The sequence below is a fragment of the Equus asinus genome, chromosome 2 (genome assembly GCF_041296235.1).
Source record: "Equus asinus isolate D_3611 breed Donkey chromosome 2, EquAss-T2T_v2, whole genome shotgun sequence".
Classification (NCBI taxonomy): Eukaryota; Metazoa; Chordata; class Mammalia; order Perissodactyla; family Equidae; genus Equus; species Equus asinus.
In genome coordinates, this window is record NC_091791.1 from 41,181,139 (window position 1) to 41,397,166 (window position 216,028).

Here is a 216,028-nt window from a genome sequence, read left to right on the forward strand (position 1 = left end):
ATGATACAACGTTAGGGATTTGTTTCAAAACAATCTAGGCAGGGGAGAGTAGGGTGGGGCTGTGAGTGCTATGGAAGACAGCCTCCAAGGTGGCCCCAATGACCCCCACTTCTTGGTATTCATACTCTTGTGTGATCTCCTCCCACACTGAATAGTGTTGACCTGTGTAACTACAAGATATTATGGAAATGAAGGTGCCTGACTTCCAAGAAAAGATCACAAATATAGCTTCTGCCTTGCTATCTCTAAGATCGCTTACTTTCGGAGAAACCAGCTAACATGTCATGAGGACGCTTGAGCAACTCTATGGAGAGATCCACATGGAGAGAAACTAAGGCTTCCTGCCAACAACCAGCACTAACTTGCCAGGCATGTGAGTGAACCACCTTAGAGGGAGCAGATCTTCAAGCCCCAGTCAAGCTGTCAGATGACCACAGTTCCAGTCTGAGCCAGACCCACAGAACTAAGCCATTCCTAGATTTACGACCTACCAAAATGATATGCAATAGTTAGTGTTTATTGTGTTAAGTCACAAAGTTTTGGGGTAATTTGTTATGTGCAGTAGATAACCAGCAAAAGTGAAATCATTGAAGCATGGTGATAGGCACACAAGGAGTTCGTTATACCATTCTCTCAATTTTATATGTTTGAAATTTCAAAATAAAAATATTTTAAGTCCAATATGAAAAAACAAAACTGGTGTTTCATAGAAGTCCATTATCTGTCTTCTTCTCTACACTCTATTTTTATATTCAGATGAATGATTTCATACCTTATTGTCTCCCACATATTTATCTCAATTCCAGACTTCTGCACTAAGCCAGATTCATACCCCTAAGCCTTGGTTTTTTAAAACCAAACATTTCTTCTTCCAAACCTGATCCTCTCGTGGCATGTTCTGTCTTCATGAATGTTACCGTTGTCTTATTAGTCACCCAAGTCAGAAACCTGGGAGTCATGCTGGACCTGGGCTCCACGCTCATCCACTAAGCCAACCACTTTCCAGGTCCTGTTTGTTCCATGTCGTAAATACCTGTTTATTATCTCCCTCTCCCCTCTTCTCCATCCCCACTTCCACTGTCCCTAGCTGAATCTTTCATTTTCTCACATCAAACTCGTATCTCACTCTGTTTTGTTAGGGTAGGCCAAGCTACAGTCATAGATCCAACGGCTATGGCTCAACATCATAAGTGTGTATTTCTGGCTCACATAACAGTCCAGGGTGTGTTTTAAGACAGTAGGGAGGCCTATACTGAAGGCAGCATTAACAAGTTCATGACTTGATTTCCAAAGTCTCAACCCAGTCAGCCAGGAGGAGTAAACGTGTAAAACTCAGCACGTGACATTTTAAAGGACTTGGCCAAGATGTAGCACAATTCACCTTTGCACACATGCCATAGACTGGAATAAGGACACACGGCCATACCTAACTGCAAGAGAGACTAAGAAATGTGGTCCAGATGTATATCTAGGCAGAAGAAGAAGTCTATTTTGGAAAACAGCTGGTATTCTTTGACAAATCTTTTATTTATTCATCCTTCATGTTGCTCCCACAGTGGTCCAACATGGAACTTAGATCATATTTGCTGAGAGAGTGAGCGAGCAAGTGAGAGGCAGCTGTAAAGATTCTCCTCAAAATTCTCCAACAGCTGCCCAACAATTATAGGGTAAAAATTATAACTTCTTATCGAGTCAAAGCCCTTACTGTTCTGCCCCTGATTACCTTCCTAGCCTTGTTTCACATCATTCTCTTCCTCTGACACTAGTATTCAACGAGGTTGGATCATGTGCCATTGCCCGAATAAGCTATGTTCTCTTATATGTTATGCTTTTACACAGTTTTCTTCTCAATTTTCCACCCACTAAACTCCCACTCATCCCTCAAGCCTCAGTTCAAGGGCCACTTCCTCTCAGAAGCCTTCCTCAATACCCCACCTCTACTTCCACCAAAAGCAGAATTAGAGGCTAGCTCTCCCTTCAGCTCTTTAGCACCTTGCACTGACCTCTATTCACAGCAATAATCATGTTACCTTGATACTCTGTGATTGCATAATCTGTCTCTCCTCTAGGAAATGCGCTGGCTAATGGGGAAAGAAGTAGGTATGCTATCTACTCTCTCTCTATCAGTAATGGGGCAGCAACTAGATAGGCAGTTTTAAATTTCTCCATTTCAAATTCCACCAACTTGTAGAACTCAGCCAAAAATAAAAATCAACATAAAGAAAAAATATCAGAAAGGTAAAGATAAAGTTTCTTCCTTCTTTGGGGTAAATGGCACCACCACCATCACCCCAATTATCTTCTATCTATCTATCTAACTCTCTTCTATCTATCTTCTATTCTATCTTCTATCTAACCATCACAATATAAACCCAGTTTATATTGCGTGTATATACAATCCAATGGCATTACTTTCTCCCCCCTCATCATTTACATTTAGATCACCAAATCCTATATGTTCTACATTTTTTATATCATTAGGTTTCCCTCCTCTTTGTGTGCTCCACCTTGGCAAATTTGGCCCTTCTACCCCGTCTTTCCTCCCCCTAACTGACCTCCCTCTCTTCATTCTCTCTTCAATACCTCATTTTCATGTTGGCACGGATCTGGGCAGGAACTTTTAGCTATGCTAACTCCTTGTCTAAGCACTAGGAGGTCCTGGGCAGGTCCCAAACTCTTTCCAGCCCCATGGCCTACACCATTGCCATCCACTGATGCTCTGACCCCACAGCACTAGCATTAGCTTTTCGCCCTCTAAGTCTTTGATACTCTCTTTCAAAGTGTCCTTCCTCCCCTACCCACCACGCTGCTTCTACCTACCATAAAACTATTCATAATGAAGTGGCTCAAATAATACCTTTATCTGAAGCCATCCCCAGCACGCAAAGGTTTGTACAACCTGATCCCACAGGATATACTATAGACAGCTACTTCAGCACTGACCACATTATAATCATTTTTATGCATCTCTTTCCCAGTGCCCCTCAGTGGCCTCACTCATCCCCTGCTCTACTCTGTATTGCAGAGAACTACCTTTGCCAGGTTCACTTTCCTCTAGGTCTGAATAGGTTTGGCCAATGGAAGACACTGGTGAAAGATCAGAGTGCTGGAAGCTGGGAGGAATCAAGGTATTTCTCCTCCCTCCCTCTCAGCTTCCTGTGATGTTCCTGGCATTGTCCCTCACTGCTCCCCTCAAGACCAGCTCCCACTAGTCAGGCCTGGACTCCTAGGCTCTGGCAACAGTATCACCCCCTGCTGTATCTCTGCCTTAGGGGAGTAGCAGTTTTATGCTCTTACTAATCCCTGGGTTGTCTTAGCATCCTCTTTATCATCTCAGTTTTTCCCTCATTAAGTAACCAATTCCTATAGCAAATTCTTTCTTGTTAAAAATGTAGAGTGATTCTCTTTTACTGAGTGGATCTTGACTCGTATATACCACCACTAAATCAAGATCCTCCAAGACGGGAACCACATATGCAACCAGTGCTTAATAAATGTTCACTTAAAGAACGAGTAGAGTCCTATTAAGCTCTGTCTTAAGTTAAGTAGCATTCATACACATATAACTCTACATATTAGAGAAAAAAAAAGAACCCATCCCCAGAGATGGGAGGGGCTGCCACAGGTAAGTGATCAAACAAAACATTCCAATCAGACAGGCCAAGAAAGAAGGGCCCTAAATAGGCAGAAAGTTCTCCCAAGACCCCTGGGAGAAGACCCCTGGCCTTCTTCACTAAGATCAATCAGTATTCCATTAAAAAGTTCCAGCCACAGAATGGGGCATTCTCTCTTTGTGATTCACATTACCCACAAGTCTCTGCTTTCCCGGATTTTGTGTTAAGTAGTAGATTTCGAAGATGATAATATTTGCCAACAATCCCTGGGGCAACACTTTACATTTTCCTGAAACAAAAAAGAGATTATTTTGTCCATATTTCTCAATTCTACAGGCTTTTGCATATATTAGTTCATCCTACTCTGGCAGTAAATAGCAGTATGTTCCCATTAAATTATGAGAATTACGCTATTGTCTTTTAAACAACAGTTGCCAATTAAGGTTGATGAACAAGCTCCCTGACACTCTCATGAACATCTTACTAAGCATGTGGGTACTCATTTCTCAGTCTTTTGAAAAATACCGGCCATAGAAATAAACACTTGAGAATTTGATTTTTACGAACTTCCCTAATTCGTCTACTCAATTCTGTATGCCTGTGTTGTCATCCCAAGCCAATAATCTTTGAAATTAAGTAGAAAAAAATGATGCTGTGATTATTGTTGATCTAACCAAATCAGATTAACCTCTACTGACGATTTATTATTTTTCTTCTCTGGCCTTTTTTTTTTTTGTCCTTTTTCATATCACAGGAGTGTGCTTTATCAGCTTTCCTCCTGCAAATGGATTAGTATGTCCAGATTCTAGCTTTATTGTAAGGCCCAGTTCAGACATCAACATCTCCTCTGCAAAATTTCCATGACGCTATCTTGCCCAACATAGTCCTTCTGTCCTCAGTGTAGTTCCTTCTGTAGTATCTTATACTGCATTTGCAGACAATGCTCTTTACATCTTAACTCTCCTACTGTACTACAAGGTCCTTAAGAAAAAAATACACATGCTCCTACTACGTCATCTTATAGGATCTATCAGAGTATTAGGCTTATAGAAGAATCTCATTAACTGTTTGTTGAATGAATACATTTTTCCTAGATATAAATTGCTATCCTAGATAGATTGTTGCTTTAAAGGTTTTAGTGAATAACTAAGACAAATTTGGGACACAGTTTTAAAAATTACTTGTATAGGGGCCTGCCCAGTGGCATAGCAGTTAAGTTTGCATGTTCCACTTCGGCGACCTGGGCTTCACCGGTTCAGATCCCAAGTGCAGACCTACGCACCGCTTGTCAAGCCATGCTGTGGCAGGTGTCCCACATATAAAATAGAGGAAGATGGGCATGGATGTTAGCTCAGGGCCAATCTTCCTCCAAAAAACCCAAATTATTTGTACAGTATTTAACGTATATAATATAATCCAAGCTTCAGTATTCTTTAGCTCAGAGATTCATCTTTGCCTAGAAAACTCTTACTCATCACTAGAATATAAGCTTCATAAGGGCAGAGATGAGGTCTGCATTGTTTCTGTGTCTCTGTGCCTGGTATGTAGTAAATACTCAATACACATATACCAAGTTAATCCTTCAAGATGCGGTTCAATTTCTTCCTAAAGGTTTTCCTAACCAACTCTGGATTCACTTATGCTTGATGCTACACACACATGCGTATTTACACAGATATTCATACATACATATGGATATATGTATACATATATGTGTATGTACTTTCTTTGGATAATTTAATATGACAATCATCCAAAGAGAGCATTATTATACCCATTTTACAGATGAGAAAACTGATGGTCAGAGACCCTTAAATAATCAGGTTACAAGCTGGTTGAGTGGCAGACCCTGAATTCCAGTTCAAGTTTGCCTAATTCTACACAGTTCTTTTTACTACACCACAGAATCTCTTATCATATTAAGAGGCTTGAAATTTTCTTCACTTTTCAAAATCAATAGTGTGGTAATATAATTCTTCCAGGGTTAGCATTAATTTTAATATCTTTATATTACTGTGAGCTCTATTTCTCTTTCTGGTCTTTACCTCATGGCTTGTTCTGCTTGGGAAAATCTGCCTGTGATGGGAGCTTTCATTCTAGTTTTGTACTGCCTTGGCTTCCTTTTCCATATATGGACTAATAATGTATTTTTCTTGGATTTCTCTCAATTCTTGTAGTTTAATAAAGCTTCTCAAAACACACTGAAGATTTTTGGTCTCTGTGGACACTTCCCCCTTCCTACTGATCACCTCTCTCTTATGATGGTCCATCTTTTTTCTAATAATATTTCATTTTAGCATACACTGGCTAGCTCTCCCCATCCACTTAATTATCAAGTAATACATGTTCATTGTAGAAGTATTAGAAGATGCATATAAATGAAAAGAAAATATAATAATTAGAAACCCCACGACCCAGAGAAAACACTATTGCTACCACAGTCTCTATCGTGCTTTATTTTTATCTATATGAATATATTTGTAGATATGTATACAGGTTTTCAAAAATAAAATTATAGTATACCCATGAGTTATTTTTAACTAAAATTTTGTTATTTAGTGTTCTGTGGACATTAAAAAGAGTTTTTATTCTTTTTAAAGAATAAAATTGGTAATATATTTAAATAAAATGTAAATTATTCTATTCAATTTTTCTATAATCATGTATACTTTTGCTCTTTGGTTAGGTAGAGACTCAAAGGAATTATGCTAAGCTTTCCTTCTACGATTGTTTTGATCCTTTTCTTCACACCTTACAAATAGATTTCGCATTATGTATTTTGTCGTCAAGTTGTTCAGTGCATATAATTTCACGACAGTAAGCATTTATTGAACTTTGTATCTGTCAACAATAAAACAGCAGTCTTCTTTGTTCTATTTGTTGACTTTTATACGAATATAAACACTTCCTGTGCTAAAATTGGAAGTCCTGCTTTATTTTTGTTTGTATTTGCATGGCATATTTTTGCCAGTTCTTACCTTTGTAAACCAGTATTTAGAACGGCACCTGGCACTGCCAGTTTGGGGGTTGTAAGATTTGGAATCTTTGCCCCAGTACGTTAAGCATTATTGTTCATGCTAACATTGTATCTATACAGCATTATGTATATATATACATATATATATATATATATATCTATGTACGTGTATATATATGTAGGGTTGGAGTTACTCTATTCATACGTGTGTATGGTGTAGCACAGATTTTGAATCTTACAATATCGGAAAATAACATTCTGCTGCTTTGTGAATGACCAATTGGTTGGGCGGAGAATTACTGGGTCACAAGGATTTGTAGATGCTTCCCCCCCGACTTTCTGCAATCCAAGTTTGTAGCGTGGAAGTATTAAGTCAACCCAATATAATAATCATCCCAAAGAAGTGTTTGTGTGTATGCATATGTGTGTTGAATCAGGCAGAAGCGAATCTTGAGGAAACTAGCAAGAGCTTCTGTGAGTAACTAAGCTGGATTTTGAACGATTAGTTTGGTATATATGTATTGAGTACCTACTGTGTACCAGGCACAAAGGACAGAATGGGGAACAATAGAGACACAGCCCTAGCCCTCAAGAAGCTTACATTCTAGAGATGAGTCAGAGCTTGTTAGGCAAAGTATAAATAATTAATTTCATAAACTTGAAATTCGAGAAAGTCACCAAGATATTTCCAGGTGGTGTTAATTTTGTCATTAATTTTTCCTCTTGCCCAGCCATGTTTGGATCCTTCCTTCGCTCAGAAGCGTTTTTGCTCCATTTGTTCTCTCCCTTTCAAGATCACTATTTATCCACCTTATATCTTTATTATTTGTCTCTCGTATCTGTTATACTCCTTCTAATTCTCTAAAGAGCTTCTTATATTCATCTTTCACTTAACTGATTTTTTTCTCTGCAGTGTTGATTCTGCTCTTCATGGCTCTAAGGTCGTCATAACTTCTGTTATGGTCTTACTCGTTTCCTTACACTTTACATTTTAGTCTTACATTTCGCTTTTATTCTCAATATGTTGTCTCACCCTAAGATCTTTTTTTTCTTTTGAGGAAGATTGGCCCTGAGCTAACATCCATGCCCATCTTCCTCTACTTTATATGTGGGACAGCTACTACAGCATGGCGTGCCAAGAGGTGGATAGGTCTGCACCTGGGTTTCGAACTGGCAAACCCCGGGCCACCAAAGTGGAACATGCGAACTTAACTGCTGTGCCACTGGGTGAGACCCTCATCATAACCTCTTTTATCTGTTATTCACAGAATTCACAATTTCTTAAAGTACCCTGAAAACGCAAAGCAAATGCTCCCTAAAATTTAATTGTCCTTCCTAAAGTATGCTCATCCTTTGGTTTTGAAACTCTGTGGTAATCCTCTAATTTTATGTGGCAGAATTTTTTCATATATCCCTTTTTCGTTGTTTCATTGCTGTCTACTTATTTTTGAAATCATTCATTTGATTGAAAAATATATTAATTGAGTGTCTCCACAGGGCAGGCACTGGAAGTATAATGATGAAAAGAAAATATCCTAACAGTAGCTTACAGTTCCATCTTCTAGTGTGGAAGACAGACTTTAAACAAGTAAGAAAACAAATATCCAATATGAATTGAGGTAAGTTACTGAAGAAAAAGGAGGGAGTCCTAGGAAAGAGAATAGACTGGGTGATCCAAAGACCTCCTGAGAGGTGACATTTAAGATGGGATTTGAAGGATGAAAATGAGCAACCCATCAGAAAAAGAGTGTGTAAAATTGAACTAGGTAAAAAGAATAGCACATGCAAAAGCCCTGAGGCCAGAAACATTCCTGCTCCTCCCTACTCTGATCACTCGCAGGAGATAAAATTAATTAGAGGTTGGCAAAAACCACGTCACTCCCAGTGTTGTCCTTGGATATTCTTGGAAATGCTATGAGAAGTTTCTAGGATCTTTAGGGGAAAAGAGTGCATGATCTGATTGGTGCTTTAAATTCACCATGGCTGCTATCTGAAGCGCAGGGTGAAAAGACAAGAGTACAAGCAGGGAGCCAGTTAGGAGGTTGTCAGTAATCCAAATGAGAAATTACAGTAGTTTAGATTATGGCAAAGGATTCAAGATATATTTTGGAATTAGAATCTTGGCTTAAATGGACTAGATTAAATGTGGTGGGAAGGGGTTTGTTAAACAAAAGGAAGAAATTACTGGGCTTTAGACTTGAGTAACTGGGTGGATAGTACTACTATTTGCTGAGATGTGCTTGACTAGCAGAAGAACAGGTTTAGGGCTGAAAATGAAGAGTTCAGTTTTGGACATGTTAAATTTGTAATGCATTTGAAAAACAAACAAGATTGAGACTCTAAGGAGAAATCTGGGCTGGAAATATAAATTTGGGAGTCATCAGGATATAGAAGGTATTTAACATCACATGAATGGAGCAGAGCATGTTGGGTAAAAGCATAGAGAGGGACGAGTAGGTAGTCAAACACCACAGCCTGAGGGACTCCAAAATTTACACGTGTTATAGGGGGGAAAGAGACAAGGGAAGAAGCTGAAGATTGTGGAGTCACAGAAGTCAAGAAAAGAAGGTGTTTCAAGAAGAAGGAGTGGTTGGCTTCCATTTAAAATGGCAAAGTAGAGACACTTCTGCACACTTTCCTTCTCAGAAATCTCCTCCAAACAGCAAGGAGAATGAGAGGAGAAGCACAAATTCTAACTTCAATGAATCCTGGAGACATGCATAAACCACAAAAATATGAAGAATGGAAAAGATATGGAAGAATGTTGACCCCATATAAGAACAGTAGAGGGTGAAACTTAAATCCTTGCAGCGAGAGATACTGATGAGAAGAAAGTCAACTTATTCTGCCAAACCCTGAAAATATGCAGGAAGCAGAGGTGTCTGGTGGTGTAGAAGGGGGGTAGGGGAGCATAAAACTGAAAATGGAGCTTTGGGATTTGGAATCTCTCGTTCCTCCATATGAATGGACAATCAAGCAACATCTGGAAAGACAACTCCATTAGTGTGCAAAAAGATATCCAAACTGTAAAAAGAAATAGTAATAATAAGAAAAACACAATGTGAAGAGCAGAAGAGACCTTGAAATTTTGAAAACTGTAATTACTTCCCTCAGTATGATAAGGATATGCTATGTCTATAAATCAACAACAGAAAGTCACACAAAAGAAAAATCCAGAGAGCAAGAAAGAGATCCTGGAAGTGAAAGTATAACTAAAATTCTTTAAAAAAATCAGTAGAAGAATTGGAAGATAAAGTCAAGAAAATTCCCCAGAAAGTAAAAGAAGAAGAGAAAAGGTTTTTAAAAATTATCAATCCAGAAGTTCACATATGACTAAGAGGAGTTCCAGAAAGGGAGAACAGAGAAAACGGTGGGAAAGAAATTACCAAATACACACACACACACACACACACACACAGACTTAAATTCTCAGGATTAAAGGACATGAAACTATAAATTAAAAGGGCTTACTATTAAACAAAATAAATAAAAATGGTCTCTAGGGAACATGATCATAAAATTTTAGAACACCAAAAATAAAAAGAAGATCCTAAAAGCTTCCAGAAAGAAAAAACAGGTCCTATAAAAAGAACAGAAATCCAAATGCTACTGGACTTTATAACAGTTACGTCAGAGGTGGCAGCAAAGTGTAAAAGTCAGAAACATGGCTGCCTGGGTTTGAATCCTGATTCTACTCCCGATCAGCAACGTGACCTCGTACTATTAGTTAGTGTTTCTGTGCCTCAGTTTCCTCATCTGGAAAATGACATTAATGATGGTAGTTTACCTCATAGGGCCGTTATGAAGATTAGAAGAGTTAATATTCATAAAGTGCTCAGAATAGTGTCTGGCACCTAATATTTGTGATTTAGGTATTTTCTAAATAAATTTAAAGAAGACAAATTGAACAAGAGTTCAAAAACCTAAGGGTAAATGAGTCGCCACCCAGAAGTCAATACCTAACTAAAACTCTTAAACAAGTATGAAAGTAGAAAAAACATCTTTTTGGACATCAAAATCTCAAAAAAATTTACTTTCTCTGTACCTTTTCTTGAGAAGCTCCAGAATTACGAGCACCACTAAAACAGGGATTAAACCAAGAAAGAGGAAGATGGAGTAGCCAGGAAAGAATTGGAAGACAAAGGGAAACAGGGACTGTAACACAAGAGAAAAGAAAAGGAAAGTTCCAGGATCACAGCAGTATAGCAGGCCAAGAGGGCAACTGGAGAAGATCAAAGAATGTCTCCAAGAAAATAAATGGAATGGGTAGGTTACAGCCAGATTTGACCATATACAATATTATATCGAAAGGAAGGAGAAAAAACAGCAAAGGGTACAATGTACAAGGAAATGGACAAAGAAAAACAAGTCAGGCAATTACAAACTATAGGAGAAACAAAAAGGCGTATAAGAAACAATCAGGACACTGCTTGGCAAAGCAGAGAGCAATATTTACTTAGTCCAGCAATGCGAGTACTTAATAGTGATTTACCTAAAACTGTGATAGAACTATACTAGGAGGATTGGAAAGGGATACGAATTTGGAGTTGGGGGACATGTATACTGAATATCATCGACCAAAATAGGAAGTCAATATAATCTCCAAAATTAAAAATTAAAGAGATTGAGTACTGATATATTATTTAGAAACATGGAGGTAAATACCAGACTGGATATTTGACCCAAAAAGTATGCATGGATTCTCCTTGAGTCACCTCGCTAATCCTCAGCTCTGCTTACATCTCCCCTTAGATCCAACTAGAAAGCTGATGATGTATGTCTTAGTAACCACTCCAAAAGAAGTCTACAGAAGGCCAGAGGGAACTGAGGCCAGAGCCTGCCGGGGGTCAGATTGGAGTGGGGGAATTTGTCTTTGTTGTTTGACCTCCATATTTCATTCTCTGTCATAGAAGGCAATTTTCCTTGTCTAGTTTACTGTTTGGCCTGGTGGTCACTCTTGGTACATCCACTCATTTGGAATGGTCTCTCACCCTTTTGATGAGAAAGTAGGCATTGATATCACCCCTGTTTGGAAAAGTCCTTGTCTGCCTTGATGTGGAGCCCTAAGTTACGAAGAAGATGGATCAAAGAAAATTCCCAACTTGCTTTTTGTTGCTATAGGATGTGTGTCATATTCTTATTATAGCCATATCTCCCACCGTCACTCTTAACCCTGATCACCTTAAATTAAGGGGTGCCAATAGGGTTTCCAAGATTTCCTTTCTCTGTCACTTCAGCCTTGTCCCATTGCACCATACCTAATAGAAATTCTTTGAATTTTGTGGAATGTGGTTGGCACCGTTCCTTGGTTTCAAAACAAATTAGTCGGGGGTATGTTTTTGTTTCTTTAATGTCCCTTGGCCATTTCCAATTCTGAGAAAAGCTTCAGAAACTTGTACATAAGCTACCATCTTTCCCAGAAGTCTGTGGTAACTGGCAAGTTTTCTTGATTCTCCTCAGTGTGCTTAATGCATATCTAAATAGTCTTGTAAAACAAATTAGAAATAAGTCTTTCCAAATTTACAACCTAAAAAGGACTTCTGTTTTAATGTATACTAGATCACATCACCTGGTCCTTAATCTATTCAATTATACATTGTTAGCAGGGATGTTTAAAATTTTATGCAAATGAAAAGAGGTATATCCACACAATGGAACATTATTCAACCACAAAAAGGAATGAAGTACAACATGGATGAAACTTGAAAACGTTACGCTAAGTAAAGGAAGCCAGACACAAAAGGCCATATATTGTATGATTCCATTTAAATTAAGTGTCCAGACTAGACAAATCTATAGAGATATAAAGTACACACTAATGCAAATGGTATTGTGTTTTTAACTTCAATTCCACTTGTTCATTGGTGGTATATAGGAAAGCAATTGACTTTTGTATAGTAACCTTGTATCCTGCAACCTTGCTATAATCAGTTATTGGTTCCAGGAGTTTTTTGTAGATTCTTTTGGATTTTCTACATAGACAATCGTGTCATCTGCAAACAAAGACAGTTTTTATTTCTTCCTTTCCAATCCATATGCATTTTATTTACTTTCCTTGTCTTGTTGCATTAGCTAGGACTTCCAGTATGATCTTGAAAAGGAGGAGTGAAAGTGTTCATCCTTGCATTGTCCCTAATCTTAGTGGGAAAGCTTCTAGTTTCTCACTAGTAAGGATACTGTTAGCTGTGGGTTTTTTGCAGACATTCCTTAGCAAGTTGAGGAAGTTCTCTTGTATTCTGGTTTGCTGAAGATTTTTACCATGAGTGGGTTATTGGTTGATTTTTCTCCTGGTCATGGGTCATATGTTCCTGCTTTCTTGTGCGCTGAATTTAATCAAAGACCTGGACACATATATTGGAAGACCTATTTGGCACATAGGAAGTTGTCCAGGGTGACTAGAAAGTAGGATACAGAAACATGAAAATGGAGAGATAAACAACAGCCAGACCATGAAAGTTTTTCTATGTTATGCTAAGGATCTGGGAGTTTACTTGAAAGAAATACTCAAGCTTGTTTATATGGTAATGGGAATGATCAAGTACAAAAGGAAGAATCATTGATGAAAGAGATGAGATAATTGCACAAAAAAGGTTTGAAACCACTAGAAGAGATAGAATTCAGGCCAATACGAAGAGCTTGGTCTTTGAAATGATCAAAATTTTCCCTTTTATTGCGAGAAGAAGAAAGTCACAGAGCATAGGTACTGATTCTGACAGGTTATTAGAGTCTGTGGGAAGAGACATGAGTGTTAGCTTGTGATTATTTAAATGCTATCCGTAAAATATAAGTTTAGGTCACTGATCAAGGTTTTGGAGGTTTGAAGAGTAAGAAGGTATGAAATAGCCATCTTGGAGAATGAGAAAGTAAATTTACCAGGAATCCTAGATTGTGGTAACGTCTATTTTTGATTTGTGGGAATTAATGCAAAGTGAAAGCAGTAAGCATGGTTGTGTGTTTTACCCTTCAATGTTTAGCTGCTGAGGTGCAGGAACATAGTATAAGAATAATTTGGGATTTTCCAGACAAATGATTGAGAAAGAAAGTGTCAAAGAAATTAAAAATGTGCTATGAAAGAGTGATTATAATGATGAACCGCAAAATAGGTATGAATATACATAAGGATATAAGGGTGGAAATGAATAATAAAAAAGTGGTAGGGTCAATGGCCTGAAAGTCTTATGAGGTTGAAAATATGCTGGAATAGGAATGGTACAAGAATAAGTGAGTGGAAATATTGGAGCAATAGAGAGTTGATGCTAAAAACCAGAGATGTGGGAGAAATTTGATAATTGGAAATGACAGGATCAAGCCTATAACACTGGGAGCAACCGTGGGTCCTAGGTTGCACAAATAATCAACCAGGAATCACAGCAAGGGGTGGGTAGGAAAACAGTAAGCGGATATTAAAGTTGTCAGTGAAGAAGAATAGATGACCAGAAAATTGCAATGCGGAGGAATATTGGATTGTAATGTCTAATCTTGAGTTATCAGAAATGTAAAGGTAAAATTAGCTTCAACTTGAGAAGATTATAGGGGAAGCAATGCCTTTTGAGGGCAGCCAATTATCAGTTATAGATTACCAATGGCAGTTAATATCATGAAATAGAAGAAATCACCCAAGCAGGCTGTTGGTATAAAAGAATGAAGGAGAAGGTTAGAATCCTGGAGAACATTGACATCAAAATCTTATGCCTAATTTTTAATTATTTTGTATTGAAATAACACAGGTACATAATTTTAAACTTCAAATAATACTAAAAGTTTTATAATGAAAAAGAACGTATTCCTACCTCTACCCCGTCCATGCTCTGGCCCTACTCTCTAGAGGCAGTGTCTCAAATCCATTCCCAACTATTCTTGTTTTGTCTGTATTTGCCTCCATATATTTAACTAAACAGTATGCTTCTATCTCTTGATTCATCAATTTTAGATTTTAGCTGTTAGCTATTGACTTCCCATTATGATGGACAAGGACTTAGCTCTTCTGCATCATCCTTCTCCCCATCCCACCACCCCACCCCAAACAACATCTCAGCAATTTTTGGTAAAGCCATTAATCAGTGTTTACATTAAAATAATGCATAGTAATGCTTCTGAGGAACCAAAGAATAACTTCTGAGGAAACTGTATAACCATACATTCTGTCTTGCTCAAACTTTCATTTTTCCTAGAGTTGATAATTACCCCATCTTTTCATTTGCTTGATTTTCAATGTACCTCTAATAGTTTTTTTCCAAAATGCTCTAACATCTCTGTCCTCCACTTATCAACTTTTTGCATACACTCAAATACATCGGTTCCATTTTTTGCCCTGGAGACTTTCCTCCCTGAGGACTCCACGTTTCTGCCTCAATCTGGACTGGTTTTTCTCTAGGGCTGCTACACAGCTTTTATTTTTAGGACTTCCCTTTGCTGTTCTCTCTCCCCTTTCCCAGATCCCATGTCTTCCTCTTTCTTGGTTTACATCTGCATTTTGGTGGAACATACTCTCCCATACCTTCCTGAGAAAGGTTGCATGGGAGATAAAGTTTCTGAATCCCCAAATATTTGAAAATTTGTCTATTCTACCTTTACACTTGATTGATAATTTAATGAAGTATAGAATATTTCTAAATTGATATATTATTTTACATATACAATTTTGAATGTGCATTTGTAACTAAATTAATATAGTAAATATCATAAACAGAAAAGATGAGTGAATGAGATATGAGGAAGTAGAGACAAGGGTAGATTTTCTTTTTGAGCTTGATTTTTAAAAAAAGAGAGGACAGTGATAACTAAATAGATGCAAGATAGAGAAGGGTTTCTCCCTTCACTAAAAAAAAGAAAGATGTAATACTTATAGATGCTAAAAAATGATCCAAAAAGAGATTAAAATGTTGAAAGTAAGAAAAGAAGGGTATAATCCAATACAACATGCTCTTTGTCCTGGAAAAAAAGAGGAATAAGAGCACAGTTGAAAAGTTAGCCTTAAAAAGGAAGGAGAATATTTTTTCCTCCACTATTAGAGGGAGACAGATTGAGAGAGGAAGAGGGTTGGTTGATGATGGAGATAAGAAGGACAGGAAGTTGAGGCCATCCTTCTAGTATGATAGCCTTAAATTTCTCTTCTCAGTAGAAGGCAAAGGTAGGTTCTGAAAGAGAGAACAGAACAGATGAGAGGGATAGACCGAGCAGGGCAGTGAAGATCTGAGGAATGGGAGACAACTGGACAGAGGGGTACAATAGGATTGTCAAGTAATTCTAGGTTACAGAAATAATCACTACTCACAATCCAGCTCTAAATTTTAGAATCCAAAGAGTCAGATAGCAGGCATGTGAGCTAAACACTTTAGCTCCCTTTCCCGTGCTGCCAGGATGGTCAGGGTCAGCTTTGGACGGGAAAGGCAGAAGCTGAGAGAGAGCGCCTTGGATCTCTTTGCACCTAACAGGTCTTTGCTTAATGTGAAGCTTCCACCTCCCCATTAATGGCTTTCCCATCATAAGATCGAGTTGCTAAGGGTGTCCAGGCAGTGTACGATCTGTTTTAATCACAAGCACTGTGGAATTGCTTCAAAAACACGCTGCACAGGTGGTGACAGAGCAAGGAAGTGAGAACATGTTTAACAACTTGTTTACAGGCAAGATATTTTATAAAGGGTCTTTTGTTGTTGTGTGTTGTTTTCTCTTGCACGACATGATTTATGCAATAGCATTGCCAAATATGTTTAGTAGCATGTCATGTTACCAGGGAGATCTACTGTACTCTGTTCAGAATTGTACATGTAAACCCTGAATTTTATAGGTGAAGAAAGTGAGGCACAGATTGGGTAAGTTCAGAGAGCTGGCAAGCAGTAGCATTGAAAATCAAACTGGTGGCCTGACCTGATCCAAAGCTTCAACCCTAAACCATCATCATTTTATCTGAAACATATACAGTTTTGTATAGTTGTTCATTTACTTGATAAATACATATTGAACAGTACTCTGCCTGAATGGCGGAAGGGGGGAGAGAAAGTCCCCCAGGCCCCACATCAGGCATCCCTCTTGGTCGTCTCCCTCAACCACCACTGACAAACCCTGGGAGGAGTCTGGTGGAGCCCTAGCATTCATCTGAGACCACAATGTAGACCAAATGCACAGCAAAGAGAGTCTCCTGTGAGGCTTTCTTGTCAAAACCGTGACCCAGCCTCTGCTTACATACCTCAAAAAGTAGTTAAGTAAAATTAGGTTTTTCTTCAAGTTATTCTTTCGTTGGAAACTGTCAGTTAGAACAGCACTGTCCAATAGAAACATAATGCAAGCCATCTATGTAATTTTAAATTCCCAGTAGCCATATATTTTAAAAAGTACAAAGAAATAGGTTAGATTAATTTAATAAAATATTAATTTAATCCAATGTATCCAAAAATTATCATTTTCACATGTAATCAATATAAAAATTATTGATGATATATTTACATTCTCTTTTTCATACTAAGTCTTGAAAATCTGGTGTGTAATTTATACTTGTGGCAGATCTCAATACGGACTAGTCACATTTCAAGTGCTCAGTAACCACATGTGGCTAGTGGCTACAGTATTGGACAGCACTGAGCTAGAAAGTGACTTATTGTGAGGCAAACTTGGTCTCTCCAAAATTCCATTCATAAACTCTGGATATGTTCCATGGAATGAGGGAGTACAACTCCATCCCTTTCAGGGGTCTTAGTCTCTTTAATATTACAGATATGGAACATAGATCTAGAATTGGGGTAGCCTGCCCAAGGTCACCCATTGAGTTGGTGGTAAAGCCAGGATGAACACTGAGATGTTCTAAGCCCTGGTGCTATGCTCTTCCCATAGCGCAATGCTACTTTCTCTCACACGGCTGACTTCAAATATTTTATGTTTGAAAATACCCCTGGGCTTCTCAAGGAAAATTCTTTTAGTTGTCCTCATATGTGTCTCTCAGACCTGCCCTTTCCCTAACACAGCATTTTGCTTATGGCAGGTTCTCTATAAGAGGTTTTTAATCAAAAGAAATTTGTGCAGTTTGTACAAGTAGTACCTGTACAAATTACTATTCAACTATTTTTATGTAGTTACTCAAACATTTTAGTATGTACACCATGTAAATCATTGTGTCAGATGATCATAAAGGAAAATGAAATTTGAGTTGACCTACCTCGCCCTCGTGATAGCTGGAAACCACTGAATTATTTTCTAATGTTCTTAAACTATCTACTACAGGATATAGTGCAGTCTTTTTCTGGGAATCAGTGTTAAACACACTGGCCTTTATAACTCAGAATATATTCCTCTGGAGAGGTAATGCAATCTTTTCTCATTTCTGTGTGTCTGAGCTCTCTCCCATTTCCCCTAACTTATCATAGATTACTGCTAATGATTCTGAGACCTCATTTTCAAGTTTTTTCAGCACCTGAAAATTACTTTGTTTAGGCCTTTTAGGTAAATGTTCTCCTATTTGCTTCTTCTCAGTCAAAGCTCTTACAGCAGTGATCCTAAGTGTGGCCTGCAGCCCCTGTGGGATATTGAGACACTTTCAGGAAAACAACCAACAGTATTTGTTGTCAAATTAAAATTCAACCTTTTAAGTAAAAATTAATACTTTCAAAGACTTGTGTCTGCCACCATGAACTTGACAGCTTCCCAATATTTAAAGACTTTTCTGTTGGACTCAGGGTGATATTAGGAAAAGAGATTTTTTTTTTTTTACATTGTATAATGAAATGCGTCAACATTTGGAAGATCTACACAACTTGGTGAACCAGTCTTTTCCAAATAACCCATGCATGATGTTATAAACTTACGCATGGGTAAAAGATCCATTCAAAGAACAAGATAAACCACCGGGTTTGAATTAAACACAGTACAAAAAGTTCATTGAGGGTTTCCAATTCCACATTTTTACTAACCTTTAAGAAATCACACCTGATGAGTTTGGTAGTATCAAATAAGAATATCTACAAATATCTGAAAAGGTTTTTAAAATGCTTATCCCTTTCTGCCTACGTATCTGTGTGAGGCAATATTTTCCTCATATGCTACAACCAAAATAACATATCACAACAGTATACTTGCAGAAACATATACAAAAATCCAACTGTTTTCTATTAAGCCAAATATTAAAGTTTTTTTAATGTTAAAAAAGACACCATTATCACTAAATGTTTATGAAAGCATAGTTATTTTTTATTAAAAAAATTATGTTAACATGTAATGTTTATTATTGTTATTTTTAAAATTAATATTTCTCAGATTATAAAGAACATCTCAGTTTTAATGTCTAATATGGTAAATATCAATAGGCATAACTCACACCAACAAAAGCTCTTTGAGGTCCTCAATAAATTTTAAGAGTATAAAGGAATCCTGAGACCAAAAATCTTGACAATCACTGCTTACACCACGGTTCTACTCATTCCAGTTTGAAGACTATGCTCGTTAAAGAAAATCAAAGGTCTCATTAAGTTCTTATTAGAACTAATATATATAACACAGTAGTTATTGGCCTAGGCTTGCCAGTCAGATTGACCTGGATTTAAGTCCTGGCTCTATTACTTACTAGTTTTGATTGAACCTCTCTGTACCTCAATTCCTCATGTATAAGATGGGTATAATTGTACTTTCCACCTTATAAGAATTAAATGACAACACTTGTTAAATGCTTAAATCCAGAGTTACATCACCATTTCAGGAATTTATACTACCTTTTAAGAGTAATATTGTGCTAAAATAACAATGGGAAATATTCTAAAGCCTTGAAATTATCTTCCTTCATCAGGAACTCATTTCTCCAAACATAATACCAGTTTAGTTTTTCTCCAAACTCACTTTAATCGTTTCTCATAACAGATTTGTACTAGAAGCATTAAACGTTGCATTTTTTTCTGTTACAAAATTGAAAAGCATGTACTGTGCCTACATGATGGGTCAGTTTTCATGTGACATTTCTGTAATAACATCCATATTTAGGAAAAAGCCCTACTGCAAAGCTGAACCAAAGAGTTAACATGAACAGGTGAGCAAAGCAATTACCAGGCACTGAATTTCATGATGAGCCTGGCAATTGTCTAATGATGACTCTCCTGTTTCAAAATTGCTTTTACCACAGGTACACAACTTAATGGACCCAATCAGAAAAATTTTCTTTGTCAATGCATACCTCACCTTGGACATTGTAAGTCACAGATAGAGCATTTGTAACATGTTTTGACGTATTAACCTGTATAAAACTCCGTAATAGAAAATTTGCATAATCATCATGGTTGGACCTACGATAATGCTAATTCCTTACTCAAAGTAATTGATAAACAGCAGGAGCATCTTCACACGTATCTGAGGGAGCCACATGAACGTACTTGGATTAATATCTTGGTAAGGCTCCCTGTAGCTAATTATAATCAGACACATTTTGCTTTTCAAAACCTCATCCACCTTTAAGACTTTAAAGTCACAACTAAAATTGGATTTCTATTAATTTATCTTCAGGTTTGCTGACTCTTTCCTGTCATTTCCATTTTTCTACTGCCCATCTAGTAGTTTTAATTTTTAATTTCAGACATTGTACTTTTTGCTATCAAATTTCCATGTGGTTTCTTTAAAATAATTTCTGTTTCCCTACTAATTTTCAATTCAGTTAGTGTGTTTATCTCATGGAGCATAATTATAATAGCTGCTTTTACCTCTGATTAATTCCAACATCTGGGTTATCTCAACACTAGCATCCCTTGATTATATTTTTCCTTTGGAATTGGTCACATTTTTCTGCTTCTACCTAGTTAAATAATTTTGGATACCAGGTTGTATCAACTCTTGGTTTTGTTAGAATTTTCTGAGAACTATTTCGTTTGTTTGTTTAAGCAGGCAATCAACCCAGTTAGGCTCAGATTGCAAATTCTGTTTCACCTTCTGTGAGTGGTGGTTCCAATCTTATTTTCATTTTCGAAGACTTTGCTATGGTTCTTTGCATCCATCCTGTGCATGTCAGCTGAGGAGTGAGCCCAGGACTTGTGGAAATTCATACACAGAATTATAGGATTCCCTTTTCCAGCTCTCTCCTCTTTAGAATTTTTCTACTCCCTGCAACCCCATGCTTTCTGGACAACAGGAGACTCTTTTCCCAGTTCCTCTAGCCAAAAAGCTGGATTTCTCTGAGCATTGGCTACTCATGTCTCCACTGTTGTGCAGCTCCACAGATGGGGCCCACCTTGGGGCTAAGCTGTAAAAGAAAAGAGAAAAATATGGGAAACATCCTCATCAGGGTTGCTTTTCCAGGTTGACTCTCATAATCTGCCTACAACTGTTTACGTTTCAGAGTCTTCAAGTACTTGCATTTGGCCCAGAGATTTTTAGTTGTCATCAGCAGGAGAGATGGGTTTGAATGGTTTTATTCTGCCTTGGCTGGAACCAGAATTTCCCCTGCCTACTTCAGATTTTATCTTCCACCACTGTCCCTTCTCACTCACTCTGCTCTAGACTTTCTCTTCTTATGGTTTCCTAAATGGCCAAGTTTGTTCCTACAACAAGCCATTACGCTTGCTCTTCTCTCTGTATAAAATGTTTCCCCACTCTTAAATGTAAACTGTATGACCTTTTCTGACTTCTGTCCTACCATAATTCCAGCTGGACACAGTAGGCATGCAATACATACTTGTTAGATGGCTGGTTGGCCTGCTTAACTGAGAACCAATTACTTTGAACTGAGCATTCCAGTTCAAGCAAAAATGAAGTACAAGTTTATTCAATGAACTTAACACTAAACTAGCAAATAAAAGACGTCTGAGTCTTGATATAAAAATGTGTAAACATCTTACTATCTTACCTATCAAGAACTTTGCAAGACACATATGGTTGTTTTCTCTTTCATAGCTTGAACAACTAAGTATTTCTCTTTGCTACTCATTTTGCAGGACTTATATCTTGTACTAAACTTTGCTTCTCTTCTGTCAGTAATAAAGAATATTGGCATGGCTCCATTACCCATTAGTTGTTTAGGCTTTTGTTTTTTGTTTGCTCTGTAAATTTGATTCTCTTTAAGAGGTAGCATAGTATGGTAAAAATGACAGACTACCTTGGGTTCAAATTCAGTTCCATACTCACTAGTTGTGAGGCCTGGGTAATTTAAATATGCTTTCAATTTTTGTGCGTAAAATGAGATAAAACCACCTACCTTGAATGGTGGGTAGAGCATGTGAAATGTGTACTACAGTGTCTGGCACATACTGCAGACTCCCGATATTATTTTCCTATCCTTCTACCAGCCCTGCAGCACTGAGAGTTAGTTTGAGCTCTTCTCAGGCTTCTTTTCTTCCTGCTTTCCCTTCTTTTCTATCTTCAGCTTCCTCTCTCCCTATGCTCCTTTATTTTGGTCTCTAGGTAGCTGACTTACCACAGAATCCCTATGACTTTTAAATATATGTCTTCAGATATAGATAGATATAGACAGTTCTGAGATAGAACTGTGTTTAACTTTCTTGAGAAAGATTCAAGTTGCTTGAGGTTTTCAAGTACCTCTTAGCCAGGATTTTACCTCAGTAAATCATGCTCATAGAGATATTTTTGTTTTAACTTTATTGGATCTTTTTATAGAAACAATGGCTTCAGTCTTCTCCAAGGACAGCTAAACACATTAAATGGTATTTGCTGAGTTTGGCAAAAGGGAAATTTTACCTTATGCCTACTCTTTTACCAAAGACTAAAAGTTATTTTCCTTTTCAAGCATTCAGTTAATATACAATACTAATAATCCTAACAAGTCCATGCATTATTCATATGAATTGTGATGATTGTACACAGTAAACGAACTATTAGCTAATTAATTACTTAAAGAATATCTGTCATTCTTTTGTTGAGGATAACCATGTAAAATGTCGGGCTTTCCTGCCAATGATATCTTCATGGAAATATTGAATAAAACAAAGAAATTTGCTAATTTTTACCCCTACTTGTGGAATTTAAATACATTTCTCTTATGGATATAAGAATTACATAGATAAGAAAATTAGGAGATCTCTAAATTTCAAAAACATGGTTATAATTTAAAAGAGAAGCATAAACATGACTCTGATTTGCTAATAGTTCTTCCTAATTTACTTGTCACATTGTGTTCTGTCAGTTAATTGGACTACTTTAGCTCTCTAAGTTTTATTACATAGATGGTATTGTCATACTTAGTATTTTTACAGATTATATTGTTGATGTTTCACAGTATCTATAGGTCACATTTCAGTGTAAATATTATTAAATAGAAAAACGTTAACTAAATTTTTTTCCAAGTCTCAGATATTTCAAGAAGAGTAAATACTAAAGTAAAAACATGGCTATGTCCTTGAAAATTAGGTTTGAGGTTTATTTATCAATATTTAAAGGAGCAACTCACAATACTTTTGGAATGTACTTTCAAATTCCAAAGAGGTAGGTTCAGGAGACATTTCCAGTAATTAAAGTTTAACCCTTACATCAAGAACAAAGGATATATGCAATATTTTTTCTAAATTTACATGACAATTTTTCTCACATTGGGGAAACCCATTCAGCTACCTTAAATTCTTTCTAAAGCAAAATAAAAAGTAAAAAAAAAAGGTCTCATTAGACTCAGAATAAACCAAAATGCAAAATTGCCAAGGAAAATGTCTTTAAAATCACTTAAAATCCTGCTTTAAAATTAAGAAGGAAAAGAGGAAAACTAATAGTTAACATTTTCTTTCAAAATTTCATGCCCAGTTGTAGGTATCTGCCCTGATGGGAGGAAGAAACTGATCACTGGCAAATAACAGTTAATAATGTCTTGATAAATAAACATTTGCAAATTCCCACTGTATCAAGTTAATGCAATTATACTATTTTCCTTGATCACAAAGTTAAATTTTTCTCGTCTTGAAATAGGGTAGGAGAAGAGGTGGGTTCCCCCTTTGTGAAAAAATATTTCTTTTATGGGGCTGGCCTGGTGGCATAGTGATTAAGTTCATGCACTCTGCTTTGGTGACCCAGGGTTCATGGGTTCAGATCCCAGGCATGGACCTGCACACCACTCATCAAGACATGCTGTGGTAGTGTCCCACATACAAAAAGGAAGATTGCCACAGATGTTAGTTCAGTGACAATTTTCTTCAAGCAAAAAAGAGGAAGATTGGCAACAGACGTTAGCTCAACGCCAGTCTTCCTTACAAAAAAAAAAGAAAGAGAAAGAAAGAAAAAGGAAAAATATTTCTTTTGCTATTTAGATATTGGTACTTTTCCAGAGGTTTTTGCTTATGAGTTAAGAATTAAAACATATAACACCAGGCCATAAATTTTACCCCTTTTGTTTCTTAATTAACTCAAAATTTGGAACTTGTTTCCCATCAATAAATCATAAATGACATTTCCTTTCAGCTTTACACAAATGTTTAAGGCCGTAACAGAAACTTCACTTCTACTGAAAAGCGATATCAAGTATGTTCAGACACACACACATACATCTAGTAAGACTGTAAGAAAAATTTGAAAAGTGAACTCAACTCCAAAAATGAAGAGGAACAGATTGTTTCTATAGATTTTGCCTAACCAATTTAGAAAACAAAGTGATTTAGAACATTGTGACTATTTCGGGTAGTATTCTTAAAAATTCTTCCTAGATATACCAATAATAATCTTAAAAACTCAAGAATTAATAGAGTTGTAAATGGTGAGAATATGTTTTTATTGAAGATAATGATTCTATCTTGCTGACTGAAAGGAGGAAAGAAAATCCTAATGCCCGTTTCAGGGATCTGTTCAATTCTCACCTTCCCAGTGAGGTGTATTCCAGGCTACCCAACACAACACTACAACCTTTCCACTTCTGCAAACCTCATCTTCCTTACCCTGTTCCACGTTTTCCACCTATAACCTCATATATGGTATGTTTGCTGTTTATCCTCTAGTATTTCTTGCTAGAATATAAGCTTCATGAGGGCAGGGATCTGTATCCCAAGCATCAAGAACAGTGCCTGACCTATACGAGGTGTTCAGTAACTATTGAGTGACTTGAAATTTAGTTTATTGCATCATGTTGTTTAAGATGTCACTTTTCATTTTGCTTCATTCTTAACTACCTCTTCGTTGCTCAAGAAATCCTTCTCTGATCCTTCCAAAGCATTAGTCAGAATATAATTAATTATGCTATGGTAATGGACGGTCCCAGAATCTCAGCGTAAATTAATAAAGTTTGTTTCTTGCTCATGCTAATGTTTAGCGTGTTCACTGTGGGGGAACGGAGAATTTGAGGGAGCTCTGCTCCATATAGTCCCTCAAGACCCAGGCTGACAGAGCCGCACCATCTGGAGCACCTCAAGTCCTTGGTTACTGCAGGAGGGGAAGAGAGAAGCTGAGGGATTGTTCAAGGGATTTTGTTTATTTATTTACTCGAGGAAGATTAGTCCTGAGCTAACATCTGTGCCAATCTTATTTTGTATGTGGGAGGCCTCCACACCATGGCTGATGAGTGGAGTGGTCCTGTGCCCGACATCCGAACCCGCAAACCCAGGCACCGAAGTGGAGCGTGTAGAACTTTAACCACTCAGCATGGGGCCAACCCCCAAGGGATTTTATTTTTAATGCCTTTCCTTGGAAGCGTCCCATCACTTTCACTGCTATTTCATTGGAATTAACTATTGACGATGGCCCCATCTAACCTCAAGGGAGTGGAAATTTAAGGGAGCATATGCAATGTTTGGTGATCATTACTAGCGCTCATTACATGCATCCCACATTTCACAGCATGTATCACAGTTTATAACTATTTTAATAAAGTCTATTTCTTCTACTAAAGTGGAAATTCCTCAATGGCAAGCGAGGGTATGTCTGTTTTGATCACTAACATATTCCAAACATTTGTTATATATAGCAGGGACTTGATAAATATTTGTTCAATAAAAAATTTTAAACCAAATATTCAAAATAACCTTTTTAATTTTTTAAAGAAAAAAATACTCTCCATAGGAAAGCATTTCTACTTTTATGTCCATGAAATGGAACTTATAAACATTTCCAACACACCAACTTTGGTTAAATGCACAACTTTGAAAACAACTCATTAACGCACACATCAAGATGCTAACAAACTCATTAATAGCCAAGATTCATTACTGTATGTCAAAGGTCATCCAGGGTTAACATTATTTTCATTACCATGAATTGTGAAATTCCAGTGAAATCTGTTTGCCTGAATCAAACTATCTAATCTCTAAAGTTGGAGTCTAGCATTCTCAAAAATCTAATTTACACACACACACATATTCACACACTAACGCCTGCACACATGCACACACAAACACATACTGCCCATTAGGGCACTGGCGCAACTTAATGAAAAAAGAAAACAGAAACTGAAAGGACATTTGTAAACGTGGGATACCATTTGGACAACTGTATAGAGTAGGCAGAAAATCCGAAAGGTGCACATAAATAAAGGCCAATAAATGAAAGGCTACAGAAAGCCACACCTAAACATTTCAAGAATTTCACTAAACAGATTTGACAAACTGAAACACTAGAGCCATGACTAGAAGCCTTGCTCCATTCCACACAAATAAAATCTCTAACCATTTCAAGGACAGATGAGAATCCACATGCAACAAAGGAGATATAAATTATTTTTAATTTAGAAAAATGAAAAATATAAATCCTTGTTAAACACTTCATTTAAAAATATGCAGCTTTATTTTAAAATGTGGTAATGCTCAAAGACGGCAGTTGACTTCACTCATATATGTAAAAGTGTTCTTGAAATATCAATACACTGGTTCATAAGCTAGGTACTGCCCTCCAGCTAAATTTTTTTTCACCAAAATTCTCAAATAACTGTCAAAAAAGTTACAGGTACTGTTATAAGCTCACCATTACACGAAACATGTTCCAGAGCTAAATGTGAACCATTCATGAAATATTGTTTTTGATGTGATGGAAATCACATGAGCACACAAATTTAAAGACAACTAAGTGATAAACCAGCAGTAGCTTTTCTTCTTTTTTTGCAGGTGTTAAACTAATTCACTCTAAATTGAGCAACTGTTTGGGAACTATAAAAACTGAAAAGTTCATCCTTCTTTTCCAACCTATAAGGGAAAGAGAAAGGTGATGATGAAGTTAACTAGTAATATAGTGTTTCACACATTCTGTTTAACTATTTGACACATAATTTCAAAATGCAAATATTTAAAATGGTTTTTGAAGAGAAATATCTACAATGTTAAGCTTGTCTACACTAAATAAATGTAACAGTTTTCTTTACTTGGACATATATCATCCTGATGCCAGCGATATTTAAACATTCATGATGAACCAACCCACTGAATTGGAAGGAGCTCTCAATAATCACACATGATCTGCATCTGTAGCGTTAGGATCAAATCACTGTCCATTTTCTAATGTAAATGAACATTCTACAAATCCATGATAGAAATAATAAGCTTAAAGGCTTTGAGAGTATGCACAGTACAAATTTCATTTTTTAAAGAAAATATATACATGAATATACAGAAAAAATGATTGTATAGTCACTAAAGCATTAATAATGGCTGTGTCTCCAGACGGGATTGTGATTACTTTGTTATGAGAAAGTATTCTCAAAATAGGTAACTTAAGAACCAAAAAGTATTACCACCAATGAAACTACTTTATTTATCCTTTCCTGTCTTCATATTGCAAACTTTTAAAGCTACCAACCAATATGAATTTGTCAGGGTGGCTATCTACATTCTGATATACCTTTAAGAAGGAAGATCTCCTGAAAGATGAAAAAATAGCAAGATCATGGTCATAAAAGAATAGATTTGCTCTAAAATTTAAAACAACTGACAAGCAACTTAATCATTAGGCTTCCTATAGCCATATAATTCTATAGGAAAATCAGTCTCTAACATCTCATCTTTCAAAGTTTTAAAATATTTTTCTCTATTATCTTTTTTGCTAGTTGTTTAGGTACTGTCCTTATACCAGTTTGATTGAATATTTACTATTATTTCCATTCACAAACATTTCTCTCTGCTCTAGTAACAGCACTGCTAATTAAAACTTAAGCCATTTAAGATGAAGTTTTAGACGTGTGACTAATCATCTGGCAAGAATAAAAGAACAAAAAGAGTTTTACGTTAGCAGCAAATTAACTAGATTTAAGGGTCTTGATTTTTTGTAAGCCTTTGGAAGCCTGCATGTTAAACACTGGTGATTTTTAAATTCTCAATGGAAATGGTGATGGCATTCATTTAACCAAACTAGCTCAAACTACAGTGTAGTGAGAATATGCCATTAAAAACAAAACTGCCAGTAAATTCCTATTTTCAGACATGACCAAGATCTTCTTTAAAAACAGACTAATTTTAGACTCCAGTATAGTTTTCAACCATACTTAAGATACCTAAAGAGAAAAAATGTGTGTGCGTGTACACACACACTTCTCATACTTTTTTAGATTATACATTATTCACACTTTTAAAAAGTCACATGGAGAAAACGTAAACTTGAAATAACATTAAATTCCACTGTTCCATAAATGGTTTGCTTTATTTTCAAAATGTCTGTACAAGCTACGCTTTCACTTATTACCTTACTATGCTTGGTTGAAAGGATATGCCTTAGTCTTTAAGCTTTTAAGAATATTAGAAATAACAAGATTAAATTCAGGTACACAAAGTCCTTTAGACTATTCTGGAATATCAGTTTTTAAATGGCACAAGTCACATGAGTAAATGAAGTTTCCCACATATTGATGGCAGACTACAGAATCATAAAGAATGGAAAAGCCACAAATTGAGATCTGGAGTATCAAATCCATTCTGAGGAGTTATTTTCAGACATCTGACTTAGTAAAAAAAATACGTACATATATACGCACAATTTTTCAAGAATCTTGAACTTTTTCAGGATTAGAATGTTACTTAATGTGCTTAAAACAATTTAAATGTTGACTAAAGCCCTAAAAAATTACTGCCTCTCTTAAAGATGAGTAGACTGATACTCTACTCCTAAGTTGACAAAGGCCCATGGTTTTATAATTGTAGGCTTTGAAGGACAGCAGAAAAACAATTTACAGAAAACTTAATCACATTTGGCTGCCCATTATTTAAAATTTCAATGAATTTAAGCAATTTAAATTATACTCTCATTTAATAAAACACCCACACAATGACAAGAATGAGACTTTAATCAGTTTTAAGTGGAGTTTATAACACTAAGAGATAGAGGGTTGTTAACAAACACAATAACAAATGGACATCTGATTGGTATGAGGCATTATCCTGTACACATCATATTTTTTTGTGTATCCTCAGTGCATAGCATTTACACACAGAGCCACTGCTGCACAGCACAAGAGTATCTGAAGAGGCTGAATCAGAGTAAGGCTGTTTAACAGACTGAAATTTTTTAGTATATATATTCTATATGAAAACAGATTGAACTTTTGAACTGGCAGGGTAGAAGGCAACTCTGCCAAACACTGCAGTTAAAGCCCCCACTTTAGTGCACAGTTCCACCCCTTCCATCTGCATGCATGACACATTAACAGTATTTAAAGGTAAACGAGGCACTTTGTGGCAACCACAGCCATCGTTATGAACATATTGCACAAATTTTCTAGAACTAAACATGTAACTTGTACCCTACTTTTATTTTTTAAAGCTGAAACATTTGATGCTGCCGGTAAACTCCACTTAAGTTTATAACCTGTGCCACGGCAAAGAATGGTGATGCTATTTATTCAACTACCCTTTAATAATTATGGCAAAAAATATTCAAGAGGAGCTACAAAGGACTTGGGATGGTACAGGGCCCAATTGTAAGCTTTCTTAAAAGTGATGCCTTCAAGTAACTTCAGACATGTAAGCGGCTGCACATCCAAAAAGTCTAAGTAAGAAAACATTCCAGAAACTCAAAGAGATTACCTACAGAATGCATTTCAGGCTAATTATGAATACTGTCATAAATAAAGTTTTAATTAGGACTCGAAAACCTTTCAGTCATAGCAATTCTTGTCAAATTCTATGGGGATGGTAACTGAAATAAAGGAGAGTAGTACGTATAATATATATTTATATATATAATATATATATAATGCCATTTTTCCATTTCCAATGACTACACCATAAAATGTAAGCAAGGCTTCTCAAAAACATTGAAACATTCAAAATCAAAACCCTCATTCAGACCTTCACATTCCAAAGGAAAAACAATAACAGTGCAAAAGCCCATTATAATGTCATTATTTATGACCTGGCCCTCCATATTATATATTGGAACAATACAAGTTATGTTTCAATACACTGTGCCCAAAACTGTAACAAATAACAGTATTAATAACTATCTTCAAAATACGAATAGTTGATTTTCATTTTCAGCTTTTATGAAAGAGAAGGTGGCATATAAATTTCAATGGTGAGATCTTAGAATAGTTGTCTCTAACTTTACCAATTTAACTTATGAGCAATCAATTAATTTTCTATATATCAATGTTTAAATATAAATGTGTAAATCCTAAGAGCTTTGTTAAAAAATTTAAAAATTTTATTTGTTGAATGAAACTGACGAGGTATGGAAAACATGTCAACATTATTTACTAAGAATATTTTGGATAAAGTTCTGCCTCATCTATTTGCCATCAAACTCTATATATGCTGCTCTAGTAGGTCCTATGCAATCTGTGTGTGTAAATTAACTAGGTCAGACCACAGCTAGTGAACAATTTCAGCACCAATAAGTTATTGAAAATGAGATTTTACAACATTAAGAAATAAACTGGCTGGATGTTCAAATGTTCAAGGTCAAGGTATAATTTGAAAGACACCAAATTTCTGGGGGGAAAATCTTTTTAATCATATCTTCACATTAGCCTTACAATAGTAGTTGTACTCTGCTTAAAATCATATGCAGTCTGGGCATATCAAATATATGATATTTAAGAAGTGAAATTTAAGCCCTAGTCCTAACTCTAGCACTATGAAGAAATGATTCAACACTGCACATTAAAAAAAAAATCTATTCTTTCAATAGCAACTTGATAAAAGCATTATGTGGGACAATTTCTACTGAAAAAGTAAATGCCTTATTATTTGTGCAGTGTTGAAAATTTACTGCAACTCTAATTTCCTTTTTAACACAAATAATGTCCTTTTAAATATAAACATTATATGTATTCAGTATTCAAGTAAAATTCCCTAACAGTTAATGACATTTAAAAAATGTGCAAAACTGCAAAACTCATTGTAATAGAATGTGTAAGGTCAAAAGGGTGGAACGGCTGACAGCTATTGGATTGAATAAGTGCATCATAAATCTTTAAAGAAAAAAAACTGCTTACTGTAGAATCTCAAATTGAAATTTCCTGTGCAGCATTACAAAATATTTTATATTTATTGAGAAAAAAGAAGCTTGCAGGCAGCACATGAAGCATCCACAGCAGGTATATGATTGAAAACTAATAAGTGTAAGTTGTTGACTGATGTAGGTACTAATAGCATCTGACTTTTAGCACTGGCCTTGATTACACAGGAGATGGAGCAGTCATTACAATTGAGAAAACATATTTAATAAATCATTGTCAATTTGTATAATGTTTCAAGCCCATTCTTTGTTGATAGCCTCCACATTTATATGGTTAAGTCATTGTTGCTGTGTTTCCTATGTATGACCACATTATTTTTATATCCCTTCATTTGTGGATTCTTAAGATGTTGTGGAAGGTTCATTCCTGTACCCCAATACAGATTCACTCCCTCTAGCTGCCTTTTCTAGCACCAATATGCTTAAAAAAAATAAAATGCACAAACAACAAGCAGTGACAGCGGCCAATTCCTCAAACGTCCAGATTAATAACTGTAGCATGCTAAAGAAAGGTGCATGTAAATAGCTGGAGATGGTATATGGTCCAGAGTCCAGCATAAAATATATTCCTTTCTGAGCATTCTCTCCATTCCCCTAACCCGAATACATGCATTAGAATGTAGCAAAATCTCTTAGAAACTCCTCTTAGCCAACTGCAAACTTATCTGTTGCCACAAGTGCAAAGGGGTAGGATGTGAACCTGTATATAGCAAAGCTCTTTAGCCACTTCAGTTGGTGACAGAATACAAAATGAAAAATTCCTACGTATACACATCAGTCTGTCTCCACTTTTTATAAAACTGGAATAAAATGGGAAAGTGCCATCTTTATTTATCCTAATTGAATTTTAAATGTCCTTTTGACACAAAAAGATATATACATAACACAGCTACACAACCTTTTTTCAACTGGACAACAAGTGTCAAAACCCTGTGGATGTATAGGGTAAAACAAGATTGGTCAGGAAAAGAGAATTGTTCCTATAACTGGTAATCTGACACAATGTCCTATTGCCATTAAAAAAAAAGGTCCATTTTCAGTTTATTCAAGTTTGTTTTCATGGAGTTTTATCCCTCTTGATAAAAAAAAAAATTCAGACTTTTGTAATTTGTGTATGCTGATCTTCATCAAAAGGTTCATTCTCTGGATCAGAGTCAGTGGTGTCAGAATATCTATAATGATCAGGTTCATTGTCACTAACATCTGGTGTTACAGAAGTTGAACTGCTAGCCTCTGGATTTGATGGCTCCTCTACTGTTTTTGTGAAGTACAGCTTCACCTAGAGAAAGAAGAGAAAGTTTAAATGGAAAATCCATAAATCTGATTAGCAGATTCATTTTTAAGTACTATGACAAACACAATCTTTTAAAGGCAGATCCCTTTTAAATGACCACCTTCTTAAGATTTCCTACATTTTCTTTCTTATTATATACTGAAAAGATAAACTAGGATGTTAATATACTATTTTATTTATTTATTTATTTATTTATTTATTTATTTATTTATTGCTGAGGAAGATTCACCCTGAGCTAACATCCGCATGGCTACTCAGAGACAAGTGGCGTAGGTCCATACCCAGGAACTAAATCCAGACTGCTAAACTTAACCACTAGGCCACTGGGGTTGGCCCTATACTATTTTTTTAATAAGCATAAACTGCAAGCATTAACTAAATAATTCTATAAAAGAAATGCACTGAGATTGAAGTTCATCAATAGTTCACATAATATATTTTCAATCACAAAATTCAATTTACAAATAGTTGAGTTCCAAAAGAACGTTTCACTTACTACTTGTCTAAAACACAATGTGTTTTCTGATACAAACAATACCAAAAAAATACTATACTACACAAAATACTGATCAACAATGATGTTAGGATCCCATTAGCCCTAAAAACTTCACCTAACAGGAGGAAGGAGAAGAAAGTTATCATACAGTGGTGTAAATAGTGGACCAAGAGCCTTTACAGGCATAGCTGAAATAACTGTCAAAACACTCTGCAAGGCAGGTATTTCTATTATAAAGAGGAGGAAGCTAAGGCCCAGAAAGGTTAGGAAACTTGCCAAAGGCCACACATATCTAGTAGGTGGTAGATGTGGGACTTAAATCAGATCTGAGTTCAAATCCCTTACTCATTCTATCCTATCTAGAGTTCCTCCCCCATTAACCAAGAGTCATGATCAGTTCTTCTCCTTCTCTTACATCCAACATCCAGCCATCAGTACATCCTTCTACTTCTATTATCAAAATACCATATATGCCTAATCTGACAGCTTCTCATTACCCCTCACTGCCTCACTCTAGTCCAAGCAACCACCACCTCTCATCTGAACTAAACCACCGCAACAGCCTCTTAACCAATCTCTCAGCTTTGCATACTTGCCCCCTCTCCCTACTTTCCTCTCCAGTCTATATTTTAAAGGAGTGGACAGAGTGAACTTTCAAAGACAAAATTCAGATTACATCTTTCTCGCACTGAAAACACTCTAGTATTAGTCTTCACACTTAGACTGGTGTGCTTTAGTTAAAATGATTTCTTATGTATTGCTCCTTAAATATACCAAGCCCATTTCTATCTCATGGCTTTTGCATCTTTTCATGAATATTTGTATAGCTCCCTCACTTCATTTAGGTCTTTTATTACATGTCACCTGCTTGGAGAGGCCTTCTCTAATCATCCAGCTAAAAAACACACTAAGATCGTTCTCTATCCTAACTCTGTTTATTTTGTCATAGCACTTACCATTATATAATATTTATTGATAATTGAAATAGTTTTTATTTGTAATCACAAATATAAAACCTCTTGTAACACTAAAATAGAAAACAATAAAACTAGAGGAAGCCACACTTTAAACGAATGATTGAGGAAAATGCAGATTTGGAGAAAAGAAAGTGAATGGAAAACTGTGGGTTCTAAAAGGCATTTCAAAACACTTAAAAAGAGAGGCCAGGCCAGTGGCGTAACAGTTAAGCTAGCACACTCCACTTGGCAGCCCAGGGTTCACGGGTTCGGATGCCAAGTGCTGACCTATGCACTACTCATGAAGCCATGCTGAGACGATGTCCCACGTACAAAATTGAGGAAGACTGGCTTAGATGTTAGCTCAGTGACAATCTCCCTCAAGCAAAATGAGGAAGATTGGTAAGAGATGTTAGCTCAGGGCCAAGCTTCCTCATCAAAAAAATAAGTAAATAAACACTTAAAAGAAATAAGATCTAAAGGCACTTAATACTGGATCTATTTTCACTTAAAATATGTAGCACGCCCTTTATTTTTATTATTACTAGCAATATTTTTATGAGCTATGGTTAGGTTGTTACATGATATAAAAATGAAATGAAGCAAAAAGTAAGAAAATCTAAAAAGAGAATGGAGGGGGGCAGGTTAAAGGAAAGGGGGGAATCAAGTAGAATAAGAAAAAGGAAAGGGTAAAAAACAGCAAACCACCATTTGGGAATGTTTACATGTCAGATTTTTTAATGCAGAGAATTCTTATTTATAATTAGAAACAGAAATAGACACACACACACTATAGGTAAAAGTAAAATAAATCATACAATTTCAGAATACAAAGGAAGTAGACAGAGTTTTAAAAAGGGAATAGCAGGGGAGGATGATCAGAGAAGGCCTTTCAGAGCAAACGAGATTGAAGCTAAGGCTAAAATTTGAGAAAGACAGTCATGTGAAGGGCAGAGGAAAGGCTGAGGTACAGGGAAAAGGAAAAGAATTGGAAAGACTGGAGAAGAGTTCAGCATTCTGAAGAAATGAAGAGAGACCAGTATGGGTGGATCGTAGGGAGGTGGGAGAGAATGTGGCTAGAGTTGATGTAAGAGGTAGGCCTGTGCTAAGTTATGCAGGTCCTTGTAGATCATATCGAAAAACCACAAGGTCTTTAAAAAGTGTAAGCAAGAGTGACACAATCAAGTCTATTTTTAAGATCACTCCAAAGGGTTGAGAATAAATTGGATGGGGACAAGAGTGGAAGCAGTAAGAATATTCCCTAAGACTCACTCCCAAATAACTGAGTTCCCTTACACTCCCCCCATGCCTACTTCATTTCTCACTTACTTAACTCCCCTCCCCAACCTCTGCCCCAGATTTCACCAAACAATAACTAAGAACAGGGTAAGGAAAACACAGTTTTTGGACTCTGTGTGCATCCTGGATTTTGTTAGGTAACTGATAGATAAATATTCCTTCTAAATAATACTTAATTTAATTCAAAAATTAGTCAAGCAAGTCCTTCACCAGCTATAAACCTAGAATAAAACAAAGACACACACAGAGCCACACACCAACTCCTCAAAATGTTTTTAACTGACCTTAAAATTTGGAGAAAAGTATCGGTTGGCCTTGTCTTTATTTGCTTTGTCGAGATCATTTTTTGTTAAAGTGAGTACTAGATATTCTTTGTCATTATCTGCACGCTCTATACTGCAAATACTATCAATTTCTTGATCACATAGACTTCCATTTTCTACTTTTTCTGAGGTTTCCTCTGGTCCTGGTATGAAGAATGTATTTACCCAAAAGTGAAACATTTTGTCCTAAAAAAAAAAAGATTTTAAATTTAAATATATATATATATATATATATATTTATCCATCACCTATATTCAACATTTGCCCCAAGAAGTCAACAAAATAAGCCATAAGTTATTTGATATTTTGAATAAAGGTAAACACAAAGACTAATACTTGGCAATCTGTAGGTTACCTGCTGCATCAAATTCACAAATGATTTTTCTTTTATTCAAATTTTAGACCAAAAATGTAATTCTACAAGTTCTAAGATAACTTACTTTTGTCTTAAAACTTTAAGTAAAGTATCTCCTTTCTAGTCTAATATTAGCTTTAAAAAATGTTTTGAGTTTATATGTATGTACATATAAAAAAATTCAGAAATGGATTTAATTTTCTCTACATTTCAACAAGCTATCTATTACAAAACTTACTTCAACAAAAGTTCTTAAAATATCAGTATAACTTCCCCATAAAGTAAGGCAGACACATTTTACTTATGGCAATACAAACATTAAGTAACTCCAGTTTCTTACATGACAATGTATGTTTCAAAATTTTCATAATAAAATATGGTAGGCAGGTAAGTACTTCTGACTTTTTTATATGTTATAAAATGTCTATTTGTAAAAAAGAATCACTACTTACTAATAATATGAGATCTTGTTAATCAAAAACCTTCACTTCAAACCTTTCTTGATCAACATAGAAAATGATCTCTCTCTTCTCTTAATTACTAGAATATGACCTGTATGGGTCATTTGACAATTAATGACGTACAGCCTTATGACATCTTAACTGGTGCCTTAAACTGCCATTTAAATCTTTTAATTCTAATTTATCTTCAAGTTTTTTTTCACCCACGGAGACAGTAAGACCCTTAAGTATCTTATGTTTTAAATGTCTTTGTATCTTTTAATAGTACCTAGCAAAGCAATCTTATATGTAACTCTTTTTAAAAATACTTGTTAATTTCAATTATTTTGGCCAAGTCATTGAGTTAGGAACTACATATATATTTCACTTAGAGTCAGAAAAAAATAAGCTATAATATTTAAATTTCCAAAACTGTTGATGCCATATATGTGCTGATTATACTAAAACTGTTTTTGCTTAAATCACGGCAAATATTTCTAACAGGCAGGAAAAAATCACATGAAATGAAAATATATGTAAAGTAATCCAAGATAAACGTATTATAAACATTTAATCTAATCTTCAATTTTACATGTGTTAATGTAATACATAAATGATAACTGAAACAAGAACTAGCACATTCCTAAAGGTAGAGAGGACTAGTGACGTACATGCCTATTTTTAAAAGCAAAGTATAAAATTTTATGTGTACCAGTCTTACAATGAACAGAAGAAAAAAATTATCTTAATTTTTTTTTTTTTTTTTTTTTTGCTAACACTTCTTAGGTTACTGAAAAATAATTTTTCAAAGTTATGGAGATATATTTAACTTTTATTTGTACAGAAGAGGTAGGAAATAGGTTTCTGGTGAAAATGTAAGTTTAACATTTTGTGATTTTCCAGCTACTTGGATTCTGGATAAAGGAAATTATATTTCTTCTGATAAGTCAAAGTAGGGTTTAAAATTTTGTAGTAAATGAAACTTCCTCTTATTTTCTTTCAAAAATGAAAAAAAGCTAAACATCAGGAAAATAATCAATCCTATTACTGAGAATGCCTACAGATTGGCAATACGCTATTTAGTATGTTTAACGAGGCAGTAACAATATACAAAAGCCAGTGTTTTTGTTCACTACTATCTAAAAGTTTTGCACCTTAGGCTCACCTTAAATGTTCACACTTAATATTTTAAACCAAGATAGTTTGTTTTAAAATGAACTCTTGCATTCTCTAAATATAGCTCAGTAAGAGGCAAACCTCACTAACTTTCTAAACCTGCATATTTAAATAATACCAAATTTTTTCATTCTTTATTACTTCCTCTCCATACCTATTTCTCTCTTAGCTAAAAATTGAAATACTCAGTAAATTTGAGGAAGCTAAATATAAAATGACTCAGTCTCAAGAAACATAAACCAAAATAGGGGATAAGTGGTTTGTGTAATTACACAACACCACGGAACAGATCTTATTTATACATACAGACCAAATTTTTTCCAACTCTTGGTCCCATGCTAACTTCTTCTCAGTTAATTAATCATCCTTCCTAAGAGGATTATAACTGATTTAATGGAGTATGTATGCAATCTTTAATAGTTTCACAAAATTTCTTTGTATAACCCAAGTTAAGGAAAATTCATCTCAAATTATAATGCCATGTGGCCTTTTCTTCCTAATAGGATTATTTACCATTATAAGGGCTCTCAATGCCATAATAAGCAAAGCATGTACAGATCTAATAGAAAATCAATTATAATTCACTAGCTGTCAATCATAAAATAAAATATATCTTTTAATCTCTCCTTACAGAATTATTTCTGCCTAATTATTTCTGCCAAATGCTTTAAGCAAAAGATCTGAAGTTACTATTAAAGGTATGGCTATTTTGGATATTTTTCCCAATAAAAGTAAAGTGCAAACCTTTTTTAGCATCTTGTTCTGTTTGTGGAAGAACTCTACTTTGATGTCACCACACACAGGCAACGGCTGAGGGAACTCAAAGTACATGAACTTGTCTTCCCGTCGTGTGGGTCCTGAATTGGAGGAATATATCTTCACCTTTAGCTGGCAGACCACAAATTGAGGATCTGCACGGTTAAATACATAGTAGTATCATTTCACAGGAAATGCCTTTAACTGTCAAACTGTCAAAAACTATTTTAATGATTAATATTAGCAATATACAAAAAATAGTAATTCAGCATCTGTAACCTTGATCTAAAACAAATCAATGGAAATGAATCAGGTAAAAAAATATAATTAGTACAAGATTTCCCTAGTTTGAACCTTCAACACAAGGTTCTCTATTTCATAATTAGTAAGTCCCAAGATTAGACTTCTAGAACCACAGTAACATCAAACTTTAACATTGAAATGATGTTAAAAATCTAATATAAATTACTTTAAGCAAACTAAAATAATTTTCTGGCACATTTATGAACTTGACAAAAGGCACCTTTTTACTGCAGTATTTTAAAATTTCTATCATGTAACAAAAACTACAAAATACAAATCATTACATGTTCACAAAAGGAAAGAGAACATAATCTATAAAAGTTATAATAAATTCCATAAACACAAGCTCCAATATTTATAAAAATATTAGCCATCATTCATTTTACCTATAGCTCACATTTTATTTTTTAAAGGTATATAAAGCCATCATCATGAAAAGCAAGAAGAAAGAAATCTGAAATGTCTGCAAAGAAATGCAACAGACATCAAGTACAAATTGCAGCGCAAGCCCCCTCCCCTCCAAAACACACCCCATTTTCAGTAACAGGTGTTTTGGCTTTGGCCCATGTCTGTTTTAAAGTAACTGGTAAAATACGACCTCTCAAAATGTATCACGCTTATATATTAGCAATTCAACTAAAAGATAGTAAAGTATGGAAAGGGAAGGATTATATATTTTATTCTTTAAATCTACTCATAAATACATTTATACCTAATGACATTAACAATAGAAATTAAAGACATTAATATTAAAATCCCAGGACTTTAAAAACTTTAAGTTACCTAAATAATTTGACGAAGTGTAATTCATTCGTAGTACACTGAATTAAAAAACTCAAGAGTTCATTAAAAAAGAACGTGATTAACCTTAAGAGGTAAGAAGCAGGTCTTGAAGGAAACATGCCAAGACAATCAAGAAGTTGAAATATAAGCTTGCATAAAGTGCATGATATATATTAGATAGACAGACAGGTAGATATAGACATACAGACATAAAAATTCTCAGCACCAAAAGGCATCAGCCTTGAAGATGGGGGAAAAAATTATATTCTTTATCATATTCTTTATCAATGTGACCAACAACTGTGATAACAAGGCAAAAAGCTTATCCAAGCTAAATGAATTTTCCAGTTTAATATACACTTACTGGCTCATCTGTGTAATATCTAAAGCAATATCAGTAATCATATAATAAACTGGAGGTTTGATAAAAGCATGTGTGGTTATTCAAATACGGATTTGTGAGCCATTTATCACGAGAAAAAGGCACTCCAAAAAAGAGAAACATTACACTAACAATCTCTCAATAATTTTCACTTCCTTGACTAAAGATTCAAAGTACAATGGGCCATTTTACAAGACTTTATGTGATACTGAAAATTTCACTAGGAAGTCTAGTTTGAAGAAGCAAACAAGTTATGATTTCAAAGCTGTGATAATCAACCAGGATGAAAACGTTTTGTAATCTTATTAATTCAAATTCCACTAATTCAGAATCTAATAATTCTGATTTTAGGACTTTAAAAATCAAATTAACTATATAACCCAGATTTCAACTAACCTACATCTAAAATGTGTATCTTCAAGAATTTCACAACTGTATAAACAATTCATAAACTAATTACAAATCAGTGTTACTTAGAATTTCCCCAAGAAACTACACTAAAAAGTTTTAATAAAAAACATTTCCTTAAATCACTAAAGAAAATAATTTTCTTTACCATATGAATTTCACATTTTAGATATATAAGATGCAACTTATCAGAAGTCCAACATTAGTATGATTTTGTTGACTTCTAAGGCACAATTCTGACACATATCCTTTGATATGACTGACTGTGTTCTAAAGAAATGACAAGATCAATACCTAGTAAACAAAAACCAGAGTTAAATTTTCCTGCATACTGATGTATTAAGAGAAAATCACACTGATCATCTTTTATTAACATTTTTTAATCCTTTTAGATATATAAAATACAGTAACTTTTCCTTTATTTAGAAATATTAAGAAAATAATCAAGTAAGAAAAAGGTTGATAACCCCTGAGAACTCTAGAAGATACTTTATTTTCACCACAAGTTTTGTTTCCCTCACTAACTCCTCTTCTTCCTCTTAAACCCAAACTGCTGCAATCCCCCTTGTCTCAGTCCTCACCCTGTTTCCCTGAGCCTTCCCATGCTCTAGCCCCACATCATAGTTAGACGAAAGGCTTAACTACTACGTCTCACTTCTCTCACCTAGGATTCAAAATCATACTTTCAAATACCCACTATCTTCATGTAAACAGCTCACCTTCACCTGATTTGAAATATGTTTAAAAGCAAAATATCAACATTCATGTCTCCAAGTCTCAGATTCACTTTTCTTTCTTCCCATTTTTGTGAATTATTCACCTGACCAGGATCAAAATTTTGACAAAAACTTCAGATATAAATGGCAAAAGAAAAATTAATCAAATGCTATTTGACTGGCCTAACAAAGCACATCTGGCACAAAGCAAGCCACATGACTGGCTTCCTTTCCACCATTTTTTTCCTCTTGCAGTCACTACTTTCTAGACAACTGTACTTAAAAATGCAGCTTAAGCCTCTAGTATTATCACTGACACTGTAGTATTTATCAAATCAAGTCCGATATCCCCATTCAGGGTCCTCGAACAGTCAGGAACACATTCCATTCCTTTTCCATTCTCTGTCTCTACATTTCTTGTCCAGCTCATTTCCTCCTACTGTGCTTCAATCAAGCTATTTCCTATTGCCTATATGAAAACCTCCTTCAGTTTTAATGCCAATCTAAACTGTACGCTTTCTCCAACGTTCAATCAAGAGATGGACTTCCTTCACAAAACTTATTCAACAACCCCCTAAAATTTTTTCTTTTTCTGAATATGCCATTTATAATTTATACATACAAGCTCCAATTTAATTATATATTACTTATTATACAGCTTCATTACATAGCATTAAATTACAGTGCATAAACAGAGAACTGGAAAATTAGTAAAGATTAAAAAGATTTTAATAGTCAGTAACTTTAGCAGTCTAAATGTAATACTGAGAGACCAAAAAAAACCCCAGTGTTTAAACGAAGGTAGGCAGAAAGAGCCAATAGGAGATTTTTGCTAGAGAGGCCAATGTGAAAAAAATTATACTAGATTAAGATTATTGAACTGAATGTTCTCTCTCCTTTATTATCTCTCTAATACTTTATATCTTTCTTTTGGCTCTTTCACTGATACCTAGCCAATAGGAAGAGCATGAGTTTTTCTACGCTTCTATAAATCTATTAAGTTCCTATGTCAACCATCTCTGACAGCCCAGTGCTTGCACTCAGCAGTTTTATAATTGTACTGAGATGACAAGCGCATCAATGAAGTCTCTTAGAAGCCCTTAACATGCTGTATTAAAATCTGTGGTCTGAGATAATGTTGCCTTGCTCTAAAAACACAGGAAAGATCTGATGAGGGTGATCACATCTATCTGACAAAGATAAATAATATCAAGAAATTAATTTCCTAAGTATAAATTAATTTAGGAATCCAAATTTTTTAATTATATAAATATCTTCAAGAAGCAAAAATCAAAGCTAATAACTAAAATCACTAACAAATTGCAAAATAACACTGAAATATTATTACAGGTATTAAAAGAAATAATGTAGCGATATGTTAACTGGAAACTGTGAAACTGCACTCTAAGAAAATAAAATATATTTCTCAAAACATGAAAACTTGACTGATCACTTTCAAGGCAGAAACTAATATAAAACTCTGTTACAGAAAAAAGCAGCAACAGTTTGGTTTTTCACAGAGCTGGATAAAACTTCCCTCCATGCATTCTCCCTTGACTAACTGCTTTCGGTCTAGGTATTAACTGAGGTTCCTATCAGTCTAGCTAAGAACCTTTGGCCAAGAATAGGAGAGAATCAGAACAGGATCAGCATAACTGAGGTAGGTGTAGAGAGGTGAGGGTAAGAAAGATAAATTAGAGGCAGACATCAATGACAATCTCTATTTAGTATTTATCTAGGAAGTTTCAGATTTCAAAATATCTTCATCTTATGGATGAGCAAACACAAAGATAGGTAGATGATGCGCCTAGGGTTACACAGTACATTAATGACAGATCTAGGACTGGTACTCGGATCTAAATCCAGGATTTCTCTAATATTCCACACATTTTGACTCAACCCTCTTCACTTAATATACTTCAGCCTTTTGCCATGTCTTATCATTTTTTCCTTTCATGTCCTTGTCACTATTACTATCAACATCTAGTGTTCCTAAGATATGAGGGAATTGGTTCCTGCTCTAACACCAGAAAACTGATGAATCCCACTGCTACCCTCATGCTGGATCTCTGATGGGACAAGTTTTTTAGTCATCTGGTCAGAATTTAGGCTGTACTTACAGCACAGACTATTTCTTTCAAAAATATAATTTGGCTTCAAAGACATCAAAATCCATCGCTCTTGTCTTCCTTAGCTCAATGTGAACAACTAAGTTCATTAATTAGTTTGGACACTTCAGAAATATACACTCTTGCATAAATTTTAAGTGTGGTAAATTTCTCTCTAAATTTTCATATAAACTTCTAGATATGTTAAGAAAAGTGTTCCAATACATGGAAGGATGAGAATTCAGAGCACTTACTGCAAGTTCCGCCACTGAACATTGGAATAGTTTCAAACATCATCTTGTGAAACAACAGTGCCACTGGTCTATAATCCAGATGATTCTTTAACAGGTAGCTATAATAATACACATAGCGCCTCTGACTGGGAATAGTTACTCCCTGGTGGACAGAAAAAAAAGAAAAGCCAAATTCAAAAGGAAAATTCCATTAGAGTTATTTTACTAAATTGTTATGGTAACTGGGTTGTACCCAGTGAAGAACATAAATGCATTAGAAATTTGACCTTAAATGATTAATATTTAAATCCAGCTCAATAATAGAGTAAATCGGAGCAACACCAAAACAAAGGAAAATATCAGAATAACTCTTCTCCCTTAAAATACAATTATTATAACACCCCCATTTATTCAGTGGTCACAACAATGCTCTGACCCATGACCCCAATAAGCAAAGGCCACTGCATATCCAAAATAACTGTCAAAGCCCTCTGCACTACAGCTGTGCTCTTTACATGTAGGGTTTCCCACATTTATGGACTTTCATTAAACACACAATTCCTCACAAAACTGGTTACCTATTTTCCAAGCAAAAGCATATCAGATCAGCAAACTAGATAAAAGCATACTGCCTTTAAGAGGCAAAAATAGAGCAGCAAAAAGTGATGCTGGCCTTAGAGCCCAACAAAAACAGGAGTATGTGGCTGACATAAATGTATGCAACAGTCCAATAACAGAGGTACTTGAGATGTCCCTGAACTACGTACAATTCTTTAAGAAACCATGGAAATATAAAATGTTTTAGAAAGCTTAAGTATTACAAATGCTAAAATAGATTTAATTCATGTGGTATTTAATGTTGACTAATCCAAAGAAAAAAAATCTAATGTGTGCAACAATGCATTCACTAATGATGCTGAATAAATGAGGTATAAGGGCACTTATCTATGGTTTCTTTGCCTATTACACAATGTGACTTCAGAAAAATTCAAGTATTTAACTCAGAAATACAAGGCAAATAATCACATCAAGAAGTCTGACAGTTAAAAGTGATTTTCAGAAAACTTAAACAAAAGTACCTCAAGAGAAAAAAGAATTTGCAGTATTTCTCTTTATCATTGGAATCTAAATCTCCAAATATGTTAAAAACTCTGGACACAAATACTTTTCTTCCCTCTAATGAAAAGTATAAAGTACACTTATGTGAGTTTAAAGACAGGTATGTTGAAGGGCAGGTATGGAGGTATTCACTGTAGTATTCTCAGTATTTTTTTTAAAGGTAAGCATGATTTTATTACAGACAATAAATAAAATGTCAAAAAATGGATAAAAGCCATTTCAAATCAGGAAAAATGATTTAAGATTTTGGCTACAGTACAAAGACGATACAATCAGAAGACTTGGATTTGAATGCTGACAGTCAAAATGCAAACCCTGATTTGTTTCCTTAGGAAAAGGAAGACAATAAAATATACCCTACGATCTTCACAGAATTCTCATGAAGATTAAACAGTAAATGCAGTTACATAAAAGCATACTAAAACTACAAAATGCTACACAAATGCTAATTAAATATAGAAATTCTATCTATATTTAAGGTATAGTTTTGGAATTGCCATAATTTTAGTTCTATGTATTTTCTTAAAGAAATAGTAGTAAAGTAGTATTACTTTGAAGAGCTGCTACAAAAACTAATGTTAAAAATTATCACTAAATTTAAAAAGTGTTTAAACTTAAAATGGTTTATTATACCACATCTTTTAATGCCACTTCAGCAAACAACTTACTATTCATATTTATCAAGATAAAATTCAGAATTGCAAACCAGGTTCATGGAAATAGAAAGAAGATGGATGAATGGCAAGGAATCTTTGTTGAACCATCTAAATTTATTATCTAGTCTAAAAATTAAATAAAATTAAATAAAAAATTAAATCAATAAAAGTCTGTAAGAAGACCAGTTGTCAAGTTATATGTTGGGGTTTAGTGGAACGATAGATGATATTTTTCTCTTTATCTCCACTCTTGGTATGTTTGTGTGCAATCATTAAAATGTTTTCAAAGGTTTAGCTTTTCTCAAGTAGCAAGTGATTGGTAGCATATCTATAATGTGGGTGTTTATACACCCAATTAATCCTTACCAAAAAGGGCTAGGCAAATGTGTAGAGAAAGAATGATGAATCTGCTAATTGTCAACACTGGATGAATAATTTATGTATAAATACAAGCTGAACCAAAATTACTGATACAATTCAAAAAAAAACACTGGAAAGCACAATTGTAAATTTATTTATTTAAATTATTTAAAATAATTCAATTGATTTTACTATCAAAGTATGCATAATTAGGTTTCTGTATCTTAACTTTTTTTAGCCAGCCCTAGTGGTTAAAATTCAACACTCTCACCACTGCAGACAGAGTTCATCTCCCAAGTCAGGGAACCACACCACCCATCTGTCAGTCGTCATACTGTGGTGGCTGCATATTGCTGTGATGCTAAAAGCTATGCCATCAGTATTTCAAATTCCAGCAGGGTCACCCATTATGGACAAGTTTCAGTAGAGCTTCTAGACAGACAGACTAGGAAGAAGGACTTGGCCACTCATTTCCAAAAAAATTGGCCATGAAAACTCAATGAACAGCAGCAGAGCATTGTCTGCTATAGCTCTGGAAGATGAGAGGATGGTGCAAAAAAGATCGAGCAGAGTTCCCCTCTGCTGTACACAGGGTCAGTAGGAGTTGGAATCAACTAGATGGCACTAACAACAAAAAATCTTAACTTTGCAATTTTTATCTACTTGTTAGCTTTCCAGCACTTCAAATTCAACGTGGTCAGATTAACAGAAATAAAAAAATTGGAAGACCTAAATATGTATGGACCATAATGTGTCCTCCTCACTCTCTTCCCATCTCTCGTAGCCACGATGCACATTTACCAAAATTTAATTAACCATACAATGAATCATGCTATAATTTAGAATTTGAAATGAGTAAAACTTCCAAACCAAATTGACAATGCAATTTACAACACTTCAAATATCATATTTCCTGAATGTATACACTGAAAACAATGATTTATGTGTGCATGTTTTACCTATAGCATCTTGAATATGAAGGTCTAATTTAAAATGTCTCTTTTTAAAAATCTAAGAAAAGAACATTTTACTCATCTTCAAAAAGTTATTTTATATATGAAAAGAGGGCTGAGCTTTAGAGCTTTTGGAGATTTGTAGATTAAAAATTCTACACGTTTTCCAAAACTTCCACTTTTCATTTAAAGTAAGACCAATAAAAATCGGTTTTATTCTTTAACCAAGAACTTTTACACTAAACTGGTCTATATACCCCCAAAGTACAGTTCTACCACTAACGACTCTCCTTTTCTGCTCTAATTGTGAAGAAAGTTACTTATACTCTTAACCATTTTTTCTCAAATATAACTTTCAAAACCTTCTAATTTTAGCTAAACTTAGCATTCTTCAAGTCCAGTTAGCACCACATTCCTGGCCATCATCTCAAAAAGCAGCCACTGCTTCTTCAATTCCCTTATACGTTCACAGACCAGGAGGAAGGACTGAACAGAATATGTGGAGTTCCTCCCACTGTTCTTTCCAGCTCGCTTTTCCACTGCCTTTACTCAGCCTCACCTATTCCAAATCTCTGTCATTCAGTAAGTCTTTCTTCTGGTATGCACTTATTAAACTCTTGACCACAATGATTTCAGGACCTTGTTCACCTCTCTTCTTTCTATCCTGTCCCAGACATCATTCTGAACGAATTCAGTTCCTACCTTACTGGGAACCTTGAGGTCATCCAGTGTGAACACTCTCAAAACTCTCTTCTTCCATCTAAAAATCTTTTCACTCTCAATATTTCATAAAAGCGTCTCTTCATGTTCACCTAGGTTCCATTTTGGCAAGTACTCTATTAATTATCTCCTCTCTGGCATTTGCCTTGTTTCTCCACCTGTCTCCTCCTAATAATAACCTCAGGTAACTCTTATCCTTTATCCAAAACAAGCAAACAATTCGAAGACTAAAAACCAAACACTATCCCCAGATCTTGTCAAACTATCATCCTCCCTCTTTATATAAACTCTCAAAGAGAAGCCACTACTCCTTAACTCATAAAAATCTGTTATTATGAGGCTGACTTCTTAATGATCATTAGTTCCTAATGGTCACTAATGGTCATTTTCTACTATTTTCCTAGTCCCATCTTTCTCATTTTTTTTGCTGCCATTTTGAAAATTCCCTGCTTGTCATACGACACACTCTCTAAAGATTTTCTCCTAACCTTACTGGCTGTTTCTTCTCTTCTTGTATCTGAAAAATTTGATCTTAGCTATCCCCTCTTTATGTCAATCCTATCTACTGCAGTATTTTAATTATCAATCTTATATAGCAACTCCAAAACCTGTGTCTCTCAATATGACTTTATTGCCAACTCCCAGTCCAGAATTTCCAACATTTGGCTGGACATTTCTAGCTGGAAATCTCAGAAGCATTTAAAACACAACATATCCAAAAATTGAACCTTTCATATTCTTGCATGGACCAACCTCTGTTATTTCTGTCAATGATATTCACTATTTTCTCCAGCACCTGAGCCCAAAACCTCTTATACCACTACCACTGCTGCTATTGAGCCCTTACCATCTTCTTTGCATTGTTCTAAATCCTTTCATAAATATATAATTTAATACTCATAAAGTATGTATTATTAGTAATACCATTTTATAGATGAGGTAAGGTCATATACCTTATAAGTAGTGGAACTGGACTTTACCCTAGCACTCCAACTCCGGAGTTTATACTCAACCACTATACTATCCTGCCATCTTCTTCCTGCTAGAGTGAAGGAAACAATCTGAGACAGCAAAGATATACATAGGGTTATAAAAAAGACACATGAGGGAACCCCAGAGCTACAGCAAAGGTGCAGGCAGCAGAGTGGAGGTGGAAATTGGTTTATCAGTCAGCATATCAACTATGTGGCATATACACACATACATAAATGTGTGCACACACACAGATACAGTACACACACACTACACACAAAATGGAAGACAAACTACAGGTTAACCTCATTTAGAATACTCATATTTGATTCTTACACATCTATTCAGATGCCAAAAATCTAGATTTTGACTCTGAGATACCTCTCAAAATACCAGTTCTAGTTTTCTGTGGCCATTCCAGTTCAGTCACCTCTTACAATTTAGCAATAGCCAACTGACTATCAGCCTATGATTTATCTATTCTCCAATCTATTTTTTACACCACTTTTGGACTAATTTTAGAAAAGTATAAGATTAATCACATTACCAATTAATTCAAAGTGTTAAAGGGTTTCCCAGTGTCTATACAAATAAGAACAAATTTATCACACACTATAGTTGCATAACAACATAAAAATACAGTCCAATCTATTTTCTACTCTTACCTCTCACAACTCCCTTGCACATAGTCTTACTTCGGGCCAAACTGAAGCGTTTAATTTCCCCCATATTATACTTTGTCTTTTTAAATATGCTATCTTTATCAAGTTAAGGTAGAAGGACTGTGCAAGCAGTCATCTGGGCAATTTTATATATTTTCTAACACCTGGACCAATTTAGATAACATAATTATTTGATGCTTCAAGTGACAGCAGTCACCTGAAATACAATTAAGACCAGGAACTTCTTGAGGGCCCCTCCACATTTTTATTCTTGGATGGTCTATTCAGATTTTGTATTTCACCTTGAAGCATTTATGAAAACATGTTCATTGAAAATTGCCTGTTTTCCATTGAAATTTTCAAATTTATTAGCATAGACCTGAATATAATTTTTAATGTCACCTCTACACTGTAGTTTTATCTCCTTTCTCAAACTTACCATTTAATTTTTGTTTTCCCCCCTTTTCTTTTTCCTTTGATTGGCTTTAAAAGAGATGTATTGATTTTACTGGCATTTTCATACAATCGGTATTTGTATTTATTAGTTCAAATAGTTTACTGTTTGCTAACTCACGAATTTATATTTTCACCTTTATTAAGCCCTCTCTCCTAACTGTCATTATCTTAATAATCTCTAATATGAATTTGTATTTCCTCATTGACCCAAAATTATTTAAGTAAGTGGTTTTAAATTTCCAAACGGTTGACTCAGTTTGATTAAACTTTTTTTTTAAATCTCTAGTTCTACTGAATTGTAATCAAGGAATGGGGTTTACATATTTCTACTTGGAGGTGAGATTTTCTTTGTGTTTGGCCTAACGAATTATTAATCTTGGTAAAGGCTTTGTGAACGACCAAAACAAAAAAGGAAATACATCTTATAAGCTATTTTTTATTATACTATTAAAGCCATCTATATATCCTCTTATTTTGTACCTTCTTGATCTTAAAATATATTAAAGATTCCTGCTATCATTGCTTTTCTGTCACTTTTTTTCATTTCTTGCAGCTTTGCTTAATATATTTTGATGTTATGTTTAGCACATAAGAGTTCCCAACTGCTAAGTCTTCAGTGTGGAGTGTACCCTGAGTTAATATATAACATTCTCGATCCAGTTTTATGCATTTTGCTGTTAATGTACTTTGCTACTAATATCCTGTTACCTGCTTTTGAAATCTACATTTGCCTGATGTATCTTTAATGAACTTGTTTTATGTAAATCTCTTGTATAAGATTAATCTCTCAAAATACAGAGACCTAAAAAGTATAGGTTATACACATCTTTCAAAACTAGAATACTGGCATAATACTACCAGACCACAACACTACCTAGATACCACAAGATACGTAATGTTTTGTTCATATTCTGTGTGTCAGTACTCTCAGATCAGCTTCTCTAAGATGAATTCACAGTCTAGATTCCTCAGTTAAAAACATAATTTTCTACTTCAGTAAACTTTTCACTGGCACTTTTAAACTCGGAAATAATGTAAATGTTTTAACATAATAGTGTTTGCTTGAAGCTTGGAAATCCACATTTCATAATGATCACAATAAGATTACTACAGGGAAGTAATTCAACAAAGGAAGAAATATGGCTTTTAAAAATAGCTATTATTGGGGCCAGCCTGGTGGCATAGTGGTTAAGTTGGCATGCTCCGCCTCAGCAGCCTAGGGTTAGCAGGTTCAGATCCTGGGTGCAGACCTACACACCACTCATGAAGCCATGCTGTGGCAGTGTCCCACATACAAAATGGAGGAAGACTGACACAGATGTTAGCTCAGTGCCAATCTTCCTCACCAAAAAAAAAGAAGCAGCAGCAGCAGCAGCTATTATTACAATGACAACATACAATAGTAGGTATTATATAAGCTATGTGCCAGACATTTTACATATATCCCTAATACTAAAACAACTTTACAAGACAGATATTAATACCTCTATTTTAAGGATAAGGAAACAGTCCCAGTGCACATAATCATCCTGTCCAAAATGAGGATCTGAACCAAAATGTGTCTGATTGTAAAACTTTTTACTCCTTCTGTCCTGGGTTTTACTAATAGTACACATACCAACTATGTGATCTGAAAGACATCACAACCTCTTTGACCTCATTTTTCCCATCTATGAAGTATCTCTAAAGTTTAGAGTACTGTAGTGCTTCAGTTCTATGAAACTAATTAGAGTAACATATTAAATAGTAGTGCATGAACCACAGAATCCTTAAGAATAATATGAAGCAGGCAATTGGTATTTTTCTCTCTGTGCAGCATCCTTTCCCCTCTGGGATGCTATCATTCTCTCTGTGGTTTGGGGGTGAGGGTGGGGGAGCTATTCTTATGCTTCAGATATTTGCCCCAAGCCTCTGGCCAAAATGTGTGGTATAGGGATGGGTACACGCCCTAATCCAAGTAAATCAGAACCTAATCTAGGAATTTTTCTCAAACTGTAGCTCTCTTCCCACTGTAGTTACTAAAGCAGCCAAAATGTAAACCTGGAGCTATTAGGAGTCATACCTTGCCATTAATTGCAGAGAGCCTGCCTGAAAATAAAAGTATATACAGAGGAAAGGAGAGACTCGAGCGAAAGAGATTCCTGACATTTGCTAAGCATCCACATCCAGGCCAGAGCTTTCAGGGTTATATAAGCCAATAAATACATCCTTATGTTTAAGCTATTTTGAGTTGGGTTTCTGTCACTTCAAACTGAAAGAGTTCTAATACGTTACAGTACAGCTACTTTTTTTTTAAGTTTCTATTTCTATTTTGTGGATCAAAATAGTATGGACAGGAGAACATGGTACAGTAGAAAGAATAATGGATTTGAGGTTAGGAGATATGACTTTGAGTTATTACACAAAGAGATTAAATGACCTGGGACAGATTGATCTTTACAGATCTGTTTTATCATTTATATTAGAATGGGTCTGAACTAAATAATTGCTAAGGTCTTTCTAGATATAAAAATCTTATAATTTCATGACTATATAGATTGAATAACAGGCTTAAATACTGTATATTAGAAGAACACAGTTTAGCCCAGGAGAATTGTGTTAGAAAAAATAAGAATGTTATATTAGTTTTTTTAAAGCTGAAAAAGAGGATAATTATAGTTTATTTTGTTTTAAATGAAGAGAAAATGAGATTTTAATCAGGTTACTATATGTGGAAACTTAGTAAATAGACTAGAAAAAAAATAACCTGATTACATGATTAGGACATAAGAATTCATTCCTCAGAAAAACCAGAAAATTTCCACTTCTTGAGATCACTTAAAGTTAATATTTATTATTTCTAGATTTACATCTTCGTTAAAAATAAGCTAACGCTGGGGCCGGCCCAGTGGTGCAGCGGTTAAGTGCGCACGTTCTGCTTTGGCGGCCCAGGGTTCGCTGGTTCAGATCCCGGGTGCAGACATGGCACCGCTTGGCCAGCCATGCTGTGTTAGGCGTCCCACATATAAAGTTGAGGAAGATGGGCATGGATGTTAGCTCAGGGCCAGGCTTCCTCAGTGAAAAGAGGAGGATTGGCAGCAGTTAGCTCAGAGCTAATCTTCCTCAAAAAAAAAAAAAAAAAAGCTAACGAACTCGAACAGAGATTATAATATATTGGAACTTTATCTCTAATAATTGTTTTGAAAACAACAAAAAAAAGAAAATCAAAACCTCGAAGTTTACTCCTAAAAGTTTAATCAAAGAAAATAAATAATGCTTACTTTACCTGTCACCATTCTAGAAAAGGGGTGAGGCAAGGAAAAAAGAGAGAAGTAGCAGATTCTGGGTAAGCTTGTCAAATACTAAAGTTTGCCTCTTTAAATTCAGAAATTTGGGGAATCTTTCCAAAATACATGCATACCAGCATTCATAGGATGTTTTAACTCTTTATTCATAGTTTACAATAAATAGTGTGAGTTATCGATTATAATTCTGAAAGATAAGTGCAAATGCAGACACTGTGACGCATAGGACTTGATGGGAACCAAGCCTAGGAGCTGCCCTGCACCAAGCTTTCTTGGAGAAGGAGAAACCACTGATAGCTTGTTTTAAAAGGATTTGCCACATGTTCATAAAGCAAAGGTATCAAATATTCAAAGGAATGACTCAGGGAAGTGTAACATAGTTGCCTTCTTGTAAATTATTGAATAAAAGATAGAAGGAGTCTTCCTTTTCTCAAACAGTTATCCCATTCTAAGAAAAAAGATTTTCTTTATAGGAGGTATCAGTTGTACTTTGACTTCTCCATAACATTCAAAACCTAAAGTATAATTTGGGCATTACTAACACAATGGCACATTTTATGGTCAGCTGGCACCACCACTTGCTATCTAATTTACACCAGGCCTGCTAAGGAAATGTCAAGACTCTGTGCCAGATTATTTTGAGAAGAGTCTCTGCAAAGTCTACAAAAATTCTTCACCAACTCATGGCAACTGGCTCCTTTCTTCAAAAGAAGAGAGAGGGGATGGGGCTAGGAGGAGGAGAAAAAGAAAAAGGAGAAGAAGAAATATTCTGCTCCTATATCATTGTCACCAGAACACAATTTTCTTTAGCTTTTTTAAAGCTTCTTTATAACTAAAATTAAGGATACAAGCAAAACAACATTGAAGACTTCTAATAAAACTGATCCTACACAAACTGAAAAATTGATAACATTTATGTATCTCTTGTAATAGTGGTTTACAATTACACAAATGTAAATCTACAGACTCAACCTAAAAGGAGGTATTAGCAAGAAGATACATCTACTAGCAGATGTATCCAGAATAAAACTACCTTGGATAATCAATTATATTTATTATAAGATACTTCTCTGGAAGAATTCCACAGTTGCACGACAACAGCTTTACTATGCACAGCTAAGTTTTCCTATGATGAAATTAGTTATATTCATTATAAAGGTTAAAAACATATTGTTTCACTAGCACTCTAACCATTAGGTGAACGTGATATATTTGAAAGCTTTCAGACAATTAAGTTTCAAGGATTTAAAGGGAGCCTGCAGTATTATATTTATAAAACCAACAACTTCAAGCCGTCCTTATTCCACTTAAGTCAGGGGTCATTAAATGCCCTACCATCTGTAAAGAAGGGTATAAACTGAGGAGTCTTGTAAAAATAGGCCAATTTCATCAGTATTGCATGACCTTTCAGGAGAGCTTGACCCTGTACAGAAATTAATTCTGAACAGTCTCAAAATTCTTTTGCAGTTTCAGGATTTGTGGAGTTGATAGCGTAGAAAGAAGTTCAACAGTGTATCAAGGGATTCAAATTTTACTCTGAATGTTGTCATTAACTGTTTGAATAATCTTGATCAGAGCACTTCATCTTTCTGGGCCTCAGTTTTATCATCTACGAAATAAGAAAAGTTCCTGCAAAAAATGTTTATAATCTTATGACTTTTATCCACTATATCTAGCTTTCCAATTTTGTTTCAACCTAAAATGCACATGGCACCATTTAGTAAAATGTAGCTTTGTCAACAGATGTCAATATCTGCTCATAAATTTCTTTTTGCCTTTTTAAATATACACAGGGATAAAATTAGGAGCACATCAGGATACTCCTTTAGACCATGTGAATAATTCATCCAAAAAATGGTCTAGGTCTATTAATTAATCATGAGCAAAGCACAGCAGATCTCAATGATTTATTTTGACTCCAAGATGCTAAAAGTGACCAATTTTGGCTAAATTACTTAACTTTGAGTCTTGATATCACATAACAGCTAAACACTACAATTGTACTGAGTACATCCTTAAGATATGTACAGAGCTCCATTTTCTTTTCTTTTCCTTTTGAGGAAGATTAGCCCTGAGCTAACATCTGAGCCCATCTTCCTCTACTTTATGTGGGACGCCTACCACAGGATGGCGTGCCAAGCTGTGCCATGTCTGCACCCGGGATCCAAACTGGCAAACCCTAGGCCGCCGAGAAGCGGAACGTGCTTAACCACTGCACCACCAGGCCGGCCCCCAGAGCTCCATTTTCTACCAGTCCATTACCTTTCACTTGGGGGAGACTCCAACCTATAAGAGGATGGAGAATATGCTGTGTCTAGCGCAGTTCTGTTGATGATGTAGTTACTACTTTATTCTGCCACATGACACCACGGGCTTTACATTTTATTTTCATAATAGTTGTCTTACTAGCTTTTCACTCTGGCCCCTATTTCACAACAACATCCCATGGGGCTTGCCATTTCATCAAATCACCTCTCCTCACCTCTACAGAGAAATGGAACTAACAATACCACCAGATCGTGATGACTAAAATATCTTCCCACTGATAAATTGAAATATGTCCTCACTTTTTGATTATGGAGACTTCTCTTGGATCTAATTTAAACTGGAAATAGAGAAAATAAAGAATAATAAAGTTTAAGTAAGTATCCTTGAGTTTTACTTTCCTCTCTGAACATGATAGGATGGAATATCCCAAGTGCTTCTTATATGGCTAGTTCTCACTATCAGAAACATTTAGCCAACTATCCTGAAAAGCACCTGCCTCAAACAAGGTATGCATGCATGTTTGGGGGTGGGTGTGTATAAGGAGGAATGAGGGGGGAAAAGAGAGAACATGTGAGAGCGAAGCTTAGTTAGAAAAGGCTAGACCCTTACAAAAACCTTTATTTGCTCGCACCTCAAAATCCTTGATTAAAGCACGCTACAAAGCTGATGGATGTAATGCCAAACAAAAAAGTCACACAGTTGAACGTGGTGAATCCAAATATCTTAGATATGGTCAAACATATTTGGAGTTTGCAACAGAAAAGTAAGACTGTTAAATAGTCTATCAAACAATTTTATCCATTCCCAAAGAACTGACCTTTTTTTCTAAAACTATGAAGGAGGTCATGAAAGGATTAGAAATACCACTTCCCTTCAGCATATGACTTCTCACTTTAGCTAGCTACTAGTTTTCATCAAATGCATGCATGGTGACACAATCAAAGAATAATTCCTATTTTGGAGCCCTTTTAGGAAACTTCAGGGGACATTAACATTTTCAAAATGGTGAAGTGTCTCTGCCAAAAAAAACTTCTCCGGAAGAAATCTCAGTATTCTGTAGACACAGAGTACACCTTAATGCCTGGCAAAACATCTGGTTTTGCTGCTTTGGTAAAGACAGAAGCTCTGCATGTCACTGTGACTCACTGCTTTGTTCATCAGTATGCAGTGGGATGCAAGACTATACCATCAATCCTGAGAGAAATCTTATCTATTGTTGTGAAAGTATTCTACTACTTCATGAGTGCCAAGCCTTGAATCATAGCCTATGCAATAGGATTTGTCATGAAAAATGTACTGTTGTGAAAGTTGCCAAATTCATGAAAGCCAAGACATTCAATCAGAGGCTTCTCAAGAGGTTTTGTCAAGAAGTGGGAGAACTATGAAATTCTTTGCTACACATAAGTTCACTGGCTTTCAGAAGACAAATTCTACAGCCAGAAATTTAACTGCTGTTAGATGGATAAAATACAAACTCAATTATACAGTTTAACTCTTGAACCTTAAAACTAAAATGTGGAGTCATAATCCTTTCCTTCCTTAACAATAGCATTATGTCAAGATCTTGCCAACAATGATCTCATTAACTAAAAGGCAAAGAAAATGATGCAACATGAATTTATCTGGAGAGTTTTAAAGAATTTTTATTTCTTGACAGAAGCCTACTTCCACCTGGCAAAAAAATCTAGAGATTCCATTTGCTCTTTCATTCTTTCGTGAGATAGGGTTTTCAGCACTTGTTTTTGTCAAAATTGATTGAATATCAAAGATGGCATAAAAGTTCCCAAGTCAAAGACAATGGCATAGTTTCAATACGTCATTTGAAAGCTAATAGTAACCTTTTCATTAAAATTTACTACTGAACAGAACTAAAGTTTAATTTTGGTTAATTTGTACCACTTAGATTTATTTATCACGCTCAATTAGTGGCCACTGATTTTTGCAGGGAAAAAAATGAGACATATTTCTTATGAAAGTGTCCTTTACATTCTACATTAATAAAAACAATTTTCAGTGCAATTAAAAGCTATAAGCAAAATTTTATCTTCTTCTATACCATGCACATTTTTTGTGGGAGAATATTCCTAGCTTTCATCATATTTTTAAAAAGTAGATAACAGTTCAAGAGCCCCTGGCATAAGTCTAGCGTTCTGGCTCCACATTATACAACTTTTATAGTTTTATTTTACATCTTTTTACCTGACTTCTTTTCCACTACCAAAATGTCTGCTGCTCATCAACATCTTTTAAATTTCTACCACTGCTTCTGTGACTGTATTTTACTTTGACCCATTTCTCCATTCACTCTCTTTGCCTTGTGCTGTCCTGCATTTATTCACCTAAGTGTAGAACAAATTACCTTCTATAATTTTTAACAAGTGAAAACAATTGTTTCCCTCTACATGATGAAACGATGAACCAAAGTAAACATCTCATGACTTCTGCTCTGGAATTCACTCCAGCGAATCCTCCCAGGGTGCACACAGTATATGGAAATGTAAGGCAATCTATCATAATCAACATTCACCAAAACCATGCAATAATGTAAGATTCAATTTTGTAAAATATAACAAATAAATAGTACTTTGGTATCCCTAGATATAATTCAAAAAGATAAATAAAACAAGAAATGAAGAATTAAAGGAACCAGGAATCAATGCAACTACCCAGTTCAAAATGATGATCAGTTACGTTTCTGTTTTGAAGTTGAATTAAAAAGAAATTAGCTTAAGGGCTGGCCCAGGGGCACAGTGGTTAAGTTTGTGGCCTGGGATTCACCAGTATGGATCCTGGGCTGGGATCTACACATGACTTATCATGCTGTGGCAGGTGTCCCACATATAAAATAGAGGAAGATGGGCACAGATGTCAGTTCAGGGCCAATCTTCCTCAAAAAAATGAAAGAAAGAAATTAGCTTAACCTGGAAGAGAACCTTCCTGATTTCAAAAATTATTAAAACTAGAATAAATTTTTCACATAAAGTTGTGATGTCTCCCTCAATAGAGCTCTCTAAATCAGTTTTTTCATCTACCTGGAGTGGTTTGGATTTCTTCCTTCTTGGAGAAAGAAAAATACACAAAATCTCTTTATTAGAAATATAAACACATTCTGTCACACTTACCATCCAAAGAATTGAATCCCTTGAAAATCACTGTAAAAGTTCTCCCAAGAGTTCACTTTTTGCTTTCACATGTACTACATAAATTAATTTCGTCACTGATTTTCAACATAGTCTTTAGTCTTCTGAATAAGGGAAGAACCTCTGACTAATCTTAATTATAACTACATTTAAGAATATTCATATCAAAGAGTAATCTTTATGTATTATAAAAGTAAAGATCACACTTTACTAGGTAATGGCATCTAAGTTATTATCCAAAGACATTTTATTCTCAAGCAAGCTTCAGAAATATCAAGCTTACTTTTGATCATAGTGCTGTTTTTTAAACGCTTTGTAAGAATTTTATGAGACCAAACATGAAACACAGTTAAAGAGTAAGATCTGCTAGTACGATATGAAAATGCTAGCATGAACAGAAAAATGGAATGAATCAGTCATTTGCTCACATGAAAGTTAAGGTAGTTAACTGATTTAAATGTTTAGAAGAAAGAAATAAGGGTTACCAACTATCTTTTGTAAAAATTTGTTTTCCAATAAATTCTCAGATCTAGGAAGAGGAAAGAAAAAACATCAAATATGACTTACCTTTTTATCTCTGGTCCTTACTTCTCCATAGAAATCTAGGGCCTCCTGTGCCTTTAAAAACTTGCCCCGATGTAACAAATATGCACAAATCATTACACCAGTTCGTCCCTTTCCAGCTTTACAGTGAATTGCTGCAACATGATTGTCATCTTCACTTAGCCATTGGTCAAGATCTTCACAAAAGGGTTTGATAAGTTCTAGCTGTGGTGGATTATGATCTTCAAAAGGATACTGTGCAACTGTGGTAAAAAGATAATCTCAAATTAAGAAAAAAATCTCTCCTGAATTGTTTATTAAAAGTAGGTTAACTTTAGGAATGCTGCATATAAGTTTAACAGATATTTAAAAGAAAAACTGAACTCCAGAGAAAAATAATTTATTGTCTGATAATTTTCTAATCTTTGAATAGAAAATAAGAGTCCCATTAATTCTCAAAACTCATCCATTAGACAGGGAAGCCAAGTATTATTTTCCCTACTCTATGAAGGAGTACATTGTGCTATGCAGAGGTAGCAAAGGTCACAACACATAAGACATGGAGGTGAACTCAAAATGAAATGTCACATGGGCCTCTTGTTATGGCTTTCAATGCATATTCTAACAAAAGGAGAAATAACACTTAGAATATTGCATCACCACAAAACATATATTCCAAAGAAAGTACAGATTACTAATAAATCAACGGAAAGGATGGCATTTTACACTTCATATAATAAAAATGCTAACTGTGTTATTTTAAAGATGGTCTGGCAAATGCTAGCGCTGTATACACGACTTTAACAGCATTTACAAAAGAAACTGGAAAAATCACTTATGAAAGTATATAATTGCAGTAAAGTTTATCAAATGAAGTTTCAGGTCTTTTCACATGAGTTATTAAGAACTCAAAACTTCTCTGTTACCTATAGTCAGAGTTGAGTTTTTTTAATTTGTCTAGAAATAGGACTTTAAATATATTACTACTAAATTTTATCTTATTGATCTGTGCCTTGGTTCCACTCTATTAGGATCCTTAAAAATCACAACTGACATCCAACTGTACCAAATTATCCTCTGTGTCATCTAAATATGTGAAAAATATGTCTTATATCTTCAACTAAGTCATTCATAAGGTGGTATACAATACAGTAAATTAAGTCCTTTGGTGTGACAGGAGAGCTCTTCAGGCAGACAATGACTTCCATCACACGAAGTCACAGGGACAGCTTTCACTTAGTATCATCTGCCTGACTGTACTATCATTCCATCTTCAGTTCTCCAGTGGCAAACAAAAACATCCAGGAAAACCTGTCAAACATCTACTTAAAGCTAGATAAACCTTGACTAAAACATGCTTTGCCTAGTAAGCAGGAGTTTTAAATTCACGAAAAGAGAACGATTCTTAGTGAATCTATACTGGCTCTCAGCTATTAGTGCTTCTGAATTCTCAAACCAACTCTGTGAAAGTCCATTCTGGATTTTCAGGAGGGATCAATCGCAAATACATCAATCTTTATTATAACTCGTGGCACCCACTTTCTCTTTTTCACTATCATAGCAGCAACTGCCAAGCTTCTCAACTCCCCCCACTTCTCTTACTGCTCAAGGGGTTCCACAAACACAAACAAAAGTTTTTGTGGGCTCTGAGAAACAATTTACTATACTTGGAAAAGAATTCATTTGAAGCAGTTCCCTGCTCTCATCTGTCAGGCTCCTTGTATCCACATCTGTTATACCCTTTTCCACCTTTTAGGTCATGCTCCTTGCCAGAGTTAAGTCGTTCTGCTTTCTCCATGCAATCTCTTACTATTATATCCTAATTCTTAGTCTATTCTTCAATTTAGTCTTCCTAATACTACCAGTCGGTTTATATGATACTTGTTTTCTAAAATACAACAGCAAAGTTAAATTTATTTTTCAAATTTTCTAAGATTATCTTTTTAAGATAAATATTTATCTCACTTAATAATCAAGAGTATTCATTACTGCTGTGACAGTAAGACTTAGTCTACTGGTTTTCAGTTATATAACATAATACTGTACATTTATACCCACCTCTGCAGTTAAATTTGGCGGTATCATAATGTCTTTCAGCACATCTAAAAGAAAAGTTTAAATGTGAAATAAAGTTATCTTTTGCACCTGAGGAAAAAAGTATAATAGTAACAAACGTTTTCTGAACCTTTATAATGTACCAGGCATTATGTTAAGTGTTTTATATTAACTATTTCTTTCACTTCTAAGAATCCTATGGAATTATACTGTTATTATCCCCACTTTACAAATAAAGAAACTGAGGCTTAAAATGTCAAGTGTATGTAATTAGAGGTTATACATTTGCTTACAAAACTTGTGATGCCACTAATATACAACAATGCAAATTTAGCTGCATCTAAATTTTCAAATTTTCTTTATGGAAATGTTGCATGCTAATGGAATTTATTTTTTATTTCACATGTGTAAACAACCAACTAGTTTCAATATTATCTTTACCCCACAGTTGAGCATACACAGTTCTCAAACTATTATTTAAAAAGATGTATATTAAAAATAGTAACATTATAAGGGCAAAGGAAAAGTAAAGAAAGAAACTGAATGATGCCAATCTATTCAGACAACACTTACTAAATTTTTTTAAACCAGACCTTTCTCTCTTTAGATAAGCCAAAGGTCATCTTTTTCAAGACTCTCTCAGGTTACAAGCTTTAATTGAAGTCTGAGAGTAATGAAAGAGTAATAAGCAAAATGAATACAGAATAGTAAAATGTTGAGTCATTATTACTTAGAGCATGCTAAAATTTCTCTTTTTAATAGTAGTGACATGTTTGTTATCATGCACTGCCTTAACTCATGATTAACAGGCCAAGTTTATAGACATTAATAGGCTCAGAAAGGGATCCTATACATTAGTTTGTGGTCAGCAGCATAAGTGCTGCTGGTCAGCTGGTAACTCCAACTACTAACCAAACCAGATTTTTAAAACATTATTTAGACTAAAAACTTAGCATCGTGAAACAAATAAAGATCCACAGTCCCTTAATCCACAATTCCAAAATCCTTAAAGTTTCAAACATCTAACATTTTCTCTTAAATTTACGGCAAACTCAATTGCAACAGAACCTGATCTCAGTTTACAAGATTGTACGTAGCCCTTAGAGAGAGGAGTCAAACATTTCATTTTAGGTACTGTTCCAAACCCCACTGGGGTGTTACGTAATACAAAGTATATGCTTCTGTGTTACTGTTCTAAACACTGAAAAATTCTGAATGCTGAAACACAACTGACCCCAAGAGTTTCAAATAAGCAACTGTTAAACTGTATTTTACATCTAGAAATCCTGAAATTACGTGTATAGTTTCTCTACCTTAAACAGTTTCAAACCCAAATCCACAAGAAGGTTGAACTAATTATGAACAAACTGCAATCCACTAGTTTCTAACTGGTGAAACATGAAATAAATCAACTTTCATGTTACCACTCAAAACAAAGCCTTTCCAAAGCTCTAGTACGTTATAATTTAGTATATTGAATTTCGCTAGAAGAAAAGCTTATTTAGTAATAACATATGCACATATATGCATCCTTGCTAAATAGCTTCATACTTACTCATATAAAAAAAAATGACAGGTAGGAAGAAAGGGAGTGACCAAGAAAATAGCACGTCTTACACCTTCTTTGGTACAGATTAAAGAAGAGACATGGTCAATAGTGATGAACCCATAATGGAATATTTTATAAAGAATCATGTAAAGATAGGGGCTTAGGAGGTGACAGTGTAGCTATAAGGTAGGAAACAATTCTAAGAGGTTGGTCTCATGACAGCACAGCAAAGAATAAACATTTTGAGTTTCATGCAGCTTTAGTTCTCTAAAATTGTCACGGTTTCTCAGCTCAAAATGTTTGGTTTGACAAACAATGCGTAAGACTACCTTCATAAACTAATTCTCAAATATTACTAAGAGGAAGAAATAAAGGGAAAGTGGAAATAATGAGCTGCTAAATATCTACTAGATGTGCACAGCTTACAAAGAAGTTTCCATGTTTTTTTGATTCATCCTCACAACCATATGATAATAGTTACTGTATCTCCCTTTGGTATATGAGAAAGCTAAGATTTAGAAGAGCATTAAAAAACTTGCCCCAAACCACAATACGTAAATGGAAAAACCAGGACTCAAGCCTAGTACCTCTAGTTACAAAAGTCAAACTTTTTCCACTACTGCTCCATACTTCCACTTACAATAAAAAATAGAAAAGTTTTAAAACCAAAAGCAATAACAAATTTTAGTCACAGTCAGCCTTGCTACAAGAATAATACTTGCCACAGAAGACAGAACCAACAAACAGTAATAATGAAAAACATGAAAAAGTTATAAAAATCTCTACAGTTATGTATAGGGAGTATGTGAGAACATATACTAGCACTAGTAGTGATGAAAGTGATCTGGGGAGGGGTTGATAGGGAAAGAATGAAGACTCTCATCTTAATTAAAACCTTCTCTGATAATGTTGTGGTTGCATGTGCGCGCACACAAAGTTTCTTGTAAATTTTTTACAGTATTTTAGTGATAAAACAAGTCTCTCAACAAACCAAAACTAGGTGCACATGGGATTTAACTAAGACAAGTGTTAGGTAATCTAACCACTTATACTTCCTTAGAACTAAAACTCAAAAGATATCATTACTTTTTAATCATTACCTCACATTGGCTTATATGAGACAAGAGAAGTGAAGAGACACTGGAAGAGAGAGTTTTTAATGAAGCAGTAGACAGGAAGTGAAAAAGGAGATAAGATTAATAGGAAAAGCTTCCAGAGAAATGAGACTTGCCATAGAATCAGCTAGGTATGTAGGTCTCTTCTTTACTCTCTTCAGTGAAGCTATCCCTATCTTAAAGAAGAAAACTTAATAGAGCAAAATCAACAATAGCTAAAGGTTTACCACAAAATGATGGAGAGTTGTATGTCAAATAGAATATAGAATGAAATACAGTAAACTCTAAAAATTAGTATCCAGTGAACATTTAAGTTCCTCAAATGCAAGAACCATATTATGCCTTTATTCCCTATATCCCCCCTCCTTCCCTTATCCCCACCCGAGCACAGATTACACACAGGAACATACAAAAATGAAATACACAAATTTGCACAAAACAAACTAATTTACTAAGTATCAGTATACCTGAATTTGGTTAATGATATAAGACAAATTTTGCCCTTTCTTAAAATAACTTACTGAATGCTGGATAATACAGAGACACAAACAGATACAGTCAATTATTAGAAAGTGCACATTAAGAACTCTTCTTCATCCACATATGTCACAAATGCCATAAAAAGTTTAATATATTATTAAATACAGTATGTCTAGTGCAAATATTTTAAGATGTTTCAATTTATATGTTTGCAAAGATATATATCACATGTAATTAGTAACCAAAGAAATAAAATAGAAACATCTGCTGCTGGTCAGACTCACTTACCCAGAGCCAGAAATATAAGCATAGGTAGAAAGAAGGTGAAGAAGATTGAAAAGTGACATCAGAAATCAAAACATGCTATAACTTGGTAGTTCTAGAAACTTCTGAAGTAAGTAAAATTTGGGGAGGTTAAAACAAAGAAAACCAGAAAGGGAATATTGGCATAAATAGTGCATGGTCTGCTACCATAGGTACCTGTGTGACCTTGTTCAACTCACTTAACTTCTCTAGGCCTCAGATTCCCCATCTGTAAAATGAGAAGGTTGGACTAAATGATCTCTTTCAGGTACTTTTCAGTTCTGAAAGTCTATGATTCCATCAAATGGAGTGGGGAAGAGGAGTTAAAATCTGTGCACCAAAACTACTCTCAACTAAATATGAGACAGTTCATTAACTCAAGAGTCCAATGTTTGGAAATACAAAAACAAACAGGCAGTCAAGTTCCCAGGCTAACTCCCAAAGCCAGTTTTAATTACAATAATGTAAGTAATCCACAATACTGATAGTACGAGCCTAAATCCTAAATTCAGGAAGCAGGAAGCCACTGTAGTACAGGAATGAAAAGTATTTCCTTTCCTTTCTTTGGATACAATATTAAACTCAAATAAAATTTTGAAAAAGACAGAATTTGTGTTTAGTATCTTTCTAACTTCCTTCCAGGACTCTTTAGATGCCCAAACTTGAGAGTCTAAGCCTGAAGTGACTCACTTAATGGATTCCAGCTTTTGACAATTCTTATCCTGTTGTTGTTTTTACTAACTTCTGAATCTAGTTGTTCAAAAAGTACAAAGCTTTGTGGTTTTTATGTTCCTCTAGAGACACACTATGGCATTAGCAACAAGAGTTGTTGTAAGAGAGGTTAATCAGGAAAAGAGGATAGATGCATAGATCATGTGTAAGCTGGGGCCCACCTAAATTTGTTTCTATAACAGCTTTTACTGTCTTTTATCTTGTGACTTACTACCACCACACCCCCCCACACACCACACCAAAATCTGACCATAATGGTTTATTTGCCATATTCTAAACACTATCATGGCAGCAACCTTCTACGCCATTCTTTCTGCCTGTGATGCTTTTTCCCCTCCTCCTTGGCCTGTAGGTTAACCTCTATTGATTCTTTTCACGTCAGCTCAAACATGCCTTTCTTTATGAAACCCTCCCTATGGGAGGTAGTTACTATTTCCACTATTCTCTACACAGCTCTTTTCTATAATACTTTGTCTACCTTTCACATTACACTATAAGTTACCCAAGGACTGGAATTACATCTTATTCACCTCTGTACTGCCAACATGTTTTATAATGTCTAATATGTGGCAAGCACTCAATAAATGTTTGTTCATTTGCAAATCTGAGGAAATTAGTGAAAACTCACTAAGAGAAACAACATTGGCGTCTATTTCTGAGGTCTTATCAGAACAGAAAGATCACTAAATTAAAAAAGCAACCTCCTACCAGCCAACAAACAATCTTTGATCTTTCACACTTTTTGATGAAGTTTTAAATGCCCACCAAGGTAAAAAAACAATCTTTTTCTTATATTCTTATATTTGATAGAGAAGTGCTACAGAAATTATAACAGTAAATTAGTACACACAACTTTAAATGAAAACTTTTCCTATTGCATAATTTATGGATATCACACAGGAAAAATAAAGGCCAGGTAGAAAAATAACAAATTTTATATGACATTTTTTAAAAATTAGAAAATGGTCAATATTTTGGGAAGGAAAAAATTCTTCAAAGACAAAAATCGTGAAATATTTTCTATTTTTCTTTTGTTCTTTTTTTCCTTTTCACATCTCTACTCACAAAGTCAAAAGTAAAAACCAAAAGGTTAAAGATAAGGTCAGCCAGCTGTATCAAGTGGGCAATCCTTACAGCCATGCCCCAGACAAAAGAAACCACCCAACTCAACAATTTAGGTAACTTATTTACGTTACATACAGTTAGCGAATACTCTAACAGCTGTTTCAATCAACTGATCTAAAGACACAGAATAAACAAAATTATATTCACTCTGGAACATAGTTCCATAGAAGATGTCATTAATGCTTTAACAGAAGCTCTGCTGTAAATTACACTTCAAGTCACCACATGGTTATGGGCTCAAAGATGGGCTAGATGCCAAGTCATTTAAGCAGATCAAGCAACGTGAATCTGTGCCAACATTGTTTTCCCTCATCACTACACTTTCTAAATGACCTAACAATGCTCTCAATCAGACTTCTTGAACTAATTGTTTTAGGAATACAATTCCGTTAAAATATATCTTTAACTCTACCTCATTCTAACAAGGAAATAACTTTCACTTAATAGTTATTTTAGAAGATATTTGCAAGCATACAAATAAGAAAACATACTTACAGATTGTATATCTTGTAATGGTTTTTATGCTTTGAATCCAAAAACCTTAAAACAAAACAAACAAACAAAAAGCCACCATTAACAAAAATGAGCTAACATTTGGAATTACATTAATATGATCGAGAAAAACTAAAAGACAGATTCTCTTTTTCCTAACCTCAAATACCATTTAAGAAAATAAATCAACTCCAACAAATATTCCCTCCATGGGTTTAAACCAGTAATCAGGTCATTCTTAAACAACTATTACATTACACAGATTTATACAATCTGAAGTAAAGCCAGAGCTTTCCATAAAATGAATATTTTCAAAATCATCTCACTTCAGCCTAACATAATTAGATTGAGTATTAAGAATTAACTTCTTTAAATGGTAGCATTAGCATTTAGCTCAAATTCACCTAGCTCACACAGATTTGTGAGAAACAATCATGTGCAATCAAGTAATCTTAAAAATAACCCTGAAAATTCAGCCATCATTTTCTTTCAAACTAAAAACTTTTGATATTTAAAAGATGCAAGTAGTAACTATTAACTCTGTACAAAGTTTATTAACATTTTCACATATATATTGTCATTTGAACCTCACAAACATCTGAGAGATAGAGCTTAATCACATTTTACAGAGGGGGGAAGTATCAAAGAAATTACAGGAATTGCCCAAGGTCATACAAGTAATAAATCAAAGAATCAAGACCAAATATCATTCCCTCAAAACAGTTAAGAAGCTAAACAACAACAATTAGAGCTAACACAAGCACTTACTACATGCCAGGCACTATTTTAAGTACTTTATGTATATAAATGTGCTTAACCCTATGAGGTAGGTAATAGAAGGGTTAGAAAAGTTATAAGGCTAAGGAAACAGAATAAAAAAACAAATGAAATACACAAGAGAAGACTTGAAAAAATTAGAGTCTAAGAGGTTCAACATTTGAAGAGGAGTTCCAGAGAAAGAATAGAAAACACAGGAGAAGAAATCCAAGACATAACTCAAGAAAAATATCCAAAACTGAAGGATGTGAGTTTCTAAACTGAAAGAGCACAATGAGTAGCCATCAAAATGATGAAAATAGACCCAAATAAAGGCATACATATCTTAGTGAAATTTCTGAATAGTAAAGAGACAAACATAAGACCCTAGAAGCTGCCAGAGAAGAAATAGGTTTCACAAAAAGAATTTGGAATCAGAATGATATCACCCTTTTTAATGGCAACACTAGCAGGTGGAAATCAATTGGGCAAAACCTTCTGACTTCGAGGGAAAATTATTCCCAGCCTAGAATTCCAAACCAAGAGAGACTATAAATCAAGTGTGACTATATAATAAAGGCATTTTTAAAGTCTCAAATAATTTTGGTTCCCATATAGTCTCTCTCAGGAAGTTACTAGAAGATGTGGTCTACCAAAACAAGCATGGGAAACCATAAAAGAAAATGACAAGATTTTGGAACTAAAGAATCCAACTCAAGAGAAAGGAAAAGAGAATCCCCAGAATGATAGCGAAGGAACATCTCAAGTAGACAGTCATACAGCAAGCCTAGAGAACAACTAATCCAGATTAGGGCAGACGAGAAGTCTCCTGGAGAAGATAAAATTCATATACCAAATGTGCTCAAACATGTCAAAAGATTTATACAACTGGGGGCAAGTTTATGATTAATTAAAGCTAAGAACACAGAAATTAAATAAGTCAAAAAAAAAAAAAAAGGAGAGAGAGAGAAGGGACCAGCCTGGTGGTATAGTGGTTAAGTTTGCTACACTTTGGCAGCCCACCCGGGGTTAGCACATTCAGATCCTGGGTGCAGACCTAGCACCACTCATCAGGCCATGCTGTAGCAGCATCCCACATAAAACAGAGGAAGATTGGCACAGATATTAGCTCAGGCAGAATCTTCCTCAAGCAAAAAGAGGAAGATGGGCAACAGATATTAGCACATGGACAATCTTCCTCAGCAAAAGAGAAAAAAAAGAGAGACAATTGTAACTCCAAGGAAAACAAAATGTGCAGGAAAAACCAGTCATAATATACTACATTGCTTAACTATTAATGGCATTTATCTAGTCATAATCACACAAAAATCCAATATTAATATGACATACATAATAGAGATAGAAATGACATATTTTTATGTGACACTACAGTTGCTCCAGATATGGAAACATTTACAATCGCACTTTAAAATTACCATAGTCATTAGACCTGCCAATAGATTGTTAATATTAATAACTATATTATTATATCACATTTTTTTAATATTTTCATAACTATTATAATCAAAACTAATGGGTATATTTATAATCCTATGAATTTTATTTTATGGATTTAAAATCACCTAAGAAGGGTATTCATAAGCTTCATCAGACTGCCAAAAAGGTTCATGGCCTAAAAGAAGGTAAGAACTCTTGCCAAGGGGCAAAGGGAAACAAAGAAAAGTAATTTTTTTTGCTGTGGGGGTGGTTGCTGATAAACCCTATAGAGTTATTTGAGTCTAATATTTCATGTGTACAAATTCCTTTTTTTAAAGTACACATTTAAGGTATGTGTCATGTTTTATGATTCTTTGTTTTAACCCATTACTTCAACCAAGAGAAGCATTGATTCTGCTAAGGAGACATCCACTGAACTACGAAAATACTACAGGGAAAAGTGGTGCGTTACACATCTTTTTGCTCCAGCCCCTTTCATCCTTCTTCATCTTCTACATTCCTGTACCTTTCTCAATTTCTACATTTGGATTTTTCTTGAAACTGAGATAAAATTTACATACAGTGAAATATGCAGATCTTAGGTGTACAATTCTATGGGTTTTATAACTATCTCAATCAAGATATATAGAATGCTAAGACCAACCCAAAAAATTCCCTCATGCCCATTTGTAGTCAAACCCCACCAAGCTCCCTACTAGCTAGTACTATTACCATAGATTAGTCTGGCCTTGTTCTTGAATTTCACAAAAATATAATTATATAATATGAATTCTTTTGTAACTGATTTCTTTTGCTTAATCTAATGTTTTTTCAGATTTATGCATGTTGTTACATGTATCACTAGTTCATTCCTTTTATTGTGAGTATTATTCCATTGCACAAATACAAGACCATCTGTTTATCCATTCTCTTTTGATGGATATTTGTGATGTTTACAGTTTGGGGATATTATGAATAAAGTGCCCAAACATCCTTGTGCAAGTCGGTTTGGAGACATATGCTTTCATTTCCCTTGAGTAAATAATAGCTAGGAGTAGAAGTAGTAGAATAGCTAGGGTACATAAGGAAGGTGTACATTTAACTTTATAAGAAACTACTGAACAGTTTTCCAAAGTGGTTGTACCATTTCACAGTCCTACTAACATTTTAAGAGTTCCAGTTGCTCCACAGCCTCATCAACATTTGGCAAAATTTTAGCTCTTCCAATGGATATGAAATGGTATCTTATTGTGGTTTTAATTTTCATTTTCCTGATGCCTAATGATGATAGGCATATTTTCATTTGCTTAATAGACATTTTTATACCCTCTTTTGTGAAATGTCTGTTCAAGTCATTGGCTCATTTTTTTCCAATTGGAGTATCTGTTTTTTATTATTGATTTATAGGAGTCTTTTATATATTCTGAATACAACTCCTTTGTCAGATATATGTATTATAAATATTTGCTCCTTGTCTAGATTTGCCTTTTCATTCCCTTTTGACAATCAACAATTTTAAATTTTTATAAAGTCCAATATATCAAATTTTTCTTTTGTTTAGAACTTTGTATCCTCTCTTGAGAAATCTTTCCATACACCTAGAGTTCATAAAGATATTCTCTATTTATACTTTAAGACTTTTCTTAGTTTGTACCTTAATTTGGTTGGAAATTTAGATAAATGCAAGGGTTGGAATAACCAAAACAAGCAAAATGATTTGAAGGACAGTGATTATAAAATTTACAAAACAACTCACTGCTACCTGCCATATCTTCTTCCATGGGTTTCTTTTGACAGAAGAAGAATAAGCAAGAAATGATCTGCAAAATACAATTTTCTCACAGAAAGCCTATAATGTATATGTGAGCAAAAAGAGTATTTTGGAGGATTAACAGTTCATTTTTAGTTCATTCTGAGTCTGGTAATTTTCAGTTTTGACTTCAAATACACAGACCAACACTATGTTAATAGTGATATACACATCCCATTGCTCAACTCCAGGGCACACTATTCACATGTGGCAATCCTGCATACACATTCAACTAGAGTCTAAAGGATTGACAGGATACATACCAAAGTGGTCACAGCAGTTATCATGAGTTTTCAGGGAGAGATGGAGGTTTTTACTATTCACTTTCAACACTTCTGCAATTGTGTTGTTAAAACTTAAGCATATACTACTTTCAAAAGAAAAAAAGTTTTCTGTCCTACTGTATCTTCCAAGAATGTACAGAATTGAAGTTACATCACCCTATTTTATTGCCAAAAAGTAGGCTTGATGAGCTTAAAACAGAAGTCCAACTTCTTTTGAATACTTTTAGAGTTTACATAAAATTCATATTTTCATCTATTTTCAAATTGGAAAAAAATAAGAACCAGAGTTTTTTTATGTAACAACAGTGTTCTTTAAGAAATAGATTTAATGAGAATCATACAACTTCTGTTTATAAAGACTCATGAGATTTTTCTTAATCATATCTTCATTCATACTGAGCCTGTCCTGAGGACATTTAAAAAAAATCATTGGCACGCACTATCACAAAATCACAAATCTGACCTCAGTGAGAATGATGATTACCCAACAAAACAGAAACAATTTGTTAAATGCTGGTAATGTGTTATCTCTTTAAATCCCTCCTAGAGGCTCCAATCACGGAAAGCCTGTTCTTTAATTTCATCAAGACACTTTTATGTTACTATAGCTAGGTGTCTATAATGTATATTCAAAACCAACTTTTTATTCTTTTAAATTTCAAGTATTATTTATTATAGGCATAACTGCTTAGAATTTCTGCTTCCCAATCTTTTATTCTTCTATGTTCCACTCAAGAAGTACTAAGGACTTACTAAATAGCCTCATTTGATTCCTTATAACATGAATTTTTTTTTTTATCACTTCAGTTGCAGAAAAGGAAATTATCTATTGAGGTAACTTTTCAAAAAGCTAAATATCTCACAAAATAATACTGATTTAATTAGTACAATGGAAATGCACTAGAAATGGCAAATAGGTGTCAAACTGACGATGATTTGTTGGGGTGCAATATTAAGGCTATTAAGACATTAAGGCTATTAAGGCTAACCAGGTTGGCGCCTGGGAAAGACTATCACAACTAGCAATGTCTGCTAGTAGTGAGGGAGACAGAATAATTTAAAATTTTCCCTCTTTGTCATTTCCAGAGAAAATCAATACAAATTTATGAGTAAAACTCAATAAAAAGTAAAATTTGAATATTATAGACTGTTATATCATAGTGAAGTTATTGTAAACAGATTAAAGTACTATTTCTAATAGTCTTTAAAGTAATTTTATTCTAAAAATCTTTCTTTATATTGGTATTCCATAAACAGGGGCCATCTCTTAAAAATTTTCTGACAGTAGAATTTACACATTTTTGACCATTATACAGTATCTGGTACAGGAATTTTCCTCTTGTTATAAACAACTATAAAATTGGGCAAAATGAATGAGGCAACCATTTTAGGCACTGAACAAAAGGCTGCACAGGCTTATGATCCTTAAGAAAAGAGAAAAACACAAGGTAACCCCCATGATTATCTTGCTTTCAGCTTACAGGCTCTTTTCTGACATAGAAGAAGGAAATGGAACAAAGGCTTCACTGAGGTATACAGGCAGAAACTGGAGTTCTGGGGTTCTAAGATAGCTGGAATTTGCGGAAGAGCAGCCGAGGAAAGGGGATGAATAGAAAGAGGGCCTCCCAACTCTATAAGGAAATTCACTTAAGGTCCTTGGCCAAGAGCTGGGCTGCATATGTATAGGATTTGAAAGCACAATGGAGTTGACACCAGAAGCAGCAAAGTAGTGGAAGGAGTTTTAACCCAGCCACAGTGGAGAGACCTCATTGAGCACCCCAGGTATTCAGCTGAGACCCCAGAAAGGCCACATCTTAGGAGTAAGGACCATGCCCTAAGACAAAAGACAAAACTGAAATAGTCCTGCCTTCACAAAGAAAAACCCAGCCTGACAATACCAGAAGATTAACTGTTAATTTAAATGCCTGCCAAAACGAAACCCAACACACTTAAATAACAACACAGGCTCCCTAAAATTTATCTTCCACAACATTCAACATAACAATTAAAATTTACTAGACATGCACAGCAGAAAAACATGACCCATGACCAAGAAAAGAAAAGCAGTCAACAGAAACCAACTCCAAGATGAAACAGATGTTAGAATTAGGAGACATTGACTTTAAAGCAGCTATTATAAATACATACAAGAATGTAAAGGAAAATGATTACAGTAACCAAAAAGATGAAGTCTCAGCAAAGACACAGAAACTATAAAAGACAGAAATTCTAGGCCTCAAAAGTACAATATCTGAAAAGAAAAATCTACAGCATGGTCTTAACAGAAGATCGGAGACTGCAGAAGAAAGATGTGGCAGATAATATTTTCCAAGAATGACTGCATCTCCCATCCTACATGCTCTTCATACAAGGTAACCGTTAACACTTCACCCATCAAGTGGTAGAGTCTATGGTCCCTCCTCCTTGAACTTGGGCACACTTCTGCGATTGCCTCAACCAACAGAGTATGGCAGAAGCTACATTAAGTGATTATGATTAAGTGATAATCATAAAAATGCCATGTACTTCCACCTTGGATTCAGGATCTTCACTCTTGGCACCAAGTTTCCATGCTATGAGGAATCTCAAACTAGCCTCTGTGGAGACATCACTTGGAAAGGCCAAGTATAGGGGTTCTGGCCAATAGCCTAACTCAAGTTCCAAACAGCCATCATTTCCTGGATATGTGAGTGAAAACACCTTCATCCCCCAACTTGCCAACTTATCTGCAGTCTCTGAGTCTTCCCAACTAAAGCCCTAGACATTTTGGAGCGGAGACAGGTTATCTCCACCGCACCTTACCTGAATTCCTGACTCACAGAATCTGTGAGTATAAAAAAAACATGTTCTATGCCATATTTATATTTAGGGGTGGTTTGTTATGCATACATATAAACTGGAACATTATGATAATGAACTTGACAACAAATTAGTAATTAATCTGAAGAACATAAGAAAGAAATTGAAAAATTGAACAGCTCACCAGTGACTTGTGGAACAATACAAAGCAGTTTATCATATGTTAGTGTAAACACTGAAGGACAGGTGAAAGAGAATGGAGCAGAAAAAAATTTTTAAAAGAAATCACTGCTGGATTTGTGACAAGATGAATAGACCTTGAGGGTATTATGTTAAGTGAAATAAGTCAGAGGGGGAAAGTCAAATACCATGTGATCTCACTCATAAGTAGAAGATAAAAACAACGAAAACAAATATACAGCAACAGAGATTGGACTGATGGTTACCAGAGGGGAATGGGGAAGGGAGGAGGGCAAAAGGGGTGATTAGGCACACATGTGTGGGGATGGATTATACTAAGTCTCTGGGTGGTGAAGACAATGTAATTGACACAGAATTCGAAATATATTATGATGTACATCTGAAAGCTAGATAATGTTAAAATCCAATGTTACTGCTATAAAAACAAAATTAAAAACAAACAAAAAAGAATTACATAAAACAAACAAACAAAAGAGAAATCACTGCTGGAGATTTCCCAATCATACAGGAAAACATCAACTTATAGATAGCAGAAGCTCAATAAACCCCCAACAAGAATATGAAGAATATAAAAAGAACCACACTATGCATATCACAGTCAAAACCACTGAAAACCAAAGACGAAGGAGAAAAAAAAAAAACCCAGACAAAGACACATTATGTATAGGAAACTACCAATATGACTAATGGCTGACTTCTCATAAGATCTAATGAAACAACATCTTTAAAGTGCTGAAAGAAAAAAAAAAGTCAATCCAGAATTCTATATCCAGTGAAATGCCCTTCAAAAATGATCAAAAAACGCTGAGAGAATTCACTGTCAGCAGATTTGCCCTCAGGCTGAAGGGAACTAATTCCAGATGAAAACTTGGGTCTACAGAAAGAAACAAAGAGCATCAAAAGTGGTAAATATAGGAGTAAATATAAAGACTTCTTTTTCTTCTCTTGATTTCTCTGAAAGACAACTGACTGTTGAAAATAAATAAAGTAATGTTATTTTGGGGCTTATTGTATTGTATTCTGGGGTTTATTACATATGTATATATTAAAATACATGACAAAAATCATATAAAAGAAATGTAGGGAGACAGAATTTTATTGATATATGGTTCTTATATTTTAATGCTCACGATACTAACTCTTAAGATTGCAGTAAGCTAAAAATGCATTTTCTAACCCCTAGACCTAGAGCAATCTCTAAAATATATACGTATATAAGAGGTACAGCTAAAAAGTCAAAAGAAGAATTAAAATGAAACACCTAAAAATATTCGATTAACCCCAAAGAGGATAAGAAAAGAGGAATGAGAATGAGAGTCAATGATAGTGAACAAATGAATATCGAACTAACACAAATAGAAAGATGGTAGACTTAAACAAAGCATAACAATAATTACATTAAATATAAATGAACTAAAAACTCCAATTAAGTCAGTGATTATAAAGCAACTTCAGAATTGACCTTCTTCATAAAATTTCTTTATGAAATATAGTATAGATAAATACGTTTACATATACTTGCTATACAAGTTGGAGCACTCTACAGGCAAATTAATATACTATGCAATATTCAACTCTGAAGAAGTAAGATTACATAAATCAAATGCAAAACTCATCTAGCTGCTGTCTACATTAGTACCATGCTACTGAACTTGTTCCAATAGAAGGGAAACAATCTGGGTTGCAAGATGAGCTTTATACTGACTCTTAAAAGACCTCGTATCATATGACTGAGGTATAAATATCATAATGACCATAACGGAAATACATTAATTTACTTGAAAAATCCAACTGCCACAAGACCTAAATTATTCTTATTTTTATGACCAGTTCAGTATCTCACCATAAGCAGACCTCTGAGAAGTGAAATCAGAATGCTGCTGAGTAAATGTGGAATCAACCAAGAGAAGTTAGTTAAATGAAGCAATTTTTAACAGACTAAGACATTCTGATGTTTCCATCTCCACAACAGGAATGATCTTGCCAAAAATATCTGAAGTTCACTGGCTAAGGCTTCCTTTCCCTTGGCTGTGCTTTCTCCATGTTTCAATAGCTAACCAGTCCTCCTTTTCAATGAAAAGCATAGACAAACTAAAGATATTCCATTGGATTAAATTCTAGTCTTACTGTAACTCTGGAGAGGCCTTCTGTTTGTTAAAGATGAACTGGTAGTATCTCTGCTTGACACCAGTACATATTGATATTTAAGTTTATATCATTAGAGCACTGTGTCATTTTCAAGTGCTTGAGGAATTGATAAAAATCGATCTAATAATTTACTGAGCACGTGCTATGTGACAAGCACTATTGTAGAAACAGTGGTAACAAAACTGACAACCAAAATCATAATAACAAATGTTCCTAGCAGCTTGAGAGAAATCCAGTAGCAAACTCTCTTTTAAGGTATCCCATTCAGAAAACAGACTAGGAACATTGAATGGTTCATACTAATCCAAAAACAGGTTAAAAATTAGCATTTGAAAAGAAAAAAGTAAAATATTTATTCCCTATATTTTTCTACAGCTAAGTCACTATTTGGTAGCCATATTTATTTTCTCTGCTGTATTTATGGTAAACCAACATTTGCTCTTAGAACCCTAATATACCTACAATTGCTGCTGCTGCCACATGGAATTGGGTTGTTTTTCTTTTTAACACATAAACCATCTCTGCTTCAATCTCATTAACATAGGCAAGCTCCAAACATTCTAGTCCTTAACTATATTCTCCTAGTCATCTTCAGATTCTCAGAATTACAATCAGTTATATATCCAATACAAGAAAAGTAAGTATCTTGTTGAAAATGTACTTTTAACTTTTGCCTGCACAGTACTGCTTCCTTCTACATTACCTTAAGTTAATTAGAAAGGCAAAAACAACAGCTTTATTTTAATTCTGCTCAAAGACAGTCATCCTGATTACTCAAGAAAATATACTCTCTAAAGAGGTATAAAACTAGAGGGAAAAGAAATAAACAGTGGAGGAAGTGACCTATAACCCAAGGAAAAAATTCAGAAGGCTATTAAAAATAATATAAGAAACTGCCAAACATTTCTCCAAAGAAGTTGTATTGATTTATGCTTTTACCAACATGGACGAGAGTTCCAGTTAATCTACATCCTTGACAACTCATTAGCCCTTTAAGTTTTAGCCATCCAGTAAATATGAAACAGTTTCCCATTGTGTTTTAATTTTCATTTCCCCTGATGACTGATTTTTAATATATTTTCATATGCCATTTATATACTTTCTTTTACAAAGTTTCTGTTCACATCTTGTGCCCTTTTCTTTATGGGGTTGTCCTCTTATGAATTTGTAAGAGCATCTTTATACTGTGGATTCAAGTCCTTTGTCCAACATATGCATTGCAAATATTTCCTCCAGACTATGGTTTGTCTTTTCCTTTTATTAATGGTGGCTTTCAAAGAAGAGAAGGTTTTAATGTTGATGAAGTCCAATCTGTCAATTTTTTCTTATATGGTTAATTTTGTATGTACTAAGAAATCTTTGAGTAAACCAAAGGTCACAGAGATTTTCTTCTGTGTTTTTATCTAGAAGTTTTATAGTTTTACATTTTACTTTTATGTTTCTAACTATAATCCATTTTAAATTAATTCTTGTGTATTATGTGAAGTATATGTAAGTCAAGGTTCATTTCATTTTCCATACTGACAACCAGTTGTTCCAGCATCATTTATTAATAAGAGTATCCTTTCCCCAGGGAATTATCTTGGCACCTTTATCAAAAAATGTATACGTAAGTTTCTCTGGAACCTCTATTCTCTTCCATTGATCTATGTTATATGACCCAGTAATTCTACTCATAGATATTTAACCAACAGAAATGAAAATATATATCCACAAAAGTCCTGTACATGAGTGCTCACAGCAGTTTTGTTGATAATAGACCCAAAGTGAAAACAACCCAAACGTCCAACACAGGCGAATGAATAAATAAAGTATATCATATCCATACAATGGATTACAATAAGAAACAAATTATTGATATAAGCAACAACTGGAATGAATTTCAAAAATATCATCCTAAGAGAGAGACAAACACAAAAGAGTACATGCTATATGAATGCATTTATATGAAATTCTACTAACTTGTCTACAGTGAGAAAGCAGATTTAAAGATTGCCTACAACCAGGGTTAGAGACTGATTGCAAGAGGGCATGAAGAAATTTTTTATGGTAATAGAAATGTTCTAAATCTTGATTGTGGTGATGTTTATATGAGTGTATATATATGTCAAAACTCACTGAACTGCACACTTAAAATGGGTACATCTTATAGCATATAAATTATCCCTTAGTACAGCTGATTTTTAAGAGTAATATGATTATAACTATCAATTTATAAAATGCAAGCCACCTCAAAAAATTTCAAATTTATTTTCATTAATACCAGAGATGGCAATAGAAGGTGTACATCATCTTCAGGAATTAGAACTTTTTAGAATGAAAAACAAAACAGCACTGTCCAATAGAACTTTCCACCATGATGAAAATGTTCTGTATCTTGTACTATCCAACACACTAGCCATTAGCCACATGTAGCTATTGAGCACTTGAAATGTGACTAGTACAGATGAAAATGAATGAGTAAATTTATTTCAATTTAAATTTAAACCTAAATAGCTACATGTGGCTAGTGGCTACCATATTGGATAGCACAAGTCTAAAAGATAGATATTTATAAAAAACCCACTGGAACACAATACACATGCCTCTTAGTAAGGTAGGAGAAATGGATATATTCTTGCAATAGAGCATAAAATTAAAACAGGAAAGATACAGTAAAAACTAGGGACTTCACAACTGTCAAAATATCTACTGAAAAAATATTTTCAATTATATGCAGTTTTCTAACAAATTCTTAATATGTCTGATTAATTTTCTTTATCGGTAGGTTAATAAAATGAAGAAGGGAACTACAGCTCTGGATGTATTTCTAACCAAGAATGAGGAACAAGTTTGAGTGGAAATGCCAGGAAACAGGGAGAAAGTGTTCATATAATTTTAGAGTTCACGTCAGACAAGGAAGGAAATACTGGCATAGTCAGATATGATACAGATCAGTAAAATGGATTTCAAAAGCTTCATTTAAATAACAGGCTATGAATTCATAACTCAAAATCTAAAAGGAAAGACTATGGAGAGACTTTAAAAATGAAAATTCTGTATAAACAATTACAAATGACCTAGTTTAAAAAAGACAAAAGAGGAAAAACAGGAATTATCTAAGTAGACCAATCAACATAGCTGCAGAGAATTTACCCACAAAATTCAGATTTAAAAGGTATACATATAAAACAATGAGAAAAAAAGGGGAAATGATCACAGATGAATACAAAAGAATACCATATATATAAAGGAGCATAAAAATGGTAAAGACAAAAGAAAAGGCTTATAGTAGGGGAAATGTTCAGACCAAAAAGAACAATAAGTAAGACAGAATTCCACAAATTAGGCAGCTGCAAAATGCCAGAGGCAGAAAAAAAGCAGAAACTCTTAAATTCTCTTTTTACTTCCATCTTCTCTGCCCAAGAGAGTGTTGCTCTGATTCAATAATTCAAGAGGGGTGGGTGCATGACATTTCTCTGGATTAAAAGCATTTTCTATTTGCCATTTAAGCAAGGCTACCTTTTAAAGAATATTTCTTAACAAACAGCGATCAACAAAAAAGTCTTTGATATTCCGTGATTATAGATATTAGTAAAGCAGTTAGCAATCAATAATTCATAACAGATAATCCACCAAGCCCTTTATCACTGTGTCATCTGAATCTTGTAGTCATAAAATTCAAATGGCAAGAGAGGCAGGGCATTATAAAACTGTCTGAAGAAAAAGTATTGATACTTTCCTCACTTTTCAAAGAGTTCATAAAAATCATTTTAAAAAAAGCTAAAAGGAAAATAAGTTGAAGGAGAAAAAACTAAAAAAAAATAAGTTGAAGATAGGGTCAGTACACACATACAAAGAAAAAATATGTAAGGCCAATAAATATCACAAAGTTGCTTAACCCTGCAATTAAAGAAATGCAAACATCAAATTACAACAAACTGCAAAAAGTTTGTTTGATACTATTCAAACAGGTTGTGAGGGAGGAAAGACACACACACATGTTGGTGAGAATATAAAACGATACTATTTTTGAGAGTAAAAGTTTAAACCACAGACTCACTGGTCCCAGAATCTCCATTGCTAAGAATTTACTTTCAGGACATACTTGCAAAGGGACACCAAGAAACACGTTTGAAAATGTTTATTAGAGCACTGTTTTCAAAAGCAAAAAACTGGAAACAACCTAAATGTGTATCAGACGGGACTGTTTATTATGCTATGATCACAAAATGGAATAAGAGAGCCAATAAAAGACTCAGTTTTATTTCCATGCCAATATGGAAAATTCCTAAGCATGTTAAATGAAAAAAAGCAAGATTCAGAAGCGAGTGCCCATTTGTTTTTCTTAAAAAGTGGGTATAAGATGAAAACAATTTTTTAAAGACTATATGAGGGGCCGGCCCAGTGGCACAGCAGTTAAGTTCGCACATTCCACTTCAGTGGCCCTGGGTTGGCCGGATGCACATCTATGCACCGCTTCTCAAGCCATGCTGCGGCAGGCGTCCCACATATAAAGTAGAGGAAAATGGGCACAGACGTTAGCTCAGGGCCAGTCTTCCTCGGCAAAAAAGAGGAGGATTGGCAGCAGATGTTAGCTCAGGGCTAATCTTCCTCCAATAAATAAATAAATAAAAATAAAGACTATACGAAACCTTTCATTATAGATATTTTTTTTTTTTTTTTTTTTAAAAGATTTTATTTTTTCCTTTTTCTCCCCAAAGCCCCCCGGTACATAGTTGTGTATTCTTCGTTGTGGATTCTTCTAGTTGTGGCATGTGGGACGCTGCCTCAGCGTGGTCTGATGAGCAGTGCCATGTCCGCGCCCAGGATTCGAACCAACGAAACACTGGGCCGCCTGCTGCAGAGCGCGCGAACTTAACCACTCGGCCACGGGGCCAGCCCCTCATTATAGATATTTTTGAGAAGAGGGTCTAAGGATGAGGGGTTAAGTAGAAGAATTTTGTAGCAGATATTTGTCATCTTTAGGCTGCTCAGCATCCAAAACCATTACAATTGGAGAGAATTTCAAGAGATGAGAAGTGAGTACTCACTTCCCCATCTTTCTCTTACCACTGTGCATGCCTAAAACCAATTAAATCCTCCTGCTCTACACATTGATTCCAAGGCAGTGAGAGCAAGGTGCAGAGGAGTCAGAGATTACTCAGAGAGATCTCCAGAAGAGCTGCAAGTTTATGAGCAGAGTCACCAATACCCAGTCATGGCAGCAGCACCTGGGACAGCAAGCATCCAGGCAGCAATATACCAAACACACTGTTATTGTGACCTCTTAACTATGCCTTGCTTCCCTCAGCTTCTGCAAATCTTCCAAGCCTGGTTCTCTAGTTTTGAGCTATGAGCTATCTAATATTTTCAAAAAATTCTTTTCTGATTAAGTAGTTACTTTGTCGGGCGCAACCAAGAATCCTGACTTTCTTTTACATTATTTTCCTATAGCTTTTTTTTTTTTTTTAGCGAGAGTTGGTGAAATCATACTTTTTTTGTGTGCTCCCTTTAATATTTGAACTTTATGATTTCTTATCTAGCACTCTGGGCAGCAGTGAGACTGGCAGGAGAATAAACAGTCTATTTAAAAGAAAATATCACAGCACTTTAAAAAAGGGGGGAGGGTAAATTCTCGCAAAGAACTTGAATATTACTTAGGGAAACATTCACCATGGCTGCCCCTCCCACTTCCTCCTCTCTCCTCCCAGGGACTTCATGCCCACAACTGGCTCATTGCCTTATAAGTTTGATACAATGGAAAGGGAGAAAAAAGCAAGAAAACAGGGCTTTCCAAAAGGAAATGGGAACACTTAACTGTAGATACTTGGAAAGTAGAGACTAAAAACTTAGATAGACAAGAGCAGAGAGTTAATAGCCTCAAAACTTAAAAAATCCAGAATACAAATCTTTCTAATACAATTACATCTTACTTCAAATAATTTCAGTAGATAAAAATCTGAATTCATTAACGACAGTTGTGAAAATAAAGTATTTTTAAACAGGCTTGACTTTCCTCAAAGAATTCCTATGAAATAGTTCTAAATAAGTTGCCAATGTGCATTTTAAAATTATTTGTCAAAATAATATATAAACATATATATTTCGAAAGATATAAAAAGTCTGTAATAAAAAATTAGTCAAGGGAAGATGGCAGAGTACGAAGCACCAGGAATCTTTCCACACCTAGACAAAAATTGTACTGGCATAATCTGTCTGATGTAACTATTTTGGAACTCTGGAGTCTATTCAAAAGCTTGCAGCTTCCAGGGGAAGGCTTAGACAGTAAATCACAGTTAATTTCAGTCAATTTCAACTCTCAGTGTGGTAGTGGCTACCCACCCCTCACTGCCCCAGCTGGCAGTCATGCACATATTCCTAGAACAGCCTGCAGCAGCTTGTGGAACCTTGTCCTCCAAATATCAGAGATCTGTGTTCTGATCATTGACTGCTGCTTCTCATTACGGATGTGCAGACACAGAAGGAGGCTGCCATTGTTGCAATCCCCACAACTGAAACAGCTTCCAGGGGATTTAAAGACTCAAAGCCTATTTTTTTCCTTCATTTTTTTCCCTTTTCCTTTTTTGAGAGCCAGACGTTTAAGAAGTATGACATCCGTGTACAGGTGTTTGTGTGAACATTAGTTTTCAAGTCCTCTGGGTAAATGCCCAAAGGGGTACAAGTGCTTGATTGCAGAGAATATGTTTAGTTTTGTAAGACACCACTAACTGTCTTACAAAGTAGCTGTACCATTTTGCATGCTGTGAGTTTTTCACATACTGCCTATATTGTATAGGAATAGAGTTTTTGTATGCTAAATACTGAATGATTCCACCTATAAGACATTCTGGAAAGTCACAACTATGGAGACAGTAAAAACATGTGGTTGCCAATGGCTGGAGTGAGGAAGGGATGCCTAGGTAGAGAACAGACCACTTTTAGGGTAGTGAAATATTCTGTATGATACTATAGCCATGAGCTGCATAACGTTACTTTCAAAGACAGACTGCCTATATGACAGTGGTTCCATAAGATTAGTACCATATAGCATAGGTGTGTAGTAGGCTATACCATCTGGGTTTGTGTAAGTACACTCTATGATGTTTGCACAATAACAAAATCACCTAACAACACATTTCTTAGAATATAATCCCATCGTTATGTGACGCATGACTGTATAATGGTGGACACGTCACTATAAACTTGTCCAAACCCACAGAATGTACAACACCAAGAGTGAACACTGATGTAAATTATGAACTTTGAATGATAATGACGTGTCAATATAGGTTCATCAATTATAACAAATGTACCACTCTGGTGGAGGACATTGATGAGGAAGGCTGTGTATGTGTGGGAGTAGGGTGTATATGGAAATCTCTGTACCTTCTGCTCAATATAGCTGTGAACCTAAAATGGTTCTAAAAAATAAAGTTTATTTTTTTAAAAAAACACACACTCCACAGCTAATATGATATGCAATGGTAAAAGACAACGTTTTTCCTCTAAGGTCAAGAACAAAGACAGGAGGTCTTCTTTCGTCATTTCTACTCAACATAGTATTGAATGTTCAAGTTGAGCAATTAGGCAAGAAGAAGGGGAAAAACTCATCCAAATTGGAAAGGAAGAAGTAAAATTATGTGTTTGCAGACGACATAATCTTAAATGTAGAAAACCCTAAAAATTCCACACAAAAAAATATTAGTACTAATAAACATATTCAGCAAAGTAGCAGCATACAAAATTAATACACAAAAATCGCTGTATTTCTATAGACTAATAATGAACAATCCAAAAAGAAACAAAACTCTTTACAATAGCATCAAAAAGAATAAAATATTTGGGAATTAACCAAGGAGGTGAAATACTTGTACACAGAAAACTACAAAACACTGTTCAAAGAACTTAAAGAACACTGAAAAGGAAAGACACTGCATGTCCATGGATTGGAAGACTTGACATTGTTAAGATTTCAGTACCACTCAAGGCAATCTACAGATTAATGCCATTCCTACCAAAATCTCAATGACTTTTTTTTGGCAGAAATAAAAAATTCCATCCTAAAATTCATATGGAATCTCAAAGGGCCCTAAACGACCAAAACAATTTTGGAATAGAAGAACAAAGTTGTAGGACTCTAAATTTCTGATTTCAAAATTTACTACAGAGCTACAAAGTGTGGTACTGGCATAAAGACAGACACATACTAACGGAATAGAATAGAGAGCCCAGAAATAAAACCCTGTATACATATCAAATAAGTTTCAAGAAGTGTGCCAAGATCATTTAATGGGGAAAAGACAGTCTTTTCAACAAATTGTGCTAGGAAAAATGGATATCCACATGCAAAAGCAGTAAGTTGGACCCTTATCTTACACTGTATGCAAAAATTATCCCAAAATGGATCAAAGACCTTAAACTATAAAACTCTTAAAAGGAAACATAGGAGAAAAGCTTCATGACATTGAATTTAGGGATGATTTCTTGGATGTGAGGGCACAGGCCAAAAAAAAAACAGGTAAGTTGGACTGCATCAAAATTTAAAACTCCTGTGCATCTAAGGAGACCATTAACAAACTAAAAAGGCAACCCACAGAAGGGGAGAAAATATTTGCAATCACGTATCTGATAAGAGATTAATATCCAGAATATATAAAGAACTCCTAAAACAACAACAAAAAAAGAACCCGCCCAGTAACCAAAGACCCCAAGTTGCTAAGGCAATCGTGAGAAAAAAGAACAAAGCTGGAGGTATCACAATCCCTGACTTCAAAATGTACTACAAAGCCATAGTGATCAAAACGGCACGGTACTGGTACAAAAAGAGGCACAGAGATCAATGGAACAGAACCAAAAGCCCAGAAATAAAACTGCACGTCTACAGACAGCTAATCTTCCACAAAGGTGCTAGGAACATACAACGGAGAAAAAACAATCTCTTCAATAAATGGTGTTGGGAAAACTGGACAGCCATGCAAAAGAATGAAGGTAGACCATTATCTCACGCCACACACAAAAATAAACTCAAAATGGATCAAATTCTTGAAAATAAGTCCTGAAACTATAAAACTCCTGGAAGATAATATAGGTAGTACACTCTTTGACATCAAACTAAAAAGGATGTTTTCGAATACCATGTCTTGTCAGACAAGGGAAACAAAAGAAGAAATAAGCAAGTGGGAGTTCATCAGACTAAAGAGCTTCTGCAAGGCAAATGAAACCAGAACCAAAACAAAGAGACAACCCACCAACTGGGAGAAAATATTTGCAATTATATATCTGACAAGGGATTAATCTCCATAATATACAAGGAAATCACACAATTGAACAATAAAAAAACAAACAACCCAATCAAAAAATGGGCAGTGGATATGAACAGACATTTTTCCAAAGAAGATATACAGATGGCCAATAAACACATGAAAAGATGTTCGACATCACTAAGCATCAGGGAAATGCAAATCAAAATTACACTAAGATACCACCTTACGCCTGTTAAAATGGCTATAATCACTAAGACTAACAATAACAAATGTTAGAGAGGGCGTGGAGAGAAGGGAACCCTCATACACTGCTGGTACGAATGCAAACTGGTATAGCCACTATGGAAAACAGTATGGAGATTCCTCAAAAGACTAGAAATAGAACTACCATACGAGCCAGCTATACCACTACTGGGAATCTACCCAAACAATTTGAAATCAACAATCCAAAGTAACATAAGTACCCCTGTGTTCATTGCAGCACTATTCACAATAGCCAAGACATGGAAACAATCCAAGTGCCCATCGACGGATGATTGGATAAAGAATATGTGGTGTATACATATAGTGGAATACTACTCAGCCATAAAAAAGACAAATCCATCCCATTTGCAGTAACATGGAAGGACCTGGAGGAAATTATGCTAAGCGAAATAAGCCTGACTGAAAAAGACAAACACCGGATGATTTCATTCATATGTAGGATATAAACATCCACATGGACCAAAAAAACAGTTCAGTGGTTACCAGGGGAAGGGGGGTGGGGGGGGGGCACAGGGGGTGAAGGGGAGCACTTATGTGGTGACAGACAAGAAATAATGTACAAGTGAAATCTTATATTGATGTAAACTATTACGAACTCAAGTAAAAAAAATGTTCTAAATATTAAAAAAAAACATCTAATTCATAAATGGGTAAAGGACTTATTAAACATTTCTCCAAAGAAGATAAACAAATCATCAACAAGCACATGAAAAGATGCTCAACATCACTTAACATTAGGGAAATGCAAATCAAAACCACAATGACCCACTTCACACTCATTTGGATGGCTGTTATCAAAAAAAAAAAAAAAAAAAGCCAGAAAATAACATATTGGAGAGGATGTAAAGATACTAAAACACATGTGCATTGCTAGTGGGAAGGTAAAATGGTATAGCCAGTATAGAAAACAGTATGGCAGTTCCTCAAAAAATGAAATACAGAATTACCATTTGATCCAAAAATTCCACATCTGGGTGTATACCCAAACTAATAAAGTAAACATTCGAAAAAATACTGGAACACCCATGTTCATACTACTATTACTTACAATAGTCAAAAGGTGGAAGCAAACCCAGTGTCCATCGACAGATGAATGGATAAACAAAATAATACATACATATAATGGAAGGAAATTCTGACACATGCCACAACATGAACTCCGAAGACGTTATGCTAAGTGAAACGTCAGTCACAAAAAGACAAATATTGTACGATTTCATTTATATAAAGTACCTAGAATAGTCAAATACACAGAGACAGAAAATAGAACAGTGGTTGCCAGGAGGCAGGAGTAGGGGGGATGGGAAGTTACTGTTTAATGGGTACGGAATGATAAAAAAAGTTTTAGAGATGGATAGTGGCGATTGTTGCACAACAATTGAGTGCACTCAATGCCACTGAAGTGTACACTTAAAAATGATCAAAATGGGGGCTGGCCCCGTGGCTGAGTGGTTAAGTTCGCGCGCTCCGCTGCAGGCGGCACGGTGTTTCGTGGGTTCGAATCCTGGGCGCGGACATGGCACTGCTCATCAAACCACGCTGAGGCAGCGTCCCACATGCCACAACTAGAAGGACCCACAACGAAGAATATACAACTATGTAACGGCGGGGGGCTTTGGGGAGAAAAAGGGAAAAAAATAAAATCTTTAAAAAAAAAATGATCAAAATGGTAAATTTTATCTTACATGTATTTTACCACACACACAAAAAATGACTCGTCTCCAGCTTTATTTCTGCTTCCCCCAAATAGCAACCACACCTCAACTCCTTGGATTCTTTTTCCTGGTATTTAATTCAGCATTTCCACATAACATATACAATACTACTTCGTGTAGGTTTATCAATTACCCACAAATTTTCTGCCATGGTGGAAGAGGCTTACAGAACCAGTAGAACCCCCACACGTTTCACTTCTCTTAATCCCCCTTAAATGGCAATATCACAATTTTGGGTTAAACCACCAACACACGTTATTAATTGCTTCCTGTTTCTAAATCACCTAGTTTTCTGAGGATCTATTGCATTTTTTTTCCCCAAATATTTCAATATCCACCTCCTGGTTCAATTTTTTTTCCCTGAAGCCCTCTGTCCTACTGCTCCAATTAGAACTGGTTGTTCTTCAGCTTGTGGCACAGCTGTCATTCTGGGACTTTCCTTTGTTGATTCTAAGCTGGATCCTGTTTACTGAAGCCCTTTTCTTTCATGGTTTATTCTCCTGTTTTGCTGGGGCACATCTTCTAGCAACCTCTTAAGAAATGTTACACAGGCACACATTTTTTTGAATCCTTGAATGTCTTTTTTTCCTACTTTTGTACTTGATTGATGGTTGGGCTAGACACAGAATTCTAGGCTGAATGCAGAACTTTTGAAGTGCTGTTCCTCCATCTTCTATCTTTAATTCTACTGCTAAGAAGTTAGACACCATTCATATCCCTAATACTCCAAGATGATCCTGAAAGCTTTTGAGAAATTCTCATTATTTCTGGTGTTCTTAAAGAAATTTCATAATAATGGCCAAGCATTGGCCTGTTTTCATTTATTGTGTTTGGTGCTATTTAGGTCTTTTCAATCTGGAAATTGAATTTTCTAAAGAAATTTTCTGGTGTAATAATATCAGAGAAGACCTTCCTTTATGATTTCCTACACTATGTATGGGCCAACGCTGCATTAGGCCAAACAAAGAACATAAACAGGCTAGATTAGCTCCAGAGTTTCCAGTTTTTGCCCTCTGATACACAGGATTATATGGTTATTAAGGAAATCAGCTTTGGACTCTGACAGACCTGGAGTCAATGCTCAGTTTCACTACTTACCAGGAAAGTTAACTTCTTTTAAACCATCTAGGAAATGGGAATAAGTTCACCATAGAAATTTAATAAGATGACACGTGTAAACTGCTTATACATCAGTTATATATGTATGTAAATAAATGTACAATAAATGCTAGTCATTATTAAAATATCAAAAATTGGATTGGTGCAGATAATATAAACACTGTCAAATCCATCAAGGCTCTGCTATTTATGAGGAAATAAGAATAACAAAAGAAGTGGGGGGGCAGCCAATAGATACAGGGTTTTTTGTTGGGGTGATAAAAATGTTTTGGAACTTGACAGAGGAGGTGGTTGAAAACATTGTGAAGATACTAAATGTCACAACTGTATACTTTAAAACGATTAATTTTATGTTATGTGATTTTCAACAAAAAAAGAAAGAAAGCAGGAAACATAAGTAATAAGAGAAGAAGTCAAAAGTTGCTGGCAAGGAAGAATACAATTGACATTCTTTCCTCTTAAATTATTTTGAAACTTTCCTTTAAATAATCTCTTTTCAATTCTTTTTAACTGAATAGCCAATAATGATGTTGGTACTTCCTTTTTTATTAAAGATCAACATACAATTAAAGTTGATTGAGAGATCACCATATAATTAAGAGAAGAATATTTGCAGTTTCTTTAGGAAGAAAGTGTATAAAACAGTACAAAAGGAAGGAGACGGACTCTTGAATCAATAATACAGCTGCTTATATATGGGTAAAAAAAAGCTGATAGTATACAAAACTACGGATAAAGTCTTTTTAAAAAAATCACTCCATATCAGAAGACTGAACTATAAACACTTCCTTATAATAAATATGGGAATTTTCCCACATCTAAAGCCTTTCCAATAAAAAAGGAGGAACTAAATTATTTCCTAGTGATTCAGACTGGGGGAAAATGTTATTACATGCATCTTTTTTCATTTTCAACATTTCCCAAATTGTGCTCCATGGAACACTGTTTAGAGAGATGTTATTTAATATACTACAAAAGAAAAGAAAGAGAAGGGGGAAGGGAGGAAGGGGAAGAGAAAGGGAAAGAAAAGTAAAAAAAAAGGAAAAGGAAAGCAGCATGTTAGAATTTCACTCTTGGGAGATTTACAATGCATAGTAGCATATTAAAGGTTCTGCAGTAAGAAAGCCAGTTCACCTCTATTAAACCTACGTTTTCCTGATTTATTAGGTACAGAATAATAGTTCTCAAGCTATGTCTGTTAAACACATGAAGCATCAATTTGTTAAAGACTGCTTAAGATTTATAACAGATAACATATAAATTAGACAACTTCAATATTAGCCTGAGGGATAAGAGTAACATACATATCAAAGAAGAATCAATTATCTGAATAAAACATTGTTTCATATTACCAGCTGGTCAGAGCAAGAGCTTAGTAGCAAGAAAGAAGATGAAGAGAGGTGGTAACAAGACTAAAAGAAGAAAAAACAATCTGGGAAGGGTTGGCTCTTCAACTTCCCTTCTATGAGATGTCCCTGTCCTGTCCCGTCAATTTTGATTCCTTATTAAACACAACATTTGCAGTTAAGAGAGTAAAAGAGTCCGGATTGCTTCACTTTTCCCCCTTTCCCTTTTTGTTCACTTTTTACATTAATTCCTCATCCTAGCAGGTTACCTCAAAAGAAGTTAAATATTTGTCACAAAAGTACTTTAAGTACCTCAAGTATAAAATTTCATATTGTCATAACAAACCATATTCCCAAACAGTTAAATAAGACTGGACAATTTAAGCATGAAGGAATTTGCAATTTGAGTTTATTTTACTCAAAGATGTACAACAACAACAAAGTCTGAAGTCTGCACCATATTTCCTGTTTGGGGGAAAAATAATAGGAAAAATACGGAACTAGAGAAGAAAAGATAATTTTAAATATTCTTTAAACATCTCAACAGAGAGAGCAAAAGAAAATCCAACTGAAAATAGTTTTGTTAAACGAAAAGTTAAAACAAAATAAAGACATTTTTCACTGAAACGTTATCATCTTTGAACCAAAAAGGAATCACTACTGTCTCCAATATGGTGTGAACCAATCAAAGAAATCAATCACTTAGGTACTGGAGACAGCCATTCCCTTGGAGAGGCTAGTCCTAACAGGCAAATTACTTAGGAATTATTTATTTTCATTTCAGTCCGTAGGAAAAACTACGTCTTCCCTCCTACTGTTCATCCTTTCTCTCATAAAAGAAGGGGAGTGGAGTGAGTAGCTGAAGCCAACAAAGCCTTCCTGGCCATTTATCCCCCAATCAAAAAAAAAAAAAGAAAGACAACACAACCACAACATAGCCGATAATTCATTTTTATATGCTATTACCATTACCATTCCATAGGCGTGACAAGATGAGTTGGCTAAAGCAACCATTAACTAAATATAACAATCCATACTTATGAAGTTTTTTTAGGAATAAGAAATTTGAAAAAGTCAAAAGCTAGATAAGATAAACTAGATACATTAAAGCAGACAGAATAAATGTCAACTTTGGGTACTGATTACAAACTACATGTGCGAATCCTGATTTAGAGGCATAGAGGTTATGAAGTCAGAAGATGACAGATAAAAATACTTCCTAGAATAGTATTTTCTTAGTGAAGTTATTGCAATCTATGGTCTGATAATCAAATGCATAGATCCAGAAACCAGACTTTATCGGTAAGCTAAAAGATGATCAGTCAGCCTCAGTGACTAATTCACAGTCAGAAGAGACTAATTTACATTCAGAAAAAAAACAATATAAAACCTAGCACACCAGATTTACTAACCACAAGAATATCCTTACAGTGATCAGAAAACTTGTCCTCTACTCAGAGTATTAATACTCTTTTTCAGTATGAGTACTGATCTGACTTGGTTGAATCAGTACTTGGCTGAACACAGAATTATACTAATGTGAAGTTAATCACCTTATGAGATATTTCATGTAGACCATTAAGAGGCCTGAGAAACACTCCTGCACCACAGTAGGGAGGGAATACATGTCTGGTAACTGCACTGCTCACTTCCCAGATTTTCCATCTCTCTTGATATACTTCTTTCATTCTTTTTCCTATCACCCACTGCATTTCCTGCAGATGTGTATTATCATTGATTAAGCCATATCAAGCTGTTACTCTCATAGCTCTGCGATGTTAAGCATCCTTCCACTGCGTCCTAACTATGAGAAGGCAAATTCATTTCCCTATTTTCAAGTTCTTAAATAGTACCTCTGACAGCCTCATGTACCACCTATAATTGTAACAGAAACTATAAAGAAGCAGTTTTGGGGTTTTTGTACATACTGAAATTTAATTCTGAACACAATATAAACACTACAAAAATCCAACTGGACACAACTCAATACTGAAAAATGTAAATATACTTTGGTTCAAGCAAATTGCTAAAAATTAACCACTTAGAAAAACAACTATGGCTAGCTCATATAAGGATGTAGTTAGACTTATATACTTACACAATTATTATAAAAGGATTCCACATCTGCATAATGCTTTACTAAGGGCTTTCCCATCCATTATAACACTTAATTCTCATAATCACCAAATATTTAAATTGAAAGTCTCCAAGAAAGATACTTCCGAAAGAGGGTAAAGGGAATAATTCAGAATTTTAACTTTTAAAAGCCATTTGAGTCCCTACTGACAATTTAGAGTTAATTTATTCATACATATATATTTTTGCTCTGAAATCAGAATACTATTAAGACTATTCACACAGCAGAGACAAATTGCTTCTCTCATAAAATCTACCAGGTACTCGTGGGTCATGAATGTATTAAAAAACTAAATGGGAGTTGAGAAATATTGTTGTAAACTGAATGATAATTACACTTAGAAAATTATAAAATGGACAAAATTAGGCTTTGGTATGCCCAGCAACTGCTTTCTAAATTGCTTGTACCAAACACTTCTTCAGGTGCTTGGTACACATATGCCCAATTATAAACTGTTCTACGTAAAAATACACAGGTATCAGTTGCCAGTATCCGATATAACTGATAGTAATGTAACAGTTATCTCTACCTTAGAATGAATAAATTTAAGTGAATAAATCCACTCAAGGATTTTAAGCCTAATCTTCAATTGTGAAATAAAAGACAAAAATCCTATTATAATGGAATCCAGACATTAACTTGGTGAGAGGCATTTTATAGAGTCCATGAAATCATACCACATATTTCTGATTACGTAAAAGGTCAGTTCTTATCAAATGAGTTGTATCCCATTGAAGTCCATTAGGCACAGTAAGCAAAAAAGGCAGTTACAGAACACCAACATAATGAAAATAAAGTTTACATCACAAAGTACATCTTTTTCTGTGGTTTAGAAAAATGAAAACACAATATGAACATAATACATTAACATCTGAAACAGAAAATTAAGAGTTCTTACCTTACTACATCATCGATATTGTTCCTGTATACACCTTCAAGTCTTTCTGCAGGAAACCCCATAGCAATAATGTTTGGATAAATATCTGAGTACTTAAGTTAAGGAAATGTCTGAAATATGCAACAACACAAATTACTTGTAGACGTTTTAAACCATTAGCTGATTATAAAAAGCTTTCCTCTCTACAGCTATGCTAATAAAAGGGTGTCAAAGTGTGCTTGTTTAGAAACCATCATGTGTAATTAAGAAATAGAGGTAAATACATTAATTCAAAGAAGATCCTCAAAACAATTATATAGTAAAAATAATTTCCAAATCCCTCTATTTAATATATTAAAAATGCACCTAAGGTAAAAGGTCAATTCCACATTCACAGTATTCAGGTATACATGCAAAACAAAAATCTCAGACTTTACAAATCATACAACTAAAGCATTTGGGGACAAAAACAAAAAATCAAAATATAAACAACAAACCTGCTGCACAACTTCTAATTTTTCATGATTATAAAAACTACCAGGGTACAGAGAAAAGCAGATACAATTAAGAATCAGGATGTCAGATTTAAGAGCTGCCTATGTCTCTAACCAGCTATATAATTTGAACGAGACATGTAACCTTTCTAGACTTCAATTTCCTATTCTACACAGTGATTAGGTTGAGACAACCACTAAGATCTCTTCTAGCCCTTGGTATTTATGACTTGATAATAATGAACTGAGGTAGAAATTTATTCTCATTTCAAATCAAGGTAATCAATATTTAGCATGCCCATTCTATTCACTTATACAATTGACATAAAAACAAACTTCCACACTGAAAAAGAATTCATATTAAACTAACCACAAAAAACCAACAACCACCAGAGGCCGGCCCGGTGGCGCAGGGGTTAGGTTCACACATTTCCCTTCACGGTGGCCAGGGGTTCACTGGCCCGGATCCCGGTGCAGACGTGGCACCGCTTGGCAAGCCATTCTGTGGTAGGCATCCCATGTATAAAGTGGAGGAAGATGGGCACAGATGTTAGCTCAGGGCCAGTCTTCCTCAGCAAAAAGAGGAGGACTGGCAGCAGATGTTAGCTCAGGGCTAATCTTCCTTAAAAAAAAAAAAATCACCAACAACCTACATTTCAATGCATTTTGCCCATTATACCAGCTTCTCATTTCTTCTTGAGCTCCACCAATCCTCTTTAATCTCATGATTTTCTGACAGACCTCTCACTCCAGTCAAGCTTATCTGCCTAAAGCCTCCCTTCAAGATCATCTCTAAAGTTCTCCCCACACCTACTTCTGGACCCATTCATCTTCCAAATACAATTCAAAATTCACCAAATCCAGTACCCTTTAGAAAGACCTTTTTCCTTTACTTTCTGCTGCACTCACATTATTGATTCTAGTATCATTTTCAATACAAAAATCATTATCAAATTACTGAAAGCTTCTATTTTGATATTATAATTTAAGAAAAGGTTCTAGGTGTGCTGTATGTTCTATCTATAAGATTACTATGTACTGATTGGACAGATCTACAGAATATTTTTTAAAACACACACAGCAGGGTATAGTATGCTACCTTTTGTATAAAAGAAAGAATATTTTATAAAAGAAATATTTTTTGATAAAAGAAATATTCAAACATATATTTGTTTGACTTTAACCCTCCTCCCAAAACACACACATGCATGAGTCATAACTGAAAAACTAATAAAAATGGTTGCCTCATAGAAAAGGGGAGGGAAGGGGAGAAGCATACACTGAAAACGGCCAGAAACAAATAAACCTGATTAAATATCAAATTGGTAACCAGCAAAAGGGATTTATTTCAAGGGTTATTTGGACACTGCAATCTTACTGTACTTCTTGGTAGGAAGTAATCTAAGAACAAAAAAAACACAAAGAATTTTAAACTTCTGACTGTTTCTAGTACTATCAGTATTGATATCCACAAACTTTTGTTTTATATTGTAGGAAAATGCAATGAAGTTATGCTAATGATTTTAAGATTCATGATTATTAGGGTAAGAGAAAAGAGATATTACAAAATCAAAAAATCAAGTAAAAACATTGAAAATATCAATACGAACTCGTTTGTAAAAACCTATTATTTTCTAGGTCATTTCACTGAAATGGCCTGAAAGCATGTTACCTTAGCAGTAGGTAAACACTCCTAGAACCCAGATTCCATCTCTAATATCTAATATCTAAAAGATACCAAATTCCTTGGAAAAACAGTTTACGCTAGGTCTAGGGCAGAGAAGGTACAAGGCGAGCCTGGGGTTTCTTTCTGTGCCAGAGAGCAAGGAAGGCATACAGAGATTAATGGTCTGTACCAAACAGACATAGGAGCTAGCACAGACAACCCAATGACTGAAGTTGAGTATCAAAGAAAAAAATTAAACTCTAGTAAATTAAAACACCTTGACTAAAATGAAAATCCCTGAGTCTAAAAAGGATACTCACAAGAGAAAAAGTTAGAACAAAACAACAAAAAAATCCTTTTCATTTATCATTTTTTGAGTGGCTATTGGCATAGTTTTTACTTTGAATATTGGTAAAGGGCCGATCCTGCTTTTCCTGCAGGAACTGTATTTCACGGCAACCAAATAGCTCCATTTCATAAGGTAAAGCTCTACTTTACAGAAAAACACCAGTTACTAAACATAAAAGGACAGAATTTTAAAAATCACACTTTGTAAGCTGTAATAAAATTACTGATTTAGGCAAGGAGCAATAAATGGTGCTAAACCAATAGGTGAGTGGATGATGAAGAACTGAACTTTCTTATAGAGCCAAAATAACACTACACAAAATACTTTCTAATGTAAGGAGACAAATATAATTAATCACGGGCAGAAAAGACAGTTACTCAATTTCAGCGGTCAATCTCAGCATCACCAAGAAAGTCAGGTAGAGAGCACATGACTTTTGATGTGATGCAACATGAAGGACACAGCACCATCTACGACAGCCAAGTTACCTTCAACCTGAGCATCCACCAAGCATTTAGACAGAAATCTTAATTTACAGAAAACAGATGAGAGAGAAGAACAAGCTAAACAACATTATGAGAGAATAAACTGGACAAATTCGAAGTCTGTAGAACATGACCCAGTTCTTTTCAAATATCTTTTTTAAAAGTCAAATATCATTTTACAACGTGGAGATGGGAGGGATGGGTAACAATCCTTGATTTAAAAAGACTCAAGGGTTCTAATAGCTAAGTCCACAGGTACAATGCTGTTCTGGATTTTGTTTTAGACAAAGCAGCCATAAAACACGTTATTTGAGCCAATTAGAGAAATTTTAATATGATCTGGTATTGGAGGAGACGAAAATTTACTGAAATGAAAAAGTAGACACTATTGACTGAAAAAGAAAGGTTTCAAAGACAACGTACAGTGATACCATTTCGGTAAAAGAATTCATATATATATCCATATAGACATATGTAGACAAAAAGATTACAAACTAAGGCACTGAAAGTTATAATCTCTAGGTGGTAGGAATATGTATTTTTTCACATTTTTGCTTGTTTTGTATTTCCTATTTTGGGCACAATGCACCTGTACTGTTTCCATAACAGATTTTTAAAATGCTTTATTTTTGCACCTTTGTATCTTCAGTCTCCAGTGGGCACCCATGATTACGTTTGTTTTACAATTACTCCAAGTCTGTTTACTAAGTGTCACGACAAAATATTTTCTTGCCCATACAGGGCAAGACTTAGAATCAGCTCTGTAGGTAGTTTTAAAAAATGCTAAATTTCTACCAAAAAATTATAATAAAAGTACCCAAGACTTAAATACCATTTACTATGTGTCACAAACAATTTTTGTCACTATAAGACTACAAAAAGTCACCCCCAACCTCAAATGGTTTTTCTACCATAAAGACTCCAAAAGAAAACTGTTAGGATTATCATTTTCAATATCACAAATATCAGCTCTCGTCTGTTATTCTCACATAAGAAAGTAGCCCCACCTAAAAATGTAGCTCTTGTCAAAATGCTTTAGGGTATTATATCCATTCATGAGAAGAAAAAAAAAAAAAAAGCAGAAGAGAATGGAAGTTTAAATCAAGCCTGTAGCAGTACAATTCCCAAAAGTGAATAATCTTTACTTTTTAACTCTGTCTTGGAGCACAAACTTAAGAAAATAGGAAATGACAGTCAGAAAAAAATGAGGCAGTAAAAATGAGGGAGCTTAGCCTTATACAAAAGCATAGAAGTATAAAGGCCCCCGAAATGCATTCATTTTATCCAGGACTAAACTCAGATTTATGCTTGTACTATGAATACTAACTAGGTGGCAAAAGACTTGGTTAATTTACTTAAGAAAACTATTTGTCTATAACCGTACATAATGAGGATATTATGTGCTCATTAAAGTAAACTCAGTTGGCCCCGTCTTTCATTCACTTAACTATTCAAACACATATTGAACATTCTGTGCAAGGGACACTGAGAATATAAGCAAAGACTACTGCACTCAAGCAGTTCTATCAGGGAAGACAGACACACAGACCTACACCTGTGCCAAAGGCCCTATTAAATATAAGATCAAGATATTTTAAGAGCTAAAGACAGAGGGAATAATTCTGTTGGGACGCAGATAAAGCTTCACAAAGTAATATCTTAGATAATTCTTAAGAAGTCAGTCTCAAACATCAGCAGACAGAAGAAGAAACAAGAGCGATTATAACAATCCAAGCAGAGGCTATAGCAGAGATAAGGAAATACATAAAATATTCAGAAAAAGCGAGCAGTCCAGTACAGCTCACACACAAAGCTTTATGGAAAAGGTGGCAAGACTGACAAAAAATCAGATCTAGTTTTTTTTTTTTGAGGAAGATTAGCCCTGAGCGAACTGCTGCCAATCCTCCTCTTTTTTGCTGAGGAAGCCTGGCCCTGAGCTAATATCTGTGCCCATCTCCCTCTACTTTACATGTGGGACGCCTACCACAGCATGGCTTGCCAAGCAGTGCTATGTCCGCACCCGGGATCTAGATCTAGTTTTAAGGAAGCCTTGGCAGGGAGTTCAATTTAATCAGAGTCAAAGGCCAGGATCAACACAGGAGTCTCTCGCAGACCAACAATCCAAACCTTCCTTTAAACAGAATCTAGGAATTCAGTCTTTTTAAAGTTTCACTTTCCAGATTCTCACCTTTCCTATTCATACAATTTGAGACTTTACCCAAGACTTTGGCATCTGTCATACATTAGAAAGATATGCCAGACAATATGCTAAATACATGCTCATTTAATTGTAACAATTCCATGAAATAATATTACCATTTCATAGATGATGAAATTGAGGGTCAAACAGATTGGGTAACCTGCCCAAGGTCCCAAAACCACTAAGTAGTAAGTTATGATTCAAATCCGTTATGTACATAATTTCAAAGCTCAAGCTTTTTATACTATGTTGCCCCACAAAAGGAGATTAAGATTTTTTATACTTCCAAATCAATAATAAAAATACAAAATTTTCAATGGAAGTAGGTTCAAATGAAAGTGATTTACTAATCAAATGTTAAAACTGAAAAACTTCTGAAAGACACTACTACAAAAACCTACTGGCATTTCCAAAACTGATGTCAGCAACTAATGAGAACGTAATCTTTAGGGAAATATTTTTTATGCCAAGAATTAAACCAATAAACAAAATCTACTATACGATTTTCTTGCTTCCCCATACGTCAAAATTTTTAATGACTTTTTTTAGGCAATTTAAACCAAATAACTGAGAAATATATATATATGATTTCTAATATAAATAGCCTTAACCTGTACTTATTGGATATTTCTTTCAATAAGGAATAGTCTTTTAAATGAAATTTTCATCTAATGACTTAAGTACTAAGCATAAAGAATTATACTAACTAGGTCATTAAAGGAAATCAAGTATCTTTGCCACCTAGTGACCTGCTTGCAAGAGGTATGGCACCATGGTTAAGAACACATGCTGCAGAACCAAGTTACCTGGACATGAACCTCAACTTACTGAGTAACTGTGGGCAAGTTACATACTCTCTCCGTGCCTGTTTCCTATGTAAAACGGGGCTAATAAAAGTACCTATCATTTAGAGTCATTGTACGGATTAAATGAGTTAATACATGAACAATGCCTAGAACACGGTGATCACCTGAACAAATGGTTCAGCCCTAGATCATAAGGGCCTACCATAAGCACTTAGGTTTTTTTTTTAATGAGACTAACTGCTGAATAACTTAATCTTTCTCAAAAGCATCAAAGCCTAACAGAAACTTTACTCTTTGAAATCTTTACTGTAGCAATTTGCCTTTAAGTATTTAAGAACATATGTAAACTAGGGGCCGGTCCTGTGGCCAAGTGGTTAAGTTTGCACGCCGGTTCAGATCCTGGATGCGGACATGGCACTGCTCATCAGGCCATGCTGAGGCAGCGTCCCACATAGCACAACCAGAGGCACTCACAACTAGAATATACAACTATGTACTGGGGGGCTTTGGGGGGAAGATGGAAAAAAAACCAAAAACGAAGATTGGCAACAGATGTTACCTCACGTGCCAATCTTTAAAATATATATATACATATATATATGTAAACTATTACTCAAAAAGGAAAAAAAAAACCTTCTTTCCCCATAATATCACATAATATCAGTGGCTACTGTACACGCAATAAGGAGAGGTGGAAGAAATGTATACATGGTACTTTCCTATCTAGCCTAGGTTAGATGGCCACCATAGCTACAGGAGATCTCAGATAACTGGACGGTCTTTTTCTCCCCACCTCTGTTTTGTTTTAATTGAGGCATAATTTACATACGATAAAATACACAGATCTTAAGTGATCAGTTGATGAGTTTTGAAAATTATACATATCCTGTTTGGACAGTCTTGATTCAAGTGCTACAACAATCCTCATCACAGGATAGTCTCAAAGAAAAAAATAATAATAAATGGTAAATTAAGTTATAAAGTCTGTCCACAGATGTCACTTTAACCCAAAATATAACTGACCTATTATAAAATAATGTGGCTACTATATGAGCTAAGTAAATTTTTGCTGGCTGGTCTGAGGATCCAATCATAACTTAAAACACTAAAAATATGTTCCAAGTTACACCTAATTAACAAAACATCTTTCAGAAAACAACGTGAGTTGAGATCTCATGACTCTACCTTAACTCAAAACTTTATCTGAGCCTAAATTAAGGGGTTTATACTATTAATTTAACTAGAATTTTCAAATAGAGGGTAATAACCAAAAAAAAGCTCCCTAAATCTTATTTTATAACAATGTGTTCCTGATATGTAGACTAAATCTTCAAGTATGATGATTACTACAAAGAAAAAGAGTTGCGGCAAGTTTCTTTATAATTTTATAATACTCAATATACAGATATGCTTACCCCTAAACAACTTAGACACTAAAATGCAGTGCTAGTACACAAACCAATAACTATTTTTTCCCTGCCATAATTATTTTAAAGAAAATTATTTCTACAGATCACATATAAATAAGCTATTTTAAAATTCTAGTTAACTGAAAGTTATAGTAACAATCTGAAGCTATAAAATACATGAAACATGGCTGGCCAAGTAGAAAGTGACACACAGATTTAGAAAGGTAGAGATCAAAAAGCATCAAAAACTAATCTGAAGTTGCCTGGCCCGGAAGGAGAACAGTAAGCTAAATCTGCGCCAGAGTGAAGGAATGAAGAACGTCAAACTAACAAGAGAAGACAAGAGGAATCGAAACCACGTTAGCAAACATCAGGACTTCACATTTAATTTTATTTTCCAGGAATTTCTGGAGCTTTTCCCCTGCTTTCTGTCAGTGTTTTCAAGCAACAGACACTTACGGCCCTGGTGAGAGGAAAAGAGATTCAGCCATCGACTCATAAGCTACATCAAGTTTACATTTCTTTCAATAAATTTTAACAAGTTTAAATTTAACAAATACTTTCCAAGCATGTCACAGTTATATCCATATTATCAACTTTTCTAATCAAATTATGCTTTAAATACAAGCCACTCTCTTGGACTTCTATACTTTCTCATTTAATGAAAGATTTTATATTTCTTACTAGATTTTATTTTTCCCTATTTAAGTGTGTTAAATGTTTGGATCAGATTTCTAAATTCAAGATTCATACTGAGAGGAAAGCAGAAACAGGAGTTCTTTGAATTCTCCAGGTGATAAAGTGCTAACCGTTCATTATTGAAGAACGATTTGTCCTAATACATAAAACATATAATCATTCCTGTACAGACCAAATTAACACAGCCTAAAATCTTATTTTCTAAAGTGAAAAGGGTGCACAGATACAAAAGCTTGAACTACAGAAATATTAAGAGGAAGAACGCTCCAAAAAATGAGGATTTTAAGAAGAAAGAAAGAGCAGCCAGGAACAACATAGGACACAGGGACATATAAACATTTACTAGGTGCCAGGTCCTGTACTAAGCACTGAATGCATACTGTCATTTAATACAGAAGACCAAAGTACCATTCTCAGCTTTGCAACTTAAAGCCTTTGACTTCAGCTAAGTTACTCAATCTCTGAGCCTCAAATATTTTTGTTTTGTTTTTCTCTAAAATAATGATAATAAACTTGCTGTAACTTCTTTACTGGTTGTTTCAAGGATCAAACGCGGTATCTGGAAATATCTTTAAATCTATAAAACTACAAAGAGCTCTACAATTGTAAATAAGAGTTTATTATTTGAGGTTGCATGAGTTAGAAATGTCCTGTTATTTAATTTTCATTTAAATGTCACATTACAAGGCAACTCAATACAGTGCTTTTATAAACAAATTATAAAAGAAGGAATTCCAAATATTAAAGTCACTTTAGCATAAATTTTAGGTTCCTTTTAACATTGTTAAATTATCTGCTTAGCAGTGCCAAATCAGAAAGGAAAACTAACTGACAAATAATTTACGAACTCTACTGAAGTTTTCTACTTCTCCAATCTGAACCTAACAACTTTCATGTTTTTATATTATACCAACTCATCCTGACTGAAAAGTTTACACATATTTTTGCTTTGAAATAGTTTAGATCTCACTTTCTAAATGAAAACATCACTTTCTTCAAATGTAACATCAAGAATGGCTAGTAATTCTTCTACCTAGCAGCAACACTATGAACTGGTGCATTTGGCAAGAGATATGCAACCTGTAACAGAGCTATGAAACTACTGTGCCTTTTTCTCCAGCAATCCCACTCTGGCAATATACTGTAAGAAAACAGACCAAAAAAAAAAACACAAACAAACAAACTATACAAAGATATTCACAATAGTGCTGTTTATAAAAGAAAAAAATGGAAATAACCCTAACACAGTACATTAGCAAACCATGGTATTTAGCCTGATGAAATATTACTTATATAGCTTTAAAAATGACAAGTACCCGGGGCTGGCCCCGTGGCCGAGTGGTTAAGTCCGTGCGCTCCGCTGCAGGCGGCCCAGTGTTTCGTTGGTTCGAATCCTGGGCGCGGACATGGCACTGCTCATCAAACCACGCTGAGGCAGCGTCCCACATGCCACAACTAGAAGGACTCACAACAAAGAATATACAACTATGTACAAGGGGGCTTTGGGGAGAAAAAGGAAAAAAATAAAATCTTAAAAAAATAAAAAAAAAATGACAAGTACCCAATGACAGATAAAAATTAACTTGTGAAAAACGAGATCACAGAACAGTACGAAAACACTGATTGTAAGTATGTAATTATATGCATGTGTACATTAACAAACAGGGAAAGATAATTTCCAGTGACAAATATTTGAAACAGAATTAACTTTTTTCTATTGCATTGTTTAAATTTAAGAATCATTTTGAAGGCATTTCAAGCCAGATATATTAAGATGATACTCAGTTAAAAAAGAATTACTTTTTAAAGGTACAATCAAGGCACTCCGATCTTCAATTATTTAAATTTAGGCAAATTAGAACCACAGAAAAATATCTTATCAAGTCACTGATAACGCTAGCAATACTCTAAAATCCAAACTATAATTGTTTTAGTGCATTAGCTGAGGGATTATTATTCCCCTCAACTAATTTAATCAATTTTTCTTCAGAGTAGTTGTTAATTATGAAATAATGTGTCTACAACTTTTCAAGGCTACATCTGTGAACCTCTAAAAATTTAAGTTGCCCAACTAACTGGTTTTAACGAGTATACCAAACAATTACCTTCTTCCTAGGTCTCTGGATGAATACGATAAGAGTGATTTCCTGTTTCAGAACTCTGCTGCTGTTAAAATACACACAGATACACACACACACACCCCTCTACGGTTTTGCTCCCACTAAAAAACATCCAAGAATGACTACCAATAACAAATCAAACAAAATATGGTTATAACTAACAAAACAACTTTCAAAAAGATTATCAGTTCAACAAGACCCATTAGACATACTTGTCAACATTATATACTTGAACTAGGCCAAACGCTGACTAATTTTCTACGGCAAAATCATAAAAGCATATGAAAGATTACAGAAGTTAAAATTATAACATTGATCCAACATTACTATAAAGCAGATAAAGTATCTTTTATGCTCTAATCTTTATATTCAATATTAGATTGATAAATTAATCTGTAATATCATTCTGTTATAAAAGCCAAGCTTTTACCATTTACTTTACCAGAAGTGACTACATAAAACTCTAGGTTTTGGCTACTCCACAGTTACACAAAAAGACAAAAGGCCATTAACTTTTACAGAAAAAAGACATTCAAACAGTTAAGGTACAGAAGATGTCAAGGGATGTATCAATAGTTTGAGAACAAAGCCCTAGTGATATTTAGTGCCAATTCACTTAAATATTAGCAAACTGCATTCTGAAAAAAATAATAGATTCCAAGATTTCCAGCTGTATTGATCTTTTAGATGCAACCATGAACTTATTTCCTAATATTCAAAAATTACCCCACACACAACGTAGTAAGAAAACAAAGTCCTAAGAAAACAAAGTCCTAAGACAAATGTGTCTCTGGCAAGTGAGTATTCTTCTTCCTATTCATTAGGCCAAAACTGCAAAATTTTCAAATTTATTTCCAACAACCAAATTTACCTTTCAAAAACAGCTCTGTTAATTTGAAGCCATTTTAAAGAAGAAAAGCTCTAAACAAGTGTGTGCCAGACCGCTTCCTTTTATATTTGGCTTCAATATAATAAAATCAAGTCTCTTTATTCTACATCTTAAACCTGGAAATTGCTTGCTTTTTCTTCCAAATGGCAAAAATAGTTTTGCTTAAGTGCAGTATTTTAATTTGAATAAGAATAATATGAACTGAAATACATGTGGATTTTAATATACAAAGGCACACTTAGTGGCATTCCGTACTGTATTGGTAAGCATCATACTCCTGATTTTATTATAATTGCCTTGTTCTAATATTGTAAAATATGATTCATATTCCCACTGAAGCTATTTTACTCATTATGTAAACTTTATAATTGCTCAGATAAGTGGATTATCAAAAAATCTGAAATTACATATCCTAAAATGTTAGTCAAAATTCATACTTTAAAATTTAATAAGGAATTTTAAAAGATACTAACAGGTGAGAGTACATCTACATTGCTTGGTTTGAACAGATAACACATAATTTTAGTCAGCTACCTATTAATGCTTGTTCCTGAAGAGATACCATTTTAGTATGAATTCAATTATTGCAACTGGGAAAAAAAGCCCAATTACTGATCATGATTAGTTGTGGAGTCTTCATACTCAAAGGAAAACATACTAAAAATCTTAGAAAATAATTAAGCTGAAATGTAACAAAACAAAAACAAATTAAGGAGTCAACTTTTTCAGCCAGTAAATAAAATTTTAAAAAACATAAAGTCTAACATACAGAAAGACAAAAATACCAATAGTTAGATGGGAGGGATAGAAATGAAAACAAGGGAAAGGAGCTCTTAACACCTCACACTCTTTAAATACTATTAAGTAAACAAAACAGGTAAAGACTTTTAAACTTTTCATATTTGGATAAATTCGCACCAACATATGTGCCTCATTTAAGGTAAGAGATATAATCTATGAACACATTATCTAGGTCTATCCAAAAATGTATCATTCTTTTCATGGCCTACAATTCAGGCCTAAACAAATTCTACAAACTGATATTGGTAAAACAATCTACTTTCATCAGATATTAATTTGAAACTGGCAAGATGTTTCTTGCACAAAAAATAGAGGCTCCGGGCACAAACTTGCATTTGAGAACATGAATTCAAAATCATATCTAAACTGAAATATTATTTCTGATCATATTAAACAATTATCATAATAAACCTCAATAAAAACAATGTCAACATAATAAATAAAGTAGATTAAAATTAATCAGATCCTATTAAGCCCAATATGCAATTTTAAAGACTTCTATGCTACTTAACAAGACCAAGTTCTTGGGGGTAAAAGAAATTGTTATAGAAACAACTTCTGTAGTGGCTCAAAATGCAACAACAAAATTTTAAAAAGGGAAACTCGTTTACTAGCATCCAGACAAGAATTAAGTTGTAGGAGAAAAAAGCAGAGAACGTGAAAAATATTTAAAGCAAATCTTTAAAAAATACTTATTAAATCAGTTCCCTGATTAAGTTCTGTAATAAAGAATTCTGATATATTAACTGTTAGGAAAATTATAGTTTAAAAATATCAAAATCTTGTATAACTTAATGTCTCAAGTTAAAACATGATGTTTCCACTTAAATATCTCATCTTGTAAAAGCAAATGACTAAAAGCCAGACTTTCATTACATAATCTTTAGTTCTCAACCAGTATCTTTGTATTTTGGTAGAAAAATATAAACACCACCGTAACCATTAAGCTTCATTTTTGCAAAAGCTTAATATTTGATATTAGTCTTTAAAAATCGTAATTAATACATGACCAAAAGACAGAAGTGTCAAAACCACTTATATCACTAGATTATCTTAACTTTTTCCTATTTTGGGTAACAGATGGCAAGCCTTAGTTCTTGGACACTACACCATAATCACAATCTGTGTGACCTTTTCAGTATTAAAAAGAATCCAAACAGCCTTAATAACGAGCACCTTAGCTTATTTTACATTACATATAATCTTGATCACACTGGACAGAACACAGATATGCAAAATTGTATCATACTTTCTGTATACTGTTATTTATTTTATACAGGTTTCCTACAACAAGTCCATGAAAACTATTCAGATGTTGAATTGCTTCACGAATTTTCAAAAAACATACATGCCTACACTCACAAAATATTTTTGCCTATGCTATGTTTTCATTAGCACCCAAGAAGGTTTATATCACACCTAGATCAAAATTTTCTTACGTTTAAGAATTGAAACAATTTTATCTCACTTGGAAAAACGTTACTCTAACAAGTAATTTTGTTTAAAAAAGAGAAGAGTTTGTTTCTTCCTCAATATTTTTTGTTCTAACTACATGAATTAATAAATTCATTGGGAAAGAACTATCATTTAGCTAATGTGGTTAAAATCATTTCTTTTAGTATTTGGCACTTAAAAATAAGATCTGACATAAACTAACAAATCCAATTTTTGACCACAAAAATTAATATTCATTATAAATGCAAATGCACAGCAAACCTTCATCAATTAATATCACCAATTACCGTGGCAACTATGCAAATATAAACTATATTCTTCAAAATATGTTCCAGGGAACAGTAACATCATGACAAGCCATACCCTTTCTGATTAAAGACAGGAAAGTAGCAAGGGTTATAACCATTTTAGTATGAAATGATGTGATAGTCTATTCAAATCACTTCTATATCCACTTGAATTTCAATACAATAGTCCTACAATAGAAAAAGGAAATTTAACAGATCAAGTGTTTAAATAAATTCTATTTTGCCTCACTTAAATAAGTAAAATAAGCTTAAAATGTTAAATATGCAATAGTTTTCTTGTAAGAGAAAAACAGCTCCAAGATTCCAACAATGCAGCTATTTTTTGTATAAGAGATTATGATTTTGTGAATCAAAATCATGAAAATATTTCTTAATATTCAGGTCATCTTAAATCCACTCTAAAGAAAAATCAGAAAATAGTAGGAAAAAATAGCCAAATATTGGAAACAAGTTTAATGTACAACTACAAGGAAATAATTAAATATTTCTGATTACTTCACCATCTAAAATAAAGGCAATTATAAGGTGCTCTGGAAATTGTTAAAACATACACACGCACACCTTTAAGTTCACTATGCTCAATTATATTTCAAAATACACGCATATGAACAAAACTACAAGCTAATATGAAAACATGAAGTTTTAGAGAAGTAGGACCGTGGGAAATATTTTTTTAGTTCTCTTTAATTTGTTGTGTTTTCATACAAGAAATTTTCTTAAGTACAGTAAGCAAATGTAGTTTTTTATTCATATACTGAAATAAACACCATAAGCCTTATTCAATTAAATTACAGCAATAGTGTTTTTCTTAACAAATTTGAAGCTATTATGATTAGCAGTCCTGGTTTTAAAATATTTATCAGTACCTCTGAATAACTCCTATAATTTCAACAAGAATCATGAGTCAAAATTTAAATTTCATAAGAATTATTAAAATAGGTCTTGACATTTTATTATGCATGTGCAAACTGAGAGGCAAAGTAAATTGTAAAATCAAGCAAACAGAAAAAAATCATAGCAAACAATCTATTCCTAGAACACTTTCGTAATTATGTTTGCCCTAAGAACAAAACAAAACTCAGAATCCTCTAAGCTACTCCCTAGGCATCTTCTCATGTCTGGGCTCATCTAACATCTCAACTTTTCCCAAAAACTTTACATTAATGCAAGTTTTTAATTTAGATAAATAAAGCATTGTAATTCAACAGGCTGATATAGCAAATTTAGAGTCTAGAAAAGAACGTAACGCACGCATCAGAGAACCTTAGAGTCAGCCCTACTTTATCTGGAAAGAAATGAGAAAGTTTTTTAACTTGTCAGAAATTTGCCATTTTACCTCAGCACACTTAACTTCACCATACCCGACTATAACAAAAGCAGCTTTAGAATAAAAAAGTGTAAGATTAAAGAATGCATTACACAACAAAAAACAAGTATACTGGGAGCAAAGTATCTTGGGAGAACTCAACAACTGATAGAATTAAAGGACACAAGCTAAGGATTCCTTTAAAAACTACTGGCAACATAAAAATGAAAAAAATGCTTTCTTTTAATAAAGCATATTCATCCTGTTAGAGCAGTTCTATGTAACATCCTTCTGAATACAGTGCATTACACTAAGACGTTTATTGAAAACATCTTCAGCCTTTTCTAACAGAAGTTCAAAGCAGCACTTTCACAATCAGTCAAATAACACATGAGCTTTCTTCAAATAAACCTTTTTTGTTACCAGGGGTATCTTTTGTGGACAAAGTTCTTATTATAAAGAATACTGGCCTAGAAGCAGTCAGAAAACCTAGATGTTAAAAGCCGAGCTTCATCATTTATTAGAAATTTGACCTTCTTAAATACCACAATCTAAGGGCAAGGGGTACTTTTACTAAATATACTTATTATGTAGCAAACACTTTATACCTCTAAACTAGCATTTTTCAACCTCAACAGAATTGGCAATTCTGGCTGGATAAGTCTTTGTTGTGGGAGAGGCTGTCCTGTGCATTGTAGGATGTTTAGCAGCATCCCTGGCCTCAATCCATAGAAGCCAACAGCATCACTCCCCAACTCAGACCCCCAAGCTGTGACCACCAAAACTGTCTCCAGACATTGTCAAATACCCCGACAAGGTGGGAGGGGATCACTCCCAGTTAGCAACCAATATTCTGAAAACATCTAACCTATACTTCTAACAAACTTAAAAAGCCACTCTACAAGTTAAGGATTTTTACCACCATGTTAGAGGTGTAGAAACTAGGGTTCACTAAGGTTAAGTAGCGTACCTTTATTACACAAGTGATAAGTGGCTGAGCAAGGATTTAAGCTAAACTTTAGGTCTAGCTGACTCCCAAATCTATGCTCTTTCTATTCCACTCTGCTGCCTTTCTACAAAATCGGGATAACATTTGCCATGCTGAGCTATTTAAGGTTTACAGATCATATGAGATAATGTATGTGCAAGTTTTATTAACCTAAAGGAGACAACACATTAGGGAATTGCTTGAAGAAGCAAAACGCAGTGTTTCACAAAGTGTGATTCCTCAGACCACCAGCATCTGTACGACCTGGGAACTTGTTAGAAATAGAAATACTGAGGGGCTGGCCCTGTGGCCCAGTGGTTAAGTTTGCGCGCTCCGCTGCAGGCGGCCCAGTGTTTCGTTGGTTCGAATCCTGGGGGCGGACATGGCACTGCTCATCAAACCACGCTGAGGCAGCGTCCCACATGCCACAACTAGAAGGACCCACAACAAAGCATATACAACTATGTATCGGGGGGTTTTGGGGAGAAAAAGGAAAAAAAAAAAAGAAGTGAACTTTAAAAAAAAAAAGAAAGAAATACTGAGACCCTAACCCACACCAATGACTCAGAAACTCTGGGGGTGGGGCAAATAATCTATGGTATAACAAGCCCTGCAGGTTATTCTGATGCCCTCTAAAGTTTGAGAACCACTGATGTAACATAATAGGAAAAATACTGTACCAGGCGCCCAAAAAACCTACATCCTTCTTTGTTCTCAATCTTCTATTAGCCCTCAACAAGTTACTGATTCTACTGGAGCTACGATTCCTATTCTACAAAAAAATGAGGAAAATAATGCTTGCTCTGTCTATCTCTTAGGTTACCTCTTTTTCTCTTTGTGAAATCAAATGAGCTAATGATTGAAAACAGACCTTGTTAATAAAAAAAATACTAAACAAATAGAAGGCACTGTTAGGGTATATGCTAGCTAATTCTATTACATTAATTAAAAAGAAAACAACCTTGCTGACTCAAGTTGTCATTTTTTCATATTTCATAAATGATTAAGTAAAAATGTTAAATAAATTTTACAACATGGTTAAATTAAGCCTGGCAAAGCACTGTTTTCATGTTATTTAAAAAAAAAAACAAAAAAACAGAAAAGCCCAGGCATTCGGTTCTATCTCTGATAGACTCAGAGTAAAGTAATTCACAAAAACACATTTAAAAAAATAAACACACACAAAAAAAAATCAAGCGTAGTAACATCCCCCAAATTTCATTTTAAAAGTAGAAAAAAGTTTTCAATTCTATTTATTTACTCTCCAATCAGTTCAGAGTAACTAGAATACCCAAAGAATCTCATTAATTCATGAGAACAAGAGTTTTAAATGGAAAAAAATTGCATACATTTTAAGGCAGAGTTGTTTGCAACTTTGAACATATATGCTGTATTTACAAATCACTTTCAGAATACATCTGATTTAAAGAATACTTGATTCAAATTACAATGCCTATAACATCTTATTTATATTCTCTTCAGAAGATCAAAAATATTAAACATATAAAATTAGCAGAATGCAATCCTTGCAATTACTACTAAACAAAGCGAACCTTACTGAAAAATCTAAAAGATCAAAGGAAATAAAATCCGAAACTATTCTGAAGGGCTTTAATAAGATAAAATCAACTGTAACTTTGGGGTAGTGATATAAAGCATAAAACACAGTTGAATACAGCATTAAAGAGAGAGGCAGGAAGTGAAAGAGTTTTAGACAATTCAATTTTCCAAGATGTCAAATGCACAGTTCAATTCCACAATCTAGACTGGGACTAAAAATACAGCTGGTTTATACAACACAAAATATGTAAAAATCACATATATAATTAGAGCACCATTCATTCTGCAATGCAAAACAAATGAACATGCACAACAGCTCCCTAGAAATTAAGTGCATCGCTACTGAGGGATACTGTGATACAGCTGGGAAACCAGCACAGGCAAAGGAAAAACAAAAAGAATGATCCCTATACACAACTAATAGCTTTCACTAGGCAGGTCTCAAGCTCTCAAGCTTATTTTATCCTTCCTCCACACTTGATAAGAATGAAGAAAAAAATCCTTTAGCTCTTTCTTCTCATTTCTAGGGCCTAAAATTATACAAATAATATTGATCAAATGTGAAAATAAGACACAATTATTTAACACTAAACTTAAATTCCTATATTATATTAATGAATTGCCAGATTATATTAAGTGTAAATTACATTGTAATAAATGTAACTTGGCATGCAAAGCTGCATAACTCCTCCAAAAATCTGAACTTAAAAAGAAATGCTAAGAAATACACCTTTATTGATAAACACTTTCCATAACTCTTGTATCACACAAGTTTTCTTTCATTTGAGGTGGAGATTATACTTTGTTGAGTAAAAATATATGATATTTAAGTTGACTTATCTTAAACACCAAAGAAAATTTAATATTTTAACAAATTTTTCTTTTTAACACTTCTACTTCATTATGCCATAATAGGAAGTTCTCATCTTACCTTAGTATTTTAGAGTAAATAATTCTTGATTAACATGATTAACTACTCTTAGGTCAACAGTATGAGGGAGCAGAGCTTTACATTCTATTTGCAACGAAACAGCAAAACCATAGACACGTTACACTCAGAGCTCCTAAAGGAATACCCGTATTTTAAAAAACACTCAGCGCTTGAACCAATCAAAATTCTATCATATCCAATTCAGTTATAATCATTGTTCCTCCTAAAGATGAAAATACAATTTTTCCTACGTGGATAATCTGAAATTATAATTTTTAAGAGCAGCCATTATTATTTAAGCATTCACAATGTGGCAGGTATTATGCTAAGTGAATTACTTATATTATCTCATTTATTCTTCAAGATAAACCTTATGTAGGGAGGTACCAATATCCCCATTTTACAGATAAAATAGAGTAAGAAAGATTAACTAACTTACAAAAAGTCATCCAGTTACTAAGTGGCAGAGCCAAGATACCAACACAGGAAGCCTGACTCCAGAGCCTACACTGCCACCCTAAAATCTGAGCTGAAACAATGTACACACAATGTGTAGATAAAACTAACACTCAACATTTTAATGTAATTTAAAATAGATTTAAACGTATTTGAAAATTATAAAACAATATCCACCAAGGTGATCTCTTCTTTAAAGAGAAGAAAGTTATTTTAGAAATATTACCAGTTTGCTAACTTTGTACTTATTTACATATATACACAGAGTATTCAAATACTTATAAGTTAGATTTACTGTCCATATGTGAAGTGATAACTACCGATGATAATTAAGTGTATAACCACTTAAAATATAACAGCTAAAGAGGAGTCTTCTTTTCCACACTGTATATCGGTTAAGAACACTCATTGGCTGCCAGATGCAGCCACAGTATCCATCTGTCAATATTCTCAACACTACCAACAAGGATATATATCTAATACCCTGAAGATGTCCACCCATCTCTTAATGCAAACTACTGCAAATAAAGAGAATCTATCTTTTAACTATACTGAACTAAGTTAAAACTTCCCATCCAAAATTAATTCACCCCTAAATTATGATTATTCTTATTAATATTTTCCAACAGCCTTTTTTAAATTCTAGTGCAAATTATCTTAAAAGAACCAAACTGCTAATACCTCTTTTATACCCAATGAAAAAAATTTAAAAACTTAGGGGATAGGTGAACAGTTAAACCACTATACCAGTTTCACCTTTCCTGACAAACGAAAGTATTTTACAATAGTAAGTGCATATATTCAATACTTACAAAGAGAATCATTATTCACAGACCAAAACACTTTTGACCACCTAGCAAAGAATGCATGTGGCAGTAATACAGCCTATATAAAGAATTAAGGATATCAGTTTGCTCAGCAAATCCTTACCAATTTAAGGTTATCCAGTCTAACCTCAACATTACTGATACCTCTGATAGTAACTGCATTAATTTCAAAGCAACCTCACGGAAAGCAACTGTAAAACAGAACTGAATACTTACTGAAATCATTACTGACTCCAGTCTTACAAGTTGATACAAATGTCTTAAGACACTGTCCTCAGAGCAAATTCCAACACCTTTTCTTAAGGAATTCAGGCCACAGAAGAATTCTCCAGTACTGACTACTTAAAATCAAGTTTTTAACCAAAAGAGAGGGAGGGAGAGAGGGAGATAGAAAAGGCGAATAGAGTGAGACTTTTACCAAATAGAAATAAAACTTCAGAACTAATGGTTTCTACAGGAAAAAAATTTGGTATCAAACAAATTTCTTATACTATCATTAATCATATATCTTCTGGAAGCTTAATCCTTATAGTACAGCCAAGGCCTAACATTTCAAGTAAGTGAAAAACTGTTATATGCATGCACACTTCTAAATATCTCTTTACAAACCCCGACCTTGCATACAATATTAATATAAAAACATCTCCTACGCCTCTGTCTTACTAAAAAGGCTGAGGTAAAAATTTAAAATAGATGTTTACTGAGAGTGAATTAATGTTGAAACTTTGTGAATTGATTTTCCCATAATAAATACTCCTCCATTAAAAGCCAATGAAGTGATTACTTCTTAAGTAGCTTAAAAGTTATTAAAAAGTATTAAGCTATCGCCAAATAAACAAATAGCAAATGGGGCAAATTTGAAAATAAGAATTGAAAGAAAGTAAGAATTACTTCCAAAAAGTAAGGGATTCTGTAACAGTTGGAGCTTTGCATATTTTATGTGGTTATTAGGAAAAAGCAGATAGACTGTTCCACACAAAAATTAAAATATCACCAGCTTTCTCATGTTGTTAAAATTCTAAAAGGTAATACCTACAAATGCATCTTTCTCTCCTATTTTTCTAAAACTAAATTTAAAATTAAAGTGATTATATCTCACCAAATTTTATGATGTTATTCATTTAGTATTTATTTAGTATATTATAAGCAATGTAAATCTACACTGATGACTGTGCTACTGTGCAAACTTTTGCAATGGACAGCAATAAGATTCCTTTTTCCTTATACTGAGTCATATAAACTGTAAATTACTCTCCTTTCAGATACGCTTTATTTTTGAATAAGCTTTAGGAAAAGGAAGTTTGTAAATTATCATATAGCAATTAGGTAGCCCAGTCATGTTGTTCAGGAAAGACATACAACTTAGCAGATACAAAACAGCATAAAATAAAAATTGCGAATAAAATTGTCTTTTAAAAAGCTCACAATATGGTCATTTCAGTAATCACTAATCTTAAGATAACACAGCTAACTTTAATAGTCATTGTACTCTACAAGTTAAAAATATTCCCTATGAAGGTTAATATTTGAAAAGATGCAAACAAGAAAAACACAACAGAAGCCTAAAGTTTCCACAAAATCTAAAAACACTAAATTTTTATAGTCTCATATTCAGCACTACTTTCCAGACTAACATTAACAATAAAACCCTACGAACAAATTATTTTTAGAGTTGCAAAAATATTTTAAAACTGAACTATAGTCCTCAATTTTCCTCAGAGAAATCACTTCATTGTTAGTCTTTCTTTATCAGATAAAAATACTTCAATCTCTACTTTCATAAAAGAATTTAACTTTTAACAGGCTGGCTGCTGAAACAGATACTACAACCTGCCAGAGACAGTCTTCAATGGCCATTTTAATTTTTCCCCTGACAATAAACACAAAACACTAAAGTGAAACCAAGCAAACCAAAGTGCTGTGGCATATCAAAATTATTGGAAGTGCAACTATCAAAAAAGCAAGGCCTCCACTGACTTTTTCCTAAGTGATTTTTTTCATATTAACATTTGGCTCAATAAAACCACAACTCTAGAAATTAAGTGTTATTAGTCATTTGATGCAATATTTGATACTGCTTTCTATGCATACCATAACTAAAAGTACAGTTGTAGAGAAAGTTTTAAGTCACATAAATTTCACGTATGGAGGCACATATACTCTGAAATCAAAGCAGAAATTAACAATCACCACACTGGTCACATGTAAGAACCTGGGAGAGTAATTTTAGTCTTAAAACTCTGATAATTTTAAAACAAATGGGTAAAGTAAAAATAGCATAAACGTAATTTGAATACTAAAAGCAACCTGTCTACCAAATAGAACTCAAGAAATTTTTTTCAATGGGGGCTTTTAAAAAAAAGTCAAATAAACATTTAATTAATTTGTTCCTCTATATCTAGATGACTGTCACTAAATCACACCAATAGTAGACTGCTACTTTTGAAATAAGTTGCAAATCAGAAGAGTTTTTCCATAATTAATTATCTTCTGGGCAATCAGGTCAAGTTCAGCCTTAGTAAAGTTTTTCAATTAATGCAGACTCCAAAATTTCCAAATATTCTTTTAAAATATTATTTTTTAACTTAACAGAAAACTATTAAGTTTCGTGCACTGTAAAGCTATTTCTTCAGTAACTCTTCTCTTCATTTCAAAACAAAAACTTGGGCAAAATTAGCTGTGCACATTTATATGCAGCTGCATAATCCAAAGGAATAAAACCTCTTCAGATATAAAGCATTTTCTTCAAAAGAAAAAACCTTCTCCACAGTTTTTAGCAGGGCATCTAGACACTTTAGTGTCACTCTACCTGTAAGCAAAATGTTTACTGATATTTGCTAAGAGATCATTTTTATTAAAAATACTCCATTAACACTTACACAATTACATAATTTAACTAAATACTGTCCACTGCTACAATTCATATCACCAAATTTTCGGTCTTAATAGAGACCTTAATAAAATGCTTCAGTCACCTCAGACCGATAACTTAATTCTGTTTTCCATATCTTATACACTGGCCTACCAGTAATCTCAATTTCTGTGATACTTTCCATTCTGCAAAAAAGGAGGGCTCTATCCTCTTCCTTGATCAAAACCAGATTATACCTGAAACTGCAAAGTTAATGCCTTTGATAACCACTAACTTTTGAAGTACAAAGGCCTAACTTTTAGACAACGAAAACTATACACCGTTAAAATTCTTGGGTTTCTGTCTTATTCAACAAGCTGACTCAGTAAATTTAATACACTGTATTAAAAAAGCTAACATGTCTAGAATCTGAAGCTGGAGTAATCCACTCTTGCCAGCATTTCTGGTTATTAGCTGGTTAAGTTATACTTGACATTCTAGTCAAGTCAGAGTAAAATTAACAGATACCCAAAGGTGTCAGAGGACTTGAAACCTAAATAAGGTGAGTAGCAATTCTGGCATCACAGCAGTACTTAAATTTCAAGTGAGAACCCAAGTTTAAGCTCTGCAATCACCATTTGCTACACACAATACCCTTGACCCTACACAACATTATCTTCTGGGATCAAAAAACCACTCAATCTCCATTCTATTACCTATGACAAGAGCACTGAATATAAAATACTACTGAACTGCAAATTTCATGCCCTATCCTACATCACCCCATAAGGAGAGAAAAAACCAAATTTAACAAAGATCTAATAAGAGTGTCTTATGAGTTATACCATGGCACTATTGATATCAAACTACAAAACTTCTAAATGCCGTTCAAAGTTGTAATTAACTTAGTTTAAACACACAAATCTACTTTTGCCCTCAAATGAGCACCACATAGGCTGAAAATGATTCCGCTTCATAAAGTTATGCAAATCAGTCCACAACTCACATTTTAAAAGAATCTATCAATGCAACCCAGGAAACTAAAAAAAAAAAAATCACTGCAAGATTCTGATGCAACATGCGTACGTGCAACACTAATTTTCATTTTAATCTGATCTATACCCTTGATCTAGGGCTTAAACCCAAGATTTAATCGAAATATGCTCAACCTCAAAGCATCTACTTTTCTGTTCATTTAGTAGACCGGATTACCGAGCTCACTAATCCACTACCAGTGCACTGTATTCCGTATTAACGGACAATGGCCCTTAGGAAGAGACCCCATAGATTAAGAAACCAATCGGTGCCTTGACACTTGCAACCAGGCAAGAGTCCCATCTAGCCGAACACACCCTAGGTTGAACGCATTCAAAGGAGACACAAAATATATCCGATCTAGAAACTCGACCAGGGTTAACGTTATAGTCACCCAAACTACGGAAATTTTTCGCATCCGTCTACTCCCACGATCTAAGAGAGAGTGACAGAAAGGCAAAGAGGAGCAGCCGCAGAAATGGATACAGGTCAAGTCTAAGTCGAATCCATCCTCTTGATATCTCCTTTTGTTTCTGCTAACGATCTCTTTAATGATGGCTGTCATGTCTGGGAGCCTGTGGCTGAAGAAAAAGGAGGAGAGAGATGGCAGAAGCTGCTGGTGGCGGGGCTTCTTCTGCAGGATGGAAATGGCTCTGGACTTGGCGGTAGCTGATGCCCCTCGCTCTGCTGCCGCTTGGCTCTGGACCGCAGCCGGGTAATGGCTGCTGCGGCGGCTGCTGGATGGTTGCAGCGACTGGGCCTGCTTCTCCTCAGCAGCCAGAGGCCTGGCAGCGGCGGCAGCGGAATGGGGAGAAGACGAATAATCCTCGGAACGGCTGCCTCCTCCGGCGGCCTCCGGAGCCCGGGCCAGGGGGGGTGCGGCGGCGGCGGAGGGGAGGTTTAAAACCGGCCCGGGTCCCTGGATGTGCCGCCGCCGCCGCCGCCGTGTTGGAGGCAGTAGAAGGGGAGAGACCAACTCTCCGGCGTTCCCAGCCCTGGAAATGGTGACAGGCGACTCCGACCCCCTCCCCGGAGCTGCAGCCGCCGCGGCCGCCGCCGCCGACGCTTCTCCCCCCCGCTCCAGGAGCGGGAGGTGCCGCCGCCGCGCCTCAGCCGGCTCCCGCCCGAGCCCACGGCTTCCACCTTCCCTTTCAGGAGAAGCCGAGGAAGAGGCTGCACGGTTAGAAGAGAAGACGAAGAGGAGGCGAGAAACGCCGCCGCTGCCGCCGCCGCCGGCCGGCCGGCTCCCCGAGGGCGCTGCCCCCGCGGCTGCTCACAGGCGCTGAGAGGGGCTCTGGGCCGCGGCCGCCGCCGTCTCTCATCTCCCTCGCCTGAGCCCGGCCTGGCCTCGCAGCGGCTCAACTCTCAAACTTCCATCATGGCTGCAGCTTCCGAGAGGAGAGAACTGAGCGCAGCCGCGTCCCGGCGCCCGAACGCGTATCCTGCCGCAGTGCACAAAGAGTCCCGCCACATCACCGCTCGCCGGCCTGCCCGCCCCCTCCGCCGCCGCGCCGGGAGCCCAGGCGCCTAGCGAGCCCGAGGGGAGGCGCGAGGCGGGCGGGACCGCGCCGAGGGAGGGAAGAACTGGGCTGGGCTGGGCTGGGCAGGGCAGGAGGGAGGGGGCAGAAGTGATAGCTGCGGTTCGAGCGCCGAGCCCCCGACCTGCAGGCGCCACTGAGCATGCCCAGTGTGACTGTCCGGGGCTCGCTGGGGCTTGTTCCGAGGCGCCCGTACCGCGGCTGCAGTTGCCGCGGCTGCTTCTGCAGCAGTGCAGGGCGGGGAGGACAAGCTGAGCCTCGGCCTCTGCTCGGAAACCCAGCCGGAGGCAGGGTAGGCTGTTGCGGGGGAGTGTGGGGAGAAATGAAGGTGAAAGCTGAGGCGGGTGCCTTGAGCGGTGTCACTGACTCGAGTCTGAGGTTACCTGTGCACAGGTGGATAGGACCAAGTCACTGCGCTGGTCAGTGTACAGGGAAACGCAGGGACAGTCCCTGCAGCGAGGACACCCCTCCCCCAGCCCCCAGATTTCCCCGGCACGGCCTGCAGCCTCACTCTCCTTTTGCACCGCTGTCGGACCACAATCGTTCGCAGGGATTTAACTGCAGCAGCCTTTGCCAAGAAATCCCACCTCTCCCCCCACCCCCAACAATGTCCTCAAGGTGTCAGTCTTAGCACAAAGAACAACCCCCTATTGTGTCTCCAGTGTGTATCACCTCATCCGGCTCCCTTTCACCGCCCCACCTCCTGCTTCGCCGGTAACTCGGCTCATTTGCCCTAAAAATGAAAACTCCTAGTCGAGCGCATCGCCCCTAAATTTCGAAGTCCCAAAGGACAACTGTCCCAGTGGACTGAAAGCCGATCCCCAAGGATGGGATGCACCCCGCGGCTTCCTGCATCTGCCCCTAGGAGAGCCCAGCATCTCTCCCCTCGGGGCTCCAGTTGGGTTCACCGCTCCGAACTCAAGCTCGGTCCTCAGAGGCAACCTCGCCCCGCCCCTTTTGGGCCGCTGAGAAAACCTGGCTGGGTGGATCGCCCCGGGGACAGGTTCCGCGCTCCGCCAGCCGGGCCGCGCACGCCGGAGGCCGGGGTTCCTGAGCCCGAGCGTGAAGTCCGGGGCGGTAGGAAGCTGCAGCCCCTGCGAGTGGGCGGGGCCGAGGAGACCTAGGAGGGTTCAAAGGGAGGTGGAGGGATACACGGGCCACAGTCGGAACTACTTTCAGGAGGCGGTCACGTGTGTTCCTAGTTGGGGAACTTTCCAAATTCCCATTACCCCGTATAGCTCGAGAGGCAAGTGCTTCGCTTTCTTCACCCGGGGTGCACCTTCTGCGGACAGCGGGACCCCAGAGCCTCCTGGGTCGCGGCAGCAACACAAGCTCGGGCGAGCCTCCCGCCGGAGCGCTGTCGGGGCTGACGCCTGGGGACCTGGTTACACAAGCACCCACATCCAAGCACGTGCCCCCACCTCCCCGCACCACTGGCCGCCGCCGCTGATTCTTGCAGACCACCGTGCCAGCGTTTTCAGGCTGGTCCCACCCTTCGCCTGCTACCCAGAGAGCAAGCTAAAGGGCCGAGACCTGAGACTCCTTGCTCCGGATCAGCTAACTGCGCGTTCCCAACCGTGGGAGAAAGGGCTGGGCCCGGGGGTCTGGCGCAACTCCCTCGCTAGTACCCTGCCCCTTAGGGCGAACCTTGCTGGTGCTGTGCTTCGCGGGGCAAAAGGGTATCTCCTACAGCAGCCTGCTGCTTGAATACACCGATGTTGCAACAAACTTGCAATCACTACACCTGAGCTGGTGAGCGCGCCCCACCTACTGTAGACTCAGCCAAGTGACTTTTCTGGTCGGAGAACCTAGTCAGTGGCCGGCGGCCCAGAACAAACCTGTTAAGTCTGCTTACAGCCCGGATTGGTTGACCCGTCTCATGAGAGCTGGTTCGGAAATGCTGAGAACTGGAGCGCATTTACCTCGACACTGATCAGCTGCAAAGCGAGTTGTCCACCTTTTGCTTGGAGAGACTGGGCATCAATCAACACCAATTTAGGAATTTCTTCCTTTTCTTTCCCCTGGGAAGTAGAACTGCAGGAGACAATTTAAGTCCAAAAGTATCTAGGTTGAAACGTAGGCTGAGGTACTGGGTCGTTTTTCAGTTCTGGGAGAATGGGGATCAATTTGTATGTGTATTGCAGGAATTGTGAGTAGGTGCTTAGGAAAATCCTCTAAAGAGGATTTATTCAGTGTATGAGAGTGAAGATTGTATATGTGAACATCATAGTTGCAGGCAGCCCCTGAAGACTAGAAACCCCAAGAGAGCTAGCTTAGAAGCCACAGGCCATTACCTAACTCCAAGACTACTAATTAAACCAGGGGTATTTACAATGTTCTTAAGAGATCTCTGAGGCTCCATAAAACTTTGCATTTATATACAACATCCTTTTAAAATAGCTCTGCAGGAGTTAGCAACCTGCTGAAATTCAATGTTGATATTTATTGGAGGCTGGTTTTGTGCATAGTCCTGGCCAGCCTGGGAGAGGTAGAGGCCACAAGTGGAAAAGGAAATAGAGAGCCACCTGGAAAGAGTAGGTGAAAGGCCTCCATTTAGTTTCTAAAGATGAAAATCCTGTTCACACCGCCTAGTGTGAGCTAAAGCTTTCTTTATTTTACAAGTAACCAAGGATAAGGAGTCCCTGACTTCGAGGTATTCCACTAGATTGCATGGTAAGAATCTGAGCTGTGCTTGGTTGAGTATCAACTACTGCTAGGTGGGAAAGGGAAAATGAAGATGAAGTTAAATGAAGGGAAGTAGGTTGAGGAGGGGTAAAATGTCCCGTCTTTGCTTCTCAGGTTGCTGATCTTGTCCTCCAGAAACCCTGTTATTGGCACTGCCCTACACTGCCCCTCCCCGGGAGCCTACCCTACATGTGGGTTAGTCTCACAGTGTCTGAGAAGTTCTCAAATCCACTTCCTGGGAGGAAAATGGATTCATTCCCGCCTTGTTTGTGTTAGGCATGAGGAGAGAGGATCCTTTTCAATTCCCGGGGTATGGTTATTCTGGAGCAGAGAGAATGTGCATCACCAGCACTAAAGTGCTGGAATATGAGACAGCCCACGAACACTTCCATCTGCTGAGGGAAGAAAATGGGAAATGAGTTTTGTGCTACTCTAAACATTAGGTTCCTCTACTTCTCTCTAGTGAAGAATGAAGGCTCACCAATGTTGGCAGATATTTGGCCAGCCTGACACCAATATCAGGTGGTTATTAGGAGTTCCTGAAGAAAAACCTCCTTCCCTTCCCAGTGTTAAGTAGGTTCCTGAAAGAAATACTGATGTATCCTTTTTCAATGCTTTTCTTCACTTTTTCCTTCTACTCGAGAGATCTTCTTACCCAGGAGGTAGAGCTGAAACCTCTACTTTCTAATGTACAGAAAGTTATTTAAAATATTTTTTTCAAATTCAATTGCAGATATCTGCGTGGCTGTACAGACATTACAATACAGTTGTGCCTCAGTATCCACAGGGGGCACTGGTTCCAGGAACCCTAGTAGTTACCAAAGTCCACAGATGCTGGAGTCTGTTACTAGGTCCTCTGTATTGGCGGATTCTGCACCCGTGGGCTCAGCCAACTGCAGATGGTAACCACAGTACATACACGATCCGCGGTTGGTTGAATCCCACAGATGCAGAGCTCACAGATACGGAGGGCCGACTGTACAGTAGTTTCTAAGCACTTCAGTTCTTTACCTGTCTGGATTTAGAATGTCCTAGGGAGAAACAGAAGCTTGTAACAAATGGAGAATTATATAAAGCTTCACGGAGACTGACTATATAGAATAATTAGTGAGCATGATAAACCAGCTTTAATTACTGGTTCTAACAGCTGATTCCAAAACTGTATTGTTACTATACCCAAAGAATATCCAAAGAAAATTCCTTTCTTATTTTCTTTGATAAGTGAAATGACCAGCAAGTTGATGTGGGTGATATAAATACTTGATGGCTTCTTTGTAGGTCCTGCTGCTAAAATGTCTTTTGTTGAACACTCTGATCCCGATAGTGCCTTTCTCATCTCCCATACACTGACCTTTCAAATAGAGATCTAAATCAATGGCTTTAATTTTTAAGCAATCTTCTCTATTTTTATCTGTTTAACCACTGCTTTTTAAATAATACAGAATAAAAAAATGTAATAATTATAGGTTTGAACTTAAAACCACCCCATTCTTCCAATGGTCCAAAGGCTTTTCCCTTATTTCATTTATCCTAATTACAAATATTGCTTTTCTTTTAAATAGAGATATTTTGCCCATGACATTTCTCCAGAAGTCACTGCTATGGATCATACAAGTAAATATATGCTAGGAGAGAATTTTCCATTATTGTTTATAAGCTCTTTGTATTCTTAATCTCTTCTGCAGCTATTTCAGATGGCACTGTCTCCTTTCATATCTCAGTAGAGAGTGTGCTGTATGAAATTATCACTCTCAAAGAAATCAGGGTTGGGTTGGGTGCTCCTGGGAGAACCACAGAGCAGACCAGGCATCAGTATGTCCAAGTGGCACTCAGAAATTGTGACTTGGACTAGAGTGATAGAAAAGACCTAACATGACAAGACAGTTTTGACTGTTTTAGTCTGCAACATAACATTGGCTATTGGATGTTCTACTTTAGTGTCCTTAATACTAACTTTAACTCTAGCCCTATGGAACATATATTTTGCTTTTTAGCTCTTCCAACAATAGAAAAAGGTAATACTTTTTATATACCAGGAGGTCCTGGGGCATTAACAGGTGCTTCACAGAGTAGCCCTCATTTGTCTAGATATAGGAAGGACACTGAGAGGGAGTCAAGGTTGACCACTGCCTCATTCCTACAAATCTTTCTCTTCAGAACATCCTTCTGGCTTCTGAGGCATCACTTTTTCTGACAACAAAGGGCACCTTTTAGGAAGAGAGAATGCATGGTACAAACTCTGTTTAAAGTATCTTTTTTTGTCTGTCTTCTTGATGGTATGGGGGTCTTATCTCCATTCATTCATTTAATGATTAAATCAGCAAATATTTGGGAGTCTGTTATGTGCCAGTACTGTCCTATGCTCTGTGGACAGAGTAATGACTCCGGTATATAGGGTCCAGCCTTTATGGAATTTAGTCTGGTTGAAAACTTGGCTTCTTTGTCTGATCCTGTTGCAACTTCTTCACAGCCCATGTAGTTAAAGCAACACAAAATATCCTAACATTTGATAACTCTTTCAATTATCTACTGCTGCATAACAAACCACCATAAACTTAGCGGCTTAAAAGAAAAACCACCATTTATTTTCTCACAATTCTGCAATCTGGGAAGGGCACAGCTGGACAGTTCTTCCGCTCCCCCATGATGTCAGCTGGGCTCAGACATATGGGTGGGTGCATTCAGCTGTGAGTTTGGCTGGGGCTGGAATATCCAAGATGACTTCATTCATACGTCTGGCACCTCAGTTGGGGCAGCTGAAATTGCTTGTGGCCTCCCTCTCTTCGTGTGAACACTCATCATTCACTGGGCCAGCCCAAGCTTCTTTACACAGTGACTGGATCCCAAGTGGAAGAAAGCAGAAGCTACAAGCCCTCTTAAAGCCAGGGTTTGGTAGTTCCAGAACATCATTTTCATTGTATTTTCTTAGCCAAAGCAAGTCACAAGGCCAGCCCAGATCCAAAGGGAGAGGAAAGAGACTCTACTTGTTAATGGAAGGAGTGGCTGGGATGGGAGAAATTTTTGGCAGTCATATTTGGAAACACTCTATCATAATCCACCCTCTGGCCACAATAATACACATTCACAACCACACACAGACATGCAAAATACACTTACTTCCTCCCTCCAAATTGTCATTCTGTACAGCATTGGCTCTAAATTCCAAGTTTTAGTAATATACACTAGGCACAGATGTGTATGAGGCATTTCAGATGCTGCTTCTCTTCATCTGGAGATCTGTGAACTCAAAAAACAAGTTACATACCTAACATACAGTGCTGAAACAGGGACAGGATAACTGCAATAGACACTTCTCTTCAAAAAGGGGCAAAATGGAAGGCACAGAGCAGTCACTAGTCCATAGCAATTCTGAACGCCAGCCAAGCGCCGTCACCTTGACTCTGAGGGTCTAGTTCTCTATTAGGGCCTGGTTCATCGCCTGGAGTAGTTTCCTAAGCCATTGTTCTTGGCTCCCCACTCTGAGGTTCAGCTTTGACATCTGAGTCAATCTTTCTTTTGCATAAGAAACTGTCTCCCCTTTACAGTTGAACAGGTCTCTCAGCCCGCTTCCTGCTCATAGAAAGTTGGGAGCCCCGAGGCTTTTTTTTGTCTTGAACTGTCTCCTTCTTTAGTCCAAGCTAGTGGTGGTTTTATCAATACAATTATCTTTAAAATTTTATGGGTTTTCTATGACTCTTATTGGAGTTCACTCCTTCCCACAAAGCAACATCTATAACTCTTTCAAAAACAAACCTGTCTACTTTGGGCCTTATTGTGGTGGCTGCTGTCAGACCATCCTTAAAATTCTAAGATGTCCTTTTGTCTAGATGAGAGGGTCTATGAGGCAATATGTTAAATTTTTTAGAGGTCTTAACACAGAGTCTGGATTAGATCTTTACCTTGAGGCTACATTTTATAGGCAGGCCCCTGAAGCCATTTCTTAATTTAAGACTGGCTGACTAAAGAGATTCTCCTAGGTCCTGTAAGTCTCCTCTGCATCCTGCTTGAAAACTAAATAGTTCCTTTTTTAATATATCTTTCTTTTGTGATACATCAAGAGTACGTCACTAAAAGAAGCCAATTGACACTTTGAACATTCATCCTGAAAACCTCCTTTGCCAGATCTAAAAGTTAATTAGGTACATTTTCTATGTTTTACTGCATACGAGTGTGGCCAAACATTTTGCCACTACATAAAACCACTTCTCCAGCCTCCAGTAGCAATTTCTTCACTACTCTTTAAGATTCCTCAACAAAATCTGAGCAAACTGAATTCAACAATACATTAAAAGGGTCATACACCATGAGCAAGTGGGATTTATTCGAGGGATGCAAGGATGGTTCAACATCCATAAATCAATCAATGTGACATACCACATTAACAAAATGAAGGATAAAAATCCTATGATTATCTCAATAGACGCAGAAAAGGCATTTGACAAAATTCAACATCCACTTATGATAAAAACACTCAACAAAGTGGGTATAGAGGGAATGTACCTCAACATAATAAAGGCCATATATGACAAAACCCACAGCTAACATCATACTCAACAGTGAAAAGCTGAAAGCTTTTCCTTTAAGATCAGGAACAAGAAAAGGATGCCCACTCTTGCCACTTTTATTCAGCATAGTACTAGAAGTCCCAGCCAGAGAAATTAGGCAATAAAAATAGATAAAAGTCATCCAAATTGGAAAAAAGAAGTAAAACTGTCACTATTTGCAGATGATACGACATTACATGAAGAAAATCCTAAAGACCACCAAAAAACTATTAGAACTAATAAGCAAATTCAGTAAAGTTGCAGGATACAAAATTAATATTAAAAAAATCAGCTGCATTGCTATACACTAACAATGATCTATCAGAAAGATAAATTAGGAAAACAATCCCATTTACAATTGCATCAAAAAGAATAAAATACCTAGGAATAAATTTAACCAAGGAGGTGAAAGACCTGTACACTGAAATAACTATAAGACATTGATGATAGAAACTGAAGAAGATACAAATAAATGGAAAGATGTTCCATGCCCATGGACTGGAAGAATTAATATCCTTAAAATGTCCATACTACCCAAAGCAATCTACAAATTCCATGTAATCCCTATCAAAATTCTAATGGCATTTTTCACAGAAATAGAACACACAATTCTAAAATTTGTATGGAACCACAAAAGACCCAAAATAGCCAAAGCAATCTTGAGAGAGAATAACAAAGCTGGAGGCATCATGCTCCCTGATTTCAAACTCCATTACAAAGCCATAGTAATCAAAACACCATGGTATTGACATAAAAACAGACACAAAGATCAATGGAACAGAACAGAGAGCCCAGAAATAAGCCCACACTTATTTGGTCAATTAATAGACAACAAAGGAGGCAAGAATATACAACAGGGAAAGGACAATCTCTTCAATAAATGGTGTTGGGAAAACTGAACAGCCACATGAAAAAGAATGAAACTAGATTACTATCCTACACTGTACACAAAAAATTAACTCAAAACACATTAAAGACTTTAATGTAAGACCTGAAACAATAAAACTCCTAGAAGAAAACATAGGCGGTAAGCTCCTTGACAAAGGTCTTGGTGATGATTTTTTCAATCTACCTCCAAAAGCAAAGGCAACAAAAGCAAAAATGAACAAGTGGGGCTATATCAAACTAAAAAGCTTCTTTACAGCAAAGGAAACCATCAACAAAATGAAAAGGCAACCTACTTAACGGGAGAAAATATTTGAAAATTATATATCTGATAAGACATTACTATCCAAAATATATAAAGAACTCATACAACTCAATGGCAAAAAACTAAACATTCCACTTAAAAATGGGCAGAGGATCTGAATTGATATTTTTCCAAAGAAGACATCCAGAGGGCCAACACGCACATGAAAAGATGCTTTACATCATTAATCATCAGGGAAATGCAAATCAAAACCACAATGAGATATCACCTCACACCTCTTAGAATGCCTATTATCAAAAAGATAAGAAATAACAAGTGTTGACAAGGATGCAGAGAAAAAGGAACCCTTGTGTACTCTTGGCAGAAAGGTAAATTGGTGCAGTCACTGTGGAAAATAGTATGAAGGTTCCTCAAAAAATTAAAAATAGACCTACCATATGATCCAGCAATTCCATTTCTGGGTATTTGTCTGAAGAAAATGAAAACACTACTTTGAAAGGATACCTCACACACCTCATGTTCACTGCCGCATTCTTTACAATAGCCAAGACATGGAAACAATCTAAGTGTCCATCAATGGATGAATGGATAAAGATGTGATATATATATATACAATGGAACACTATTCAGCCATATTAAAAAAATATCTTGCCATTTGTGACAACATGGAAGGGAAATAAGTCATACAGAAAAAGACAAATACCATATGATCTCACTTATATGTGGAATCTAAAAAATAAAACAAACAAACAAACAACAATAAACCAAGCTCATAGATGCAGAGAACAGATTGGTGGTTGCCAGAGGTGGGGTGTGGGGGTGTGCGGGGGTGAGTGAAATGGGTGAAAGCATTCAAACGGTACAAACTTTCAGCTATAAAATAAGTAAGTCATGGGGATGTAATGTACAGCATGGTGACTATAGTTAATAATATTGTATTGCATATTTGAAAGTTGCTAAGAGTAGATCTTAAACATCCTCATCACAAGAAAAAAAAATTTGGTAACTATGTGTAGTGACAGATATTAACTAGACTTATTATGGTGATCATTTCACAATGTATACAAAATTGAATCATTATATTGTATATCTGAAACTAATATAATTTTATATGTCAATTATACCTAAATAAAAATTTTAAAAAGAGTTTCCCCCCTGGACTAAGGAGAGCTATCAACTAAATGTAAATATGGGACCCTGGGTTGGATCGTGGAAGAGAAAAAGAACATCACTAGAAAAACTGTTAAAATTCACATAAGGTCTGCACCTTATGTTAATTTCCTGGTTTTGATAATTATTCTATGGCTATGTAACTTATTTACATTAGGGCAGCTGGATGAAGAATATACATGAACTCTGTATCATTTTTGCAACTTTTCTGTAAGTTTAAAATCACTTCAAAATAAAATTTTTAAAAACTAAATTAATTTTTTTTTAAGAGGTAGAGTTCCCGGGGTCAGGCTGGTGGCATGGTGGTTAAGTTCGCACAATCTGCTTTGGCGGCCCAGGGTTTGTGGGTTCAGATCCCAGGCATGGACTTACACATTGCTCATCAAGCCATGCTGTGGAGGCATCCCACATACAAAATAGAGGAAAAATGGCATTGATGTTAGCTCAGGGACAATCTTCCTCACCAAAAAAAAAGAGAGAGAGAGAGAGAGTTCCCTCGTCACCTTTCCAACCTCCACCCAATGCCTTGTCCCAAAGCCAGTGCCACAAGTTTTAGATTTTTGTTATGCCAGCACCCAACTTTCAGACATCAATTTCTGTTATCTATTGTTCATAATAGATACCCCTAATTTCATTTTTAAATAAATGAGCATTTTTAAAAATGTAGCAGTTTAAAACAGCAACAACCATTTTCTTGCTTACCATTCTGCAATATGGACAGGATGCAGTGGTGACAGCTTGTCTCTCCTTCATGTAGTGTTGATTGGAGTAACTTGACTTGGGCTGGAGAATCCAAGATGGCTTCAATCACATGTCTAGTGCCTCAGTTGGAATGGCTGGAATAGCTAGGGGCTGGCTGGACCTATGTCCCTCCTTAGTCTCTTATCCTCCAGAGGCACACTGCCTCCATTAGGCCTTTGTTTTCAGTAAGGTAGTCAGACTTCTTTACGTGGTGATTATTTTCCAAGAGAGCAAAAACTAAAGTTGCCAAGTCTAGGCCCAGAACTGTAATAGCATCATTTTGCCTCATTCCACTGACCAAAGCAAGTAACAGAGCCCATCAAGATTCAAGGGAGGGGAAACAGACTCCACCCTTTGGCAGCAAGCATGTAGAAAGATGGAGGAATTGTTGGTGGTCATCTACCACAATGACCCTAGCTCTCTCCCCCATAAATGACTCCTCAGAACAGTTTTCCATGGTCTATTCTGCCTAGACTCTCTAATATTCAAGAATCATCACTATCAGTTGACAATTTGATTAGCAACTGAATGTTTTCAGTTTATTTGTTTTATTCCTTAATCCTGTAATTTCTTCATTGGCTCACTCATCTATTTTATATGCAGAATTCTATTCTAGGATTAATATATTTCACAAAAACGTTCGTTAAAATCCAGTGAAATAAAACAGAAGTGATAATAAATATATACATATGTGTATTTGCATAAATACATGGAAAATATCTGGAAGAATAAACAAGAGAGAAGATAACACTGGTTATCTCTGAGGTTAGGATGGGGAGAAAGGGCTTCAGAGGGAGAGGAATTGCTCTTTTCATTTATTGCTTTCTGTATTGAAGATTTTTTACAATGATTATTTATTATTTTCATAAAGTAAAGAAGTGATTTCATCCAAAAGGATTAACACTAAAAATAAACAAATGCCTATTTTCAAAAGAACATCAAATAAATTAGGGAGAGAGCTCAACTCTAATTTCATTTTTAAATAAGTGAGCTCGCTAAGGAATTTCCAGCATGTAAGCCTGAAGGTCTGTTTGGTGTCTGCTGCACCATAGAAAGACACGATAATATCTGTAATAAGTGCTGCTCATAGAGATGCTGTGTAGTAGACAGGTTCTATCTTACCCTGAGCACCCTCTCTCCCTGGATCAATTGTCTCTACTAGATCTACTCTGCACTCTTTGTACAATTTAATGACTTTTGCTGCTCGAAGAAAATATCCTCCAGAAATAATCACTTCATTACACAGTACTACCAACATTCAAGGCAGTTATATTACTGTCCAAGAAATCTCAAAGATTCCTTAGATCACCAATCCCATTTTACAAATGAAGAAACTGAAGCCTAACGGGTTTAGATGCCCAGTTTATAAACTGACTTGACGAAGGATCCTGGATTGGAGCCTGGGAAATTGCCTGATATCCCATCAGTGAATAAAGACGGAAAGAAAACCTCGCTTTTATAGAAAGCTAAATAAGTTAATTAGAGAGAAATTTGATTAGAGGTGGCTTTTAATGGTATTTTCATGCGTTGGACAGGGGTGAATGAAAGGAACAAGAAGACTGCCTAGGACAATAAATAGGGTCTAGAATAGGGAAAGACAGGGATAGGTAAACAATACAATTACTGATGTTCACTCTCTGTCCTTAAGTGTCCTGAAATTAAACCATGCGAGTTAGGGTCTTAAAGATCAAACACGAAAACATGAATTGCTGCATGTTACAAATTTGCTTTTCCTCCTCAGTTCCTAAGATCATTGGGAGAATATCTTCCAAACAAGGATGGAAAGGAGGCAGCCGTCATATGTGGACGGAAAAAAAGAAAACGCACTATGCTCTTTTGAAAGGAAAGAAACGCCAAAAGCCTTGGGGAATAGAAGGGAACACTGCCACCTGCTGAAGAGTTGGAGTCAATGCAAATGGTGCCGCACATGGTTACAGGTAGCATCTTCGGCAGGGCTCAAAGTCAGTTGACTCTTCTATTTGTAGTCTAGCAGGTCAGGGCAGAGAGAAGGTTTAATTCTGGATTTCATCAGACCAATTTGTTCTGGAGAAAGGTCAGTTTGTCTCTGAAATGCAGGTGATAGAGGCTTGCATCCCTGCTTCCCCTTCTTCCATGAATATTTATACCTACTGGCTCTGAATTTTTTCCCCAAACCTAAATCTCACAATAATAAAATATACTTGGTTGAGACAAGCTAAGTGATATGAGAGGAAAAAGCAATACAAAGAAGTTTATTCATGTAGTACGTGCATGTGGTTAAAAATTCCAGGTGGCTCATCACTACCTTTGCCCAGATAAAGGTCTTTTTTTTCCCTTTTCCTTTTCCCATTTCTTCCTCTTGTATTCATATACAAATACATACACACACAGAAAAATTTCGAGAGACCGCTGGGAGAAAGTTTCTGATAATTTGTATAAAGCCTAGTCTTTCCCCTCTGCTATGGTCTGCATGTTTGTGTCCTACCCAAATTCTTATGTTGAAACCCAACTCCCAAGGTGACGGTATTAGGAGATGGGGGCTTTGGGAGGTGATTAGGTCATGAGGGCAGAGCCCTCACCAATGGGATTTGTACCCTTATCAAAGACGTCCTACAGAGCTCCCTTCCCCTTCTGCCATGCCACATGAGGTTACATCTAGAAGATAGCTATTTACGAACTGGGAAGCAGGCCCTCACTAGACACAGAACTTGATCATGCAAGCACCTTAATCTCGGACTTTCAGCCTCCAAACCGAGAAATAAATTTCCATTGTTTATAAGCCACCCAGTCTGTGGTATTTTGTTATAGCAACCTGAACAGACTAAGACATGCTCTTCCTCCCACCCTTCCACTCTCTTTTCTTGAAACATTCTCCTTATTCATATACAAGAAATGGATAAGCTAGGATACCAAGCGGGAAGGTGACATTTACAGGACTACCAAGTGACACAACTCCAAGGGCCACAATTCACATTGTTTGTGTTGCTGCTGTTTCGTGATTTTTGATTTTTCAACCACATGAATGTAGTATCTTTAATTTATATTTATTTTTTTTAAACCTAACCTTAGTGGCCCAATGGTGAGCCACTGTTTAATTCTATGGTTCCACTTAATAACAAAATTAAGCAGTTCTAGACCCTACCCAGTTATAAGTTTCTTATTAACAATGTCTTAAGATTAATAAAATAAGTTCAAAAGGTGATTTAGGTGATCTCATTGTGATTTAGGTTTCTCTATCTTACAGGAACATCAGAAAGAATACCATAGAAAACCTAGCTGTTTTTCTAGGTTATCAGACCCAGTGTTGATGGGATATTTTATCTCTTCTTAATACAATAGATGAACAGTTCTTTTTTTGTGCATTTTTCCTACTTAATTGTAGTTAAATATGTTGCATTTCCTAAAATAAGTATAGGTTTTACATTTCAGGAAATCACAGAGGAAAAGGAGGTCTGTAGGCAAAGATCATGGTACTTAAAAATTAATTTGGGCATATTTCAAATCTTTAACATAAATTGCATGAAGCCAGGAGACTGGGAAAAAGCTGTGGATAGAAAGTCTATTTTCTGAGAAAGAGAAAAAAAAACCCTCATTTATCTAGCACTGAGCTATACATCTTATCTGAAATTTCTTTCCTCGACATAGTACCTTTGTCTTGGCTGCCTCCCAGAGCGTAGCCCCAGGCCACTGGCTACTAGAGCTCATGGGACCAACCTCTTCCTATATCACCTGTTGAAGCCTTAATTAAGATATGCCGTATTATTAATATGTTCTTCTGGACTTGCTAACTGTAAAATATTATATTTTATGAATGTCTTTATAATGATTTTTAAAAATAAGTTGTAACTATAAAATAGGATTATCTGCATGTCAAATCCTGCTTATTTTATAATGGTAAGGTGTATGTCCTATTAACTGGTCAACTTTTCCTTATGATTTGAATTTGGCACATTAAATCTTCTTAGTCTTTAAAGCCGAATTAAACTGGGTCCTGCCTGAAATAGTCATTATTCTGTTTTTGAAATGTACTGCCCTTTTCAACTACATCCAGAAATCTGCAAACAAGAAAGTTTTTGCCCTATGAATTGCCCTAAAATTGCCCTAATTTTTGTAAGCTATCTTGGTAGCACACCTACCTTGGTGGCTTACTTGGCTTGGGTTTGCTATCAGAAGACAGGTCAAGCAATCCTGACCTCTAGTTCTCCCAAACTGCACAAAATATTTCTAATAACCTTCTTCTTTAGATATCTGTTTATTTTGCAATTAACAGAGGGTAAAGGAGGGCTTAAAGGCATTTCTCCTTCAGGCCACAGAAGGTAAACCAAGTACGTACTGTCTTTGTACCATCTTTGTTGATGTAGACTAAGGATGCCTTTTAAAGGAAAATCATGAATAAAAATGCTTCCAGAGGTTGTCACAAAGCAAATTATAGAAAGAAATTAAGTGTCTCATAGAACTCTGGTGGGTTACAACACATTGGTCACCAGTTATTTAAATAAAGTGACCATGGGATTTTCCCAAAGTTAGAAAATTCTTATGACTCACATATAGAGACCTTCAGAGGGACTTCTTCTAAGTCCTTAAGAGGCATAGCAATGTCCTTAGTGATATGGGTTCCGTGAAACAGTCATACAGCTTAGGAGATTCCAACACTAGCAATTCTAACTTTCTTTTGTTTCCCACTGAGGAAGATTCACCCTGAGCTAACATCTATAGCCAGTCTTCCTCCTTTTGCTTGAGGAAGATTCACCCTGAGCTGACATCTGTGTCAATCTTCCTCTGTTTTTGTATGTGGGTTGCCACCACAGCATGGCTGCCAACAGGTGGTGTAGGTCTGTGCCTGGGAACCAAACTCGGGCCACCATAGTGGAGCATGCTAAACTTAACTACTAGGTTGTGGGGCTGACTCTGCAATTCCACTTCTGAGTAAACCTCAGAGTATTGGTCTTCAAACTAGAGAACTGAGACACTCAGTGTAAAGGGATCAATTCCAGATCTTTAACTTCTGTATATATTCCTTCTTCAAGCCAATCTACCTGAGAATCAGTGTAGTCAAGTGGCCCTTGTGGTTCCCAGTCCCCACCTCCCCTTTCACGAGGTCCCTCTCTGCCAATTTAAAAGAGAACGGTATACCTCTATCTGAACGCTAAAATGATGTACTGCCCCATAGTGTAAAAAGTTGCAAGGAGCTAAAGAGACAATCTGAAATAATGATATTGGTGTTAAGAAGCTGAATAATTTTACTGATGAACAAAGACTTTTGAAAGTCAGATTATTTAACATTACTTGTTTTCTAGTAAATTGATGAAGACCTATTCAAATTGTCCACTGATAAATCATTAAAAATAAGATCACTAAGTGATATGTGGCATGTAATTTGGAAAGCTTTCAAATAGATGAGTGATATCACTAAAACAATTTCCTCCAATTGCCGTCTACTTATTTATGTGAACAACATTCCTCAGTGTTTACAATATAAAAGCAAAAACTAGGGATAAACTGACGCTGAACCTGTCTCCTTCTAGAAATAAGCAAAATTCATTTATGATACACAAGCCAATTTTTTAAAGGTTCCATTGATTTCTTTTTTATGTTTAAGAATTATAACATTTAAAATATTTAATTGATCAATTATGAACTAAAAATAATTAAGGATAATTCAGAAGAATTTTTAACACTTAGGAATAGTATGCTCAAAGGAATTATTTAACATAATTTATTTAACATAAATTACTTAACATAATTTAAATTTACATATAAAATTTGTTGCAGAAAAATATGACAGAGTGATCAACAAAGGTATTCACATATAATGTATATTACATTCAGATGAAAATCTGTGGCAGAAGTGGAAACAAAATTCAAGTGCAAAGAGAAAAAGGAGTGATACAAAATTTCCCACTGTAAAAGAAGAGCTTGCTCGTTAATGTTTTGATGCATTATAGTAAATATCAATTCACTATGGTATTTATATTCTATTGGATACATTTAAGAATTCTACTTTTATATGTTCATGTTAGTATTACAAGGAAATTACTTCTTTTGCAACTACTTAAACTTATGATGAAAAGTTTAATTTCAATTCTAAAATGTGTAAGAAGGAAAAGATTTTCCAAATTGTTTGTGGGATAAGCTAACAAAAAAATTTAAAGACCTGTACTCTAGAGAAACCTTCATACATGTGCACAAGAAAACATACATAGGGATGTTCATGGCAATATTGTTTAAAATAGCAAAAAGAAAGAACCTAAATGTCCATCAATATGGATAAATAAAATGTAATATTTTCATGTGACAGAATATTATACATCAAGTTAAAAAGAATAACTTAGATCAATTTGTCAACATGGAAATATCTCAAGATTTACCAGACCCTAATTAAATCTGATCCTCAGAATTACAGTGGGTCATCCTTCTCTCATTTCCTATTCTTCTCACAACAGAAACACCAGTCCAGGAAGCAGGAAGTCCACAGGCTGTGTGACATCACCCAAACCTTGGCCCTAAAGCAGGGGACTTTCAATGGGTGTGTAACATGATCATATCACAGTTATGATCATGAAGTCTCTGCAGCTGTCTGAAGCATTTTAATGATTACCCCCAGCTGGGAGAAGAGGTGAGATTAAAAGGCCAAAGAACCAATTAGAAGGAAAAGGATCTCCTCATCATCTTTTTTGAAATCTCTACTTGCCTGGAAACAGGAAGTAAAGTATTTATTTACTTATATAGGAAGGATAGACAGAAGAAATACTAGTGATCTAGCAAATATCCAATGGTGACATAAGCAGAAAATGACTCAGCAAGAAATTAATTCTATGATAATAAAATCATAGTTTAGGAGTTCATTTCTGTAGGAAAGCAAAATCAACATGCTCAGCAGTGACAATTAAGTTCCTTGCCTATACATATGAATTTCATTCCTCTCTTTTTGTTTAGAGAGACTTACTTAATATTTGAATATTTTGAAAATTAAACCCTATTTTCTCAACAACCCCAATATAAGATTAGTGATACCATGAGGACATAATAAGAGCAAAAACGATAACTACCAACATTTATTATTACAGTTGTTGATAACATTTAGAAATGTATAGGGTCACTAAGGGCATACATAAGATCTGACATGTTTACCTTTGTTCTCCTAGGTCTCTGCAAATATGTTTCTATAAGGACATCCTGAGGTGAACACTGTGATACAACTAACAACGAAAATTTATTGATTACACACTGCTACTAAATGATCTACAGGTATCATCTACAGAAATGCCTCTCATGTTTTTCTTACAATTTGACCCTCTACTGCTTCTCCACCACAAGTACTGAAATCATCCCTCTCTTATAACAGCTGAGGCTTTTTTTATCATTTCTACAATTTTCCACCTTCAGGAATTTTCTCCCTAAGGTTCCCACTATTCTGCAAGTACTCTCCCAACAGACCCATCCCATCAGTTCACCAGACATGCCCAGACAGGCCCAAACCTCCACAGTGAAGCAGCCTTCACACAATCACCTCTGTCAAAGGAGAGAGAAAGGGAGAAAAGAAATGTTATCGGATTGATTGTATTCATTAACCCTCGTAATGCATATGAGAAAGGAAGATGCAGGGTTGTACCCCTGAACATAAAATTAAACTGAATTGCCATCTGTTGGTAAATATTTCCAACTTTTTGCTACATTTAATACTTTCCTGTTACTCCATTCTTCTCTTTGGAGTATAGACTGAAGCATTTCATGAGTTAGACACTCTTGGTGTTAGTTTACAGAAAACACTTAACCTGAGTCACTTTTTGCTCCCCTATACATCATTCCCCACGGCCTTACCCTGAAAGGATAATGATACTCAGATCACAAGTTCCTTGAGAAGCTAGTTAGCATAGAGGCTAAAAGCACCATTTCTGGACCCTGATTGCTTTCAAAATTTGCCCTGCCACTTACCAGTTGTGAGATCTTTAGCAAGTTACTTAATCTTTCTGTTAACCTAGTGGCCTCACCTGTAAATGGGGATAATAACAGTATCTACCTCATAGGGTTGTTATGAGGATTAAGTGAGAACAAGAACAAGCCTGGCACATTGTAAACACTGTATAAGTGCTCACTGTTAGGTGTCATTATTCTTGAGTGCAGATAGTATATCTCATTCAATTGTATTCTCCTTGCTGCCATCTCTGACACCTTGCATATTGCTTGACATATGGTAAGCTTTCAGTAAATGCTGAATGAATGACAAACAACTATCAACAAGTGCAAAATGGGAAAAGATGAGAAAATAAGGATTCCCCAGTCCTTCAAGATGTCCCCAATAAACAGTAATTTTACACCTTCTATTGATATAATCTCATGTCATGTCAATGTTTCAGTTAAGAGTTTAAATAAGCTGCATTTGCCTCTGAGTCACTCTAGAGTCACGGCGTGGTAATGAAATAGTCTACTCACATTGACTTGCCACATGCTTCTCTTAAGTCACATGTCAAACATTGTGACATGAGCAAGAATGCACACAACCTCGTTTTTCCACCCAAAGTTTTCTGTAGGGGCCAAGTTCAGGAGACGTCACCTCCCCTATGGACTAGATAGCTTTCTGAATAATGTCTCCTACAAACTAAAAGGATGCTAGTCCCAGCTGAACTGTGCAAAGAGCAAACCAGCACAGGCTTCCCAGGAACCAGCCTCATTCACAGTTGTCAGAAGGTACAGTAATACTTGGAATCAAAAGTTCACCTAGACTCTCTAGCTTAAGGCCTGACAACTCCGAACTATATCTCAGTCTTCACTTCAGTGAAGCTATTCCCACTTCCCACTGAAGTTTCTTAGAGGTTAAAAAAATTCTTGTGTAAACCTTTGTACTTCTCACAATGCCTAGCACGGTTTTTAACATATCAGATAGACACTCAGTTAAGTAGTTATAAACTCAATGACTAAAAGACTAAACAGTTGTTCAAATATATACCTAAACATACAAATACAACATCAGCTGGATATAACATAATCCTTAGACAATAATATCATCCATGTATTACATTATGCTACCACATCATTATATAAAATTTTTCTTTCTATACTTTGGTATGGGATGTTATCTGGAAAGACCTTAACAACTATTTCCATCTTTTGTTTCCCAAAGGAAACATCAACAGGCTTAGGTAGTCTGTGCCCTGAAGGGGGACCAAAGGTCTATGAGGCCTTTTTAATCATAAAGCAAACAGAGTAACGTAGCTTTTCCTCAGTTTCAGCAAAAATAACCAAAATTCCCCAGAATATGGACTAATTTTATTCAAGAAGCTAACTTCTCTCTTTCAAACAAGTTCTGATGAAATTATCATTTTCTAATATTCCTCTCTTAATTTTCTCTAAGATGGAAGTGGCCAAATCACAACTGAGGTTTGATTTCACGAATTACCTTTATTAACTCTGGAACAATGTAATGCTTTAATAAAAGCATTCCCCTCTAGTGTGTGGGGGGAAACTACAGTATTCTTAGTCCAGAATAAGTATTAACCTTTTTATTCTCAAGTGAGCCAAGCAGAGTTAAGCCGTGTCTTCTGGCCAACAATGGCAGAGCCAAAGCTTGGCCCTGGGGAGAAGGACAATCTGGAAAGCAGAATAGGAATGGAATGGAGCAAGCACGAAGGAAAAGATGGGAGATGGAAGTGGAAAGGAAAGGCACTCCTCTCAAGGCTCAGCAGCTTCTTTAAATTCTGCTCTACGATTAATGCAAGTTCATAGATGTAAAAAATTGTGAAGAAAGGAAAAAGAAAAGGGAACAGATGAGATGGAAAGATTAGTTCTGGGAAAAAGAAAAGAAAGAAGTCCATCTGGTAGAGAGCAATAGAGCATAACATGAAATTGCCTTAGGTCCCAAAGCTTACTGATCTATTCTAGAGTCTTCAGGCTACTTGAGACAATAATCTAGTTCTAGCCTAATTCCACTCCAATTATGAGGACTTGTCCTTCCTTTTCGATGGACATGAGTGTTTTGTTTATTTTCATATATGAATTTATTTAGTGTTTTGTTTATTTTCATGTATGAATTTCTTTAAAACTATTATCTGCAAAAGATAAGCGAACTCCTTTATCTTCCTTCTACTCAGTTATATTTATTCAATATTACTCTCATTTATTATAGTTTACCATGCTGCAAGTGAAATAAATTGACAGTGGGCTTCTAACCACATGTTCTTTGAAGTAAGCTTCTCAAAGACATAAAAAATAAAAAGAATTGGCCCAAACAGGACCTGGCCACTTAGCCTTGAGATTATATGCAGTAAAACATTAGGCAAATATAGTCAAGGGGACCAGAGGCCAAATAACCAAGTAGTAAATTAATTCAAAAGATAGACATATCAACACATATATTTGAGGTGTTATAACTAAACAATAAAAAATTATTTGGATCACTGAAGCTACAATCTACTTTTGGGGAATTGTCTCTTTTTCTGTCTGGATATTCAGCTAAGTATAAATTGTTAATAAATCTTGCACAAAATATGTTCAGGTAGAACTATGGGGAAAAGTGGTGGTTGAATTGGGAAGAGTAACACAATATGTTGTGCCATGAATTTTTTCATGAATATTTTCATAACTGTATTAGTCAGCTCAAGCTGCCGAAACAAAATACCATAGACTGGGTCGCTTAAACAACAGAAATTTATTTTCTCACAGTTCTGGAGTCTCTGAAGTCCAAGATCAATTCAGCCAATTCAATTCCTGGTGAGAGCTCTCTTACTGCCTTGTAGATGGCCACCTTCTCACTGTGTCCTCACAAGGCAGAGAGGGAGGGAAGAAAAGAAGGAAGGAGGAAGAAGAGAGAGAGAGAGCAAGCTCTGGTATCTCTTCTAATAAGTGTACTAATCCCATGATGAGGGCCCCATCTTTATGACCTCATCTAACCCTAATTACCTCCCTAATGCCCCATCTCCAAACACCATCGTACTTGGGAGTTAGGGCTTCAATATGTGAATCTCGGAGGGACACTGCCATTCAGTCGATAATAGCAATTTCAATATGATATATTATTGCAGTTCTGGGTAAGCTGGAGTAAGCACACTCCATCTTGTTTTTCTCACTGAACGTAACTATAAAACCTGGATGGAACACATGAACAGCTATTTGAGGACTCTGGAAGGTAAATAGTAGCAGGTGAACTGGGGAAGAGCAGAATTCAAAGCACCACTGAATCAGCAGTGAGTTTTCTGTTTTGTTTTTCCCCCCCACCAGAATCCCCTGGTCTAGACTTAAGGCAGCGTGAATCTCAGAATGGGCACCAGGACACTGACAGAGAAAGGTCCAGGAGAAGCCTCCAGTTCTGGCTAAAGGAGTAGGAAACGCATCTCCTAATGCTCAGAGAGCATGAGGGAAATCTGGATGGTTTTTGTGCTCTTCTCTTGTTCTCTAGTGCACCAGACCGCAGGAAATCCTGGTAGCCAAGCAGTGGTAATGACTGCAGTAGCAGTGGGGACCCATTGGCACCAAAATCTCTAAGGGAAGGAAACTTTCCTCTATGGAGAAGATGTGGTTCCAAGAGGGTGGGCACAATGCCAACTGTGTTCTTTCTCTCTGTCCTTCCACTGCTTGGCCTTGGACATGGCACAGTCCCAGAAAGTATGCAGCAGAGAAGGATAACTAAACACTAGCATTTTGGCTGTAGGCCCAAAAAAGGAAGTCCAGGGAACTAGAAAGTACCAGAGATCATGAAGAGGGGGACCTCAGGAAAGTAACAGATAAGTTGATTATAAACTCCCAGGCTCACCCTCAAGCTACACAAGGATAGATCTTATCCTAAACAGCATACCAAAGACTTTGAGACTGAACTAAAGGACCACCATACATGTCCTAGACTGATCACTGAGTGGTGGCACACACAGGAGATAGATACAAATAGTACTGCAAATGCTCTGAAAACAGAACGGACATTGAAACCATAACATACAGGTCTGTTGGAATTTGTGGCCTGAACTCAACCAGCCCTATTGCCTGCGAAAAGAAAAATATCAATATCCTTCATAGGATTTAAACAAAACCTAGAGTCTTATAACATTTTAAATGGCTGGGATACAATTAAAAATTATTCAGCATACAAAGAACCAGGAAAATCACTTCTCACATGGGAAAAGACAGTAAACAGACATCAATGATGAGATGACAAAAACACTGGAATTAGCTAATCAAGGCTTTAAAGCATTTATTATAAAAGTACACCAGGAAGTAAGGGAAAAATACTTTTAAAAAAAGAATGTAATGAAAGAGAAGATATAAAGAACTAAATTGAAATTTTAGAAATGAAAGATACAATAACCAAAATAATGAACTCATTGAATGGGCTCAATCACAGAAGGGAGATGACACAGGAAAGAGTCAATGAACTTGAAAATAACTCAACAGAAATTACTCAATCTGAACAACAAAGAGAAAAAACATTGGGAAAAAAATGAATAGCACCTCACAGACTAGTGGGACATAACCAAAACATCTAATATTCATGTCAGCGGAGGTCCAGAAGAAGAAGAGAATGAATACAATGCACTAAAAAACATTTGAAAAAAAAATGACTGAAAATTTCCAAATTTGGTGAAAAACATACACTTACAGATTTAAGAAGCTCAGTGAATTATAAACAGGATAAACCCAAAGACATCCATGCCCAAACACATAATAATCAAACTGCTGAAAATAGAAGACAAAAAGAAATCTTGAAAGCAGGAAGAAAAAAACCCACAACACATTATTTATAAGGGAACAACAATTCAAATGACTGGAGATTTCTCCTAAGAAATCATAGAGGGTAGAATGAAGCAGAACAACTTGAAGTCCTGCAAAAAAAAGAAAAAAACCAAAAACCCTATCAATCCAGAGTTCTAAATCCAGCAAAAATATCCTTCATGAATGAAGTTGAAATAAACACATTCTCAAGGAAGGAAAACAAAGAGAATTCATTGCCAACAGACCTGCTCTAAAGAATTACTAAAGGAAGTTCTTTAGACAGAAGGAAATTATACCATAAGGAAACTTGGAACATCAGGAAAAAAGGAGGAACAACAAAAATGGTAAACATTTAGGTAAATATAAGAGACTATTCTCCTCTTGAATTCCTTAAAATATATTTCACATTTGAAAGCAAAAATGATAACATTGTCTGATGGGGTTTCCAGTGTATGTAAATGTAATACATAAGACAACTACAACATAAAGAGGATAGGGTAACAGGATCTAAATGATGAGAAGATGTCTACATTCCACTTGAAATAGTTAGATATATTGATTCTAAGTAGATTTTGGAAAATTAAATATTTATATTTTAATCCCAAGAGCAACCAGTAAAAATTATTTTACAAAGATATATAGCCAAAAACACAATAGATAAAATTGAAAACTAAAAAATGCTCAAATGTTCCAAAAGAAGGCAGGAAAAAGAAAATGGAAAAAGGACAGAAAAAAAGGAAACCAACAGAAAACAAATAAAGAGGTAGACCTATATCCAAATATATCGATAATTACATTAAATGGAAATAGTCTAAACATTCCAATCAAAACACAAGTATTGGCAGAATGGATACAAGGAACATGACCTAGTTATGCATTGTCTACAAAAAACTGAACTCAAATATATTGAAATATGTGTGTTAAAAACAAAAGGATGAAAGAATATATGTCATGTGAACACTAATCAAAACAAAGCAGAAATAGCTATATTAGTATCAGACAAAGTAGACTTCTGAGGAAAGAAAACTACCAGAGATTAAGAAAGACATCACAAAATGCAAGAATCAAAACCTCACGGAACTGAAAGGAGAAACAGACAAATCTATAATTATATTTGGAAACTTCAACACTCTCCTCTCAGCAACAGATAGAACCAGTAAACAGAAAATCAGCAAGGATATAGAAGAGCTGAACAATACCATCAACCCAACAGATATTTACAGATCCAGTAGATATTTAAAGATTACTCCACCCAAAAATAGCAGAACACACATTATTTTAAATGTACACGGAGCATTCATCAAGACAAACAATATACGGATCATAATACCAGCCTAAAAAAAGTGAAAGAATTGAAATCATAATGGAATTAAACTAGGATTAACAAAATTTTTTTTAAATCTCCAAACATTTGTAAACAGTACACTTCTAAATAATCCATGGATTATGGAGGAAGTCAAAAAGGAAATGTAAAAAAAATTCTGAACTGAATAAAAATGAAAACACAACATATTAAAATTTGTGGGATTCAGTTAAAGCAGTGCTTAAAGGGAAATTTACAGCATTAAATGCTTACATCGAAAAAGAAGAAAGGTCTCAAATCACTGATCTTTAAAAAACTAAGGGAAAAAAAGGAGCAAAATAAAACCAAATCAAACAGAAGGAAGGAAATTTAAAAAATTAAGAGCAGAAATGAATGAAATTAGAATCAGAAAATTAATAGAGAAAAATCAATGAAATAAACTGTTTTTTTGAGATCAATGAAATTCATAAATCTTAACAAAGAAAAGATACAAATTATCAATATCAGGAATGAAAGAGAACATCACCGTAGACCCTTTAGACACTAAAAGGATAATAAGGGAATACTATGAACAACTCTACATGCATAAATATGACACCTTCAGTGAAACGGACTAATTCCTTGGAAAAAAAACTACCAAAACTCATCACAGAGAAAACAGATAACCTGAAGGATCCTGTAACTATAAAGAAATTGAATTCATAGTTAAAATTCTTTTCAAAAAATTTCCCAGGCCTAGATGGTTACTCCGTAAAATTCTATTAAACATTTAAAGACGAAATGATACATTTCTACATAAACTCTTCCAGAAAATAGAGGAGGAGGGGATATTTCCCAACTCATTTTTATAAAACCAGCATTGCTCTGATACCAAAGCCAGACAAAGACAGTATAAGAAAAGAAAACTATAGGTTAATATCTCTCATAAACATTGATACAAAAATTTAAAAAATCTTAGGAAATTGAACCCAGAGGTATTTAAAAAAAAATATATATATATACATATACATATATATATATACATCTCAACTAAGTGAGGCTTGTCCTGAAAAGGCAAGGCTGCTTGAATATTTGAAAAATCAATTAATGTAATCCACTATATTAATGGACTAAAGAAAAACTACATAATCATATCAATTGATGCAGAAATAGCATTTGAAAAAATTCAACATCCTTTCAAAAAAAAAATTCTCAGCTAACTAAGATGGGAATTTCCTCAACCTCATAAAGGTCATGTACAAAAAGCCAACATCTAATAACATACTTAGTGGTGAAAGACTAAATGCTTTCATCCTAATATCAGGAACAAGGAAAGGATGTCCTCTCTCTCCATTGCTATTTGGCGATATACTAGAATTCCTAGCCAGTATAAGAAGGCAAGAATAAGAGATAAAAGGCATACAGATTGGAAAGAAAGAAATATAAATGTCCCTACTTGCATTTGACATGATTGAAACCAAAAGTTGAAATCGATTGAAACCAAACACCTCCTAAAACTGAATTAAGTAAGGTCACAAGATATACAGTAAAAATACAAAAATAATTTCATATCTGTATACCAGCAATGAACAACTGAAACTGATATTTTAAAAACAATACCATTTACAATAGCTCCAAAAAATATTGAAATACTTAGAAATAAATTTAGCAAAACATGAATAGGGTCTATATGCTGAAAACTACAAAACACTAATGAAAGAAATCAAAGAAGAGAAATAAACAGGAAGACATACCGTGTTCTATACATCAACTCCCGAAATTGATGTATAGATTTAACTCAATTCCATTAAATATTCCAGCAGAATTTTTGTAGAAATAGGCAAGCTAATTCTAAAATTAATATAAAAATTGAAAGGAACTGGAAAAGTCAAAATAAGTTTGAAAAAGAAGAATAAATTTGGAGGAATCACATTACCAGATTTTATATTGCACTAGATTAACCAAGACTGTGGTATTGGTCAAGGGATAGTCACTTAGATCAGCAGAACAGAACAAACAGGCCAGAAGCAGATCCACGCAAATATGGCCAACTGATTTTGGACAAAGGTCCAAACGATAGACTTTTCAAAAAATGGTGTTGGACCAATTAGACATTCGTAAACGTAAAAGTGAACCTCAGCCTAAAACTCACACCTTATACAAAAATTAATTCAAAATGTATCATAGATCTAAGTGTAAAATGTAAAACTATAACATTTTTAGGAAAAACTCAGAGAAAGTCTTCATAATCTGGGATTAGGCAAACAGCTCTCACACACGACACCAAAAACACTATCCATAAAAGAAAAAAATTGACAAATTGGATTTGATCAAAATTTAAAACTTTACAAAAGACACTGATAAGAGAATAAAAAGGTAGGTTACAGACTAGAAGAAAATATTTCCAAATCACATACTGGTAAAGGCCTTATATCCAGAATATATAAAGAATTCTCAAACTCAACAGTATAAGAACAATGAACCCCATTTTAAAATGAGCAGAAGACTTGACCAGACACTTCACCACAGTGAATAAACAGATGGCAAATAGATGGCAAAGCTCATGAAAAGATGTTAATATCTTTGCCATTAGGGAAATGCCAATTAAAACCACAATGAGACACCTATAAGAATAGCTAAAATTAAAAATATTGATAATATCAAGTTCTGGTGAGGATGCAGAACAAATGGAATGCTCATACATTCTCATGGAAATTAAAAAATGGTACAGCCATCGTGGAAAACAGTTTGGCAGTTTCTCATAAAGTTAAAAATATTCTTATTGTATGACCTAGCAATACCAATCCTGGGTGTTTACTCCAAGGAAATAAAAACTTTTGTTCCCACAAAAACGTACACACAAATGTTTATAGCAGTTCTACGCATAATTGCTAAAAACTAGAAACAACCTAAATGCCCTTCAATGAGTGAACAAACTGTGGTATCTCTCTACAACGGAATACTACTCAGCAATAAAAATGAATGAACTATTGACATATGCAACATCTGGGATGAATCTCACAGACATGCTAAGTAAAAGATGCCAGTCTCAAAAGGTTATATACTATATGCTTTAATTTATATGGCATTTTCATAAAGACAAAGCTACAGCAATAGAGAACAGATCTGTGGTTACCAGGGGATGAGGAAGTAAATACAAAGGGGTAAAACTAGGGAGTTTTTTAGGATAATGGAATTGTTATGTACCTTCATTTCGGTGGTGGTTATATGAATCTACTGTATGAGAACTCCTAGAACTGTACACACATGCATATAAACACACAATTTTACCATATGTTAATTTAAAGATAAAACTCAAATATGATGTATTGCTGTTTTAATATTCAAAGACAATTTTTATCAGAATAAGTACATATCAGAAGATCAAAATTCAGAGGCATTCATCAATTCCTTCTCAATTATATAGTTGAAATATAAAATGAAACATTATTAGAAACCTAGTCTTGCTTAGAATGGAGCTAAATATCGCTTCCAGTCAACATTTTGTATTATCGTAAATCAAATCCAAAGCAACTCAAAAGATATTCTCTAATAGTGCTTTTATAAAGTTTAGAGGTTGTGGATCCAAGAGTACTAATTCATCATGCTTTTCTTGCTTTTAAGGAGCCCTAATAGCCCATGTAACAGAATTTTTTTTTTTTATTTGGAGGAAGATTAGCCCTGAGCTAACTGCTGCCAATCCTCCTCTTTTTGCTGAGGAAGACTAGCCCTGAGCTAACATCTGTGCCCATCTTCCTCTACTTTATACATGGGATGCCTGCCACAGCATGGCTTGTCAAGTGGTGCCGTGTCCGCACCCGGGATCCGAACTGGCAAACCCCGGGCTTCCAAAGCACAATGTGCGCACTTAACTGCTGCGCCACTGGGCCAGCCCCCAGAATTTTTTTTAATTTTGACAAGTTTGAGAACAGGACATAATGAGTATGAACACAGGCTCTGGAACTAGACAGCTTGGTTCAAATCCTAGCTCTGCCACTTACTAGCCATTTGACCTCAGACAAATTACTTACCCTCTCTGTGCCTCAGTTTCCTTATCTGAGGATAATAATAGTACTTCTACATAGGGTTATTATGAGTGAGAATTAAATGAGTTAATATATGTAAAGCAATTAGAACAGTGCCTGGCACATATTAAAAGCTATATAAGTGTTTGTTAAACAAAATGCAGTTAAGTTCTTGTCCATTTGTCAGTTACATTACCTTACAGGTATGCCACATGACATCATAGCTAATTAAATACTCAAATTGTATTTGCATGAATCAGATGGAATTTTATCAGTTTATTAACCAATATGATAAAGATTTAATTGTAAGGTTCTGCACCTGAGTCTCTCCCTCTAAACTATGACAGGCACAGCACGTGGGACTCAAGCTTTGGCTACAACTCTAGTGAAGAAGATGAACAGGCTTTAATTAACAGCAAATTCAATAGGTATCAAAAGGGTAGGTGCCAGGAAAAGGAAGCTATTTTGACCCTAAATTGTGTTGATAAATCTATAGTATCCACATTGGTCACACCACCCTTAAAGCGTATATTCCATTCTAGATTACACGCTTAATCAAGTTACACAGACTTAATCTGTGTAGTTCCACTGGCGAGAATGAGAACAGTGTGTAAAAGTTATAGGGGAAAAGATTTAGGCTCAGTAAAAGGAAGAACTAACACTGAAGAGCTCTCCAAATGTGAGATGGGCTTCCTGAACAGTTACTAATTCCATGTCACTGGGAATGGTCACTTTAATGACCAGTTGGTAGGACAGTTATGATCACAACTACCACAATTATTTACTAAATACTTACGATGGCTGTCCCAGATCCTTTACATACATTATCTTCAATCCTCTCACCAACCCTATAATGGAGTCACTATCTCCATTTCATAGGTGAGGAAACTCAGGCCCAGAGAGGTTAAATAAATTGCCCAAGAGCCAGCCCCAGTGGCCTAGTAGTTAAGTTCGGGGCACTCCACTTCGGTGGCCTGGGTTCAGTTCCCAGGTGTGAACCTACACTGCTCCGTTAGTGACCATGCTGTGCTGGAGGCCCATATACTAAACAATAGAGGAAGACTGGCACGGATCTTAGCTCAGGGTGAATCTTCCTCAGAAATAAATAAATAAATAGCCCAAAACACACAGCTAGTAAGCAGCAAAGCTATGATTTGATCCAGGTCCTCTAATTCCATAGCACACATTCTTTCTACAATTCCACACTGCCTTTGGTTGAAGATTCAATGATATTTAATATTCCTTTCAATTCTGAAAGAGTGTGATTCCTTGAAATTAGATCTTCCTAGATATATATCTAGATCTTCCATAACCAATTCTCTAACACCGGAGCAGGTGTCTTTATCAAGGAAAAAGACGCATGTATCTTACCTTTCTTAATGTTGGTTTGTTACCTCTGTGAGACAGATGTGTTCCAAAATAACAAACCACCCAGTGTGTCAATAGACAATGAAATTAACAATAAATTGGACTATGCAGAACACGTATGGAGTTTCTGACTCCTGAATTTACTTCCTAGAGAGTGAGATTTAAAAAAAGAGGTAAAATGTTTTTTCTCTTAATAAAAGTAGCTCTACATAAGTAGAGATAAATCTATGTCCCAACCTCGCCACTCTTCCTCTTTGGCTAACTCTCAATTAAAACATGATTCATGAGAATCTGTGTGAGCATTTTTAGAATTTGTTACAGTAATCTCTCACCAACTGGGGGTGGTGATGGTTATATTCCTGAAAAGTGCCACGTTAGATAAAACCTTCATTGGCAATTTCAAGGTTTCACAGAAAATAGGGAATTTACAAGAGAATAAAACAATAAAATTGATAATAAAGCAGAAAAGAATCTTTTCCCTCAGTTGTTCATGAGCTCACATTCTGAAAGCCATGATCTGCTCGAGAAGATGGGGTTTATTTTATATTAACCACACTTCTTTTTTTAAAGTTCTTGATGCACCCTTACTGAATTGATATTTAATGCTTTCTTGTATTTGCTTTCTCACTGGTATCATTTTTGCAAGCCTTCACAACATTCTCAGTGGCCATTTGGTCTTTCCAGAAAAGAAGGGCATGATTTTTCTAGGCCCAGTCTCCTACTGTCATCCTCCACTCATCATATATCGAGAGGGTAGAGAATAGCAGATCTCCTCTTTCTTCACCCTCTGACTACAAGGTTGGGAAAGGGGTGGAGAGGAGGGCAGAGATAACCGTAGGTAAGTTCTTTGATTTAAAGGAACTAAATTTAACCATACATACATACACAGAGATCACAGATTTTAAAATTTAGGCATACAAATATGAAACCACATTGTGACAAAACCATGACTGGCCAAGTAGCAGTTGAAGAGTACACCACAAATCTTAGAAATCTTCATACGTTAATGTTTTAAGCTATACTACCAAACCTAGAGTTCAAATTTAGTATTCATTTGTTGGTTCCAAAGAGGGAGAAAATTCAAACAAAAGTTCTCCCACATTCAGGTCAGAATGAATCACAGAATCATCAAATTATAAAGTTGGTAGAACTATCCCAATTTCAGAGGAGGAAACTCAGAAAGGCTAACTGACATGTGACAGGTCACAGAGCCCACCCTCTCATTTAGGTCTTTAATAACTTAGAATATCTCAAATACTCAATAATCTGCATCTTGCATGCTTCAAACTATTTTGACAGAGGCTGTGTTTGTTCCTCATCTACCCAACACTTTGTACTTGGCAATACTTTCTTGTATTGGGTACAGAAACAGAATTTGGGGATGAACATTAAACTGGCGTGTCATGAACACCATCTTCCTATGGAATGAGGAGGAAATGTCCCCCCATAGAGGTTTTTTTTTTTTTTAAGATTTTATTTTTTTACTCTTTCTCCCCAAAGCCCCCTGGTACATAGTTGTATATTCTTCATTGTGGGTCCTTCTAGTTGTGGCATGTGGGACGCTGCCTCAGCATGGCTTGATAAGCAGTGCCACGTCCGCACCCAGGATTCGAACCAACGAAACATTGGGCCGCCTGCAGTGGAGCGCGTGAACTTAACCACTTGGCCACGGGGCCAGCCCCATCCCTGCAGATGATTTTTAGTTATCTTCTGCTTTTGGCTTATGAGTGTGAGTTGGTGTGCTGGAAATCCTTGATTCACTCAAGTGAAGAAATATGATTATTAATTCTCCCTTCTCAAAAACCCCTCAAACACTTACTGTATTTCATGGCTTTAGACATCATTCACTTAAATTGTTTTCCTGTTTACTTCCAGGAGTCCCAAGGAAGGGATGGGGGAGGCTTCTTACTAGCCTATGAGGACAGCATGATAATAAACTATGGAAAGCCAGTTTATCTAGCATAAGAAGGACTGAATGAAAGATGGATCAGAATGTGGAAGGAACACTGTCCAGCCAGAGGTTCAAGAATAACTAGACAGAATTCTAATGCTTTCAGCTGGTTAAGAATCGTTATGGGCTCTGGCCCTGTGCCTGAGTGATTAAGTTTGCATGCTCTGCTTCAGTGGCCCTGGGTTTACCGGTTCGGATCTTGGGCACAAACCTCCACACTACTCACCAAGCCATGCTTTGGTGGCATCCCACATAGAAAAGTTAGAATGACCTACAACTAGGATATACAACTATGTACTGAGGCTTTGGGGAGGAAAAAAAAGAGGAAGATTGGCAACAGATGTTAGCCCAGGGCCAATCTTCCTCACCAAAAAAAGCATACTAAAAAAAAAAAAGAATCTTTTCAGCTTTTTGCAAAACACCATGAAGAAGAAAACACTGTTGAGGAGTCAACCTCTTTGACTCCTTTCCTTTACTATCCCTTTTTCTGATCCCTTGTTTACCTGCGAACTCAGAAGATATAAAGAAATGGGTGTGTGGCATACCTCTGGCACTGGGCCTTATTCAGGCATTCAAAGCTCTTAGAATGTTCTAGTATTTAAACTTGATAAACAGAGACTAGAAAGTAGAAAGTAAAAGTAGAAAAGGTTTGTGAAACTATCAGGTATACTATTTTGAAGTTGAATGGGACTTTGAGCACTGATAGTATACTTGTTTCCTACACTTTTGTAACTCAAGTTACAGACTTCGCTTTCTTTTTCTTACCCTTCTGTTTTTGTTTTTCTGCTTCCAAAACACTGACAATAAAAAGGCAGAGGGGTCAATTTTTTTTTTTTTAGGAAGATTAGCCCTGAGCTAACATCTGCTGCCAATCTTTCTCTTTTTGCTGAGGAAGACTGGCCCTGAGCTAACATCCTCCTCCACCCCATATGTGGGATGCCTACCAAAGCATGGCTTGCCAAGTGGCACCACGTCCGCACCTGGGATCCGAACTGGGGAACTCCGGGCCGGGCCAGCAAAGCAGAACGTGTGAACTTAACTGCTGCGCCACCAGGCCAGCCGCAGGGAGAGCAATTTTAACGTTAGCTTGCCAGTGCACTACTGTTGGGCCTCTGTGTAGTGAAAGAAGGTCTAGTAGATAGCCCACTCTTAACATCTAAAATCAGCAAGTTTTGCCTTTGGAAGCTATGCATTCAGTTTCTGAACAGAATATATCATTTCTTTTGCTCAGTAAAATTCCCTCAATTTCAGGAGCATTTCCGTGAGTTGCACATAGTAAATATTTTTAACAACATGATGTGCTCAACTGAATTAAATTTTATATGAAGAATAGCAGCTCTGATATTATGATAGTCCCCAGGGATAATAAGAAGGTTGTAGTTGGCAAAGAAAAGATAAGACAGGCAAAGTATCGACCTCTAAAATCTCTAATCTGTTTCAGCATCTCACTTTTATCCATTGAATTAATTTCTTTTCCTTGCAAAAAGCCCACTCAGCAATCTGAGTAAGGAAGTTTTCCCTACAAAAATAATGAATGCAGATGAAATATAGGATAAACCTCTAGCTTTAAAAAATATATATCAATAGCTCTATGAGGACGTGCATTTTTATAAGATGTGTTAGTCTTTAGAACTCCATGAGAGCAAGGACCATAGGCTCAATAAATGGCTCATATTAGACAGATGGGAACTACAGCCAATATTAATGATGGTCTTCAGTGAACTGAGAAATATCCAGAGAGTTATTTTCATGGATTGATCAATATTTTAAACTTAATTGTCTAGGGGTCACAAAGATGGAATCTTATAGGTTTTATATAACTAACCTAAATGATTTATAGACTGCTAATCAGTAAGACTCAGCCAGAGGTGCATATTAAGATTTAGAATGAAGGAACCAAGAGGTCAAAGAGACAAAGAGGCATGGCCTCTTCACAAGTCAGAGAAGATAAACATTCTCAGACAAGGTGCCATGGTGGAAAACTTGAGAGGTGGAGTCTTCATGCAGACACTAAGGAGATATGAAGGAATCTTTGTCCTTACAGCCTTCTGTAAATGCAAGAAGATCACTTCATAGTATAATGAAACTATCATCCCAGGTAGTAGAAGAGCATGTTTACTGAGCACTTGCTAAGTGCCAGGCATAGAGCTCAGCACTTTACTCACATTGTCTTATTTAATTCTCACTGCACCTCCACGGCATGTGTACTGTTATTGTGCCCACACTAAAGATAAGAAAATTGAGTCTAGGGAGCTTAATTACTTGCCCAAAGTCATAGAACTACTAAGTAACAGATCTCACATTCAAACCCAGGTCTGTTGGGCAACAATGTCCATGTTCTCAAACCTTATGGATAGCAAGACTCACTTTGATGGGACTGGTCTCTGGACACATCAGGAACAGACCTGTTAAGACAGGAGAATAATATAATTATGGTCAGTAAAATGGTTTGATTCCACGAGTCCTATCTTTAAATCTTTTGTCTTTCCTTCCTCTCCCCCCACCCACCCCACCCCAGTCAGGTTAAATCTACAGGAATGGAGCCTGAAGAGTCCCATTAGATATGTCAGATTTGGGGGGGAAAGTCAATTAATTAAAATATTTGTTGAGCTCCTCCTATGTCCCGGGCATTCTCTTTCCAAGAGAAGTTCACATCTGATAGGAGAACACAGAAACTTAAACTCTAATTCTGTGAGATGAGTACTACACCATTGCTAAGCACAGTGAATTATGGGAGCTAACAGAACAGATTCAAATTTCAGTGCATTTCTGCTTAGAAAATAAAAGATCTCAAATTCTTGTCCATTTTAGTTTTACATACGCTTCAAGGTTACAAGTTATTCTGGGTAATAGAGAAACAGAGGGGGGAAAAGGGTTTATGTAATCTTAATTTTTAAAATATTAAGCACCAGCACACATTATTTTCCAAATACTTTCAAGGGCATTTTCCTAGAATCAGGTAAATGAGAGCAAGCAAGTGACCTACTTACAGCAAAAAATGCTCCAGGTTATAAAGGACGGGAAGCCAAGTGCATCCTGAAAACCACAGCATCTGGTCTTGTTTCATGCTTCATCTATCAATCTGCTGTCACAGGAATTGAGAATTAATGTTTTAACTACTGTTTCTCCTATTTTGGCTGATAATTCATATCTTTGTTATTCTTAGCTTATGCCTCCCATCTCCTTTCTCATTTAAAAAACCACACAGAAGAGCATTTAAGAAGCTCCCAAATGAATCCTCGGAAGATTACTCTTTCATCTATTCCTCAACACTTTTGCTAATGAGGCTACAGTGTTAGACATCTTCCCAAACAATTCCTTGTTTTAACCAATCCTGGTTATTCACATATAGTATCACTTGAACAGTATATTTTCAGTTCTATATTAAAGCTAAACAACAAAATAGCGTGGGTTTAAAATAAATTTCTAAGTTCTAGAAAACATTTGGATAGCATAAACTGCAAAAAAAATGCACAGTTGGCAGTAGTGCTCGAGAAAAAGGATTATGTAGCAATTGAAGATTATTTGTGGATTAGTGCTACTCTGATAACATGAGGAAATTACATATACACTCAATTTTATATATACTCATTTTAAATAATGTGTAAAGTTTAAAAACATATAAACATGAAAATTAGATTTACAACAAAATGTTCTTTGAACTTCACAGTTGTGTATTTTAGCTCTCTGTGCTTTTTATAGAATGGAGCTATCAATTCATCTTTCCACTCCTCCAATCTGTTGAAATTTTAATTTTCCATTACTTTTGCCTTGGTTCCATCTTATCTTTCTATTGGAGCTTCAAGCACTTAATCTTGGTCTTTCTCAGTGCTTTCATGGCTTCAGGTACAACATCATATTCTTGCTTTACTTTTCTTTCTCCACCCATTCTATTTAACTTAACTTGTCAAAATAATAATTAACGTTATTCTTTTCTGATGAAATATTTTAAAAAGAACCAAGGTTACTAAGTGACTATTATACTAGCATAATTACTGCTATATAATTTTATCTATTTGTTGGAGTTCTGCTCTTTAAATCACTGTCAAGTGAATCATTTCTAATAAGCAATGAATAGGGTCAGGTTTATTGTGTTTACTTATCCAAAGATTTCAGATTTGTTTTTCCTTCCAAAGAGATTTTATTCTAAATTTCATCATGGGGCTTCCTTGCTTTGATTTCTTGATATATGCCAGCTGGCTTAATGGTTCAGCTGATCAGATCGGCTTTTTTGGGCTGGGGCATTAAAGACTTTTGCAAAAATACATCTAAAATCATCACTGAGTGAGGCAGAGTTTCTCAAAGTGTGGCCCAAAACTGCCTATATCCGAATCATCTCAAAATGCAAATCCCTGGGCCAAAACCTAGAGCCATTAAGTGGGAGCCTCTAAGGCTGGGACTTGAGAATCTGCATTTTGCCAAGTTGTCCAACAGAATAGACACACAACGAAATTTGAGAACCCTAATCTAAGGAATCCCTTCCCTTCAGGGTCTGGTGCATTGACTGACCTTGGCTGCAGAGGAAACTAACCACACCCCCCAACTCTAACAAAAACAAAACAAAATTCAGTTCCATGTGGGGAGAACTGCCATAAACTGCTTTATGAGGCATTGGTTAGAAAAAACCTTTCTATAATAAATACAATAAGTATTTTTAATATCTTGATTCTAACAATCACAGAGGGAAGGCCTAGAAAGTCTATTTTTAAAAATCTGTTATTATAATTTCCTGATTAATATTACACATAATGAATTATTTATTGAGCCCCTACTGTGGGCCAAATATGGTGTTTTGTGCTGCCAGGGATTATATAAAGCTATCCTGGGATGAAAAGCATATGTTCACTCGGCTCTATTCTGGAAGAACCTAGTTGATTTAGTGATCGCTGGAAATGAGCGAGCATGACATGTGGGAAGGCAGTAATTTGATGTCTTCAGGCCTGGACATAGGAGGCTTCCTAAGGATTTGCTAAATGAAAATTAGGTTCAAAAGGTATAAATATAGGCACTTCGTTTATAGTCAAACCATTCAAAAAAGGATGAGCAAGCCACATTTATTTGGGGGCATGTAGACTCTTTACGGTCAGTCTTGATTACTGTATCCAACAATTTCCTTTCCTGTGCAGTCATTCCTCAGGTATTAGGCAGACGAATTGAGACTAGAGGCAACCATATGGAGAGCTCCACCTCATTCTAGAGTTCACTTAGAAGGTCCCTAGTAGAGTGACCTACTCATCATGGTTTGCCTGAGACTTTCCCTCTTTTAGCATTGAAAATCCTATGTCCCCAATATCCCCTTAATGTCAGACAAACTGGGTCGGTTGGTCACCCTGGTACTTAGAGTAAGGCAGGTGAGGTTCTTAAGTGACCCAGTTTCACTCAGTGAATGATGGAAATCCATTGCCATCTTGCATTCCTCAGCTCATTTTCCATATCAGTAGATGTGATTACCCTAGTGGGCCCCAAAACCTAAAGTTCTTTCCTTCAGTAACCTCCACCTTTTACCTCTGCCAAGGCATGTTCCAATGAGCATCCTAAGCAATGACTCAGATTGAGGATCATCCTGAGGGACCCTGTGGAGAATCTTCTAAGACTGCTAAGACTTGTGTTTTTTTGTAAACATTGTCCTGGTCTCATAACCATCCTGTTCTTCTCAAAGTTTTATCTCCTTCTCTAAATAATCAGTCTAGTATTCCCACAGCTAGCTTCATAACAACTTTTTTAAAAATTATATTATGAATGTACACATATACACAGCCAGAAAGACATGGATGTAAAACATGAGCCACTTACAGTATTAAATTCCATTTTGATTCTTGTCAATGAACCCAATCATAGTTTTTAAACATTCATGCATCTCGTCATCCCATCCTTACCCTTTAAAGCCTTATGATTTTGTCATTTCATGGCCTTACCTCCATCAAGTAAATTTTTAAATTTAACTGGAATGAAATTACTGTTTCAAAGAGAAAATGTAAAGTGCACGTTTTGAAGTAGATTTAGGTTCCAATGAAATTTTGCACTTATCAGGTATATGAATTTAGGAAAGTTTATTTCTCTAGGCTTTAAGATTTGCTCATCTATAAAAAGGGAGAAAATAATGGCTATTTTAGAGAATTGGGGGGGGGGGGTTTGAGGAATTTAGATTTTAAATTTGAACCACATAGAAACACATTGCTTGACACCTAGTAGACATTCAATTAACCGTAGCTATTACCCTCACTACAATATCATAAGTTTCTAACAACGGTAGCATTCACTAAATCCAACAATCAGGCTGCAAACTTTTACCCATCAAAGATGATGCCTAAAGCAGAAAGGCACAAACTGCCTTCCCAAGGAAGGTGGGTAGAGGAACTGTCTCATTACTTCATAGTCTCACAGCCTCTATCCGAAGGAAGTGATGCTTCTTATATCTGGGGACAGTGTCTAATGTCATCTCGCCCCCTGGCAGTCTGTGTGCTCAGGAGGCACTGGCTTTCAAGTGTGGTCCCTTGGGACTTCTTGTGTCACGTCTCTCATTCTGGAAAGGGGAAGAGGTAAAAGAAAAAGGGAAGTCACCGAAATGCAAAACCTGTTACCAGATGTCCTATTCCGTCCTGACTACCGGGCCTGCCTGGGTGGGCTGCAGAGTCGTTTCGCTTAAGGATTTTCAGGCGCCATCCCCAGGTGTTTGTCAGCGCAGAGATGGGGGAGGAGGGTAAGCTCACCCCAGAAACTGAAAGGCAGATGGTGAAGGGTGGGGAGTGCCCATGCGCGTCAGCGCTTTGGCTAAAGGACAGACGGAACAGCAGCGTGCGGGTTCGCACCGGGAGCCTGAGGGGGTGAGAGGCGGGAGTAGAGATCAAGCAAAGAGTCAAGAGAGAACGTCTTTGCGGGGGACACAGAGCATTTCTTTGCGCTCTCAAAAAGGCTCCCCGATTTGTCAGTGTTGCACCCGGAGCCCGCAAGCACGGCAGGTACTTTATAGAGAGAGGCCTGCCCTATTTCCATCTCCGAGATTCAGTAGCTAAACTCAGAGCCCTGGCGAAAGCTGCGGGCAGACAGCGGCTTCGCGGAAAGCCTCAGTCCGGCACACAGCAGGTGAAGCATCCGGCGCGCAGCCTCGCTCCCGCCCACTCCCCGAGTCTGTCCTAAGACCCGGAAACGCGCCCTCTGCGCGCCCACGGCCGAGGGCCGCGCACGCTGGCTGCGAGGGGGCGGGCCGCGGCTCCTCCGGAAGCGATCTCCTCAGGCAGCGTTTGCTTCCTGTGTGAGGCTGGCTAGGAGCTCCTGCTGCCGCTCTTTCTGCTCCCAGGTGAGTTGCAAGTTCTTGCTGGTCCCTGTGGCATGGTTGCCGGGTCCCGCTGAGCTTCTTTAGGGACCAGCTCGGATTTGGAAAGCCGAGCAGGAAAGGTCACCTCTCTTTCCTCCCACGCTCTGCCTCCGTGCTGCCCCTCAGCTTCCCGCAGCCCTTGCTATACAGCGGATTAATCTCCAAGGGCGTCCCGGGCCTCGCCTTGGCTTCCGGCCCGGCCCGGCCTAGTCCCTTCGGTCACCGTTGGCTCTGCCTTCATGAGTTATGCCGTTTCCGAGGGAATCTGTAGAGGCAGCCAGGTCACTGCGGGGGTTTGTGGTCGCCCCCGGCGACCCCAGAACCAGGGTCCTAGGCGAAGGGGTCTGTATTGAACCGGGTCTGACTGTCGCACAGGCCCTGCTACCGCTTAGTGCAAAAGCTGAGCTTGTTCTTCAGGCCTGGGCACGCTTTCGCAAGGATAGTGATGTTAATAATAACCTGTCCTTTATGTGAAGGTTGGGAGGCCTGTTATAGGCTGTGTTCATAGGGCCTTAATGTCTGCGAAACTGGGACTTTGGGATTGAGAAAAACTTTGCAAAACATTGCAGTGAATTAAGAGAGAAATACTATATATGAACACTGTACTCTCTGCGCTTAACCTGTCAGTAAATTGCTCATTGAGTAGTACGAGTTCAAAGTTTTCTACCCTGAAATGGACATCTCTTTAAAATGAAACTAGCTGGTATCATGTTTGCCTGACAGATAACGCTGAATTACAGTGTTTCGCGATATTTCTTAGTTGTACGTAGCACCATCTATGTTTATGTACATATGTATATTTATTTTGTTGATCCTAATGTTTATGCAGAATTGAAATACGTTCCCTACTATTGTATGCACACGCAGCCTTTATTGCATATTCTGCTCTAATGGTATTGTTACTCTAACGGCCTCACATGGTGGGTGTATCAACGTCAAATGAATGACAGATGAGTGTACAATAAAGTATATACAATTACAACCTACAAGTAGAAGTTTCAGTTTCATTTCAGGATTTTGAAGTCAATTTAAAAGATGGACTGCTGTTTTAGAAGTGGCGACAGGTCTGGAGTACTGTATTACGGTTAATAATTTAAGTATAGAAAAATATATAGTCAACAGAGGTTTTGTGTCTTGGTATTTTTATAGGCTTAAAAATTATTGTCTTGTTGACTCGGATGTACAGATAGTTATCAGCCCTAGTTGTTCAGGTAGTTCAGTGAGCATCCAGTAGATGGCAGTTTTATCACTACTAACTCAAACTTTCAATCAATGAAAACGTTTTATTCGAATATCACTAGTTTTCACAGACTAAATTAATAAGACCCTTATTTTGCTTATTGGTTTATTTTCATCTATGAATAATAGATGCCACATGATAATACCACATATCCCAACTGCATTTCCAAATTCACTCTGTTGGAATAAAGGCTAGAGAAGTCAATTTTTAACTTCCTATAAGAGGTTCCAATATTGTTAACCCATCTTTAGGAATTCACGCTGATGGAAGAAAGCACACCTTGCTTTGTTGCATGAGGAGAGATTTTAATTAGGTGGCTTCTCCCTATATGTTAAAAATATAATTAGTATAATAACCAAACTGTGCATTCCTTGACTAAAGTAATTGTATCTTAGCCATTATTGTTTGCTTAGTATATGATAGACATTATATGCACATGTTCAACAAGTGCTTTTTTGTATGAATTCGATCACTTAATGTCCCTAGGCCAAAGTTTCTGAAATGAAGTGAAGGCTTACTATTATTTAATTGTTAAGTTTAAGTTAAATAATGTACTGTTGTGAAGTGAATGGCCCCTAGCAGTGGAGAAGTGTGGAACCCTTGACTTTTCTTTTGGAAGTCATTCAGAAGTCTGCCATCAGTTCTGCTGGAATGATTGAATGGGAGGTTTTCTGCAGTTGCAGTTTATCTGTTGAACACCTCATTATTGAATAGCCTGTCTTTTGTATGACAGTTATAAAGATGGGTAAGATATAAATTCTGTTTATAAGGATTTAAACTCTAGTTGAGTAGAATTCATATCACATAAGTTCAATAATAGGGCCAAATGAATAATATAGAGGATTTGTATGATTTAAAGCCTTCATGGAGCAGGTAAAGTTGGTTTTTGAAGTTTGGGTAGAATTTGATTAATCCTAGATGAATGGGGAGAAATGGCCCATCCAGGGTACCACACAACTTTGCTGGAGGGGAAATACACATGGCATTTTCAGATGCCAGTGACTCCAGCTATTGAGAGTTCCTATTGAGAAGTTGTGAGAAGTAAAATGCTTAGAAGTTACTCTTCGGGGCTAGATTGGGATAGTCATTGCTTGGAAATTCTGTAAATAAAGGGAAAGCTTTGGGGTCTTTTTGTTAGGGAGGAGTATATACTCTTGAGTGGAGGGGAGATATCTAAGAGGAATTTAAAAATTGTTGGAGCTATTCCAGTGAGAGGAAAGTGAAGAGGATCTCTGAGTAGTAGTAGTGAGAAGAGAAACGATTTTAGAGCTGGAAGGACCAGGGATGTTAATATGCAGAACCTGATTTTTACCTGTTACAGAGCTATCTGTACAAATTCTGATTTATTTCTTTTCACATGAGTGCAACATAGATACTCTCTTTTCTTCATATCGCGTAGCACTCAGCACAGTTCTGTGCTGAGAGTATAATGGCATTATTTGAAGCTGAGATCCTGTCTCCCAAAATGTGATGAGCACATCATCTCTCACAAGCTTATTCTTCTGGGTAGTTATTGTCTTTGACAGGGGTCTGCATGCCTCCTGCAAGCGTAGCTGTGATCAGTGTAGCTGCTCACAGATATATCTAAAATAGGCACTTTCCCTCCTTTTTTCTTCATCTTGGGTGAGTACTGTATTGTGGTTCAAAAATTTTTGAAGATTCTATTGCTTCATATTTAGCTGGGTTGGAAACAATAGGATGTTGTAAAAAAATTTTAATGTTACTTGTTAATTGGGAAAATGTTATGTTAAAATTTAAACAGGCCTTGAAAACCTTTAAAAGTAAGTATGAGGAAAAAGCAAGACAGTTCACAGTTTGAATTTCACTCAAAAATTGCCTGGTATACATTACACTTAATAGAAGAAATTCTTACCATCACATTAGTAAAGTATTTCATTGTTGGGCTACCTTTCTTCCGTTGGATTGGTGTTATTGTCATTGTTTTTCTAGATTCTCTGAAATAGTTACTTAAAAGCTGTTTAAATGAGTAAATACCTTAAGGTGTATACTGCGTTTTTCAAATAGAATTATTCTCTACTTAAATTATATGAGCTTTTAGGAAAGTTCATTAAGAATTCCCATAAATAAACGGTTTCTGATTTGTTTCTTCAGTTTCCAAGGGGAGCTTAAAATGTGTTTGTTTATTTAACATTTAAAAATCTATTTCTCCTTAGAATAAAACACTTTTTTAAGGTAGGTCATGTTGAATTTGACTAGAAGTTAGTTTTTCGTGCTTAGTTTAAGCTAATTATCAATCTCTCAGTTTTAATGAATCTAGTTATTACCTTGAGACATTTCTGTTTGTTTTTTAAGGTTAACAATCAAGATGGTACATGCTGAAGCCTTTTCTCGTCCCTTGAGTCGGAATGAAGTTGTTGGTTTGATTTTTCGTTTGACACTATTTGGTGCAGTAACATACTTTACAATCAAATGGATGGTAGATGCAATTGATCCAACCAGAAAGCAAAAAGTAGAAGCTCAGAAACAGGTATGGTTAAAATATTTGAGGATCATTTTTCTTGTAGCCAGCAAATATTTTTCTATAAAACTAAGGATATAGTAGAATTATAAATTAGTGAGAAGTTCTATAAGACCCACATGAAGATGTATTTTTGTCATATTTCATTTCATTATTCCTAAAAGAGTATTTGTTTCTCAAATCCTTTTTGACTATGTAAGCAACTTATCAGAAGAAAAAATGAAGAATAAAAATATTGCAGTATTTTTTTGTAAACATCCTCGTTAGAATATTTTTGTCAGCTTATAAATGAAGGAATCTAGGTAAAGTTTTTCGACAGACTGTAAACCAAAAAATGTGTCTTCAGTAAAGGTATTTTGCTTTGTATGACATTTGAAGTGTGGATAATACTGACAATCTGTCAGTTTTAGACTTGCAAACTACACTAATTTCTAATTAAAGAATTGCTAAAAGATGTTATTATTAAGTTTTAGTTTTTATTTTTTCAGCTACTTCCCTTTGTGATCATTTCCTTATTAGGATGATGTATTTTTTTTGGTTTTTATTCTTTCTCAAAAAAAATAAGCCTTATAGGAATCCTTCAGATTTTTCTTGCTGTTTGAGGACAAGATGTTCATATTCATGGAATTTTGGATTTCTTCTGTGAGTTGTGACATTGATGCATTTAGTAAACATTTATTGAGCTCCTAGCAAATGCTTGGTGCTAAGGATGAAAGATGAATAAATCTTGTTCTTTCAGAATGCTGTAGGCTAGTTTGGGAAATTGGGATATAAATAAGTGACTGTTTTACAGTGTTATGCATAGCTCTTAAATCAGTGAAAACCACAGTTTCATAAATACTGCTTTCTGTATATATATGAAAAGCAATTTGGAATTGTGAGTTTGTTCTTTGATTTTGATTGTAAAATAGTTGACTCAAGGTCTAAATTATGTCATCATATCAATCAATTCATAATATCAAATCAGTTTACTCTCAGGAAGTATGACTGGTTTGGTTTTTAAAAAATTAGAGTATATCCATGTGTCCCCCGAAGTGCAGCTTTCCCCCCCACCTGAATCATGAGAGTCAGTCTGAGGTCAAAATATTGATAAGTAAGATTTTCAGAATTTTTAAAAGCAGAGATATGACTTTTAAACAGGGAATTTTTGTCATTTATTTTCTTGGCATTTACGAGCCCCTAGAACACACATACAGAAGACATGGAGAAAGCCAAATATAGATATTTAAGTAATGTTTTAATGGATTGTTATCATTAACCTTTTACTGAAAACTCTGTGTATTGTATTGTTCTAAATAACAGGTATATGAAGTATTAGGCACCCTGTCTGTCCTCATAGTGCCCATGGTAGGGAGAAAAGACTTGTCCGTGATAATATAAATTATAATAGTAAGTACCATATCCTAATTGCCTAATGAGTTGTATAGATAGAAACTATGGCATTTAGGGGAAACATTCACTAATAATTGAGGCAGTTGAGGATGGCTTCATGAAAAAGCTTGGCCTCTAGAATAGGCAAGGACAATTTTAAGTAGAAAGAATATCATAAACAGAGTCATGGTGGGTGTAGGAATAATAAGACCTGTTAAAGGAACAGTAAATAGACTAGTCATGTTGGGATAGAGAGTTTATGCAACTAACTAGGAGAACCTGGAGGGAGAGGAGGTAAAGGACTAAATGGACCCAGAGTATAAAGTTAAAGAACAGAGCTCTACTTTTTTCCTTACTCAGTCCTTTTAATGTTTTGGTCAGTGGATAGAGGCTGATAAGAAATGCTCAGCATTTGAGAAGTCCATCATCAACTGAGAAGGAGGCATGCTTTTTGCTTGGCCCCAGGGCTATAGCTTCTCTGTTTTTCTGCCTTTTTCCTTCCTTGCTTCCCTGGCCAACTATTGAAATATGCTATTGGCCAGTTGACGTCTTCTGTATAGGGAGTGGTAAACCGTTAAAGATTTTTAAGTAGGTGGGTGCTGTGCAAAGCAATGTTTTAAGGATAATTTCCCTACAGTAATATATAGCAGGAATTGCAGTCAGTTAGACTGAAAGCAAGATCCCTTGATTATCGACTGCTATAGTCCTGGCAAAGACCTAGAGTAAGTCCTTTGACAAAAGGAGTGGAAAGGGGGAAATAGACTAATAAGAATGAATACTGGAAGGACTGTGTGATGAGATGGGAAAAGAAAAAGGACGTCTTACGAATGAATCCTCAAAGACTCATAGTGTCTGTTATAGAGGTTTAGGAACTGGTAGATAGAGCAGGGTTATGGAAAAGACATTTGATTTGGGCATATTGAGTTTGTGTTGATGGTAGGAATCTAGAGGCAAATGTTCAACCAGCAGTTGAAATTGTGAATCTAAATCTCAGAAAAAAAGTCAGTCTTTAGAGGTTCTTCATCAGATGCTCATAAGTAGTTGGACTCATTAGAGTAGTGAGTCTCACTGGGCTGCCCCAGGGTTATTCCCGTGTAGATATGTATCATTTGTGGAGTTGTCCCCAAACCACTCCTCCACTTTCCTGTTACAACCATCAAGATATATACATTCAGATATTTACTGAGAGCTTCTTATGTAATTGTCACTTGATAGATGGACTGTGTTGACAGTAATGAGGTCTGTAAAGGAGATGTTACAAAACATAAATAGTAGGCTGAAGAGTAAGCCTTCATTTAGGGACTGGGAAGATGATGTGAAGCCAGTGGAGAACGTATAGGTCAGTATGGGTAATTAGTTACCCGGACTGACCTTCCTGCTGAAAACAACTAAACAATCTAGATAAAATATTTTTTCAAATCTTCTTAAAGGCATTCATGAGCGAGTAAGAAATTCAGATTAAAAACTTACAGCAAATATTCAGAAAGATGAGCTTGATGGCCAGCTTTCACATTGGGAGAATTTGCTGAACCTAAAGACCCAAAAGAGCTTAGGATACAAAGCACAGGACCAGTCCAAGGTAGAAAGTTTCAGACTGTACTCCCATAAATCTTTGACCCCAAAAGAGTACGCCCTGTGTAAGTAATTCAGCTAAAGACAAAGCTGTATGAATGGTTTAAAAAGAGAAATTTAAGCCATATACTAGTTGAAGTGACGCATATAAAGTGTAGATAACAGAAAGTTTGAAAATAAAAGGATGATAAATGCATATACAGTACAAATACAAAGAGAAAGCTGGTTGAACAAAAGTAAACTTTAAGGCAACAATATTATTAGAGGAAATGAGGTTCATTACAGAATGATTAAAGATTCAATTCACCAGGAAATACAACATTTCTGTATTTATGTGCATCTATTAATGTAGCCTCAAAAATATATAAAGCAAAAAATTGATAGAACTACAGGGAGAAATAACATATCCATCATGATGGTGGGAGATTTTTAACGTTTCTTTCAATAATTGGTAGATGAAACATTTTTTAAAAATCAGTAAGGATGTGGAAGATTTAAACAAATAGCAAGCTTTATCTAGTGGCCTTGTATAGTATATTGTACCCAAAACAAATGCAGAGTACATATCTCAAGCACACATGTAAGATTTGTGAAATTGAATCAAATGCTAGATATAAAGCAAATCTCAAGTTTCACAGTACTGGCAGCATATTTATTACCTTCCCTGGCTATAGTGCAGTACAGGAGGGATCATTAGAAATATCCAGTAAGTTTGGAAAATAGGAAACGTTTCTAAATAACTCCTAGGTAAAAGAAAACACAATGGAAATTAGAAAATATTTGTAATTGAGTTAAAGCTAAAATATTAGGTAGTATTTCGAGAGAAATTGATAGTCTTAAGTCTATATTAGAAAAGAAGGTAGAAATTTAGTAAAATAAGTATCCAATTTAAGCTGGATGAAAGATTTTTAACAATAAACCCATAGATAAGGAAAGAATGAACATAATAAAGATAAGATAAATTCATAGAAAACAATGTACAATAGAGAAGAGAAATATAGGAAATGAATACACAATAGAGAAAATCAGTAAAACTAAAAGTTGGGTATTTGAAAAAGCTAAGAAAATTGACACTTTTGTAAAACCAATCAAGAAAAAAATGAAGCTGCCAATAAATATTACCAGGAAAGATAAATGAGACGTTAAAAGTAAGGACAGTTAGGGCTGGCCCCGTGGCCAAGTGGTTACGTTCGCGCGCTCCGCTGCAGGCGGCCCAGTGTTTCGTTAGTTCGAATCCTGAGCGCGGACATGGCACTGCTCATCAGACCACGCTGAGGCAGCATCCCACATGCCACAACTAGAAGAACCCACAACGAAGAATACACAACTATGTACCGGGGGGCTTTGGGGAGAAAAAGGAAAAAATAAAAAAAAAAAATCTTTAAAAAAAAAAAAAAGTAAGGACAATTAATAATTATGTCAATAAATTTGAAAACCTAGATGATATGGACAAACTCTTAGAAAAATATGAATTAGTGTAGCTGATCTAAGAATTAGAATACATGCATAATTAGTCCCATACTATGAAATAAATTAATATTGGAAATATACTTCCATAAAGAAAATTTTAGGCCCATGGAATTTTACTGGCAAATTCTAGCAACATTTAAGGAACAAATTAATGATAGTAATTTTATACTTTCAGAGTGTAGAAAAAGAGGTAACACTCACCAAACCATTTTATGAGGGTAGCATAACAACAATTCCAAAATTTGTAATGGGCTGTAATTTATCTCATGTGTAAATGAATGTAAAAATCTTAAACAAAATATTAGCAAGCTGAATTCAGCAGCGTATTAAAAAAATAAGATATTATGACCAGTTGGATTTATCCCACGAATTAAAGACTGGCTTCATTTGCGGGTAAAAAAATAAATATAATGTTCTGTATTGACAGATTAAAGGACAAAACTATGATTATCTCAATAAATGCGGAAAAAGCTTTTGTTAAAATTAAACATTCATTCTTGGTTTTTAGAAGAGCTCTTAGTAAAATAGGAATAGAAGATAATGTCTTTAACCTAGTAAAATGATTTTATTACAGGAAACATACTTCATGGTAAAAAATTGAAAGCATTTCATTTATGATTGGGAGCAAGTCAAAGGAGCCTGTTGTTGTCACTTCTTTTAACCTTTTTTTGTCCTTTAAAAATTTTTTTTATTGTGGTAGCATATATATAACATAAAATTTGCCATTTTAAACATTTCAAGTGTACAATTCAGTGGCATTAATTACATTTACAGTGTTGTGCAGCCATTACCATTATCTTTTTTATAAATTGAGATATAATTGATGTATAACATTCTATAAGTTTAACGTGTACAATGTGTTAGTTTGATACACTTAACATGTTGTAGTGTGATTACTACAGTAGTATTAGCTAACACCATTATCATGTCACATATATATCATTTCTGGGGGGTTTTTTGAGTTCATAAAAGTTTACATCATTGTGAAATTTCAGTTGTACCTTATTTCTTGATTGTCACCATATAAGTGCTCCTCTTCACCCTCTGTGCCCACCCCACTGCCCCTGGTAACCACTGAGCTGTTTTCTTTGTCCGTGTGTGTTTATATTCCACATAGGAGTGAAATCACCTGGTGTTTGTCTTTCTCAGCCTGGCTTATTTTGCTTTGCCTAATTCCCTCCAGGTCCATCCATGTTGTTGCAAATGGGATGATTTTGTCTTTTTTTATGGCTGAGTAGTATTCCATTGTATATATATACCACATCTTCTTTATCCACTCATCAGTCAATGGGCACTTGGATTGTTTCCATGTCTTGGCTATTGTGTATAGTGCTGCAATGAACACAGGGCTCCATATGTTACTTTGGATTGTTGATTTCAAGTTGTTTGGGTAGACACTCATTAGTGGGATAGCTGGGTCATATGGTAGTTCTATTTTTAGTCTTTTGAGGAATCTCCGTACTGTTTTCCGTAGTGGCTGCACTAGTTTGCATTCCCACCAGCAGTGGATGAGGGTTCCCTTTTCTCTACGCCCTCTCCAACATTTTTTTAACAGGGGTAAGGTGGTATCTTAGTGTAATTTTGATTTGCTTTTCCCTGATGCTTAGTGATGTTGAACATCTTTTCATATGTTTATTGGCCATCTGTATATCTTCTTTGGAAAAATGTTCATATCCTCTGCCCATTTTTTGATCGGGCTGTTTGGTTTTTTATTGTTCAGTTGTGTGAGTTCCATATATATTATGGAGATTAACCCCATGTCACATAAATGATTTGCAAATATTTTCTCCCAGTTGGTGGGTTGTCTCTTTGTTTTGGTTCTGGTTTCTTTTGCCTTGCAGAAGCTCTTCAGTCTGATGAACTCCCACTTGTTTATTTTGTCTTTCGTTTCCCTTATCTGAGAAGACATTGTATTTGAAAAGATCCTTTTTAGTTTGATGTCAAAGAGTGTACTACCTATATTATCTTCCATGAGTTTTATGGTTTCAGGACTTATCTTCAAGTCTTTGATCCATTTTGAGTTTATTTTTGTGTATGTGTGAGATAATGGTCTACCTTCTTTCTTTTGCATGGCTGTCCAGTTTTCCCAACACCGTTTATTGAAGAGATGGTCTTTTCTCCATTGTGTGTTCCTGGCACCTTTGTGGAAGATTAGCTGTCCGTAGATGTACAGTTTTATTTCTGGGCTTTCAGTTCTGTTCCATTGATCTGTGTGCCTGTTTTTGTACCAGTACCATGCCGTTTTGATCACTATGGCTTTGTAGTACCTTTTGAAGTCAGGGATTGTGATACCTCCAGCTTTGTTCTTTTTTCTCAGGATTGCCTTAACAATTCGGGGTCTTTGGTTGCCCATATGAATTTTAGGATTGTTTGTTGTATTTCCTTGAAGAATGTCATTGGGATTCTGATTGGGATTGCATTCATTGAATCTGTAGATTGCTTTGGTAATACAGACATTTTAACTGTGTTTCTTCTTCCAATCCATGCGCGTGGAATCTCTTTCCATCTCTCTATGTCATTGTCAATTTCTTTCAGTAATGTCTTACAGTATTCATTGTATAAGTCCTTCACCTCCTTGGTGAAATTTATTCCTAGGTACTTTATTCTTTTAGTTGCAATTGTAAATGGAATTTTATTCTTGAGTTCTCTTTTCTGTAGGTTCGTTATTAGAGTATAGAAAAGCAACTGATTTTTGTAAGTTGATTTTGTACTCTGCAACTTTACTGTAGTTGTTAGTTATTTCTATTAGTTTTCCGATGGATTCTTTGGGGTTTTCTATATATAAGATCATGTCGTCTGCAAACAGCGAGAGTTCCACTTCTTCACTCGTTACTTGGATTTCTTTTATCTTTCTCTTGCCTAATTGCTCTGGCCAAAACCTCCAGTACTATGTTGAATAAGAGTGGTGATAGTGGGCATCCTTGTCTCGTTCCTGTTCTCAGGGGGATGGCATTCAGTTTTTCCCCATTGAGTATGATGTTGGCTGCAGGTTTGTCGTATATAGCCTTTATTATGTTGAGGTAATTTCCTTCTATCCCCATTTTGTTAAGAGTTTTTATCATAAATGGCTGTTTGATCTTGTCAAATGCTTTTTCTGCATCTATTGCGATGATCGTGGTTTTTAATTTTTGTTAATGTGGTGTATCACATTGATTGATTTGCAGATGTTGAACCATCCCTGTCTCCCTGGTATAAATCCCACTTGATCATGATGTATGACTTTTTGATGTATTGCTATACTCAGGTTGCCAATATTTTGTTGAGGATTTTTGTATCTTTGTTCATCAGTGATACTGGCCTGTAGTTTTCCCTTTTTGTGTTGTCCTTGTCAGGCTTTGGTATCAGTGAAATTGGCTTTATAGAATGTATTAGGAAGCATTCCATCGTCCCTAATTTTTTGAAATAGTTTGAGAGGGATAGATATTAAATCCTCTCTAAAAGTTTAGTGGAATTCCCCTTGGAAGCCATCTAGTCCTGGGGTTTTATTCTTTGGGATGCTTTTGATTACTGTTTCAATCTCTTTCCTTGTGATTGATCTGTTGAGATTATTTGTTTCTTCTTGATTCAGCTTGCGGAGATTGTAGGAGTCTAAGAATTTATCTGTTTCCTCTAGAATATCCATTTTATTGGCATTTGGTTTTTCCTAGTATTCTCTTATAATGCATTATATTTCTGTGATGTCTATCGTTATTTCTCCTCTTTCATTTCTAATTTTCTTTATCTGAGCTGTCTCTCTTTTTTTGTCAGTCAGGCCAGGGGTTTGTCAATTTTATTTATCTTCTCAAAGAACTGGGTCTGTTTCATTGACCCTTTCTACTGCCTCTTTTGTTTCAACAGCATTTATTTCTGCTCTGATTTTTATTATTTCTCTCCTGCTGACTTTGGGCTTTGTTTGTTCTTTTTCTTATTCAGTTAGGTGTAATTTGAGATTGTTCATTTGGGATTTTTGTTGTTTGTTAAGGTATGCCTGTATTGCGATGAATTTCCCTCTTAACACAGCTTTTGCTGTATCCCATATGAGTTGGTATGGTATATTTTCATTTTCATTTGTCTCCAGATACTTTTTGATTTCTCCTTTAATTTCTTCAGTGATCCCTTGCTTGTTCAATAGCATGTTGTTTAACCTCCGCATCTTAGTCCCTTTCTCAGCTTTTTTCTTGTAATTAATTTCTAGCTTCATAGTATTGTGATTGAAAAAGATGCTTGTTATTATTTCAGTCTTCTTAAATTCATTGAGGCTTGCCTTGTTTCCCAACATATGGTCTATCCTTGAGAATGTTCCGTGTGCACTTGAGAAGAATGTATATTCTGCTGTTTTTGGATGGAGTGTTCTATATATGTCTCTTAAGTCTAACTGGTTTAGCTTTTCATTTAATTCCACTGTTTCCTTGTTGATTTTCTGCCTGGATGAGCTATCCATTGATGTGAGTGGACTGTTGAGGTCCCCTACTATTATTGTGTTATTATTAATATCTTCTTTTAGTTTTGTTATTAGTTGCTTTATGAACTTTGGTGCTGCTGTGTTGGGTGCATAGATATTCATAAGTATTATTTCTTCTTGATGGAATGTCCTTTTGATCATTACATACTGCCCCTCTTTGTCTCTCTTTTAACTTTCTTATCTTGAAGTCTACTTTGTCTGATATAAGTATTGTGACACCTGCTTTCTTTTGTTTGCCGTTAGCTTGGAGTATCGTCTTCCATCCCTTCACCCTGAGCCTGTGTTTGTCATTGGAGCTGAGCTGTGTTTCCTGGAGGCAGCATATTGTTGGGTCTGGTTCTTTAATCCATCTCACCACTGTGTCTTTTTATTGGAGAATTCAATCCATTTATGCTTAGGGTGATTATTGATGTATGAGGGCTTAATGCTGTCATTTTATCACTCATTTTCCAGTTTTCCTGCATTTCCTTTGTTTCTCATCCTGTTTGTTTTGGTCTAGCCATTGAATTGTGTAGTTTTTTATGATGTGTTTCTTTGTTTTCTCCTTATTTATTATTTGTGTCTCTGTTCTGCTTTTTTGTTTAGTGGTTACCATGAGATTTGTATTCAGAATCTCGTGGATAAGACAGTCCATTTTCTGATGGCCTCTTATTTCCTTAGTCTAAACCAATTCAGTCCCTTTCCTCTTCCCCTCCTAATTTGTTTTTCTCACATCTGATTCCATCTTGTGTTGTGAATTTGTGGTTAAAGTGACAGGATTATCTTTGTTTTTGCTGTTTTCCTTCCCTTTAGCTTAATGCTATACTTGAGTATTTATTTCCTATACTGATTCTGTTTACCTGTTTATCTCCTTACTCTGTGTTTTGTGACCCCTCTGTCCCTTTTTCTTTTTTCAGGTATGAGGGCCTTCTTGAGGATGTCTTGGGAGGAGTAAGAGGGGTCTCGTGGCTATGAACTCCCTTAGCTTATGCTTGTCTGGGGAAGTTTTTATTTCTCCCTCATATCTGAGGGATATTTTTGCTGGATAGAGTATTCTTGGCTGAAGATTTTTGTCTTTTAAAGATTTGAATATGTCATTCCATTCTCTCCTAGCTTGTAAGGTTTCTGCTGAGAACCCTTACACTGAAAGCCTGATAGGGGTTCCTTTGTAGGTTATTTTCTTCTGCCTTGCTGCCCTTAGTATTCTTTCTTTGTCATTCATTTTTGCCAGTTTTACTATTATATGCCTTGCAGTAGGTCTTTTTATGTTGACATATCTAGCAGATCTGGAAGCCTCTTCCACACAGATAGATTTCCCCTTCTTTCCCTAGGTTTGGGAAGTTCTCTGCTGTTATTTCTTTGAACAAGCTTTCTGCTCCATTCTTCTGTTCTCCTTGAATACCTATAATTCTTGTGTTGCATGTCCTCATTGAATTGGATAGTTTTTGGAGATTTTCTTCATTTCGTTTTAGTCTTAGTTCTCCGTCCCACTCTATCTGAAGCATTTCTATATGTCTATCTTCGATGCTGATATGCTCCTCTGTGATGTCTGCTCAAGTGTTCAGGGAATCTGTATTTTGTTTTATCTCTTCCATTGTGTCTTTCATCTCTAATATTTCTGATTGATTCTTCTTTATAGTTTCAATCTCTTTTCTGAAGTAGCGCCTGAACTCGTTGAATTGTGTCTCTGCATTCTCTTTTAACTCTTTTGAGTTTTTTGATGGTAGCTATTTTGAATCTTGTCATTTAGATTACATAATGTCTGTGTCCTCAGGACTGATTTCTGGGTACTTGTCATTTTCTCTCTGGTCTGGGGATCTAATATGTTTGATATTGCCAGAAGACATGGCTTTCTCTTTTTGTTTCCTGGTGTTATTTGGTCACAGTTACCACCTATCGCCACTTGGTGGGGGTCAAGAGCCTGGTATTCTGAGCCCTTCACCTTCAGCTGAGATCCCAGGCCCTGGAGCCAGCACTGGGCAGGTGGAGGGAGGGGCGCTTTCTCCTGTGTGCTCTTGAGGTTTTTCTCCCTCTGCCCTCGCTATCTGGTCTCCTGGGGTGTTGGCTTGGTAAGGTCACCCCCTGCGAAAGCTTTCACTCTGATAGAGGGCTTCTCTCTAGGGTGCAAGGGCCCTTGGGGATCCTTGATGTTCCCACAAACGAATGTCCCCTCTCCTGTTCCTTCCCTCTCGGAAGCTGCCCACGGTCCCAGATCGCAGTCTTTAGGGGAGGGAGGGAAGTTTTCTCTCACCCCATTCCACCTCCTGCAAGGGGTACTCCAGCCTCCCCGTGCTCTGCCGTATGGCTGTATGGGTCTCTCTGACATTTTTTCTGTTGCGTTTGGATGTCCTTTGTTGGAGTGTAATGTCTTTTTCATTGTATGTTGACAGGGAGAGATTACTGGGAAAGCTCAGTCCACCATGATGCTGACGTCACTCCATTTCTTTTAACATTTAAATGATTATTAGCCAATGTGTAAGTCAAGAAGAAAAGATAAGAGGTAGAAGGGTTGGAAAAGAAGAGACTAAGCAGTCATCATTCGTAGATAGTATAATAATCTACATAGATTATCTTTAAGGAAGTTTATAGATAAACTATCAGGATTAATAAGAATTTAAGGGCTGCTGAATGCAAAAATCAACTGTATTTCTCTTTACCCGCCACAGTTGGAAAATGCAATTTTAAAAAGCTACGATTGGGGCCAACCCTGTGGTTTAGTGGTTAAGTTCAATGTGCTCCACTTTGGTGGCCCAGGTTCAATTCCCCAGTGTAGATCTATACCACTCAGCAGTGGCCATGCTGTGGTAGTGACCCACATACCAAATAGAGGAAGATTGGCACAGATGTTAGCTCAGGGTGAATGTTCCTCAGGCAAAAAGAGGAAGATTGGCAGCAGATATTAACTCAAGGTGAATCTTCCTCAGCAGAAAAAAAAAGATATTATTTACAGTAACATCAAAAATATACAGTAACTGGCCAATACGAATTGTACAACACGTTTATAGAGAAAATTATAAAACTATTGAAAGCTTAAGTTAAATTCAGTGTCAATAAAAAAATACCAACAGGGCTGGCCTCATGGCCTAATGGTTAAGTTCAGTACTTTCCATGTCTGCGGCCTGAGTTCAGTTCCCAGGTGCAGACCTACATCACTGTAGTGGCCATGCTGAGCTGGTGACCCACATACTAAAAAGAGGAAGATTGACAACAGATGTTAGCTCAGGGTGAATCTTCCTCAGCAACAAAAACACCACCACTGGGTTTTTTTGTTGTTGGTTGTAGTTTTTTCTAAAATGTATGTGAAAGAATACAAGTTTATGAATAGGCTAGGTACTCCTAAAAATAAGACATATGTGTATTAGGAGAGAGAGGATTTGCCTTAATTTATATCAAGACTTATGATAAAGCTATAGTTATTAAAACAGTGTACTATTGGCACAGGAGCGAATTAGCAAATTTAGCAGAATAGAGTCCAGAAACAGACCTACGCATAATATGGGAGCTTGATGTATGCCAGAACTGGCTTTGCTTTTCGATTGTTGGAGAAAGGATGGACTTTTCAATAGGTGATACTTGGACAATTGGTTCTATATGGGAGGGAATAAAATTTGATTTCTACTTGATACTGTACACAATAATCTCTTCCATGGATTAAAGACTTAAATTTATTCATATTACAAGTATTTATAGAGCACCTACTCCACGGTTCTTTATGCCACATCTGTATATTTTAAAGATGTCCTTTTTATCTACCCAATTTTAATAAAAGCACGTTAAAAAAAAATGGTCAGAGGAGCAAGACTATAACCAGAATAATGTAAGGTATTGGTACCAGTCTTTACCACCCCAACACACCTGAAGTACACTAAACACTGCGGACTGTAATACTGGTTGACTGTAGCAGAGATTTTCAACTGGAAGGCCTACATCGGAAATATGAGAATTTGGGGAAGTTGGTGGTGTTATGATTTTTAAAAGCCTCTCCTCAAATTCTCTCTCACTATCTGGAAGATCATTTGTGTAAAGTCGCCAAAACCAAAGGAAAAGAAGGTTGCAAAAGAGAGCATTTGGTTGTAAATGTTGTTATAAAATGATTAAGGAGAAAAGGAAGTCATGAGGTATGTGATGGAAGAAAGCGATCTGTAATAAAATCATTAAACTTGGAGAGAGCAATTTCCATTCATTGGGGACAGCCAGTGTAATCTGGAGTAAAAGAACTTGGCCATTCCAGAGTTTGCTGGGGGGAAGATGACGAAGAAAAGGGAAAAGAATAGCAGACAAGGAGGAGGTGGAGAGTTGCTGCCAAGGAGGGTGGAGGTAGGTCCCAGGGGAACCAGGAGGGGTTGGGGTCAGTAGTTATAGGAACATTTTAAGTTAGTCAATTGTTTTATCATCAAGAAGGGGAGATGTTATAACTAAATGCCAATGGGACTGGAGGAAATTTGAGACCTGCTGAGGTAAATGTGTGATCAGTGTTTAATGAGATAAATCATTGTGGATTATGGAACATTAGGACGTACTTGAAGAAAACATGAGCTTATTGGAAACTCAGTTGTTTTGTTTTTATTAACTTCTCAAGCATTTCTGAGCAACTTAGTAGTAGATGTGAGTGGTAGTGCTGAAGCAGCATTGAGGCTAGGGCTTACTGGCATAACAAGAAGTGTAAGGAGTTGTAAGGTTCTGTGGAAGACATTGTTGAAATAATGACCCGTGGTCCAGGCCATTTAGAAAGTCAAATGGGGGATAATTTAGTTGGAGTATAGAAAGGAATTAAGGAATTAGAGTACACATTGAGGGCAAAGAACAGGTGTGAATGTGGAAAAGGGGGAAGGTCTGACTTCTGTGGTCACAAAGGAAGAGCACTGAATATAAAAGCTTAGATAACATTTTGAGCTTACCAGATATCATCAGTGGGCTTTTGTGAGTTTTAAGGCAGTGCAATTTTGAGATGAAGGGTAAAGGATGACAGGTGCATTCAAATCAGGAACAGTAACCTAGAAGTAGTCTTATGTTTAGATTAAGCAGGATATTTATTAATAATTTCTAGCCTGAAGCCAGGAAAACTTCCAGCCTGGTGAAATGTGGGATAATAAGTAATGAGAGAGAGGATGGTTTCAGCAGAGTGTTACACAGGGACAGGGATTTTCTAGGCACATGGTGATGCTTGGATTGTATTTTAGATGTAATAGAGGAGTTTTGATAGGTATATCTGTGATGAAAGGGTGGGTTGGCTTAACTGGGATGTAGAAAAACAGGGAATATCTAGGTTTACTCTTACGAGCTTTCAAGTATGGGATGAATAACAATGCTTGACCTGTTCTGGGCATTTATGAATACAGTATTTTGTTTAGCATCTTAATTAAGCTATATAATATTCCTGAGATTGTAGTTTAGTTGTCAAAGACCAGAAAAGATTTACTACTGAGAATTCTTCATATATGTGAAGGTCATATACCGTGGCCTTAGTTGTTTAAGTTAATGTCTTCCTATTTTTAGTCCTATCATTATGCTGTGGTCTTCAAAACTTCTTTTCAGTTATTTTGAGAGAAGTCATAGCTGAAATATTTTGTGAAGAGATGATACACTGAAACCTTAAAAATAATTGGAACTCTCACCTGCCAGGTATTTTTAAGAGCAGCCATCACAGAATGCCAGTTACCGTTTGGCAGAGCTAACGTTTGTTGATGCCAGGAAGGCATTGTGAACTGCATTATCAGTCAAGTGGGTTTTAAAACTATTGTTCACTGAACCTTCATCTTAGAAGAATGAGAAGTTGAAGTAAATAAGGAAATTTAAATAGGAAATCAGTAAGGAATAAGCAGTTGGTGTTGCTTCAGTGGCCAAGAGAAATGGTTGATGAGGAAAGAAAAGCAACAACGGAGGGAAACTCGAGGAGAAAAAGTCAGTGCAGTATTGTGTTTTCTACGCAAGTGTAGTAGAAGAGCACTGTAGTGGAAAGCCATCTTACCTAGTAACTTTCAGAATACGTGCAGTAAAATTGGAAAGAAGAAATTTAAGTGCACCAACCCTAAAAGAGAAGATGACCGTCTCTGCATGTCTAGAAAACAATGTTTTCTAGAATTTTAATGTAAATTTGTGATAAGGGCTTATACCTAGTATATAAAGATAATTACTCAAATTCTTTGCTGTTTCCTATTTAAATACATTTTTAAAAGCTTTAAATCAGTGATTTCATCTGTGTACACTTAAATTGGAGTCCTTTAGCTACGACCTCAGTAAAAGGTTTTTGACTTAAGTTTAATTAGGTCTTCTGCATATTTTCACTCTTAACTTGTTAATTCCATCTCTAACTTTTCTAAAATTATTCTTCCAAAAGAACAATCGATTTTTTGAATCTTTTAGAATCTGAATGAAATGAGTGTTTCTTTTCTGCTGCTCCTTTTCTCCATTTCCTCCTTCCCCATTCTAGGTAAACATATTAGTTTACTATTTTCTACCTCACATGCTAAAAAGTGAAATACCATGAAAGGATAAAAACTATTATGAAACAGTTAAAAAGATAGTTATACGGTAAAAAGTAAGTTTCCCTCCTACTTCTGACTCCCTTCTTCCTTCCGCAGAGACAGCTACTACTTGAAGAAACCCACTTTAAATTAAAAACCAAGCAAATGTTGGTGACTAGAAAATATAATTGTCATTAAGCTGTAAATGATAAAGCAGTGCATGAATATAAGCCATTTTTGGAGTAGTCCAATCATAATTTTGTATTTCTAGATAAAACATTTTAGCAATAGGGGCTGAATTAAAGGTATCAAAGCTAGATAATTGGATAACTTATTCCTGGAAGACAGTTTGGTCTTGGTATAATGTGTTTTAGAGTGCTTTCTTTTCATTCATTTATTTGCTAACCATATTCTGCTCTCCCACATGAGGAATATTAGTGTTTCAACAGAACATGAGCTTTGAAATTAGGCAAATAAGGGTTTGAGCTCTGGTAATGCCAGTTCTAGCTGTGTAATCTTGGCAGTTCTTTTAATTTCTCTGACCCTTGAGTTCCTCATCTGAAAAATGAGAATAATTGTAGCAAGCTCTCAGAATGGTTTTGAGGGCTGACAATAAAGTAGCCAGCACAGTGCCAGGTATGTGGTAGGTGCTCAATAAATGTTCATTTCGTTTCTGTTAGTGTTATTTTTTTAAATTTTATTTATTTATTTATTTTTGAGGAAGATTAGCCCTGAGCTAACATCCACTGCCAATCCTCCTCCCTTTGCTGAGGAAGACTGGCCCTGAGCTAACCTCTGTGCCCATCTTCCTCTACTTTATATGTGGGACGCCTGCCACAGCGTGGCTTGACAAGCGGTGCATAGGTCTGTACCTGGGATCCAAACCAGCAAACCCCAGGCTGCTGAAGCAGAGCGTGTAAACTTAACCATTGTGCCACCGGGCCAGCCCCTCTGTCAGTGTTATTAATGCCACCTGAAGACGTTGTTAAATGTCTGTTGTGGGGGAAAAGATTCTAGGTAAACTTGACTACAGCATTTTCTATCTCTATAAACGTAAACAACATAGTTGATAATTTTTATTTAGGAAATCCCAGATATAAAAAAAGGTTGTTGTTATTTAAAACAAGAGGCAGTTGTGGCCTAGATATTTTAAGGGGGACTAGTTAGTGGGGGATAAAGCAGGATTTCTCAGCTCAGGACTGTTGATATTTTGGGCTAGATAATTTGGGAGTGGAGACAGTAGGGGACAGGTTATCCTGTGCCTTCTAGAATGTTTAGCAGCATCCCTGTCTCTGCTGACTAGATTCCAGTAGCAGCCTCCCCACTACCCAAGTTGTGACAACCAGAAGTATTTGCAGACATTGCCAAATGTCCCATGGGGAGCAAAATCACCCCTGGTTGAGAACTATTGTTTTAGATCATGGCCTAAAAAGAACACATGTGGGATGACTTCACATGTATAGAAGCATAATGAAAAAGAAGAGTAAATTAATGTTATTATAGATACTAAAATAGGATACCTTTCATAGCTGACATATAAAAAGATTTAAAGTCAGTGAAAGAGAACTTATTTACAAGAAAGGGATAAAAGAACGTGGAAAAGGCTACTTTATCCATTGATTCAGTAATTTTACGAGGAGGGTAGCTAAATAGGAAAAATGATGTGGTTTATAGCACATATGAAAAACTGCTATATTACTAGGATATGATCAACACACATTTTTCCTAATCCTCTAACTAATCCGTAATGCTGTGTGATGTAAATTTCCTTTCAGAGCAGCAGTACCCCTGATGAACAGCAAGATCTCATATAATCAAAAGTATTTTAGGAAAATGTAACAACAAAAATTTAGGTAAATATGATTTACCAGAACACCTTCATTCCTAAAAATGTTCACTTAATTGAAATTTGAATATGTTATCTATAGATTTTTAAAGACTCATTAGTGGTCACAAATTCCCATCTTATAATTGGGGAAACCAAAGTAATCTGTGTACCGGTGAGAGTATGGGCTGTAGAGTTGGGCTGCCTGGATTCGTATGTTGCCTCTTCCATTTGCTAACTTTTAACCTAAGGCAAATTATGTAATCCAAGGTGAACTTCAGTTTCTCTTACTGTCATGGGGAAAAATTGTACCTGCCTCATAGGATCACGCTGAAGATTCAATGAGTTGATTCATTTACAGTATTTTGGCATAATATTTGGCACACTCAGTGATTATTTATCATTATCATCATTTTAATCAAAAGCTTTGTTGCATTGCTGGAACTCATAGATTTAAGGCTAGTTTTGCTCTGCTCTAAAGTATATGCAAGTGTACTTCTAATTCAGAATTATTTTTATTATCACTCATTGCCTAGCCCCAGGAATTGACTTTAACTAAAAGGGACAGCAATCTCAGAATAATTTGAAATTAGATAGATATGGACATTCATTCTAGATACCTGGGTAATTTGAAGGAAGTTTGGCACCTGTTTTCAGATACTCTATTAATTTAAAGAAAGAAACTCCATTTGTCCATTTCTTAATATCCTTAACTCCTCAGTCTTTCATTTTGAAGTTTTATCTGCACCTGTCATGGTAGTCCTACTAGGAAAGAGGACTCAGGTTGGACCCTAGAGTCTTATTGGAGCAATTCAAGGCCTTATATATGTCTCTACAATCATGTACCCTATTTTCTTATTTCCCAAAAGCTGATTTAAATTGCCCTGGTTTCTGTGGAGTAGACCCTCAGATCTTTTCTTTACCCAGGAAAGGCTTACGATTGAGAAGGATAAGATCAAGGAGCCTAGAATATCTCTGGATAACTCTATATATCCATTGCTTTTTAGACTTCACAGATATCTGTTTTGAAGTCCTAGTATCTAAATATCAAACTAAAAGAGGTTGCTTGTTTCTTCTTTCTAGGCAGAAAAATTGATGAAGCAAATTGGTGTGAAAAATGTGAAGCTTTCAGAATATGAAATGAGTATTGCTGCTCATCTGGTAGATCCTCTTAACATGCATGTATGTATCTTTAATCTTTTAAGATTTTTTTTGTCTGTCATTTTGTGTCGGGTCCCGAAGACCGTGACCAAGTGTGATGATTCTCTAGGAAGAATCACAGGATTCAGCATAGTCATACGCAGGAATATGATTTATTACAGCAGAAGGATACAAGGCAAAATCAGCAGGGAAAGAGGGACATGAGATGAGGTCTGGAGGAAATCATGTACAAGCTTCCTAGAGTCTTCTCTCACTGAAGTCACCCAGGATGCACTTAATTGCTCCAACAGTGAGTTGTGAGAACACGTGTAAAATGCTATCCATCAGGGAAACTCTTCAGAGACTTAATGCCCAGGGTTTTAACTGGGACTGGTCATGTAGACTCCATCTTCCTAGCATCTACCAAAATTCTAGACTCCCAGAAGAAAAACAGGTATTCATCATAAACCATATTGTTTGCACAGTTTAGATACAGTGAGCTGTTTTTATAAGGGAATAGTGTGAACTTTCTCGAAATTGAAGTTCCCATACTGCAGCCAGAGGCCAGCCTTGCAAGCAGGTCTTTCTAAGGATAATAGTCTCAGGCTTGCTATGTTAACTTTTTACACGTTTGTTTAGTTAATCTTATACTTTTATATATTTACCTTTGTGGCATATAAAATGTACTGTTTTAAGTCATGTGGATATTTGATTTGGAGTTTAAATGTAGATTTTACTGATAAAATATGATAGACAACACAAGATTCTGAATCGCAGTTTTTCCATGCATGGCCTTGACAGATTATTTCCTCTTTGAGTTTCAGTTCCCTCCTGTATAATCCAGGGGCAGTGTAATACCTCCTCTACTTAGTTCAAAGGATTATTTTGAGGATCAGAGTAATGTAATTTATAAACTCTAAAGTCCTATGTGAATATTTTGTAACAGCAGATATAAATAAATTTTGTAACAATAGGTATAAATAAGTGAGTAGAATGAAATATGATATCCTTTTCTCCAAATCTAGGAAATAAAAATCTACGTCTTTTACTATCTATGTGCACAGAGACATACATGCTCCCAGAATTAATCCTCTGAATTTGATTTATAAATTTACAATGGTACTTTCTTACCTATATTTCTACCTACATTTGTGTCTGACTAAGGAGGTACCCAGTTTTTTTCATAGCTATAGTGAAACTGTGTGATGATTTTTTTCAGATTCGGCTGTTGGTTTTCACCTTTTTTATTTTAGATGGTAAAGAAAGTAAATCTGTTGTAAATATTACTTCTGACGGCCCCACCTCCACCCCTTTTGCTCTATCAGATTAGAGCTAGATTGTCGAAGATTTTTTTTAGGTCGTTTTAGGTTAGTTTATTTCCAAAAAAATTTTTTTAACTTGAGTCAGAAGGCTTTAAAGTACACAAGCTGTGTCTGTTTTGGAAGTATGTAGTATCTCCTATTTACTGTTTATTAAGACATAAGTTTTGACACAATTTTGATTAATAAAATTCAGAAATCCAGTTTGATGGATATAGACCTTATTTCAAAAATTCATGACTGTTGTATTTGGCAGCATCGTATATGAATTAGGCACACTCCTGTTGAGTTCTTCCCCCTCGGCCAGTGCTGAATTATCTGTCTGAGCTGGTTCTCAGTCTTCTTGGCAGAGTATTTCTCCCTCTTAAATGGAGTGAATTCAGTTATTAAATCCCTGTGGAATTTTGAGTGCTGGCCCTAGTACTTTTTTTTAATAGTAAGTTGTTGACTATTAAATTCCTTTTTACAGTTTCATAACAATTTAATAATCTCATTATTACTGTGAAAAGTCTTTACTCGCATTAATATAACATTTTAATCTTTTGTTATGTGTAATTATCAGATTAATGTTTGCCAGTTGAGGGGCATTTTTTAATTTCAGTGAGTATACATTACTTGTGAAACTCATGTTGATTTTACCTTTTATCAGGTTACATGGAGTGATATAGCAGGTTTAGATGATGTCATTACAGATCTGAAAGACACAGTCATCTTGCCTATCAAAAAGAAGCATTTGTTTGAAAATTCCAGGCTTCTGCAGCCTCCAAAAGGTATGGCAAAAGTTTATATTTGCTAAAGCATTAAAAACTTAGAAAACATTGAAACTTTCTGCCATTATAGAACTTGATGGATTTTCAAGAGAATGCTGAGATCGTGTGAACTGTTTTATAAATAATAGTTTTAACATAACTGCTCATTCTTTAGCTTCCCAAATTTAGATAAATTTTTTTCCCTGTAGTTACGTGTCAAAATAATCCCTTTATTTTAAACTCATTTTTATTACTTCCAAGTAAATGAGATTTGGGAAATCAAAGTTAAAAAACAATCCAAAATCACAATATAAGTTTTTTTGTTTTCAAGATAAGACTTCTTTTTGGTGTTTCACAATTCTAGTGATTTTTTTTCTTTTTTGTAATCTTAATTATTTTTAGATTTCAGTGATTTTTTTTGGGAAATACTGAACTACAAATGAACTAGAAGTTAAATACTACTTTTTTTTTTTTTTTTTTTGAGGAAGATTAGCCCTGAGTTAACATCTGCTACCAATCCTCCTCTTTTTGCTGGGGAAGACTGGCCCTGAGCTAGCATCCATGCCCAACTTCCTCTACTTTATATGTGGGACGCCTGCCACAGCTTGTTTTGACAAGCCATGCCGTGTCCACACCTGGGATCCGAACCGGCAAACCTCGGGCCGCTGAAGTGGAATGTGCAAACCTAACTCCTGCACCACCGGGCTGGCCCCTAAATACTACTTATTTTTAATAAAGGGAAACTTCTCCTATTCCTGGATAGCCATCACTTTGAAAACCTTAGAACTCAAGAAGTGAGAGTACTTATGACTGCATCCTTAAATGTAGTACTTTTATTCTTGTTCATTCAAATATTAATCATATTTAAGGGTTAAAGGTGATTGAAATGGAGCTTACATGATAATTGACAGTGGGAGCTAAATAGAGGTGTGTTACCGTGGCTTTCAGATACAAATGCTATAGGGTAGCTTATTTTTTTCCATTTAGTGGAAGCTTCTCTTCCACTAACTAGACAGGTTTCCAAAACTAGACAGGTTTGATTTATGTTACTAGTCAAGACTGAACTCAAATTATTAGACACAAGGATTTTTCAAAAAAAGTGGGATTTTTAGAAATATCAAAATAGCGCTATGTGTAAGTTGTAGTTGCTTATAATCATACTGATTTTGAAGCTGTATCATAAGTGCATTAATTTATATTTCAAACGTAATTGAAGCCAATACCTGTACATTTTTATAAAGTAGATGATTTTTGTTTGTGAGAGAGAATGACAGTTATTACCAAAAGTGACATGTTCTTTTCGTTAACTAAAACAAAACTGTTTATTATGTATTTTTTTTATTTTCTGAAACAGCAGAGCTGCTTTTTTCTTTCTAACAAAAAGCATTTAGTTTATTTGGGTTTTTTCCCCCAAAGAAAATTTCTAATTATTTATTTGAGCCCAGATCAAAAAAGTAAGGTAAAAGTTGGATTATTTAATTATGTTCTTGACTAACCTCTTCCAGGTTGTTTGAGTCTGAACAAAAAAGAAATTTTGTGAATTTCATGTCTGGGTTTCACAATGTTAGTGAATTGAGGAAAGTAAAATGTTTTTTATATACTCTTAGAGAAAGCTCCTTTTCTCATCAGCGACGTCTCAGTCCAGGTAATTGGGTGACTCCACCAGTTAGACTTGGTTTAAAGCCCTGATTAGCATAAAAGATACAAAATTATGAGGGGATACTTGTTATGGTTAAATCTGCTGCTTATTTGAAAGCATTATCCAAAACTGGAGGTGGCTCCTGTGTGTATTTAAAATTTTTCTAAGTTACGTGAGTATCTCCTGATACGTAATCTAAAGTTTTACTTTTTGAGCTTTTCCAGGTTTGCATTTTTGGAAAATTTTTTATCAAGAACAAAAGCTTGAAAAGTCATTGATTTACTTGTTGACACTCAACATAAATTGGATATTAGTGTACAGAAGCAGAGTATAAGATCAGTTGCATACCATCCTTGTTCCATTTTTGGACTGGAAGTAGGTTACCTCGGTTAGAGTCATTGCTTTACTTCAATTTTATGTTGTCCCTGGGGAGTTGATTGCTTTCTAAGCTGAAAGTGACTGCCTCACAGTCTACAAAAAGAAAATTTGAGAATACCTTGTTATGTACTATCCATGCAACACGTGAAATCATACTAACTAATAGGATCACATAGAGCTGTTATGCCTCTAATTGGTTATAAGAAGATGCCATAAAATATTGATGCTTGTATTAAAAAAGTAACCCTTTTTTTCTCCAAACATTTAAAAATTTAAAACAGTTAAAAAATGCTATTTAAATACTCCATGGCTCTGTCTGTAAACTCTGAATTCAGTAATCATTTTGGTGCATAAGTTTTATGTGAATGTCATCATATTCCATGTGTTGATGCATTCTTAAAAATGTTAATCACCTAAGAAAAATATATTTTGAAAAATTGATTTTCTGAACCTATAAAGGCCTACATTCCCCTTCCTGAGTACTTTATATTAAAATAGATTTAATTTTTAAAGATATTTATTTTTCCACCATTTGGACAAAATTTTTATTGAAGTTTGAAAGTCACTAAACTAGTCCAAAAAAGAAAGAAAAATTGTTCACTAATAAGGTAATATATTTGTTACTAATGAGGATTATCTCTAATTTGGATCTCTTTGCCCTAATACTTCTTTTCTTCATCCTAAATCTTTTATTTGCATGCAGTACTTATAAAGCAAAGCCCTTACCAAAAACATCCATCTTAAAAAGGGATTTAAATTTTTAAGCCTTACAAAGCTCCAGATAAACAGTTATTTTGTTGAAAACAGTTATAGAAGTATTAGACTAAACTCAAAAAAACTAATTAAAAGGTTTCAAAACTAATAAAGCCTAATGCCCCACATTCCTTTGTGGAACCACTCATTTACCACCCTTCATAAATATTAACATTGTGGAGTCTACTTCAACAAAGGGTATCAAGAAGGTGCCACTTTCAAATGACATTATTGCTGGACTCACTGATAACATGTTAAATGAGACAATATGAATCTTAGTGAAACTTAACATGGAGAGAAATGGTGATAAAACAGTTGAATGAATAATTATAAAGCTCACACTAATGTAACTAGCACCTGGGTCAGGAAGTGAACTTTGCTCCTCATATGTATCTTATCTATCACGGCGCCATCCTCTAGAACACTATGAAATCCAGAAGCTTTCATTGCATGTTGAATCTTTAGACATTAGTAAATAACTGCTCGATTACCAACACTAATTATAATCCCTGAAGAGTAATATTGGGAAAACTTAATTCTGCTAAGAAGTACCAAAACTAAACTATTAGGAATTAAATAATCAAAGGGATAAGTGAATACTTCAAAACAATTATAACATTCTAAGCGTACTGCATAAGTTTATGAAGTGATGGTGTAGCTACAAAACCAACAAAATATGAAGACTTTTTGCATCAGTACTTCTAAAAATCCTGAGATTCAAGTAATATGTATATAAATGTTTGCTGGTGGATCTGCATTCCATATTAAATTATGCTCAGAATGATAAATGTAATAATAATTACAAGCTTCTGCAGTCATCCCATATGTTTTCAGCTTTATTTAAATTAAATTCTCTTAGACCAGTTTTATGTTGTTCACATGAGCCATCCAAAAGAAAAGTGTCAGTAGAAGATTTAAATTATAACTGACTTAACTAAATTTGTAGCACTTACATGAACTTAATGAAAAATTGCAAACACTGCTTGAAAATATTAACATGTACTGGCGAAGTTTATGGTTTTAAATTTTAAAATCAGCTTTAGAAAAGTTTAGTTTAGAATGATTAAACTTGGGTTAGTTTTGAGTCTTAAGAATTACTAAGCCCACTAGAAAAATCTGTGTATGCTTGAGGAAAAGTTTGAACATTAGTTTGAAGTGCTTGATGTGAAAAAAATTTATTAGGTTTATGGAATCAAGCTCAAGTTTCTTATTTTTTAAAAAAATGAAAATTTTTGTGAGGGAAATTTTATATAAAATATTTACAGTCATGCACTGCATAACAGCATTTCAGTCTCAATGACAGAGTGCATATACAACAGTGGTCCCATGAGATTAGTACCATGGAGCCTAGGTGTGTAGTAGGCTATACCATTTCGGTTTGTGTAAGTACACTCTGTGATGTTCACACAATGACAAAATCGCCCAACAACACATTTCTCAGAATGTATCCCTGTTGTGAAGCAATGCATGACTATATTTTTCTTCCCTTATATTTTGTATTTTATTTATGTTACCTAGTAATATTTTGGATACTTCCAAATCCTCTCCATTTTACCCAGCGTGCCTCCTATAGATATTGTTGTTCTTTAGGTGCTATATTACATGAGAAAAGTTGAGAAGCTCTGAATTAAGCAAATATTTAAAGAGGTCTACAGATTACAGTTTTTGTCAGGCCTGTCTGTGGATGATCTATAGATAGAGCCATAATTTTAATATTATATGAACTTAGAACTACTATAGGGAATGAACTACACCTCATTTTAGTTGAAAAACAGTTGGTGATGATTCCCAGAGTACTCAAGACCCAAACCTGTTTAGATCCCTTATATGTTAAAGAATTACCTTAAAACTTAAGCCTCCCAGCAACAGCAAAACAGTGTTTGCTGCATTCTGTTTTGAAGTTGTCAGTTTTCTCTGGGCTGTTGTCACTGTGCTATAGTGCTCCATTAGGTTGTGAAGGTAGAGGGTGTTAGATGAGTTTATTTGCCAACCATTGACTGAGTGATGTGAGTTTGGATGTCAAGATGATTGTCTTTAGTATCCTAAACTGAACCTTTTCATGAAGGGAGGAGGCACAAGGGTACTGTAATCCCAAGTACATGTCACCCCTGACACTGAGCTGAGAATATGGTGCCTTCCTTTTCTACTATAAAAAATGATTAGTAAACACAAGTGAATATTGGGAAAAATGTTAGTGTGGGCAGAATTATTATGTTGATTATCACTTAAACTGAAGCAAATGGCTCGTTCTCTTCAAGGAAATAATAAAATAACATGTTGCTTTCCAGGTGTTCTTCTCTATGGGCCTCCAGGCTGTGGCAAAACGTTGATTGCCAAGGCTACAGCCAAAGAAGCTGGCTGTCGATTTATTAACCTTCAGCCTTCTACACTGACAGATAAGTGGTATGGAGAATCTCAGAAATTGGCTGCCGCTGTTTTCTCTCTTGCCATAAAGCTACAGCCTTCCATCATCTTTATAGATGAAATAGGTATGCTATGTTTTCTATGTGAGCATTTTAAAACAGCCTTTTTAAGGGTGATATTAAATGACCAGATAGAGTTTTTAACATTTATTAGGCCAAATTAATAGAACAAAAGAGATAACCAACATCTTAATATGCTATGTATAATTTTTGTGTTATGGAGTGAACCATAGTCTATTTATTCCCCTGCTTGATAAGTTTTTTCATTCTTTTCCCTCTTTCAAACAGTATGCAGTGAACTTCCATGTACATGTTTCCTCAGGCACTTGTATTTCCAGGGTAGATACCTAGAAGTTGAACCGTTAGGTTGTATGAGGTCTCCATCTTCAACCTCACTAGGATTCCACTTGTTGAAAATGGTTATACGTGTTTTCACTGTCACCAGTGTATAGGTTGCTTCCCTTCATAACTCCCTAAAATTAATTTTTTCACACATTGTTAATTTTTGCCAATTTAAGAACATGAATTATCTCATCATTGTTTTAATTTGTATTTCCCTGCTTATTAGTAAATTTGGACATCTTTTAACATGTTGCTTAGTGATTTGGGTTTCCTTACTTGTAAATTACCACATTTCTTTGGAGTTATTTGCATTTTTCATGGTAATTCTTTGTTCATATTATCATTGCAAATATTTTCTAGACTGGCTTGTCTTTTCACTTTATGATGGTTTCTTATACAGAGACTTAAATTTAAATGTGTGTAGTTACATTTATCAGTCTTTTTTCTTTATGATTTATACTTTCTGTGTCTGGTTTACTTCATTATGCCCATATTCTCCTTATTTTTTAAATATATAGTTTGAAGTAGAAATCTAATTTTATTCTTTTTTCTTTTCTTTTTTTTTGGTGAGGATGATTGTCCCTGAGTTAACATCTGTGCCAATCTTCCTCTATTTTGTGTGTGGGACACCACTACAGCATGGCTTAATGAGCGCTGTGTAAGTCCACACCTGGGATCCAACCCTGTGAAGCCCAGGTTGCCAAAGCAGAGCACGAGAAATTAACCACTACATCCCTGGGCTAGCTAATAATTTTATTCTTTTTCATATGGACTGCCAACTTATAAAATCATCTTTCTTTGTATGTCATGACTTTTTACATTAGTGGACTTTTCTATATTTTATAGATCATCAATATTTTTGTTCTGTTCCTGTTACAGTAAGTTATGTATATATGATAAAGCTATAGTAATTAAAACTATAACTTTGAATTAATTATGCTATTATAGTTATATGTAATATAGGCTACATAGAAATAGAGAGAAAGATAGGTTTAGATATATAGTACTTTGGTTACTTGTTGCCTTCTGTATCTTTCTTGTCAATGTACTCCAACTGTTTTAGATTTTTGTTGTCCATTTTGTACAAAAGAGCATATATCTGGATTTTTAAAAAGTTTGATCTAAGACTTTTAACCAGGTAGTGTGGTTAGTTTGCCTTCATTTTGATAGCTGATATATTTAGATTTATTTCTACCACATTACTGTGTGCTTTCTATTTACCAATCTAGTGGACTTTTTTGCTTTTTTAATTTCCTTTTCCCTGATACAAGTTTATAAGTTATATATTCTTTTTCTTTTAGTGAAATATTTAGCATACCTACTTGTCTTAAAAGTCTAGGCTAATCATTTCTGCTTTCCTTCCTCCCAAATAATACAGGGACCTTGGAACTCTTGAACAGTAATTGTTCCCTTCATCTCTTACATGTTGTTGTTAATGTTTTCTCTTATTTTCTACCCTCCATATTTTTATTTTTATACTGGCAGTGCTTGTTTAGAGACCCACGTTTGTCTTTTTTTTTTGCTCACTGTTGCTTCTTGTACCTGCCTTTTCTGGATTTAATTACCTTCTTACTGAAATCTGTTGATGTTCTTTCAGCAAAGATCATGAATATAGTGAATTCTGTCTGTTTTGTGTGAAAAAGTGTTAATTCTACCTTTACTCTTAAATGATACAGAATTATTTTCCTTCAGCATTTTGAAACTACAAATCCATTGTCTTCCAGTCTTTCTTGTTGATTTTGAGAATTCTACTTATAAGCTAATATTTCTTTGTAAGTAATCCATTTTTTCTCTCTAATTGCTGTTATATTTTTATATTGTTCTTCTATTTGATTATGGTTTTCTAGGTCTGTATTTATTTTTATTTATCCTGCTAAGACTTACTGTGATTTTTAATCTGAGGATTCATGGCTTTCGTTAATTCTGGAAAATTTCTCAGCCACTATATATTTTTGAATGCTGCATGGCTTTCATTTTATTAAAAAACAAAACATATTCTTCAACTCTCTACTTAATTTTTAGTCATTTTCACAGTTTCATCATCTGTCTCTCTACCATACTTCATCAGTTCTAAAACATACTGTTGTACTTTTTTTTTTTTTTAACGTTTTAACATCCCTGGAGTTGGGATAGCATGTTATAACTTAATAGGCAATGTTTTTTCTTCTAGTATTATAATTTAATTGGCAGCATTTTAAATTTTTTGTTGATACAAAATAGTGCAACTCAAAAATCAATCAGTAAGTTGTAAAAAGCAATTGTGTTGCTTGTCTGTCTAATCTCAACAATCATTGAGTTTGTATTTTGTTGATTCTATTTGAACTTTAGAAGTTTTATTTGGTTCTTTTTCAAATTTATCTTTTTTCACTGTACCTTGCTCTTTTGTTAGAATTTCAACCCCTTTTATGTCTTCAGAATTTTAAACATACTGTTTTTATATAGTTTTTTTGGATTGTTCTATTGTCTGAAATTCTCCTTCTCTTTTATATTATGAAGTCTTTCATAGTAATTTGTTTCCTTATGTCATATCTAACATTAGTTGGCTTACGGTTTGTTTTTGTACCAGAATTCTGTGTTGCCTAAGAAGATCCAGAGTAGTTTTTCCATCTTCAACTTAGAACCTCTGGGGTCTAATCGCTGAGGACCAATTTCTATGATAATTTCTCAACTTGGACGTTCCTGGGTTGAATGGCAGTACAAATTTAGACTTCAAGCCTGAGACAGAGCCCCTCTGGTCCTGGTTTTTTATTTTTCAGGATGGACATATTTCCCCCCAGAGCCCAGGCCAAGACAGACAAGCTTCCTTAACTGTCTATAGTGGTGAGCAGAATTTGTTTCTTGTCTGCACTTTCTGTGAGTGTACATCCTTTTGAGAATCTTGGCTTTAGCATGAATATTAACATCAAAGCAGAACCTTCTGATGCTACAGATGCATACCTGTTATGTACACAAACACACACACAAACAGCAGTGTAATCACTTCAAGTTCTTACCACTCTTATTTTCATTTCACTTTTATCCTGAACTCTCGGATTTGTTTCCTTGCTTTCTTGCAATCTCAGATATTCATTAACCTTTCTTTTTTTAATTACTAGACTTTTTTTGAACAGTTTCGAGGTTACAAAAAATCGAACAGAAAGTACAGAGTTCTCATATACTACTCCCCTCATACACAGTTTCCCCTATTGCCAATACTTTGCATTAGTGTGGTACATTTGTTACAGTTATGAACCAGTATTGGTACATTATTAATAACTAAAGTCCGTGTTTATATTAAGGTTCATTCTTGGTGTTGTAGAGTGCTGTGGCCTTTGACAAATCTACCATTATAGTATCATACAGAATAGTTTCACCACCCTAAAAATCCCCTGTGTTCCACCTATTCATCCTTCCTTCCCTCCCAAACTCCTGGCAGCCACGGATCTTTTTACTGTCTCTATGATTTTGCCTTTTACGGAATGTCATATGGTCTTCTGTAGCTTTTTCAGACTGGCTTCTGTCACTTAGCAATATGCATTTAAGGTTCTTCCATGCTTTTTGTGGCTCGGTAGCTCATTTTGTTTTATTACTGAATAAGTTCCATTGTATCTTCTTACCACAATTTGTTTATCAGTTCATCTATTGAAAGACCGTATTGGTTGTTTCCAGTTTTGGGTGATTATGACTAAAGCTGCTAACGACAGTGATATGCAAGATTTTGTGTGGACATGTTTTCACCTCAATTGGGTAAAAATCTAGCAGCACAATGCTGGATCGTGTGGTAAAACAATAATTAGCTTTTCAAGGAACTGCCAAAATGTCTTCCAAAGTGGCTGTACCATTTTGCAGTTCCACCAGAAATAAATGAGAGGTCCTGTTGCTCTGCGTTCTCTCTAGCACTTGGTATTATCAGTTTTTTGGATTTTAGCTATTCTAATAAGTATGTGGTGGTATCTCATTATTGTTTTAATTTGCAGTTCCCTAACATATTATGGAGCGTTTATTTGCCATCTGTATATCTTCTTTGGTGAGGTGTCTGTTCAGATCTTTTGCCCATTTTTTAATTGGGTTCTTTCTTATTGTTCAATTCTAAGAGTTCTTTATATGTTTTGGATACAAGTTCTTTATGAGGTATGTGTTTTGTAAGTGTATTTTCCCAGTCTGTGGTTTGTCTTTTCTCTTAACACTGTCTTCCACAGGGTAGGATTTTTAATTTTAATAAAATCCAACTTAGCTGTTTTTTTCTGTGATGGATTATGCTTTTGGTGTTGTATGTAAAAACTCATTACCTAGCCCAAGGTCACCTAGATTTTTTCCTATATTATCTTCTAGAAGTTTTATAGTTTTGTCTTTTACATTTAGATCTGTAATCCATTTTGAGTTAATTTTTGTGAAAGGTATAAGGTATGTGTCTTGCTCTGTTTTTTTGCGTATGGATGTCCAGTTGTTCCAGCAGTATTTATCAGATGTTGTGATTTATAAGAAATATACATTTGGTCGTTCACATGACCTGGGCTTGCTGTTGGGCTCTGAAGTGGAAGGCTGGGGATGGTGGGTAGTCTTGTAGGACTGAACCCTTAACCTGTTAGAATTTGATGCTGTCTCCAGGCAAATATTGTCAGAATTGCGTTGAATTCTCAGACAGCCTGTTGGTATCTGAGAATTGCTTGTTGGTATAGGAAACGCCCCCCTCCCCACATTGGAATTGCTCTCAGAACACCAGAGGAGATATACATTAACTTTTTTAAAAAAATGCTTTATCTAGCTTTTTTGTTAGTGTTTACATACGTCTTTTTCCATCCTTTTCAGCATTCTGAGCCCTTATTTTAAAAGTATGTCTCTTGTAAGCAGCACACAGTTGTTTTTTTTTTTTTCTTTTTACATCCAGTTTAGTATCTTAATTGTGTTCTCGGAGACTCTAGACCATTTACATTTAGTTAATTACTGATATAATTAGGGTATTTATACTTATTCAGCATTTTAAGTTTTTCATATTATTTTAAGCAGCCATCTTGTCAGAACCACTTCTTAGTAATGAAGATAATTTAGGAATAATTAATAGCAGAATTACAGTGGTTAAGTAGGCAGCTGAACTTAGACAATTTGTCTTTAAAAAAAATAAGCAATTTAAAAATGACTGGATTTTCTACATCCGTAATAGATGGGTTAGTTTGATGCATAGTCTGACAGTAGGACAGATTGTACAAAATTGGAACTATATAAGAAAATCGAAGGTATATGTTTGCCATCACAAGACTGTCATGTCATGGTAACATATTTTTGCTATAATTACTTTTTTAAAAAGGGTTTTTCTTGAAGCTTGGACCTAACACATTACAAAGCATTTTTGTGCCGCTTACATGTATGACAGACAGAATTGAAGTTGCAGTTTTAATGCTGAAATATGAAAGCTACTCAGAAATGCCAGTGATTTGAAGGAATATAAGACAAAACATTTGAAACAGGATTGTACTAGAAAATCTAGGATTTATGTTTGCTGTCTTTTTTTCATTCTTAGGATGTGTACCACCTTTCACTCTTTTCATTCTAGAAGGAAAATGTTTTTCCCCCTTTTAAAAGCGTTTCATGTTCATTATAGATAATTTGGAAGACAAAGAATAATTCAAGAGAAAATTTAAATTGTCCTTAAGTCTGTCACTGAGAGAGAATCAAAGTTAATAGCATTTTGGTGTATTTCCTTAAAGGCTTTTTTACCCTGTATAACCTATGTACATGCATGCTAACATGTGTGTTTTAAACCATTTTCTGTCCTACATTTTCCCACTTAATAATGCTTTGACGTTTTCCAATGTCATCTTTATTTGTTACCAGGAAAAGTGTGTGAGGAAAAAGGATGTGACCCCATAATTAAGAATACATAGGATGCAGATAACCTGGAAAGTTAGAGCCAGAGCACACACACTTTCCTCCCAGATACTACTTGATCCTTTTCCAGCCTTTCAGTACCATATCCTTCACTTCTTTTATATATGTTGGCATGAATGTATTTTTAGGAAAGAAATGAAGGTTGTGAATTGATTATGTATTAATTTGACCAATAATTTGCCAAAATTGTTATACCAGAACAGTGTGTAAAAAGGCATAGTTGAACCCTTTTCTTTGTAATCCTTTCATAAAGTTGTTGACTTTTGATTAATGCTTTGAAATTATATAAATAGTAAATAATTCATTATTAATTTCTAAGGTTAAGGATTTTTTCCTTCTAGACTCCTTTCTACGAAACCGCTCAAGTTCTGACCATGAAGCTACAGCCATGATGAAAGCTCAGTTTATGAGTCTCTGGGATGGATTGGATACTGATCACAGCTGCCAGGTATTTGAAGGAAATCTGCCTTAAACTTGTGGTGGTGGTAGTAGTGTTGATAGAAAATTTGTTGGGCTACTTGTTAGGCTTTTTTACAAAAGTCTTTTTAGTAACTATTTATACTTATCATTAAGTGATGGGGATCTGAAAGAATATGGTTTGTATACATTTTCATCAATTTTGAAGGCTTCATAATGAAGAAAATGTTATTAGATTGCTTAAATGCCTGAAACAAATGCAATAGAAGAGAGAAAAGAGAATAAAAGCCTCTCCTTGGAATTTTCAGAGCCATTATGCCAAAGAAGAGGAAATGACTAGTGGTTGTGGGTATTCTGTACGTGTTCTTTTGACTCTTCTCAGTTCTTATGTTACCTACCTCATTTCCATTTTACCATTTTTGTTAGTTGCTAAAACTTACACACTGCCCACTTCCTATCACATGTACCTTCCTTTCGAATCCCAATTTTATGCCAGACAGTCTTCTATCCTAGGCTTTGTCTCTTCCCCTGGCAAGGCTGTGAAACCAAAATTAAGGTTCCCTTGGCATTGCACCCAAAGAGAAAGCCAGCTGTGTTGTTCAGTTTACCTCTTTGGGTTCCCATTTTCACTTAGTTTGTCTGCTTTGAAGAGGAGAAAGAAAAAAAAATTTATCCAGCATGTTTGTTTTTCTGCCGTATTACTGGAAATGGAAGTTCCGTAACCATTTTTCTGTTTTTTATTTTTTTCATGAATCACCTATTTATATCTCATGGAAGAATTTTGGAAAAGTTAACAGTGTTCTTTTGTTATTTTAACTTTAGTAGGTATTTTCTATTTTGTAATCTGTTTTTGCCTTTTTAAGAATATCGTATATTTCGTATTACATCTTTTATCTCTTTAAAAAATTCAACCATTATTTCTTCAGTTGTTGTTTCTTCTCCATCCCCCCCATGTGATCTCGTTATGGATTGCCAGTTGGATGTACCTTATTTATATTCCATGTGTTTTAACTTCTCTTTCATATTTTCTCTCTTTGTGCTACATTCTGAGTAATTTCTTTGCCTCTTTCTTTCAATTTGATCATTCTGGGTTCAGTTGAATCTCTTCTGCTATTTAACCCTTTCATTGAGCTTATTTTTTCAGTTATTATATTTTCAGTTCTGGAAATTGTTTTAAATTCTTTTTCAAGTCTGCTAGGTCAATTTTGATGGGCTCTTGCCCATCAGCTCGTGTTTCCAGTTGGATTAGAAAACAAGAGCCTTGGCATCGACTAGCTGTGGGAACTTGGCCAAATTATATAACCGCTCTGTATCTGTATAGAGGGAGTAATATCTATAAAAAGTGAAGGATGGTGTCTACCTCGGAATTACCGTACAGTTTTAAAGAATTAATCTGAATAAAGTGCTTATATTAGTGCTTGGTATATGTTTAATACATAAGAATTTGCTGTATGTTTTTTTTATTATTTATTCCTTTAAATATGTTAACATACTAATTTTATGGTTTGTATTAAATAATTCTAACTTATGACTCTTTGTAATCTGGTTCTGTCATTTGTTTGAGTTTATGGTGGCTATTTTCCTCTGTGTTTTTTGGTTTCATGGGAAAAATCATGTTTGGTAGCATTTTGTGAACTTTTGGAATCTATGTTGAAGATCTATTGCTCTAAGAAGATTTTCTGTTTATCTTCTGCCAGATTTTTTTTCCCAACACAAATAGGTAAATTCAGGTCTAAGATCCGTGTTAGCTGGCTGTGAACAATGAAATCTGAGGGATTTCATGTGTGTTTATGAGTTTATATGTCTATCCAAGAACCAGTGCTTGCCTCTGCTGAATGGATTTTCTCATATTTCACCATGTTTCTCTGGCTGCAGTACTTAATGAGTCCTGGCTTTATGTAGGGTGGTTTCTCATCGGGCTTTCTGGCCTGTATGGTGTCCAGTGCACACCCTACTCTCTAAGACCTGTGTCTGTCCATATGGTATGTGGGCAACTTCTACCCTTGCTTACCTCATTTATGCATAAGCTTCACTGCTGGCTTCAGCTTAATTCATTTACCTTTTTTGCAGATTTGTCAATTATTTTAATTCTTTTATACTTCATTATTTTTATGTGTTCTGTAGCCAGAGGGTTTAAGTATCATCTATGTCCACCACATTACTGTAAACCAAAAGTCTGAACTGCTTCATTCTCAAGAAGAAAATTAAGCCATGTCCTTCTACATCCCCTTTATGAAAGTATAATTTCATCGTAAGGGAAAGTTGCCTTTAGTGTTTGTTGGATGATTAGAGAAAAAAGCACAACATAGATGAATTTAGGTGACATTAATAGAAACAATTTTTATTAATAATTGGTTCTGATAAATCTATTCAATGGAAGTAGTTTACAGCTTTCCAAAAGCTAATTCTTGTCCTAAGCAATAATATTTTAAAGCACTTAGACAATTGAATAGTTAGCCCATGTAAGAGAAAATAGTTTAATATTATATTACATCCTGTTAGAGTATAACATTCACCTGTTTAAAGCCAAAGAGAGACAATTGGGTGAAGTATACTCCAGAGCCTCTTCATCCAGAGCCCCACAGCATAGCTCTGATACAGCATGGTTTAAAACTCAGTTTTCAGAACCATAGTTCCTTATTAGACTTATAGTATTTACAATTTTCATTATGACAAGTTTTTATTTGAGGGAGCAAATAAAGGTGTTGCTTTTTTAGTAAACTCCATTAACAATTGTTTTAACGTTTTTTTGTGTTGAGGGGGTTACAATGGATATTACTAATTTGAATAAAAGTTTTAGATATATTCTTCTTTCATACGAACCAGTTAGCTTTTCTCTAAAGTTGTCTCTTCTATGTCGAGGGATGAAGCCCAGTATCCGGGCTAGCTTTCTTGTGTGTATGATACAGCTACAAAGGAAACAGAAATAGTTGAATGGCCCAATTAAACCCATTACCATTGCTGGAAATCCATATTCTTCACCTTGAGATGAAGGCGTGAGACATAAAAGCTAACACTGTTTTTAGGCTATTCATTGACATAGTTCAAGTTATGAGGCCTAAAATTAGATCTGATTATTTAAAATGTAACATGATAGTTTCCTCATATTTTGTTTTAAAAATTTTAAAGTCTTAACTAATACTTAAAAGGTGCATTAATTTTGCTGCTTAAGTACTAAAAAATTATTGTTTCTTCCCATTTTGAATTTTAGCTCATTTGCATTAAATAGAATTAATGTATGTATAAAGTTATCTGTTTTTACCTTAAATCACTCCTTAACATTTGCTTCTTTAAGTGAAACTGTAAGTGATTTCAATCACTCTTGCTTTTTCATCAGGAATATCTGTTATTATCCTGTACGCATTTGTATTTGGATTCCTTGATCCTAATTTTTAGCATTCCATCTTCCATACTGGGTTTTTGTATTTTGTTTGTTTTGTTTTAGGCTGTTTGTTTACCTAGAATGTTTCTCAAAATGCAGCCTATTTTTCAAGTTTTTTCAGGTATTGCCTCAACTACAATGCCTTTTGTGATTCTCTGCAACCTAATATGGTCAGTCTTCAGCAAGCTTCATGTCGCTTAGAATCTCTCTTTTAACAGTTAATATACTCTGTCTCAAAATATACTTATACTCATCCTTTGTCTTACACAATTCATTTGATCACTTTTAAGACTTTGTTTTACATTTGGTAGAAATTTTTCCTTCTTATTAATTTTGTAGAGTTGTAGAAAGTAGAAAAAAAAACAGGTAAGAGCATTTAATATTTTGATTTTAGGACCACTTAACCCAAATAAAAAATTGCATTATCTTGTGGAACTAACATTTCTCAAATTTATATTTGTATTTATATTTGTTTCCTCTAGGTGGCAACCTCTCACAGTTAATCGAAAGTAATTTGGCTGTTGAATATAAAGAGTAGAAGCAGAATATAAGATTGAGTGGATCTTTCAAAATGTTCTGGAGTTAGATTTTAGATTATTTCAAAGATCTGAGACTTCTTAGGCTGAAATAAAATAATGTTAAAGAAATAAAAGTTTCCATAGAATACTGATACGTTTCATTATGGGTAGCATTATTATTACAGTAATGGTAACATTGAAGCCCTTCAGAAATTAACTTGTTTTGTTTATCTTTGTCTTTGTTCATGTTGATTTTTCATCTCTGCGTCCTTTATAAATAAGTAACATAGACCCAGAAATTGGCAGGGCCACCAGCATTTTTTTTTTAAAGATTAGCACCTGAGCTAACAACTGTTGCCAATCTTCTTCTTCTTTTTTTTTTTCCCTGCTTTATCTCCCCAAATCTCCCCAGTACATAGTTGTATATCTTAGTTGCAGGTCCTTCTAGTTGTGGCATTTGGGATGCTACCTCAACGTGGCCTGACAAGCAGTGCCATGTCCCTGCCCAGGATCTGAACCGGCGAAACCCTGGGCTGCTGCAGTGGAGGATGCAAACTTAACCACTCGGCTATGGGGCCAACCCTTTCTTTTTTAATTCTACCCAGCATTTTGCTGTTTGTTTTTGTTCTCTTGCTCTTGTTTAGAGTTGGATTGCTTAAGTTTTTATTAGCATTGAGAAGCTATCACCCACAGTGCTGATAGTGTCATGGGATGCTGATGGGAAATCTAGAGGAAAAAATACGTTATATCTATTACTAGTACCAGAATCTTCAGCCTTAAGGGAAGTGTTTCCTTACTATTATTATTAAAGGACTTGAAGATTCCCGTCATATATATTCCCAAGCTGTAACATAAATGACCATGTAGCCAATTAAACAACTGTATTTTGCAAAATATAGTAGTTTTAAAATTTTTTATAATTCTTCAGTAACTGAATAATAATTATTTTAGTTACTAACCATTGCAATGCTTCAGTTTTACCAGCTTTGCTGTCATTTCATCTATTTACGATTAACTTCAATTTGTATCTATAAATATTTGAGTGATACTGGATTAAAATCAGATTTCTTATAGAAGATTTAAATGCCATTGCTTTTTTATACCTTCTAAGCCTTAGTAATAGCAACCTAAAAGGAGTATTATTGGTAGATTTAATGCCTTGTATTTTCTTTGTATATTTAGGTTATAGTGATGGGAGCTACTAATCGTCCTCAGGATCTTGACTCAGCTATAATGAGAAGAATGCCTACGAGATTTCATATCAACCAGCCTGTAGGTGTTTTTGAATGTTATTATAAAGTTAAATATTCACTTTTTTACAAGTCTTTACCTATGATTTTAAGAAGAGAATGATTTTTTTAACAGAACTTAATTATGACAAGTAGAGAAGGAATAGAGCAAGAATCTCCATGATTGTTTCTTTATCCTTTCCACTCTCTTCCTCACTTTTTTAATTTCTTTTTTTTCTAAGATCAATACTGTTTGCTTCTCTTCAAAGTATATGATTACCTCGTTTGCCTAGCCACTTTAGTGCTTTTCTTTAGAATGTAGCAAGTTATCTATGGAAGCCACATAAGAAAATCTAAATTATAGCTCTGGTTTAGCATAGGACAAAATTAGGGAGATTGAGGTTAAAGAATTGTTGCGTTCAAAAGGCCTGACAGGAAGAACAACTGGGATTTATTTGATTAATTATTGATGGTTGTAATCAGTGTTTTCCTCTGACAGAATTAATGGTTAACCAGTAGCTAAGAGATTACACTTTAAGAACTCGAATGAGAGAGTGATATTAAACAAGTACTATTTTTTTCTAACAGTCTTTTTTATTACTTAAGAAAAATCCTCAAGTAGATGATTATAACTTATTAATACTCTATAACTTTTGCACAAAACCCTTAAATCTTGAATTTTGTCTGCCTTTAGATTGGAGAAGAAAGGGAAATAAAACATGGTTGGTAGTAGAAGGTATGCTCCATACAATCAGCATGTTACATGTATAGCCATGTAGAGGAACTTTTAGTGTCATGCCTTTTAAATTTTGAAATAAAAATATGATCATGCCATTTATAATCTCTGGCTAAAAATCATTTGTCCCATTTTATATTCTACAATTTATCAGATTAGTTTGTGGCAGTAAACCTGGTTTTCTAAAATTGATGAGTGTGGCCTCTATAAAATTACTCTGATTACCTGTTTGCTACAGCTACAACGTCTGGTTCATCTGAGGGGATGCACATGCTTAACCACTCTCTTAGAAAATTTACCTGATAAATCAATGGGGAAATTTTTTAACTTGATGTAAGAGTGTGTAAAATTTATTTAGTATGACTAATATTTAGTAAGCATTAATATGTGTCAGACACACGCTAGGCTCTGGTGAATGGGACGTGGCCCCTGTCCTCAAAGAATTATGTTGCTGGGAGGCCAGACACATAAATAAATAATGTAAAATGTACTTTACAAGGGCATTTTTAAAGAATTGTGAGAACCTGAGGTGATAATGAAAACTAATAGTTCTATCTGAGGAGTTAGTGAAATTTATAGAATCCAGGTAGGCCTTGAAGGATGGTGGGAATCTGATAGTCAAATGAGACAAGGAAGAGTTTTCCTGCCAGAGTGAACAAAGATGTGGAAGCACACATTTATTTCTGATTTCTGGGGGTAGTTCAGTTAGGGCACCTGGAAAATAGATGGAGACGAGGCGTGGAAGGTGGACTGCTGCCAGGTTTAGATGAACTTTGTATGCTTTGCATAAGAATTTCCGTTTTGTTAGCAAGACATCTGAACATTTGTTTTTAAAATTAATTTACCTCAGTGGTTCTGAAGGTGGAGATTACCTTGATAGAATCTCTGCCTGTAGTCCAATAGGAAACAGATTTTTGATGTACAGTGGAATAGAACATAGGATACAACAGCATGGAAAGTAGCCTTTACTAAAGTTGTGAGTTTAATATGTTAATTGTGTGAGTTATCAAAATGGGTTGTAACAGATTTTATCAAATTTGTTATAAATTTGTATACTGTTAATGTGAAACTGAGATTTTTATCCCCTTTTCATTCTGTTTTGAGCAAATATAAATACACACGCACACATACTGGGCTATTATTTTTCTTGTTGCATAACTATGACGTCAAAGTCTATGATTAACCTTACCTTAAAATGTCTCTCCAAGATAGATTTTATTAACAAAAAGTAGTTATTGGTGATCACATAACATACCAAATTAACCTTCATACGTAACACACTTGAATTACAGAAACAGCGGGGTTTGGTTTTGTTTTTCAGGTCATTTGATTTGATACTCATTGTAACCAGCTCTGTTTTTTCAATAGTTGTGGGAAAAGAGATGCGTTCAGCCACAATAATTTTTAAAAGCATTTATATTTACTGTATATGTAAGGGATTCTATACAAGTTTCTATTCTCTGGTGTAATAATAAGGCATCACTGGGGGGAAGACCATACAAGCATATAAACAAATATATTATCAGGGCTAAATTAAAGTTCACTAATGTAAATTAGTGAACATGGAAGTTACATGTTGAAATGGAGGAACTGAAGGGGTATCGTGGCCATCTCTTCCACTTACTGGTAAAATTTTATGGCAGTGGTGAGTTTTTAGAAGTTTCCTAAATGAAGAAAAGGAGATTTGCAGAGCTGCAGATGAAAGACCCTGGTAGTCACAAGTATTCATTTACTCACTCAAGAAACATTTAAGGGCGTGTTATTTCCCAGACATTCCGCTAGGCACTGGGGATTCAGAATAAGATCGTTCAGTAGGACAGCCACAAATGATTACTGTAGAGTCTAGAATCTAGACCATACTTTAGCCAATAGTTTCCATGACCTCTGTCAGAGTTTCATTTCCTGTAAGTATTGTCAGGTAGCTAAGAGGGAAGGAAGAAATATTAGGAAAACTAGTTGAACTTGTTTTTTAAAAAATGCTAACTGGAAATTATCCTTTTTTAGGCTCTAAAACAAAGAGAAGCAATCCTGAAACTCATCTTGAAAAATGAAAATGTAAGTAGAAAAATGCAGTTTTTCCCTGTCCTATAAATGTGATGTTTATGTTCATAAAATCATTTTAGAGAGACATGAAAAAGGAACCTGAGAATAATGTAGCTTTGAATTTGACGTAAATTATTGTAAAACTCTTGGCTGCTCATGTAACTCAATAACTGTGGTGTATTTGAACTAATTAAAGATAATCTGCTGTTTAAAAAGCCATGTGTTTTTATATCATCACAGTAAAATCTTCTTTAATATTTTTCAGACTGTTTTCCAGTTATGTAAGATATGCTTATTTTTGTACGGAGGTTGTGGGGGTTTTTTGGGTTTTATTTTTTTATTTTGTTTTAAGATTGGCACCTGGGCTAACAACTGTTGCCAATCTTCTTTTCTGCTTTTTCTTCCCAAGTCCCCCCAAAACATAGTTGTTTATTTTAGTTGTGGCTCCTTCTAGTTGTGGCATGTGGGACGCCACCTCAGCATGGCCTGATGAGCAGTGCCATGTCCTCGCCCAGGATCTGAACCAGCAAAACCCTGGGCTACCCCAGTGGAGCACGTGAACTTAACCACTCAGCCACGGGACGGGCCCTGGTTTTTATTTAATTGCACTATTTTTTGAAGATGGAATTTAGATTTTAAAAAGTATGGCAATCAAAATCTTAAATAGCTTTTGTGTTTAAGTTTTTAAAAATATGTAATATAGTCATTTCAAAAATTTAAAAATATATATTAAATAGTATGCAGGAAAGAGTCTCACTTCTTCCCCTATATTTCTTCTGTCTCCTTTCGGATGGTGTTACGCCAATACAAGCAAATTAAAATACACTGTTATTCATCTCCCCTTTTCTACATAAATCATATTAAACTGTGTACGGTGTTGGTGCATTGCTGTTTTCACTTATCTTTGAGATCTTTCCATATTAGCTTATAGTTTCCTTATTCTCTTCTCTCTCCTTTTTTTTTTTTTTTTTTTTTTACAATGCATAAGATTCCTTTGTGTGGATATACCCTAATTTATTTAGTCAGTCCCATATTGAAGGACATCTGGGTTGATTCCAGTCTTTCACTATTATAAAATGCTGCATTGAATAACCTTGTACATATGTCATTTCACACTTGTGCAGGAATATTAGTAGGGTGAATTTTGCAGAAGAGGGATTGCTAGATATTTATCATTTTGGTAGCTATTGCCAAATTGTGTCAGTTTACTCTTATACCAGCAGTATTAGTGTGCCTCTTTCCCTATAGCCTTGTCAACATGATGGGTAGAAAGTGGTATCTCATTGTAGTTTTAATTTGCATTCTTTAGGGATGAAGTGATCATTGTATGCTTAAGAACTTGAATTTTTTTCTGTGAAGTAACTGTTCATAATCTTTGCCCATTTTTCTAATGCAATGTTCTTTTTCTTACACATTTTTAGGAACTCTGATGTATTAGGGAGATTTGCCCTTTGTCTATACAATTTGAAAATATTTTTCCGAGTTTGGCTTTTGATTTTACGAGGGTGTTTTTTTTTTCTTTATAGCTTCTGGGTTTTGAATCTAAGTTTAACAAGGCTTTTCCACTTCCACATTTGTAAAGGAATTTTGCAACTCTTGGCTGTTCTTTTTCCCAAAACTCTATAACCAAGTATATTTTAATAACATGGTATTCATCACTTTCCTAAACTTCATACCTAAACTCACTATTTGAGCTTGCTCTCCAGACTGAGAAACCAAATGGATTCCCATGGTGAGGGATACTTGTAATTCAATGATTTTGCTCCTCCTCTGCATCACCATCAATCCCATGGCTAATTCTGCTCCATCTATACTCTATCTGCTTCACCACCTCCCGTGTTTTCCTATCATATCTCATCTGTAAATATTTTAGTTTTATCTCTAAAAGACAGAATTCTTTTCTTTTTTTAACCTAACCTCATTACCATTATTATACCTAACAAAAAATTGACAATATTTCATTATTATCATTGAATATCTAGTCTGTTCAAATTTCCAGTTGACTCCTAAATGTCTTTTTTTAACCAAGTATTTGACTTGAGATCCATATAGAGTTCATAATTTGCAATTATTTGATAGTTTTAAAATCTCTTTTAATCTACAAGCTATAGATTCTTCCTTTATCTCTCTCTCTTCCTTCCTCCCACTCCCTTTCAATTTATTTGTTGAAAAAACCAGATTGAATTTGTCCAGATTTTTCTATAGTCTGAATTTTGCTCATTGCACTTAAATTGTTCCTCTAAAATTGGTGGTTGGATCAAGAGATTGGATGAGATTCAAATTCAGGTTGTCAGGGAGGGGAAACAGGACTACTACTTAAGTAAAATTATATTCTTCCATTAGGAGATACATACTATCTGGATGTCCTTTATGGTTTTATGTTATACATTTAAATCTTTGCTATATTTGGTATATATCCAGATACTCGTGTGAAATATAAATGAAACTTTGCTTTTGATTTTCCAGATGGATACCTAGTTTTCCCAATACCAATTGTTGAATAGTCGTTTTTCTCATTAGTGATGCCACCTTTATTGTATACTCAATTCTTATATGTACGGGCTGTTTCTGGACTTTGAATTCAGGTGATTGGTCTTTTATGTCTTTATGCACCAGTACCACACTATTTTGATTATTGAGGCTTTATAAGTTTTAATAGCAAGTAGGGCTAGGCACTCCTTGTTGTCCCCAACCCAAAGTTTCTTGGTTATTTTTGCTCATTTTTCTGTATGAATTTTAGAATTAACTTGTTTTATTCAAGAAAAAACAAACACTAGTGTTTTTGGTGGATCATAATTCAGGAGAATTAAGATCTTTTTGATGTTGAATCTTTCTACCCAAAAGCATTTATGTCTTTCTGGTTGTTCAGGTCTTCTCTTGTATCTTTCAGTAGTGTTCTGTTCATGTATTTCTTTAAAAAATATCAATATAACATATATGCTATTTTGCAGAAGTTTAAAGAACCTGGCAAATTACAGAGATTGATCATTGGCTACTAACCATTTTGGGGATCATAGAGCCCTTTAATGAAGAGATAAAAGCTGTGTAGTCCTTCCTCTAAAAACTGTATATATACATGAAATGTTTTGTATAATTTCAGAGAAATTCCTAAAACCCTCCATGTATTCTAGGCAAGGAACTCCTGTCTTAGATGAGTGAGAAAGCAACAAATTATTTTTGGCCTTTTAATTGAATATTTGTTAACTGCTTTCAAAAAGATATGATTTATAGTACTGTTTACATAAAACACACTTAAAAAACATTGTTATATTTTCTAACACAAAAAACTCCACCTTTAATTGGTAAACCTTTAACAAAGATAGGCATTAGTGTACAGTTCAGAGAAGAAAACAAAGTGGATAAAATAATGTCACAAGTTCTTTTGAATTAGGGTGGCTATGATGAGGCTGGGAATTATTAGAAGGTAGTTGATGACGGTTTTGCAGAGACAAGTTAACTAGTACATTTATTTAATTAAAAAACTTTTAATGAAGGATGGTATTACATGACTGGAAGTTAACATTTTTGAACCACACATATGTGGTCTAATGTAGATCTAGATGATTTACATACAGATGATGAATATAAATGATGAGATTTAAGCTCTGTCTCATAGTAGCCTGTGTAAAGTATGGCTATCTTAAGTTTTCACATTTAAACTTAAGAAACTACTCATTATGTCTAGTTTAAACTTTGGTGTCAGTATTCTGCTTTTTTAAACAGTAGTATTTTTGGAAATTCTTTGAGAATTACATTTGTCATGGGTACAGGGAATTTTTAGCATTCTGTTTCTTGTTCATGAAAGCACAAAGGATTAGTCTCTAATCAGTTTTATGATGCAAAATATGAATGCTCTCTGGGTAATTGCTGACATGGGAACGGCTGATTTCCCACTAGCTGGTATTTGTACGCGCAAGACATATTGTTACTTCAATAGAATCTGAAAGAAATTAATGTAATTTGGTTAAAAGATGCCTTGAGTCAGTAGCACCACACATTAATTTAATGAATTGAGCACCGTCATGCTTATATATTGCTGATCAGAATTAGGGTTTTTGATGCAAATAGACTACCAGGCTTTTATATTTTATGAGTCTTTCTTCTCTGAAGAAAAGAATAAAGCTTTTGAAATGATACTGTTTTCCAGTCTTTCACAATTCTTTATTGATAGGTCCTTTACGCAGCTCGCTCATAGAAGACAGTATAGGGGTTTTGGCTTAAAGTTTCAAGTATAAAAAGAATTAGAACTAAAAAAATTTATACCTCATACAAGCATTATGTTTGACACTGCAGTAAGGAAATAGGATTTTTTCCCTATACAAACTAACTTCAGTTTATGGATTTTCTGTAACATAGCAGGAATGGTTAATAAGTATGGCCTTTGGAGACAGACCTGAGGGTTCCCCATTCTGGCTTGACCATTCCCTGCTGTATGACCTTGGGCGAATACTGTTTAGCATCTGTATTCCTGTTCTTTCTCACTTGGAAATTGGAGATAATGTCAACAATCTCATAGAATCATTTTGAGAATGTAAATTAAATGATACATGAAAATACTTAGAGTACCGTGCAAGTACAGAGTGTACATAAAATAACTGCACACAAGTAAATGTTCTTCTTTCAACAAGCTATTTTGTGTCTCTTAATTTAGTGCAGTATTGCTCCCAATACTCAAAACCTTTTTTAAGTTGCAAGTTGCCTAATGAAAATAATTCTCATTACTTCATGGTTTATCTAATAGCTATTATCGTATAAAAAGGGCTACTTTTAGAGTGCTTGCTATGTCCCAAGCATTGTGGTGAGATATACATTATTTTATTTAATCATCAGTTCATCTAAAGAGTACATGTTAGTATTCTTTTACAGTTGAGGAAACTGAAGCCCGGAGAAGTTATGTACTAAGTTGTCCGAGCTCACATAGCAAAGTAGTGATGGAGCCTTTCTCTTAACCGTTATGGTGTGCAACTATTATGGTGTGAGGTAATCTTGCTCCCCTAGTGACTGGAATCTTCTCCTTTTTCTCCTTTTCTCATACTTGTTTTATTCATCTTTGGAATTTTATCACCTGTCATGCACAAGATTTGTGAGTGGTTAGAACATGGTGTAGCCCAACAAAGGAGTGGTCACAGGATAGGGTGGAGGTGTTGGTTATTTTAGGGAGGAGAAGTGATTTTTAAATCTCCAAGTAGAATTTGGAAGGTCTTTTTAAGTAACTTTTTAAATTTATGAAATATTTGAAACATATACACAAATAACCTTATATCCACCACCCAGATTTAAGAGATGATCTTAATATATTTGTCTTCGTATCTCCCCCCTGGTTACCATCATTGGTAGCCTGCTGTCCTGAAGTTGGTAGTGTGATCAGTTCCATGAATACATGTGGATAGAAACATAATACACGTGTAGGTGTAGGTTATTTTTACTCTTTCATTATTACAAACAGTAGGAAAATTGGATCCTTGTATGTGTTTGATTTTTTATGTACATGTGTAAGAAGAGTTTCTCAGACACAAAAAATAAAGTACAAAGGAAAGAAAAGTCTGACTATAATCAGCCTTAAGGCTTCTAGAAGTATGGCAAGATAACATGAACAAAGTGAAAGAACAAGCCACTGGGAAAACATTTGCAACCCTGTAACCAACAAAGGACTAATATTCAAATTATACAAAATTCCTATAAGCAGTTAGTTAAGTTTTATGTGTGTACATTATTAATTAGATCATAGGTGCTAACTTTAACTAACCGTAGGAACTTATTTTCTGATGTATCAGTATATGAGACATAAGTTTAAAATCTCCCAGGGGCCAGCCCCGTGGCCGAGTGGTTAAGTTTGCATGCTCCACTTCAGTGGCATAGGGTTTCGCTGGTTCAGATCCTGGGCGCGGACATGGCACTGCTCATCAGGCCACAGTGAGGCAGCGTGAGGCACATAGCAGAACCAGAGGCACTCACAACTAGAATCTACAACTATGTACTTGGGGGACTTTGGGGAGAAGAATAAAAAGGCAAAAAAGAAAAAGAAAAGATTGGTAACAGTTGTTAGCTCAGGTGCCAATCTTTAAAAAAAGTAAGTAAATAAAATCTCCCATTATTGTGGACTTCTCCATTTCTCTATGAATTTATGTTAATTTTTTCTGTTATATTTTGAGGCCGTGTTATTAGGGATATGCCAGTGCAGAATTGTTCGGTTTTTCTGATGAATTATTTTTTATCATTATGTAATGATTTCTATTCCAAGTTATGCATTTCAACTAAAAATCTGTTGATCTGATGTAAATAGAAGCTACATTCACTTTCTTTTGGTTAATATTTGCCTTGTGTACCTTTTTCAATCTTTTACTTGCAACTTTTGGGGGTTTTCCTTTCAAATGTCGCACCCAGCCTGTTTTATTTTCCCTTTCAACAGAGTGTGACTATTATAAATTTCAAATAACTACGTTTTGGTTTTTTATACAGTCTAATCTTGTCTTTCACCGGCCTAGTCTTTACATGGTTTTTCTACCCCAAATTAAATGATTATTTTACTGCTTACATATTAAAGCTTATTTCAGTTTATTTATTTGTTTATAATTGCTGCTTGTTCCACACCTACTTTATGGGTTCACTTCTCTTTTTATCGAAGAATATGATTTTTCTTTATTGAACTCCCATATTTAGGAATGAGAACACTATCATGTGAGGTCCCAGTTTCAAAGCTGACAGTAGACCCCATGTCTTCTCACCTCCCAGTTTTTTGTCCTTGTGCAGAGTTGCTGTTCTTACTTAAACACTGGGTTTCCACACTTCCACAAAAACAAATGGGAATTTAGTAACTAATAAAGTTGGTATTTTAAATCAATGGCGTAAGGTAAATGTTAAAACAAGTGCTTAGCTATATGGGGGAAAAATACAGCTGGACCTCTACTGCATTGTATTCAAATCCTGGCTCTGGCAGTGGTGTGACCTTGGACAATTTATTTAACCTTTCCAGGTCTCACTATTATCTGAAAATGAAAATGAGAATACTTACCTGACAAGATTAAATGAGAATAATACATGTAAGGTGCTTAGCACAGTGAATGACATAAAGGAATCATTTAATAGATGGTAATTATTATAAGTACCTTTTTTTCTTACTCATTTTCTCTTAATCTACAGTAAGTTTAGTATGATGATATTATCCCAAGTTTGTTATGTGCCCAGGACAATCACTTAATTGGCTTGACTATTTAAGCTTAGGTTGGGGAGCAAGACTATAGGTGCTGAATTAGTGTTGAGATGGTAAAATGTCAAAACTTTACAGCTAACTGAATGTTAGAATATTTCAGCGGAATATGTTTTCTGTTACAGATTTGGGACTTAATGATGTAGGCTATGTGCCAAGTACATTGAGCATATTGTAGAAAAGAGGACCTTCCTAAGAGGTACTGAAGTGAATCTAGCAGTGTTTAAATGCCTCTTCTTCCTCTTCACTCCATGAGATATGTAGTGAAACTTATTTAACTCTTTTGGTCATAACGACAATTAATGAAAATTAGATTTCAAATTTTAAGCTTTATGGCTAAAAAAAAAACCCTCCCAGAAACTGAAAATACTTTTTAGTGATTCTCCACCCCTGCTAGTTCAATATGCTTAATGTTCTTTAATTTTAAAAAGAGTGTTTGGGGGCTGGCCCCGTGGCCGAGTGGTTAAGTTTGCGCGCTCCACTGCAGGCGGCCCAGTGTTTCGTTGGTTCGAATCCTGGGCGCGGACATGGCACTGCTCATCAAACCACGCTGAGGCAGCGTCCCACATGCCATAACTAGAAGGACCCACAACGAAGAGTATACCACTGTGTACCGGGGGACTTTGGGGAGAAAAAGGAAAAAATAAAATCTTTTAAAAAGAGTGTTTGGATATACCATTTGCAGTATATTTTATTTTATTTTATTTTTTAAATTAACGTTGAACAGTAGTACATTTTTTTTTTTTTTTTTAAGATTGGCCCTGAGCTAACATCTGTTGCCAGTCTTTTTTTCTTTTTCTTCTTTCCCCAATAGCCCCCCAGAACATAGTTGTATATTCTAGTTGTAGTTCCTTCTACTTGCACCACCTCAGCATGGCTTGATGAGTGGTGCTAGGTCCTTGCCCAGGATCAAAACCGGCAAAACTCTGGGCCACTGAAGCGGAGCACACGAACTTAACCACTTGGCCATGGGGCCTGCCCCTGCAGTATATTTTGTATTTGTTTTTTAAGCCTGTTTTATATGTGTTTAAGGTGGATAGGCATGTGGACCTGCTAGAAGTTGCCCAGGAAACTGATGGGTTTTCAGGAAGTGACCTAAAAGAGATGTGTCGAGATGCTGCCCTCCTCTGTGTCAGGGAATATGTTAATTCTACATCAGAAGAAAGGTATGTGTATTTAGAGTTGATCTCTAATGTTAGTCAAACCCTTTTAGAGCTTTTAGGTTAGTTTCTTTTATTTTGCTTTACAATACCAGTTTTGCTTATGGAATGAAAGTTAAATTGGAATTAACACCCTGCCCCTCAACTTTATTTATTGCGTTTTTTCTAAAAGGAAGTTCTGAAAATGAATTAGGGTTAGGGGACTGTGGGGAGGGTCTGGAATGAAGAGGAAGAAATAAAAGCTGAATTTCTACTAGAAGTCCATGAGCTGGATCACAGAAACTGGCAGAAACTTAGGCTTGCCCATCTCTGCTAGGAAAACAGGGTTCTCGAGTACCCTAGGATTGCTTTTGTATATTAAATTCTTAAGTTTCATTTCTTATGGAAATGAGTACCTGGTCTTCCAGAAATTTCACACGTAAATGGGAGGACGTTGCTGGGGACTAAATTTCAATTTGTTAACAGTAATGTATTTACTAAACAAAGAAACCATTTGTCACTGCATAAAAAGTTCATGTAAAACCAGTTTCAAAGTACCGTGAGCTTGCAAAACCAATTTTGGACCACCCTTATTCCAGCAAAGATACTGGTGAACTGGAGTAACTCAGCTCTGAGGAACCATGTCCCTTAAGGAAGTTTCCCAAAAGGCCACTTGCCCTGAACCCATGTACTACTGCATTTCTAAACCCCTGTTGAAAATACCGACCTGCCAATGAAGAATTTCTGACACAGCAAACCAGTGTAGTTTTGACGGCTTCTGTTGAATGAGTTTTCCACCTCTTGTCCCTTTGTTTCTAAGTCTCCCTTTCTCATCCCCCTGAGGCTTTCACTCCAAGTGACCTGGGTTTGCTTGTTTTATTCATATGTTTAGTTACAGTGCATTGCCATAGCAAGCTTCCCTAAAAGTTTCCTTTGGTATAGGAAGGTTTGCATGAAAGCTACCCTGTTAATTAGTAGCCATGTATGCACTAGTTCAGGACCTGTCTTGAGTGCTCCTTGGGCCTCTTCATGGAGAGGGTCACTCGATTTATTTGTTGCCAGATTGATCCAGCTACTCTAGCACTAAAGTTGGGAATACTTTTGATCTCTGTAGCCAAGAATCTGCCCTCCAAAGGTTTTTATTCTTTATGTAAGATTCAGAGGAGGGAAAAAACAACCTATGAATAAATTTTTCTTAAATAAATTACCTTAATAATGAAAGTCCTGTTTTTCTGCTGTCCCCAAAGTCCAGAAAATGTTGTATTTCAGTATGAAAAATTTGACTAATAGACTTAGGTTATCATAACTTTTTCCCTGAATGTTTTTCCCTGTTTGTAAATTGCAAAGGAGGTATACTCTATTTTGTTTTTCTCATTATTGACTTGGGGAGAACTTAGCTTAGTTGTGTTTTAATACTAGCAAAGGATTTTATTTGCAGTTCATCAGAAGCTAAACATGTACATGAAGGTATACCTAGGAATGCTACTTTTTAATTCCAGTTTTCATGGAAATAACTTTAGAGTCTTTGACTGGAATTATATTCCCATTTAGGTAAACTGACACTCCTTTATATAACATTTTCACCTTATGATAATATTCTTTACTTATATTCTTATGTGATGTATTTGATTTTAGTTGCCATAGGTATAATGTTGATAGCCAGCCATTTTAGCTTCGTACCTCTTAGCAGTCAGTGCTTTTTAAAAAGCTCTTAAGATTTGTATATGCATAGATCATTCCTGAAAGTCTTCACATGAGGCTCTTAATTCTGGTTGTCTTTGGGGTCTTGGATGGGAAAGAGATTTTTAATCTTAGTAAAATATTTTAGGGATGTGTATTCTAAAGCTATTTGAATATTTGGTGGTTTTGTTTGCATTTTAGCCATGATGAAGATGAAATTCGGCCTGTGCAACAACAAGATCTGCATCGGGCAATAGAAAAGATGAAGAAATCAAAGGATGCAGCATTTCAGAATGTGTTAACACATGTTTGTTTGGATTAAGAGTACAGATGGTTTGTACAGTTCAATGTGACCTAGTTTGGTGTGCTCTCTTACCGTTATTGGAAATAGAATGGAAGGAGGAGCGTTCTGTAAACAGTGAGAGTTAAATGTTTATGACACTGGTTTTATACTCTGAATTCTAAGTTATTAAGACACAGTTGTTATATAAACGGTATTACTACTTGTCAGAAATCATGAGGAGGAACAATTTAATCCAGCTTGAATGTGGGTGCTTGTGTTTGACCTCTTTAGCCATATGTTGCAGCCTTATAGCATCTAAGCTGGTCTGAAAGTAACAAATGATTCATTGAGTCATTAGTGAGAAATGGGGATGTGGTTAAGTGCTGGTTTCTAGATATGTGTGCGTGTGCGTGTGTATTAAATGTATATATTCACACATTTTATATTGACATTCTGTAGATACGTTTGAATACAGAAACTTTTTTTTACCCCAACTACTGAATCCAAAAGTACCACATAGTATATATAGCAAAACTGAGATTTAAGGTTGTGTCTAAAAGGTACAGTGATTCAGCCATTTCCAGTTGTTGCTTGTTTCACTTTTTTTTAAGTTGAGCGTTTCTCTGCAGTTGAATAGTTGGACAGGCACATCTGAATATTTAGATGTGGCTCAATTATTACAGTTGTCAGGATAATCAAATAAAAATACTTGTTCACTGATCAGCATTGAATGGTTGTCAGGCAGTTGTGTGATCAACAGTGATTTCACCTCTTTATGCAAACACACTGAGTAGAGACATTTGTTAAATTGATATATGTAAAGGTGGATTGAAAGCCTTTCAAAAGAATGGCTTTGAAAAACCTCGGTGCCATTCAATACATGTGTGTGACTTTCCTTTCTTCATTTAATGTAACATAGTTCTGTTGTAACTGTGGTTTTTTAAATGTTATTTTAAAGTTGTATGTTCTTTAATTATGGTCAAATATAATTTCATCATTAAAAATGAAATGATAGTTTAAAACAAGTAGCTATTACTAAATGTGCTAAAAATACTCATTTTATAATTTTAATTTTTACAGTTTTCTTAGCATATTATAAATTACGCCCTAGTTAGTGCAAATGTACACATCAAAATTCCCATATTGTAACTGTAGTCATTTGATGCTATGTGCAGTGCATATGAAACATTTTTTTGTTCAAAATTTCACTAACCAGAATTCTGTTAGAAGCACTTAAACACACAGCATGAGGAAAGTGGCACAATATGATCTTCAGGTGCCTTCTGAATAATCAGAAAGATTAAATTATGCTTCATATTGTTTAATTGTATTTCTTTGAAAACAGTCTTTATTCATGAGTTATTGGATTAATTTCTTTGATAATAAGTCTTTCACTAGAACCTATTGGATAGTTTATTCAGTTGTGCTTTGAGTGGTGGGTGGGGTAGAGGTTGCAGGAGAACACTTTGGATAACAAAAAGCAAGTTTTGAAAAATTGTGAAGATCGAAATATTGAATGCAAAACATGAGATAACCAAAAATAAAAAATTTCGTCTCCATTTTTAATAACTATATTATACTATTATTTTATAAATATGTAATAAAAAGGTCCCTCTTTATTGATTTTTCTCTACTTACTCCTTGGTCTTTTCAGTTATGTAAAGTTTTCTGGGGTTGTTTTGGTTTCTAAAACTTAGACTCTTTTTATCTTGCCATGCTGCTTTCACTCTTGCATACATTCTAGTATCTAATCATTATTTTGTTTTAGTATGAATTTTAGTAATCCTTTAACTTTAATCTGAGGATTTATTGGTCAAAAATAAGGGGTGATATATTCCTCCTTATGTCCTTTCTTGTTATCTTCTCTTAAATTCAGAATATCTTACAGTAGAAGTTATTAAATTTATCATGATTTTAATCATCAATGAAGTTAGAGAAATACACTAATCCCAGCAATCATGACTCATCTAGGCATCTTAATGCCTTAAAATAATTGAGGAAACTATTATATGATTTTAAAGAGCATTTAGTGTTAGATAATCTATTCTTCTTCTGTTCCATGCATTTGACATATGTTGGATTCTAGGTTCTAAGGTATTTCACTGTGGGTAAGTTAAGAGTACTGGATCTAGAGTTAGACTGCCTGAGTTTAAATCCCGGCTCTCCATTAATTAACCATGTGTCCTTGGACTAGTTACTTAACTTCTTTAAGCCTCAGTTTCTCATTTATAAAATGGAGCGACAGTGGCACCCACCTTAGAGGGTTGTGTAATGAAATGATGCATGTAAGACACTCAGCACAGTGCCTGGCACAATTACTGCTGAAATATTAGCTACCATGTTATTTTATTACTTTTTCACACTGATGTACGTAGCTGTTGACCAGGCTCAATTTTTGAGCATTCTCTATACTCAAAGCATTTCCATGATCCCTAGGCCTGTACTCTAGGGATTGTGATTGAAATGATGACCTGTGTGATGTTTCTCTAAAAGCCTCATCATTGGGAAACTTCTGATAAGTTGATGTGTTTCAAACTATACCAGGCCCTTTTTTCAATAGAACTTAGTTGGGGCCGGTCCTGTGGTGTAGCGGTTAAGTTCGCACGTTCCGCTTCTCGGCGGGCCGGGGTTCGCCAGTTCAGATCCTGGGTGCGGACGTGGCACCGCTTGGCAAAAGCCATGCTGAGGCAGGCATCCCACGTATAAAATAGAGGAAGATGGGCATGGATGTTAGCTCAGGGCCAGGCTTCCACAGCAAAAAGAGGAGGATTGGCAGCAGTTAGCTCAGGGCTAATCTTCCTCAAATAAATAAATAGATAAATAGAACTTAGTAGCTCAATATTTGAATCGATTCAGTATCTCTTTTACGATTTCTCTCCTTTCTATCTCATTCAAACCCCAACCTGCAGGGTGACCCAGAACTCACCATCTTATCAAAACTGGGTTGGGATAATCTAAATATTCTATATGGACCATAATAACCTAACGGTTAGTAGCTATAACTTACAGAGTCAGTGTTAGATGAGGCTGTCTCAAGCTTTGAGTACCTGTGTAAAAATGGCAGCATCCCTCCTTGGTAGGAATTTTTTATTTACTAGAATTGTGCTGTTTGTGGACAAATGTTACAACTTTCTTCTGGATAAAGAAAATAAATGGGATGATGTATATTTTTATAATTCTCTTTTTAGCTTCTCATAAAGTCAGTGTCAGAATATTGAATAGAATTCTGATATGCTGAGCATATATCCTGCATGACTAAAACCCCAGCACCGATTGGAAGCCTCAACTAAAGTCAGAATCATTCCATTTAGAGGTGACAGAAATCTTTAGAGAGCCTTCATTATTAGATTTATTGTAGATTTAGTCATCAAAGATGGAGTTCCCTAATCATCTCACAAGTTAAAGCTTTCTTTACAAGTATAGGTGAAAATTCTGTCCAAGTCATCATGTTCATGAAATTGCATTGAGGAGAAGACGTATAGCATAGATGCCAGATACAAATGAAATCAAACTTAAAAAACCAGTTAGTAATGTGAATAACAACAAAACATCCTCAGTAACACTGGTTAATACTAACAGTGCATAAGGGTCTCATTACTAAAACACTGAACTGGAAGTACATTTTTGTGATTGTCTAATATTTGCAGTTGTCAATCGACTTAAAAACACTTTTAGATGTAAGCTTTTATGCTTTGAAATATAGTGCCAGTGAATGTTAATGCTGGTATGGAATGCGTCAAGAATACAGGTTTGATTCATGACAGCTCGGTTTTAAAACAAGAGCCAAACATTGAAATAATTACTGACGTGAAAAACTTGGAACTGAGAACAGAACACAATGGTATATGCCCCACTGTTCTGAAGATGCATAGCTTCCAGAACTTCTAAGAATGGCAGAGATACTCAAATAGGGGATGGTACTGCATCCAGTAAAGTCCTCTGCAGACGTGTCTGAGGGAGGTGAGCAGTATCTACTGGGCCGTAGTCATAGTCTTAGAAAGAGTGCCAGTTAGGGTTCTATTGCATGCAACCCACTCTAGCCGACCTAAGCAATAATATAGAAGTTATTTGAAGTGTATGGGGAGCTCATGAGATCAAAGGGAAGCCATAGAACTGGCCTTAGGATAGAAACTCAAAGCTCTAGAAGGTTTTTTAGTAGGAATTGCTTAAGAATCTTGCTTTTATTCCTCCAGTGGATTAAACAGACTCCAACTGTTTATCTTTAAATTTCCACATTCAAGATTCAAAGTCCTGGAAATCAGCGTGCAAACCCAGGTCAGAAATCAGCCCTGGCAGTCTGCAGCTTTGAAAGAATGGCCCTCCAGGAACTCCTTTGGTTTAAATGGTCTGAGAGCAAGTATCTGCATTTACTGACTCGTCAAGACTAAATGCAAAAGGAGAGCAGTATTTCATCCACAGGAACTTGAGTTTGTGAGGAAGGTGTCTGGACAAACAATGACAACCAGCTGGTCACGTGAAGCCATAATGCTAAATGAAGGCAGTGTTATAACTCAAGTGGGCACGCTACAAGTATGAGCAACATACAGTACAGTTTGCGTGCAAGGCCTTCAGGGACTGCTTGGTCCAATCCCATAAGCTCTACTTCACTTGATGATGGAGTGCTTCCAGGCATGCCCAACTCTTTAGCGAGGTGACCACTTTTTAATTTGTAATTTGTTTTGTTCCAGATAATGGGTATGAAAAAACAGTGGAGACTGAAGTGTAACATTGATTTTTGTTTTATTTTCTGGGAGTGCAAGCCCTTTCCTCTTACAGGCAGTTAGGACCAAGGGTGATCATTCCCATTCCTCCTAGAGTTTAGTTAGGTTGGGTCTGGCCTGTAGCTTTTTTGTTTTTTTTGGTGAGGAAGATTGGCCCCGAGCTAACATCTGTTGTCAGTTACCAATCTTCCTCTTTTTGCTTGAGGAAGATTGTCACTGAGCTAACATCTGTGCCAATCTTCCTCTATTTTGTACGTGGGATGTCGCCACAGCGTGGCTTGATGAGCAGTGTGCAGGTCCACTCCCACGATCTGAATCCATGAACCCCAGGCTGCCAAAGCTGAGCATGCAAAGCCAACCACCATGCCACCAGCCAGGCCCCATGGCCTGTTGCTTTAATAAGATTGTGTTGACAGGGCTTAGCCCAGCTCCTGCTCTCCTGTGCAGCAGCCTTTTGATCTCAGCAGTATTTGACCTGGGAGGAGTTTGGGTTGCAGGTCAGATGTTTGTGATTCCTTGTATTCAGTTCTGACAGAGTTCTGGCCTCCAGTCACTGAGAGAATGCACAGGACTCCCAGCTCCTCTTCTGCCACTTTCTCTGCAGAATGCAGGGAAAGGGGATGGTCTAGTCTAGCAGTTTGTTTTGAATGTGTTTCCAGGTTGCAGTCACCATTGTCTGAGGGTTGACTGAATTCTCATCCCTGCAAAGTCTCTCCATCTAAGGCAGGCCTGCCTGCTCTTCCATACCCTACATCCAGAATCAGGAGTCTGCCCCTGGAATAAACAAGTCCCAAGGCTCTGTGCTCACCTCTGAAGGGCTTATTTCTCCCCAGAAGTCAGTTCATGAAGAATTTTTTGCATCCACCATTCTTTGCCAGCCTCATAGAAAGGTATTATTTTTTATTTTGTCTAGGTTTCTCGTTACTGTGGGAGTGAAGGTCTTTCACATCCTTGTACATTCTAGCAGAAGAAATTGTGCAGAGGCTTATTACAAGTCATTTTCAACTTTATAGGTTTCAATCCCACGTGTGGAACTTTTATAATATATATAATATAATATGTATATATGAAGCAAAGTTG

The 216,028-nt window shown here is 35.7% G+C and overlaps 3 protein-coding genes, 1 long non-coding RNA gene and 1 pseudogene across 10 annotated transcripts; 2 read left to right on the forward strand and 3 right to left on the reverse strand.

Annotated features, from left to right (window-relative positions):
• Positions 1-28,723: 28,723 nt before the first annotated feature.
• PTEN (phosphatase and tensin homolog) lies at positions 28,724-116,936 on the reverse strand. 2 transcript variants are annotated; one of them, XM_014864359.3, is made up of 9 exons: positions 116,187-116,936; positions 92,087-92,171; positions 65,931-65,975; positions 60,135-60,178; positions 58,101-58,339; positions 42,965-43,106; positions 37,999-38,165; positions 35,245-35,469; positions 28,724-32,194 (listed from the first exon to the last, which is right to left on the reverse strand). In XM_014864359.3, the coding sequence occupies exons 1-9, from the start codon at positions 116,263-116,265 to the stop codon at positions 32,009-32,011; spliced, it is 1,212 nt and encodes a 403-aa protein (XP_014719845.1). In that variant the 5' UTR covers positions 116,266-116,936; the 3' UTR covers positions 28,724-32,008. The 2 variants fall into 2 exon arrangements, with proteins under 2 accessions (XP_014719845.1, XP_014719844.1); XM_014864358.3 differs by lacking the exon at positions 65,931-65,975.
• Positions 116,882-117,314, reverse strand: LOC139040751 (PTEN upstream open reading frame MP31-like; annotated as a pseudogene).
• Positions 117,315-117,918: 604 nt separating this feature from the next.
• On the forward strand, positions 117,919-119,088 carry KLLN (killin, p53 regulated DNA replication inhibitor). The gene is given in 5 exon segments (XM_070487688.1): positions 117,919-118,329; positions 118,332-118,470; positions 118,473-118,514; positions 118,517-118,668; positions 118,670-119,088. Coding segments are annotated over 5 exon segments (873 nt in total). The 5' UTR covers positions 117,919-118,065; the 3' UTR covers positions 118,946-119,088.
• Positions 119,089-122,481: 3,393 nt separating this feature from the next.
• On the reverse strand, positions 122,482-155,627 carry LOC123279501 (uncharacterized). 5 transcript variants are annotated; one of them, XR_011495074.1, is made up of 4 exons: positions 155,404-155,627; positions 151,820-151,914; positions 151,197-151,234; positions 122,482-123,167 (listed from the first exon to the last, which is right to left on the reverse strand). It is a non-coding gene; the product is annotated as an uncharacterized lncRNA (long non-coding RNA). The 5 variants fall into 5 exon arrangements; XR_011495072.1 differs by having other exon boundaries at positions 123,033-123,167; positions 151,820-151,911; positions 155,404-155,542; XR_011495071.1 differs by lacking the exon at positions 122,482-123,167 and adding an exon at positions 133,216-135,019 and having other exon boundaries at positions 151,820-151,911; positions 155,404-155,542.
• Positions 155,603-211,545, forward strand: ATAD1 (ATPase family AAA domain containing 1). 2 transcript variants are annotated; one of them, XM_014864356.3, is made up of 10 exons: positions 155,603-156,126; positions 159,698-159,872; positions 178,069-178,167; positions 180,094-180,214; positions 185,252-185,452; positions 191,935-192,041; positions 197,093-197,182; positions 199,880-199,930; positions 208,158-208,291; positions 210,146-211,545. In XM_014864356.3, exons 2-10 carry the CDS (start codon positions 159,711-159,713, stop codon positions 210,264-210,266), a joined length of 1,086 nt encoding a protein of 361 aa, XP_014719842.1. In that variant the 5' UTR covers positions 155,603-156,126; positions 159,698-159,710; the 3' UTR covers positions 210,267-211,545. The 2 variants fall into 2 exon arrangements, with proteins under 2 accessions (XP_014719842.1, XP_044610817.1); XM_044754882.2 differs by lacking the exon at positions 159,698-159,872 and having other exon boundaries at positions 156,061-156,126.
• The last annotated feature ends 4,483 nt before the right edge of the window (positions 211,546-216,028 follow it).

Coding starts and splice junctions, on each gene's coding strand:
- ATAD1 (XM_014864356.3), top strand. CDS start 159,711: ATGGTACATGCTGAAGCCTTTTCTCGTCCCTTGAGTCGGAATGAAGTT. Junction 185,453..191,934: donor CATCTTTATAGATGAAATAG/GTATGCTATGTT, acceptor TTTTCCTTCTAG/ACTCCTTTCTACGAAACCGC. Junction 197,183..199,879: donor GATTTCATATCAACCAGCCT/GTAGGTGTTTTT, acceptor ATCCTTTTTTAG/GCTCTAAAACAAAGAGAAGC.
- PTEN (XM_014864359.3), bottom strand. CDS start 116,265: ATGACAGCCATCATTAAAGAGATCGTTAGCAGAAACAAAAGGAGATAT. Junction 58,340..60,134: donor CGCCAAATTTAACTGCAGAG/GTGGGTATAAAT, acceptor TTTTTACCACAG/TTGCACAGTATCCTTTTGAA. Junction 32,195..35,244: donor ACTTTTCTCCAAATTTTAAG/GTCAGTTAAAAA, acceptor TTCTTTCTCTAG/GTGAAGCTGTACTTCACAAA.